The sequence below is a fragment of the Oncorhynchus masou genome, chromosome 15 (assembly GCF_036934945.1).
Source record: "Oncorhynchus masou masou isolate Uvic2021 chromosome 15, UVic_Omas_1.1, whole genome shotgun sequence".
NCBI lineage: Eukaryota > Metazoa > Chordata > Actinopteri > Salmoniformes > Salmonidae > Oncorhynchus > Oncorhynchus masou.
In genome coordinates, this window is record NC_088226.1 from 46862633 (window position 1) to 47150990 (window position 288358).

Below are 288358 nucleotides of genomic sequence, written 5' to 3' on the forward strand. Positions count from 1 at the left end.
CACCTGAAACAAAAAAGGATTATCTTATTCTTCTAAGAGTGTAGACCCTGGGCCATGCTAACAGTTCTAGACATGTCTTCTCTTCTGATGGGATCATTCTGATCCTGCCGTCCACTTAACTTCTGCTTGAATGACAGGGGATGTCCCTGTCCTGTCCTTTACTGCACGGTCAGCAGTATGTCTACGTTGTCTAGGTGGGATGTTCACTTGGCGACACTCTGGGGCAAAGAATCAATTCACCATTCATGAATTGATGTAACAAATGTTTGGTATGATAAAACAATGGGTAACTTTACACATTTAACCTGAGCCTCCAATATCTACAATGAAGGAGACAACAATAAATATGTCAGGAGCAGAACGGCACAGTATTCCAGTGGTGGCTGGTGTCGTTTTAAATCGGAGGAAGGGCTCATTTTAATGTCTGGAATTAAATAAATGGGACTTTATCAAACATATCAAACACATGGTTTCCAAGTCATTGATACGGTTCCATTGATTCCATTCTAGCCATTAATATGAGTCGTCCTCCCTTCACTAGCCTCCTCTGATGTATTCACCTTAAGGCTTTAGTTGTAACACAACTCGTTTGTGACAGATAATGAAGTTAGCCAATAGTACCACCTTGTTGCATAAATATGTAGATAACTCATACATACAGGGTCATAAGAGCTGGAGATGTGATCATTACACGTGGACATCAAGACGATTCACTATTACATTGATATGTAAGGGATAATCAACGAGGGACTATGCGTTCTATGGAAAATAATGAATGACGTGGAAGGTGTTTCACGACGCGCTAGCGGAGTGGAACTGTCCTTCCAGGAGTGCGTGCTAAGTCCCCTCCTGTATTCCCTGTTCACCCATGACTGCGTGGCCAAACACATCTCCAACACCATCATTAAGTTTGCGGACGAAACAACAGTGGTAGGCTTGATCACTGACAACGATGAGACAGCCTAAAGGGAGGAGGTCAGAGACCTGGCAGTGTAGTGCCAGGACAACAACCTCTCCCTCAATGTGAGCAAGACAAAGGAGATGATCGTGGACTACAGGAAAGGCGGGCCGAACACACCATGACAGTCGTGAAGAGGGCACGACCAAACCTTTCCCCTTCAAGAGACTGAAAATATTTGGCAATGTGTCCCCAGATCCTCAAAAAGTTCTAAGCTGCACCTCTGAGAGCATCCTGACCGGTTTCATCACTGCCTGGTATGACAACTGCTCGACATTTGACCGTAAGGCGCAACAGAGGGTAATGCGTATGGCCCGGTACATCACTGAGGCCAAGCTTCCTGCCATCCAGGACCTATATACTAGGCGGTGTCAGAGGAAGGCCCAAAAAATTGTGCCAAATCCAGGACCAAAAGGCTCCTTAACAGTGTCTACCCCCAAGCCGTAAGACTGCTGAACAATTAATCAAATGGCCACCCGGACTATTTACATTGACAACCCCCCGTAATGAAGAGCTCAGTGACTTTCAGCATCACACCGTCATAGGATGCCACCTTTCCAACAAGTCAGTTCATCAGATTTCTGCTCTGCTAGATCTTCCACAGTCAACTGTAAGTGCTGTTATTGTGAAGTCTAAACGTCTAGGAGCAACAACGGCTTAGCTACGAAATGGTAAGCGACACTGGCTCACAGAACGGGACCGCCAAGTGCTGAAGTGCGTAGCGCTTACAAATCGCCTTTTCCTCGGTTGCAACACCCACTACCGAGTTCCAAACTGCCTCTAGAAGCAACGTCAGAACAAGAAATGTTTGTCAGAGCTTTATGAAAAAGTTTTTATGGCCGAGCAGCCGCACACAAGCCTAAGATCACCGTGTGCAATGCCTAGCGTCGCATAGAGTGGTGTAAAGCTCGCCGCTATTGGACTCTGGAACAGTGGAAACGTGCTCGCTGGAGAACACTACCTGCCCGAATGCATAGCGCCAACTGTAAAGTTTGGTGGAGAAGGAATAATTGTCTGGGGTCGTTTTTCATGGTTTGAGCTAGGGAAATCTTAAAGCTACAGCGTAAAATGACATTCTAGAAGATTCTGTGCTTCCAACTTTATGGCAAAGGTTTGCAGAATGCCCTTTCCTGTTTCAGCATGACAATGCCCCCATGCACAAAGCGAGGTCCATACAGATTGGTTTGTTGAGATCAGTGTGGAAGAACTTTCCTGGCCTGTACAAAGCCCTGACCTCAACTCCATCAAACACCTTTGGGATTAATTAGAATGTCAACTGCAAGCCAGGTCTAATCCCACAACATCAGTTTTTGATCTCATTAATATTTTTGATCTTACTATATATATTTGACCTTTATTTAACTAGGCAAGTCAGTTAAGAACAAATTCTTATTTAGAAAGACGGCAGAGGAACAGTGGGTGCCTTGTTCAGGTGCAGAATGCCAGATTTTTACCTCGTCAGCTCGGGGATTTGTTCTAGCAACCTTTCGGTTACTGTCCCAACACTCTAACCATTAAGCTACCTGCAGCCCCAATGGAATGGAACCAAGTCCCGCAGCAATGTTCCAACATCTAGTGGAAAGCCTTCCCAGAAGAGTGGAGGCTGTCATAGGAGCAAAAGGGGGACCAACACCATATTTATGCTCATGATTCTGGAATGAGATGTTCGACTTTTGGCCATGTAGTGTACGTTTAATCGGTTTCTGATGATCAATGGGAAATCATATCCCTCCTCTGCCAAAACCACCAATTTATATATTCCCTGGGGATTCATGAGGAAAATAATGAGTTTTGATCTGTACAACTTCTGATGGTTACTTTTACATAAGAGTAATTCTGAATTCTAGAGGCTTGATCATAGCATACAGGAAATGACAGTCACCTGGGAACTGCCTGCAAGGGCTGATCTGTTGTACACTGATATGGCCTGATCAACAGTTCCAAGCATGCTGCTAGATTAGTAGTAGTCTACCATCTTCAGGAAACCTGGAAACAGAGAGAAAGCCTGAGTGCCAGTCTGTGCCAACTTCTTGTCACCCCTGGTCATGCCAATGACATCAATGGAGTTTGCATGAGCCCAAACAGATATGGGACCAGGCTAACAGAGAGACAGGTGCTTTATGTAAACTAGCTTTTCCACTAGTGGCTCAAGGCTTTGTGATGACATTGTCGTCTGTAAGACAGAAACTCACCAGAGTCATGTGGGGCATAGTTCATTGTGGAATGGTTGTAATACATCCATTTACAGTCATAGCTCTCCTTCATTTCCTGCAATTAAAAAAGAGTGGTAACTCAGGTGTAAGTGAAGGTATCATAATGGCTTCTGGTCATTCACGTCCCTTTCTGTTAAGGCCTTGTATGTCTCAAATGAATCTCTACATCTGAACTAAATTATTTTAGAATAATATGAGAGATGATACTATGAGAGATGTAACTTTGCATAAGAAAATTGGATTTAAAGTGCCAGACTCCTTACCTCACATAGGTAGGCAACATTATTTTGTGCCACAACCCGACCTGTTGCTGCTGCCAGAGCATACCTCACCAGAGCCTCAACCATTTAGGAAGAATAATCGCACACACACGCACATACACATACGCACACACAAACACACGCACACACCGTAACATTGGTGATTTGATTTGCCAAATCAAATGAATGTGAGTCAAATTGGACGGATATTCTAGAGTCTATTTTGCTTCTCTCACCAGGGAGCACTGGAGGTAGGCTTGGAGAGCCTCCTTGACCCTGTATCCCAGGTAACCATTCTGCTCGCAGATCTGTTTTAGCGTGCTGGAGGACAGAACAGATAATAAATGATACATGAAAAACCTAATTGAACCACTAAGGAGGTTCATCACATATCGAAATCAGCTAAGTATTGTTATTACATTATCATTACATCATTATTACCATGACCTACAATAACCTCAGTGATTAAAGGTTTACTCTGGCATCAACTAACTCGTTACTCATTAGACTCTAAGAAAATGTGAGGGACACTAACTGCTTCATCTGGGGATTCATAAGACATGTGTGCCTCAACAATAAGCAGGGTCATTCTCTCTCTATGCCACACTGTGACATGGCACTTATTCTTAGATATGCAAATACCCAAGACCTGTCCTTGAATTAGCTCGGTGCAGTGGACCAAACAGGAGCTCTCTTCACTCACTGAGAGGACAAAATACTAATATCACAGCCCTCTTTGTGTCCTGGGAGACCCTGTCCAGGTCTCCTGTGGACAGGTACCAGGCTGCCTCCACCGCCCTGACCAAGTGGCCATACAGGGAGGAGTACAGGGAGTACAGGAAACACACGGATTTTTAGATCTTTCATAAATCTGTCAAAGGCTTTCAAATTAAAACTCAAGTTGATTTTAAAAATGAGCTGTGGTCCTACCTCATTCTTCTCTGAGTGGTTTGGGTTCTTTCCATTTGAAGTCCCCTACTTGCATAGGACATGATGCTTACCAAATGTAATAAGATAGAGTAGTCATACATGGATGAAGAATCCTCCAGCTCCATGGCACTCTTAGCGTACCACTTAACTGCATTCCTTCCATCCTCAGAGACACCCTTTTCACCCCAGAAGCTTTGCTAGATGTTTCTGCATAAATCAAGAGTTATGTCATTTTCAAATGTATTCCCTTGGATCTTTCCTAACTTGACGTAGAAGGCATTTCTAGCTACTGTAGTTTAGAACTAAAGCTAAATTATGTATAAGTCTTTTGATATACCTGTGATTCAACGTCTCCTCTGTCAGCTTGAAGTTTGAGAAACTGAAAGGCGTCACCTGTCTCATGAGTCAGGCTGTTCAGATGGTCCTCGTTGCTTATACGAATGTGCTGAGTTATAGATTGCTTGGAATGAGAAGAAATGTGTGGTTAACGTTATACTCATCAAACACAGTATAACTAAAATCCCTAATTTCTCTCTATAAACTCACCTGTTGTAGCAATACCATCCCTTGGTCAATAGTGGTCTGTGCCCCAACAGTAGTAACCATACCCCATGTCAGTTTTTGTCAATTCCATGTGTGTGTTTGTAGCCCAAATGCATGAGGCCTTAATGGTTGTCTCCCAGTGCACCCAATCAGACTGTAAATATGACCCTGAAATACACAGAGGTCATAAAAAGGTTATTCATGGGTCAGGGGTCACACATACAGCTGAGGATAGAGGTGCCATTAGTAGCAATAACAGCAGGTGACTGTTGTGCAGTCCTTACTTGCCTAGTAGCCTTGTGGTTAGAGAGTTGGACTAGTAACCGTAAAGGTTGCAAGTTCAAATCCCTGAGTTGACATGGTACAAATCTGTCGTTCTGACCCTGAACAGGCAGTTAACCCGCTGTTCCTAGGCCATCATTGAAAATAAGAATTTGTTCGTAGCTGACTTGCCTAGTTAAATAAAGGTTAAAAAAAGTGGTGGTGGTAGCCAAAACAGGAGGACGTCTGGCTCAAATAACTTAGTTATTTGTCTGTTGAGACAGTAGGCTATTGCAAACCTAAGCACGACACAAACAGGTTGTCTAGCAATATCATGTTATTTCTTCAGGAGGGGAGTTACATAGGCAAGCTATACAGTATGTAGCCTACACAGCATAACAAACAAGCAAGACACGGATAGGCAAACAATAGCGATTGAATGTTCTTTTTTCAATATCACTGCAAACATTGGCTAAACAGGAGGCAAGACTCTTGGCTATATGACAGCGTAACTATAAAGATTACATCATCACACAAAACAATTTATTTTGCCCCAATGCAATGTGTAGACTTCATTTTTGTGTGTGTGTGTGTGCTACGGCAATATCCGTTACAACAGACAGAGAAGGTTGAAGCCTTCATATATATTTTTGGAAGGTTCTTTCAAATTGCAGCTGTTCATGAATATGAGGCAGAGACATAGGCTATATCATCATATCGATGAAATTGGTTGAGGGTTCAGAAGATGGTGAGTAAAGAGAGAAACGTGAATGTGTGTAAATAACACAGAACGTGATTTGGATCCTTAGATTGGAGAAAGAAGTATCCAGAGGGCTGTGGCGGGGTGAAAACTCTGTTTTCGTAACCTCAGCCTAATTCATTATAAGTGGCAGCCGTAACTGTATGGTGTAGATACTGTACATGAAACCCAAAAAATGGAGATGCAGTCAAACTACTTGCAGGTTATGTAGGTTTGAGTAAGGCACCTGCATGAAATGGGCAGCCTACAGGGAATATAGTCATCTTGCTAGGTCAAATCAAAGCACATTTTATTTGTCACATGCGCTGAATACAACAAGTGAGGAGGGGACGACGACAATACAAATAGTCTGGGTAGCCATTTGATTAGCTGTTCAGGTTAGAGAGTGGCTTGGGGGTACAAGCTGTTAAGAAGCCTTTTGGACCTAGACTTGGCATTCCGGTACTGCTTGCCGTGCGGTAGCAGAGAGAACAGTCTATGACTAGGGTGGCTGGAGTCTTTGACAATTTTTAGGGCCTTCCTCTGACACCGCCTGGTATATAGGTCCTGGATGGCAGGAAACTTGCTCCCAGTGATGTACTGGGCTGTACTCATTATCCTCTGTAGTGCCTTGTGGTTGGAGGCCGAGCAGTTGCCGTACCAGGCAGTGATGCAACCAGTCACGATGCTCTCGATGTTGCAGCTGTAGAACCTTTTGAGGATCTGAGGACCCGTACCAAATCTCTTCAGTCTCCTGAGGGGGAATAGGCTTTGTCATGCCCTCTTCACGACTGTCTTGGTGTGTTTGGACCATGATAGTTTGTTGGTGATGTGGACACTAAGGAGCTTGATGCTCTCAACCTGATCAACTACAGCCCCATCGATTAGAATGGGGGCGTGATCATTCCTTCTTTTCCTGCAGTCCACAAAAGTCTCCTTTGTCTTGATCACATTGAGGGAGTGGTTGTTATCCTGGCACCACATGACCAGGTCTCTGACCTCCTCCCTATAGGCTGTCTCATCATTGTCGGTGATCAGGCCTACCACTGTTGTGTCGTCAGCAAACCTAATGATGGTGTTTGAGTCATGCCTGGCCATGCAGTCATGGGTGAACAGGGAGTACAGAAGGGGAGTGAGCACGTACCCCTGAGGGGCCCTCGTGTTGAGGATCAAGCTGGCAGATGTGTTGTAACCTACCCTTACCACCTGCGGGCGGCCGGCCAGGAAGTCCAGGATCCAGTTGCAGAGGGAGATGTTTAGTCACAGGGTCCTTAGATAAGTGATGAGCTTTGAGGGCACTATGGTGCTGAATGCTGAGCTGTAGTCAATGAACAGCATTCTCACGTAGGTGTTCCTTTTGTCCAGGTGGGAAAGGGCAGTGTGGAGTGCAATAGAGATTGCATCATCTGTGGATCTGTTGGGGTGGTATGCAAATTGGAGTGGGTCTAGGGTATCTGGGAGGATGTTGTTGATGTGAGCCATGGCCAGCCTTTCAAAGCACTTCATGGCTACCGACGCAGGTTACCTTCACTCCTTGGGCACAGAGACTATGGTGGTCTCTTGAAACATTTAGGTATTACAGACTCAGTCAGGTAGAGGTTGAAAATGTCAGTGAATACACTGTATTTGTATTTATTTGATTTGATTTAAACAGGTCAACATTCACAAAGCTGCGGGGCCAGATGGCTTACCAGAACGTGTACTCAAAGCATGAGCGGACCAACTGGCAAGTGTCTTCACATCAGCTATCGAGAGAGTTATCACCCAGTCATCCAATACAGCTGGTGCTCTTGTGCATGCTTCAGTGTTGCTTGCCTCGAGGCGAACATAAAAGGCATTTAGCTCGTCTGGTAGGCTTGCATCACTGGGCAGCTCGCGTTTGGGTTTGTCTGTAATAGTCTGTAATAGTTTTCAAGCCCTGTCACATCCGACAAGCATCAGAGCCGGTGTAGTAGGATTCAATCTTAATCCTGTATTTACGCTTTGCTTGTTTTATGGTTCGTCGGAGGGCATAGCAGGATTTCTTATAAGCGTCCAGATTAGTGTCCCACGCCTTGAATGTGGAAGATCTAGCATTTAGCTCGATGCAGATGTTGCCTGTAATCCTTGGATTCTGGTTGGGATATGTACGTATGGTCACTGTGGGACTGACGTCGTCGATGCACTTATTGAGAAGCCGATGACTGAGGTGGTATACTCCTCAATGCCATTGGATGAATCACAGAACATATTCCAGTCTGTGTTTGCAAAACAGTCCTGTAGCATGGCATCCGAGTCATCTGACCACTTCCGTATTGAGCGTGTCACTGGTACTTCCTGCTTCAGTTTTTGCTTGTAAGCAGGAATCAGGAGGATAGAATTATGGTGAGATTTGCCAAATGGAGGGCGGGGGAGTAAAGGTGGTCTAGAGTCTCTGAGTGTGGAGTAAAGGTGGTATCAATATTTTTTTCCCTCTGTTTGCACAAGTGACATGCTGGTAAAAATGTGGTAAAACTGATTTAAGTTTGCCTGCATTAAAGTCCCCGGCCACTAGGAGAGCCTCTTCTGGATGAGCATTTTCTTGTTTACTTATGGCCTTATAGAGTTGGTTGAGTCCGGTCTTAGTGCCAGCATCGGTCTGTGGTGGTAAATAGACGGCTACAAATAATTTAGATGAGAACTCTCTTGGTAGATAGTATGGTCTACAACTTGTTATAGAGTACTCTACCTCATGCGAGCAATACCTCGAGATTTCTTTAATATTAGACATCACGCACCAGCTGTTGTTGACAAAAAGACACACACACCCAGCCCTCATCTTACCAGACGTAGCTTCTTCTCTGTTCTGCCGGAGCATGGAAAATCCCGCCAGCACTGTATTATCATTGTCGTCTTCAGCCACGACTCGGTGAAACATAAGATATTACAGTTTTTAATGTCCCGTTGGTAGGGTAATGGTAATCGTAGGTCATCATTTTTATTTTCCAATGACTGCATGTTAGCAAGTAGAACAGATGGCAGTGGGAGTTTACTCGCTCGCCTACGGATTCTCAGAAGGCAGCCCAACCTGCATCCTTTTTCCTCCGTCTTTTCTTCACGTGAATGACGGGGATCTGGGCATGTTCCTGGGAAGCAGTATATCCTTCTCGTCAGACTTGTTAAAGGAAAAAGCTTCTTCCAGTTCGTGGTGAGTCATCGCTGTTCTGATGTAAAGAAGTATTTTCGGTCATAAGAGACGGTAGCAGCAACATTATGTACAAAATAATTTAAAAAATGAGGTACAAACGAACAAAATAGCATAGTTGGTTAGGAGCACATACATCCTGTATGTTGTTGCTGTAGTGTCCCTTGTGGGATTAATAAAGTGTATTCAATTCAATTGTATGGTACCTTAGAGCCTTGTATGGAGAAGTCTAGTCAGATTCATGTCCAGAGAGTCAGAGATGTGTGGGCTCTGAATGCCTGATCTCTCCCCAGACACCACACACACCTGAATTAGGATCTCTCCTAAACAGCAGACATGATGACATGTCCTTTATTAAATCATAAGACATAATGTACATCTCCCATAATGCACGTTGATATCCAATCATACCACAACCTATCGCACAAGGACAGCTTCATCACATTCACAGCCTAGCATAGCATCACAAGTATCAAGTGAGAGCAAAACTCTGACAAATACACAGTGACATCCTATCTGGTGAATCCACAACAAGTTGTCATGCTATGCCTCGCCTGGTTAGTGAGCTGCATCAGAGGAGTGTCATATTCACTGTTCTGATCAACGTGATGGAGGATCTTCTTGTCACACCACTGCACCAGATAGACCCACATAGACACTGTTACCCTGGGGAAAAGGAGATTAATGAGATCTTTCACATTCCATTTCCTGTGTCACTGTCACTATTCCATGGCTGCCTCAGGGAGGAGATTGAATGGATTTGTGTCATTGTAAACTGTGATTACATCTTGATTAGATCTTAGATTATGCATCCATCCTTAAGCATCCATAGAACACACCCACCCACTGGTATCATCTTCCACATATGTTTTTTTGCTGATCTTTCAAAGCGTCTTTTAAAGCATGTAGACAATAAAGTACATTTCAATGTGTACATTTTAGTCATTTAGCAGATGCTCTTATCCAGAGTGATTGGTAAAGAAGATGACTCTGACAGACATGACAGCTCTGCTTCTAGCAACTTTGCAGTATCCATTTTTTGTGTGTCATTTTTTTTTACACGCATTTTGCTATACCCTCAATAACATCTGCTAAATATGTGTATGCGACCAATTAATTATGATTTGATTTACAATTAGTCCATTCACCTTAAGTTAGCTAGGTGGGACAACCACGTATCACAGTCATAGTAAGTAAATGTCTCCTAAATAAAGTAGCTATCAGCAAAATAAGAGCTAGTGAGGGGAGAAAGGGTCAAATGAGTGTTAGTTTATGAAAGGCTTTTTTCTTTTTTTAACTGTGTGAAAACTGATCTGTTAAGTGAAATCAAAAATGTAAGTGAAACGAGGTGTCAGCTTTGAAAAGAGACACAGATCTTAGCCTACTGTAACTGGCCTAAGGAGGTTAATTGGAGTCAGAAACTTTGGATGGCAGATGCTATCATTTTCAAAGTGCTAGTTCATGGACTTTTTTAGTTGAACTTTAAATGAACCCACTGTGTAAGAGGCCACAAAAATGTATAATTAATTTGGCATTATACCGGTTATAACTATTCATGTTGTTGTGAGTCATTCTAGGTGACATTGTCATTACACAAGCAGAGAGCTTGTTGTCCACAAGATTATCCAAATGATCAGCTGCCATGACAATGTAAGGAAGTTTGTCATAAATGTAAATAAATGATACAATTTAGAGTGAATTCAGATCCAAACCTGTGTCACGACTTCCGCCGAAGTCAGTCCCTCTCCTTGTTCGGGCGGCGTTCGGCGGTCGACATCACCGGCCTTCTAGCCATCACCGATCCACTTTTCAGTTTCCATTTTTTTTGTCTTTGTTTTCTACACACCTGGTTTCAATTCCCCCCATTACATGTTCATTATTTAACCCTCTGGTTTCCCCCATGTTTGTGTGCATGTTTGTTTTATTGTTAGGCTGTATCTGACGGCTGGTATTATTGTTGCCGAGTTTTGTTGTTACGCCATCACCGATCCACTTTTCAGTTTCCATTTTTTTTGTCTTTGTTTTCTACACACCTGGTTTCAATTCCCCCCATTACATGTTCATTATTTAACCCTCTGGTTTCCCCCATGTTTGTGTGCATGTTTGTTTTATTGTTAGGCTGTATCTGACGGCTGGTATTATTGTTGCCGAGTTTTGTTGTTACGCCAGTTTATTTCATGGTACCGGTATTCTTCCAGCTCCATAGTATTGTGTTTGTACTGGTGTTTTCTTGAATGAAATACCTTGCTCATGCATCTCAGCTCTCCTGCGCCTGACTCCTTTCACCAGTTACCCACAGCCTTGACAACCTGGGCTGCTCCACAGTGAGGAGGCGGGTTCTCTCAAGATCTATGTTGATGAAAGGGTGGATCTTGTAAATCACTTCAAAACTCTCTCCAGTGCTAACCAGGTTTACCGATGACGTGGATGTCGATTAAGACAGCCCCACGCACCTCTCTGATTCGGAGGGGTTGGGTTAAATATAGAAGACACATTTCAGTTGAATGCATTCAGTTATACAATTGACTAGGTATCCCCCTTTCCCATTACCATTGGGAATCAACATATCTACAGTGTCCACAAATCAATGAAAGGAAAATCAAAACATTAGTATACACTACAACTAGAAGGACTGAGGACACCATGTTGAACCAAATAATATGTCAGTGCTTTTTTCTTGTCTCAATTCATGGTGAAAGAGAGCATCTCTCTGTTTGGGTTGATCTGTGACCCAATAGAACCTTCTCCGGTAAGAGGGGAATAAGGCAACCTCAGAGTTACACACACGGATACTTTATTGACACACACACTGATAAAATGAACATGGAAAGGTAGTGGCATGGTAGTGGTTCTGAAACAGGAGAAACAGGTAATGAATGCACTATACACAATACAACAACTTATAGCACAAGTAGAGAAACACGTTTTTTTTTAACAAGGGAAGGACTGTATGAAAATGTACATTCTACCGGCACATATTCCAACACAGCTATAAACAAAGGCAGCATACAACAATAGTAAGAACAAACTACGAAGAACCATATGCAAATGGCACACAAATCACTTTGTGCACACACAAGTTCAGAGATACCAGTCCAGCTGTTGTTGTGCAGGATAGAGATGAGCTTGCTGCTCTCTCTGTGACTGCTTGAAGGAGACAGAAAGATAACTGCCTTTGATTGGCTGATCCCACTGTGTGATAAGGCCCCTGGCAACCATGACCTCCTAGCAAACAATCGGTTTGGTTAGGACCAGAGGTGTGAAGGGTCAGTTTACGACCTTTAGCCTAGCCTGCTTTGCTCCAGAGGGGGTGGGGAGCCTACTGCGGGAGTTAAAAAGTTGCAGAGTTTGTGTCCCTGAGAGTGGGCTGTGAGATGGTGTGCCGAGAGCCTCTGGTAGGAAATTCATAACACATGGGAACCTTAAACTGTTCAAAGTACAAGTGACAGCCAGGTGAGTTTAATTGAAACACACATATACAAAAACATGATTGGTTGATTTAGACATGACCGGACTCATGTGGGCAATGGCGGATTCTGCCTCTGGTCAGCTGCCACCTCAGATCAGCCATCCACGAGGGACACCCAGGGTAAGTCTGGCTGGACTCTTAGAGGGCGGTACTGCCTGGAGCACCTTGAATGACCTCACCAGGGACCCATGGTATGTGCTGTTGGTCCCATTGCCTTTGTCTCTATTGCCTTGGTCAAGGTGGTCCAACCAGGCTCCTCAAACCATCACATTACGGATGTCCAATGTGTGCCTGATGAAGAAGTCCTCTCTGTAGGCCATGTCTGGAGGGAATGTTAGCTTCTGAATGTGTTCCATCTCCTCTTGAAGACCCGGACTCCTGTCTTGGTTTGTGTGGAGACCACCACCTCCACTTCCACCTCATAGGCCCTGGAGCACTGGTACCTAACTCGGACCACTGAGCCATCTGTCATGTCTGGGGCCTAGTCAAACTGTATGTAATCATCATGTAGCACTGTACTCTCTCCAGCTGGGGGTGAGGATGTAGACGTGGTGTGGGATGAAGACTCACATAGTGACTGGGAGTATGTCCATCATATGCTCGCTTGGTGTTCAGAAGGCCTCTCCTTGAATGGTCTGTCATAACAAACTATAATACATGGGTATGATCCTTTATCAAATCAAGAGAAATAATGAGTAAAGCCTCAGGACTTTTCCTCACTTAGTATAACTTGTTTGTAAGATTCATTCTGAGATGCCTCTGGCACTGGTAACTAGCAGTGTGTGGCTGGAATATAATCTATTTTGTTAGAATTTTTAACACTGGTAAGACACATATGCATTCAGATTTAAATTGATGAACAGTGCCAGAAGCCTAGTGGGCCTAGTATGGTATCTACATATTAAACATCATATGTTGAACAAATATCATATTTTAAACGAGTGACACTTAATAACCAGGAGCTTAATGTGACATTTGTGGATATACTGTAAGTTGTGAGAAAAATAAAGTGATGTGTGGAGGTAGCCTGTAAGCATAATGATAGGAATAGCTGTAATAGACACACAAGCCAAATATTTACACACGTTTGCAACTCATTTAAATAGACTACCCAGAAATTGTTTGCATTTTTCAAGTTTAAAATTGCCTATGGACTAATCACTCTACCGCATTTGAATTATATTAGAAAGTCAATCATTTGTATTTCTTACCAGCAAGAACAAAATTCCAACAGTGATAGCATATCCACAAGGGTTATAACTTTTAAAAATGTTCATTTTCAAGAGTGCACTTCATGCAATTCTTGACATTCTGTCTTCTCGAATTTGTTCCAGGACTGAATTGAATGTTATTAAATTCACAATCAATTTGGGGTTAGAATTCATTGAACTTAAAATAATGTGATATTTTTTGGGGCCAAATGCAGCTGTCTGTAGCCTTGTCTCTACTCATCAGTTCAGTGAGACAGGTGGAGTTATATGGTGCCACCTGTTCTGCAAGTCTATTGTAGTATATGCAGTGCCAGGTAGGCTACCTGACTTTTACTTTTGCAGATAACACCTGGGCAGAGAGCAACATTTGCATATTCATAGAATTAATCATAGAAATAAAAATGAAAAGAATGGGCTTGGAAGCTCTAACCCTGGCAATTTGACTTGTACACTCATGGGCAAACTCACAATGGCTGCCTGGCATTGTGATGCAACAATACAATCAATTATCTATCAACTAATGCTGGATTGCCATGGTAATGTAGAAAGTGAATTCAAATTATGCGAACTGATGGGGCTCATGCAATGGAATGTGTTTTTTATAATGTCAGTTGAGTTGACTCAAAAAATCACAGCACAGATTGAAAGGTACACTTCCTGCTTTTACTTCCTGTCATAAGTACACTCAAAATAGCTGCCAGTCCATTATGCAATTGTCACGTTCTGACCTTTATTTCCTTTGTTTTGTCATTATTTAGTATGGTCAGGGCGTGAGTCGGGGTGGGCAGTCTATGTTTGTTTTTCTATGATTTGGGTATTTCTATGTTTTTGCCTAGTATGGTTCTCAATCAGAGGCAGGTGTCATTAGTTGTCTCTGATTGAGAATCATACTTAGGTAGCCTGGGTTTCACTGTGTGTTTGTGGGTGATTGTTCCTGTCTCTGTGTTTGCACCAGATAGGGCTGTTTAGGTTTTCTCACGTTTATTGTTTTGGTAGTCTATTCATGTATAGTTTTCTTTATTAAAGAACCATGAATAGAAACCACGCTGCATTTTGGTCCGCCTCTCCTTCAACTCAAGAAAACCGTTACAGCAATCATTGGCTTAAATAGAGACGCCTTTTCTATTCATTACATTTTTATGGAATGATTGCTATAGTCTGGTTGCCTGGCTACCAAATCACAACCCTCTGGCAAAATGCCAAGCCCACTAATGTTTCCTGTATGGTAAAAAAAAAAAGTCTAAAGGGGATCCTTGGCAAAGGTGGACGTCCCGACTCGGAAGTCATCCGATGACTGTATGTGAATAGTAGTCAGGGGAGAATGACTGCCACCTCTCATTGAAGCCACGAGGTTCAAGGCCAACAGCTGTACTGCAGGAATTGTTTGCAGAAAACAGGATCTCTTATTATAGTGAATGGGAAAACGGCAATCTTCGTGGTCATTCTTCGTATAATAAATATGTTTCGAAGTCAATCATGGTGCCAATAATTGTTTCAATTACACCAGATGTATGTCCTTGAACCGACTATTTTAGAATCGCACACAGAAGAGGTTACAAGAATAATTTAGTTGCTAATGGCAGCCTGAAGAACAGTGTTGGCCTTCAACTTCAGCTACTCAATGAGAGGGGGCAGCACTGATCTAGCCTGCAACAAAATTTTCCTAATAACTTCTCTGTGTGCCATTTTAAAATAATCAGTTCAAGGACATACGTTTGCTGTAATATAAGCAATTATTGCTACCATGATTGTCTTAAAAAATATACAATTATTTACATGAATATTGACCACGAATATTGCCATTTTTCCATTCACTATAACGGGGATCCTGTGTTCTGCAAACAATGCCTGCAGTATCGCGGTCATTCTTGAACTTCATGGCTTCAATGAGGGGGCAGTCGTTCTCCCCTGGAAATCACCTCATTGAAGTTGAAATGTAAAATGGTTAAAGTAAGGGGGTTTGGTAAGGGTTAGGGTAAAGTTTAGGTTTTAGGCAAGTGAATTTCAGAAGGATTCCGGATAGCACGAACCCACCGATTTTAAATTCAGGATGAGTCATCAGGCAAATAGTCTGCCTCTGTACACAGGCCAATGTGCAGCCTACTTTTTAAACACATGTGTGCATGTTGATGGCTCACCAATAGGGAGATAGACTGAACTACTGACACAATCTAATTTCATAAATCTAAATCAACACAGCATACCAATATGATTTATGAGACAGGTACCATGTTCAGGCACAGTTTTTGATGACTGACGTGGTTTACTCCATATTTAATGCATTCCGGTAATGAGGTAACGTAATGCTATTGATATAAATTATACTTTTTATTACATTTAGATCACTGCATCCTCACTCTCAGAGACAAACAGACCTCGACTGACTCTCAAAGACAAAAAACATTAGAATCAATCATTGACATTGGAGAGGAAATAAATAATCAATAAATAAGTTATTTTACATATTAACGGACCCATTTTTTCAATGGCATTACAGGATCTGTATGGTTTCAAGGACTATTTTCTTGCCTAGATGAAAATTTTCAGCATCACTTCGAATAGACCAGGAAAACACCTCCTTGCATTCTGGGAAGAGAACCAGAGATACAACAAGCAGTGACTTGTTGTGGAGCTACAGTTGAAGCCCACTGCATCTTTGTATTGATACCTCAATGAAAGCCCCATACAGTTTGGCCAAATCAACACAAACATTGCACCAAACACCATCACGTCTGTCGACTGTGCCCTCTGGAGAAGGATTCTGACTCAGGAACTCCGGCTCTACCAGCTTCGCTATGCCAGGAGACTGTCCACAGCTGGTGCTGCCAAGCTGCTAACCCACATGATGCACCCGTTAAGGGCACTGAGCTGTGTGTTGCGGCCACTCTGTGTGGCTGTGATGGAAGAGAGGTGGATGGGTCAGGAGAAAAGATCAATGATGGGGAGTGAAACAGATGATCAGGCAAAGACAGCTGCAAGTGAACCAATCTCTCAAGCAGAGGGAGAGGATAAGAGGCAGTGCCTCTCACCAGCCATGAGTGGGCAGCACTGTTCAGGTTTCACATTGTTTATTTAAGTTAAGTGCACAAGTACAGTGAAATGTCTGCTGGAGGTAGAGGTAGGCAGGTGCTCTCTGGCCCAAGCCTGTAATATGTCTGCAGGGAAAGCTGTTCTCTGTGGGTTCCAGCTCACCCTATGCCTACTGTGTGCAGGATGGAGGGTTGCGGTGGAGGAACTCCTCTCACTGGCCAGGGAGGCTGCGTACATGGCCACACATAGAGACGTAAACTCTGGTAACTTTGTGGATGTGTACCATGTCACCTCACATGGGTGAACTTGCACCGATAGAGAGGAGCTCAGAGAGGAGTATTACAGAGAGAAGGAGAGAGAAAGAGGGAAGGTAAGGACAGAGGAGGGACAGAGAGGGGGAAAGGGGTGAGGAGATCGGTAGTTAGGGTAATAAAGAAGGCTAGTGTGAGGAGAGAGAATCTTAGCAGAAGAAAGAAAATAAGAAATGTATATGAGCCAATAATTGCAGCCTTTTAGAGTATTGCTGAAATTAAATGTTAGACTACATTACTACTACATACTACATTTTTATAAACATCAGAGGTCATGATTTAATTTACTTTAAAAACCTTTTGGACCCACTTGAAAGTATAATAACAACATTATTCACCATATGTAACCTAGGAAATCACATTTTAGACTTAGATGAGCTAGAAGTACTTGATTTAGAGTACTTGATTTTATCAGTCTCGGACAACTGTGACAGAGTTAAGAAAATATTTTATTTCTGATAAGTCATTTTTCTGAGAAGTCATTGATGAATGCAAGATGTCCTTGGACTGCAGAAAGAAAGTTGGGCCACAAGCACAACCTGGTCCTCAGATGTCCCTGGACTGCAGAAATCAAGTTGGGCCACAACCTGGTCCTCAGATGTCCCTGGACTGCAGAGCAGAAGTTTCGCCACATCCTGGTCCTAAACTTGCGTCTGTCCCCTTCCCCCTCATCAATGAGACAAACATGGGGATTCTGCGGTAAAGCTGAAGGATTGCTCAGGTTGCATGAGGATGAGCAGGCCTTCTCCATATCATAACACATGGTGGAGGCTTGGCACTTGTCCCTGGGCTCTGTCATAGAGGAAAACATGGGAAATCTGTGGTAAGGCTCATAGAGGTTCTCAAGGAAGCTCACCTCTGGGGTTGGCTCATCTCCCTTGTCCATATCGCTCCACATGCTGGAGGCTCAGCGCTGGCGGTGGGGTGAAGGAGGTGCTATCTGCCAAGGGAAGTAAGTCCAGGACGTCTCTGCTGGGTACGCCGGCTCATCAAAGGACATGCATGGTTCCTTGGGGTAGTAGGGTTGAGACTTCCAAGACTCAACAGAGTCAGCAGCAGACAGGTAATCTCTGAAACTTTCCTGATATTTGTCTTTGACATCTTTGTTTGCTTTCGCAGTTCTCTGTCTTTTACTGTATGTGCATGGACTCCATCTTGTCTGTGAAGTAACCACACATCAAAAAGCTGTATCGCCACAAGAATAGCTGTATCGCCACCTTTCCTCTTCATAGTGAAAATTGGAAATGAAGTTCTTGGAATGACAAGTTTCTTGTCTTTAGAAAATTAGACTTTAGCAGCATACTTGCCATAAACCAACACTGCTTTTATGACATTATTATGACATTAGAATTGTGATGGCATTCATTGTTTAAGTATACTAAGGGAGGTGGTGGGGGGAATCCATTGAAGTGACTATGGGTAAATCTCACTGTGTCCAGAGATCTTTAGTAATAGAAAAACGACATGCATCTAACACTGCATCATTGTGAACCATCACATGTTTAAGGGTATTTCTTTATCATAGGTAAGCTAATGTTTACATAAGCCCATAGTGAACTTTTGTAATCGATATTGTGAAGTCGATAATGAACTATTGGAGGACCATCTCGAAGAAAACTGAACGAGGTGCAAAACTGCAAATCTGTGACGCATTTCCTTTACCGGCAAAACTGTTTTGATAACAACGGAAGTGGTATTTTCATCATTCTTAGTTTAAAGATGGCTCTTGCTAATGTGTTGCAGAGTGAGTCAGTAGACTTTTCAAACTATGGTCGCAAGTGTCGTGGCTTCACCAGTAGTTTGTATGAAACGGAGTTGGGTTTGGAGTCTGTAGGGGGAGATAACCTCTCTTTCGCTGTGAGAACTGTCTGCTCTGACGGAGATGGGCCAGAAAGAAAGATACAATTCCTTCATGGCACAACCACATTAGCCTTCAAAGTAAGTGTACTCGCTACCAAATATGGTTGATAAATGAAGATGTCCCACTCGGGCCGTTTACCATTGGAAAAGAAAACAACATAAGTTCCGGTCTGCTTAATGGGTGGTTTTAGGCACCAACGCATTAGCGGCTGGTCTGCTTATTTCAATTCGTTTACTGTACATAAACCAGAAGGAATGAGGGAGTGGGATGTCTCGCTTCGCCTTTAACCCGTTTGCACGATATGCTAGCTAACAAGTAACCATTGTTTGAGAGCAATTAATCGCGCGCTCACATAACGTTACAAATGGATTCCCCGTTGGCTAGCCATTTAGATATTTATATGGAACCATCAATCCAGGCTGTATCACAACCGGTCGTGATTGGGAGTCCCATAAGGCGGCGCACAATTGGCCCAGCAGTGTAGGCCGTAATTGTAAATAAGAATTTGTTCTTAACTGACTTGCCTAGTTAAATTAAGGTTGAATGTACATTTTTTTGCAGAATATTAAATACATAGTTCCAAAACAAAGCTTTGCCGTACCAACGTGATGTGCATTCCATAACAAGCGCATCTCACCTATGCTAACTCTTACTGGTCAACTGTGTACGCGATCACATTACCAGTTACCTATAACCCTGCGTAAGTGTCCTTAGGCAACTGAAGATATAAACAACACATTAAATGAGCACATAAGCAGGCAAAAATGACTACTTCATGCCAATGGTCATTTTAGCTAGTCATATAGCTAACTAAGTTTAAACAAGAAGTAGCCTAAAAAAAAAATGTTTTTTCCTTTATTTAATAACTAGGCAAGTAAGTTAAGAACAAATTCTTATTTTCAATGATGGCCGTGGAACAGTGGGTTAACTGCCTGTTCAGGGGCAGAATGACAGATTTGTACCTTGTCAGCTGGAGGTTTGAGCTTGCAACCTTCCGGTTACTAGTCCAACGCTCTAAACACTAGGCTACCCTGCCGCCCCAAGGGTTGCTAGTTATTCTGAAAATAACTTTAAACAATGACACCTGAAATAATCAAGTCTAGGGCTATATAGGCCTAGCTATTACCCCTTGGCTAGCCATTGTCTAACTTCTGCCTCCATGTCCTTTTCCCCACAGTTCCAGCTTGGTGTGATCGTGGCGGTGGACTCCAGGGCTACAGCAGGCGCCTACATTGCCTCCCAGACAGTGAAGAAGGTGATAGAGATCAACCCCTACCTGTTGGGCACAATGGCTGGAGGGGCTGCTGACTGCAGCTTCTGGGAGCGCCTGCTGGCCCGCCAGTGCCGCGTCTACGAGCTCCGCAACAAGGAGCGCATCTCTGTGGCAGCCGCCTCCAAGCTACTGGCCAACATGGTGTACCAGTACAAAGGCATGGGCCTCAGCATGGGAACCATGGTGTGTGGCTGGGACAAGACTGGACCAGGTATGGATGTGATATGATGCTGGCGTCAATGTGCTAGTTTAGCAGTAATGCTTCTTTCACTGTCCCTGGCCTCTTACTGGGCTCGAACTAGAGATTCTCTGCTTTGCAAACACGTGCTAGCCAGTTGCGTTGCCAAAAAGCAAGCAATTCAGCGACCCGAGTGAAGATATTTGAAGCTGTGGAGTGAGCTTATAGTTCGCATAGCCGCGGGAAGTAGTTTGGGGGTGGGGATGCTGGGATTTGTTGGTGGGGCTGTGTGATGCAGAAATATTTTTTCTTAACCCGCGCTGATGTCTTTATCAGTCCGCTAATATAGGACTAGTAAAGTCCCAGTGCACTACGTTTGTGATCATTTTTATAACGGAATTGATTTGAATTTGAGTGTTAACCAGCATTTGTAACTTCAATCTGATAATTTCCTGTACAAAACAGTTAATCTGATAATACTTGTGATATATAAAAAATACTTTGATATGTTTTCCAGTTTCTTGAAATAATTTGCAAATGCAACTTATTTCTATGTGTAAACCTAAATGGTCCATTCATTCCTTTTAACATTTTAGTAGATGTTCTTATCCAGAGCAATTTACAGTAGTGAGTGCATACATTCTCATACTTTTTTGCGCTGGTCCCCCATGGGAATTGAACCCACAACCCTAGCGTTGCAAGCACCATGCTCTACCAACTGAGCCACATCATCACAAACCACTTAATTACCGTATTGTGCATTATTTCCCTTCATGGAAATGGAAAGTCTACAGGTATCTAACCTAGATGACCAGCCTATGTACAATACAGTAATGTACATTTACATTAAGTGGTTTGTAAGGACAGTAAATTAATACTGCACAAAAAGTGGTTGTTTTCCATGTTATTTGATCAATGTAGTTTTTTTTAATTTGATGTGGATGTTTTGTCTATGACCATAACGTTGCACCTTTTGATGTAAATGTTTGAGGACAAGGTTTTGTTCTTACTGTATACATTGAGAATGACAATCGCATGACAAAAATGTTTCGGGGGGTGCTGCAGCACCCCTACTTCCTGCTGCTATACTAGTACGGTGTTATCGCTGTTACATCAGAGATTACCATAAACTATGTGATGAAATGTTGTCTTGAAGACTGTTAATTTGTTTTGGCTCTAGTGTTCCATATTACATGTGTATTTGCAGGACAAAATAAACCAAGCCAAGCATCACAAAGGTCTGCTCGCTAAATTCCTTTTCCACGGGCTCTCACTCAATTGTGTTCCGACCGCTCCCTCTACACATACGTGCTGTGTGCGCCTACAGAAATAAAGGCCTATAAAAAAAAAAGATCTATCTGATGGGATACCCAAGCTACATTCCTTGCCAAAAGTTGAGGGCCCATCTCTGATCGAGGCTATTAACCCCCCCCCCCAACATAGACAGTTTCAACACTGACAATATGCAATAACATTAGTTTGATAAAGACAGAGCATATTTTCATCAGAATCATTAAACCTAGGCCTACTCACCAAACCTATGTCATGGCCATAATTCAGTGTAGAATTGTTAATCCATTTAGAAAATTCCTAGGACCAACATAATGCAGTAAATCGAATGTCTGTATATCGAAAAGAAGACAGATTTTAGTTTGTAACCCTGAAAAATGTCTTTCAACTTGCCAAATTGCGCCTCATTCCAAATTATCCCTCTTTGAGAATAACTGTTCCCAACGCAATAAGCCAATCACTTCACACTCTTCTGTTCTCTTCTGTTATATTACATCATATTTTCTTACCATAAAATAGGTGTTTTGACTGTGATAATGGCTCGGGAAATAAGAGCATCTTGTCTGCTAAATTAACAAGGCTATGCCATTGCACAGCCATAGGCTTCAAATCAAGTGCCACACTGCTGAGGTTACTACCTTTTTTGAAGATTGAAGATATAATATAACCAGTTGATATTACAGTTTCAATTAATGAATCTTAAATGGCACTTGTTTTTTTTTTTTGTATTGACTGGAAGAAAAAAAAAATATATGATGCAATTACGATTTGTTATCTGTAATGGTTATAAATTAGGCGTTGTTGCACACTGTTGGCACATTAACTAACATATTCCTCTCAATTGTACATTTTTAGCTTGACTCATTTTGACGTTATAACTACTTACATCTGCTCCCCCGTAATGTTTTGTCAGCCATCTTTGTTGAAGAAAGCCACCAGGGACGGGTGGCTCGCATCAAATTCATTATTGGAACCACTCGATATGATTGGTCATATAAAAACCTTGGGACCCAAATGCATAATGAGTGCTCTAACTCTCCCTTGTGGTGGTCTGGAGTAATGAAGCTGTGATGCTGGGGTACCTCTAAGTCCCGCGGTGTGAACTCGCTACTTTTAAAGGAGGAACCACTATAGATAAATGTGCCATTTTTTTCTAGTACGGCCCTCATTCTAAAAGTAGCATTTTTTTTCTCATTTGAGTACTCAACAACAAAAAATCATAGTACTCGAACAGTCAAAAAAAGTCAACCCCATCCTTACAGACATGTGTAAGCTGGACAGGGACAACATATAATCCATTCTGTTACACACAGGGGACCAGCCCTAGTCTATCAGATCATGCTGTCCGAGACTGCAAAATTAGATAACTAGGGATCTGAATTTTGAATTGCACATGTGAGCCACATAAAGATTGCAGTAGCCTAAATGTCATATTTCCTATGAGTTATGAATGTATGGTACGTCCTTCCCCTTAAAAAGGAGAGGTGCATTTCCTCCCTATCACGCTGCATATTAAAGTTGTTGTGACTAAGGAGTGCAGTATAGACTACAATAAGAGACGGGACACACCATAACGACCACAGAACATCAGCCGCATGTCTCTCTCGTCGTGATGTGTTTTGTCCTATACTTTTATTTTTAACCCTAGCCCTCGCACGAGGTCTTTGGTAGGCCATCATTATAAATACGATTTTGTTCTTAACTGACTTGCAGAGTTAAATAAGTTTTAAAAATTGTCTTTTCATTTCCTGGTGAATTGCCACCGTCCATTGACGCTCAGCCGGGTGATATAACGCACACAGCCGTTGGAGCCAAAATGCAAAGCGTGTGCAAAGCTGTCATCAAGGCAAAGGGTGGCGATCTGAAGAATCTAAAATATATTTTGATTTGTTGAGCACTTTTTTTGGTTACTACATGATTCCAAGTAGAAACCAGGAACCAATACATCAAGTCAGTTAGGAAAGCAAAGGTTAGCTTTTTAAAACATAAACTCCAAAAAGGTCTGGAACACTGTAAAGTCCATGGAGAATAAGAGCATCTCCTCCCAGCTCCCAGGCTGGCTACCCCAACCCCGGCCAACAGCTCTGCACCCCCCGCAGCTACTTGCCCAAGCCTCCCCAGCTTCTCCACCCAAATCCAGATAGTAGATGTTCTGAAAGCGCTGCAAAACCTGGACCTGTATAAATCAGCTGGGCTAGACAATCTGGATACACTCTTTTTAAAATTATCTGCTGCCGTTGTCGCAACCCCTATTACTAGTCTGTTCAACCTCTCTTTCGTATCGTCCGAGATTCCTAAAGATTGGAAAGCTGCCACGGTCATCCCCCTCTTCAAAGGGTGTGACACTCTAGACCCAAACGGTTACAGACCCATATCCATCCTGCCCTGCCTTTTCTAAAGTCTTCGAAAGCCAAGTTAACAAACAGATCATTTCAAATCCCACCGTACCGTCTCCACTGTGCAATCTGGTTTCCGAGCTGGTCATGGGTGCACCTCAGCCACGCTCAAGGTTCTAAACGATATCATAACTGCCATCGATAAAAGACAGTACTGTGCTGTCATCTTCATAGACCTGGCCAAGGCTTTCGACTCTGTCAATCACCGTATTCTTATCGGCAGACTCAACAGCCTTGGTTTCTCAAATGACTGCATCGCCTGGTTCACCAACTACTTCTCAGATAGTTCAGTGTGTCAAATCGGAGGGCCTGTTGTCTGGACCTCTGGCAGTCTTTATGGGGGTACCACAGGGTTCAATTATCGGCCGACTCTTCTCTGTATGTATCAATGATGTCGCTCTTGCTGTTTGTGATTCCTTGATCCACCTCTATGCAGACGACACCATTCTGTATACATCTGGCCCTTATTTGGACACTGTTAACAAACCTCCAAACAAGCTTCAATGCCATACAATTCTCCTTCCATGTCTTCCAACTCCTCTGAAATGCTAATAAAACTAAATGCATGTTCTTCAACCGATCAAGTCATAAACAGCACAATACTTGAAGCATTGCGAAGAGCTGCTGGCAACATGCACGAAAGTGCTGTTTGAATGAATGCTTACGAGCCTGCTGCCGCTCAATCAGACTGCTCTATCAAATATCAAATCATAGGCTTAATTATAACATAACACAAATACAAGCCTTAGGTCATTAATATGGTCAAATCCAGAAACTATAATTTAGAAAATAAAATGTTTATTCTTTCAGTGAAATACGGAACCGTTCTGTATTTTATCTAACGGATGGCATCCCTAAGTCTAAATGTTGCTGTTACATTGAACGACCTTCAATGTTATGTCATAATTATGTACAATTCTGGCAAATTAATTACGGCTTTTGTTAGGAATAAATGGACTTCACACAGTTCGCAACGTGCCAGGCGGCCCAAACTGCTGCATATACAGTGGGGCAAAAAAAGTATTTAGTCAGCCACCAATTGTGCAAGTTCTCCCACTTAAAAAGATGAGACCTGTAATTTTCATCATAAGTACATTTCAACTATGACAGACAAAATGAGAGAAACAAATCCAGAAAATCACACCATAATTTGCAAATAAATTCATTTAAAAAATCCTACAATGTGATTTTCTGGATTTTTTTTCTCATTTTGTCTGTCATAGTTGAAGTGTACCTATGATAAATTACAGGCCTCATCTTTTTAAGTGGGAGAACTTGCACAATTGGTGGCTGACTAAATACTTTTTTGCCCCACTGTACCCTGACTGCTTGCACGGAACGCAAGAGAAGTGACAATTTCCCCTAGTTATAATAAATTCATGTCAGCAGGCAATATTAATTAATATGCAGGTTTAAAAATATATACTTGTGTATTGATTTTTTTTTTTAAAAGGCATTGATGTTTATGGTTAGGTACATTGGTGCAACGATAGTGCTTTTTTCACAAATGCGCTTGTTAAATCATCACCCGTTTGTCGAAGTAGGCTGTGATTCAATGAGAAATTAACAGGCACTGCATCGATAATATGCAACACAGGACACGCTAGATAAACTAGTAATATCATCAACCATGTGTAGTTAACTACTGATTATGTTAAGATTGATTGTTTTTTTTTATAAGATAAGTTTAATGCTAGGTAGCAACTTACCTTGGCTTCTTGCTGCCCTCGCATAACAGGTAGTCAGCGTGCCATCCAGGCTCTTCGAGTGCAATGTAAGGCAGGTGGTTAGAACGTTGGACTAGTAACCGGAAGGTTGCAAAAACAAATCCCCGAGCTGACAAGGTAAAAATCTGTCGTTCTGCCCCTGAACAAGGCAGTTAACCCACCATTCCTAGGCCGTCTTTGAAAATAAGAATGTGTTATTAACTGACTTGCCAAGTTAAATAAATGTGTAAAAATAAAAAATAAACGTCAAATGGGTGTCCAAAAATACAGATTATCGATTGTTTTGAAATCGGACCTAATTAATCGGTCGACCTCTAGTACAGACATTATTGCCATGTGTAGGAATACAAACAAAAATATATGGAGGGGTGTGAGGGGCAAAACGTTTTTCTGTTGCCTGAGGGCACCAATGTAGTAGTAGAGGGTTAACATTTCACCTTCTAACGCCTTCCAGGCCTCTACTACGTGGACTCTGAGGGGAACCGTGTCTGCGGGGACCTGTTTGCTGTGGGCTCTGGCTCCATGTACGCGTATGGCATCGTAGACAGCGGTCTGAAGCAGAAGGACCTGACTGTGGAGGAGGCATGTGATCTGGGTTGCAGGGCCATCTACCAGGCCACTTACCGCGACGCCTACAGTGGAGGACAGGTCAACCTGTACCACGTACACAGTGAGGGCTGGAACAGGGTGTCCCAGTCCGATGTCTTAATGCTGCACCAACAGTACCAGGCAGAGAAGGCATAGGAGGGGTAGGGGTAAAGAATGAAGCCAGAGGGACCATTCAGTTTTCGAAAAGTGTTTACACACATCCAAACTTGGCACAGTATCTGGTCTATTGAAAAATTACCTTTTATAGAATATAAGTAACCTTGCTGTCACTACACATTCCTTACTGTGCCTGGGATAAAGGGGTGTTACTTGTGTTAAACAGTGGCTTTGCTGACTTAACTCATATTTTTTCCCTTTTGACTGCTCTAAAGTTTTCAATAAATGTTCTCATTCATTCTCATCTTTCTAACGTGCTTTTTTATTGGTAGCAGAGAATTTAACAGACCAGTAATCATTTACAGATCCCATTATTGCCTTGAAGGATTAAGGCAAAGGAGATGCACTACATGACCAAAGGTATGTGGACACCTGCTCGTCAAACATCTCATTCCAATCATGGGCATTAATATGGAGTTGGTCCCCCTTTTGCTGCTATAACAGCCTCCAATCTTCTGGGAAGGCTTTCCACTAAATGCTGGAACATTGCTGCAGGGACTTGGTTCCATTCAGCCACATGCAATAGTGAGGTCGGGCACCGATGTTGGGCGATTAGGCCTGACTCGTAGTCTGTGTTCCAATTCATCCCAAAGGTCTTCGATGGAGTTGAGGTCAGGTCTCCGTGCAGGCCTGTCAAGTTCTTCCACACCGAACATAGACAAACCATTTCTGTATGGAGCTCACTTTATGCACGGGGGCATTGTCATGCTGAAACAAGAAAGGGCCTTCCCCAAACTGTTGCCACAAGGTTGGAAGCACAGAATTGTTTAGAATGTCATTGTATGCTGTAGCGTTAAGATTTCCCTTCACTGGAACTAAAGAGCCTATCACGAACCATGGAAAACAAGCCCAGACCATTATTCTTCCTCCACCAAAACTTTACAGTTGGCACTATGCATTGGGGCAGGTAGCGTTCTCCTGGCATCCTCCAAACCTAGTTTCGTCCGTCGGACTGCCAGATGGTGAAGCATCCCAGAGTCGCCTCTTCACTGTTGACGTTGAGACGGGTATTTTGCGGGTACTATTTAATGAAGCTGCCAGTTGAGGACTTGTGAGGCTTCTGTTTCTCAAACTAGACACTAATGTACTTGTCCTCTTGCTCAGTTGTGCAACGGGGCCTCCCACTCTTTCTATTCTGGTTAAAGCCAGTTTGCGCTGTTCTGTGAAGGGAGTAGTACACAGCATTGTACGAGATCTTCAGTCTCTTGACAATTTCTCGCATGGAATAGCCTTCATTTCTGAGAACAAGAAAAGACTGAGTTTCAGAAGAAATTATTTGTTTCTGAACATTTTGAGCCCGTAATTGAACCCACAAATGCTGATGCTCCAGATACTCTACTAGTCTAAAGAAGGCCAGTTTTATTGCTTCTTGAATTAGAACAACAGTTTTCACCTGTGCTAACATAATTGCAAAAGGGGTTTCTAATGATCAATTAGCTAATCCAAGTTTATCATTTTAAAAGGCTAACACAACGTGCCATTGGAACACAGGAGTGATGGTTTCTGATAATGGGCCTCTGTACGCCTATGTAGGTATTCCATAAGAAATCGGCTGTTTCCAGCTACAATAGTAATTTACAACGTTAATGTCTAAGCTGTATTTCTGATCAATTTTATGTTGTTTTATTTATTTTTATTTCACCTTTATTTAACCAGGTAGGCTTGTTGAGAACAAGTTCTCATTTGCAACTGCGACCTGGCCAAGATAAAGCGTAGCAATTCGACACATACAACAGCAGAGTTACACATGGAATAAACAAAACAAACAGTCAATAATACAGTAGAACAAAAGAAAACAAAAAGGTTATATATAGTGAGTGCAAATGAGGTAAGTTAAGGAAATAAATAGGCCATGGTGGTGAAGTAATTACAATCTAGCAATTAAACACTGGAATGGTAGATCAAATCAAAATCAAATTTTATTTGTCACATACACATGGTTAGCAGATGTTAATGCGAGTGTAGCGAAATGCTTGTGCTTCCAGTTCCGACAATGCAGTAATAACCAACAAGTAATCTAGCTAACAATTCCAAGACTAATATCTTATACACAGTGTAAGGGGATAAAGAATATGTACATAAAGATATGAATGAGTGATGGTGCAGAGCAGCATAGGCAAGATACAGTAGATGGTATCGAGTACAGTATATACATATGAGATGAGTATGTAAACAAAGTGGCATAGTTAAAGTGGCTAGTGATACATGTATTACATAAGGATGCAGTAGATGATAGAGTACAGTATATACGTATACATATGAGATGAATAATGTAGGGTATGTAAACATTATATTAGGTAGCATTGTTTAAAGTGGCTAGTGATATATTTTACATACTTTCCCATCAATTCCCATTATTGAAGTGGCTGGAGTTGAGTCAGTGTGTTGGCAGCAGCCACTCAATGTTAGTGGTTGCTGTTTAACAGTCTGATGGCCTTGAGATAGAAGCTGTTTTTCAGTCTCTCGGTCCCAGCTTTGATGCACCTGTACTGACCTCGCCTTCGGGATGATAGCGGGGTGAACAGGCAGTGGCTCGGGTGGGTGTTGTCCTTGATGATCTTTATGGCCTTCCTGTAACATCGGGTGGTGTAGGTGTCCTGGAGGGCAGGTAGTTTGCCCCCGGTGATACGTTGTGCAGACCTCACTACCCTCTGGAGAGCCTTACGGTTGTGGGCGGAGCAGTTGCCGTACCAGGCGGTGATGCAGCCCGCCAGGAAGCTCTCGATTGTGCATCTGTAGAAGTTTGTGAGTGTTTTTGGTGACAAGCCGAATTTCTTCAGCCTCCTGAGGTTGAAGAGGCGCTGCTGCGCCTTCTTAACGATGCTGTCTGTGTGAGTGGACCAATTTAGTTTGTCTGTGATGTGTATGCCGAGGAACTTAAAACTTACTACCTTCTCCACTAGTGTTCCATCGATGTGGATAGGGGGGTGTTCCCTCTGCTGTTTCCTGAAGTCCACAATCATCTCCTTAGTTTTGTTGACGTTGAGTGTGAGGTTATTGTCCTGACACCACACTCCGAGGGCCCTCACCTCCTCCCTGTAGGCCGTCTCGTCGTTGTTGGTAATCAAGCCTACCACTGTTGTGTCGTCCGCAAACTTGATGATTGAGTTGGAGGCGTGCGTTGCCGCGCAGTCGTGGGTGAACAGGGAGTACAGGAGAGGGCTCAGAACGCACCCTTGTGGGGCCCCAGTGTTGAGGATCAGCGGGGTGGAGATGTTGTTGTCTACCCTCACCACCTGGGGGCGGCCCGTCAGGAAGTCCAGTACCCAGTTGCACAGGGCGGGGTCGAGACCCAGGGTCTCGAGCTTGATGACGAGCTTGGAGGGTACTATGGTGTTAAATGCCAAGCTGTAGTCGATGAACAGCATTCGCACATAGGTATTCCTCTTGTCCAGATGGGTTAGGGCAGTGTGCAGTGTGGTTGAGATTGCGTCGTCTGTGGACCTATTTGGGCGATAAGCAAATTGGAGTGGGTCTAGGGTGTCAGGTAGGGTGGAGGTGATATGGTCCTTGACTAGTCTCTCAAAGCACTTCATGATGACGGAAGTGAGTGCTACGGGGCGGTAGTCGTTTAGCCCAGTTACCTTCGCTTTCTTGGGAACAGGAACAATGGTGGCCCTCTTGAAGCATGTGGGAACAGCAGACTGGTATAGGGATTGATTGAATATATCCGCAAACACACCAGCCAGCTGGTCTGCGCATGCTCTGAGGGCGCGGCTGGGGATGCCGTCTGGGCGTGCAGCCTTGCGATTGTTAACACGTTTAAATGTTTTACTCACCTCGGCTGCAGTGAATTAGAGACCGAATGTTTCCGTTGCAGGCCGTGTCAGTGGCACTGTATTGTCCTCAAAGCGGGCAAAAAAGTTATTTAGTCTGCCTGGGAGCAAGACATCCTGGTCCGTGACGGGGCTGGTTTTCTTTTTGTAATCCGTGATTGACTGTAGACCCTGCCACATACCTCTTGTGTCTGGGCCGTTGAATTGAGATTCTACTTTGTCTCTATACTGACGCTTAGCTTGTTTGATAGCCTTACGGAGGGAATAGCTGCACTGTTTGTATTCGGTCATGTTATCAGTCACCTTGCTCTGATTAAAAGCAGTGGTTCGCGCTTTCAGTTTCACGCGAATGCTGCCATCAATCCACGGTTTCTGGTTAGGGAAACCGTGGTTACAGAAGAAGATTAGTGTTCAGGCAGAGATACTGGGGTGCAAAGGAGCAAAATAAATAAATAAATACCAGTATGGGGATGAGGTAGGTAGATAGATGGGCTGTTTACAGATAGGCTAAGTACAGGTGCAGTGATCTGTAAACTGCTCTGACAGCTGGTGTTTAAAGCTAGTGAAGGAGATGTGAGTCTCCAGCTTCAGAGATTTTTGTAATTTGTTCCAGTCATGGGCAGCAGAGAACTGGAAGGAAAGACAACCAAAGGAGGAATTAGCTTTGGGGGTGACCATTGAGATATACCTGCTGGAGCGTGTGCTACGAGTGGGTGCTGCTATGGTGACCAGTGAGCTGAGTGAAGGCGGGGCTTTACCTAGCAGAGACTTGTAGATAACCTGTAGCCAATGGGTTTGGTAACGAGTATGAAGCGAGGGCCAACCAACGAGAGCTTGCAGGTCGCAATGGTGGGTAGTGTATGAGGCTTTGCTGACAAAACGGGTGGCACTGTGATAGACTGCATCCAGTTTGTTGAGTAGAGTGTTGGAAGCTATTTTATAGATGACATCACCGAAGTCGAGGATCGTTAGGATGGTCAGTTTTACGAGGGTATGTTTGGCAGCATGAGTGAAGGGTGCTTTGTTGCGATATAGGAAGCCGATTCTAGATTTAATTTTGGATTGGAGATGCTTAATGTGAGTCTGGAAGGAGAGTTTACAGTCTAACCAGACACCCAGGTATTTGTAGTTGTCCACGTATTCTAAGTCAGAGCCGTCCAGAGTAGTGATGCTGGACGGTCGAGCAGGTGCGGGCAGCGATCGATTGAAAAGCATGCATTTAGTTTTACTTGCGTTTAAGAGCAATTGGAGGCCACGGAAGGAGAGTTGTATGGCATTGAAGCTCGTCTGGAGGTTAGTTAACGCAGTGTCCAAGGAGGGGCCAGAAGTATACAGAATGGTGTCGTCTGCGTAGAGGTGGATCAGAGAATCACCAGCAGCAAGAGCAACATCATTGATGTATACAGAAAAGAGATTCGGGCCCGAGAATTGAACCCTGTGGCACACCCATGGAGACTGTCAGAGGTCCAGACAACAGGCCCTCCGATTTGACACACTGAAATCTATCAGATAAGTAGTTGGTAAACCAGGCGAGGCAATCATTTGAGAAACCAAGGCTGTCGAGTCTGCCAATAAGAATGTTGTGATTGACAGAGTCAAGCCTTGGCCAGGTCGATGAATACGGCTGCACAGTAATGTCTCTTATCGATGGCGTTTATGATGTCGTTTAGAACCTTGAGCGTGGCTGAGGTACACCCATGACCAGCTCTGAAACCGGATTGCATAGCGGAGAAGGTATGGTGGGATTCAAAATGGTCAGTAATCTGTTTGTTAACTTGGCTTTTGAAGACCTTAAAGACAGGATATGATAGATATAGGTCTGTAGCAGTTTGGGTCTAGAGTGTCACCCCCTTTGAAGAGGGGGTTGACCGCAGCAGCTTTACCTTATTTGGGAATCTCGGACGATACGAAAGAGCGGTTGAACAGGCTAGTAATAGGGGTTGCAACAATTTCAGCAGATTATTTTAGAAAGAGAGTGTCGAGATTGTCTAGCCCGGTTGATTTGTAGGGGTCCAGTTTTCGCAGCTCTTTCAGAACATCGGCTATCTGGATTTGGGTAAAGGAGAAATGGTGGGGGCTTTGGCGGGTTGTTGTGGAGGGTGCCGGGCAGTTGACAGGGGTAGGGGTAGCCATGTGGAAAGCATGGCCAGCCGTAGAGAAATGCTTCTTGAAATTCTCAATCATAGTGGATTTACCGGTGGTGACAATGTTTCCTAGCCTCAGAGCAGTGGGCAGCTGGGAAGAGGTGCTCTTATTCTCCATGGACTTTACAGTGTCCCAGAACTTTTTTGTGTTAGTACTACAGGATGCAAATTTCTGTTTGAAAAAGCTTGGTTTAGCTTTTCTAACTGCCTGTGTATATTTGTTCCTAACTTCCCTGAAATTTGCATATCACGGGGGCTATTCGATGCTAATGCAGAACGCCACAGGATGTTTTTGTGCTGGTCAGGGGCAGACAGGTCTGGCGTGAACCAAGGACTATATCTATTCCTAGTTCTACATTTTTTGAGGGGCATGCTTATTTAAGATGGTGAGGAAGGCCCTTTTAAAGAATAGCCAGGCATCATCTACTGATGGGATGAGGTCAATGTCACTCCAGGATACCCCGGCCAGGTCGATGAGAAAGGCCTGCTCGCAGAAGTGTTTCAGGGAGCGTTTGACAGTGATGAGGGGTGGTCGTTTGGTCGCAGACCCATTCCGGATGCAGGCAATGAGGCAGTGATCGCAGAGATCTTGATTGAAAACAGCAGAGGTGTATTTAGAGGGCGGATGACATCTATGAGGGTGCCGTGTTTACTGATTTGGGGTTGTACCTGGTAGGTTCATTGATAATTTGTGTGAGATTGAGGGCATCAAGCTTAGTTTGTAGGATGACCGGGGCGTTAAGCATGTCCCAGATTAGGTCACCTAGCAGCACGAGCTCAGAAGATAGATGGGGGACAATCAGTTCACATATAGTATCGAGGGCACAGCTGGGGGCAGAGGGAGGTCTATAGCAAGCGGCAAGAGTGAGAGACTTGTTTCTGGAAAGGTGAATTTTTAGAAGTAGATGCTCAAATTGTTTGGGTACAGACTTAGCCTGCAGAGTTCTGTATTACTTTCTATCTTTGCAGTAGATTGCAACACCGCCCCCTTTGGCAGTTCTATCTTGGCGGAAAACGTTATAGTTAGCAAAGGAGTTTTCAGGGTTTTTGGTGGTTTTCCTAAGCCAGTATTCAGACACGGCTAAGACATCTGGGTTGGCAGAGTGTGCTAAAGCAGTGAGTAAAACAAATTTGGGGAGTAGGCTTCTAATGTTAACATGCATGAAACCAAGGCTTTTACGTTTACAGAAGTCAACAAATGAGAGCACCTGGGGGGTGGAAGTGGAGCTAGGCACTGCAGGACCTGGATTAACCTCTACATCAACAGAGGAGAAGTAGGATAAGGGTACGGCTAAAGACTATACGAACTGGCCGTCTAGCACGTTCTGAACAGAGAGTAAAAGGAGCAGGTTTCTGGGCACGATAGCATAGATTCAAGACATAGTGTACAGACAAAGGTAAGGTAGGATGGGAGTACATTTGAGGTAAACCTAGGCATTGAGTAATGAAGAGAGAGATATAGTCTCTAGAGATGTTTAAACCAGGTGATGTCATCGCATATGTAGGAGGTGGAACAACATGTTTGGTTAAGGCATATTGAGCAGGGCTAGAGGCTCTATAGTGCAATAAGACAGTAATCACGAACCAGGACAGTAATGGACAAGGCATATTGATATTAGAGAGGCATGCGTGGCCAAGTGAACATATGGGTCCAGTGAGTTGTTGGGCTGGCTGGGGACATGGCGATTCAAACAGTTAGTAGGCCGGAGCTAAACAAGCTAGCAGCTAGTAGACCAGGGCAAGCTAGCAGTTAGCAGGCCGGGTTAGCAAGCAAGCAGTTAGCATGGACTAGCAGTTAGTAGACCAGGGCAAGCTAGCAGTTAGCAAGGGCTAGCAGTTAGCAGACCGGGTAGGCAAGCTAGCAGTAAGCAGACCAGGTTAGCAAGCAAGCAGTTAGCAGACCGGGCATGCAAGCTAGCAGTTAGCATGTTATTTTAATTGACAAAAATGCTTATTTTTTTAAACAAGGACATTTCTAAGTGACGCCAAACTTTTGAACAGCAGTGTATATTTATTTTAATTCCGTGAAAACAGCCATAGTGCAACTCTCCCTCTCCCTTCTCCCTTGTACCAGGAAAAGTAAGGTTCAGTACACAGACCAGACATAACAATTACAGCCACCAGGGTTCCATGCACTTGGGAAATTGTGCAGTCTTGCTAAAACAGTTTTTCCCACAGTGTACACGTCATGGTTTACTACCACATTAGTATAGGCCTAATATATGTATTCAATTTTACTCAACTCAGCATATTCTTTTGTCCCTCTTTCAACAGCTATTGAAGAGACAATTGAAGAGTAACTGATGGGGAGAGGACTACTGCTGAGCATTCTTATTTAAGAGTGCAAGGCTGCAAGCTGACCGACTATTTTCCTGGCTCTAAAACTATTTAACTTTCCCATGACAAAAAAAAGGACCACATTGTTTACGTTTGGCTGATGCATGCAACCACTGGACTGCAGTGATAATATATACTGGATCACAGGCGTTAGGATGAGAAAGTACAAGCATAGGATACGCATTCACAGGATGCAAAGCAAACATGCCCACAATTATATTGTGGCATGAAGGCTGAAAAAATAGTAGCCTACAATATCCCCAAAAACGAGAATCAAACTGTCAGCCGCGCGAGAAGGATAGGGGTCTGTGAGGATAGAGGGGGAGTGATATGTCATTTACTGGAACAGTCTCACGAGCACCAGAGTGAGAGCGCGCGCTAAAAGGCACCCAGTGAAGAACACCGGCTTCCCCACTTTGGAATCTAGTTGTATTTCATTCAGCGCGTTTACTTAAATCGCTGGCAGACGAAGGAGCTACCCAATTATATCTGTATTAAAAGGTAAGATTGAAATTCGCATGAGAAAAATGCATCGGGACAAATCGTTTTCTTTTTCAATAATGGGATTCAGTTTTATTTGTAGCTTACTTTCACTGTAGCCGATGGATTTTACGGAATAAATGGGGTATCAGTTATTCAATTTATTATAGCTGCTGTTGACAGTCTTATGCATGCGAATAAATGTTTCTTCCAATGTCGATACATGTTCCATGGTGGTGAATCTGACAAAAAGCCAAAATTGTGTGGCGCGCGCGCCTATGTCAAATACAATGTGCATAAGAATGTTTGTCTTCAGATGTCAGCTGTTTTAGCAGACATAATAATGTAGACATAATACAGAGTTATCCAGGAGATCCGTTGGAAGGGACCAAACTGCGGATGTTCTGGTTGACTGAACTAAGCGCGGAGATTTGACATATGGTACCTATGGGTTTCAACAACCACAAATATCGTAAACATTAATAAAAAAAATAAAAAGCTTTTTGGTCCCAATTAAGCTTAGGGTTAGGCATAAGGTTAGCACTGTGGTTTAAGAAGATAAATTGTGGAGATAGGTGGGCTTTATGACTTTGTTGCTGTGGTAACTAGTAACGACTGTTTTAATGTGATAGTCAGCTTCCCTTCCTACCCAGACAAGTCACTATTACGCTGAACAAAAAAAATATAAACTGTTGGTCCCATTTATTTAACTAGGCAAGTCAGTTAAGAACAAATTCTTATTTTCAATGACTGCCTAGGAACAGTGGGTTAACTGCCTGTTCAGGGGCAGAACGACAGATTTGTACCTTGTCAGCTCGGGATATGAACTTGCAACCTTTCGGTTACTAGTCCAACGCTCTAACCACCGCCCCATGTTTCATGAGCTGAAATAAAAGATCCCAGAAATTTTCCATACACACAAAAAGCGTATTTCTCTCAAGTGTTGTGCACATATTTCTTTACATCCCTGTTCGTGATCATTTTAGCCGTTGTCAAGATAATCAATCCATCCATCTGACAGGTGTGGCATATCAAGAAGTTGATTAAACAGCATGATCATTACACATGTGCACCTTGTGCTGGAGACAATAAAAGGCCACTCAAATGTGCAGTTCTGTTACACAACACAATGCCACAGATGTCTCAAATTTTGTGCAATTGTCATGATGACTGCAGGAATGTCCACCAGAGCTTTTGCCAGAGAATTAAATGTTTATTTCTCTAACATAAGCCACCTCCAACAGCGTTTTAAAGAATTTGGCAGTATGTCCAACTGGCCTCACAACCGCAGACCACGTATAACCAAGCCAGCCCAGGACCTCCACATCTGGCTTCTTCACCTGCGGGATTGTCTGAGGGGCAGGGTGCTGAGGAGTATTTCTGTCTGTAATGAAGCCCTTTTTATGGGGAAAACTCATTCTGATTGGATGGCCCTAGCTCCTCATTGGGTGGGCCTGGCGCCTAAGTGGGTGGGTTTATGCCCTCCCAGCCCCACCGATCGCTGCGCCCCTGCCCAGTCATGTGAAATCCATAGATTAGGGCCTAATTCATTTATTTCAATTGACTGATTTCCTTATATGAACTGTAATTAGGGCTGTGGCGGTCATGACATTTTGTCATGCAAATAACTGCCGATCTCACGGTATTTGTTAATTAACAAACACATTTAGCATCTCCGGCTTCCACGCATAGCCTATGGCGCACCTATGGACCGTCTACATTATAAAAACGTCTAATAAATACTTTTAATATAGCCTACACCATCACAATACGTCAATGATTTATTTTAGGCCGGTCTAAAGAAACAATATGAAATGTAGCCTATTTCAGAAGAACAGAATAGCATAATCTGAGTTGTCATTATGTTAGGCCCTAATCTGGCAATGCTATACTAGTTCATTTAGCAGGCAAGAATTGCTTATAATTCCCGTTGCATTATTTTATATTGTTTTACAGTGAGAACAATAAAATGGAACATAGCTGAATAAAATAGAAAGGATAGTTTCCCCAAATGATTTGAAGGAGTGCGCACATGCGGCTATTCTGTGTTGAGTGGTGAACAAAGAAACAGGTCCTCCTATATGCTTCATTTAGAGTTATTAATGCAACTTTAGTTGTGATACAAACGTTAGGCTATATGTTTTGATTTTCTAATACATAATAATAATTTGAAGAAAAGTTGCATAAAAGCCATGCGCTCTGCTCTGTTTCTTGCACAGGCTGCACATTCTGGGCATCATTCACAAGTGATAGTATTGTAACTCCAATCAGACTACATACACTAAATAATATATGTGTGAAATTAGTTTGGATTTAGAATGGGCCATTATTATCTGTTGGAACAGGTGCAGGGGGAGGAAAGCATTGTAATCCGTATGCACTTGAATAGCGAATGGAGGGCGCTTTTCCCATGGTTCATTTTCATGCCAGCCAGGCAGGCTACTCCGGTTGTAAAGAGAAACAATGTGCTTCATATTAGGAAAGATGAGAAATAAATGTAATAGGCCTAGCTTATAGAAATCTGATTGGATCCGCTTTTTAATAGAGGCCATCAAAACTCTGTTTTCTCATGCAATTGCATATAGCATAGCCTGTAGAAATGTTGCGCAACATGGGTTTATAGGAACACTTGTTTAATTCCATGCATCAACCAGCTATGAGGAGCTGTCTGTCACTGAGCAACAGGTGATCCTATTCCGCTCAAGCTCTGAAAGCCAGGGCTCTCATGAAGTGTTTGATTTGATTTTTGATTGCATTTGCGTTGATATCATAGTGATTAAAGAGCGCTGAGTACAAGACCATTAGCGACTGTCCGTTAGCAAGTTTGGTAGGCTACTAATAACTACCAGTTACCGTGACTAAATGGTCACATGAAATTTGACTGTGGTCATGACTCGTGACTGCCAGTGTGGCGGTTATATGGTCACTGTAACAGCCCTAACCGTAACTTAGCAAAATCTTAGAAATTGTTGCATGTTGCGTTTAATATTTTTGCTTGGTATAGGTGTCCATCCATGTCTGAAGTGAAAGCCGGGCACTAAGGCCAAACGTGCCTTAGTGGTACTTGGAGATGGTGGATGGGCGTAAGCATCTGCCTCTGATGCAAGATATTTTTCTTATAAGCCTATCCCAAACCTTAACCCTTACCTTAACCATTCAGAGTTAATGCCTAACCTTAAGATTTTGAAGTTAATGGCTAAACGTAACCTTAAATACTTGGAAATTTGAGGTTTGGAACAACTTCGAAATTAAACGTTTGAGAAACATGGATGAATGTCTAATTTTAACATGAGACTGTTTGAGCTTGTTGTCCTTCCTGGACTCGTGCGTTGTGGAGCGCGCGCAAAAAAACGCTCACCTGCAGACCGCACTGGTTCCGCACGGATTTGCGCTCGCGTAATGAAAATGATGAGCTCGCCTCCGCGTCGCCAGTAGCTCGGAATTGTTAGCGTTGCATTCATTATTATAGTTAGACCAAGTGTGTAAATCACATTAACATGCGTCAGAGGGGTCACAGCTCCAGAATTCTCTAACAAGACAAGGTTGTGCTCCAGGCTGTTCAGTGTAGGCCTATCTACAGTATGCTAATGAACAGCTTTGAAAAGTGTGTGTGTGTGTGTGTGTGTGTGTGTGGCACAAGAAGAGAGGAAGTAGGGAGAGAAATAACAGACCCTTAGAATAAGACACCATGTACCACATTTGCACATCAACAACACTTTGACTTTGGACATCAAAAAAGGAGAAGAGAAGATCATTATCAGTCATTTCCACTCAGCACATAACACACACACACACACACACACAGCCAGTATAGATATTCCCCAGTCCCCATTCACCGGAGTCTTTGTTGAACTCATTAATTTGTCAAGTGAATGTACAGCTGAGTCATAAACACTAACACATTGTTAGAGCGAGCACACGTCTGCCACAACACAGCACTTTGATTGGGAGGTTGTCATACCACTTAAGCTTTGACTGACTGTCTGAATGTCAGATGTTGACAATAGCAAGATGAGTGATGTGCTGAGTACAGTCACAGTGAGGCCTCATCAGTTTGGTTTGGACAGAATGGGAGGACTGTCTACACACTGAGAGAGAATGAGAGAAGGTGGTAGAGAGAGAGAGGCAGAGCAGTCTTAAAACATTAAGATGAATGGAAGGAAGAAGAGAATGTCAGGGAGATGCACGGGTGGAGCAGAATCTCTTTGCCTGTCTTCGTTGCTTAAGCCAGCCAAGCTCTCCCTTCATCACATACCCCCTCTCTCTTCTCTTCTTCCTCTATCTCCCCCTCGCTCCCTCTCTCTTTTCCCCTCCCTCCCACTCCTCCCCCTCTCTCTGTATCTCTCTCTCTCTCTCTCTCTCTCTCTGTATCTCTCTCTACCCCCCCCCCCTCTCCTCTCTCTCTATATATGTAAAGGCTTGACATGCACAGTCTATTTTTAATAAAAATGAAACAGCTTTCTTGCAGTGAAGCGAGACACAGAGTGAAGTGAGACTGAAACAGCGATTTGCAATTTAGGCCTGTGTGACACTCATCATCCCCCTCCGAGCCAGCAACAGTAAATTCGCCCTCAGTCTTTCATTGCCTATCTATCTCTATCGCTCTATATCTCTTTCCAGCGATCCCCTCACACATGTTTCTAACTAACACTTACATCTCAAATGCTGAAAAATAATATTAAATGACATGGATTTTCTGTAATTGTGGAGCAGTAGACATGAGAGCAATATGAACAACACTAAAGCTAACTGTTTTAAAATGGGCCAGGAAGTACTATTAATGGATTCAAAGATGCAGCATTATACAGAAGAAAGGGAATGGCTGTAAAAGCTTTAGTGGAGATACAGTATATGGGATGGTTTAAAGATGAGGGAACAGACACATCGGCCCAGAGAGACTGAGTGCACATCTGGCATTAATATTGATGAAGTGGCATTAATGTGTGCAAAATACAAAAAAAGAGCATTATTCCTTTTAAACAGTTAATTTTTCTTTTCGGTGAAAGAATTCATGTGGAAGGGAGGGATAGAACAAAGTCGAATATATAGCTCAAATTAATTCTTTGTTATCCAGCGTTAAGAAACTAGGGCAATTGCTGAATGGGAATGAATGAGGATTCTGTTCCTGTCGTAAACATAAAAACATTTAATAAATTAAACATTCTGATAAATATTACACAGTCATTTTGGGTTAATAGTGCTTTAACTTAGGCCCTCATGTGCATCTAAATGAATGGTTTTGTAATACAATTGCAGATGTTTTAATTACACAGTCAAATGGAGCTCAGATAAGGCTATTCAATATAAACATAGGATTTGGGAATGCAAAGTCAGGGATTGTAGGTTGGCAGCCATTCTGTTCTTAAAGACAGAAATAAATATGTACGATTGTATATGAGTGTGTGTTAAATGAGAGAGAGGGAAATGTAAAGAGTGACAGTGACAAATTCATACACACACACAGAGAGTGGGAGTGAGAGTGAGAGTGGGAGTGAGAGTGAGAGTGAGTGAGAGTGAGAGTGGGAGTGAGAGTGAGAGTGAGTGAGTGAGTGAGTGAGTGAGTGAGTGAGTGAGTGAGTGAGTGAGTGAGTGAGTGAGTGAGTGAGAGAGATATTTATTACACATTTTCAGTCTTAAGTTGGTGACAGCCTTCATTGCACAAAGCCTGCAAGATCGATGGCCGGGGTCTGACTCTAATACTAACGAAACTCGGATCGTTAAACTTTTGGGAAATGATGACAGAAATTGATTAAAATATGTATGAGTCCAATTAATCTTTGAAGGGGGACTTCTTCCACTACTTGGCATTGAGGCATGAGGAGGCCATCTTTAGGACGACATCAATCATCTGATGGAGTGGCAATTGTGTCTGACACAGTAAAGTAGTGGAGCTGTGCCCCACCCTCTGCCCTTCAGGCCCAAACTCAGCCTCCAGAGACAAATCTCCTTTACATGCCTTATAATGAGCTCATAACCTAACACAATAGTCTCATGTGCCCCATTCTGTCAATGAGTATTCAGTGACGCTTTAAACCAAAATATGTAATTGTTTGTTACTAGTTACGAGAATCTATGAGCCCTTGTAATGTTTTATTCTGTTATAAATAGATAATAGGTATTTGTATGCTGCAATTTTACAACAGACTGAACATAGCCTCTTGTTTTCTATAAGCTGATGACTGTGGTGTCTAATCCTTCAAATTCACTAAACACTAAAAGATGAACAAATCTCCACATAGACTGTATGCAAAAACACAGTGCAGACAGTACAGACTATTGCAATACATTCCCCACAAAGTGTAGTTGTAAAATGGCAGCCAGTTCTCCTCAGGTCTTGAGGAGTTAATGAGAATAGTGTCAACATCTCTGCATGTCTTCATGCCTCCTGCACCTCGGAGCTGTTTGCTCTCCTTTTAATTAAAACAGCTAAGATTACTCTAATTATCTCTCTACTCAGGTAATCCAGCTCCGCTCTGCTGCGGCCGTGGGAGGGAGTCCTGCATCATGTGTACAGCAGAACGGGAATGAGTTAGTGTGAGAGTGAAAAGTAAACCAGAATAAAGACTGACCCTGCGGATAGCAAAGGAAATCACAATGTGGAGAGAAGACAAACAGAATCCAAGGAGAGGATCAAAAAATCTCTGAATAGAGTTGACTAACACACCACCTCCACTATGACCACCCCAACAGTGCTTCTTCTTGTTTTGGTTTGTATGTGGGAGGAGCAGCGAGGATGTAGTTCACTAACTGTTAGTTTACCGATTACAGCTCAGAACAGCCAGGAAGACCTAATTGAACTGAGGGCTGCAGAAAACTCTCTGGTGAATCATGGTCAGAATGCTGAGGTTCTTATGACAACTCACATCCCACTGACTCCTGGATTAACAGACAAAGAAAAGAATGGCGTGGATGAAATAGTACAGATATCAACTCAAACTCCAGACTTTACCCTTCAAACCACTTTGACTCCTGGAAAGATATGGAATGTAATTACATCCAAGAGTGACCATGTGGATAATGGGGATGTTCACACTCAGTCACTTGAGGCCCAGCATTCCATGGAGGCAGAGGCCAATGGAGACCCCAAGCATCATGTGAAACTCCAGACTGTCTCGCATCCAGAGTTCAGAGTTATCCCAGAGAGTATCTCTGGGCGGGGCTTAGTCTCTCGGGGGGAGGGGTTAACTCTAACAGGGGTGGGGTCTCGCTCTCGTCGTAAGCGGAGCTGGCAGTGGAACCAGTTCTTTGTCATTGAGGAGTACAGAGGACCAGAGCCAGTGCTCATCGGACGGGTAAGACCTATTCACAACCAATGTCATTAAAGTACAGTATGATTTCAGTGTTATCAGAAATATCCATAAATGTATCTTTGGTAAATTCCTAGAACAACAGCCTGAGGATATAGCACACCAGGGGTTCCCAAAATTTTCACTCAAGCCCCAATTCTAGCATTCATGGTGAACATCCGGCACCCCCCACGTCTATTTCTATAGGCACAAGCACTGTTTATGACACACACTGTTCACACCCCTCTTGTTGGCAGAGAGAAAATTTTGCAGATTTAAAGCTTATTTCCTACAATTCTACACATTTTGCCATGTCTTAAATTAATGTATGTGTGTTCATGTGATGTTTGATTGACCCAAACATTACAACAAAATCTATGGGCTAAAAAAACGAGCGAAAAAGCATTAGCTGACACGGGCTAGTTGATCTGGAAATGATCTCTCTAAGGTCTGCAATGACTGACATGACGAGGAAAACTGCTGATGCACTACCCAATTCCCAAATAGCACCTTGTGCATTCTACTACTACAACTTCCAGGAGTAAGGGGGGCGGGGTGGTCCTTCACACACCCCACAGTTTGGGAACCACTTCAGTACACTACTAGTCAGTTGACATACTTTACTTCATTAAGGTTAGCCAATAAGTATGGTAGGTCGCACCACACCAACAACACCACAGAGCTGACAGGAAGTCAGTGTTCAGCCAGTGTGCTGATGAGATGATTGGAGGTTTTAAATCAGAGCACACCTGAACCATCTAGATCTGTGGAAGTTACTTGTAGCACTTCACAGGCAAAGTGTTGGGCTGCTAATGCATCTGTTGGCAGCTTTAGTGTGTGTGTGTGGATTATATTAGCTGTGACGCTTACAGGGAACTCTGCCAACTCACAGTAGCAGGCAGCGTACTTTATTGTGACACCACAGTTTGGAGCCTCCCCAACCAACACTGTGTTCACATCGTAAATGTTTCATCTTCCTCTCTGCCTGTTATTGATACAGTCAGGGAGGGATGGCAGTGCGGTCGGTGGAGACACTTTCTTGTTGTTGTAGTAAGTGTGCAAGTCTGATTCAGGGCTTGAGATGGCTAGGATGTTGCTTGGATGTTATGTCAAACATGTTCCAGCTTGTTAGGGCTATGAGTTTGATAAGATCATACATACATCAATGCCCAGATTCACATACATGTGTAGAGTGTGTGTGCTATGCCGTTTGAAAGACATTGCTAGAAACGGTGAGCAGGGGGAGGGGGGGGGTGTAAGATACATCATGGCAATGAATGAGAATTTTACTGGGAGAGAAAATCAGCAAGGTGAAGATGGACTGAAGATCCCTGCAACACTGTAAGAGCAAGGAGAAGAGAGCATTGAGATGAAAGAGAGTGGGGGAGAGGGACAACGGCATGGGGAAAGTGGCCGTCTGGGAATTCTATCAGAGATCATTTCAACAAAAAAACATGTGTTTTTGTGGATTGGTTAAGTTTCAACCCCACAGAGGAACATTTTTTTGCCATGGCGACTGATGCACAGCAGGACTGAGCTAGCAATTAGATTGAGACTAGGAGGGTAGGGGTTGGTGAGAGACTGTGTGGGGGCTAGGAGGGAAGGGTGTTAGGAGAGTAAGATAGGGAAGGAGACTGACAAAGATGTCTCTCGTGGTGATGTATGGGATCCGAATCAAAGCAGATTTAAGGAGGAAGAATATATAGCATTTCTTACTGTCTGTTATCGTGTGTTTCTTTAATCCCTAACTGCACGCTCAACTACACACATACACACAGACACACACTGACTCGCTCTCTCTAACACACACACACACTGACTCGCTCTCTCTAACACACATATCACAGTTGCACACAGACACACTTGGCTGTATACACACAGGGTTTATGAATTACAGTTGACATGTATACCAATGTTTTTATGCACCATTTTGGTATTCTTGGCTAGAATAAATGCACAGCTATGTGATTAAAGGCCTAGGGGCCATAATACTTTCTTATGCTTGCTCTCTCCAGGCTTATGTCACATAATAATATTAACAATTTTCCTTGCCCATGGCTTGGCTTGTGCGTAATTCTCATGTGAAAAATGTAATAACCACAGAGACCACAAAGCTGTTTCCATATGAAAGAACCTACAGTATATATACAGACCTTAATTGATGTGAAAACCTGCAGTAATATTGCTCTGCAAATATTAAACAACCCATGCTACTTACTATAGTTAAAACAATCGGTTGTGGTTCATTAGACAGAGCTTGTGTTGGTCTAAGATGGAGGGTCTGCAGCGGAGGGGAGGAAAGGATGGGATGTGAGTAAGCCTAGTGGATTATGAGCATGTGCAGAAGTGCCTTAAGTGGAGCAAGATGTGAAGGTTCCTGGTCAGAAAGCCTTCCTTGTGTGATGAAGGCTGAGTAATCTCTTTAGCTTTCTATTTCTGTGTGTCTGGCCTTTTACCCACCAAGCTCCCTGTAATATCCCCCTACTGCTATTAAATACTGAACAAGCTAGCACTCTTCACTGCAAAGTAAAATGGGCAGACACACAGAGACAGGTAGACAGACAGAAAGAGAGGAACAGATGGGCAGATGGACTGTCAGAGGTGCGTTCTCAGAAAGAGAGACAAATTTCACCCCAATAACTACCATGGGATATCAAATCAAATTGTATTTATCACATGCGCCGAATACAACTTACAGTGAAATGCTTACTTACAAGCCCTTAACCAACAATGTAGTTTTAAGAGAAATGCCCCACCCCCCCAAAAAACGAAAAGATCAGAATAACAATAATATGTGTCAACAGCAATCTTGCGTTATCATTAACAGCAGACCTGTGCATTTCCACAGTGAAAACAATGTACTGAGCAAATGTCAAATTGGCTTTTTACCAAAATACCTTATGACAGACCACGTATTCACCCTGCACACCCTAATTGACAAACAAACCAAAACAAAGGCAAAGTCTTCTCATGCTTTTTGATTTCAAAAAGTTTTGACACAAAATGATGGAAAGCGGTGTTGGGGGAAAAACATACGGCATTATAAAATCAATGTACACAAACAATAAGTGTGCGGTTAAAATTATCAAAAAACACATTTCTTTCCACAAGACCTTGGGGTGAGACAGGGAAGCAGCTTAAGCCCCACCCTCTTCAACATATATATCAACAAATTGGCGAGGGCACCTGGCCTCACCCAACTAGAATATGAAGTCAAAGGTCTACTATTTGCTGATGATCTGGTGCTTCTGTCCCCAACCAAGGAGGGGGATCTTCTGCACCTAGATCTTCAGCGATGACAAAAATAATGGTGTTCCATAAAATGTCCAGTCGCCAGGAACACAAAAACAACACTGTTGCCCTAGAGCACACAAAAAACTATACATACCTCGGCCTTAACATCAGCACCATAGGTAACTTCCACAAAGCTGTAACCGATCTGAGAGACAAGGCAAGAAGGGCCTTCTATGCCATCAAAAGGAACATAACATTTGATATACCAATTAGGATCTGGCAAAAAAATACTTGAATCAGTTATAGAACTCATTGCCCTTTATGGTTGTGAGGTCTGGTGTCCGCTCACCAACCAAGAATTCACTAAATGGGACAAACATCAAAATGAGACCATGCAGAGGAGAATTAATCCGATACCCGCTAATTATCAAAATCCAGAAAAGAGCCGTTCAATTCTACAACCACCTAAAAGGAAGTGATTCCCAAACCTTCCATAACAAAGCCGTCACCTACAGAGAGATGGACGTGGAGAAGAGTCCCCTAAGCAAGCTGGTCCTGGGGCTCTGTTCACAAACACAAACAGACACAGAGCCCCAGGATAGCAACACAATTAGACTCAAACAAATCATGAGAAAACAAAAAGATAATTACTTGACACATTGGAAAGAATTTACAAAAAAACAGAGCAAACTATAATGCTATTTCGCCCTAAACAGAGAGTACACAGTGGCAGAATACCTGACCACTGTGACTGACCCAAACTTAAGGAAAGCTTTGACTATGTACAGACTCAGTGATGTCCTGACGTTGTATTAGTTAACGTGACGACTGTTGCTCATCGAATGATTAAAGGATTCTAATTGCGTGATTAACTGAATCAACCAATTATTAACTCATTAACCTGGGGCACCATGGGAAATTTGTTTTATTGAGTTTCTATTTCCCAAATTAACTAAAAGAATATCAGAATATCGATTTTACAACAGCCGCTAATTAATCAGTTACCTCTACAGTCTCGTTCTGAACAACACATAATCCGGGAATCTGCACGGACCCGGGTCTCACCAATGAGTTCCTACCACACCAATTTTAGTTGAGTATTTATTTACTAGAAAGCTAAAATGATGATAAAAGATACATACACAAAAACACATTCTAGGCTATTGTTTAGAACTTAGTATAACGGGCCAACACACTATGGTGTGTGTTACCCAAAATGGGGATTTAAAAGAGAGAGAAAAAAAAGAAAGTACACGAGAGAAATATACATTTGGGTGAATTTGTCAGCTATGCTTATTCTAACCCTAGCCTTGCCCCAAACTGCCGCTCCTATGGGTCAGCATATAATGATGTAATTACGTGGGGAAGGTCTCTGTGGATTCTCCGCATGGAGCATTCAGGCTGCTCAATGACACACTTCTCCGATGCAACTCTCTGGTTGTCCTCACGATGTCAGTGTCCTTTTGGCTTAGGTGTCTGTTCCCTCACCCTTTGCTCTGGAAGGGCTCTTCTGAGGACAGCCAGCTCTGTAGCTCAGAGCTCACAGCGTAGGAATGAAACAGTGTTGATACCACGATTCGATGGGGAGTGGAGGCTAGGTGGTTCGACTTGAATTCACCCGCTTAGACACAGCTACTCATCTGTAGCTTGGGTAGAAAAATATTTCTTTGTCTTCAAATTTGTGTTGCATTTTGGGATTGTTGACATTTTAGACCTTGACTGCAGCTTGGGTCACTTAGTCTCATCTGTTAATTCTTCACTCACAGGTTTTATAACCTCGGGTCAGATTTGGGCGTAACCGCCTTTAGGGCAATTCTCTGGGCGTACCAAGTTAAGAGCAAGGTCTAGATTTTACTCAAATCCAATTTTAGACAACTAACTTTACATTTAATCTTTACCAAAAAATTCTCTTTGATTTGGACATTTTCCACACAACATACAATGTATAAACATCAAACATATACTAGGAAAACTCTTAACGTTACAATGTTTTCGTAATAACATCATCTATTAACCTTTAATAACAAAACAAAAATGACATACATTTTCATATTCCATCTATCGTCATGACCACCATTGTGGCTGACAGAAACCATTGTTCCAAAGTCCCTTTATTGCATGTTCAATGTTCTGAGGTTGGTTCTCCATATTGAGGGGACACAGGAATGTTGTGTGGCCTAAGATTTACCAGGGGCGTGAGGGGTCATAAAACCCCCACATCTTCAGACCCCTAGATCTCTCCTCCTCTGTTGGGGTTGAGAGATAATCTGTAGGGTTGTGGTCTCCTGTATCCTGACCTGGTCAGGATAGTCATGACAGTGAGCATAGCCTTGCTATTGAGAAAGGCCGCCATATGCAGACCTGGCTCTCAAGAGAAGACAGGCTATGTGCACACTGCCCACAAAAGTGTAAACTGAGTTGCACTTCCTAACCTCCTGCCAAATGTATGACCATATTAGAGACACATATTTCCCTCAGATTACACAGACCCGCAAAGAATTTGAAAACATATCCAAATTTGATGAACTCCAAAATATATTGGGTGAAATACCACAGTGTGCCATCACAGCAGCAAGATTTGTGACCTGTTGCCGCAAGAAAAGTGCAACCAGTGAAGAACAAACACCATTGTAAATACAACCCATATTTATGTTTATTTATTTTCCCTTTTTTACTTTAACAATTTGCATATCGTTACAACACTGTATATAGACATACAGTGGAGCAAAAAAGTATTTAATAATTTGCAAATAAATTCATTAAAAATCCTACAATGTGATTTTCTGGAATTTTTTTCTCATTTTGTCTGTCATAGTTGAAGTGTACCTATGATGAAAATTACAGGCCTCTCTCATCTTTTTAAGTGGGATACTTGCACAATTGGTTGCTGACTAAATACTTTTTTTACCCCACTGTAATATGACATTTTGAAATGTTAATTTTTAATTTCACTTTTGTTTATTTTCTATTGCCACTTGCTTTGGCAATGTAAACACGTTTCCCATGCCAATAATGCCCCTTGAATTGAATTGAGAGAGAGAGAGGGTGACAGACAAAGGTAGAGATACATAGACATGCAAACAGATGGATTCAGAGAGGGAACGAAAACAGACAGATGGACAGAACAGAAGACAGACAGAGCGACATTTGGGGGCCACTGTCCACAGTCATGTGCTCTCACCCCCTAACAATCCCCCGGTGGCCTATTTGGTCCAATGAGTTAATTAGCTGTACGCATCAGTACACATTCTGGCCCCCTCTGTCCCCTTCACACCTGGTGCCATTCAATTCACACTGACTGAACACCACATCTTGGACTTGATTCAACCGCTGATTTCACAAACTATTGTTTAGGTAGATGATCAATTACGCAAATGAGGGATGCATTTTCTGAGTCAGTGGTGGCTTGGACACAATATGTCAAACAACAAAGCATAAGTTCAACTGTAAACCCTCTTTTTAGAGAAAGGATCATAGAGAACTGAAGCCACTCATTAGGCAAGGCTCAATGCAGAATCCATAGATATTTTATGACTTTATACTTCTCTCTCTATACACATATATCTCCTGCAGCTGCACACAGATATGGACCGAGGTGATGGGCGTACCAAGTACATTTTAGAAGGAGAGGGGGTGGGGTCTGTGTTTGTCATCGATGGGAACACGGGCAACATCCACGTCACCAAATCCCTGGACCGAGAAGAGAAGGACCAGTACCGCCTCATTGCCACGGTAACCGACCGGCAGACGGGCCACGCCCTCGAACCCTCGTCCATGTTCATCATCAGAGTGCAGGACATCAATGACAACCCTCCTGTCTTCCAGAACGAGCCATACAGCACCACCGTGCCCGAGATGGCCAATATAGGTATTACATGTGACAGACAGAGCTTCAGTCTTGATCTGTGATTTACATTACAGTCTAGACAAGCTGCCTCAAGGGCTTATTAGTCATTCCTGAAGTCTCACCAATCCATCTCTCTCTAACAGGTACATCCATAATCCAGGTGACAGCCACGGATGCAGACGACCCTACGTATGGTAACAGTGCCAGGCTGGTGTATGCTGTGACCCAGGGCCAGCAGTATTTCTCTGTGGATCCTCAGACAGGTCTGGTGGGCCTGCAATGCAGACTCTTATCAAGCTACATGTTAACCATATGGTAGCCATGCTGATGAACTGACACTACAGTATGCCCCTTTGATTTGTAAAAATATCACATGGTGTAACTTCTGTGGTCTGTATGTATTCTGTGTACTCTACATAAAGCAGGGGTCAGCAACAGGTAGCCTGCGGTCCAAAATTTGTTCTAATAAAAAAAGAGAGATATGTAATCATGTCTTAATGTAAATACAATCTCCTTTTGGGCTTAGTTGTGTTCAATTTGTAGTCTAAAAATATTATAATTATGTTCTGGCTCCCCCGAACATCCTCTCCGACAGAAACTGCCCGGGGTTGAATCTTGTCGCCTACCCCTGACATAAAGGCTTGTGACATGGCTATATGTGACATTAAAGCAGGTGACTCATCCCACTACAGCATTTAGGTCTGCTTGTCCCTTCAGCTGTGATGTAATGTAATGCATCATGTGCTTATGTACTGTCCTCTCATCGTCCTCTCTGCCAGGTGTCCTGCGTACTGCTGTAACTGACATGGACAGGGAGAGTCAGGACACCTATCTGGTCGTCCTTGAGGCCAAAGACATGGGGGGGCACCTGGGGGGGATGTCAGGGACGACCACAGTCACTGTGAGGCTGAGTGACGTCAACGACAACCCCCCTCACTTCAGAAAGAGTGAGAACATTACAGTTATGGTTTTGTTATTGGCCATTGTCATGCTATTGCGGTTATGGCTTTCAACTTCTATAACTCCAGTTGAAATATTCTTAGGACATATTTCTGTATTCTCTCTCTCTCTCTCTGTGCGTGTTTCTGTGTGTGTCTGCGCGTGATTTTGCGTGTGCGTGTGTGTGATCTTGTGTGTTTGATTTTGCATGTGTGCTTGTCTGATTTTTGTGTGTGTGTGTGTGTATGTGTATGATTAGAGTGATGAAATGCCTTGCAATGTGGCACTTGTGATGGTGGACTGATCTCTCGCTGCTACTATCAGCACCTTTAGGATCTTCTCTGCCAGGATTGTCACACAGCAGCGCTGTGCTTATAGTGGATTTTGAAGCCATTTTATGGAGTGTTCCTTGATGTGTGCATATGGCTCGTATTTCCTCATTGCAAACTAATGATTCAATTCCATGAATGAGCTGCTTATCTCTTCTTCCTCCTCCTCACCGTCATCTTCATCACCATCTGAGTTGATAACATATTATGAGATTTCTCAACACGAAGCTCTTCCAGAAAAACAGTGAGAGATCATAAAGTTTTTTCTTATCCAAGCGCTTCTGCATTCTATTCTATTCATATTTTATTTGCCATCCAGTTGTTTCTGCTCCAACAGACAGTAGAATCACTACAGAATGTAACATTCTCAGTCATACAATACATTCCTCTGTAATATATGTCCTTCTCTCTCTGTCACACTCTCCCCTTCCTCTCTTTCTTGACTTCACCCCCCCCCCCTCTCTCTCGCAAGCAATTTCATAATTCCAAATGCACAGTATTTATTAGGCACTATAGCTGTCCTACTGTAGCCATGTTCATGATTCTCTATCTGACACTAATGCAGGGTAAGTCTAAACAAACATATTTGTTTCATCTGTGGAGATAGAGACGTGTGTGTTGAATTCGCAAAGCTTTGAATTATTAACAAGTGTCATTAGATGAAGGTGTGTCCTTTCCATACTGTTTAGAGGGAGACCATGGTAGGAATACTAGAGTTAGTCACTTACTGTGTAGAATCAAAGAGAGCCAGGCAACTACCAAACCCTGTCACAGACTACTGCACTTTGGCTGCTGTTTCCTTGGATACAGGACACTTTGGCTTTTTTCCCCCTTTTTTTCCTTTTACCTTTATTTAACCAGGCAAGTCAGTTAAGAACTAGTTCTTATTTTCAATGACGGCCTAGGAACAGTGGGTTAACTGCCTGTTCAGGGGCAGAACGACAGATTTGTACCTTGTCAGCTCATGGATTTGAACTTGCAACCTTCCGGTTACTAGTCCAACGCTCTAACCACTAGGCTTCCCTGGTTTTCATCATTACTGTAAACATTTTAGGATCTAAATGGTTTGTCTATGCCCTGTGACTCATCTGTGTGGTCTCGTTCTCTCGCTCTCTCTCTCTCTCTTGCTCTCTCTCTTTCTCTCGTTCTCTCTCCCTCGCTGTAGGTGCCTGGTCGTTCTCTATCTCTGAGCTGGCAGCACCAGGGGTGGAGGTGGGTCGCCTCTCGGCCACAGATGCTGATCTGGGAGAGAACGCCATGCTGGAATATACCATCCTGGACGGAGAGGAGGGGGACACATTTAACATCACCGGAAGAGACCAAGAGGCTGTCATTGTGTTAAACAAGGTGAGCAATAAGTTATATAGCTCTTAATCAGACTCAAGTCAAAAAACATCCACAATGGTGTAAAATGAGAGGCTAAACTAAGCATTGCTCCTCCAAGCTACTCTAACCAGGAAGTTAATTCAGTGAAAGACATAGAAAACAGCAGGACAGTGTTGCCTGCAGAGACTTCAGTCAGCAACAATCAGGTCTGATAATAGGATGCTTTGAATAAAGAAATATTTGGTCTGGAAACAGTATTTTAACGTTTTTTTTCCTCAGTCATTCTTCCTAGCAATCCTGTTGTGTGATTGCAGGCAATGTCACAAACTTAATTAACTTAAACAAAACATATCTCACCTTGGTTTGCTTGGAAATAGACAAAAAAAGAGATCCAAATACCCTGGAATTTATGCACAGCTATTTGAAAAATGGAAGATTCCATCTAGCAGTTGAATTGGAAATCGCCAACCAGAAAATAGGTTGTGAGCCTGTGTTTTCCTCTGTGTGGTGTCGAGTACATGGGGCATCGCAAGCTCCATTTAACAAAGTGTGTGAGATGAGGGTGAGAGTATGAGATAGAATGTGGGAATGATGAATCAACATGGGAGCAAATGAATTATGGAACAAGGGTAGGGGAAGGGGCACGATGAAAAGAAGAAGAGAGTGTTCGAGCAAAGGAGAAAGAGAGAATTAGTAGACAAAGCTGGTTATAGGGAAGGACATAAGCCAAATCTAATTGGTTGTACTGTATTTCTCTCCTCAGCTGCTCGACTATGAGAGGTGCGGTTCCTACTCGTTCTCAGTGGAGGTTATGAATCCCATAGTGGACGCACGGTTCCTACGGAAGGGTCCCTTTAAGGACCGGGCGAACGTACGGGTCATGGTCCTCAATGCAGACGAGCCCCCACGCTTCTCCCGGTCACGTTACCGTCTAGATGTGCCTGAGAACTGTCCTCCTGTCTGCAGCGTGGGTCGGGTATCTGCTGTGGACCCAGACACGGGACAAAGCTCCAACATCAGGTAGCCTACACTCAGCCAGTCCGTCCGTCAGTCAGTCAATCAATCTGTCCTTCACTCACTCACATTTTCTCCCCCCACCCCCGTCACTCTCTCAGGTACTCTATTGACCCTCAGTCTGACCCTGAGGCTCTGTTCCGTATAGCATCTGACAGCGGCCTTATCACCACGGTGATGGAGTTGGACCGGGAGCGCGAGCAGTGGCATAATATCACTGTCATCGCCACACAGAGAGGTATGAGCCCCCCCCCCCCTCCTCTCAGCTTCAGCCGCCCCCAGGAAATACAGACACTCTGGCTTACTACAGTCATGTTTTCCCCCCATATCACTCATTGTAGCCCTGGGGTGAGAGCTGTGAAAAGCTGTAATGAAGTTGATGTTGAACTCACCAGGCACTCCTTCCCTGTTCCAGACAATCCTAACCTTGTGACCAGAGTTGTGGTTGCCATAGAGACACTGGACCAGAATGATAATGCACCAGAGTTGGACAGGCAGTACACAACGTCTGTGTGTGACTCCAGTACCCCTGGACAGGTCAGTGCTGCTGCTAACACTTACCTACCTACGTAACTCTGACACTGCACTTTATCAGTCTATCTATCTATAGCCCCGCATGCTGATAACCATAATGCATGTTTTATACTCCACTCTTTAGAGGACAATACACTTTAGAAGCCTTTGAAGATTTCCTATTCCTTTTAATGTCTAATTCTTATTAAATTGGAACTGATGTCAGATCACTGTGTCCTGTTTCTCTAGCCTGCCATTGGCTGAGTTCTTTTTCTCTAATGCCATTGGCTGACTTCTTTTTCTTCAATGCCATTGGCTCAGTTCTGTGACTGTGAGGTTCAACAGAAGTCCTCCTCTCTCTGCTCTGTCTCCCAGGTTGTTCAGGTACTGCGGGCGGTGGATAGGGACCAGGGGGGACAGGACGCCACAGTCCACTTCAGCATCCCTCCAGAGTCCAGTTCGGCTCTAAACCTCACCATCAGGGAGATTGGAGGTGCCCTCTAGCAATGTTCAACCTCCGTGTCAAACTGTCACCCTCCTCAGCCCTCTGCCTAATGCATGTCAAATCAGAAATTCTGCAACAGGATTCTTTTTTTGACATGCTTGATGACAGTGTGCCTACATCTCATAGTATAGCCTATATAGCCTGTCAAACTTCTAATATTAATTGCAACTGGAGAATGGCATTCCTGTACCAGTGACCTGACGACTGGCTTGTGTTTCTGGTGTTACTGTCTCATTTAACCCCAGGTGCCACAGCGAGACTGGTGCTCCAGTCGGCCCTGCAGCCCCTCGCTGGCTTCTCCTCCTCCCTCCTCACCCTGTACGTGCCCATCGTGCTGCGGGATGGGGCGTCCGGCCTCACCAACACCGGGACGGTCACCGTGACCGTGTGTCCATGTCTGAGAGGAGGCATGCAGGCCGAGGAGAGGGGCAGGCAGAGGGACAGGGGCTGGGAGAGACGGACAGTATGTCTGCCCCTGCCCTCCGCCTCTCCATCACTCTTCTTCAGTATGGTCACCTTGCTGGCCCTGCTGGCCTGTGTCACCACCCTGCTGGGTAAGACTCTCTGTGTAGTAGGACTACTGTCAAATCAATGTATAGTACATGCCTGTTTGTACTGTTTGCACTATACTGTATATCTGTCTGTCTATTCGTTGTCTGTCCTTCTATCTGAAGATCTGTATCCCATGAAATGGACAGCAGTGTGTGGTATTTACGATCATGTACCTCTCTCCCTCTCCCTCTCCCTCTCTCTCTCTCTCTCTCTCTCTCCCTCTCCCTCCCTGCCTCCCTAGTGGTGTGTACTCTGTCTCTGTCTCTGCGGCATCAGAAGCGAGACTCCCACTCCCCATTTGAGGAGGATGATGTGAGGGAGAACATCATTACCTACGATGACGAAGGGGGAGGGGAGGCAGACACTGCTGCCTTTGACATCACCGCGCTCCAGAGCATGCACAGAGTACAGCGCATGCAGGACAGCAGGAACATGTGAGCTGTGACGTTGGTTTGTGTAGTGTGTGTGAGGGCATGTGTCTGTGTGTGTATTTGCGTGCATGTGTGTTCCTCTGCCTTATGCTCATCTCTTCGCCCAGATGGTACACCCAGCAGAATCAGGCCAGGGCTAGGACGTACAGCTGGAGCCGGACCCCACACTCTGCTTTGGACCCCAGGCATCCAGGCTCAACTCCTGTGTACGGACACCTCTGCTACAGCATCCACACCCTGCCTGTCCTCAGAGACCTTCCCGAGGGGCCCACTCCATTCCAGTCGGGTCTGCAGCTGGCCAAACTGATGGAAACCTATGGGCGCCCTGGCCATCAGAAGGGTAACGTTAATAATTCCCTAGTCATCCAGAACCAGGGCACATTTGATCTGCTAGAGCCTGGAACGGTTCATCTCAATCCTGCTGAGCCACGGTTCCCCAGCAGAGAAGAACCAGAGAGCATGATGGCTGACAGCAGACCCACAGAGATAGAGGGAAGCAGGGAGACCAACACTGACAACCAGCATCAGCAGCTGCATCCGGATCAGGGACCAATCAGGGTGAGATATTAACTTTCATATATAATGGGTGTAATAATGTTGTTATTATCTCCCTCAGAAGTATTTATAATTCCTCATAAAATCATTGTGTATTTCCTCCCCAGACACAGCCTGAGTCTGTACTGACAGATGAAGCACTGGTTCTGACCTACTCTGTCCCAAATGGCTCATGCTCCCAGAGTCACAGCAGTAGCATCTCTTCCTCAGAGCAGCAGGAGAACAAGACAGAGTCCTCTCCCTCACAGACCACCACCACTACTGGAGCTTCCAGCTCTGCAGTAGATGACACAGACACAGATTCCTCTACTCTCCCCAGCTCAGAGAAGAATGAAGACACTGTTGGTGTTGGCCAAGTAAATAGCAGTCACACCCACACTAACACACTGGGGGAGTCAACATACAGCATTGTGGGTTCACTAAACCAGGGCAGTGGAGGGATACCTGTGACCGGGACTACTTTGTATCCAGGCAGTGCAGAATTCCTGAACATGTACGTGCTTGGTAGGAGCCTCTCTGGAGGCATGCTGGGATACGGCAGGGGGTGGGGCTGTGCCCGGGGCCTGGTGTCTAACAGGGCAGGGGCAAAGGGTGGGGCTAACTGTAACCCCTCCCTGCCTTTGAGGATGGAGGACTTCCTGAAGCACCGTTTGGACCAGGTGACTGACCTATCCCAGCCACCCTACGACTCACTGCAAACCTATGAGTTTGAGGGGGGGGACTCCCGGGCCGGGTCACTGAGCTCACTGGAAAGCGAGGGTGAGAGGGAGGAGGAGAGAGGGAGGGAAGCGGTAGATGAGTTGGACCAGAAGTTCCATAGGCTAGTGAAGATAATCGAAGAGAGGGAACAAGAAAAGGAGTGTGAGAGAAGTTCAGTGGAGGAGACAACACGGGCAGAAGATAGAAGCCAGAGTTTCGATGTCAACGAGATGAGCAAAACAGAGAGTGTTGATGAAGAGAAAGAGGTCTCAAGGTGGGATTTTTAGAGAACCTGCTAATGAAAGAGACTGAATATGAGTTTGGAGAGGAGAGGAGAGGAGAGAGAAACACTCCAACAGATGCAATTTAAAAGCAATATGGGGGTGTTATGCACGACTTCAGAGAGAAAATTGTTCTGTTCTGTTCAATGACTAAACTTCCTGCTTGTTGGCTATGCAGCATAGCTGAGACATGTCGGAGGATCCATCAGCACATCTCATAAACTCACCCTTGTGTTTATTAAACAGTATATCAAAAATGTCACTTTTAGACTTTCCTTGTAACTGATATGAATAATGCACCTAGGCTTTCTACACTGAAGTGATGAAAAATGCACATTCTGAAATATTGATTCCCAGCCCTGAAAGCTGCATTGTTGGAAAATAGGCCTCATGAAAAATTTAAGGGAATTGTGATATTTAATGTTGATAGTTAATTAGGTGCACTCTCACTCAGAACACTGTTGTTCCCAAAGGCGACATTTAAACATGGATAACTGAATTGAACTAATTCTAAAAAGCATACCAATTCCACACTTCTACACTTGCGTACACACAGACACACACTTATAGAGCTAATGTGAATATATAAGGGTGAATCTGTGCACATTACATCCAGTCAAATGAAAGCTGTTCAGGTGATGATATTATGTCACAATCAGGAGGGATCTCTTCAGAATTGCATAGACTTTGACACCCAGGCTATGTATTGTCCCAGTAATTATAATCACAGTAATAGGTTCTATGAAACACTATGCAATTTGCACACTGACTAGACATAATACGTCTTTGAAGAAAGAAGCCTTGTAAAAAGTTGAATATGTTTCCTACTATAGCGACATGATTATGTGCACACTGTAAATATCATCCTCTGCAATGTGGTGATTATTGGGTGGAGGATTTCACACGGACCACGAAAGTGTCCCTTTATGAGAAACACTGTCATTATTTCATAATTTGTAGTGATTAAATGGTTGGTGTTAAATAAGATGTCTGTTATGCCACGTTATTTCCCACATGATAGTTTTCCTAGATAGTTCAGCCATAAACCTGTTCATTGACCGATCGGCAGGGTAGCCTAGTGGTTAGAATGTTGGACTAGTAACCAGAAGGTTGCAAGTTCAAATCCCCAAGCTGACAAGGTACAAATCTGTCGTTCTGCCCCTGAACAGGCAGTTAACCCACTGTTCCTAGGCCATCATTGAAAATAAGAATTTGTTCTTAACTGACTTGCCTTGGTAAATAAAATAAATTTCATCTTTGCAATCCATCGAACTGCACAATATTGCTCTTTCTTTAAACACTGACATGGAATTGGGTAAGCTTACGCACGCAATTGTCCTCTTTTACTATACTATTCATAATTTAACTAAAGAATGATTCATATGACCACCAGTCAATATTTCCCCCAAAAGATATTGAGATTGAGAACACTGTACGGCTCATTTGTACTACTATTTCAAAAACGAATTGCTTTTAGAATTTTTCGATTAATGTGTGATGACTAAATTTAGCAGAGACCTGGTGGCTTGGCCAAACTGCTGTTTGTTCGTCCCACCAGGCTAACCAAGGGAAATTAAATCTTAATCAACCAACTATCTTAATGAGAATTCGATTTGTACTTGAGAAATTTGACAAACAATCTATAGCTCTTTGGGGTGAAAAATGAGGCGTGGAGATTGACCCGAGGCTTACAAGAAGAACAGAGATGGCAACGAGAAAGAGGAATAAAAGACAACTGTGAATGAAAAGTCTAGGGCCCAATTAGAGAATGGTCCTAACAGTAAATGAAAGAAAGGACGTGTTGAGTATTTACATCAATACCAAACTAATGACAAAGAGATGACAAAATATGAGGGAAGTGATTACCATGACTGTACAGTTGTGTTTTATACAGTATAAAACACATATATTGCATGGCTCTGGCCAATCCAACATTATGTTGGTTATACACATAAAATGTGTAGTAATGTTGAAAACAGTGAAGTGCTGATATTTAGGTTTGTGGCAGTGCAACACTGCCCACAGAGGTCAAGTCTATGTATTGCATCAATGCATCAACTCTGTCCTCAAGTACTCATTTTGCACCCTGGGAGAACTGTAGAATCTCTTCAACCACTCGTCTCATAGTCACTCTTTTAGGAACCAGAACACACTGCACACCTGAGGGTAAATTAAAGTAAAGTTACTCGTCTTGTTATCTCCTTTGGGAGCGAACGGTTTATGCAACATACTTGTGTGACGACCCTCCCACTCTGTCTGACAAATTCTTTCTCTTTGTTCTTGTTGGTGGGCGGAGCCGGGAGGGTCGTCAGCGAAATGGGACACACCTGGACCCAGGTGTGTCCCAGGGATAAATATACCTTTCCCCCATACATTGAGGAGACTCTCTTCATGCAGACACAATGTTATTTTCTGTTGTGGCATTTTGAGGCTTCTTTATGTTCATTTGTTTTGGCATCTCTCAACACCCCTCATTATCACCATCTGTGCATGCATTCACTCCCACTACTGACTGCACATTCCATTATTACTTGGTTATAGTTTACTTTATTTAATGAAAATGTTTTTCTCCCTCTTTGTTATGGGCTTCGAGCCAGTGTGTAACAAGTGGGGGCTCGTCCGGGATCATAAGGTTGGATGCTAAACATTTTGGCGTTTAGTATTTTGTTGCATTATGGGTTAATGCGAATTGGGTTCATGCTAATTGGGATGCGCTTTGGTTGATATTCACTGCCTAGTCTTATAAGTGGGGCGGCAGGGTAGCCTCGTGGTTAGAGCGTTGGACTAGTAACCAAAAAGTTGCAAGTTCAAATCCCTGAGCTGACAAGGTACAAATCTGTCGTTCTGCCCCCAAACAGGCAGTTAACCCACTGTTCCTAGGCCATCATTAAAAATAAGAATTTGTTCTTAACTGACTTGCCTAGTAAAATAAAGATTAAAAAAAAATTAAAAGTGTTCAGCATAGTGTCTTCAAGGCGTATCCATGATTTTGGTTGTCCGATGATGTAATCACACAGGCTTGGAAAGTATGTAAGTAGTAACTAGTGTCGTTAGGCTAACTGATATGAATATTTTGTTGGGGAGAAAACGTGAAGTCACTGTTTGATAAACACTGTAGGTGCTTTGTTTGCATCTCTTGTTACAACTTTGAGTTGCACTGTTTGGTAGGCCCAGGGTTGGTTGCCTTTGTTTGTTTGGTAAACTTGCCACTGCGGTGGTTAGTTGGTTGTATTCTGCATTGGAGAGAGTAACATTGGTTCGTTTCCAGGCCCCTGCCCAGGCTGGAAGCTCTTGCACTACTCGCTGTTGGGACATCGGTCCGAGAAGGCCAGTTCAATCCCCTGTGTACCTCAGTGGGAGATTTGGGTAGGGTAGTGCTATTTGCGACCCAGAGCTATAGCCTGTCTTTTCCCCTGTTAGGCTTAGCGACATGTTCCACTTTGGAATACGTTGGGCATCGCAAATCCGCATCAAGACTAGAGTTGCGTTATTGTAGGATTTGGAGAAGCTCCTGATATATCTCATCTCTCTCCTGTGGTGCCCAGTTTGATTGGTGCTTCTCTTGTTGTGGTTTGGTCTGGTGTGCTCAGCAGAGGGGCAGAGCAAAAAAAAAAGTGCATTTACTTGTGACTATGGCGTTTTTTTGTAGACAAGTTCATTCGCGTTCCATCAGAGGAACTGTTAGAATTATGTACTAATGAACAGCTGTTGAATATTGCTGAACACTACTAGGTTGAAATTAGTGATACACATTTAAAAAATTATGTTAGATTGATATTGAAGGCCAATCTGATGGAGATTGGCATACTCATAGGTATCACGGGGCAGACTCTGCTGAGGAATCGCCACCTCCCCAGCCATCTCCCCATTTCGTTACATTGGCCGCTCCATCTGTTAGCCTAGTAGTCTTTTTCAGCTGTTACAGCTAGAGCATGATCGTGTTAAGCATGGAAAGGAATTGGAACTTAAACGGGATTTGGAGCATGCTGATTGTGTTAAGCATGAAAAGGAATTTAAACAGGATTTGGAGCGTGCTAAAATCAAGCTGCAACAAGAGTGGCTAGAATTGGTTAGAGAAGGAAAGCTCTTGTGGGAGAGTTTGCTTAGGGAAGGTGACCCTGATTTAGCTAGGGGTCGCTCGTTCGTGCCCCGGACACATATGATATTGTTGGAAACTTACAGCTGTTGGCAAAATTTAATGAGGAGGACGCTAAGACTTATTTCCGTTGTTTGAGTATGTTGCTTACGCTAGGAGTTGGCCTAATTCTGATCTCACTTTAATGTTCAGTGTGTGTTGACTGGTAAAGCGCAGGAAGCATATTCAGCTCTTGGTGTAGCCAACAGTCTCAGCTATGCTAAGGTTAAAATGGCTGTGCTACAGATTTACGAATTGGTTCCTGAGGCTACAGTCAATGATTTAGAACTTTAAAAGGGGCTGATAAACAGACTCATATTGAGTTTGTGAAAAAGTTATCTTCACAGATTAATCGCTGGTGTTCTGCCTCTGCGGTTGCGACTTTCCAGGGGCTGTGTGATCTGATTATGCTAGAGCAATTTAAGGACAAAATCCCTGATCGAATAGCCACGTATATTAGCGACCAAAAAGTGAAAAATGTCTCTGAAGCTGCGATTTTGGCAGATGAGTATGTTTTGACTCACAAAAGTGGCTTTGCAGAACCAAGTAGATGTGGCCAGGGCAATAAATTGCAATGTCCGTACTGTGAGACGCCTAAGACAGCGCTACAGGGAGACAGGATGGACAGCTGATCATCCTTGCAGTGGCAGACTACGTGTAACAACACTTGCACAGGATCGGTACATCACACCTGCGGGACAGGTACAGGACGGCAACAACCGCTGCCCGAGTTACAGCAGGAACACGCAATCCCTCCATCAGTGCTCAGACTGTCCATAATAGGCTGAGAGAGGCTGGACTGAGGGCTTGTAGGCCTGTTGTAAGGCAGGTCCTCACCAAACATCACCGGCAACAACGTCGTCTATGGGCACAAACCCACCGTCACTGGACCAAACAGGACTGGCAAAAAGTGTCTCACCAGGGGTGATGGTCGGATTCTCGTTAATCCTCGAAGGAATGAACGTTACTCCGAGGCCTGTACTCTGGAGCGGGATCGAGGTGGAGGGTCCGTCATGGTCTGGGGCGGTGTGTCACAGCATCATCGGACTGAGCTTGTTGTCATTGCAGGCAATCTCAATGCTGTGTGTTACAGAGAAGAAATCGTCCTCCCTCATGTGGTCCTCTTCCTGCAGGATCATCCTGACATTACCCTCAAGCATGGCAATGCCATCAGCCATTCTGCTTGTTCTGTGCATGATTTCCTGCAAGAAAGGAATGTCAGTGTTCTACCTTGGCCAGAGAAGAGCCCAGATCTCAATCCCATTGAGCACGTCTGGGACCTGTTGTATCGGAGGGTGAGGGCTAGGACTATTCCCCCCAGAAATGTACGGGAACTTGCAGGTGCCTTGGTGGAAGAGTGGGGTAATATCTCACAGCAAGAACTGGCAAATCTGGTGCAGTCCATGAGGAGGAGATGTACTGCAGTACTTAATGCAGCTGGTGGCCACACCAGACACTAACTGTTAATTTTGATTTTGACCCCTCCTTTGTTCAGGGACACATTATTCAATTTCTGTTAGTCACATGTCTGTGGAACTTGTTCAGTTTATGTCTCATTTGTTGAATCTTGTTATGTTCATACAAATATTTACACATGTTAAGTTCTGAAAATAAACACAATTGACAGTGAGAGGACATTGACTTAATTTAATAAAAATATATCTCCACGTTGTCTCCCTTTTTGTTAAAAGCTACGAGCCAGTTCGAAACAGTTGCTAAGTTGCTATACTCCAAAACAGATGTCATGACACTCTCATGGTATAGAATAATTTTGAAATCATCTATATCTTTTCTCTGTTGTGTATGTATTTGAATGACTTTGGAAGTTAGAGTGTACTTCATGAAGTTATAAATTGGTTTGAGATTATATACTTTATGGAGGTGTAAAGTACCTAGTCGAATGACGTCTTTGTTCCTATGTTCAGCATCAAAGAAAGTCATCTCACTGAAACTTGAATCCACTGTCTGCCTGGAGCCTGAACAAAGACACAATGACAGTGAGTTCCACTACAAACACACTTTGACGACCAGTTACCCAAGCATAAACACAAACATGAAAGAATGTCGCTGAAAAGGGTAGCTGCCATTTCTGCTATTGTGTGTGGGTTTATTTTGCGCTAATCCTAACTTTTTTAGTACATAAAGTTTCTGCCATCGTTTCCTATGACCCAAAACCGCTTCTGGACAGTTGTCACTAACCTCGATTTGAATGAAGACTTCTTCTTGAGTCGGTGACGCAGGAAATACTGCACACCCCGGACCAGGAACTAAACCTCGAGACTCGGAAAAGGTGGTGCAAGAGAGGCCAGCGTGTGGGCACCCTATCGAAACTATGTTGGCGTATAAACAATCTGTCTCTATCCTCCATTCTATTGGCGAACGTACAGTATAATCACTGGAGAACAAATTGGACAAGCTCTTTTTGAGACCATTCTATCAATGGGACCTGAACTGTAATATCCTGTTTCTCTGATCCTGTTTCTATGCATCGTCAAGACCGTACGGCAGCGACGGGTAAGGTTAGGAGGGGAGGGGTATGTCTTTCAGCTGGTGCTCGATATCTGATAAGGAAGTCTCATGGTTCTGCTCGCATTCCGTCACGATAAGCTGTAGACCATAATATACTGGACAAAAATATAAATGACAAAATGTTAAAGATTTTAGTGAGTTACAGTTCATATAAGGAAATCAGTCAATTGAAATAAATTAATTAGGCCCTAATCTTTGGATTTCACATGACTGGGAATGGAGATATGCATCTATTGGTCACAGTTACCTTTTTAAAAATGTAGGGGTGTGGATCAGAAAACCAGTCAGTATCTGATGTGACCACCCCACATCTCCTTCGCAAAGTGTGGATCAGGCTGTTGATTGTGGGCTACGGAATGTTGTCCCACTCCTCTTCAATGGCTGTATGAAGTTGTTGGATATCGGTTGAAACTGGAACACGCTGTCATAAACGTTGATTCAGAACATCCCAAACATGCTCAATGAGTGACATGTTTGGTGAGTATGCAGGCCATGGAAGAACTGGGACATTTTTAGCTTACAGAAATTGTGTATAGATCCTTGCGACTTGGGGCTGTGCATTATCATGCTAAAACATGGGTTGATCGCGGCAGATGACAGGCACGACAATGGGCCTCAGGATCTCATCACGGTTTCTCTGTGAATTCAAATTGCCATAGATAAAATGCAATTGTGTTCGTTGTCTGTAGCTTATGCCTGCCCATACCATAACCCCACCGCCACCATGTGGCACTCTGTTCACAACGTTGACATTAGCAAACCGCTCGCCCACATGACATCATACACGTGGTCTGCCAGTTGGACATACTGCCAAATTATTTTAAATTATGTTGGAGGCAGCGTATGGTAGAGAAATGAACATTAAATTATCTGGCAACAGCTCTGGTGGACATTCCTGCAGTCAACATGCCAATTGCATGCTACCTCAACTTGAGACATTGTCACTTGTGACATTGTGTTGTGTGACAAAACTGCACATTTTAGTGGTGTTTTATTGTCCCCAGCTCAAAGTGCACCTGTGTAATGATCATGCTGTTTAATTAGCTTCTTGATATGCCACACCTGTCAGGTGGATTATCTTAGTGAAGGAAAAATGCTCACTAAGAGGGATGTAAACAAATGTGTGCACAAAATTGGAGAAATATGCTTTTTGTGCAGTATGGACAATTTCTGGGATATTTTATTTTAGCTGAAACATGGGACCAACACTTTACATGTTGCCTTTATATTTTTGTTCAGTGTATTTCACAAGAGAGTTTTCATCTATATTATATATCTATTTATCACCACAAATTGTTGCTGGCACTAACACAGCACTCAACAAACTGTATAGGACATAAGGACACAAACAAAACAATAACATGCTCTTCCAGAGGAGGGGCTCCTAGTGGCTGGTGATTTTACTGCAAGGAAACTGAAATTGGTTTTTACCTCATTTCTGCAAGCATGTCACATGTGCAACTAGAGGAGACTAAACTCTAGATCACATTTACTCCACACACACAAACGGTTACAAAGCTCTTTCGCCCTCCATTTGGAAAATCTGACCGTAACTCTATCCTCCCACTACGACCTCCGACGAGCCATCAAACAGGCAAAGCAAAAAATACTGGACTAAAAACAAATCCTACTACCCTGTCTCTGATGCTCCTCGGATGTGGCAGGGCTTGCAAACTATCACAGATTACAAAGGGAAACCCAGCTGTGAGCTTACCAGTAACCTAAGCCTACCAGAAGAGCTAAATGCTTTGCATGGCAGCTTTGAAGCAAGCATGATATAAGAGCCAATGTCAGTAAGACCCTTTGAACAGGTCAACATTCACAAGAACAGATGGATTACCAGGACGCATAGTCAGAGCATGCACTGACCAATGGCAAGTGTCTACACTGTCATTTTTCAACCTCTCCCTGACCCAGTCTGTTATACCTACATGTTTTAAGCAGACCACCATAGTCCCTGTGCCCAAGAACACCAAGGTAACATGTCTAAATTACTATCGCCCTGTAGCGCTCACATCTGTAGCCATGAAACACTTTGAAAGACTGGTCATGTCTCACATCAACACCATCTTCCCAGATACCCTGGACCCACCCCAATTCACACACCGCCCTGAACGGATCCACCGATAACGCAATTTCAATTGCACTCCACACTGCCCTCTCCCACCTGGACAAGAGGAACACATATATGAGAATGTTGTTCATTGACGACAGCTCAGCATTCAACACCCTAGTACCATCCAAGCTCATCACTAACCTAAGGATCCTGGGACTGAACATCTCCCTCTGCAACTGGATCCTGGACTTCCTGACGAGCTGCCACCAAGTGGTGAGGGTAGGCAACAACATATCAGCCACGCTGACCCTCAACACAGGGACCCCTCAGGGGTGCGTGCTTAGTCCCTTCCTGTACTCCCTGTTCACCCACGACTGCGTTGCCCCCACAACTCCAACAACATCAAGTTTGATGACGACACGGCGGTGGTAGGCCTGATCACCGACGATGATAAGACAGCCTATAGGGAGGAGGTCAGAGACCTGGTAGTGTGGTGCCAGGACAACAACCTCTCCCTCAACGTCAGCAAGACAAAGGAGCTGATTGTGGACTACAGGAAACAGATGGCAAAGCAGAGCCCATTCACATTGACAGGGCGGATGTAGAGCGGGTCGAGAGCTTCAAGTTCCTCTGTGTCCACATCACTAAGGATCTATCATGGTCCACACACACCTTCACAGTCGTGAAGAGGGCATGACAATGCCTCTTCCCCCCTCAGGAGGCTGAAAGTAATTGGCATTGGGTCCTCAGATCCTCAAAACGTTTTACAGCTGCACCATTGAGAGCATCTTGTCTGGCTGCATCACCGCTTGGTATGGCAACTGCTTGGCATCTGACCTCAAGGCCCTATGGAGGGTAATGCGTACATCACTGGAGTCGAGCTCCTTGCCACCCAGGACCTGTATGCTAGGCAGTGTCAGAGGAAGGCCTTAAAAATGGTCAAAGTCTCCAGCCACCCAAGTCATAGGCGGTTCTCTCTGCTACCGCAAGCAGTACCGATGCACCAAGTCTGGAACCAACAAGACCTTGAGCAGCTTCTACCCCCAAGCCATAAGACTGCTAAATATTTAGCTAAATAGTTAACCAAATAGCTAACCGGAGTATCTGCATTGACCCTTTCTGCACTAACTCTTGACTCATCACATACCCTGCTGCTGCTGTTTATTATCTATCCTGTTGCCTTTATTCATATTTCTATGTACATATCCACCTCGGGTACCATGTACCCCTGCATATCGACCCGGTACTAGTACCCTGTGTCTATAGGGCCACGTTATTGTTACTCATTGGGTATTTATTATTACTTTTATTGTGACGTGTTACGACTTTTCTCTATTTTCTCTCTCTCTCTGCATTGTTGGGAAGGGCCCGTAAGTAAGGATTTCACTGTTAGTCTACACCTGTTGATTATGAAGCATGTGCCTAATAAAATGTGATTTGATTTGAAACACACAAACACACACTTCCATTCTCCAACTAACAGTATTTGTGTTGAAGACAGGACCGGTGGCAGTGGTCGTATAATCTCAAATTTAGATGCATACTTTTTGATGTAAGGGACCTTTGACCATGGGTATATTTACTTGAAGGATATTTATTGGTTGAAATTGAAGAGAGACAACAGCTGATTGGCTCCATCCACCTCCCCTGTGCTGGGGAATAGAAGGAACATTTAAATAATTTACATTGCTGGCATGTTATTTCAAAGAATTACCCATCTAGAGTCTAATAACAGAAATTGCCATTGTCTAAACAAGTTTTTACATAGATATTTAAATAAATATAAAATAGCATGCAGTTGATCCCTGTGTGAACTAACCGTGATGCCACTCCAATCTGGATCCCCTGGTCATGTAGAGAAGTGAGTATGTCCATTGTTTCTTGGTACAGTTAGATTTTCTCTCCTCTTGCATCCAACACCACTCCCCTGTAGGGAAAGACGTGATATTATTATAAATCTGAAAAGACATGGCTGAAATGTAATTTGTGTAAGAATTGGAGAGGATTTAGAGAAGAACATAGCCTAAAGCCATCACTAGCTTGCAACTCATCAATCAATTTCACGATTTTTGATCAGGAAACTCACATTGCCTTTGAAGTGGTGGGTCCACATGGGTGTCTACCCAGAAGGGCCAAAGAGTATAATCTGAGATAGGGAGAAAACAAAAACAAAGCAGATGAGATGGAGGATGACAGGTACAGAAACAGACCGAAACACATGACAGTTAGTGAGACACTACATTAGCTGTGACAGTCTTCTTTTCTGCTCTGGTTTTTCTAATAACGATCCTCAAATGTATTGAATCATCAAAATTGTAGGACTAGCTAGCTTACACTGTCACTTTCCAATGTGGTTGTTTTGGTGTTCTCAAATCAATTAACCACAGAAGCTTTCCCTTTGTAACATGTTGTCCTTTCTGGTGAGGGATCAAAGTTACTTGAACAGCACACTTGAGTTTGTTGCCAGCTGCATTAGAGTTGCTGATTGTGATGCTACATTTGATCAAAATAAATAAAAGGACCCAGAGCTGGAACTGGTAGAAGACCTACCCATCAGAGATATTTAATTAAGGAAGATAAGAGCCACCCATTTAGCCATTTAATTATTGCTGAGGAACTGGTTTAGAACAGCGTGTCAAATTCAAATCGTGTTACATTTGACACCTCATCTACCACATATGCATGTGTAATTGCAGCCACTGACTAAATGTGTTTCTGTGTTCCATCGTGTGTCCATGACAAGGTAAAAATCTGTCATTCTGCCACTGAGCAAGGCAGTTAACCCACTGTTCCCCAGGCACCGGAGACGTGGATATCAATTTATGGCAGCCCCCAGCACCTCTCTGATTCAGAGGGGTTGGGTTAACTTTTGGAAGACACATTTCAGTTGAAGGCATTCCGTTTTACAACGGACGAGGTATCCCCCTTTGCCTTTAATCATTCTCCATGTGCTGTAGCTGAATAAAGAGGTAGTCCTTAATGATGTTTAACCTGTTTTAATCTCAACAGACTAGAGAGGTTGAAAGAGAGATTCCGCAATAGCCAAGGAAGAGACATATCTAAATGACAGTTTATTTGTATTTCCTCTGATTCACACAATAGATTTTCATAACAAACAGTATAAAATCAAAATGGGTGCTCTTTAAAACAATGACTGGAAATGTACATATTTGACATTTAAACCCATCTGTTCTGGTGTTCTTCTTCATTTGATCACATTGTGCAAAACAAAGCAGTAAACAACTTCAATAGGTGGTTAACGCTTAACTAGATGCTGGAGCTAGCGAAGACATTATACATCAATAATTTCTTAGTTACATGTAAATCAATTATCATGGTGGTTCTCCTCCCTCTCGGATATATTTGTGCCTCTCTGTTGCTACGTTTTCATTATTTTCAGATTTGTGATTGATAAGAAGTACTCGAGATTTCTAAATGAACAAGATCACTGTTTATTAAGGGATTCTATTATTTGACCATTATTTTGAAATATACATTAAAATTGTTGACCAGATGCCACCTACTCGGTTTGCAGAAATGCTTAACTAAAGCCATGGATAAAACAGAACTGAAAGGTGTTGTGTTTGCTATAGCATATCTCAAAAGCAGTTTTTTTTTACTTACAGTGAGCTCCAAAGGTATTGGGACAGTGACACATTTGTGGTTGTTTTGGCTCTTTACTCCAGCACTTTGGATTTGAAATGATAAAATGACTATGTGGATAGTGCAGAAGGTTAGTGCAGAATGTCAGCTTTAATTTGTGGGTATTTACATCACTTTTGGGTGATCAATTTAGAAATTACAGCACTTTTTGTACATAGTCGCCCCCATTTTAGGGGACCAAAAGTATTGGGACAAATTCACCTATACGTATGTGTATTATTAAAGATAGTCCAAAGTTTAGTTTTTGGTCCCATATTCCTAGCATGCAATGATTACATCAAGCTTGTGACTTTACAAACTTGTTGAATGCATTTGCTGTTTGTTTTGGTTGTCTTTCATATTATTTTGTGCCCAATATAAATGGTCGCATCCACATGAATGTAGAAGTGTTTAAAAATATATTCTATTCTTATTTACAATAAAAGTGACTCCAAAATGACACAATACATTATTTATCATTTATTTCTATTGGGCACAAAATCGTTTTAAACACAACCAAAATAAACAGCAAATGCAGTTTTAAACTGTAGACACAGTGCATAAAAGTCTATTTGTAATGGTTTTTAATGTCTCTTGGCCCATCCTGTGCTTGCTCGGTAGCATTTTACAGGGGAAGCCTTTACAGCTTTGTGAAGCGATCGTCATCTGTGAATCCTCTGTTGTAGATGCCGTCCAGGATGTTGCCATTCTCCACCCCTTTCATCTGCCTGTCATCTTCATCCTGTCCATCCTCCATCATCCCTTTCTCTTTCCTGGGTTAGAATAAGCCATAGTTCAATAACAAAACACAGCATTATCAACAGAGAGACAGAAGTATTGTCAAAGGGTGGACTCACTGTCTCTTTTGAAGCAGAGAGGATACGAGCAGGGCGATGATTCCAGCAAACACAGCCCCTATGACCACTCCAAACATGATGAGCCAGGGAGGGGTGTCAGGGTTGACTGGCACTGCCAGTGTGGGGTGGATGCCCAGAAACTCCAGAGTCCTATCTGTCAGGAGGAAGGCGTTGTTGATGCGATGCCTTGACATGCTATTAGACATGGGACGGCAGGGTAGCGTAGTGGTTAGAGCGCTGGGATAGTAACAGAAAGGTTGCAAGTTCAAATCCCCGACTTGACAAGGTACAAATCTGTCGTTCTGCCCTTGAACAAGGCAGTTAACCCACTGCTCCTAGGCTGTCATTGAAAATAAGAATTTGTTCTGAACTGACTTGCCTGGTACAACTTTAAAAAACATGGAATGGGTTACTTTAAGTCCAATTGGTAAATCTCACCTTTTACAGGTCTCTGAATCTGTGTAAATACCGCTTGCCTTGTGGTTCAGATTGTAAGCATAATATCTACTTTCTGTTTTATCTATCAAATACTCAGGTGGCTATTTACGTTCACCTTTTTACTTCAGAGTTCAGTTCATCTACAGGTGTATACCAGGATATTTTCCTTTTAAAGTAGACCAAGAAATTACCTCACAGCTTTCTCCACATCTGCCTTAGGAATAAGCATGGTGGGGTTTTCTGGTGATATCACCACAAACCAGAAGGACACCCTCAGAGTCTGATTACACACGATAATGTTGTCGACTCTGGAAAAGTCCCACAAACATCATAATGCCATAAATGCCATGTTGTCAGCATTACACCAACACACCAGGAATACATTTTTATTGACTTGAACAGAAGTCATAAAATATGCACACAGGTATGCTGGAAATTCATCTTTGCAGGAAGTGGAAAAAACATTATGCTGTACAACACTGTGCTTTGATTTCAGTTTTAATATATGGCACAAGTTTAGGGAACTGTAGATTTTCTTACTTGTAAGTTTCTGTTTTGTAGTACCTCCTCATGGCAAAGGCCATAGTTGCTCGGAAAAGGAACATTTCATTCTCATTCCATTCATACTGCAGACAAAAAAAGGACATTTCATCACCCTGCACAATGTAGTTCTAAATATTGTATTTAAAACTTTTCATATCGGACCCATGATGTGAGAGAACACTTGTAAGTATAGTACGTACGGCCTGATTTCCCAAAGCAGTTCTGATGCTGATTCGCACTTTGTAGCCATTTGATGCATCTACAGACAGAATAAGACTTATCTTGATGAGTGATTCTCACCCCTGTCTTAAACACATTTGAATAATCTTTGGATTCACCATGAGTGTACAAGAACACACTTTCTTTTAGAGGACACAAACCTGTGGGCTTGAATCACATGGGTTGATAGGTAAAAAATAGTCCAACAAAAAAAGAAACACGACAATGAAACAGGAAATAGGACATCCCTCACAAAGTGTTCCTCAAACCGTCCTGATAAAGAACTATCTGTACAACCATACAGTATTTACTGTGTGTCCACTCAAACATTCACTGTTGAACTAGAAACCTCTGCGTAGTACATGACAATGCATAAACAACAGAACAGCATCAAACACCATTTAAATCATGAAAAAAATCATTATAACCATACTCATTCACGTGAACGTCTTCCTCGAGAAAACTCTGATCAGCTGACAAGTATTGCACAGTCTCTCTCTCCCTACATTAAACTATAGATATTTGGCGAACTAGATAAAAGAAACATTCAGGGACACAATAAGAGATTGTAAACATAACATTTTGTAACACTAATATAAACTAAAGAATGACAACCAACCAAACACAAAAGCAAAAAACAAGTAGAAATTGTGAGGACATAAGCGTCTTCTTTAGATCAATCTGAGTAACTTACTAGGCTGGCAGAGGGTTTGTGCTAGGGCTGGTGCCCCCACCAGGTAGAGCAGAACCAGGATCCCCACCAACATCCTCTATGGATAAGAACACAACTAAGACAGAATCTCCTGTGCTGCTGGGTCAGTCAAAGTCCCAGTGGTCAGACATTAATGAGAAGAACAAAGTCAACGATGGAATTGGAATCAAACAGGGGGTAGCCACTATGGTTTAATGGCTAAACGATGACACAGCTGCAAGCTACAACTCTCCCTGCCCAACTTTTTTTTGAAGTGAACAGCCCTATAATAGTCATCCCCAGCAGTACAGTTAGCTTGCCCAGAGAGAAGAGTAATACAGCAACAGTAATGTGTGGGCAGCTGTGTGGGCAGCAGTGAAAGCACTAGCTACTGTTTGTCCAAGCCTCAGAGAAGTGGAAGAGGTTTGAGAGAGTGAGAGGGAGGCAGATGTCATGAATATAAACACACAGACCCAGTCTGCTTCTGTTTACCCAGTGGGCCTGCTGTACAGCATATACACCACCTTTCTGTCTGCCTTGCTTATAGCTTTTCAGTTCCAGTAGCAACCCCTTCCTATCATTTCCTTCTATTGTTTTACATTTGTGTCCATGTTGGGGTTTAAGGGGTATTTGGCCAGACACAGGAATATATTTGACATTAATGAAACAATATATCCTAGTTAACAAACCACGAGTAGTAGAAACGATTAACATATTTGTACTACCTTTTCTAACCAGGGGAGCTAAACACCTTCAGACTTACTCTCCACCACAGGTCACAGAGAGGTCAAGAAAGATAGCGCACCTCTTCTGGGTGTTAATAGTTAATAACTTTCATAGTGTCAGTCAGTGTATGTCCCAAATTGCATTCTATTCCCTACATAGTGCACTGCTTTTGATCAGAGCCCTATAGGGCATAGGGTAACATTTAGGAAACACCCTCAGTATCTGTCTAAGGAATTCTTCTTCAGTGCACTATGTAAACCTAGTGTAACATAACACTTTTACGATTCCGGCAATGTGTCTTGATTAAGCATTCACACTTCCCTGGATACATTACCTATAAATGTAGTACATTTTTCACCAGTGAAGTTTTTTGTCAACACCATTTTTAGTTTAATAATTGATTGTTCTAGAGAAACATGGGTTTACACATTACACTTGGTCTTCTTGTTGAGGATCTACTGATTGCCGGCTACAAACAACAAATTAGCTTTAAACTGGGGTACTGCAGGGGGCCTGCAATTTATTTTTTGAGTTAAATATTTTGCAGGATTTTTTGAGAAAAATGATTTTACTAACATCGCTAGCTGCAACAGAATATTATTGTGGATACCGTTTTTATCTCTGCATCCAGTACGAGGGAAGTTATAGATAGTTTCATGAGCCAGTGCTAACAAACGTCCACAGAAGTCTGACTAGAAGTCTATAGGAACATTAAGCATGCTTGTGTCTTGAAGTCGTCTAGGCTAGCTAGTGCTAGCCAACTTCTTTCGCCAATTAGCTTCCGTCGGCTGGTGTGCATCTGTGACAAAGTTTTATCTCTGGTGCTAATTTGAGACTGTCAATAAATTACGCAATGTAAATGCGACAATATTTTCATGGTGGACATCTTTTAGTTTAATCATGAAATGCTGTAATTATTTTTACATTCATTTCTATATATCTAATGACTAAGCAATTAGCCTACTAAAATGTTCATCTGCCTCCATAAAGATAATTCAAATACACAAGCAAGCAATAGGCAATGAGTTGTCTTGCAAGAATTGGTCTGAGAATTGTCTATATCAAAGGCAGATATTTAATTAATATTGTATAATGAATGAATTCACATACAAGGCATAAAGCTTAAGTTACAAGCATTAACAAGCATTACAAGGCATTATTCAAAGCATATAGAGTATAAAGTTAACTTACAAGACAACGCATGAACAAAGAGATGACTAGGCCTCTGGCCTAGGAAATGAGAATTGATCATACAACCTTCCTCCATGGATGGGATACAGGATAAGAGAGACAACAAAGACATTTAATTCCATTTATAACATCTGAAGGTGTAACTCTTCAACCCAAAACCAACCACCATTGACCAATCACACAATAACAAGTTTACAGAGTAACCAGGCCCTATCTCCACAGGGTGTAACAACATCTAAAGGCTTGTGTGGGGGAAGAGACCAGGGTAAATAAGACAGAATTCCTGAGAGGAACTTAAAACCCCTTTGCAGTCCAAAGTTTGAAAACACCTACTCATTCAAGGGTTTTTCTTTATTTTTACTATTTTCTACATTGTAGAATAATACTGAAGACATCAAAACTATAAAATAACACAAATGGAATCATGTAGTAATCAAAAAAGTGTTAAACATATCAAAATATATTTTATATTTGAGATTCTTCAAAGTAGCCACCCTTTGACTTGATGACAGCTTTGCACACTCTTGGCATTCTCTCAACCAGCTTCACCTGGAATGCTTTTCCAACAATCTTGAAGGAATTCCCACATATGCTGAGCACTTGTTGGCTGCTTTTCCTTCACTCTGCGGTCCAACTCATCCCAAATCATCTCAATTGGGTTGAGGTCGGTTGATTGTGGAGGCCAAGTCATCTGATTCCACACTCTACTCTCCTTCTTGGTCAAATAGCCCTTACACAGCCTGGAGGTGTGTTGGATCATTGTCCTGTTGAAAAACAAATGATAGTCCCACTAAGCGAAACCAGATGGGATGGTGTATTGCTGCAGAATTCTGTGGTAGCCATGCTGGTTAAGTGTGCCTTGAATTCTAAATAAATCACTGACAGTGTCACAAGCAAAGAACCCCCACACCATCCCACCTCCTCCTCCATGCTTCATGGTGTAAACCACACATGCAGAGATCATCCGTTCACCTACTCTGCATCTCACAAAGACATAGCGGTTGAACGAAAAATCTAAAATTTGGACTCATCAGACCAAAGGACAGATTTCCACCGGTCTAATGTCCATTGCTGGTGTTTCTTGGCCCAAGCAAGCCTCTTATTTTTATTGGTGTCCTTTAATCGTGATTTCTTTGCAGCAATTTGGCCACGAAGGCCTGATTCATGCAGTCTCCTCTGAACAGTTGAGTTTGAGATGTGTCTGTTTCTTGAACTCTGTGAAGCATATATTTGGGCTGCAATTCCTGAGGCTGGTAACTCTAATGAACTTATCCTCTGCAGCAGAGGTAACTCAGAGGTCTTCCTTTCCTGTGGCGGTCCTCATGAGAGCCAGTTTCATCATAGCCCTTGATGGTTTTTGCGGCTGCACTTGAAGAAACTTTCAAAGTTTTTGAAATGTTCCCAAATTGACTGACCTTAATTAAAAATAATTTTACTTTATTTAAGCTTTATTTAACTAGACAAGTCAGTTAAGAACAAATTCTTATTTACAATGACGGCCTAGGAACAGTGGGTTAACTGCCTTGTTTTTTTTTACCTTGTCAGCTCGGGGATTCGATCTAGCAATCTTTCGCTTACTGGCCCAACGCTCTAACCACAAGGCTTCCTGCCACCCCTTAATGGCTTAAAGTAATGTAGAAAATAGAAAAATAACGAAAAGCCCTGGAATGAGTCGGTGTCCAAACTTTTGACTGGTACTGTACACATAGATAGTTTCCGAGTCCTGTTTCGGGGACAAGTTTCAGATATATACCAGACATGGATACTAGCATTATTCTATCACACATTCAATAGTCTGTCCTCTGGATACTGTAACAGATATTTTGGACCCTCGGAGGGGGAAGAGCTGACTAGGCCTTAGGGATTGTCCTTGTCCTGTGCTTTTGTTGTGTTCTTGGACTATTTGCCATGCAGCTTCAGGTGACAGAAAATGCATAAATTAGGGCCTAGCCTACAAATCCCCCTGGACCTAAGATGTACATGGACAGAGCCTGTGTCCAACTCAGACATTAACTTAACTTATTAACTTAAGGGGGCTGAATAATTTTGCACGCCCAATTTTTCAGTTTTTGATTTGTTAAAAAAGTTTGAAATATACAATAAATGTCGTTCCACTTCATGATTGTGTCCCACTTGTTGTTGATTCTTCACAAAAAAATACAGTTTTATATCTTTATGTTTGAAGCCTGAAATGTGGCAAAAGGTCGCAAAGATCAAGGGGGCCGAATACTTTTGGAAGGCACTGTATATAATTTCATCTATGATTATCCGCTCACTCCACGCATTGAGAGAATATCTATACATTGTAATCGCTAAATTTGAAACCTCTCCTATGCGCAACCAAGACAACGTCAGCATAATAAATGCAAGTTTCCCAGAAACACTGCAGTCTGTCCATTGACCCCGTTGTTGGTTAAAACTTGCTATTCATGTAAAAAAATAAAAAAATATGAACGCTTTACGAATTAGAGTTTATATGAATATAAGAAATGGCTGAGCTCTGTAACTTTCCCTGTCTGGTTAACTTGGCCTGTCTGGTAAATAAAAAAAATCAAATTTCAATAGCTCTTTAACCATTACTCCTAACACTTTCAAAACTGGTTGTAGCTAATGTTAGGAATTTTATGAATAATGACTAAATGATGTATACATTTAACATAGAACTATAATTAACAAAATTCTACCCTGTCACTGTATGATCCTATGAAATTTATTAGAATCATAAATCTAATGTGTGTAGTTTTAGTCAGAATTAGAACAATGACTTTTTGTTCCTTTTTAGTATGTAAGCAGGGTGCAAGTGTGATTCAAATGATAAGAGGAGCTATCAACAAGCTGTACTACTGTGTTCCTTACAGGACATTCTGTCCCCACCTAGGGAGGGGAGAGACATTGGGCTTGTAGTAGATTGTATAACAGGTGGCAGACAATGTATGAGTAGGAGAAGACTTGTGAAATATATTGTCATTGTTTCTGAGAGGAGGAGGGACATTTATGACGAAATGTGAGGTATATAGACCAATGTACAGGAAATGATAAGCAGAGCTTTCGTAATTAAACATGCTGACTATGGTAGACTGGCCTCTGTCTGTTTCATTTTAATAAGAACCTTACAAATTCTTAGTAACAGACAGAGTATTTTAATTGAAGTTCAGTTTATGAACATTGAGAACAAAATTATCTTAACAGCTAACCCGATGGCATAGACATACACTGCACACCCTTTAGTTTGTCCATTTTCATCTCACAATTTTTCAAACTCCTTGGTCATGTGACCTGGTGACTTCAAACAAGGTTCAGAAGGTCCACTCAGTGGGCCTACACATTGCACACCCTTTAGTTTGTCAATTTTCATCTCACAAGTTTTTACATTCATTTTTCAAAATGTAAAATTTCAATAGCTCCTTGGTCATGTGACCTAATGTCCGCTGACTACCCTTCTATATTGCACACTCTTGTTTGTGTACTGTAAAGTCACGCGTTGTAACGTACATTTTTCACAGTTTCACATTTGCAATACCTCCTTGGTCATGTCAATTACACACCTAAGAAGCATGCAGTGGATGTACACCCATATTGCACATCCAGAACCTATCTTCTATATTGTTGTACATTAATATTCGTTTGACAATTAGGGGGTTCAGTCCAGTGTTGTTTACCCTTTTCTTTAATATTTATCTACAATAATTGGTAGTTCTAAGTACTTATTTTTCCTGTTTTTTTATTTCCTGCTATTAATTGTCCTAAGCAGGGATGGAGAGGGAGCTGGTGAGGTAGTCTGCAATGGGTTTGCTGGTCAATACATATACTGAACAGGGATGGAGAGGGAGCTGGTGAGGTAGTCTGCAATGGGTTTGCTGGTCAATACATATACTGAACAGGGATGGAGAGGGAGCTGGTGAGGTAGGCTGCAATGGGTTTGCTGGTCAATACATATACTGAACATGTAACCACAGTAATGGTGGCCAGTAAATCAATGAATAAACATTTAATATTGACAAATTTAACAGAAATTGTAGACCTTTAATCTTTTCCAACATGTCAACAGACACAACTTAATTTAAGTATGAAACATTTCACAGTGTTAACTTTCTCTTTATCCCTGGTTGATGTACATTTCAGAGCCTCTTCAGTGTGGATGGGGTATAGCATACATTTTCAACAACAAAGACTGCACTTCCAGTTTGTGTTCTTTACTCTGTTGAACTCTTTTGTCTTCATTCCTAGGCACAGCACATGGAACCACAGTTGGCATGCAGAACATTCAATCAAAACAAAGCGTAACACGACACGTTATAAATAATATGATGTATGATGAATGACGAATAGTTTGAATTAAATGTCGTTGCATACCAGACATTTTTAGTATATCCTCAGTCATTTCTTTTTGCAGTTGCTCCATGTGTTTTTGAAGGTTCCGTAACATTTGGGGGGGGGGGATGTTGGGGAAGTTCTGTTCAACTTCCATGGCCATCTTCACCAAAAAATGAAATAGAGTGTTTGACCTAATTGTCACATAACAGCTAACCATTCAATTATTGAAAATATAACTATCAAACCTGCATTACAAAGACCCCACAGCTGAAGGTGTCCTGCTGCATGGTGGGAGTTATTTCCCCTCCTTTCCACTTTATGTCCATCCAGTTGTCTTTTCCATGGCAGGATCTCCTCATTTTGAAGTATTCTCTTTTTTTATGTAAAAATAAAGGAATTGTGATTAGTTATAGGCAAATGAATACACAAGCCAAATGTGTATGCTGTTTTCCTTATCACTGTAATCTAGTAATAATTTATTAGTAGAGGTATTTTCCTTTATGCCCCATTCTACACATTTACAGAACCATTTACGGGACAATAATAAAAGTAGCATATAGGATCCTGTTACGATAAACTAGGAGTGGTGGGTGGAATCAGGCGCAGAGAGCAGGGTTCAGTCGTTGTCAATTTATTTCACCGGCGTAACAAAACGGTCACGCCAACACACAGGCGTGTACAAGTTCTCAGTCCAAACAACAGGACAAAATAGTCCGGAGAATAAAGACACGAACAAAATTAACACCATCCAAACAGAGTAACAAGAAACAAGCCCGCACAAATACCCAGCAGGCCTAGTGCCCTTAAATAGCCTACAAACAAACCCTAACACAAAACAGGTGTACCCAATTACCCATTAATCAAAACAAACGGAAAAGGAATCGACGGCAGCTAATAGGCCGGCGACGACGACCGCCAAGCACCGCCCGAAGAGCAAGAGGCACCGTCGTCGGCGACGTGACAGATCCAAACCTATCGCAGAGTGAATAAATGTAGAGCGTGTGTAGACTTTAAGAAAAATATATTAAGTGATAGTTTCATCAGTACGTGCTTAGAGAAAGTCATATGACAAAGATCACAGATGACAGTGCCCACCAAATCAATGACAATAGAGAATGAATTGTAAGCACCAATGTGTGTTTGTCAAAATAATATCTGAAAATGTCAGTTGTTGAACATAATACTTCTATTTGCAAGAGCAATTTATGATATATGCAGTTGAGGAATACTCCCATGTACCAGCACAACATGTAGGACGGACATAAGACATTCCCACATACAGTATTTTTTAAATTTTATTTCACCTTTATTCAACCAGGTAAGTTATTTGAGAACAAGTTCTCATTTACAACTGCGACATGGCCATGATAAAGCAAAGCAGTGTGACACAAACAGCAACACAGAGTTACATATAGAATAAACAAACATACAGTTAATAACACAATACAAAAGTATATGTACAGTGTGTGCAAATTAAGTAAGATTAGGGAAGTAAGGCAATAAATAGGCCGTAGTGGAGAAATAATTACAATTTTGCAAATAAACACTGGAGTGAGATGTGCAGAAGATGAATGTGCAAGTAGAGATACTGTGGTACAAAGGAGCAAACATTTATATATATATATATATATATATATATATATATATATATATATATATATATATATATATAAAATGTTTGCTCCTTTGTACCACAGTATCTATATATATAAATAATATAAATAACAATATGGGGATGAGGTAGTTGGATGGGCTATTTACAGATGGGCTACATACAGGTGCAATGATCTGTAAACTGCTCTGATAGCTGATGCTTAAAGATAGTGAGGGAAATGTGAGTATCCTGCTTCAGTGATTTTTGCAATTCATTCCAGCCATTGGCAGCAGAGAACTGGAAGGAAAGGCGGCCAAAGGGGTAATTGGCTTTGGGGGTGACCAGTGAAATATACCTGCTGGAGCGCGTGCTACAGGTGGGTGCTGCTATGGTGACCAGTGAGCTGAGATAAGGCGGGGCTTTACCTAACAAGGACTTATAGATGACCTGGAGCCAGTGGGTTTGGCGACGAATCTGAAGCGAGGGCCAGCCTACGAGAGCATACAGGTCGCAGTGATGGGTAATAGATGGGGCTTTGGTGACAAAACGGATGGCACTATGATAGACTGCATCCAGTTTGCTGAGTAGAGTGTTGGAGGCTATTTTGTAAATTACATCGCCGAAGTCTGAAATCGGTAGGATAGTCAGTTTTACGAGGGTATGTTTGGCAGCATGAGTGAAGGATGCTTTGTTGCGAAATAGGAAGCCGATTCTAGATTTAATTTTGGATTGGAGATGCTTAATATGAGTCTGGAAGGAGAGTTTACAGTCTAACCAGACACCTAGGTATTTGTAGTTGTCCACATATTCTAAGTCAGATCCGTCCAGAGCAGTGATGCTAGGCGGGTGGGCAGATGCGGGCAGCGATCGGTTGAAGAGCATGCATTTAGTTTTACTTGCATTTAAGAGCAGTTGGAGGCCATGGAAGGAGAGTTGTATGGCATTGAAGCTCGTCTGGAGGTTAGTTAACACATTGTTAAGAAGAAGGGCCAGAAGTACACAGAAAGGTGTTGTCTGCGTAGAGGTGGATCAGAGAATCACCAGCTGCAAGAGCGACATCATTGATGCATACAGAGAAAAGAGCCGGCCCGAGAATTAAACCCTGTGGCACCCCCATAGAGACTGCAAGAGGTTCGGACAACAGGCCCTCCCATTTGACACACTGAACTCTATCTGAGAAGTAGTTGGTGAACCAGGCGAGGCAGTCATTTGAGAAACCAAGGTTGTTGAGTCTGCCAATAAGAATGCAGTGATTGACAGAGTTGAAAGCCTTGGCCAGGTCGATGGATACGGCTGCACAGTATTGTCTTTTATCGATGGCGATTATGATATCGTTTCGGACCTTGAGCATGGCGGAGGTGCACCCATGACCAGCTCGGAAATCAGATTGCATAGTGGAGAAGGTAAGGTGGGATTCGAAATGGTCGGTGATCTGTTTGATAAATTGGCTTTCGAAGACCTTAGAAAGACAGGGTAGGATAGATATAGGTTTGTAGCAGTTTGGGTCTAAAGTGTCACCCCCTTTGAAGAGGGGGAGGACCGCGGCAGCTTTCCAATCTTTGGGGATCTCAGACGATACGAAAGAGAGGTTGAACAGGCTAGTAATAGGGGTTTTGCGGCAGATCGTTTTAGAAAGAGAGGGTCCAGATTGTCTAGCCCAGCTAATTTGTAGGGGTCCAGGTTTTGCAGCTCTTTCAGAACATCAGCTATCTGGATTTGGTTGAAGGAGAAATGTTTTATTTGATTTATTTCACCTTTATTTAACCAGGTAGGCAAGTTGAGAACAAGTTCTCATTTACAATTGCGACCTGGCCAAGATAAAGCAAAGCAGTTCGACACATAAAAAAACAGAGTTACACATGGAGTAAAACAAACATACAGTCAATAATACAGTAGAAACAAGTCTATATACAATGTGAGCAAATGAAGTGAAATAAGGGAGGTAAAGGCAAAAAAAGGCCATAGTGGCAAAGTAAATACAATATAGCAAGTAAAACACTGGAATGGTAGATTTGCAGTGGAAGAATGTGAAAAGTAGAAATAAAAATAATGGGGTGCAAAGGAGCAAAATAAATAAATAAAATAAAATAAATACAGTAGGGAAAGAGGTAGTTGTTTGGGCTAAATTATAGATGGGCTATGTACATGTGCAAATGGGGAGGCTTGGGCAAGTTGCTGTGGGGGGTGCAGATCTATTGACAAGGGTAGGGGTAGCCAGGTGGAAAGCAAGGCCGGCCGTAGAAAAATGCTTATTGATATTCTCGATAATCGTAGATTTATCTGTGATGACAGTGTTTCCTAGCCTCAGTGCAGTTGGCACCTGGGAGGAGGTGCACTTATTCTCCATGGACTTTGCCACTGTACTAGAACTTTTTGGAGTTTGTGCATTTCTGTTGGAAGAAGCTAGCCTCTGCTTTCCTAACTGCCTGTATATATTGGTTCCTAATTTCCCTGAAAAGTTGCATAGCGCAGGGTCTATTCAATGCTAATGCAGTACGCCGCAGGATGTTTTTGTGCTGGTCAAGGGCAGTCAGGTCTGGAGTGAACGAAGGGCTATATCTGTTCCTGCTTCTACATTTTTTGAATGGGGCATGCTTATTTAAGTTGGTGAGGAAAGCACTTTCAAAGAACAACCAGGCATCCTCTACTGATGGAATGAGGTCAATAGCTTTCCAGGATACCCGGACCAGGTCGATTAGAAAGGCCTGCTCGCTGAAGTGTTTCAGGGAGCGTTTGACTGTGATGAGGGGTGGTTGTTTGACCGCGGCCCATTACGGACGCAGGCAATGAGGCAGTGATCGTTGAGATCCTAGCTGAAGACAGCAGAGGTGAATTTAAAGGACAGGTTGGTCAGGATGATATCTATGAGGGTGCCCGAGTTTACGGATTTGGGATTGTACCTGGTAGGTTCCATGATAATTTGGGTGAGATTGAGGGCATCTAGTTTAGATTGTTAAGCATATCCCAGTTTAGTTCACCTAACAGTACAAACTCTGAAGATAAATGGGGGGCAATTAATTCACATGTGGTGTCAAGGGCGCGGCTGGGGGCTGAGGGGGTCTGTAAACAAGCGACAACAGTAAGAGACATTTTTCTGGAACGGTGGATTTTTAAAAGTAGAAGCCTGAACTGTTTGGGCACAGACCTGGATAGCATGGCAGAACTCTGCAGGCTGTGTCTGCAGTAGATTGCAACTCCAACCTCTTTGGCATTTCTGTCTTGGCGGAAAGTGTATACACATACATACAGGCATTTTTCAGATATGATTTTACCACTCAGAATCCAGAATGGATATGACATTGGGGCCAGTACAGGACGTAATACACCCTTAAGACAATCTACTTTTAAACTTGACTATGTGTCAAGAAAAGAGCCTCATTAGGGGTTAGTGTACTCCAGTAAAAAAGGTCTGGTTTAGATGAAAAACTATTGCCTTGTGTCCCCATTCATAGGGGCATGAGAGACTAGTCAGTGGTAGAATTGAGTTGGCACTTTAATTGGCCCAAACACCCACAAGGTTGAGGTTACTCATGGACAGTAATAAGTAATATTTTTTTGTTGCATTCATGCATTGTGTCTTCTAACTGGCTGTTGTCATATCGATCCCGTTAGAGATAAAATTAATCACTAACCTTTGATGATCTTCATCAGATGACACTCATAGGACTTCATGTTACACAATACATGTATGTTTTGTTTGATAAAGTACATATTTCTATAAAAAAATCTGAGTTTACATTGGCGTGTTACATTCACTAGTTCCAAAAACATCCAGTGATTTTGCAAATCCACATCAATTTGACAGAAATACTCATTATAAATGTTGATGATAATACGTGTTACACATGGAATTATAGATATACCTCTCCTTAATGCAACCGCTGTGTCAGATTTCAAAAAAACTTTACAGAAAAAGCAAACAATGCAATAATCTGAGAAAGGCGCTCAGAATTTTTTAAATTTTTATCTGCCATGTTGGAGTCAACAGAAATCAGAAATAACATTATAAATATTATCTTACCTTTGATGATCTTCATCAGAATGCACTCCCAGGAATACTAGTTCCACAATAAGTGTTTTATTTGTTCGATAATGTCCATTATTTATGTCCAAGTAGCTACTTTTGTTAGGGCGTAAGGTACACAAATCCAAACGCTCGTGCAGGTCCAGCCGAACGTCGGACGAAAAGTGCAAAAAGTTATATTACAGGTCGTTTTCAAACTAAGTATACAATCAATCTTTAGGATGTTTTTATCATAAATCTTCAATAACGTTCCAACTGGAGAATTCCATTGTCTGTAGAAAAGCCATGGAACGCAGGTCGCTCTCATATGTAATGCGCGTGACCAGGACCTGGCCAGACCACTGACTCAAAGAGCTCTCATCCGGCCCCACATCACAGTAGGAGCCTCATTCAAGTTTCTAAGGACGGATGACATCTAGTGGAAGCCTTAGGAAGTGCCACATAACCAATATCACACTGTGTATTCAATAGGGGCTGGGTTGAAAATCGACCAACCTCAGATTTCCCCCTTCTTGTTTGGATTTCTTCTCAGGTTTTTGCCTGTCATATTCTGTTATACTCACAGACATCATTCAAACAGTTTTAGAAACTTCCGGGTGTTTTCTAACCAATACTACTAATAATATGCATATATTAGCAATTGGGACTGAGGAGCAGGCCGTTTATTCTGGGCACCTTTCATCCAAGCTACTCAATACTGCCCCTGCAGCCATAAGAAGTTCAATTATTTCACTATTAAATGACCCATATCACAACCCTCATACCTCATCTCAAAAATGTACCTAAATCAATTTTTTGAAAAAGGATTTTACTCACAAAAGACTTTAAGAATTTATTTTCCCAGTTAGAAATGGTAGGCCATGCATCAAATAACTATTTTCATCAGAAAAACTAACCCTCAAATGCAATATTGCATTTTGTAAGTTGTCTGCAGGTGGCTTGTTGTGAATGCACTCAAATATCAAGTCATTATCAGGTTATGTAAACTGAGTTCTAATACTCAACATAGAAGGATTTGTCTTAATGTACAGTATATGAAAGTGATGCTTTGAAAATGATTTTTCACGTTATCAAGATCACTGTGACTGACAAAATCACTGCCTATTACTGTGATTAAAAAGAGCATATGAAACATTGTTTTCATGAGGTCTACCTGTGCGCCTTCCTTTAAGCATCTCTGTTCGAATACCTCTCCTTTCCTTGATCCATACCACATAGAGCCATTTGCGGATCTTTTCAGTGTCCATGTGAAAGATAGTTATTGCGAGACAGGAACATTTGTTGCCTTAAACATTTTTTTTAACACCCATGTAAAATGAAGGCCTACAAAGCTTACAGATTTAAGTCTAATAGCATGAGATGAAAGTAGACAAACATCAGAGTGTGAGATATGAAGGTATAGTCTGTGGACATTCTGAACCTGGTTTAAAGTCAGTACATTTTTTTAAAGTTACATTTTGAAAAATTCATGTAAACCTTGTGAGATGAAAATGGACAAACTAAAGGGTGTGCAATATAGAAGGGTAGTTAGTGGACATTCTGAACCTTGTTTAAAGTCAGTAGGTCACATGACCAAGGAGCTATTGAAATGTGAATGTAAAAAAAGTTTGTACTTTGTTTACACTCCCTAACTAATTCAACTTGAATACAAAATGCTGCTCACATTTCCACATGTTTATAAGCTTTGGAAAGTGAATTAATGTCCAAATCGTGAAATAAGACCTGTGAAATGTTGTGCGCAATGTTTTCAACATCATGACACTTATTTGGAGTCTGTGGCTCAAGTGATTTGAAAGCTTTTGAGGTTTGAACGGGCGAATATCCGTCGAAATTCCAACACCGAAGTCCTATTCAAGTCTGACTCATTTGCTTTGTGTCTAGATTAAGAAGCACAAAGAAATGTGGATTCCGGTATCCAGGGTTCCAACACTTCGATGCTAGATGACCCGTCATGGGAGTGTAAGAGTCTACACCTTGGTTGAAATGCCTGGGAGCACGACCCCTCCCCAGATCCCAACACGTTTTAGCTACATGTCCCGTTCGTCTGTGAGTACACTGTTTAGATACATTGTTAACGTTAGATGCAACGGAACATGCCTTGAATCTAGGACACCATGGTGTGAATGAAGATTTCACTGGGAATGTTCCAATAACATCTAAATGAGCGGTGGTATCGCTGCATGTTAACCTGCGCGAAATGACAGACTCTGCGTCTGTTTGTCAATGTCTTAATGACTGAAACATGAGCTGCCATTGCCCTAAATGGACTCGCTAGTCTATGAGGAGTGCGACAACGGCTGGGATTTCGAATATGCGGGCGCCAAAATGTGCGTTTTGGAGTGTGGCTGCGCTCTCCACAATCGTCTGTAAAGCCAAAACCATTATCCATGTCTGAAACATCATCAATGCCTGAATGGTCTGCCTCAAAGCAGAGCTGTGGTCCGGGTGTTCAGTGTCTAGACACTTTTTCTAGAACTTCACATTGCTCTAAGGAGGCAACACCAGAGAAGAGTTCCAAAATACATACATTTCTCTTCAATTCCCTGTTTTGGTGTTTGCAAAGCAAATGCGCACTAACCTCTAGAATTTGGATTTTCTTTGCCTCCTTTTTTGCATGTCAATTGTGTGCAAGTAATCAATTATTTCAACCCTAGTCTAATCAAATGTGAGACATTGTTTGCCTTTTTTGATCAAATCATTAATGCGAGATGATTGCCATAATTCAAATAATCTGTTGCTTGCATATTTTTATTTTATTTAACGTTAATTTAACTAGGCAAGTCAGTGAGGCTGTCATTGTCAATAAGAATGTTCCTATCAGGCCTCTGGCGGGTACAGGGCTGGGATTTAAAAAAAACTTTTTATCATAACAAAATATAGGACAAAACGCGCATCACAACAAGAGAGCTTGCGCCTAGATGTCCTTTATCATTCGGTCACCAATGCTCCTTAAAAGGACACATCACTGCACTCCATACTCCTCTGTAAACTGGTCAGCTCCATATAGCTGTTGTAGCAAGACCCACTGGTTGATGCTTATTTATAAAACCCTCTTAGGCCTCACTCCCCCTATCTGAGATATCTACTGCAGCCCTCATCTTCCACATACAACACCCGTTCTGCCAGTCACATTCTCTTAAATGTCCACAAAGCACACACATCCCTGGGTCGCTTCTCTTTTCAGTTCGCTGCAGCTAGAGACTGGAACGAGCTGCAACAAACACTGAAACGGGACAGTTTTATCTCAATCTCTTCATTCAAAGGCTGCTTTGCGTGATGTATTGTTGTCTCCACCTTCTTGCCCTTTGTGCTGTTGTCTGTGCCCAATAATGTTTGTATCCTGTTTTGTGCTGCTACCATGCTGTGCTTCTGCCATGTTGTGTTATTGTCATGTGTTGCTGCAATGCTATGTTGTTGTCTAAGGTCTCTCTAGTAGCCTCCCGGGTGGCGCAGTGGTTAAGGGCGCTTTACTGCAGCGCCAGCTGTGCCACCAGAGACTCTGGGTTCAGGCTCTGTCAGGCTCTGTCGTAACTGGCCGCGACCGGGAGGTCCGTGGTCCGACGCACAATTGGCCTAGCGTCAACCGGGTTAGGGAGGGTTTGGCCGGTAGGGAAATCCTTGTCTCATCACATACCAGCGACTCCTGTGGCAGGCCGGGTGCAGTGCGTGCTAACCAAGGTTGCCAGGTGCCTTCACCTGGAATGTATTTCAATTAACAGGCCTTGTTAAAAGTTAATTTGTGGAAATTATTTATTTCCTTCTTAATGCGTTTCAGCCAATCAGTTGTGACAAGCTATTTTTAAATGTTTTATGTAACCTTTATTCAACTAGGCAAGTGAGTTAAGAACAAATTCCAATTTACAATGATGGGCTACCCCGGCCAAACGCTAACCCGGACGACGCTGGGTCAATTGTGTGCCGCTTGGACTCCCAATCACAGCCGATTGTGATACAGCCTGGAATCAAACCAGGGTCTGTAAAGGAAAGGAAGACCCAGAGTTACCTCTGCTGTGGAGGATAATTTCATTAGAGTTACCAGCCTCAGAAATTGCAGCCCAAATAAATGATTCACAGAGTTCAAGTAACAGACACGTCTCAACATCAACTGTTCAGAGGAGACTCGGTGAATCAGGCCTTCATGGTCAAATTGCTGTAAAGAAACCACTACTAAAGGACACCGATAGTAAGAAGAGACTTGCTTGGGCCAAGAAACATGTAGTTAGACCGGTGGAAATCTGTCCTTTGGTCTGATGAGTCCAAATGTTAGATATTTGGTTCCAACCGCCATCCAACTGTCAGTGATTTATTTAGAATTCAAGGCACACTTAACCAGCATGGCTATCACAGCATTCTGCAACAATACACCATCCCATCTGGTTTGCGCTTAGTAGGACTATCATTTGTTTTTGAACAGGACAATGGCCCAACACATCTCCAGGCTGTGTAATGGCTATTTGACCAAGAAGGAGAGTGGGGTGTTGCATCAGATTTCCTGTCCTCCACAATCCCCTGACCTCAACCCAATTGAGATGGTTTGGGATGAGTTGGGCCGCATAGTGAAGGAAAAGCAGCCAACAAGTGCTCAGCATATGTGGGAACTCCTTCAAGAATGTTGGAAAAGCATTCCAGGTGAAGCTGGGTGAGAGAATGCCAAGAGTGTGCAATGCTGTCATCAAGGCAAAGGGTGGCTACTTTGAAGAATGTAAAATTAATTTAGATTTGTTTAACACTTTTTTGGTTACTACATGATTCCATATGTGTTATCTTCTAGTTTTGATGTCTTCAGTATTATTCTACAATGTAGAAAATAGTAAAAATAAGGAAAAACCCTTGAATGAGTAGATCTGTCCAAACTTTTGACTGGTACTGTATTTTTTGATATTATAAATACCTCACATGCAACTCATAATAAGACTAAGCAGTTATCCTATTCAAATGTTTATCTGACTCATTAAAGATCATTCAAATATACACGCAAGCATTATTTTATTTTTATTTTTTAATTTTACCTTTATTTTACTAGGCAAGTCAGTTAAGAACAAATTCTTATTTTCAATGACGGCCTAGGAACAGTGGGTTAACTGCCTGTTCAGGGGCAGAACGACAGATTTTGTACCTTGTCAGCTCAGGGATTTGAACTTGCAACCTTTCGGTTACTAGTCCACTGCTCTAACCACTAGGCTACACTGCCGCCCCGATGAGCGATGAGTTGACGTTGACGACACAGGAGGTTGGTGGCACCGTAATTGTGGAGGACGGGCTCGTGGTAATGGCTAGAGTGGATTCAGTGGAATGGTATCAAATATGGCTTCTGCATTGGAGGCGTTACTGGAGCTGCAGTTTGGGCGGGGTCATTGCTGGCACAACTGCGGTGGACTGAGGTTTGGGTGGTGCCCCTGGTGGCACAGCAAGGGACTGCAGTATGGGCAGTACCTCTAGTGTTACATCAAGGGACTGCAATATGGGTGGTACCTCTAGTGTTACAGCAAGGGACTGCAGTTTGGGTGGTACCTCTAGTGTTACATCAAGGGACTGCAGTATGGGTGGTACCTCTAGTGTTACATCAAGGGACTGCAGTATGGGTGGTACCTCTAGTGTTACAGCAAGGAACTGAAGTATGGGTGGTAACTCTAGTGTTACAGCAAGGGACTGCAGTGTTGTTGGTACCTCTAGTGTTACAGCAAGGGACTGCAGTATAGGTGGTACCTCTAGTGTTACAGCAAGGGTGGTACCTGTAGTGTTACAGCAAGGGACTGCAGTATGGGCGGTAATCTCTCGTGTTACTGCAAGGGACTGCAGTATGGGTGGTACCTCTCGTGTCTCAGTAAGTGACTGCAGTATGGGTGGTACCTCTAGTGTTACAGCAAGGGACTGCAGTATGGGTGGTACCTCTAGTGTTACAGCAAGGGACTGCAGTATGGGCGGTACCTCTAGTGTTACAGCAAGGGACTGCAGTATGGGCGGTACCTCTAGTGTTACAGCAAGGGACTGCAGTATGGGTGGTACCTCTTGTGTTACAGCAAGGGTGGTACCTGTAGTGTTACAGCAAGGGACTGTAGTATGGGTGGTACCTCTAGTGTTACAGCAAGGGACTGCAGTATGGGCGGTACCTCTAGTGTTACAGCAAGGGACTGCAGTATGGGCGGTACCTCTAGTGTTACAGCAAGGGGCTGCAGTATGGGTGGTACCTCTAGTGTTACAGCAGGGGACTGCAGTATGGGTGGTACCTCTAGTGTTACAGCAGGGGACTGCAGTATTGGCAGTACCTCTAGTGTTACAGCAAGGGACTGCAGTATGGGCGGTACCTCTAGTGTTACAGCAAGGGACTGCAGTATGGGCGGTACCTCTAGTGTTACAGCAAGGGACTGCAGTATGGGTGGTACCTCTAGTGTTACAGCAAGGGACTGCAGTATGGGTGGTACCTCTAGTGTTACAGCAAGGGACTGCAGTATGGGCGGTACCTCTAGTGTTACAGCAAGGGACTGCAGTATGGGCGGTACCTCTAGTGTTACAGCAAGGGACTGCAGTATGGGTGGTACCTCTAGTGTTACAGCAAGGGACTGCAGTATGGGCGGTACCTCTAGTGTTACATCAAGGGACTGCAGTATGGGTGGTACCTCTAGTGTTACAGCATGGTCGGTACCTCTAGTGTTGCAGCAAGGGACTGCAGTATGGGTGGTACCTCTAGTGTTACAGCAAGGGACTGCAGTATGGGCGGTACCTCTAGTGTTATAGCAAGGTACTGCAGTATGGGTGATACCTCTAGTGTTACAGCAAGGGACTGCAGTATGGGTGGTACCTCTAGTGTTACAGCAAGGGACTGCAGTATGGGTGGTACCTCTAGTGTTACAGCAAGGGACTGCAGTATGGGTGGTACCCTTGTTGGCATAGCAAGGGACTGCAGTATGGGTGGTACCCTTGGTGGCATAGCAAGGGACTGAAGTATGGGTGATAACTCTAGTGTTACAGCATGGGTGGTACCTCTAGTGTTACAGCATGGGTGGTACCTCTAGTGTTACAGCAAGGGACTGGAGTGTGGGTGGTACCCTTGGTGGCATAGCAAGGGACTGCAGTATGGGTGGTACCCTTGGTGGCATAGCAAGGGGCTGAAGTATGGGTGGTACCTCTAGTGTTACAGCAAGGTACTGCAGTATGGGTGGTACCTCTAGTGTTACAGCATGGGCGGTACCTCTAGTGTTACAGCAAGGGACTGCAGTGTGGGTGGTACCTCTAGTGTTACAGCAAGGGACTGCAGTATGGGCGGTACCTCTAGTGTTACAGCAAGGGACTGCAGTATTGGCAGTACCTCTAGTGTTACAGCAAGGGACTGCAGTATGGGTGGTATCTCTAGTGTTACAGCAAGGGACTGCAGTATGGCAAGTGGTACCCTTGGTGGCATGGGCGGTACCTCTAGTGTTACAGCAAGGGACTGCAGTATGGGTGGTACCTCTAGTGTTACAGCAAGGGACTGCAGTATGGGCGGTACCTCTAGTGTTACAGCAGGGGACTGCAGTATGGGTGGTACCTCTAGTGTTCCAGCAAGGGACTGCAGTACCTCTAGTGTTACAGCAAGGGACTGCAGTATGGGTGGTACCCTTGGTGGCATAGCAAGGGACTGCAGTTTAGGCGGTGCCCCTGGTGGCACAGTAAGGGACTGCAGTTTAGGTGGCGCCCCTGGTGGCACAGTAAGGGACTGCAGTTTAGGCGGCGCCCCTGGTGGCACAGTAAGGGACTGCAGTCGGCTTTGGCTTGGCCTCCTTTGGGCTGAAGGAGGCTGAGATTTAGAAGACAGCAGGGTGGCTGCCTCAGGGCGGGAGGGTGGCGTAGCAACCAGTGCCTGAAAGTGGGTCCATGAACCTACAGAACAGCAGACTTTATAGAGGAGCTACAGAAGAAACCAGGCAGCGTGAGAAGAGTGTGTGACAGCAGAGTAGAGAGGTTCAGAAACGCACGGGTACCACAACACACACAGGTACCACAGTACACCACTAGAGGGCAAGAGAACACAATATGTTATACTCAGTACACTGGACGATATGCCCCATGGTAATACCATGTTAAAAGCAGGTATCAACTGGCTACAATCATTCAAGGTAGATTAGATTTGGATCAATCTTTCTCTGTGATGCTCAAAGCGCCTTATTCCGTCTCAACATATGTGTGCACAGAGCTGGATGCCAGGCACTGGTTGCTATGGTAAAGGGAGTGTTGGAGAAGTGGGCGGGGTCAAATGGAGCACCCATAATGCACCTCAGCTCCCCGGTAATATACAGACACTAAAATCACACCCTTACATCCTGGCTCACACACACAGTCTCCCACCATCACAGACACACCTTAGAACATATTAAACTGCAAGTGACCACCACCTTAACGTTTTCTCTCTAGCGTGCAGAAGTGTATGAACCTGACTCCAAATATCATGGTGTGTATATGGGGTTTGGAGAGGAGCTGTGTCGTCATGAGACGCAGAACCACGGTATGTTTGGAATGTTGGATTAGTACCCAGACGTTCCAGAATCTACCACAGTACTCTGTCCCAATGCCCTCAACCTGCCACGAGTACCCTAACCGTTGACCCCTAACCCTGTCCCAATGCACTCCAAACATTCTAGGTAACCTGTAACATCCAACCCGACCCAAATGGTAGAAAAATAATTAATACCCTTATCTTCTCCCCATTTATTTTTCCTCTCCATCGCTCTCTCCTCAGATGTTCCTAGTCCCATGCACTTCTGAGTCACACCCCTTCCTCTCCTCTACCCCCCCGTTAAACCTAACCCTTCACCTCTAACCATGACCCCTGTATTCCTTTCCTCTCCTCCAATCAGAGCACAGTTGGTTCTGGTTGTTATGACATTGCAGAAAAGGGGTGGGGTTAGACTGACAATGGCCACACCTCCTCCTTCAGATCCCAGACACGGAGATACCGTCACAAACCTGACAGAGACGAGCACTCACAGTAACACACACACACACAGTGATACTCGACCTGAAACGACAGAGACCTTTCTCTGACAGAGCTTGTGCGTTTCAGGGAGTTTCCTGGTGCCGCCCAGAAGGAACGCTGTGATGACTGCTGCAAAGGCACACAGCATACACACAAGCAGCACGCCCCAGACTTAGGATTCAACCATCAGATTTCAAAGTTTTATTTTTCAACTATACTCAAATCTATGTTGATCAATATAAGATGTCTATGTTTGGTACCGTAGAAAGTAGTAGAGATTTACTGTTGACAAATCAAACTTTATTATCATACATCAACAAAAACATTTATGTGGACAAAAGCAGTCCTTTTCTCTCTGAACACGCGCACACACACACACACACACACACGGACTGAGAACAGGTGACTGTTCTTCCACAAGCCAGAGGAAAATGTGATCGATTAAACACTACAGATGACGTGCGAACCAATAATCATCAGATGAGTTTAAGGCGGAGTGATGTGATCACAGTGGACACAAAGAAACATGCTCCATATGTCAGGATAGATTCTAAACACATGATAGATGGAAGAGCAGACTGGATATGTGTTGTATAACAGGCAGAGGGCATTACATCATTAAAGCCACAGTCTGTAAGATGTCCAGTCATTTGAACTAAGGAAATATACCCCTTGATAGTCAAATTAAGGAATGTTAAAACAAACAAATGACAGCACAGGTCTCTCCTAGGGTTATGAGCTAGAGGCTGGTGTTGGGGTTAGGGGTCAGAGGTTAGACGTCAAAACAGGCAAGTGTTAGGGCTGTGTTTGCTTCATCAGCACATTCACATTCAGTGGAATTAACCATACAAACAGGATGAGAACATGGTGCAAACACTCCTTAAAGGCTCTCATCTTCATATTGTTGCTGGTAGAGTTGAAAGGATCCGAGGTTAGAGGTCAGTGTCGTGCAGCTTTGCAGATCTTGTCGTAGACCTCGGGGAAAGCGTCCTGACAGCCAAGCTCCTTCCTCAGACGGTGATACAACGTCCCGTCAAACATCTCCCAGAACTCACTGCGCTCCATGTACACATCAGCATACAGCATCTGGAACCTGGAGACACACACACATCATCACAATCTGAACTCTAACTCCCTACTCTCTATTCCCTGTTGGGGTGTGTGTGTGTAAGGGTTGGTATATGTGTGTGTGTGTGTGTGTTAAGAAACTTACCCGTGAACCTCTCTGACAAACTGCTCCAGCTGTCTACACGAGGCTTTAGCCTGGAAGTGTTTAACTCCGGGTTCTCCATACGCTCCGATGTCCACATACAGCTCTGCCTCCTCACCTTTAGGATGAACCATCCCCCGGCCCGGGGGGAGCATGAACGGACACAACCACAGAGGGTACACCTGCAGGGAGGGACATGCCAACTCGGTCACACCCCTACAACGAGACATGCCAACTCGGTCACACCCCTACAACGAGACATGCCAACTCGGTCACACCCCTACAACGAGACATGCCAACTCTCAACGGTCAACACCCCCCTACAACGAGACATGCCAACTCAGTCACACCCCTACAACGAGACATGCCAGTCACTACAACGGTCCAACTCAGTCACCCCCTACAACGAGACATGCCAACTCGGTCACACCCCTACAACGAGACATGCCAACTCGGTCACACCCCTACAACGAGACATGCCAACTCAGTCACACCCCTACAACGAGACATGCCAACTCAGTCACACCCCTACAACGAGACATGCCAACTCAGTCACACCCCTAGTCACAACATGAGACATGCCAACTCAGTCACACCCCTACAACGAGACATGCCAACTCAGTCACACCCCTACAACGAGACATGCCAACTCAGTCACACCCCTACAACGAGACATGCCAACTCAGTCACACCCCTACAACGAGACATGCCAACTCAGTCACACCCCTACAACGAGACATGCCAACTCAGTCACACCCTTAAAACGAGACATACCAACTCAGTCACACTTGAGTTTGTCTAATTTATTAGGGTATATGTTACGCTGTGGAATCATGCAAAGTATGTGTCTTACGTGGATGTCCTGGTGGAAGCGTGCGATAGCGGTCTGGATGTGTTTCATGGGGACCAGCATGTCCTGGACAACATGGTGCTGCTCATACAGCTGTCTGATGGTCTCTCCCTGGGTCAGCTTCAACAGAGAGATCTTAGGAGGAACCATCCAGCCAAACAACCACCGGAACACTGGGTGGTTACCAAACGGGATGATGTCCTGGAGACACATTCATGTGAACAGGAATCAGCTTTCCAGCAGTGCAGTGGTGTCCAGTACATTTCAGAACGTTTAGCTATTGTAATGTACGCCCTACAGACCACGACCCTCAATAAGCATAGAATATCAGGAAGCTGTAAAACTGCCTCCTTACCCATCCTCTCCCTCTTCCCCAACAACAACATCCTCTGTCTGCCAGAAAAAAACTACATTATTTATAACATCATTTAAGGTTAGGAAAGAAACAATTACCAGCAAACCACACATGACTTCCTAATAGCAGTGTGTGTGTGCATGCATTAGGGAGACTAATGCATGAGCTGGTGGAGAATATGATGACATGCTGAAATCTGCAGGATAAAAGGGTCACTCTGTATCATCTGTCTAATGCATTGTGTGTGTGTGTGTGTGTGTGTGTGTGTTGTGTGTGTGTGTGTGTGTGTGTGCGTGTGTGTGTGTGTGTGTGTGCGTGTGTGTGTGTACCTGGAGCTCCCAGAAGATGGATCGTGTGTGTCTGTGGTAGTAATGGCGAAGAGGGATGTACTCTACTGCTTTCTTGTTCTCTGTCAAGTATCTCTCAACGTGCTTGAAGAACCAAGGCTTATAGTGCAGGCCGATCCGGTTGATCTGAAACACACACACAGAGAGGAGGGATATGGTTAGATCTTGCAGACAGACAGCACTCTCCTCCTCGCTTGTCCTTCTCAGTGTACCCGGTCATTCTTTCTCGCTTTCCCTCTCTCACCTTGTCGTGTTCAGCGGTGTCAGTCATAGTGCCAGTCATGATAACAGCTTCATCCAGTGAGTACTGCAGTCCTTCTACAAATGTGTTGTTCTTGTCCTCAGACGCCTCACTGAACCGACGGCAGATGTTCTCCAGCCCTCTGATTGGCTCATACTGCAAACGAACCCACAACCTCGCAGGGACAATCTTTATTTCCGCGGCAACCAGGAACCCCAGAGTTCCACAGGACCAAGGAACCGCGTGGAACAGGTCAGAATTCTCCTCCTGTTAGAGAACACAAACACACAGAACAACAGTTCCCCTCCTGTAAGAGAGACACAGCAGGGGACAGAAACAGTGCTCCTCCTTTCTAACTCTTTCCTTCGCTCTCTTGTTGTACTGTGAAACCTTTGTTTCCAGATTAGCTTTAGCTAGGTGTTGGCTTGTGTTTACTAATGGATTGGAGGGTTGTAGTATTACTCTGTTAGTTATAGAATGAGAGGTCTGTAGTATTACTATGTTATAGAACTGGAGGTCTGTAGTATTACTATGTTATAGAACTGGAGGTCTGTAGTATTACTATGTTACTTATAGAACTGGAGGTCTGTAGTAATACTATGTTAGTTAAAGAACTGGAGGTCTGTAGTATTACTCTATTATAGAACTGGAGGTCTGTAGTATTACTATGTTAGTTATAGAACTGGAGGTCATGTAGTATTACTATGTTATTATAGAACTGGAGGTCTGTAGTATTACTATGTTAGTTATAGAACTGGAGGTCTGTAGTATTACTATGTTAGTTATAGAACTGGAGGTCATGTAGTATTACTATGTTATAGAACTGGAGGTCTGTAGTTATTACTGGAGGTCTGTAGTATTACTATGTTAGTTATAGAACTGGAGGTCTGTAGTTACTTGTTATAGAACTGGAGGTCTGAACTGTTAGGTCTGTTATTAGAACTGGAGGTCTGTAGCATTTACTGGAGGTCTGTTATAGAACTGAAGGTCTGTAGCATTACATTACTCTGTAGTTATAGAACTGGAGGTCTGTGTAGTATTACTATGTTAGTTATAGAACTGGAGGTCATGTAGCATTACTATGTTAGTTATAGAACTGGAGGTCTGTAGCATTACTATGTTAGTTATAGAACTGGAGGTCATGTAGTTTTACTATGTTAGTTATAGAACTGGAGGTCATGTAGCATTACTATGTTATAGAACTGGAGGTCTGTAGTATTACTATGTTAGTTATAGAACTGGAGGTCTGTAGTATTACTATGTTATATTACTATGAACTGGAGGTCTGTAGTATTACTATGTTATAGAACTGGAGGTCTGTAGTATTACTATGTTAGTTTATAGAACTGGAGGTCATGTAGCATTTCTATGTTATAGAACTGGAGGTCTGTTAGAACTGGATTACTATGTTATGGAGAACTGTTAGTTAGAACTGGTCTGTAGCATTACTTGTTATAGAACTGGAGGTCTGTAGTATTACTATGTTATAGAACTGGAGGTCTGTAGTATTACTATGTTATAGAACTGGAGGTCTGTTATAGAACTGGAGGTCAGTGTAGTTATAGAACTGGATTACTATGTTATAGAACTGGAGGTCTGTAGTATTACTATGTTAGTTATAGAACTGGAGGTCTGTAGTATTACTGGAGGTCTGTTATAGAACTGGAGGTCATGTTAGCATTACTATGTTATAGAACTGGAGGTCTGTAGTATTACTATGTTATAGAACTGGAGGTCTGTAGTATTACTATGTTATAGAACTGGAGGTCATGTGGCATTACTATGTTATAGAACTGGAGGTCTGTAGTATTACTATTACTGGAGGTCTGTTATTACTAGAACTGGAGGTCTGTAGCATTACTATGTTATTAGAAACTGGAGGTCTGTTAGAACTGGATTACTATGTTAGTTATAGAACTGGAGGTCTGTAGTATTACTATGTTAGTTATAGAACTGGAGGTCTGTAGCATTACTATGTTAGTTATAGAACTGGAGGTCTGTAGTATTACTATGTTAGTTATAGAACTGGAGGTCTGTAGTATTACTATGTTAGTTATAGAACTGGAGGTCTGTAGTATTACTATGTTATAGAACTGGAGGTCTGTAGTATTACTATGTTATAGAACTGGAGGTCTGTAGTATTACTATGTTATAGAACTGGAGGTCATGTAGCATTACTATGTTATAGAACTGGAGGTCTGTAGCATTACTGAGGTCTGTTATAGAACTGGAAGGTCTGAACTGGAGCATTACTATGTTATAGAACTGGAGGTCTGTAGCATTACTATGTTAGTTATAGAACTGGAGGTCTGTAGTATTACTATGTTAGTTATAGAACTGGAGGTCATGTAGCATTACTATGTTATTATAGAACTGGAGGTCTGTAGTATTACTATGTTATAGAACTGGAGGTCTGTAGTATTACTGGAGGTGTTATAGAACTGGAGGTCTGTAGCATTACTATGTTATAGAACTGGAGGTCTGTAGCATTACTCTGTTATAGAACTGGAGGTCTGTAGCTATTTACTGGAGGTCTGTTATACTATGTTATAGAACTGGAGGTCTGTAGCATTACTATGTTAGTTATAGAACTGGAGGTCATGTAGTATTACTATGTTAGTTATAGAACTGGAGGTCATGTAGTATTACTATGTTATAGAACTGGAGGTCTGTAGTATTACTATGTTATTATAGAACTGGAGGTCTGTAGTTATTACTGGAGGTCTGTTTACTAGAACTGGAGGTCTGTAGTATTACTATGTTATAGAACTGGAGGTCTGTAGTATTACTATGTTAGTTATAGAACTGGAGGTCTGTAGTATTACTATGTTAGTTATAGAACTGGAGGTCTGTAGTATTACTATGTTAGTTATAGAACTGGAGGTCTGTAGTTACTTGTTATAGAACTGGAGGTCTGTTATTACTATGTTATAGAACTGGAGGTCTGTATTACTATGTTATTACTATGTTAGTTATAGAACTGGAGGTCTGTAGTATTACTATGTTATAGAACTGTTATATTACTATGAAACTGGAGGTCTGTAGTATTACTATGTTATATAGAACTGGAGGTCTGTAGTATTACTATGTTATTATAGAACTGGAGGTCTGTAGTATTACTATGTTATAGAACTGGAGGTCTGTAGTATTACTATGTTATAGAACTGGAGGTCTGTAGTATTACTCTGTTATAGAACTGGAGGTCTGTAGTATTACTGGAGGTCTGTAGTATTACTATGTTATAGAACTGGAGGTCTGTAGTATTACTATGTTAGTTATAGAACTGGAGGTCTGTAGTATTACTATGTTAGTATAGTATTACTATGTTAGTTATAGAACTGGAGGTCTGTTATTACTATGTTATAGAACTGGAGGTCTGTAGTATTACTATGTTATAGAACTGGAGGTCTGTAGTATTACTATGTTATAGAACTGGAGGTCTGTAGTATTACTATGTTATAGAACTAGAACTGGAGGTCTGTTATAGAACTGGAGGTCATGTAGTATTACTATGTTTATAGAACTGGAGGTCTGTAGTATTACTATGTTATAGAACTGGAGGTCTGTAGTATTACTATGTTATAGAACTGGAGGTCATGTGGCATTACTATGTTATAGAACTGGAGGTCTGTAGTATTACTATGTTATAGAACTGGAGGTCTGTAGTATTACTCTGTTATAGAACTGGGTCTGTAGTATTAGGTCTGTAGTTATAGATGGAGGTCACTTACTATGTTGTTATAGAACTGGAGGTCATGTAGCATTACTGGAGGTCTGTGTTATAGAACTGGAGGTCTGTAGCATTACTCTGTTATAGAACTGGAGGTCTGTAGTATTACTATGTTAGTTATAGAACTGGAGGTCTGTAGTATTACTATGTTATAGAACTGGAGGTCTGTAGTATTACTAGTTAACTGTAGTATTACTATGTTATAGAACTGGAGGTCATGTAGCATTACTATGTTATAGAACTGGAGGTCTGTAGCATTACTCTGTTATAGAACTGGAGGTCTGTCTGTTAGAACTGGATTACTTATGTTATAGAACTGGAGGTCTGTAGCATTACTATGTTAGTTATAGAACTGGAGGTCTGTAGTATTACTATGTTAGTTATAGAACTGGAGGTCATGTAGTATTACTATGTTATAGGACTGGAGGTCTGTAGTATTACTATGTTAGTTACTATGTTAGAACTGGAGGTCTGTAGTATTACTATGTTATAGAACTGGAGGTCTGTAGTATTACTATGTTATAGAACTGGAGGTCTGTAGTATTACTATGTTATAGAACTGGAGGTCTGTTAGGAGGTCTGTAGCATTACTATGTTATAGAACTGGAGGTCTGTAGTATTACTATGTTATAGAACTGGAGGTCTGTAGTATTACTATGTTATAGAACTGGAGGTCTGTAGTATTACTATGTTAGTTATAGAACTGGAGGTCATGTAGTATTACTATGTTATAGAACTGGAGGTCTGTAGTATTACTATGTTATAGAACTGGAGGTCTGTAGTATTACTATGTTAGTAGAACTGGAGGTCTATTACTATGTTATAGAACTGGAGGTCTGTTATAGAACTGGAGGTCTGTAGTATTACTATGTTATAGAACTGGAGGTCTGTAGTATTACTCTGTTATAGAACTGGAGGTCTGTAGTATTACTGTAGTATTACTGTTATAGAACTGGAGGTCTGTAGTATTATTAGAACTGGAGGTCTGTTATTACTATGTTATAGAACTGGAGGTCTGTAGTATTACTATGTTAGTTATAGAACTGGAGGTCTGTAGTATTACTCTGTTAGTTATAGAACTGGAGGTCATGTAGTATTACTATGTTAGTTATAGAACTGGAGGTCTGTAGTATTACTATGTATTATAGAACTGGAGGTCTGTTATAGAACTGGAGGTCTGTAGTATTACTCTGTTAGTAATACTACAAACCTCCAGTTCTATAACTATGTCAGGTATAGAACTGGAGGTCTGTAGGTATTACTATGTTAGGTATAGAACTAGAGGTATGTAGTATTACTATGTTAGGTATAGAACTAGAGGTATGTAGTATTGCTCTGTTTGATATAGAACTAGAGGTATGTAGTATTACTCTGTTAGTTATAGAACTGGAGGTCTGTAGTATTACTAACATAGTCTCCGACTACAAGGTTTTCTCAAAGAGTCAAACAGTAAAGAGAGCTATGCTCACCTCAGTACAGCGGACCAGGCTGCCATCAGCCAGCACCAGCTCAAAGGCAACACAGATGTGCTGGAAGAGTCCATAGATATGAGAGGACGACTCAATACCTGTACCCATCACAAGACCTCCTAGAGAGAGAGAGAGAAAGAGAGAGAGAGAGAGGGGAGAAGGCTTGATTATTTAGTAAAAAATGGGGGAATAGTATCTTTTAAATATAACTTTCATTTAACTATGAACGTCAGTTAATTAAGAACACATTCTTATTTACAATGACGGCCTAGGAAAAGTGGGTTAACTGTCTTGTTCAGGGGCAGAACGACAGGTTTTTACCTTGTCAGCTCGGGATTCGGTCTGGCGACCTTTCGGTTACTAGCCCAACGCTTTAACCACTAGGCTACCTGCAGCCCTAATGCTCAGGAACAGTCAAGATACAGCAGTACCTTGTCTTAAGATGGAAGCCCCCACATACACTGGCATGGCTCCAATGGGTCTTCTAGTTTTTAGATATATTGTTCTTTTGGAATAGTCCACTTCTCATTCTCAAGGTGACAATGAAAGAACCTTGTTAATGTGGTGAAATGCAGCTCAGTGTAAGATCTCTTGCTACGAGGAGTTAAATCTAAAGAGTCACTCGGGTGGGATGTGGTGTTTGGGGGGGGGGTTATTTTCTAATTCATCCTATTTTTTTGTTTTTCTAATGATGTTGGAATCAATTAGCGTAGCGTATATTGTTGCTTGCATGTACTATGAATGCTCCTTACAGTATGTTATTGATAAGCATGTAATGATTATTATTATGTTATATGGACGTGCACTGACAAGGTATTTGTCAAATGCTGTTTATTCTGACGGTTCATTGAAAACAGAATAATAACAAACTGTAAAAAAAATAAAAATAATAACAACAACATAGAAGAGCACAGGACAACAAAAACAACACTGACAAAAGTGAGGACACTTTAGGGATTCGGGGAACTCAATACCCTCACAGGTGAAAATGAAGAGAGCAGGGTAAACACAGAGCAGGAAACAGTTCCTCGGTTGTGTGTGTGTGTGTGTGTGTGTGTGTGAGAGTGTGTGTGTGAGAGAGAGAGAGAGTCTCTGTGGAAATCCAGATTAATCTACAGCGTGCTGATGGGAAAACATTAAGCTGTTGATCTAACATTCATGGATCCGTAAAACCATTATGGAATCTGATCCAGGGGCGCTGTGCACTCCCGAAACCATTTCCTCTGAGTTTCACCTTCGGAACTCTACCATCTATAAACCATGTATCATCCAATCCAATAAGAGAGTGTGATGGTTATCACAACCCAAAATAACAACCCTGTGATGGATGATATACCATGGAAATGCTAAACTACAGAGAAGTATACGACAATCAACGAGTTAGCCAGCTAACTTTGATAAACAACCAGAAATAACTACTGATGTTTGGGGGATCTGACCCTTTTTTTCAATTTTCACCTAAAATAACACACACAAATCTAACTGCCTGTAGCTCAGGACTTGAAACAAGGATATGCATATTCTTGATACCATTTGAAAGGAAACACTTTGAAGTTTGTGGAAATGTTAAATGAATGTTGGAGAATATAACACATTAGATCTGGTAAAAGATAATACAAACGAAAAAACATGAGCTTTTAATATTTTTTTTCCTTTTTTCCCCATCATCTTTGAAATGCAAGAGAAAGGCCATCATATAATATTGCAGTTTAGGCGCAATTTAGATTTAGCAGTGTGTGTGCAAAGTTTCACATTGATCCAGTGAAGCCTTAATATACTGGACTATATTTTGTATCAAGTCTGCCCAAATGTTCCGAATTGGTCAATTGATACATTTTCAAGGACATAACTATAGAGAACATACAAAAATGATATGGTAATACAAAATAAGAGTTTACACTCTCCAGGGAATGTCATACATGATAGATAATTAGCTTATACACTAACTGGCACACATCTAGATGACCAGGCGGGATGGGTGTGGAGCCAGAGACAGCAGGGGTTCAAACTGTAGATCCCAGTTCCTACATTTGAATATAAAAATTGATTTTATCAAACAAAACTATGCTACATTTTATCTCTGGGACCCTCAGGATGACAAATCAGAGCAAGAGTACTGAATGTAATTACATTATTTACCTTCAGAGGTAAATGTATCAAACCAGTTGCCGTGATAAATTTTTTGTTGTTGTGCACTCTCCTCAAACAATATCATGATATTTTTTCACTGTAATAGCTACTGTAAATTGGACAGTGCAGTTAGATTAACAAGAATTGAAGCTTTCTGACCATATAAGACATGTCTATGTCCTGAGACATTTTCTTATTACTTAAATCATCATGCTAATCACATTAGCGCACGTTAGCTCAACCGTCCCAGTATAGGGACACCGATCCCGTAGATTAAGAAAGCTAAACATAGATATGTGTTTTTGGTTGTTGAGAGAATTAGACCATGCATATTTCACACTCATCTTTAAAAAAAATAAAAGGTTATTTCAGAATATTTGCCTTCGTAGTATACCCCTCTGGGTGACAATTTGACAGTCGTTGTATAGGACAACAACATATCCCACCATACACTGAGTGTACAAAACATTACGAACACCTACTCTTTCCATGACATAGACTGACCAGGTGAAGGCCTTGATCCCTTATTGATGACACTTGTTAAATCCACTTCAAATCAGTGTAGATTTGGATTGTTTTTCAAGTTGGCTGGATGCCCTTTAGCTGGTGGACCATTCTTGATACTCACGGGAAACTGTTGAATGTGAAATAGCCAACAGTGGTACAGTGCTTGACACAAACCGGTGCGCCTGGCAACTACTACCATACCCCGTTCAAAAGCAATTAAATCTTTTGTCTTGCCCATTCACCCTCTGAATGACACACATACACAATCCATATCTCAGTTGTCTCAAGACTTAAACATTCTTCTTTAACTGTTCTCCTCCCCTTCATCTACACTGATTGAAGTGGATTTAACAGGTGATATCAATAAGGGATCGTACAGTAGCTTTCACCTGGATTCACCTGGTCAGTATCATGGAAAGATACGTGTATATACTAGAGCTGGGCAATATGGACAAAATTCCATATTGCGATAAATTGCCTGAATTGATGCGATAACAATAAATAGAACGATTATTTTATAACATTAATGCGTACCACAGGTTTTTTTTATTACCCTTTAAAATACTACTATTAGTTTGATTGTTGTACTTATCTTTGTACTTCAGCATCATATCATGAGCGTGTTCAGAGAACAATAAATAAAAAATCTAGCATATAACATAGCCATACAACAATATATACTACATTATAACACTAAACCATATACCTAAGCAATAAGGCACCTCAGGGATTTGTGGTATATGGCCAATATACCACGGCTAAGGTCTGTTCTTAAGCCTGACACAACATGGAGTGCCTGGATACAGCCCTTAGACTTGGTATATTGGCCATATACCACAGACCCCCGAGGTGCCTTATTTCTATTATAAACTGGTTAGCAATGTAATTAGAGCAGTAAAAATACATGTTTTGTCATACCTGTAGTCTGATATACCACAGCTGTCAGCCAATCAGCATTCAGGGCTCGAACCACCCAGTTTATAAAATAACACATACCACCACACAATATAACCTGAGCCATATACAACCAATATATGAGGATGATATGCAGATGATATGGTAACGAGATGCGTAGCGTACCGACAGTGAGATCGTCCAGTTCTGGCAGCACAGGCAGAGTCCAGCCCAGGGAGTTGAGGAGAGAAGTTATCTGGCCCATGTTGACCAGGGGCTCCACACGAACCACCTGTTATACATGCACATGTCCAGGTCATACGGGTTTACACACACACACACTTTTATATACAGAGCTACAGTGTGTGTGTTTGATCTCCTACCTGTCTCTGTGTGTCCACCTCCAGTATGTCCATCATGTTGATCATGATGTTCTTATTGGTCTTCTTGTATTTCCCCACTCTGAGAGAGACAGTCAGCCAGCCTGGACGACCTGTACACATGTGGGTTTTCCCCCCCTCCTTCCTCCATTCGCGCACCTGCAACACACAGACAGTATTATAGTTTAGATTGATTAAGCTCAATTTATTTGTAAATTGCACACAAGGTCCTACCAAAATTTGACTTGACGCTTTTAACCAAACCCTTTGAAAGACACGTGTACATACACATACAGGTTTTGGAGAGGTGTGGGGGGGCTGCCACACAGTGCGCCCGGGGAGCTGTTGTTGTTGGGGGTTAAGTACCTTGTTCAAGGGCACAACAGCAGGCAATGGATTCTAGGATTTGGTACCAGCAACCTTCCTGTTGCCAGCTCACTTCACACCTGATTTTCCCCCCCGCCGTCAGACCCAGGATTCGAACTGGCAACGCTCCAGTTGCTGGCTTGCCTCTCTAACCACTCTGAACACTATGTCCCCTGCCTAAAGGTCTGGAACTTTATGGCACAGAAGCAGTGGTGACCCGTCATTCAGGGCAGGTGGGGCAAAGAAAAAATATACATGTCCTTGTTTTTGAAAGAAAAGCACATTTTTTGTCTTAAAATTTCAAATTGATCAGAAATACAGTGCAGACATTGTTAATGTTGTAAATGACTTGTAGCTGGAAACATCTTTTTTTTATGGAATATCTACATAGGCGTACAGAAGCCCATTATCAGCAACCATCACTCCTGTGTTCCAATGGCATGTTGTTAGCTAATCCAAGTTTATAATTTTAAAAGGCTAATTGATCATTAGAAAACCCTTTTGCAATTATGTTAGCACTAGAGGTCAACCGATTAAATCGGAATGGCCGATTAATTCGGGCCGTTTTCAAGTTTTCATAACAATCGGAAATCATTTTTTATATACGCCACACTACTTGCCTAGAGAGTTTTTTACTACCACAGACAGATGCTGGCACAAAGACCGCACTCAGTCAGCTGTATAAGGAAATAAGAAAACAGGAAACCACTCACCCAGAGGTGGCGGTCCTTGTGGCCAGATACTTTAATGCAGGGAAACTTAAATAATTTCTACCAAATTTCTATCAACATGTTAAATGTGCAACCAGAGGGGAAAAAAATTCTAGATCACCTGTACTCCACACACAGAGACGCGTACAAAGCTCTCCCTCACCCTCTATTTGGTAAATCAGACCAGAACTCTATCCTGCTTACAAGGAAAAATTAAAGCAGGAAGCACCAGTGACTTGGTCTATAAAAAGGTGGTCAGATGAAGTAGATGCTAAACTACAGGACTGTTTTGCTAGCACAGACTGGAACATGTTCCGGGATTCTTCCGATGTACACCACATCAGTCACTGGCTTTATCAATTAGTGCATTGAGGACATCGTCCCCACAGTGACTGTACGTACATACCCCAACCAGAAGCCATGGATTACAGGCAACATTCGCACTGAACTAAAGGGTAGAGCTGCCGCCTTCAAGGTGCAGGACTCTAACCCGGAAGCTTACAAGAAATCCTGCTATGCCCTGTGACGAACCATCAAACAGGCAAAGCATCAATACAGGGCTAAGATTGAATCATACTACACCAGCTCCAACGCTCGTCTTATGTGTCAGGGCTTGCAAACTATTACAGACTATAAAGGGAAGCACAGTCGCAAGCTTCCCAGTGACACGAGCCTACCAGACGAGCTACATCACTTCTATGCTCGCTTCAAGGCAAGCAACACTGAGGCATGCATGAAAGCATCAACTGTTCTGAACGACTGTGTGATCACGCTCTCCGTAGCCGACATGAGTAAGACCTTTAAACAGGTCAACATACACAAGGCTACGGGGCCAGACGGATTACCAGGACGTGTGCTGCGGGCATGTGCTGACCAACTGGCAGGTGTCTTCACTGACATTTTCAACATGTCCCTGATTGAGTCTGTAATACCAACATGTTTTAAGCAGACCACCACAGTGCCTGTGCCCAAAAACACTAAGGTAACCTGCCGTGGCGGATGTGTTGTTATCTACCCTCACCACCTGGGGGCGGCCCGTCGGGAAGTTCAGGATCCAGTTACAGAAGGTGTTTAGTCCCAGGATCCTTAGCTTAGTGAATAACTTTGAGGGTACTATGGTGTTGAACGCTGAGCCATAGTCAATGAAAAGCATTCTCACATAAGTGATCTTTTTGTCCAGGTGGAAAAGGGCAGTGTGGAGTGCAATAGAGATTGCATCTGCAGATCTTTTTGGGCGGTATGCAAATTGGAGTGGGTCCAGGGCTTCTGAGATGAGGTTGTTGATGTAAGCCATGACCAGCCTTTCAAAGCACTTCATGGCTGCAGATGTGAGTGCTACGGGTCTGTAGTCATTTAGGCAGGTTACCTTAGTGTTTTTGGACACAGGCACTATGGTGGTCTGCTTAAAACATGTTGGTATTACAGACTCGAACAGGGAGAGGTTGAAAATGTCAGTGAAGACACTTGCCAGTTGGTCAGCGCATGCTCGCAGTACACGTCCTGGTAATCCGTCTGGCCCTGCGGCCTTGTGTATGTTGACATGTTTAAAGGTCTTACTCACATTGGCTGCGGAGAGCGTGATCACGCAGTCTTCCAGAACAGCTGGTGCTCTCATGCATGTTTCAGTGTTATTTGCCTCGAAGCGAACATAGAAGTAGTTTAGCTCGTCTGGTAGGCTCGTGACTGGGCAGCTCTCGGCTGTGCTTCCCTTTGTAGTCTGTAATGGTTTGCAAGCCCTGCCACATCCGACGAGCGTCATAGCCGGTGTAGTATGATTAGATCTTATTCCTGTATTGACGCTTTGCGTCATTTACGCTTTGTGGTAAGGTGTTGGGACTGCTGTTGGGACTCTGCTGTTGGGACACAGCTTTATGTAAGCCCTAACAGTTTGTGTGCACCATGTGTCACCGTTATAGTGCAATTAATGTATTGTTTAGTGTTGTGGCTTTGCTGGCATGCATCCCACTTCTTTTTTTTTTACACCACCAAGATTTACATGCTAAAATCGCCCAATTATTAAAGCCGTACTCCTGCTTTTCCCTGTAAATTAATCCCTACAGAACATAACACATGGAAGCAAGAATTTGAACTTTGAACCGACACAAGGTAAATACAATACCTGATACCATGATGAAATGCTGAGCTCCCAGAATACACTCACACACTGCCACACATTCCGAGATCTACGCAGTGAACCCTGCACAGTTTGTTATCCATTCCCAAATCCCTTGTTCTTTCCAAAATCCCTTTAGGAAGAGGGGGATTAAAGTCCCTCATCCCCGGAATTTAACAGCACAGTCACACACACACATAAAATGCATTATAATTTGATCTGTTATCATCTGGTGTTATCAGGGATCTGTGTTTAGGAACACACACACGCACACATCTGGGGTTGTTATCAGGAACCTGTGTGAAGGTCCAGATAACATAACATGTTATAATTTAGATTGTAATAGCACTGCACAAGTTATCAATTAATAGACCTTTACATGTAGGGTAGTAGAGTAGAGGCTAGAGGTCGACCGATTATGTTTTTTCAACTCCGATACCGATTATTGGAGGACCCCAAAAAAAAACAATGGCGATTAAATCGGACGGTTTTTATATATATATATATATATATATATATGTAATAATGACAATTACAACAATACTGAATGAACACTTATTTTAACTTAATATAATACATCAATAAAATCTATTTAGTCTCAAATAAATAAACATTTTCAATTTAGTTTAAATAATGTAAAAACTAAGTGTTGGAGAAGAAAGTAAAAGTGCAATATGTGCCATGTAAAAAAGCTAATGTTTAAGTTCCTTGCTCAGAATATGAGAACATATGAAAGCTGGTGGTTCCTTTTAACATGAGTCTTCAATATTCTCAGGTAAGAAGTTTTAGGTTGTAGTTATTATAGGATTATTTCTCTCTATACCATTTGTATTTCATATACCTTTGACTATTGGATGTTCTAATAGGTACTTTAGTATTGCCAGCCTAATCTCGGGAGTTGATAAAGTTGAAGTCATAAACAGCGCAATGCTTGAAGCATTGCGAAGAGCTGCTGGCAAACGCAGTAAAGTGCTGTTTGAATGAAAGCTTACAAGCCTGGTGCTGCCTACCGCCACTCAGTCAACCTGCTCTATCAAATCATAGACTTAATTATAATATAATAACACAAAGAAATACGAGCCTTTGGTAATTATTATGGTCAAATCCGGAAACTATCATTTCGAAAACAAAACGTTTATTCTTTCAGGGAAATACGGAACCGTTCTGTATTTTATCTAACGGGTGGCATCCGTAAGTCTAAATATTGCTGTTAGATTGCACAATCTTCAATGTTGTCATAATTCCGTAAAATTCTGGAAAATTAGTTCGCAATGAGCCAGGCGGCCCAAACTGCTGCATATACCCTGACTCTGTTGCACAGAACGCAAGAGAAGTGACAATTTCCCTAGTTAAAAGAAATTCATGTTAGCAGGCAATATTAACTAAATATGCATTGATTTTAAGAAAGGCGTTGATGTTTATGGTTAAGTACACATTGGTGCAACGACAGTGCTTTTTTTGCGAATGCGCTTGTTAAATGACCCGTTTGGCGAAGTAGGCTGTGATTCAATGATAAATTAACAGGCAGCGCGCCACCAATTGTGCAAGTTCTCCACTTAAAAAGATGAGAGAGGCCTGTAATTTTCATCATAGGTACACTTCAACTATGACAGACAAAATGAGGGGGAAAAAATCCAGAAAATCACATTGTAGGATTTTTAATTAATTAATTTGCAAATTATGGTGGAAAATAAGTATTTGGTCACCTACAAACAAGCAAGATTTTGGCTTTCACAGACCTGTAACTTCTTTAAGAGGCTCCTCTGTCCTCCACTCGTTACCTGTATTAATTGCACCTGTTCCAGAGTACCTGTCCACAACCAGTCACACTCCAAACTCCACTATGGCCAAGACCAAAGAGCTGTCAAAGGACACCAGAAACAAAAAGTAGACCTGCACCAGGCTGGGAAGACTGAATCTGCAATAGGTAAGCAGCTTGGTTTGAAGAAATCAACTGTGGGAGCAATTATTAGGAAATGGAAGACATACAAGACCACTGATAATCTCCCTCGATCTGGGGCTCCACGCAAGATCTCACCCCGTGGGGTCAAAATTATCACAAGAACGGTGAGCAAAAATCCCAGAACCACACGGGGGGGACCTAGTGAATGACCTGCAGAGAGCTGGGGCCAAAGTAACAAAGCCTACCATCAGCAAGGGCATTGAAGATGAAACGTGGCTGGGTCTTTCAGCATGACAATGATCTCAAACACACCGCCCGGGCAACGAAGGTGTGGCTTCGTAAGAAGCATTTCAAGGTCCTGGAGTGGCCTAGCCAGTCTCCAGATCTCACCCCCATAGAAAATCTTTGGAGGGAGTTGAAAGTTAGTGTTGCCCAGCAACAGCCCCAAAACATCACTGTTCTAGAGGAGATCTGCATGGAGGAATGGGCCAAAATACCAGCAACAGTGTGTGAATACCTTGTGAAGACTTACAGAAAACATTTGACCTCTGTCATTGCCAACAAAGGGTATATAACAAAGTATTGAGAAACTTTTGTTACTGAACAAATCCACCATAATTTGAAAATAAATGTATTAAAAATCCTACATTTTTTTTTCTAATTGTCTGTCATAGTTGAAATGTACCTATGATGAAAATTACAGGCCTCATCTTTTTAAGTGGGAGAACTTGCACAATTGGTGGCTGACTAAATACTTTTTTCCCCCACTGTATATGCAACGCAGGACAAGCTAGATAAACTAGTAATATCATCAACCATGTGTAGTTAACTAGTGATTATGATTGTTTTTTTATAAGATATGTTTAATAATAGCTAGCACCTTACCTTGGCTCCTTGCCGAATAAGAGGGAAACGTGGCGGTCTTCTGGTCAGACTACGGAGACGGGCACATCGTGCCCCACTTCCTAGCATTCTTCTTGCTAATGTCCAGTCTCTTGACAACAAGGTTGATGAAATCCGAGCAAGGGTAGCATTCCAGAGGGACATCAGAGACTGTAACGTTCTGTGCTTCACGGAAACATGGCTCACTGGAGAGACGCTATCCGAAGCGGTGCAGCCAACGGGTTTCTCCACGCATCGCGCCGACAGAAACAAACACCTTTCTGGTAAGAAGAGGGGTGGGGGTGTATGCCTTATGGCTAACGAGGCATGGTGAAAGAAACATACAGGAACTCAAATCCTTCTGTTCACCTGATTTAGAATTCCTCACAATCAAATGTAGACCGCATATCTACCAAAAGAATTCTCTTCGATTATAATCACAGCCGTATATATCCCCCCCCCAAGCAGACACATCGATGGCTCTGAACGAACTTTATTTAACTCTTTGCAAACTGGAAACCATTTATCCGGAGGCTGCATTCATCGTTGTTGGGGATTTTAACAAGGCTAATCTGAAAACAAGACTCCCTAAATTTTATCAGCATATCGATTGCGCAACCAGGGGCGGAAAAACCTTGGATCACTGTTACTCTAACTTCCGCGACGCATATAAGGCCCTGCCCCGCCCCCTTTCGGAAAAGCTGACCACGACTCCATTTTGCTGATACCTGCCTACAGACAAAAGCTAAAAAAGAAGCTCCCACGCTGAGGTCTGTCCAACGCTGGTCCGACCAAGCTGATTCCACACTCCAAGACTGCTTCCATCACGTGGACTGGGACATGTTTCGTATTGCGTCAAATAACAACATTGACGAATACGCTGATTCGTGTGCGAGTTCATTAGAACGTGCATTGAAGATGTCGTTCCCATAGCAACGATTAAAACATTCCCTAACCAGAAACCTTGGATTGATGGCAGCATTCGCGTGAAACTGAAAGCGCGAACCACTGCTTTCAATCAGGGCAAGGTGTCTGGTAACATGACTGAATACAAACAATGCAGCTATTCCCTCCGTAAGGCTATCAAACAAGCTAAGCGTCAGTACAGAGACAAAGTAGAATCCCAATTCAACGGCTCAGACACAAGAGGCATGTGGCAGGGTCTACAGTCAATCACGGACTACAGGAAGAAATCCAGCCCAGTCACGGACCAGGATGTCTTGCACCCAGGCAGACTAAATAACTTTTTTGCCCGCTTTGAGGACAATACAGTGCCACTGACACTGCCTGCAACAGAAAAATGCGGTCTCTCCTTCACTGCAGCCGAGGTGAGTAAAACATTTAAACGTGTTAACCCTCGCAAGGCTGCAGGCCCAGACGGCATCGCCAGCCGCGCCCTCAGAGCATGCGCAGACCAGCTGGCTGGTGTGTTTACGGACATATTCAATCAATCCCTATACCAGTCTGCTGTTCCCACATGCTTCAAGAGGGCCACCATTGTTCCTGTTCCCAAGAAAGCTAAGGTAACTGAGCTAAACGACTACCGCCCGTAGCACTCACTTCCGTCATCATGAAGTGCTTTGAGAGACTAGTCAAGGACCATATCACCTCCACCCTACCTGACACCCTAGACCCACTCCAATTTGCTTACCGCTCAAATAGGTCCACAGACGATGCAATCTCAACCACACTGCACACTGCCCTAACCCATCTGGACAAGAGGAATACCTATGTGAGAATGCTGTTCATCGACTACAGCTCGGCATTCAACACCATAGTACCCTCCAAGCTCGTCATCAAGCTCGAGACCCTGGGTCTCGACCCCGCCCTGTGCAACTGGGTACTGGACTTCCTGACGGGCCGCCCCAGGTGGTGAGGGTAGGTAACAACATCTCCTCCCCGCTGATCCTCAACACTGGGGCCCCACAAGGGTGCATTCTGAGCCCTCTCCTGTACTCCCTGTTCACCCACGACTGCGTGGCCACGCACGCCCAACTCAATCATCAAGTTTGCGGACGACACAACAGTGGTAGGCTTGATTACCAACAACAACGAGACGGCCTACAGGGAGGAGGTGAGGGCCCTCGGAGTGTGGTGTCAGGAAAATAACCTCACACTCAATGTCAACAAAACTAAGGAGATGATTGTGGACTTCAGGAAACAGCAGAGGGAACACCCCCTATCCACCCCCTATGGGTCCTGTGTGGCTCAGTCGGTAGAGCATGGCGCTTGCAACGCCAAGCGTCGTGGGTTCGATTCCCGCTGGGGCCACCCATATGTAAAAGTAGTGGCCCCAGCCGACTTGTAAGTCGCTTTGGACAAAAGCGTCTGCTAAATGGGATATATACATCGATGGAACAGTAGTGGAGAGAGTAGCAAGTTTTAAGTTCCTCGGCATACACATCACAGACAAACTGAATTGGTCCACTCACACAGACAGCATCGTGAAGAAGGCGCAGCAGCGCCTCTTCAACCTAAGGAGGCTGAAGAAATTCGGCTGGTCACCAAAAGCACTCACAAACTTCTACAGATGCACAATCGAGAGCATCCTGGCGGGCTGTATCACCGCCTGGTACGGCAACTGCTCCGCCCTCAACCGTAAGGCTCTCCAGAGGGTAGTAAGGTCTGCACAACGCATCACCGGGGGCAAACTACCTGCCTTCCAGGACACCTACACCACCCGATGTTACAGGAAGGCCATAAAGATCATTAAGGACATCAACCACCCGAGCCACTGCCTGTTCACCCCGCTATCATCCAGAAGGCGAGGTCAGTACAGATGCATCAAAGCTGGGACCGAGAGACTGAAAAACAGCTTCTATCTCAAGGCCATCAGACTGTTAAACAGCCACCACTAACATTGAGTGGCTGCTGCCAACACACTGACACTGACTCAACTCCAGCCACTTTAATAATGGGAATTGATGGGAAATGATGTAAATATATCACTAGCCACTTTAAACAATGCTACCTTATATAATGTTACTTACCCTACATTATTCATCTCATATGCATACGTATATACTGTACTCTATATCATCGACTGCATCCTTATGTAATACATGTATCACTAGCCACTTTAACTATGCCACTTTGTTTACATACTCATCTCATATGTATATACTGTACTCGATACCATCTACTGTATCTTGCCTATGCTGCTCTGTACCATCACTCATTCATATATCCTTATGTACATATTCTTTATCCCCTTACACTGTGTATAAGACAGTAGTTTAGGAATTGTTAGTTAGATTACTTGTTGGTTATTACTGCATTGTCGGAACTAGAAGCACAAGCATTTCGCTACACTCGCATTAACATCTGCTAACCATGTGTATGTGACAAATAAAATTTGATTTGATTTGCTCCACTCGCATAACAGGTCGTCAGCCTGCCACGCAGTCTCCTCGTGGAGTGCAATGTAATCGGCCATGATCGATGTCCAAAAATGCTGATTACCGATTGTTATGAAAACTTGAAATCTTCCCTAATTAAGTGGCCATTCTGATTAATCAGTCAACATCTAGTAGAGGCCCAACCGGCCACCAGATGGCACTATCTTGTTTAATCTGAGTTTGACTTCAATGTGCTCAGCTGGCTATGCAATTGTTTCCCCCAGCGACCGGCTCATACATAAAACATCCTTCATTCAGGCTGCAAAGGCATCGGTTTCCTCAACTCGATTTAATGGTCCACCGACCTAAAAGAACTGGGAAAATATGTGTACTGTCTTAATAAAACAATATTTTCCACCACCATGCTAGAATGGCCAATGCTACATCCTGATGTTGCTGCACTGTGTTCAGGCAGGGGTATAAACAACAGACTGCTGCAACCTGATTGTCTGAACGCTGTGTGCAACATCTGGAAATGTTGATTGTTTTATTAAGACAGTAGGCCTACGCATATTTGCTTGCGATACGGCTTTCAAAACATATGGCCCTTATCTTTCATCAGTGAGAAACAATACTTCAAATAAAAAAGATAACTACTACAGCTAGTGTTTGCACAGATCCATTCAGCTATGGGTGTGTCCATCCGACGAAACGACACTTCTGCTACACTTCCTGAGTTACACTTACACACATGCTAGATAACTAATTAGCACAGTTGGTCGCCTCTTGTCTTCCGTCTGTTTACCTTAAACAAGCGCTGTAGCATGGAGACACGGCCGTGTAGGAACACTAACCCTATCAAGGCGTGTATCAATATAAACTTTTTTTAATGATTTCTCACTGATATGAAAGATAAGGTCCTTATGCTTCCAAAACTGTACAGCAAGCGATGCATATTAATGTTCAGACCGAGCATCAGGGATCTTAACAAAACTCCCCCCTACAGAAGACACCTTCGTCCAATGACTCTAATGTGTAATGGAATGGAATTGAGAGTCCTGATCAATGACATTTGAATTAAACCAGATCAAAGTACAGTATGGTGACCAAATTATGAAAAATCACTGTTGCTTCTACTTTGATAACGTTTGATCATAAAGTTACTGGTCTCCTCCCCCATGTCAAACACTTCGATTCAGGAGGCGGGATTATTGAGGGGTTAAGGTGACATCACCCTAACCCTCGTTTTAATACACCAATGATAACATGATGTTCTCTTACCTAATCTAAATAAGTACCGCTTTGTAACCAACATTGAAGAAGGCGTGTTTGTAGTGGGGCGTAGTTTATATAGCTAGATAGCTACTCTACTGGTGCCAACAGTAGGGTTACAGTAGGGTGTCAGCAAATATATTTAAAAGTTTACCTTATTTATCTCTGGCAAAGATACTTACATGTTTCCCCTTTCATCTGTGCCTGGTGTTAGCTAGTTACTGGCTACCTAGGGCTTCATCTGTGCCTGGTGTTAGCTAGTTACTGGCTACCTAGGTCTTCATCTGTGTCTGGTGTTACCTGGCTAGGTCTTCATCTGTGTCTGGTGTTAGCTAGTTACTGGCTACCTAGGTCTTCATCTGTGTCTGGTGTTAGCTAGTTACTGGCTACCTAGGGCTTCATCTGTGTCTGGTGTTAGCTAGTTACTGGCTACCTAGGGCTTCATCTGTGCCTGGTGTTAGCTAGTTACTGGCTACCTAGGTCTTCATCTGTGTCTGGTGTTAGCTAGTTACTGGCTACCTAGGGCTTCATCTGTGCCTGGTGTTAGCTAGTTACTGGCTACCTAGGTCTTCATTACTGTGTCTTCATCTGTGTGGTGTTAGCTAGTTACTGGCTACCTAGGTCTTCATCTGTGTCTGGTGTTAGCTAGTTACTGGCTACCTAGGGCTTCATCTGTGCCTGGTGTTAGCTAGTTACTGGCTACCTCGGTCTTCATCTGTGTCTGGTGTTAGCTAGTTACTGGCTACCCAGGGCTTCATCTGTGTCTGGTGTTAGCTAGTTACTTGCTACCTAAGGCTTCCGCCAGCATGGAAGAAAAGGGGGAGGGCCGTTCAAAACCCTGATGCAGTTGTCAAGTCAACACATCAGTCAGTGTTGCTGTGAACCACATAACAAGAGACATGCCAAACGGGAGATGTGTATATATAAAAAACATTGACATCATTGATGCAATTTCAATGTTGTTTGAGTTGCTTTGTGTATCACCAAATTTTCTTGATGATTATTGCAGCACTGAATCCAAGTTGCTTGACATCGGCGTTTTATAGCTGTCAGTCAAGGCAAGCTCATGAATTTAAGCTCCCTGCCCACTCACACTGTCTTTTCAAACTTCCTGGTAGTTAGTAATTTTCTCAAATAAATTTCCACTCCTATCCAAAACAAATATTATGGGTGATATTTTAGTCACACAAGAGGCTATTTTACATGGGAATCAGAATGACTGTTCGGGGCCTTTAATATTAACAGTTTATTTAAATAGAGTATAATCACAGGAGTGCATACATAATTGATATTCAGCCTAGTGTTCTTACTTGTCTCTGGATGTTCCGTACGCGCTGGTCGTGCTGTTTAGGCGCGGAACACATCTTGAAGATGAGCCACGCGCGCAGGTAATAATACACATCAAATATGACTGAGAGCGGCAGCAGAAACAGACAGACGAATATCCATCTCTGATGAACGATCACGTAGTCTAAGCCTTTCACCTTGATCCACAATAGAAACAGTACTACCAGTCCACCAAGATACAGCAACGGATCCATTTTTACCGCTCTGTTGGTCTACTTGGCCTGATGATGGTCCAATGGGACTTTTCCAGAGAGAAAATCCCTTCTAGGAACAATCGATCTTCTATGACCTTTAGTTGGGAGCGAGCGATGCAAGATTAAAAAGCTTTTGCTTTTAAAATCCAACACAGATTGTTTATGCCAACACGTGCACACACATAAATTCACACACACTTAAACACATAGATAGGTGTGTAAATTTTTAAGTTAGAATCCAGCCACTCCTGTCGTTCTCTCTGATATGCGAGTCTGGCTGGGTGTTCGGCTTGCCCCGCCTCTGGCCGGTGCTCATTGGCGAACAATGCGTCAATCGGGATAACTCCAGTTGCATGTCGGCGCGCTTCGTCCAATCAGAGAGCAGAAAGCTCGTCACACCATTCACCCCTGCTCATGCCTTCATTAACATATATCATGTATTACCTAACTGTTGTAAATCAATAAAACGTTGTAAAAACAAATAAAATTATTTTAAACTAGGCCTACAGTATTTCAATATCCTATTATATGCATGATACAATTATTCAACTATATGAAAAACATAGGCTATATTAATTCAACTATAAACTATTATAACTTCCATATAATTACAATAGTAGTTATTGCAATCATATAGCCAGGAAATAAAACTATACCAATAAAACAGGTAATAAAACTACATTGATTATTAGGATACATGAAACCCTAACCAATGAAAATAAATTGAATGTGTGAATACAGTGTGAATACATCCTTAAATATCCATAGTTAACTATTAGTCTGAAATCAAACTAGATAAATAATACCATATACCCTATCCATACAGTGAGGTAGGTCTGGATACATAGCTTTAGCCACATCTATGAACTGTCACAGTGACAGGAGCCATGCTTGACTTGGGCAGGAGGAGCTCACCGGAGCTGAGTACCAACACCTCAAATGTTCTACTGCTTGAGCTCCTGTTCCTCTTATAGAATAGTAGCTCAAATGTATTGTGGAGCTCCTGCACCTAAATATAAACAGTACCGGTACCCAAAATGAGTATCGACTCCTATTTCAGTCCAAGTCAAGCACTGGCACAGGAGAGATTTCTGACTGATTGTTTTCAGTTTAATTCACTTTCAGTTGTTGGGTCATATGAAAAGGAGTGAACATGTGAATACACATACACCGAGGCATGCAAACATGCACACACATGAATGGAGCATTACTTGCCTGGTGAGTTGTACACACACATTAGACAGAGGGTGGGGCGCCAGTAATTAATGGGCTCTGCTGTCAACTCGTCTGTCTCTCCTGCCCGGAACACGCACACCACACACTAATTCTCTCTCTTTTTCTCTCTCTCACACACTCACTCAGCCCTCCCGGATGATTCTCTCCTGCTTTCAGTGTCTTCATTTAAGAAACTGTATGATATTGACAATTTTTTATGTGAGCTTCTGGATATCATTGGAAAATGGGTCTCTATTATTCTAAAAGAAATTGATGGTGATCAGCTCATCTTTTGTCTTCATTTCATCATCCAGTCTGGAAGGAATAAAAGAAAACCAACATTTCCTCCATTTAATTTGTATTTCTACTGCTGTACCTGAAGATAATGAGACTTTGTGCAAATGTCTTTCAACTTTAACTTTCATTTAACTTCAAATCCATTCATCACCTTTGCTTCTTGAATCCAAATAACCCACACGGACCTGGGAACCACACTTGGAATGGGACCTGGTCCCATGGAACTGACCAGAACAGAGCACGCCTAACGGGTTATTTACCAGGGGGTTACATCCCTGGTGATCCCATAGAGAGGGAGATGCCTTCCCTGAACCACAGAAACTAACACACACACAAACCTCATCCCCGGAGGTCCCAGAGCGATGCCTTCCCTCCACCACGGCGCCATCTTCCTCGGAGTCTTTCTCATCGCGACAGGCGGCTCCACGGCCTTTCTCACCTCCTCACAGGTGGGTACCATAAAGAGACACAATGTACAATCTATTATTATTATTACTGTTATGATTATGGTTAATAATAAAATCATGTAATGTATTATTATTACAGAGCCGCCTGCAGGCGTTCTCTTTGTGCTGTGTGGTGCTGGGAGCCGTCATGCTGATCCTGGGGCTTCTCTGGGCCATGAGTAACAAGCACCAGGTAGAGTACAGCCAGGGAGAGTACCCCAACTTCCCCCAATACCCCCACCAGGGAGAACACCCCAACTATCCCTACCCACACCCAGACCTCAACTACCCTGGCCGGTACGCCCATCCTGACCTGGGACATGTCCTCTTCAGCCCCCGTGGTCCTGTTGGACACTTCCCAGAGTCCCAGTCAGCCCTACTGCAGAGGTAACGCATCCTTCTTTTATTGTTATTGTTGAATTGAAAGTACATTAAAAGGTTAATGAAAGGTTACAATGCACTGTGCATGTACTGTAACTGTCCTTTATGTGTGTGTGTGTTTGTGTCTAGGACCGAGCACCAGCGGCGAGGTGTGTATGGGGTTAATGATGTGGACTACCCCCCACTCAGCCCCCCTTCCCGCTACCCCCCCGGGCTGGGCCCCCACCTCCCTACGAGGTCGCCATAAAGACCACCTGTAGCTCCACCCACCTGCGCCGCGCCTACTCAGACACACACCTGGCCTCGGAACCCCTGTTTGGCCGATCACGGGAGATCAGCTTTGAGGTGTGACATCACCAGACAGGCCCACACACTGCCTCCACCCACCACACTGCAGGAGGAATACTGTGGCCACACCCTTCACTCAGACTCTTCCAATCAGCTGTCAGCCCATAGGAAAAGGCAGGAATAGGAGATTGCCCTAAAGCAACACTCTGAGCAGCATATTATCTGTCTGTCTTCAACAATCTGTAGTTGAGCATGTTTTCACAAGCTACCTTTTAAATGAGACATTGAGTTTGCCTGGTGCAAAGGAACCGATGGAATAGCCCAAAAGTGCAAACCACACTCAATGTCCGCAGTGCCTTTCCCTGCCTCTGCTAGCTTTTTACATTATATGCATGTGTAACAGAATATAAAAGTTAAATACTATTTAATTATGTAAAGTTCAACAAAATAGTCTGAATACTTGAAATGATTTCATGTCATCTAGTAGTCCTTTTGAAATCCAAATGTGATACATTAATGTGTCTGCGAGGACATCTAGTGGTCAGTCAACATGCTAGACAACGAAAACCATACAAATACCACATCCAGCCCCCTCTAAAGGGTTTTGTCTAGACGGGATACAGCTTCAGTCAACATAGAATTTTCTTAGCAGGTTTAAAGGCGACGCATGGTCAATCTGTCGTCTGCATTCGCCGTGCAGCATTTACGGTGAGACCGCCTCTGCAGAAATCCTGGCATTCATACTTCTTGTGCTTCGCGGATCAGCGCAGAGCTGTTGAGTAGAGCTGTTATGAAGTAAGTTGTCAAGGAAGTGAGTTTGTGTTTGTACAGGACCTCCCGCCCCCATCTACCGTCAACCAATCATGTCAATGCAGGACTATACATAGCTATATGGATCCCTCCACATTGTTACAACATTTGGGAGGCGCATGGCGATGCGGTATGAACCTCAATTTGGCCTCTGCACGACTCCGGAGGCCACGAAATTGCGTCACACCCTCCAAATGGTGTCTCCTACCACATTTTCAGATCAAGCATAGAATTTACTTAGCGGTTTAGGTTAATTTAGCAGGTTGTTAAGTTTAGGGAAAGGGTTAGCTAAAATAAAAAATAAAACGTTTGACGTCAAATTTGACAAAAGCTGTATCCCATCTGGACATGACCCTTAAAGGCTCTGCATGGTCAATCTGTAACACATGATGACCCACCTGTTCTTCCACAAGGAGAATGTAGTATGCAGAAACAGGCTCCACATACACAATCAGCCCAGAGATGTATCACCTTGGCTGATTAATGATTGAGTTATGGTACTTTTTAAATGCACATGTTGTTATTCTGTGCAATTTTGTTGTATAAGACTATGCATTTAGGAATTAGATTCCAGGGGCCTCATTTATCAATAATGCATAGGCACAAATCTGTGTGTAAATAATGCTTGGGATAATTTCCACGCAAAGTGTGAGATTTATCAATATGAACATTGGATTGAGGCTGCACAAATTTAAGCACAGCCATGACATTGCGTATGCACAGTGGCATGTGGTGGAATAAGGGAACTGCTTGTCAAGTGTAGAATGAGGAAAATATATGTTGAAAATGTGTGAAGTTGGGAGAGTAATCATTAAATCATTTTTTTTATTCCATTGTATTTCCACTGAATTCATGCAACATACACTACATGACCAAAAGTATGTGGACACCTGCTCGTCAAACATCTCATTCCAAAATCATGGGCATTAATATGGAGTTGGTCCCCTCTTTACTGCTATAACAACCTACATTCATCTGGGAAGGCTTTCCACTAGATGTTGGAACATTGCTGTAGGGACTTGCTTCCCATTCAGCCATGAGGATTAGTGAGCTCGGGCGATTAGCCCTGGCGTATTCCAATTCATCCCAAAGGTGTTCGATGGGTTTGAGGTCACGATTCTGTGCAGGCTAGTCAAGTTCTTCCACACCAATCTCGACAAACACTTTCTGTATGCACCTCGCTTTGTGCACAGGGGGATTGTTATGCTGAAACAAGAAAGGGGCCTCTCAAACTTTTGCCATAAAGCTAGAAGCATAGAATGTCATTGTATGCTGTAGCATTAAGATTTCCCTTCACTGGAACAAAGGGGCCTAGTCCAAACCATGACTGTCTTTTAGGGCTCCCGAGTGAGTCAGAAGTCTAAGGCACTGTATCTCAGTGCTAGAAGCATCACTACAGACCCTGGTTCGATCCCAGGCTGTATCACAACTGGCCGTGATCGTGAGTCCCATAGGGCGGCACACAATTGTCTCAGCATCAACTGGGTCAGGGGAGGGTTTGGCCGGCCTAGTTAAATAATGGTTCAATAAAAAAAATACAAATTCCCCGAACCAGGACTGCCAGATGGTGAAGTGTGATTCATCACTCGAGAGAACTCGTTTCCACTGCTCCAGGGGCCAATGACAGTGTGCTTTACACCACTCCAACCGACGCTTGACATTGCAGACCATGATCTTAGGCATGTGTGCGGCTGCTCGGGCCATGGAAAGACACCTCATGAAGCTCCCGATGAACAGTTCTTGTGCTGACATTGCTTCCAGAGGCAGTTTGGAACTCGGTAGTGAGTGTTGCAACGGAGGACAGATGATTTTTCTGCGGTACATGCTTCAGCACTCGGAGGTCCCTTTCTGTGAGCTATGTGGCCTAGTACTTCCCGGCTGAACCGTTGTTGCTCCTAGAAGTTTCCACCTCACAATAACAGCACTTACAGTTGACCGGGGCAGCTCGAGCAGGGCAGAAATTGGATGAACTTAATTGTTGGAAAGGTGGCATTGCATTCTATGACGGCGCCATGTTGAAAGTCACTGAGCTCTTCAGTAAGATCATTCCACTGTGAATGTTTGTCTATGGAGATTGCATGGCTGTGTGCTCGACTTTATTCTCCTGTCTTCAATGGGTGTGGCTGAAATAACAATGAAATGGCACCGACAGAGAGAGCTGCCGTGCTTCTAGCTGTCAGGAAACTTTGCTGTATTTAGTTTTTTAAATTTATTATTTCTTACATTATTAGCCCAGAAGATTTTTGGTGTTATTACATACAGCCGAGAAGAACTATTGGATATCAGAGCAGCTGTAACTCACCAGCTCTACCAGCATTACGACCAGGAACATGACTTTCCTGAATCGGATCCTTTGTTCTCACCCCCCAGGGCAAATTAACTGATTCCAGAGGCCAACCCAAAACACCGCTGGCAGAGGTACTCAGAGTGGTCTTCTAGTCCGACTTAGGTGCGCACACCACCCACCGCTTCCGAGAATATTACTCGCTAATGTTCAGTCTCTGGATAATAAAGTTGACAAACTCAGGGCGATGATTTCTTTCCAGAGAGACATCAGGGATTGTAACATACTCTGTTTCACAGAAACATGGCTCTTCTTGGATATACTGTTTGAGTCAGTCCAGTCAGTTGGGTTCTCAGTTCATCGCGGAGACAGGAATAAATATCTCTCCAGGAAGAATAAGGGCGGGGTGTATGTTTCATGATTAACGACTCATGGTGTGATTGTGATAACATACAGGAACTCAAGTCCTTTTGTTCACCTGACCTAGAATACCTCACTCAAATGCCGACCGTATTATCAAACAGTAATTACCCGTGCTAAGGACTATTTTACGCTTGTCTGACCAATCGGAATCCATACTTCAAAATTGTTTTGATCACGCGGACTGGGATATGTTCCGGGTACCCTTCAACAATAACCTTGACGAATATACTGATACGGTGACTGAGTTTATCAGGAAGTGTATAGGTGATGTTGTACCCACTGTGACTATTGAAACCTACCCTAACCAAAAACCGTGGAGAGATGGCAGCACTTGTGCAAAACTGAAAGCACGAACCACCGCATTTAAACATGGCAAGGTGACTGGGAATATGGTTGAATACAAACAGTGTAGTTATTCCCTCCACAAGGCAATCAAACAGGAAAAATGTCAGTACAGAGACAAAGTGGAGTTGCAATTCAACGGCTCAGACACGAGATGTATGTGGCAGGGTCTGCAGACAATCACGGACAACAAAAGGAAAACCAGCCACGTCGCGGGCACCGACGTCTTGTTTCCAGATAATAAACACTTTCTTCGCCCGTTTTGAGGATAACACAGTGCCACCGGAGCGGCCCATTACCAAGGACTGTGGGCTCTCCTTCCCCGTGGCTGACGTAAGTAAGACGTTTAAGCGTGTTAACCCTCGAAAGGCTGCCGGCTTAGACGGCATCCCGAGCCGCATCCTCAGAGGATGTGCAGACCAGCTGGCTGATCTGTTTATGGACATATTCAATATCTTCTTTATCCCAGTCTGCTGTTCCCACATGCTTCAAGATGTCCACCATTGTTCCTGTACCCAAGAAAGCAAAGGTAACTGAACTAAATGACTATCGCCCCATAGCACTCACTTCAGTCATCATGAAGTGTTTGAGAGACTAGTCAAGGATCATATCACCTCTACCTTACCTGTCACCCTAGACCCACTTCAATTTGCTTACCGCCCCAATAGATCCACAGACGATGCAATCACCATCGCACATCCCTATCCCGTCTGGATAAGAGGAATACCTATGTAAGAATGCTGTTCATTGACTATAGCTCAGCATTCAACACCATAGTACCCTCCAAGCTCATCATTCTGCTTGAGGTCCTGGGTCTGAAGCCTGCCCTGCACAACTGGGTCCTGGAATTCCTGACGGGCCGCCCCCAGGTGGTGAAGGTAGGAAACAACACCTCCACTTCGTTGATCCTCAACACCGGGGAGCCACAAGGTGGCGTGCTCAGCCTTAATAGACTTGATATCACTGGCGACTTGAATAAATTGAACACAAGTCACTTTTATAATGTTTACATATTTTGCATTACTCATCTCATATGTATATACTGTACTCTATCTTAGTCTATGCCGCTCTGACATTGCTTGTCCATATATTTATATATACTTAATTCCATTCCTTTACTTAGATTTGTGTGTATTGGCTATATGTTGTGAAATTGTTAGATATTACTTCACTATCACTTCACTATCACTAGAAACAGGCATTTCGCTACACCCGCAATAACATCTGCTAAGGACTTGTATGTGACCAATAAAATTAGATTTGAAATAGCCAAATCCACTCATTTGAAAGGGTGTCCACATACACTATATATACAAAAGTATCTTGACCTTGCTATAGCCTATAATTTGACCACATGAGTGCATTTGTTAAGATAACAATCCATATAAAGTAGAATTTGTTAAATTAGAGGTAGGCCTGTGGGTGAAACTGAACTATTGTTGACATACTGTAAAATACTGAGATACTGGGTAATCGAATGAGAGATGGCTGATTTTGCTTTTGGAAGATTTGACACATGCTGCATTTTCCAGAGAGCTCATTTTTAGAGACAGGTGGGAGTTTTTCTGCAAAGTACAGATTGGCTCATCAGATACTGTTTCCCAAAACCAATGTTATATGATTTTTGTGGGGATTTAATACCAACTTTAAAAAAGGCAAACATATGCCATTCCGTTGTACATCCAAGTGATATCCACAACAGGTACCTTTCAAAGCAGGCACTTTTCAACGGGAGCTTGCTGATTAGCATCTCACACCCCGCGATGAGCCAATGTTTTGCATGCAATCATCAGCAAAACTAACAGTAACATACAATTTCCATACACAATCGCACAACAGTTTGAAGTCAAGAGATTTATTTGCAACGATGGGTTCCCAAATATGAATGGAGAAATAGACTCACCCACATAAAATACAGTTGAAGTCGGAAGTTTACATACACTTATACCAAATACATTTCAACTCAGTTTTTTCACAATTCCTGACATTTAATCCTAGTAAATATTCCACGGCCGTAGGTCAGATAGGCCTTAGGTCACCACTTTATTTTAAGAATGTGAAATGTCATAATAGTAGAGAGAGATTTATTTAAGCTTTTATTACTTTCATCACATTCCCAGTTGGTCAGAAGTTTACATACACTCAATTAGTATTTGGTAGCATTGCCTTTAAATTGTTGAACTTGGGTCAAGTGTTTCAGGTAGCCTTCCAAAAGCTTCCCACAATAAGTTGGGTGAGTTTTGGCCCATTCCTCCTGACAGAGCTGGTGTAACTGAGTCAGGTTTGTAGGCCTCCTTGCTCGAACACGCTTTTTCAGTCCTTCCCCCAAAAAAAATCTATAGAATGGAGGTCAGGGCTTTGAGATGGCCACTCTAATAACTTGACTTTGTGGTCCTTAAGCCATTTTGTCACAACTTTAGAAGTTTGCTTTGGGTCATTCTCCATTTGCGACCAAGCTTTAACTTCCTGACAGATGTCTTGAGATGTGGCTTCAATATATCCACAGAATTGTCTTTCCTCATTATGCCATCTATTTTGTAAAGTGCACCAGTCCCTCCTGCAGCAAAGCACCCCCACAGCATGATGCTGCCACCCTTGTACTTCACGGTTGGGATGGTGTTCTTCGGCTTGCAAGCATCCCCCTCCAAACATAACGATGATCATTACTTTCAAACAGTTCTATTTTTGTTTCATCAGACCAGAGGACATTTCTCCAAAAAGTACGATCTTGTCCGCATGTGCAGTTGCAAACCATAGTCCGGCTTTGTTATGGCAGTTTTGGAGCAGTGGCTTCTTCCTTTCTTGAGCGGCCTTTCAGGTTATGTTGATATAGGACTCGTTTTACTGTGGATATAAACTGAGCAAAAAATGAAATGTCCTCTCACTGTCAACTGTGTTTATTTTCAGCAAACTTAACGTGTAAATATTTGTATGAACATAATATTCAACAACTGAGACATAAACTGAACAAGTTCCACAGACATGTGACTAACAGAAATTGAATAATGTGTCCCTGAACAAAGGGGGGGTCAAAATCAAAAGTAACAGTCAGTATCTGGTGTGGCCACCAGCTTCATTAAGTACTGCAGTCCATTCCTCCTCATGGACTGCACCAGATTTGCCAGTTCTTGCCATGAGATGTTACCCCACTCTTCCACCAAGGCACCTGCAAGTTCTGGGAGGAATGGCCCTAGCCCTCACCCTCCGGTCCAACAGGTCCCAGACGTGTTCAATGGGATTGAGATCCGGGCTCTTCACTGGCCATGGCAGAACACTGACATTCCTGTCTTGCGGGAAATCAGCTATACTGCTCGTTCTGTGCGTGAAGGCATTGTCATGCTGGATGGTCATGTCAGGATGAGCCCGCAAGAAGGGTACCACATGAAGGAGGAGAATGTCTTCCATGTAATGCACAGCATTGAGAATGCCTGCAATGACAACAAGCTCAGTCCGATGATGCTGTGACACACTGCCCCAGACCATGTCAGACCCTCCACCTCCAAATCGATCCCACTCCAGAGTACAGGCCTCGGTCTAACGTTCATTCCTCCGACAATAAACGCGAATCCGACCATCACCCCTGGTGAGACAAAACCGCGACCCGTTAGAGAAGAGCACTTTTTGCCAGTCCTGTCTGGTCCAGTGACGGTGGGTTTGTGCCTGTGGGTGAAGTTGTTGCCGGTGATGTCTGGTGAGGACTTGCCTTAAAACAGTCCTACAAGCCCTCAGTCCAGCCTCTCTCAGCCTATTGTGGACAGTCTGAGCACTGTAAACTCTCCTTCCAGACTCATATCAAACATCTACAATCTAAAATCATATCTAGAGTCGGCTTTCTATTCCGCAACAAAGCCTCCTTCACTCACTCCGCCAAACTTACCCTAGTAAAACTGACTATCCTTCCGATCCTCAACTTCGGCGACGTCATCTACAAAATAGCTTCCAACATTCTACTCAGCAAACTGGATGCAGTTTATCACAGTGCCATCCGTTTTGTTACTAAAGCACCTTATACCACCCACCACTGCGACCTGTATGCTCTAGTCGGCTGGCCCTCGCTACATATTCGTCGCCAGACCCACTGGCTCCAGGTCATCTACAAGTCCATGCTAGGTAAAGCTCCGCCTTATCTCAGTTCACTGGTCACGATGGCAACACCCACCCGTAGCACGCGCTCCAGCAGTTGTATCTCACTGATCATCCCTAAAGCCAACACCTCATTTGGCCGCCTTTCGTTCCAGTTCTCTGCTGCCTGTGACTGGAACGAATTGCAAAAATCGCTGTTATGAGGGAGACTTTTATCTCCCTCACCAACTTCAAACATCTGCTATCTGAGCAGCTAATCGATCGCTGCAGCTGTACATAGTCTATCGGTAAATAGCCCACTCAATTTTACCTACCTCATCCCCATACTGTTTATATTTATTTACTTTTCTGCTTTTTTGTGCACCAATATCTCTACCTGTACATGACCATCTGATCATTTATCACCCAGTGTTAATCTGCAAAATTGTAATTATTTGCCTACCTCCTCATGCCTTTTACACATAATGTAAATTAGCCTATGAGAAGCTTCTAAAGACATGACATCATTTTCTGGAATTTTCCAAGCTGTTTAAAGGCACAGTCTACTTAGTGTATGTAAACGTTTGACCCACTGGAATTGGGATACAGTGGATTATAAATGAAATAATCTGTCTGTAAACAATTGTTGGCAGAATGACTTGTGTCATGCTCTTCTTCCGGCGCCGACAGAGATGGCTGCCTCGCTTCGCGTTCCTAGGAAACTATGCAGTTTTTTTTTACGTGTTATTTCTTACATTAGTACCTCAGGTTATCTTAGGTTTCATTACATACAGTCGAGAAGAACTACTGAATATAAGATCAGCGTCAACTCACCATCAGTACGACCAAGAATATGACTTTCGCGAAGCGGATCCTGTGTTCTGCCTTTCACCCAGGACAAAGGAATGGATTCCAGCCGGCGACCCAAAAAAACGACTTCGTAAAAGGGAAACGAGACGGTCTTCTGGTCAGACTACGTAGACGGGCACATCGTGCCCCACTTCCTAGCATTCTTCTCGCCAATGTCCAGACTCTTGACAACAAGGTTGATGAAATCCGAGCAAGGGTAGCATTCCAGAAGGACATCAGAGACTGTAACGTTCTTTGCTTCACGGAAACATGGCTCACTGGAGAGACGCTCTCTTTGGCGGTGCAGCCAGTGGGTTTCTCCACGCATCGCGCCGACAGAAACAAACACCTTTCTGGTAAGAAGAGGGGCGGGGGCGTATGCCTTATGGCTAACGAGTCGTGGTGTGATCACAGAAACATACAGGAACTCAAATCCTTCTGTTCACCTGATATAGAATTCCTCACAATCAAATGCAGACAGCATTATCTACCAAGAGAATTCTCTTCGATTATAATCACAGCCGTATATATTCCCCCCCAAGCAGACACATCGATGGCTCTGAACGAACTTTATTTGACTCTTTGCAAACTGGAATCCATACATCCTGAGGCTGCATTCATTGTAGCTGGGGATTTTAACAAGGCTAATCTGAAAACAAGACTCCCTAAAATGTATCAGCATATCGATTGCGCCACCAGGGCTGGCAAAACCTTGGATCACTGTTATTCTAACTTCCGCGACGCATATAAGGTCCTGCCCCGCCCCCCTTTCGGAAAAGCTGACCACGACTCCATTTTGCTGATCCCTGCCTACAGACAGAAACTGAAACAAGAAGCTCCCACGCTGAGGTCTGTCCAACGCTGGTCCGACCAAGCTGATTCCACACTCCAAGACTGCTTCCATCACGTGGACTAGGACATGTTTCGTATTGCGTCAGGCAACAACATTGACGAATACGCTGATTCGGTGTGCGAGTTCATTAGAACGTGCGTTGAAGATGTCGTTCCCATAGCAACGATTAAAACATTCCCTAACCAGAAACCGTGGATTGATGGCAGCATTCGCGTGAAACTGAAAGCGCGAACCACTGCTTTTAATCAGGGCAAGGTGACTGGTAATATGACTGAATACAAACAGTGCAGCTATTCCCTCCGTAAGGCTATCAAACAAGCTAAGCGTCAGTATAGAGACAAAGTAGAATCTCAATTCAACGGCTCAGACACAAGAGGTATGTGGCAGGATCTACAGTCAATCACGGACTATAAGAATAAATCCAGCTCAGTCACGGACCAGGATGTCTTGCTCCCAAGCAGACTAAATAACTATTTTGCCCGCTTTGAGGACAATACAGTGCCACTGACACGGCCTGCAACGGAAACATGCGGTCTCTCCTTCACTGCAGCTGAGGTGAGTAAAACATTTAAACGTGTTAACCCTCGCAAGGCTGCAGGCCCAGACGGCATCCCCAGCCGTGCCCTCAGAGCATGGGCAGACCAGCTGGCTGGTGTGTTTACGGACATATTCAATCAATCCCTATACCAGTCTGCTGTTCCCACATGCTTCAAGAGGGCCACCATTGTTCCTGTTCCCAAGAAAGCTAAGGTAACTGGGCTAAACGACTACCGCCCCGTAGCACTCACTTCCGTCATCATGAAGTGCTTTGAGAGACTAGTCAAGGAACATATCACCTCCACCCTACCTGACACCCTAGACCCACTCCAATTTGCTTACCGCCCAAATAGGTCCACAGACGACGCAATCTCAACCACACTGCACACTGCCCTAACCCATCTGGACAAGAGGAATACCTATGTGAGAATGCTGTTCATCGACTACAGCTCGGCATTTAACACCATAGTACCCTCCAAGCTCGTCATCAAGCTCGAGACCCTGGGTCTCGACCCCGCCCTGTGCAACTGGGTACTGGACTTCCTGACGGGCCGCCCCCACGTGGTGAGGGTAGGCAACAACATCTCCACCCCGCTGATCCTCAACACTGGGGCCCCACAAGGGTGCATTCTGAGCCCTCTCCTGTACTCCCTGTTCACCCACGACTGCGCGGCAACGCACGCCTCCAACTCAATCATCAAGTTTGCGGACGACACAACAATGGTAGTAAGGGTAGTAAGTTTTAAGTTCTTCGGCATACACATCACAGACAAACTGAATTGGTCCACTCACACAGACAGCATCATGAAGAAGGCGCAGCAGCGCCTCTTCAACCTCAGGAGGCTGAAGAAATTCGGCTTGTCACCAAAAGCACTCACAAACTTCTACAGATGCACAATAGATAGCATCCTGGCGGGCTGTATCACCGCCTGGTACGGCAACTGCTCCGCCCACAACCGTAAGGCTCTCCAGAAGGTAGTGAGGTCTGCACAACGTATCACCGGGGGCAAACTACCTGCCCTCCAGGACACCTACACGATGTTACAGGAAGGCCACAAAGATCATCAAGGACAACACCCACCCGAGCCACTGCCTGTTCACCCCGCTATCATCCAGAAGGCGAGGTCAGTACAGGTGCATCAAAGCTGGGACCGAGAGACTGAAAAACAGCTTCTATCTCAAGGCCATCAGACTGTTAAACAGCAACCACTAACATTGAGTGGCTGCTGACAACACACTGACTCAACTCCAGCCACTTCAATAATGGGAATTGATGGGAAATGATGTAAATATATCACTAGCCACTTTAAATAATGCTACCTAATATAATGTTTACATACCCTACATTATTCATCTCATATGTATACCTATATACTGTACTCTCATCTACTGCATCCTTATGTAATACATGTATCACTAGCCACTTTAACTATGCCACTTTGTTTACATACTCATCTCATATGTATATACTGTACTCGATACCATCTACTGTATCTTGCCTATGCTGCTCTGCACCATCACTCATTCATATCTTTATGTACATATTCTTTATCCCCTTACACTGTGTATAAGAAATTAGTTTTGGAATTGTTAGTTAGATTACTTGTTGGTTATTACTGCATTGTCGGAACTGGAAGCACAAGCATTTCGCTACACTCACATTAACATCTGCTAACCATGTGTATGTGACAAATAAAATTTGATTTGATTTGATATCTGACATGGTTAAACTATAGTTTGTTAATTTGTGGAGTGGTTGAAAAATGAGTTTTAATGACTCCAACATAAGTGTATGTAAACGTCTGACTTCAACTGTATATCCCCAAACAATTTCAACTATGTAAACAGGTTTCCATGCTTAATGTTCAAGTTATAGGTTATGTGACGCGCAAAAGGACGCTGCGAATATGGTGGCCAGGTGGAACGCACTGCTCCGTCATTCTACAGAACAGCAATGTTAGCATGTTGTTATTTTTACTGGTCACGCCACAACTGAGCGAGCCCCAAAAAACATTTTGGTTTTACTCAATCTCTGATACTAGCACCTCTATTTCTGTCTTGGAAAAGTGTTTTTTTCTTAGCTTTGTTTGGTTGCGCGTTGAATTTCATGGTACGTCGTTATATATTCCCCCTGGGCTTTACAAATCTCGTAAGGATTGGCCCCTTTAAAAATAAATCACCTAAAATGACATACCCAAATCTAACTGCCTGTAGCTCAGGCCCTGAAGCAAGGATATGCATATTATTGATACCATTTGAAAGGAAACACTTAAGTTTGTGGAAATGTGAAAGGAATATAGGAGAATATAATACATTAGATCTGGTAAAAGATAATACAAAGAAAACACTTTTTTGTACAATCATCTTTGAAATGCAAGAGAAAGGCCATAATGTAGTATTCCAGCCCATGTGCAATTTAGATTTTGGACACTAGATGGAAGCAGTGTCTGTACAAAGTTTCAGACTGATCCAATGAACCATTGCATTTCTGTTCAAAATTTTGCATCAAGACTGCCCAACTGTGCCTAATTTGATTATAACTTTTCATGTTCAAAATTGTGCACTCTCCTCAAACAATAACATGGTATTATTTCACTGTAATAGCTACTGTAAATTGGACAGTGCAGTTAAGATTAACAAGAATGTAAGCTTTCTGCCAATTTCAGTTATGTCTATGTCCTGGGAAATGTTCATGCTACTCGCATTAGCCTAAATTAGCTCAAACGTCCTGTAAGGTCGAACCAAAAGGTGTGATTTTGACCAAATGGTTAATTTGGGGCGTTTCCGAAATGCAACTACCCAAGGTCGTGCACAACCACTGAGGCTAAGAACAATTTTTATTTATCAATGGTTCTCCCCTTCTGGTGTGCTTCTGACGCTAGTAGGATTGTTTGATAAATCACAAATGTTATATGCGTATGAACTTCCTAAATACCGTTCGGGAGTAGTATTTTAGAATAGTTTCTACGCAACGTTACATTGATAAATGAGGCTCCAGGTTAGGCTCTCTCGATCAACACATTCTGGTAATAGAGATGACTGACTGGCCAGTCAATCATCACATTTTAATCATTGAAGATTATAGGTTTGCTTGTTCACTGAAACAATTTGAACCAAAGTGATCTGCTTCAGAGATAACCTACACTGTCCAACTAATTGAAAACGAGTCTATGGATAATTAATTACACCACACAATAGGAATGGCATATATCCTCCCCCCTCCTCACACAGCTTCGTCTAGATAAATCAACAGCCAAACATGTTTTTGATAAAACACTGACGATATCCAGATCTTTCTCTTCTCCGCCACTGCCCCACCCTGTCTCTCTCCGTTCCCGCCCCCTCTCTCTGTCTTGATCCTTTCCTCCTACGGTCACCGAGTAACATTCAGAAACCCACTTCCTTTTACCACGCGCAGGGGCTGTGTGACTACCGGGGGCGAGTGTCCTGCCCTGCCCACAACTCGAAACACATTCAATGTCGACCGCGATGCAACGTTATAACGGATTTAAAGGATCGATCAAGATTACCTCTGGCAAAGCAAGCGGGATGAGTTTTAAATTATAGTCTCGGTCGAGTAGAATCAATTGATTCTTGAGATTCTTAAATTTTGTTAAGATAACAATCACAGCCCCGCATGCCACATGGAAAGCATAAAGGAAGATAAACTAGTTGAAGAGATTAGTCAAAAAAACAACGGAGATGTATAGAAACTAAATAATAATATCCTTCCTTTATCCCCGGCTGGGCAACTGGGAGCTTCTTCAGAAGGTAAAATGGTATGCCCTAGTTCAATCAACAAGTGATCATCTGATAACTCTCTAACCCTCTTTGATATCTCAATTTAAATGGCTTTATTGGCATGGAAAGCATATGTTTACATTGCCAAAGCAAGTGAAATTGACAAGAAACAAATGGGAAATATACAATACAAAATTAACAGTAAACATTACACTCATTCATCTTTCTCTCTCTCCCCTGCAGATTGTGTATGATGGTGTTGCAGGAGTGTAGTGTGTGTGAGCCAAGTCAGGGAGTAACTCCAGGCAGACAGAGGGAGAGAAGGAGGCCATCTCCCCAGGGCATGCTGCTATCTCTAGGCCCAGTGATGATGGTAGGAGGGTGCAGATTTCTAGCTGTGTGTTTCTTTTTTTGTTAACAAGTATATAGATTGTGTCCTGGCTTACTGTATGTATGTATGTATGTATGTATGTATGTATGTATGTATGTACCTACAGTGGGGCAAAAAAGTATTTAGTCAGCCACCAATTGTGCAAGTTCTCCCACTTAAAAAGATGAGAGGCTTTTAATTTTCATCATAGGTACACTTCAACTATGACAGACAAAATGAGGAAAAAAAATCCAGAAAATCACATTGTAGGATTTTTAATGAATTTATTTGCAAATTATGGTGGAAAATAAGTATTTGGTCAATAACAAAAGTTTATCACAATACTTTGTTATATACCCTTTGTTGGCAATGACAGAGGTCAAATGTTTTCAGTCTTCACAAGGTTTTCACACACTGTTGCTGGTATTTTGGCCCATTCCTCCATACAGATCTCCTCTAGAGCAGTGATGTTTTTGGGCTGTTGCTGGGCAACACAGACTTTCAACTCCCTCCAAAGATTTTCTATGGGGTTGAGATCTGGAGACTGGCTAGGCCACTCCAGGACCTTGAAATACTTCTTACGAAGCCACTCCTTCATTGCCCGGGCAGTGTGTTTGGGATCATTGTCATGCTGAAAGACCCAGCCACATTTCATCTTCAATGCCCTTGCTGATGGTAGGCTTTGTTACGTTGGTCCCAGCTCTCTGCAGGTCATTCACTAGGTCCCCCCGTGTGGATCTTGGATTTTTGCTCACCGTTCTTGTGATCATTTTGACCCCACGGGGTGAGATCTTGTGCGGAGCCCCAGATCGAGGGAGATTATCAGTGGTCTTGTATGTCTTCCATTTCCTAATAATTGCTCCCACAGTTGATTTCTTCAAACCAAGCTGCTTACCTATTGCAGATTCAGTCTTCCCAGCCTGGTGCAGGTCTACAATTGTGTTTCTGGTGTCCTTTGACAGCTCTTTGGTCTTGGCCATAGTGGAGTTGGGAGTGTGACTGTTTGAGGTTGTGGACAGGTGTCTTTTATACTGATAATAAGTTCAAACAGGTGCCATTGATACAGGTAACGAGTGGAGGACAGAGGGGCCACTTAAAGAAGAAGTTACAGGTCTGTGAGAGCCAGAAATCTTGCTTGTTTGTAGTTGACCAAATACTTATTTTCCACCATAATTTGCAAATAAATTCATTAAAAATCCTACAATGTGTTTTTTTGGAATTTTTTTTCTCATTTTGTCTGTCATAGTTGAAGTGTACCTATGATGAAAATTACAGGCCTCTCATCTTTTTAAGTGGGAGAACTTGCACAATTGGTGGCTAACTAAATACTTTTTTGCCCCACTGTATGTATGTATGTATGTATGTATGTATGTATGTATGTATGTATGTATGTATGTATGTATGTATGTATGTATGTATGTATGTATGTATGTATGTATGTATGTATGTATGTATGTATGTATGTATGTATGCATGCATGCATGCATGTATGTATGTATGTATGTATGTATGTATGTATGTATGTATGTATGTATGCATGCATGCATGCATGTATGTATGTAGGTAGTAGGGGGTTTCCTGACTCTGCAAGGTCCAGCCCTCTGGCTGGGGGTGCTGATGGCTGTTACCGGAGCGACACTGACCACCGCGGGACTCTGTATTGTCATGACAACGCTACAGGTGTTGGACGTACCTGGACACTTCCTGTTACACCCCCGCACAGGAACACGCTACAGCCCACACCAGGCCCTGGCCATCCAGAGGTAAACACACACAGGGCTGTTACGGCAGTCATTAGTCATGACCACAGTAAAATTTCACGTGACTGTTGGGTCACGGTAATCTCCTCTTATGCACTCCTCGTGTTGTCTATTTTTCATCTTTTTTTTCTCCCTGCATTGTTGGGAAGGGCCCTGTAAAGTAAGCATTTTACTGTTAGTCTTCACCTGTTGTTTAGGAAGCATGCGACAAATAACATATTTTGATTTGATTTGACATGCATTGGTAGTACCAAAAACACTGACGACCATCAGGTTCTAATGGTCTGGTACTTTATTGTACCTGTAACCAGTCAGATATCAATGCATATGCAATCAAAAATCACATCAAACTCATCATCAAAACAGTATTTTTGCATTTAAAACTCACCTCAATGTGATTGATCAATTTGAAGAAAGAAGTTCAACAACGGGTTGAAACTGAGTGGAAAACATGGTCCATGTGGGTGTGGTTTCAAAGCCTAACACAAGGAAATGGACAGCCCTTTCTAAGGTGAGGATTAATTAAAAACATACATACGTATATTAGAGCTTATGCATACACATAGGCCTATATATGAGCCCAAGCCTGAAACCCCCCCAAATTAAAATAATAATTGTGCCGTACGTTACACAATGCATAGCCTATCGCATATTACGCACAGCAGAAAAACAAAACAAAAAAACAGATTTAAGATGTCTTTGGTACATAATTGGTCTAGCCTATACTCCAAAATCAAACAAATTCTAGTAATCGCCTGAGTGTGGACTATATTAATATGCACACTGGATGGTGTCACCCTGATCTGTTTCACCTGTCTTTGTGATGGTCTCCACCCCCGTCCAAGTGTCGCCCATCTTCCCCGTTATACCCTGTGTATTTATACCTGTGTTCTCTGTTTGTCTGTTGCCAGTTCGTCTTGTTTGTCAAGCCTACCAGCATTTTTTTTTTGTCAGGTCCTGCTTTTCCTCAGTCTCTCTTTTCTCGTCCTCCTGGTTTTTGACCCTTGCCTGTCCTGACCCTGTACCCACCCGCCTGACCTCTCTGCCTGCCGTCCTGTACCTTTGCCCCACCTCTGGATTACCAACCTCTGCCTGACCTGACCCTGCCTGCGGTCCATGGTTACTTTGACACGGTCTGCATCTGGGTCTTACCTTGATACCTGATAGATGGACTGGTTACCTTATGCTACGCTCTAGACTATCCATGAGTTTGGGAAAGAATTTATAGGCCTAAGCAATGCAGTTGGTTCATTGATTGTAAACCACCCTGCACAGAGTTAGCTTACAATTATAGTGAAATTGTATTGGACATTTTCCTTTCCGAGCGCACTGTCAACAGTTTAATTAAATATTTTTAGCTGTGAAAACATGTTACTACAATGTTCCCATACAGATTTCACTTGGTTTCCAAAATCAAGCACTGGGTAGCTGCAGGAACAGGGTTTGAGAGCCCATGGCATACAGAGTTTGGGCAGAATATCACCTGTTGAGAGGCTGCATGTGCCTCAAACAGTGGTTGATGGAAGGATTAAATTAACCAGAGTAGCTTACCCTTCCTGATTGAAAAACTAACCAGCAGGAAAGTGGCCTCCATTCACTATTCCAGTGCATACAGAGTGAATGTCTTTTTCCCTCTGCCTCTGTTCTTGCCTATTTGATAATGGGCCAATCTAAATCTAAACGAATTTGACATATTAGTGAAGACAAGATTAAATTGAAAATATGACCACTTGATGAGAGAACAGGTGTGCAGCCTGAGACAAGGAACAGAGCACAAGCTATTTTTGTGACTTTCTCAAATCATCAATAGCCTATAGGCGCATCATGCAGCCAATATAAACTCAGCAAAAAAGAAAACGTCCCTTTTTCAGGACTCTGTCTTTCAAAGATAATTCGTAAAAATCCAAATAACTTCACAGATCGTCATTGTAAAGGGTTTAAACACTGTTTCCCATGTTTGTTCAATGAACCATAAACAATTAATGAACATACACCTGTGGAACGGTCGTTAAGACACTAACAGCTTACAGACTGTAGGCAATTAAGGTCACAGTTATGAAAACTTAGGACACTATAAAGAGGCCTTTCTACCGACTCTGAAAAACACCAAAAGAAAGATGTCCAGGGTCCCTGCTCATCTATGTGAACGTGCCTTAGGCATGCTGCAAGGAGGCATGAGGACTGCAGATGTGCCCAGGGTCCCTGCTCATCTGCAGATGCTGCAAGGAGGCATGAGGACTGCAGGGTCCCTGCTCATCTGTGTGAGGCATGCTGCAAGGAGGCATGAGGACTGCAGATGTGGCCAGGGCATGCCTTGCATGCTGCAAGGAGGCATGAGGACTGCAGATGTGCCCAGGGTCCCTGCTCATCTGCCTGAACGTGCCTTAGGCATGCTGCAAGGGGGCATGAGGACTGCAGATGTGCCCAGGGTCCCTGCTCATCTGCCTGAACGTGCCTTAGGCATGTTGCAAGGAGGCATGAGGACTGCAGATGTGCCCAGGGTCCCTGCTCATCTGCCTGAACGTGCCTTAGGCATGCTGCAAGGGGGCATGAGGACTGCAGATGTGGCCACGGCAATAAATGACCATGTCCGTACTGTGAGATGCCTAAGACAGCGCTACAGAGAGACAGGACGTACAGCTGATCGTCCTCGCAGTGGCAGACCACGTGTAACAACACCTGCACAGGATCGGTACATCTGAACATCACACCTGCGGGACAGGTACAGGATGGCAACAACAACTGCCCAGGTTACACCAGGAACGCACAATCCCTCCATCAGTGCTCAGACTGTCCGCAATAGCTTGAGAGAGGTTGGACTGAGTTCTTGTAGGCCTGTGGTAAGGCAGGCCCTCACCAGACATCACCGGCAACAACGTCGCCTATGGGCGCAAACCCACCGTCGCTGGACCAGACAGGACTGGCAAAAAGTGCTCTTCACTGACGAGTCACGGTTTTGTCTCACCAGGGGTGATGGTCGGATTCGCATTTATCGTCGAAGGAATGAACGTTAGACCGAGGCCTGTACTCTGGAGTGGGATCGATTTGGAGGTGGAGGGTCTGTCATGGTCTGGGGCGGTGTGTCACAGCATCATCGGACTGAGCTTGTTGTCATTGCAGGCAATCTCAATGCTGTGCGTTACAGGGAAGACATCCTCGTCCCGCATGTGGTACCCTTCCTACAGGCTCATCCTGACATGACCCTCCAGCATGACAATGCCACCAGCCATACTGCTCGTACTGTGCGTGATTTCCTGCAAGACAGGAATGTCAGTGTTCTGACATGGCCAGTGAAGAGCCTGGATCTCAATCCCATTGAGCATGTCTGGGACCTGTCGGATTGGAGAATGAGGGCTAGGGCCCTTCCCCCTCATCTGGGAAGTTGCAGGTGCCTTGGTGGAAGAATGGGGTAACATCTCATATCAAGAACTGGCAAATCTGGTGCAGTCCATCAGGAGGAGATGCACTGCAGTACTTAATGCAGCTGGTGGCCACACCAGATCATGACTGTTACTTTTGATTTTGACCCCCCCCCCTTTGTTCAGGGACACATTATTCTATTTCTGTTAGTCACATGTCTGTGTTGAATCTTGTTATGTTCATACAAATATTTGCACATGTTAAGTTTGCTGAAAATAAACGCATTTGACAATGAGAGGACGTTTCTGTTTTTGCTGGTTTGTATCATTTACAATTAAATTTGCCAAATATCTCTAAATCTAGCGTATGGGACCTGTTTCAAATGATCACTTTTACGCTCAATATAGCCACTTCATATGTGCAGTTGCTCCAGAATGGGAAAAATATCCTTTATTTTATTCAGCTATAATCAATTATATTTTTACTATAACATCGTATAATATAAAATAATGGCACGGGATTTACAAGCATATCTTACCTGCTAAATGAACAAGCCTATGGCATGGCACATGGCCTACTGTATGTTATCTGGCTAACTTATTCTGTTCTTCTGAAATACATTATATTCATATCATAATGTTTCTGTAGACCTGACTAAAATAAATAGATTTATTGTGATGTTGTGTATTAAATTTATTTATTATACTTTAAAAAAAATGTAGATGTTCCAAAGGTGCGCATCAGCGGCTTGTATGCAGTTTGTATGCGTGAAGGCCTGGAGAGGCTAAATGTGTTTGTTCATTAACGGTCAATAACAGTGAGCAGGATGGACAGGAGACGAGGATTCTTGGAGACAATGAAACAATGTGATTTGAGCGACATGGGAGTTTGTCACTATATGTCTATAATCTGTCTCTCTCTCCATAGGAGGTTGGACCGGATACGTAGAGAGATGTCAGAGGACTCTGTGCGAGTGACCCCCTCTCTACACCTCCCCTTGTCCCCCACCCCTCCTCCCTGGGACCTGGAGGCACCCCCCTCCTACGACTCTGTCATGAAGAGCCGAGGTCCTTCTGACCTCTGAGGGCTAGGATTGTACTGTTCTTTGACTCTGGTGTATTCCCTTGCTGCCATTACACAGTGAGCTAAATAAAGCCCACCCGTGCTGGGAGAGACGTTGTTTGGGAATGGAGGGGAACGCAGAGGCTGTAAGGGGTTGAACCCACCAACATTGTTTACATACTTGTTTGAAAAATGAGTGCGTTATAATGCTGCTATTAAGACTACTACAGCGTAATACACTGCACTCCTATTATGTAATTTAGAAAAATTTTACAACTTTACACCACCTAAAATTGTTGTTGCTGCTGTTACTTGTTAGTATAAGACCGCCCAGCAGCCATATATTTAGACTTTGTAGTGGCATCGTGCTACACCAGGCGACAAGCCCAGCACTAAACCTTCACTACCAGCCTCAATGGAGCCAGCCTTTAAAACCCCAATCTGACTTTCTTGCGGCCTTGGACTCCATTAGCTGTGTCTGTGACTGTGGAGGGAGTTAAGTGTCATTCCCTAGTGTGAGTGAGAAGGTGTGTGTATCTGTATGTATGTATGTATGTATGTGTGAGTGAGTGCGATATAGCGAGTGTGTGTGCTTCTGTGGTCTTGTGTGCACCACTGACTCTATTTTTTTTTCTTTGGTGGGTTTACAGGTACAATATTAAAATTAATATAATTTTCACTGATTCGCTTTTTTGACAATGTAATAAAATTTGGGCTGAGATGATTTCAACCAGAAGTGCCTTGTTGTTACAGTAGTAAATGCTTGTAACAGTTTTTTTCTCTCTCTCTTCATTTTTAAAATGGGATGTCATGATCAAATTTAGTAAATGATTAAACAAAGATCTGAGTCGTTTGTGTCTCAGATGTGAGTGTTAAGGTATTGTTATAGCATGCCGTGCATTTGGAAGTATTCAGACCCCTTGACCTTTTCTACATTTTGGTACGTTACCGCCTTATTCTAAAATTTATTAAATAGTTTTTTTCCCCTCATCAACCTACACACAATACCCCATAATGGCAAACAGGTTTTTAAACATTTTGACCAAATGTATAAGAAAAAAAAAAACTGAACTAACACATTTACATAAGTATTCAGACCCTTTACTCAGTACTTTGTTGAAGCACCTTTGGCATTGATTACAGCCTTGAGTCTTCTTGGGTATGACGCTACAAGCTTGGCACACCTGTATTTGGGGAGTTTCTCCCATTCTTCTCTGCAGATCCTTTCAAGCTCTAAGGTTGGATGGGGAGCGTCGTTGCACAGCTATTTTCAGGTCTCTCCAGAGATTTTCGATCGGGTTCAAGTCCGGGCTCTGGCTGGGCCACTCAAGGACATTTAGATACTTGTCCCAATGCTATTCCTGCGTTGTCTTGGCTGTGTGCTTAGGGTCATTATCCGGTTGGAAGGTGAACCTTCGCACCCAGTCGGAGGTCCTGAGCGTCTGGTGCAGGTTTTCCTCAAGGATCGCTCTGTATTCCGTTCATCTTTCCCTCGATCCTGACTAGTCACCCAGTCCCTGCCACTGAAAAACATCCACACAGCATGAGGCCACCATGCTTCACCGTAGGGCTGGTGCCAGGTCTCCTCCAGAGGTGATGCTTGGTATTCAGGCCAAAGAGTTTAATCTTGGTTTCACCAGACCAAAGAATCTTATTTCTCATGGTCTGATAGTCCTTTAGGTGCCTTTTGGCAAATTCCAAGCAGGCTGTCATGTGACTTTTACTGAGGAGTGGCTTCTGTCTGACCACTCCACCATAAAACCCTGATTGGTTGAGGGCTGCAGAGAAGGTTCTTTTGGAATGTTCTCCCATCTCCACAGAGGAACTCTGGAGTTCTGTCAGAGTGACCATCGGTTTCTTGGTCACCTCCTTGACTAAGGCCCTTCTCCCCCGATGGCTCAGTTTGGCCGGGCAGCCAGCTGTTGGAAGAGTCTTTGTCGTTCCAAACTTCATAAATTTAAGAATGATGGAGGCCACTGTGTTCTTGGGGACCAAGAGCTCTACGGACAATTCCTTCGACCCAATGGCTTGGTTTTTGCTCTGATATGCACTGTCAACTGTGGGACCTTATATAGACAGGTGTGTGCCTTTCCAAATCATGTAAATCAATTGAATTTACCACAGGTGGACTCCAATCAAGTTGTAGAAACAGCTCAAGGATGATCAATGGAAACGGGATGCACCTGAGCTCAATGTCGAGTCTCATACCAAAGGGTCTGAATACCTATGTAAGTAAGGTATTTCAGTTTTTTTTTAAATAAATGTGCCAAAAATTCTAAAACCTGTTTTTTCACTTTGTCATTATGGGGTATTGTGTTTAGATTGATGAGGGGAAAAAATATTTAATACATTTTAGAACAAGGCTGTAAACGTAACAAAATGTGGAAAAAGTGAAGGGGTCTGAATACTTTCTGAATGCACTGTATGTTTGCTCAGTTTCTTTGTTCTGTTCTAACCTCAGTTACACTTGAAGTAAATGCTTTCAAGGAGAGAGAGAAAGAGAGAGAGAGAGGAAAATAGGACGGTGGAGAAGGAGTTGTGGGCCTCCTAGCAGAGTGACAGCCTTCTCCCCTTCATCTCTCCTTGAGAAAGCATTTACTTCAAGTCCTACCTCCAGTTCTACAAGGTGACCCACCACTGGCCACCACACAAACATTGTATTATTCTTGTGGGGACCAAACAATTGATTCCCATTCAAAATCATAGTTTCCCTAACCTAACCCTAAGCATTAAATAGCATTTTTCCTTGTGAGAACTGGCAAAATATCCCCACTTGTCAGAACTGTACTTGTTTTCCTATCCTTGTGAGGATTTCTGATCCCCACAAGGATAGTAAAACCACACACACACAGTCTTGTATAACTGACCTTGTTGGGACAAACAATTCAGTCCCATTCAAAATTCTATTTTCCCTAACCCTAACCCAAAAACCTAACCCTAGAAATAGCATTTGACCTTGTGGGGACTAACAAAATGTCCCCAGTTGGTCAGATTTGTTTGTTTACTATTCTTGTGGGGACTTCTGGTATACTTAAAAATGTCCACATGCACACACCTTATTCTGTCTGCAGGCTGTAATAACCAGCAGAGTGGAACTCTGTTGCTGAATTACAAATCTTGAACCTCCTTCTCTCCCTCACCTTCAGTAGTATCTGACCCAGAGCATAACACAGCCTTAGCTAAGCTCCATACCAAGGTGGAGTGGGTTTGGTTCAGACTTCATTGGTCAGGGTAGCAGCATGGTGGAGGGTAAGCCGTATCGGTATGGTCTGATCGCGGCGGGGATGTGTGTGTTGTTAGTTGGTCTGTTCGTTATGACTCAGGAGCGACCTCACATCTACGCAACACTCTGCTCTCTGGGGATCACCATGATCACCCTTGGCACCGCGTGGAGCCTCTGCCAGTGCTACCCTAAGGTAAGAACAAGTGTGTGTGTATGTTCAAGTTTACACTTACCTCAGGGAGCCAGCCAACGCAAGTCTTCAGGTCCCAGGAAAGGTTATCAATCAAGCAATCACGAACCACCTTACATATGTGTATGAAAGAGATGTTTTAGTGTGTGTGTTGAACAGGATGGTGGTTTGGACAACTGATTTATACTGAACAAAACTATGAACGTAACATGTAAAGTGTTGGTCCCATGTTCATGAGCTGAAAGAAAAGACCGCAGAAATGTTCCATATGCATGTTTACATCCCTGTTAGTGATTATTTCTCCTTTCCTAGATAATCCATCCCCCTAACAGGTGTGGCAAATCAAGAAGCTGATTAAACAGCATGATCAAAGAGACAATAAAAGGACACTAAAATGTGCAGTTGTGTCACACAACACAATGCCACAGACGTCTCAAGTTGAGGGAGTGTGCAATTGGCATGCTGACTGCAGAAATGTTCAATAGAGCTGTTGCCAGAGAGGATTCTACCATAAGCCGTGTCATTTTAGAGAATTAGGCAGTACATCCAACTGTCCGTACAACCGCAGACCACGTGTAACCACGCCAGCCCAGGACCTCCACATCCGGCTTCTTCACCTGCAGGATCATGAGGAGGGGGAGGGGGGTGCTAAGGAGTATGTCTGTCTTTAATAAAGCCCTTTTGTGGGGGGAATCATTCTGATTGGCTGGCTGGGCCTGGATCCCCAATGGGTTGGCCTACTCCCACCCATGGCTGCGCCCCTGCCAGTCATGTGAAATCCATCCTGCCAGTCATGTGAAATCATTTATTTCAATTGACTGATTTACTTCTCTAAACTAAGTCAGTAAAATCTTTGAAATTGTAGCATGTTACATTTATATTTTTGTTCAGTATAGTAGCAGGACGTGCGGTCTGTCTCCACTCGGTCTCTCCCAGAGCCATACTAAACACAGAATGGGTGTGCATGGAATAAACAAACAGGGTCATTAAATCTGTGTTTGTTTGTCAGGTGGTGTTGATCTCTCAGAGCCTGGAGGAGAGGGGAGCCAGGGACAGCATGGATGCTGCTGCAGGGGAGAAAAACATCAGGTACTGTATACACACACACTCCAGTAATATACTAATATGTAGTATTACTAGGAAGTTATGTGATCATGAATGTATGTTTATGTGATGGAGCATTGAGATACAAGACTGACGCATCTCCCACTTCTCTCTCTCTCAGTGTTACACTGGCTGGTTTCCATGATAACAAGGTCAGCCCTGCCCTGTCTGTCCCTCTGGTCCTCCAGCTCCACTCTTCCCACAGCTGTCCTATACTACACCTGTCTTGACCTGAAATAAACATTTTATGGATTTTATATTTTACTGTGATCACTCCTGTTTCACAGACACAGAAAGAACAAGACAAAGTTTACAAAAAGGTTGGGCATTCCAGTTTATTTTATATCAAATTTCCCCATAATCAAACTGATGTACAAATGAAAACTGGGTTTCAACATGAATGGTCCTGCCTCGGACTGGCCTTCAGCAGGAGTGATGCTCAAAGCAGAATGAGACAGAATAAAAATCTGGATCCATATCATTCTGTAATTCCATCCCTCCCTCTCCCCCTTACTACACACCACAGATGGTACTGTTCTGAGAAGTACTACAGGTGCTGTTGAGGGTCAAACTGAGCAGTAGGCTCTGAGTGAGGAGTGCTGTGTCACTGGCACACCAGACCTAGAACACACCTGAAAGCTCTGACATATCCTGGTCTTAGAAGGCTGAGGGCCGGTCAGTCTGCTGGTCAATACACAGCATGGTAACATACACACAGTTCATTATAGCAAGTCATCTGTTGCCAGGTAGGGGATTGGTGTGAGAGGGACGAGATGCTTAAAAATGGCACTGACAGAGGGCTGCCTCGCTTCGAGCTCTTAGGAAACTTTGCATTTCACTACACCCACAAAAACATCTGCTAAACACGTATGTGACCAATAAAATTTGATTTCAGAGAGGTGAGGGGAGTTGGGAGATGAAGGCACTAGAATTCTCCCAGGAGTTGGGTTAGGTCAAGAGGTTAGCGGTCAGAGGTCCAGGTGGGGTGGGGTTTGGTATCAGAGCTTAGGGGTGAGGTTATGCCCCTCTGTGTCCAAAGGCAAACCTGAACAGACAAAGATAAAAAGGCAAAAAAAGAAAAACCCAGCGCCAAATAATAATGATAAAGCAGAGTATGGTGTGTATATATATAAAAATAAAAAGAGGGGAAGACAGTGTGTGTATTTCATTGGCACCCAAAGTAAAACTTGCTCCTGATCTCTCCTCTGGTTGGCACGATGACCTTCTCTCTGGTGTGTGTGTCACAGGGCAGTGGTGGTGGCATAAGTACAGCGACGTCAGGAGAAACCAAAAACAAAGAAATTAAAATACCTAAAATCCAGCGCTGTGATTCGCTGTAGGGGAGGGGAGGAGAGAGCGCTGAATGATTGGTTGGTTTGGTTCCGTTCGGGTTCTAGAACCCTCCGTAGACTGCGCCATTCCTAGATACCACTGTGGTTACCGGAGCAACAGACATAGCCATAGGAGCGCGTGTTCTCTACAGTGGCATCGGCAGTGTGTACTGTGTGTGTAACAAGCTGAAAACTAAGTTTGGTGTAATAATAAGTGCTAACACCAAAAGAAAGACATGTGATGGTGTGTGTGTGTTGAGGATGGTTAAGCTGCTCTAGCGAACCTGATCACTATTGCTCTACTCCACTATAGACTGGGGTGGACTATAAAGTGCATACTTAAAAACCCTGGTTAAACATATATATATATGTGTGTGTGTGTGTGGTGTTCTTCCAGAGCAGGTCATACCGCGGGCTCACACATACACACATCTACAGAGTGGAGCACAGGAGACTTTAAAATATTATCTTACATTTCAAATTACAGCTATCGAACAGATCTTTACAATAATGAATATGGTCTGTTTAGTTACATTGCCAAATATGAGCAACAACTTACAAAACAAACCCATCCCTTCCTTGTGAGACAATAGTGGCTACATCTGAAATGACACTCTTGCCGATACAGTCTAGTACCACTAGCCGTCACTGAACCTTTGGCCCAAAGTAGTGAACTACAAAGGCAAAGGGCTGAACTTTCTGACTCAGCCAGTAAGAGAAGAATAAACTGCACTGTAACCCATTAGTCTGGTCTCTAAAGTCTCCTCCAGCTCTGATTCCATTAGTCTGGTCTCTAAACTCTCCTCCAGCTCTGATTACATTAGTCTGGTCTCCAAACTCTCCTCCAGCTCTGATTACATTAGTCTGGCCGGAAGTCACTCAAGATATTTCACACATCCTTTGTTGCTCCGCAAACCAGGCTGTAGCGGGCCTCTCCCTCAAAACTCTGGCCAATCAGAGGTGAAAAGCAGTCTTTTGATTGGCTGTCTGGAGCCTTCTCTCCATTGGAGGTAGTGTCTGGTAGGAGAAGCTAAGGGTCGACATCCTCCAGATCACTCTTTGAATCACCGAGCATCATGGGAGACTCGGAACCCTGAGATAAAGAGAGAGGGGAGAGAGAGAGATTACAGGAGACGTGACATCTCAGAGTAAGAGATCTTTATGAAAGCGATTCATACAACACTCTTCAGCCAAGATTTTGAGCTCAGCCCAGTCCTGAGAAGTGACAATACCCTGACAAGGCTCTATTCTAGGACCGCTACTGAGCTCTTCATACTTGCTACCTCTCTGTCAAGCCGTACCTGTCGGAGGCTGCGGTCTGCGTTCTCGTTGGCTGGGCTGCCGTCAGAGCCGTTGCTGCTGCCAGATGGCTCCTTCTCGTTGAGCAGCGCTGTGGCGTAGGCCAGCGTGTCCTGGGCTGAGATGGTGCGCTGGAACGTTTTGGCTGTGGACGTCTCATTGGACACATTGCTCTGAGGAGTCCAGTAGTGTTCTGACATCTGACAGAGAAACAAACACTGTAACACTAACCCATACTCTACACACACACACACACACACACATCTGAAATGGTGTGTGCGTTATGTGCTTGATGCTTGCCTTTTTCTGCAGCCACTGCACTGCCCAGCTCCAGTGACCAGACAGATCTTTAAAATAGTCCTTTGCAGGAGCACACCTGGAGAAAGAGACAGACAAACACTTGATGTGAAATCAGGAAGTATGAAATGAGAGGTTTTAACTGAACCAAATATACTTTGTTACTTTCATGTACTTGCTGCAACGTTCAAATCTACTTCCATTCAATATTTTCAGCCAAAAGGGTGGCGACAGGAACATATTTCCTGGTCTCTGGAGGAACTCACTTCTGTGCCAGGGTAACCAGGAACTTGACACACTGGTAGCAGCGGCTGCTGTCCACGTTGTTACTCTGGTGCATCAATGCTGCAAACAAGAGAAGAGTGTCACACACACACACGCTCTGCACACGCCTTACAAATACAAACGCTCTCCACACACACCTTACAAATACACACGCCTTCCACATGCCTTACAAATACACACGCTCTGCACACGCCTTACAAATACACACGCTCTGCACACGCCTTACACACACTCTCCACACGCCTTATAAATACACACGCCTTCCACATGCCTTACAAATACAAACGCTCTGCACACGCCTTACAAATACACACGCCCTGCACACACTTCCAGTGGAAGGTAGCCTACCGAGCAGGCCTTTCTCTGACTCAAAGGCGTACTTCAGTCTCTGGGTCTGGAGAGGGTCCTCTACCACCTGAGAACACACGTTACACCGTGTGTATTACACTGCCTCGTCGGGGCATGGATTCCCCATCCCAAACAAATTATTTTCTGTTAAATCGCTCAACCCGAATGCACAGACAGGTTTGATTGACAGCGGTCACTCACCAGCAGCTCTTGCAGCAGCTGGAACACGTTCTTCAACTCATGGGGTGGAGCGGTCTCCAACTGGGTCTATATACATAAACGTATACACACAGATCAGAAGAGTAATGATGTGTTTTGTGCTGGGATTTGGTGTCCTCTGTGGAAATGGATTTGTTCACAACTGGCAGTTGTAGTTCTTACCTTGAGCAGCTGTAGTACTCCGAGGGAGAAGGGTTCGTTACAGAAGGAGCAGTACGTCACCATCTCTATCAGCACAGTCAGAGGGCCGGACAACTCCCGTACCGCAAACATCACCTACAGACAAAAAAAAAAGAACTGCCTCTTCCATATACACTGAACAAAAATATTACAATTGCAACGATTTTACTGAGTTACTGTTCATATAAAGGAAATAAGTAAATTGAAATAAATTCATTATGTGAAATCCATAGATTAAGGCCTGACTGGGCAGAGGCGCTGCCATGGGTGGGCCTGGGAGGACACCCACTGGGGAGCTGGTCCAAGCCAATCAGAATGAGTTTTCCCCCACAATAGGGCTTTATTACAGCCAGAAATACTCCTCAGTGTGTGTGTGTGTGTGTGTGTGAGACCGTGTGTATATTACCTCTAGCAGGTAAGGCTGTCCCTCGGGGCTGAAGAGCGAGGCCATGATGTCAGCGTTGAGGGGGAGGAGGCGGGAGGAGGCAGGGATACTGCTCACAATCAGCTTACACACACCGTGATCTGAGAAACGCACACACTCACATCAGCTTACACACACCTTGATCTGAGAAACACACACATCAGCGTATTATGGAACCATCCTGACTGCGGTAAGGCGTGTGCGTTTGTGTTACCATGTGTGTGCTGTGTGTTGAGGTCTGAGTGGAGAGTCATCAGGGCCAGAGTGGAGTGGAGGTGCAGGAACTCTCTGGCCTGGGCTGGACTCCACCTCCGATTCTAGAGTGGGAGAAGGAATCACAGGAACAGGGAGCGAGAAAAAAGGTAATTAACTTCCAGGACCATCAACAATAACATCCTGTCATATGCATTTCACTGCAGCGGAGTAGGAATTGAGTGTGTGCTGTGAGTACCTGGTTGTTCTGTCTGTTGGGTCCGAGGAGAAAGATGAGCATCCTACGATACGCTGAGTGTTTCAACAACAAATGGCACGGACCAGAGCCTCTCTGAGCAAAGTTGCTGAAGAGGCTGAAGTATTGGTTGCAGTTTTTGACGTTCTCAGGAACGTCTTTGTCCAATAGGGAGAGGAGTGCATCGGTCAGGCTGTCCAATCCAGAGTCAGCGAAGTGGAGCGCACTCTCTAAGGTCTTCTCCAAGACAGCTGCCACTACGACCCTCACCTCCCTCACCCCACACTCCAACAGACACACTCTGGAAGGAGGGAGGAGAGAAAGAAAAGATCAGTTAGATTGATGAGTAGAAATGTAAGATATAAGTAGTAGTACTACAGTGGTTCTGTGTAGAGTAGTAGTATTAAAGTATAAAAATAATAAATGATTTCACCTTTATTTAACCAGGTAAGCTAGTTGAGAACAAGTTCTCATTTACAACTGCGACCTGGCCAAGATAAAGCAAAGCAGTGTGACAGAAGGAACAACACAGAGATATGTAGCGAGGGCCAGCCGACGAGAGCATACAGGTTGCAGTGGTGGGTGGAATAAGGGGCTTTGGTAACAAAACGGATGGCACTGTGATAGACTGCATCCAGTTTGCTGAGTAGAGTATTGGAAGCTATTTTGTAGATGATATCACCGGTAGGATAGTCAGTTTTACTAGGGTAAGTTTGGCGGCGTGAGTGAAGGTGGCTTTGTTGCAAAATAGAAAGCCAATTTCAGATTTGATTTTGGATTGGAGATGTTTAATATGAGTCTGGAAGGAGAGTTTACAGTCTAGCCAGACACCTAGGTATTTGCAGTTGTCAATATATTCTAGGTCAGAACCGTCCAGGGTAGTGATGCTAGTCGGGCGGGCGGGCAGCGAATGGTTGAAAAGCATGCATTTGGTTGTACTAGCATTAAAGAGCAGTTGGAGGCCACGGAAGGAGTGTTGTATGGCATTGAAGCTCGTTTGGAGGTTAGTTAACAGTGTCCAAAAAAGGGCCAGACGTTTACAGAATGGTGTCGTCTGCGTAGAAGTGGATCAGGGAATCACCCGCAGCAAGAGCGACATCATTGATATATACAGAGAAAAGAGTCGGCCCGAGAATTGAACCCTGTGGAACCCCCATAGAGACTGCCAGAGGTCCGGACAACAGGCCCTCCAATTTGACACACTGAACTCTGAGAAGTAGTTGGTGAACCAGGCGAGGCAGACATTTGAGAAACAAAGGCTGTTGAGTCTGCCGATAAGAATACGGTGATTGACAAAGTCGAAAGCCTTGGCCAGGTCGATGTAGACGGCTGTACAGTACTGTCTGTTATCGACAGCGGTTATGATATCGTTTAGTATCTTGAGCATGGTACCGGATTACACAGCGGAGAAGGTACGGTGGGATTCAGAATGGAATGGTCAGTGATCTGTTTATTAACTTGGCTTTCGCAAACTTTAGAAAGGCAGTGCAGGATGGATATAGGTCTATAACAGTTTGGGTCTAGAGTGTCACCCCCTTTGAAGAGGGGGATGACCGCGGCAGCTTTCCAATTTTTAGCGATCTTGGACAATACGAAAGAGGTTGAACAGATTGGTAATAGGGGTTGCAACAAAGGCAGTGGAGAGTTATAGAAAGAGAGGGTCTGGATTGTCTAGCCCAGGTGATTTGTACGGGTTCAGGTTTTGCAGCTCTTTCAGAACATCTGCTATCTGGATTTGGGTGAAAGAAGCTGGGGAGGCTTGGGCAAGTAGCTGAATGTGGGCGGAGCTATTGATCAGGGTAGCCAGGAGGAAAGCATGGCCAGCCGTAGAGAATTGATTATTGAAATGTTTGATTATCATGGATTTATCGGTGGTGACCGTGTTACCTAGCCTCAGTGCAGTAGGCAGCTGGGAGGAGTAGTTAGTCGTTAGTATTAAGGCTGTGGCGGTCTTGAAATTGTCAGCTGGCAATTTGCCATTAATTAACAAATATATGTTTGGCAACTTCAGGTCTCTAATCATACAAATGAAATCATTTTATTTGTGACATGCACCAAATACAAATGGTGTGGGGGACCAAAAATAAATCAATAAATCATTAAAGAGCAAGAATAGAATAACAGTAGCAAGGCTATATACACCGGTACAGAGTCAATGTGCGGGGGCACAGGTTGGTCAAAGAAATTGAGGTAATATGTAGGTCGAGGTAAAGTGACTATGTATAGTTAATAAACAGAGTAGCAGCAGTGTAAAAATGGGGAGGGGATCAATGCTAATAGTCCGGGTAGCAATTTGATTAGTTGTTCAGGAGTCTTATAGCGTGGGGGTAGAAACTGTTAAGAAGCCGTTTGGACCTAGACTTGGCATTCCGGGACTGCTTGCCATGCGGTAGCAGAGAGAACAGTCTATGACTAGGGTGGCTGGAGTCTTTGACAATTTGTAGGGCCTTCCTCTGACACCGCCTGGTATAGAGGTCCTGGATGGCAGGAAGCTTGGCCCCAGTGATGTACTGGGCCGTATGCACTACCCTCTGTAGTACCTTGCGGTCGGAGGCCGAGTAGTTGCCATACCAGGTGGTGAAGCAACCAGTCAGGATGCTCTCGATGGTTCAGCTGTAGAACTTTTGAGGATCTGAGGACCCATGCTGAATCTCTTCAATATCCTGAGGTGCCATAAGCATTGTCATGCACTCTTCACAACTGTCTTGTGTTTGGACCATGATAGTTCGTTGGTGATGTGGACACCAAGGAACTTGGAAGCTCTCAACCTGCTCCACTACAGCCCCGTCGATGAGAAAGGGGGCGTGCTCTGCCCTTATTTTCCTGTAGTCCACGATGATCTCCTTTGTCTTGATCACGTTGAGGGAGATGCTATCCTGGCATCTCTGACCACCTCCCTATAGGCTTTCTCATCGTTGTCGGTGATCAAGCCTACCACTGTTGTGTCGTCGGAAAACTTTGTGTTGGGAGTTGTGCTTGGCCATGCAGTCATGGGTGAACAGGGAGTACAGGAAGGGACTAAGCACGCACCCGAGGGGCCCCCATGTTGAGGATCAGCGTGGCAGATGTGTTGTTACCTACCCTTACCACCTAGCGATGTGCACCTTTGGAACATCTACATTAAAAAAGTTGAATAAACCTATTTAATATACACCATCACAATAAATCCATTATTCATTTTAGTCTGGCCTAAAATAAACATTATGATATGAAGAAAATATATTTCAGAAGAACAGAATAGGAATCGGCCTAATGTATGCCACCTGGCTATGAGCCATGCCAAAGGCTGTAGGCTAGTTCATTTAGCAGAAAAGATATGCCTGTAAGTCCTATTATTTTATATCAGATTTTATAAATCAGATTTTATTTTTTTATTAGAATAATATAATTGAAAAAAAATATATCCGGAGCAAGTGGTTTCGTTGAGCATAAAAGTGATAATTTGAAACAGGTCTTATACTCTAGATGTCGGTTTTGGCAATTTTAGTTGTGAATTATACAAACCTGTGTCTTCAGAATCAAAACATACAATGGACTTCAGGATGCGACTATAGGCTATTGACTATTTGAAAGAGTTTGCACAAGTTCTAATATGCAAATGAAGGTTCTATATGCAACGTCTTAAACACTTTGACTGAATCATCACCTTAGAAACGGCTGTCCATGTCACTGCGTTTGGCTTTGAAACATCCACAACGACCATGTTTTCCACTCAGTTTCAACCGGTTGTTGAACTTCTATCTTCAAATTGCCATCACGGTGAGGAAAATATTTTTTGCCTAATGGTGAGTTTTAATAGCATGATACTGTTTTGATAAGTGTTTGATGTGATTTCTGATTTCATGTGCATTGATGTCAGTGGTTAGAGGAACAATAGAACCCCGAGAACCAGGCCATTATGACCTGAGTACTACCAACATGTCCAGAGTGCATAAGAGGAGATTACCGTGACTCAATGGTCACATGGAATTTGACTGCGGTCATAACTTATGACTGCTGGTATGGCAGTAATACGGTCACAGTACTATAGCAGTATTATAGTAGTACTGACTTGGTGATCTCTCGTCCCTCAGGTCCCACCAGGTACTGAGCCATCCAGTGACAGGCTTCACTGCTTTTAGACAGCAGCACCTCCACCGTAGTCATCCACTCCTCTGTGTCCACCCGCAGCTTCTTTTTGGTGTGGAGGTAGGTGTGGAACAGGAAGTGGACTGCTAGCTGGAGACTGACTCTGGCCATGGCCTGATAGGCTGGGTGCTTCAGCTTTGTCTGCCACACACACACACACACACACACACACACACACACACACACACACACACACACACACACACCTTATAAGAACAGTTTTAAAAAAAGAGTCAGGCATAACTGAATTATGCAGACACGTCTCTGTTTATCTTACACACACAAACACATACCGCGTTGACGGAGGCCAGTGACAGAGTGAAGTTGAAGTAGTCGCTGTTGTACACATCTCTGTTCTTCATAAACTTCAGGTTCTCATCTCTCACCATCTATAGACAGATAAACACAGAGAGAGAGAGAGAGAGAGAGAGAGAGAGAGAGACCGAGAGAGAGAGAGACAGACAGAAAAATGGAGGGGGAAGGGGAGAGGAGTTTGTCTGTGCGCCAAAAGACAGTGTTATACTGCACTGTTGGAGCTAGGAACAAAAGCATTTCGCTACACCCGCAATAACATCTGCTAAATAGGTGTATGTGACCAATAACATGTGCTAAATATGTGTATGTGACCAATAACATTTGATTAGCGAACTGAGCTAAAGCCTAGGCATTAACACAGGGTGCTTTTTTAAAGTCCTCCGGACTCATGGAAGATGACTGATTACAAAATGTGGTCCACCGAACCAGTCCAGTGTAGTTACCTGGTAGATCCTAGCAGGCATCTTCTCCACAAACAGTCCTTTCTTCTCTCCCTTCCGTACGAGGCGGGTCAGGACAGAGAGACGGTCATTGTTGGCCCTGGCAGGGCGAGGGGATGACTGGGGACTGACGTCTGGGCTAGAGGGAGCCGAACTACATGAAAAAGAGAGGGTTACAGTGTGAATTGTGTGTGTGTGTGCATGAGGTGTGTGTATGTAGGCTGTGTGTGTGTGAGACTCACAGCGTGAGGTCTTCTGCCTCTTGCCTCATGACGCTGACTCTGCTCTTCTTAGGGAGAACAGGAGAGTTCTGGTCACTGATCCTCTGGTAGAACAACATGTAGGCGTTCCAATACCGCCGCCGCACATCCGGGTAGGGGTTAGCTACACACACACACACACACACAACACACACACACAAAGTGATGTTAGATTGGATATTTTATGAGTTTGTCATTAATGTACAGAAGGAATTGAAAAAAAGGGGACCAAGGACACTACCCAGAGGGACCCCAAAAATGTTAGTGCTGCGAATGTTCCATTTACATCCACTATTTGGTCTACCTGTTAAATGGGACTTACACTGATCGTAGACTTTAGGCCGGTACTCTCCTCCAAAGCACTCGTATTCCAGTGTCTCGTCGTTCATGTCAAACTCCTCGACCACATTGTCATTAAACTTATACCACCTTCCTCTAGCACTTCCCCTACAGGAGAGCAGAATGGTAAGATGACTATTTATGATCAATAATTTCCTTGTCTTAAAAATAGGATATTTGTTTATAACACTTAAGTGTTAGTCTCTCACCGTCGGTCCTTTATGAAGGAGTAGTAATGTCCAGCGTGCGCCTGCCCGCTGTGGACTACGACTCCCACCAGCTCGTAGTTCTCAGAGATAGTGACCTTCTTCCTGGGTGAGCCACCTGCCTCCCCCCGGCCCTCTCCCCCCTCCGCCCCCCCATCCTGACGAGCCATGCCAGACACTGTGTAGGGCTCCATGTTCAGCACCCAGGGAAACCTGATCTGCTCGTCGTATTTGATGGAGCGTCCGCTCTCCCAGTCGAATCCAAAGCGCATCAGATGGATACAGAGAACACTGGGCAGGGACTTTATGCAGGTCCGCTTCACTGTGGTACGCTGGAGAGATACACACCAAGTTAACGTACATGTACACTAACACTGGACATCGACTTAATAAACATCCTGTATACACACACACATTAATACACATCCTCCTTATGCATACATTAACACACACACACCTTCTCCTTGCACTTCTCGCAATAGTAGGCGTTGGTTCCTTCCAGCACCTCCCCCCTGACGAACTGGTCCAATGAGATCTCCAGACTCTGACACGAAGTCACACCCAGGTTCAGCGCCATAAACGTCTCCTCTCGCTCATATCTACGATCAGGGGTCAGAGGTTATAGTTAGGGGTTTAAAAGTGATGGCTGTGTGTGTGTGTGTATACACGCATGTGTGAGCTTACCGGTGAGGACAGTCTTTGCAGATCTTCTGATCAGAGAAGATTCCCTGGAATGTGTTCTTAAAGATCTGCTCACGGCCGATTTTCTAAAGAACAAAACAGACAATGTCATATGTCAATAATAAAAAGGTGTGTGTCACATTATAGTACAAATATGTGTGATAAGTAGATAAGTGAATAGTGGAGTGTGTGAAACCTTAAGGTGCTCGTCCAACTGGTCCACCAGTGAAGTGAAGAACTCATAGGCATCCTGTTGCTCTCGTACATACAGCTCCTTATTCCACATCTTAAAGATCTGCAGAAACAAAAACATTCATTATTTTCAAAGGAAACGCGGGTAGTTAGTTGAGTATGTACTGTGTAGTGTACTTGAATGAGTGTGCACGTCCGCGTCTGCGCATGTTCGGATACCTTCCAGAAGTTCTCAGGGACGTAGTACTGCAGCTTGCTCTCCATCAGGTGTCCGAACAGAGACTGGACCTGACAGAAAACACTCTCGTCTGGCTGCTCCGTGTCGTCCTCTATAGACAGAAAGGCCTCAGCCAGGCCAGGCTGCATGTACAGCTGCTGGAACACAGCATTCATATAGCAGGTGGCTCCACCGTTCTTTAACCCTACGAACCCCGACACAGAGCGACTGTCCACCGGCGGGAGGAACTGGGGGAGGGGCACGGAGGGAGGGAATAGGAGAAGAGTTAGACACTGAAGGTAGAAACATTACATACCTGTAAACGCTTCAGTTCTATCAAGCATTTCTCCATTCACATGTGTTTGTTGTGTGTGGGCACGCGCACACACCAGGGTAGTAACGGTACACGTATTCATACCAAACCGTTTGGTACGGGGACCCCGTTTGTTCCGCACTGTGAACCCGAACTAATCATTAAAAAACTGAAAACACTAGGCCTATAGGCTGTGCCTACGCTGCATGGTAGGCCAATGTCTCCAGTAAATCTGAGCCGAAAAGATATTTCAGGCGATTCCGTTAACACAACTAGAGCCTATGTGCACGTTGTAATCCAAATTCAAATCTTAATTGCCGCATTTCAAACTGTCCTGGGGTCTATAAACCAGGAATGGATGTTCCCCACCACCATCGTTTAAATCTCCCGTTTGGGAACATTTAGGCTTCCCAGTAGATTACAACGACAATGGACAACGCCTCAAATGTGGTTGACACATTTACGCCGACATCACCCCAGTATACCGGAGCAAGACGGAAACAACACATCTCCCCTCTGCATTCAAGCAGCCCTTGGCAGCTGATTGTGACAGAGCCAAATAACTTACAAGAGCGATAGGTAGGCTATTCTCTGTGGTTGAGAATAGTTCTTTCTTCAGCACCTCGTGAAAGTACTCGAGCCAACATTACGAACTTCACATTACCCCGGAAAGAGATCTATCATGCTCCAGACATGCCCCCTTTATGAGTCACAAGTACCCATCTGGCACTGAAGGAGGCAGTGTCACGGTGCGTTCAGAACCGAGATGGAAGTGGGAATTTACCATATACGACTGGGGAGGGAAAAAAAATCCACTTGAACGGCCGTCAAACTCATAATTACTAGTGGGAAACTAGTCCATCATCCTGAGAACCCACTTCTCCCACATGCTGACCTCTGACGTCACCTACTAAGGAAATGTACAATAGCATTTTCGGCAGTTAAATGCAACAAAACATTATTTATTTAAAAAAAGCAATCTATTTATGTGGTTATTGAACCCTATAATTTGTTTGCAAGCATGATAGCTGTTCTTTTAGTTTATGGTTGACGAAGCGTGTTGGCCATTAGCCAAATCGTTTCTCAAACAGAGTTAAAATCACATGAATGCATCCAACTGGTATTTACGACTTCATAACTGGTAAACTCCCACCTCCCACAAACTTGAGGCAAAACATAACAATCCAGTCACAACAGACAATGTCAGGAACATTGTGAAACGTGAACGCAAAACACACCAAACCGTTACACCCATCTGTGTGTGTGCGCTCGCATGAGAGCAAAAATGTGTGTGAGACTCACGTCAAACTCCTTGCTGAGCGAGGGGTCTGACTGGTGGTGCATGGACAGCAGCTCTCTGGTGATGAGCTGTAGGTTGGCCACAGAGCTGTCTGCCAGCATCACCAGCACCTCGTAGGCTGCCAGTCTGCTGCTGGCCGTACTGCACTTGGGGAAGAAGTCGTGGCTGGGGGGGGAGCTGGAGGCGGGGTTAGACGTGTTCAGGATGATGCGCGATGCTCGGAAGAGGAAGTCATCTAACAGCTGCTGGATCAGAGAGTGACCTGTGGAGAAAACACACACATGCTGTAAATGTGAAAGTCGTCTATTTAGCGACATTGAAACCCGAACTGCTGCCAACACACTGACTCAACTCCAGCCACTTTAATAATGGGAACTGATGGGAAATGTAAAATATATCACTAGCCACTAAACAATGCTACCTAATATAATGTTTACATACCCTACATTATTCATCTCATATGCATACGTATATACTGTACTCTATATCATCCACTGCATCTTTATGTAATACATGTATCACTAGCCACTTTAACTATGCCACTTTGTTTACATACTCATCTCATATGTATATAAGGTACTCGATACCATCTACTGTATCTTGCCTATGCTGCTCTGTACCATCACCCATTCATATATCTTTATGTACATATTCTTTATCCCCTTACACTTGTGTATAAGACAGTAGTTTTGGAATTGTTAGTTAGATTACTTGTTGGTTATTACTGCATTGTCGGAACTAGAAGCACAAGCATTTCGCTACGCTCGCATTAACATCTGCTAACCATGTGTATGTGACAAATACAATTTGATTTGCCTGGACTGTCTTGTAATGCAACATTCAAAAATGTCTAGGATTATACAGTTACAGTTCATATAAGGACATCAGTCAATAAAACAAAAATCAAAAGGCCCAAATCTATGGATTTCACATGACTGGGAAAACAGATATGCATCTGTTGGTCACAGATACCTTGAGAAAAAAAAAGTAGGGGTGTGGATCAGAAAACCAGTCAGTATGGTGTGAACATTTGTCTCATGCAGCGCGACATCTCCTTCACATAGAGTTGATCAGGCTGTTGATTGTGGCCTGTGGAATGTTGTCCTACTCCTCTTCAATGGCTGTGCAAAGTTGCTGGACATTGGCGGGAACTGGAATACACCGTTGTACACGTCAATCCAGAGTATCCCAAACATGGTGAATGGGTGACATGTCTGGTGAGTATGCAGGCCATGGAAGAACTGGGACATTTTTAGCTTCGAGGAGGTGTACATAACCCTGCGACATGGGGTTGTCCATTATCATGCTGAAACATGAGGTTATGGCGAACTATGACAGGCACGACAATGGGCCTCAGGATCTCGTCATTCAAATTGCCATTGATAAGATGCATTGTGTTTGTTGTCCGTGGCTTATGCCTGCCCATACAATAACCGCACCCCCATCATGGGGCACTCGGTTCACAATGTTGACATCAGCAATCCACTCGCCAACACAATGCCATACACGCGAGTCTGCGGTTGTGAGGCCGGTTGGACGTACTGCCAAATTCTGGATGCGGCTTATGGTAGAGAAATGAACATTAGTTCACAAAACTGCCTGTTTTAGAGTGGCCTTTTATTGTCCCTAGCACAAGGTACACCTGTGGAATGATCATCCTGTTTAAATCAGCTTCGTGATATGCCACCCCTCTCAGGTGGATGGATTATCTTGACAAAGGAGAAATGCTCACTAACAGGGAGATAAACACATTTTTGCCCAAAATTTGAGAGAAATAAGCATTTTGTGCCTAAAGAACATTTCTGGGGTAATTTATTTAATCTTATGAACCACGGGACCAACACTTTATATGTGGTTTATATTTTTGTTCAGTGTAACTTGCAATTGTGCTTGGTGCTGGACCGTCTCCCTACCACAGCAAAGCATTCGGAAAATATAACCTTTTAAGGATCTGAACTATATGTGTGTATGTATGGCAGGCTGTGTTCTGGTGTGTGTGTGTGTGTGTGTGTGTGTGTGTGTACTCTGTGTTCCGATGGTGTATATGTACAGTGCATTGGGAAAGTATTCAGACCCCTTGACCTTTTCCAAATTTTGATTTGGAAAGGCCTCCAACATTCTTAAACGGATGAAGTTTGGAACCACCAAGAGACTCTTCCTACAGCTGGCCGGCCGGCCAAACTAAGCAATCGGGGGAGAAGGGTCTTGGTCAGGGAGGTGACCAAGAACCCGATGGTCACTCTGACAGAGTTCCTCTATGGAGATGGGAGAACCTTCTGCAGCACTCCACCAATCAGGCCTTTATGGTAGAGTGGCCAGACGGAAGACACTCTTCAGTAAAAAGGCACATGACCGCCTGGTTGAAGTTTGCCAAAAGGCACCTAAAGAACTCTGACCATGAGAAACAAGATTATCTCTGAAACCAAGATTGAACTCTTTGGCATGAATGCCAAGCATCACGTCTGGAGGAAACCTGCACCATCCCTACAGTGAAGCAGAGTACAGAGAGATCCTTGACAGACTGGGGCAAAGGTTCACCTTCCAACAGGACAACGACCTCAAGCACAAAGCCAAGACAACGGAGGAGCAGCTTCGGAACAAGTCTCTGAATGTCCTTGAGTGGCCTAGACAGATCCCGGACTTGAAGCCATCGAACATCTCTGGAGAGACCTGAAAATTGCTGTGCAGCGACGCCCCCCATCCAACCTGAGAGCTTGAGAGGATCTGCAGAGAATTGGAGAAACTCCCCAAATACAGGTGTGCCAAGCTTGTAGCGTCATACCCAAGAAGACTTGAGGCTGTAATCGCTGCCAAAGGTGCTTCAACAAAGTGCTGAGTAAAAGGTCTGAATACCTATGTAAATGTTATCATAAAAAAAAAAATTACATTTCAAAAAAATTTGCAAAAATTCATGAAAACAGTTTTTGCTTTGTCATTATGGGGTATTGTGTGTAGATTGATGAGGGGGAAAACCATTTAATACATTTTAGAATAAGGTTGTAACATAACAAAATGTGGAAAAATTCAAGGTGTCTGAATACTTTCCGAAGGCACGGTATATGAATGTGTGTGTTCTCACCCAGTTGTTCCTTCTCTGTGCCACAGAGTGACAGTAGTGTTTTGATGAGGCGGAGGTGTCCAGCCTGCAGGATGTTGTCAGCCTCACTGGTCTCCATCTCAGAGCTCCAGCTGGGCTCAAAGTTATCCAACCAGCTGATTTCATCTTCCAACATGGCCACCGCACTCACTGACAACACCTCCATCTCCGAACCTGGAGTGGGACAGGAGCATTCATCATGTGTCAATGAGTGTTGGAAAACCGTTGGTGTGTGTCTGTGTGTGTGTAAACTTACTGGTCAAGTCATCCAGTAGTTGACATCGCAGGTCAAAGTACTCAGTACACTGTGACAGCAACCTGGACAGACAGAACAATATTACACTCAGATATAGACACAACAGACAGAACAAAATACACAGAACAAAACAGGCCGTGGCGCTATACATCCATATACACTTACAACTAGCTACAGCTATATGACGCTATACATCAGCTTTTATATATTTTCCAGTTACATGCTGACTAGACTGGGTGCACGCGGGCACCCGCGTGCATGTTGATTTTGTCCAGACCCCATCAGGACACGCAGGTTGAAACAAACTCTGAACCAACTATATTAATTTGGGGACAGGTTGAAAAGCATTAAACATTCATGGTAGTTTAGCTAGCTAGATTGACGTTGCCAGCAAATTTTTCCTGGGATATAAACTTTGGGTTGTTTTACCTGAAATGCACAAGGTCCTCTACTGCACAAGGTCCCCGACAATTAATCCACAGATAAAAGCATAAACCGAGTTTGTTTCTAGTAATCATTCCGCCGTCAGTCTTCTTCTTTGGATGTTATATGGTGTTTGGCAACCAACATTAGGTGCATTACCACCTCAGTTCATCTTTCAATCACCCACGTGGGTCTATGCTCCTAAAAACCAATGAGGAGATGGGAGAGGCGGGACTTGCAGCGCATTAAGCGTCACAAATAGAACTTGGTTCTATTTTAGCGCCTGACTTGTTATTCAAATCATTGCAAGCGGTGTGGTCAGCATGTTAGTCCATCTATCATCTCTCACGGATAATTTGGCCCAATCTGCTGTTTAAGATAACTTACTACTGCCTCCCAGTAGCAATGACAACAATACGTGTGTGTACCTCTGGTTGACTCCTCTCATGACAGACGTGGGGCTCCAGAGAGGCAGCTGGGAGGCGAGGACGACTCGGAGCAGGAACACGTTGGGTTTGACGATCTCAGGAAACGCAGAGCTGTCGGATTGGCTCAGCGTGTACAGCTGGTCACATGCCACACGCCGGATCTGACAGAGACACGGGTTAGAACACACACACACACACACACTCAGTCTCACACACATCCTAGGTACCTCTCCACTGGCTGATCCTAGCAGGATGTCGATGATGAAGTCGCTGACACAGGGGAGGATGTAGAATGAGCCTGGAGAGAGACACACACACTGTTAGCATTCCGACTATACAAAACAGTGTCTGTGTGTCAAATCAAGGCCACATTGTAATCATCACATGCTTGGTAAACAACAGATGTAGACTAACAGTGAAATGCTTACTTACGGGCCCGTCCCAACAATGCAGAGAAAGAAAATAGAGAAATAATAGAAAAGTAAAACACATAATAATAATAAATACACAATGAGCAGCGATAACTTGGCTCTATACACGGGGTACCAATACCGAGTCGGTGTGCAGGGGTACGAGGTAATTGAGCTAGATATGTACATACAACTAGGAGTAAAGTCACAGATAATAAACAGTAGCGTGTGTGATGAGACAAAAGAAAGTTAGTGCAGAAAGGGTCAATGCAGATAGTCGTTTGGATTAACTATTTTTTATTAAAAAAAATATATATAAAAAAATAACCCCTTTTTCTCCCAATTTCGTGGTATCCAATTGTTTTTTGTAGCTTGTCTCATTGCTACAACTCCCGTACGGGCTCGGGAGAGACGAAGTTCGAAAGTCACGCGTCCTCCGATACACAACCCAACCAAGCCGCACTGCTTCTTAACACAGCGCGCATCCAACCCGGAAGCCAGCCGCACCAATGTGTTGGAGGAAACACCGCGCACCTGGCAACCTTGGTTAGCGTGCACTGCGCCCGGCCTGCCACTGTTAACTATTTAATTAACTATTTAGCTGTCTCATGGCTTGGGGGTAGAAGCTGTTCAGGGTTCTGTTGGTGCCAGACTTGGTGCATCGGTACTGCTTGCCGTGCTGTAGCAGAGAGAACAGTTTATTACTTATGTGGCTGGAGTAAGTGACCATTTTTAGGGCCTTCCTTTGACACCTCCTGGTATACAGGTCCTGGATGGCAGGGAGCTTGGCCCCAGTGATGTACTGGGCCGTACGCACTACCCTCTGTAGGGCATTGCGGTCAGATGCCAAGCAGTTGCCATACCAAGCAGTGATGCCGCCAGTCAAGATGCTCTCAATTCTGAGCTGTATAACTTTTTGAGGATCTGAGGGCCCAAGCCAAATCTTTTCAGCCTCCTGAGGGAGAAGAGGCATTGTCGTGCCCTCTTCACGACTGTGTTGGTGTGTGTGGACCATGATAGATCCTTAGTGATGTGGACACCGAGGAACTTGAAGCTCTCGACCTGCTTCACTACAGCCCTGTCAATGTGAATGGGGGCGTGCTCGGCCCTCTGTTTCCTGTAGTCCACGATTAGCTCCTTTGTCTTGCTGACATTGAGGGAGAGGTTGTTGTCCTGGCACCACACTGCCAGGTCTCTGACCTCCTCCCTACAGGCTGTCTCATCGTCGTCAATGATCAGGCCAACCATTGTCGTGCCGTCAGCAAACTTAATGATGGTGTTGAAGTAGTACGTGGCAACGCAGTCGTGGGTGAACAGGGAGTACAGGAGGGGACTAACCATGCACCCGCGGTGAGGGTCAGCATGGCAGATGTTTTGTTGCCTACCCTCATCACCTGTGTGCAGCTCATCAGTAAGTCCCAGATCCAGATGCAGAGGGAGGTGTTCAGTCCCAAGGAGCTTAACTTAGTGAGGAGCTTGGAGGGCACTATGGTGTTGAACGCTGAGCTGTAGTCAATTAACATCTCTCACATAAGTGTTCCTTTTGTCCAGGTGGGAAAGGCCAGTGTGGAGTGCATTAGAGACTGCGTCATCTGTGGATCTATTGGGGCGGTATGTGAATTGGAGTGGGTCTAGGGTTTCTGGGATGATAGTATTGATGTGAGCCAATGACCAGCCTTTCAAAGCATTTCATGGCTACAGATGTGAGTGCTACAGGGCAATAGTAATTTAGACATGTTACCTTGGTGTTCTTGGGCACAGGGACTATGGTGGTCTGCTTGAAACATGTAGGTATTACAGACTGGGTCAGGTTATGAAAATGTCAGTGTGTGTTACCTAGCTGCAGTGTTCGTAGCCGTAGACAGGAGACCAGTAGAGACAGGAGTGTGTGTGTGTTACCTAACTGCTGTGTCCATAGCTGTAGACAGGTGACCAGTAGAGAGAGTGTGTTGTAGAGACAGTGTGTATGTTACCTAGCTGCTGTGTCCATAGCTATAGACAGGTGACCAGTAGAGACAGAGTGTGTGTGTGTGTTACCGAGCTGCTGTGTTCGTAGCTATAGACAGGTGACCAGTAGAGACAGGGTGTGTGTGTGTGTGTGTGTGTGTGTGTTACCTAGCTGCTGTGTTCGTAGCTGTAGACAGGTGACCAGTAGTGACAGGGCCTCTCTAGCGATGATGCAGTCTTTAATAGAAACACTCTGCTGCTTCACGCATATCCCTGCATGCAGAGCTGTGGGTGGCGCTTCACCCTCACTGCTGGAGCTGCAGTTACTTCCTGTCGAGAGCGAGAGAAGTAAAAAGAGAGGAGAGAGAGAGAAATCCTCAGTATAAGGCCAAAGAATGAGAAGAGCGTAACAGACAATCCATTTCATTGCTCACAATTCAGGCTGATGTGTATGTTGTTAAATCTGTGTCAATATATTCCACCAGTGCCTTGTATGTGTGTGTCTCACCAGTGCTGCTGACACGGGTGCGGACCCCAAGTGGGAGGAGCGAGCTGTGCTCAGGTCTGATTGGCTGTGGACTGCCGACGAGGTCCAATCGGCCAGCGGCTGCTGCCCATGTCAGACGCATGAAGCACGCCAACGTCGAGGTGAAGTCCCCCACCTCCATCGTCTATGGAGAAGATACATGGTTAGAGGTGTGTGTAAGATGTGTGTGTATTAGTTGCATGTTTGTGTGTGTGTGTGTGTGTGTGTGTGTGTACCTGTATAGCGACGCGTGCAGCAGGGATGATCTCCTCTACTCTGATGGAGGAGCGTTCAGACAGAGACATCTGTCTATAGGAGCTCTTCTCTGGCGTTCCACACAGCGACAGCTGCCTCCCCGGTCGCCCCGCATTACGGAACGGCCGACTAGACAGCGTGTCGCCCTCTCGGATGACATCATCATCCAGCAACGACGGCATACTCTGGCCAACCAAAAGGAACCTGCAGGGGAAAGAAAGATCAATGACATTCAACCTCTCTAACAACGTATCTAAATGTGTGTGTGCAGTGGTGGATTTCGTTCTAGGCGACATGGACAGGCGCCCACAAAAAAAAAAAATCAGAATGGTGACATTTGCGCGATCGTTTTTCTATCGCTCATTTGCACGTCAGGTCAATGATATCATGTCACCGTGTGGGACTGAAGGTCAATTAACCTTGCTGGAGTGGGCGCCCTGATTCTAGTTGCCTGGGAAGGTCTCCCACTCAGAAGTACGAGATGGGAAGGGGGGCGGGAGTAGGTTGACCAGAGTTCTCCCCACTGGAAGCCCGAGGTAGGGGGAATCTATCAAATAGCCCGTGGTAGGGGGAGCGGGGAAATCTATCAAATAGCGCACCTCTAAGGTTATACAGTACTAATGCAATTAGTACAAATCAGTCACACTACGAAATGCTACCAAATAAACTACAATTAATGCTACCAAATAAACTACAGTTAAGAATAATATAAAACCAGTCTGCACACCACCAAGGTGAACTGGTTTAGTCATGACTCTTGGTTGACAGTGTTGGGGGATGGGTAATGTATTGATGCTCGAGTGCCAAATCAACACAAATGTTTCTATTTGTCTTTGTTACTTATTTTTGATATTTATGAGTTATTTTTGTATATATTTTATATAGTTTTAAATGTTATGATTATTTATTTGTGTTGTCCCAAATGTCTGAATAAAAATGACAGTTGGTGGGTGGTTGGTGGGGGTTCGCCCAGGGAGCTATACAAGCTAGAACCGCCACTGTGTGTGTGTGTGTACCTGGCCAGTTGTAGACAGATGGAGTAGACTCCCTGTCTGGTCTCATAGTCCACCTCAGAGGGAATAGAGTCTCGCTGCATCACGTTCACCACCAAACTGAGACCACCAGCTTTCAGGAAGTTCTCACAGAAAGACTTGACACTGGTCTTAGCCATCTCATCATCTGAGGTTGGCATCAACTTAGAACTCAACACCTTGAGAAAGGAGAAGAAAGAGAGAGGTCACAGAACGAAGTGTGTGAAGTGTGTCCGTGCACAAATGTGTGTGTGTGTACAGGAGTGTGTGTGTGTGTGTGTGTGTGTGTACCTCTAGGTTGTAGAGGACTCTGAAGGTGGACATCCCGGGAGCAGAGGATCTGAAGAGTGATTCCAAGATGGAGGCAGCACTGGGCTGGTGCTGCTGCTTAGAACCCAGAGACGGAGACCGAGAGCCTGACCCCTGACCCAGGGTGAACAGCGTCTTCTACAGCAGACACACACAGGATACGCATACATGTTATCACCCTGGCTCTGGTCAGAGGGGTTTAACTGTCCTCATCATTTCAACCCAAACACAAACTAACCCACCGGGCCTGATGGTTGCTAGTACAGGGTTAGATTATGATAGTACTGAAGGGTTAGTAGCTATAGAACTAGTTAATGTAAATGTACCTGGTGACTCCATACACTGGACTCTTTGGGAACAAAGTTATCTAGAGCATCCTGAACCTCTGGGTCTGTTGGGATCAGCAGCAGCAGCTTACGCACACGCAGGGTTGTCCTGGAACACACACACACACAGAACGTCATACATTCAGGTCCAGGTCCTTGAATGATCTGTGTGTGTTCGTGCACAACTCACCGGGGTTCGTCCAGGTTGGCCAGCTGGTAGAGCATCTCAAACACATTGCACACCAACGCCATGACAACACCTGGAAGGGACTTCTCCTACAAACACACCGTTAGCACATAATCAGAGACAAACATGAACTCAATGTGTTCGTATACACATGTCAGTGAGTGATTGTGTGTGGTTTACCTGTTCCATAGCGTAGGCTGAGTTGAAGACCGCAGAGCTGGAGGAGGAGGCGGAGGCGGAGGATTCAGAGCTGCCACCTGAGGGTGTCCCTGTGCCAGAGCTCTTCACTGTCAGAGACTGCTCATCACTGAACCCCAGCTGGGACAGCAGCTTCTGGTCCCGGTTCATTGTCAACTACAGAGCGAGAGAGAGAGTTACAAAAACACACAGATACATATGATACACAGTCACACACTTCCATCCTTTGGCTTACTACGCTGTCACACACACACTGTTCAGTCAACAAGACACACAAATAACACACACACACTCACCACGCTGTCATTGGCAAAGATTTGGACATTGTCGACTGGACAGCTGAGGTGCTCGGCGATCTTCCATCGGATGCTGCCTACAGTTTCATTACTGTGGGCCTCCAGGGTGAAGGTGTCTTTGGTGGACTCATAGGTGACGTGTAGAGAGACAGGGTGGCCGTTGAACGACGCTCCGTGAGGTAGAATGGTACGAGGCACAGAGTACAGATCCTACACACACACAGTCATTTTTCTATCTTTCCATGTCACGCTCTCATCCCCCAAATTGAAATGTTTCTAACGACATATAGGTGAAAGTAGTCTAACGTTTAAACAAAAATGATAAATGCCGTGTCACATATTTTGGTCAGTGTGAGGTCTTACCTCGATAGTGATGACGTAACGCTCAGCCAATAGCAGCAGCCTCTCAATGATAACCAGTTTGGTGGACCTGGAAGGTGATTGGACCGACGTAGCAACAGTTGGCATGGCGGTGGCCGTCAGCATCTTGGTTGCCCTGCTAACAGCATGAGTCAACGTGGGGCCTCCTAGAGCTGAACTGGCTGCCTCCAGTCGTTTGTAACAATCAGCAATGAACTTCTTGTGTAAAGACACAGAATCCTACAGACACACACAGCGGGGACCGAGAGACTGAAAAACAGCTTCTATCTCAAGGCCATCAGACTGTTAAATAGCCATCACTAACATTGAGTGGCTGCTGCCAACATACTGACGACAAATCTCTAGCCACTTTAATAATGGAAAAATTGATGTAGTAAATGTATCACTAGCCACTTTAAACTATGCCAGTTTATATAATGTTTACATACCCTACATTACTCATCTCAGTATATATACTGTACTCTATACCATCTACCGCATCTTGCCTATACCGTTCAGCCATCACACATTCATACATTTTATGTACATATTCTTATTCATTCCTTTACACTTGTGTGTATTAGGCAGTTGTTGTGAAATTGTTAGGTTAGATTACCTGTTAGATATTACTGCACGGTCAGAACTAGACGCACAAGCATTTCGCTACACTTGCAGTAACATCTGCTAACCATGTGTATGTGACAAATAAAATTGGATTTGAGAGTCAATAGCAGAGATCGTAACCATGAACCCCACACACACACACAGGTTTGACTGCATGTAACAGGGATTATGTAATCGGATTACAAAAATGAAGTAACTATCAGCACAGATTGCTTAAAATAAATATGGCGTAATCAAATTAGTTAAATTCTTAAAAACTACTTATTACTTCATCTAATATGAAGATGTTTGCTGCAATAGAAATGGCAGGTTATTGAGAGCTGTGCTGAGTGTAAGTCACCTTTTAGTGGAAATGGATACTTATCCCTTCTGTTCCATCTATTTAAATCTCCAAAACTGCCAAATTACTTTCCTTGGTTGTCTCTACAAAAACGTTCTTTAAACCAGAACACATCAGACCCTCGCTTTACTGAGAACTAAATCATCCCCCATTTCATCAGGATCTTAATGTCAAAAGGACACTTTAGATTAGTTAACACAGCTCCATCCTGTTTGTTCACTTCCTAAACCCTGGGATGACACACATGACAAATCAGCTGCTTGCACAGCTAACCCTCTAGTTTCAGTGGAAACTACTGAAATATACCTGTCAGCTTTGGCAGACAGAGCTATGTGTTTTTGCAAACTGAGAATAGTCTACATTCAGAATATTTGCACAATTAATCATCCAACTCATGAAATAATCAGATCTCTTGGATCCGTTACATATGTTTACTTTATGGTTCCAGACTGTTCCAAACGATCATTTCCTCTTTTACTGAGCACTATCTGCTTGGTGGCTGGGTGCAGTAGGCCTAGAACTGCACAATCAAAGAACAAGAGTTGGGTATACTTTCCCTATGACTTGACAGTGAAGCAGACTTTTTAGCAGTGGTGTCATTTCATCAAGAAGATGCAACAGGCATCTGAGCCAGCAATTGCCCAAAGATGCTGGTGAGCTGGGTGGGCAAGAGGGGAGATAGGTGGGCAGAGAGGTCACTCTGCAGCATAAACTGATGTGGCAGATGCTGGCTAACCAAGTAATCCAAAAGTAATCAGATTGCGTTACTCATTCCAATGGATTATATTACTAATTACTTTTACTGTCATGAGAAAGGTAATCAGTTACTGATTAGAGATTACAAGTAATCCTTCATCAAACCCTGCACACACACACACACACCTTCTTCATCTTTGGGTTGAGGTTGGTGTAGCTGTAGGTGATGATGAGCTGGATGGCCTCGTTAGCGATCTCCTCGTCAGGCGTTTCCATGGTGATGCGCCAGATAAAGTCCATCCCAGACAGGTCCAGCCGCTCCACACACTACACACACAGGACCGAAATGATAAAAGGGTTGGGGTGTTTAGGTCCCACAGGTGCATTAATCCTAACGGTCAGGATAGCGTTAGCCTCATACGCTGAATAAATTGACAGAAACTGGTCAGATTGTTGGAGTCCATAAATTACGTCTCAAAACTGATATGGAGATGAACGACTGTCCTAGACATATCATGAACCAAATTATTTAATCAAAAGGGGTCGTTTCACCATGTCAGTGCCTTTTGAGATGTGTGACTTGGTGAAGAAATTTGATTTCGCCTAATTTTAACATTGTTATATAGAGCACATACATGTTCAACATAAATGTTTTTTACAATAAAAACAAATAGACTATAGCAGTGGTTCCCAAACTTTTTTTTATAGTCCTGTACACCTTCAGTAAACATTCAGCTGCGTACCCCCTCTAGCACCAGGGTCAGCGCACTCTCAAATGTTGTTTATTGCCATCATTGTAAGCCTGCCACACACACTATACGATATATTTGTTAAACAGAAGAATGAGTGAATTTGGCACAACCAGGCTCGTGGGAAGTGACAAAGGGCTCTTATAGGACCAGGACACAAATAATAATAAATAATTGTGCACTTTATTTAGCCATCTTACATATAAAACCTTATTTGTTCGACAAACATTGTGAATAACTCACCACAGGTTCATGAGAATGGTGTGCTTGAAAAGGATGCTCATAACTCTGCAATGTTGGGTTGTAGAGTCTGTCTTAAATCATTTTCCACACAGTCTGTGCCTGTATTTACTTTTCATGCTAGTAAGGGCCAAGAATCCACACTCACGTAGGTATGTGGTTGCAGTGGGCATCAGTGTCTTAACAGCATAATTTGCTAAAGCAAGAAACTCTGAGCGCAGCCCAATCCAGAAATCTGGCAGTGGTTTCTGATTGAATTCAATTTTCACAGAACCACTTGTTGCAATTTCGATGAGGCTCTCTTGTTCAGATATCGATAAGTTGACTGGAGGCAGGGCATGAAAGGGATAACGAATCCAGTTGTTTGTGTCGTCTGTTTCGGGAAAGTATCTGCGTAATTGTGCACCCAACTCACTCAGGTGCTTCGCTAAATCACATTTGACATTGTCCGTAAGCTTTAGTTAATTTGCACACAAAAAAAATCAAAATGATGGAAAGCCCTGTGTGATGTCCTTAATGCAGACAGAAATTAGTTCCAACTTCTTAAATCATAGCCTCAATTTTGTCCCGCACATTGACTATAGTTGCAGAGTCCCTGTAATCCTAGATTCAGATCATTCAGGGAGAAAAAACACCACCCAGACAGGCCAGTCGCTTGAGAAACTCGTTGTCATGCAAGTGGTCAGACAAGTAAAACTGATGGTCAGTGAAGAAAACTGAGCTCACGTGTTACTACTTTGCCCCTTGATAACCAGCATACTTCTTCTGTATGTTGTCAAAGCGTAACATTGTCGCTGCCCATATCATTGCATAATGCAGAAAATACACGAGAGTGCAGGGGCCTTGCTTTAACAAAGCTAACCACTTTCACTGTAGTGTCCAAAACATCTTTCAAGTTGTTAGGCATTCCCTTGGCAGCAAGAGCCTCTCGGTGGATGCCGCAGTGTACCCAAGTGGTGTCGGGAGCAAATGCTTGCACGCGCGTTACCCCTCCACTATGTCTTCCTGTCATGGCTTTTGCGCCATCAGTACAGATACAACACATCTTGACCACCAAAGTCAATTTGATGTCACAAAGCTGTCCAGTACTTAAAAAAATATCCTCTCCTGTTGTCCTGGTTTTCAGAAGAGGATGTCTTCCTTAATTGACCCCCCCATTAACGTAATGGGACATATACCAGTAGCTGGGCCAGGCCCGCCACATTGTCACGTGTGCGCCCTCCCCAGCCTCTAGGTCACCGGGCTGCTCGTTATGGCGCACACCTGTCACCATCGTTAAGCGCATCATTGCATTATGACACTGACCTGGACTCCATCCACTCCTTGAATACCTGCCCTAAAAATGTCACTCCCCTTGGTTCCTTCCCCAGCAGGCATTGTTTCAGTTTCATGTCTGTGCGTTGTTCTCGTTTCTTGTTTTGTATTATGTTATTTATTTATTTAAAACACTCACTCCCTGAACTTGCTTCCCAACTCCCAGCACACGTTACACACGTCTGTTGACTCATCCAGCTGTAAAGCATATAATAATAATTCACTGGCTTGTATGCAAAGCAGTAATTGTTTCAAAACATCTGCCACATCACTGATGAGTCGTGAAACAATGTTGTTTGATGGAGATAAACTTTTACAGACTTTGTCCTTTCCCCCCAGCATCAATTGAAAATAAGAATTTGTTCTTAACTGACTTGCCTAGTAAAATAAAGGTAAAAAAATAAAATAAAATAAATTGTCCCAGCCATATCTGCGGGAGCAGGAAGAATTAAGTCCTCCACAATAGTATGGTGCTTGCCTGTCCTAGCCACTCGGTAACTCACCATATAAGACACTTCTAGCCCCTTCTTAATGGTATCTGTTGCTTTTATACATGTCTTACTACTCAAAAGTCATCTTTATTCTCGCTCAAAAAACTCAAATGGTTTATTTTTCAAATTGTCATGTTTCGTTTCTAAATGTCTTCGCAAGAGTGAAGGTTTCCTGCGAGAGAGTAACTGTTAATGTGATTGGATGTTAATTATTTGACTAGGCTACTGTATTTGACATTGTATTACTTCTCTGAACACTAGATGGTTTAATTTTATTTTTGCCAGTGAAACGAGGCTACTCAGGCGAGAGAGAAAAAAAAACTCACCCAAATGTATAGTCCCATTGGAACATATAAATGTACTGTTTGAAAATGAGAAAAAAAAAAACTAAAACGTGAATCACATTTTTATTTGGCGTACCCCCAACAGCATTGCACGTATTCCCAGTTTGGGTATACCTGGACTATAGTCAGTATTATTAATGCCTATGAAAAAGGTGCACAACGCAGATATCGCTCTACCATTTCCTGGGTTCTAAAATTCTAGTAGTTTGCTTAATTTCAGTTAGTGACAAAACAAGCAAGTATAGTGTAGAGATTCATTGTACCATCTGAACAGCTGTGCAAAATATTTTCCATAACCAAAATACTGCATTTTCAGCTGTTTGAAGCTGGTGTACAAAACGAAAGTAAAAAATAAAAAAGGTCAAATGAAACTTCTGACAGATCTTTAACTCAAATTTCTATGTCAATTTTGTCGGGTCGCCCCAAAAGTTATATATTACCACTTTAAGTGCCAAATAAAGTCAGATTTGACCATAACATGTCTGATGATTTCATCTTAAAATCCATACATTCTTTTATGACAGAAGGAATGGAAGCTTGTTTTGTGCAACAGGCAATTGAATGCAAGCCTCACAAAAAAAAGACATTTGTAAAACATTTCTAGCCTGTCTCTATATGGGTAACAAGGTTGATGTGTTATGCTCGACCAACTCAGTTTTCCACTACAAAACACTTTATTCACATTCAAAGCCAGATTTATTGAATTGTGGTCTATATTAAAAAGGGAACTTATCTGAATATAACAGGCTTTACATTTTTTTTATATTGGAGCACAATTTCGAATTAAAATATCAAATGGCACAAATTTGTGTAATGACCTAAAAAGGGCGGTGTGTAGACAAATATAACTATACTTATAGGAACCAAAACAAGTGCAACCAACTGGGGCCATTTTGGCGATCCTCATAAGGAAAAAGGCTATTTCTATAATTAGGGTTAGGACTAAGTTTTGGGGTTAATCTTAGGGTAAGGGTGAGGGGAAAATAGGATTTTGAATGGGAATCAATTGTGCCCCTACAAAGTTAGTAAAACAAGACTGTACGTGTGTGTACTGACTCACCAGTTGAGTCCCCTGGCGTTTCAAGCGATGGTCACACAGGTTGACGTTCTCAAAAAAGGTCTTGAACAGATTGAAGCCTGAAAAATCCCAAATAAAACCCTGGTTAAAGCCACTATGTAAGATCTACATGCAGTGCATTCGGAAAGTATTCAGACCCCTTGACTTTTTCCACATTTTGTTAGGTTACAACCTTATTGTAAAATGGATTTCATTGTTGGTTGTCCTCAATCTACACACTATACCCCATAATGACAAAGCAAAAATGTTTGTAAACATAAGTATTCAGACCCTTTTTGAAGAACCTTTGGCAGAGATTACAGCCTTGAGTCTTCTCAAACCTGTATTTAGGGAGTTTCTCCTATACTTCTTCGCAGATCCTCTCAAGCTCTGTCAGATTGGATGGGGAGCGTCGCTGCACAGCTATTTTCAGGTCTCTCCAGATATGTTTGATCGGATCAGGGACATTCAGACTTGTCCCAAAGTCACTCCTGCGTTGTCATGACTGTGTTCTTAGGGTCATTGTCCTGTTGGAAGGTGAACCTTCGCCCCAGTCTAAGGTCATGAGCACTTTGGAGCAGGTTCTTTTCTCCGCTCATCTGACTAGTCTCCCAGTCCCTGCTGCTGAAAAACATCCCCACAGAAATCTCAGCCACCACGCTCCACCGTAGGGGTGCTGCCAGGTTTCCTCCAGATTCAAGCGTTGGCAATTTCCAAGCGAGCGGTCATGTGCCTTTTACTGAAGAGTGGCTTCTGTCTGGCCACTCAACCATAAATGTCTGATTGGTGGAGTGCTGCAGAGATGGTTGTCCTTCTGGAAGGTTCTCCCATCTCCATAGAGGAACTCTGGAGCTCTTCCCTGACCAAGGCCCTTCTCCCCCGATTGCTCAGCTAGGCCGGGCGGCCAGCTCTAGGAAGAGTCTTGGTGGTTCCAAACTTCTTCCATTTAAGAACGATGGAGGCCACTGGGTTCTTTTGGACCTTCAATGCTACAGACATTTTTTGGTACCCTTCCCCAGATCTGTGCCTCGACACAATCATGTCTTGGAGATCTACAGAAAATTAATTTGTTTCTGCTCTGACATGCACTGTCAACTGTAGGACCTTATTTAGACAAGATGCACCTGAGCTCAATTTGGAGTCTACTAGCAAAGGGTCTGAATACTTACGCAAATAAGGTTCCGTGTTTTATTTGTAATAAATATGCAAACATTTCTAAAAAAAAACTTGGGAAAAGTGAAGGGGTCTGAATACTCCAAATGCTCGTTATGTCAATGAGTGGGCTGCCAACAAAAATGTTTAAAAAAGATACACAATGTATCTCACCATTCATAGTAATCTCGTAGGGCTCCAATTTGAGGATCTTCTCTTTGAAGAGCTGCTGCTGAACATCACTCTCCAGATCATGCTGGCCCTTAGTGAACCACTCAAAACACAACTACACACACAGGTAAAGTCAGAGTGGTGGAAAAAGTACACAAATGTCATAGTTGAGTACAAGTAAAGATACCTTAACAGAAAATGACTTAAGTAAAAGTCACCCCGTAAAATCCTACTAGAGTAAAAGGTAAAAAAAGTATTTTGTTTTAAATATACTTATGCATCAAAAGTAAATGTAATTCCTAAAATATACTTTAGTATCAAAGGTAAAAGTATAAATCATTTCTAATTCCCATATTAGGCAAACCAAACAGCACAAGGTCTTTGTATTATTGTTTTTTTTAAATTCACACACACACACACACACACACACACACACACACACACACACACACACACACACACACACACACACACACACACACACACACACACACACACACCGAGAGAGGACTATGTAACATGTGTAGGTACCTCTCTGTCCAGCTCGCAGACTTCGGGCCCAGAGACCAGGCAATCCCATAGTTCTTTGGCTCTGTTCCAGACCAGGTAGAGGCTGGCCTCCTGGAGGAAGAAGGCCAGGAACCTCAGGTGGCCGTCTAGATACTGAGGAGGGGAGAGAGAAAGAGTCAGAGGCTAGCATGTACTTCAAACCACAATCATCACTGTTCCGAGTAACTCTAAGGCTTCATGCCACAATGATTACCACCCTGAAGCACTCACTTCTGTAATCATTAAGTTCTTTGAAAGGCTGGTTATGGCACACATTAACGGCACCATCCTAGCCACTCAAATTTGCATACCACCCCAACAATCTCAATTGGTCTCCACACTACCCTCACCCACTGAGATAAGAAGAATACCTGTGTGAGAATGCTGTTCATTGACTACAGCTCAACATTCAACACCATTATACCCTACATGCTTGTCACCAAGATTAGGACTCTGGATTTGAACACCTCCCTCTGCAACTGGATCCTGGAATTCCTGACGGGCCGACCAGAGGTGGTGAGGGTAGGCAACACCACCTCCACCAGGCTGACCCTTAACAGAGGGGCCCCACAGGGATGTGTGCTTAGTCCCCTTCTGTACTCCTTGTTCCCCTATGACTGTGTGGCCACGCACGACTCCAACACCGGCGACAATGAGTCAGCCTACAGGGTGAAGGTCAGAGCAAGAATCTCTCCCTCAACGCAAGACCAAGGAGCTGATTGGGGACTAGAGAAAACGGGGGGCACGGACGCCCCCATCCACATCGACGGAGTGGCAGTGGAGCAGGTAGACAACTTCAAGTTCCTCGTTGCAGAGACCACTAAAGACCACACACACACAGTCTTGAAGACGCAACAGTGCCTCTTCTCCCTCAGGAGGTTGAAAAAGTTTGAAGTGGGCCCTCAAATCCTTAAAAACGATCTACAGCTGTACCAATTGAGAGCATATTGACTGGCTGCATCACAGCTTGGTATAGCAATAGCACAGCCCTCGATCGCATAGCGCTAGAGGGTTGTGCGGACAGCTCAATACATCACTGGGACCGAGCTCCGTGCCATCTAGGACCTCTATATCGGTGTGAAAAGAAGGCCATCAAAGACCAACACCACCCAAGCCATAGACTATTTTCTGTTGCCACACAGCAAGAGGTACCGTTGGATCAGCTTCTATCCCCAAGCAATACAACTGATAAATAGCTAACAAAATGGCTAAACGGACAGAGTTTACCTTTGACGTTCTCTTTTATATATTTGTCTCTATGCACACTCACAGGGCCCTACACAAAAACATTCACTCCATCATTTGCTCATTCACATATAATATGCATATACATTTAAACTGACTCTACACACACACTCACATGCAAGCTGCTGCTACTACCCCGTTTCTTATATCCTTTTGCCTAGTCCCCTTACCCCTGTACATATCTACCTCCTTCACTCCAGTATCACTGCACATGTAAATATGGTATTGGATCTGAATTTTTTAAATATTTCCTGTCTATAGTATGCTTACTTAAAAAGTGTATTTCATATTTATTATTTCTCGTGTGCTTTTTTCTAGTAATACATTGTTTTTGATTATTGCATTGTTTGGTTTAGAACTTGCAAGAAAGTCCTTTTGCTGTACTTGTGACATTAAAATGTCAAAATCTCAGAGGTCAAAATCCTCAGTCCATCATCTCAACTAGGGCCGGGACGATACGAGTATCGTGATATTTAGTATCGTGACAAGGAAACAAAACATGAAAGCGGAAACAACGTCTTTAGAAAAACAGCCCTAATGTTGGAAACAAACATTATGTTGTCATCCAGTCACATATTTTCCAAGCTATATCACAATATATTTTACATACAGCAGAATTTTTTTTGTTGTTGTAATTTTTGCTCCCCAATTTCATGATTATGATCTTGTCTCATCGCTGCAAATCCCCAACGGGCCTGGAAGAGGGGAAGGTAGAGTCATGCGCCCTACGAAACATGACCCACCGAGCCACGCTTCTTAACACTCGCTGACTTGACCCGGAAGCCAGCTACACCAATGTGTGGAGGAAACACCATTCAACTGACAACTGAAGTCAGCCTAGGAGTCGCTAGAGCGCGATAAGCCAAGTAAAGCCCGGCGGAAAACCCTCCCCTAACCCGGACGACGCTGGGCAAATTTTGCCATTCATGGCCAGATCGAACCCCAGGCTGTAGTGACGCTGCAACACTGCGAATCAGTGCCTTAGAACACTGCGCCACTCAGGAGGCCATACAGATTTTTTTTTTAAGGACCAAAGAGTTGTCTGCTTGGTGTTCTTTTTTGCCATGGAAAAAATATTGCAATACTGGTATCGTCACAGCCCTAATCTCAGCCACAAACTCCTACCAAAGCTCTACATTCATCAACCCATCAAAGCAAATCACACACAGACAAGCAGACACGCTGCGGTACCTCCTGGTAGGTGTATCGTCCATCTACGAGTGTGTGTCCGCCCAGTCCATTGCTCCCAGCTGCAGACACAGCCAGTCGATGACAGACCACCAAAGATCCTGTGATCAATTTGACGATCTCAAAGTTCTTCTTCAAGTCCTGGATGATGCTCTGCTGGGGAAGCACATGTGCTATGAAGATGTGTCTGTTAATTTTTAAATGTGTCAAGTAATGTGTTCATGTACTTTCGACTGCTGCCATCTTGGATAAGGTCTCTCTTGCAGGGGTAATGTGTGTGTGTGTGTGTGTGTGTGTGTGTGTGTGTGTGTGTGTGTGTACCTTGTCCTGTTTCTGGTAGGTCTGTTTGATGAAGGAACGTGTGATCTCATGGAGCTGCCGCAGAGCTGGAACAACCCAGACCGCTTGGGGGCTGCCCTGCTGTGAAGACTACACACACACACACACACACACACACACACACACACTAGATGAGCAGTACCGTCAGATTCCTTCAGCTCATCCAATCACATGACACAGAACACCAGAGCCACTCCACACACACACACCTTACACCTTGATGCCCAAACACAAACCTTATCCAATCAATACCTCACCCCTTGACTTATACACCTGGACTTCCCCCAACACACACACGCCGTATAACCTCAAATGAAGACTGGCCCATTCCACAGAAAATTAGACACCTGATGTAGTACTGAAACAGCTCATGTTACCCTGCGTCCTTAACCGAGTGGGAAGGTGGAATTTACCACATACACCTAAAATCCACTTGAATGCCCCTCCAACTGGTAATTACGAGTGGGAAACTCGTCTATCATCCCTGAGCTCCGACTTCTCCACATGCTGACCTCTGACAACTATGGAAATTATCTCGATAACAGCATTTTGGGCAGTTAAAAGCAACAACAAAAGCAATATATAAATATGGTTATTGAACCCTATAATTTGTTTACAAGCATGATAGCTGCACTTTTAGTTAATGGTTGACGCAGCTTGTTGGCCATTAGCCAATCTGTGTTTCTCAACGAGTTCAAAGCACGTGAACGCATCCAACTGGTATTTATGAGTTCACAACTTATAATTTCCACTTTCCCACTTGGTTATGAACGCAGCATTAAACTCAAGTCTAGCAATCCTTCAGTGACCAATCAAATCCCCCCGTGATCCAGCACTCCTCCAGAATTGGTTGGTGTGTAGCATTGAGAAGATTGTAGGTGAATGCTGACTGGTCAGTAGAGTTGGAAGTGGAGGGGCTTCTCTTACTTTGGCCAATGAGTTTTCTTTGGCTTTCTTCTTGCCCCAGGAGCCAGTAAGAAACGAGCTCTGAATGTCGCTGGTTTTACCCTCCTCCTCAGTCTGAGTCTACAAACATAAACTGGCTTATTCAGGGCGTGTGCGTGCGTGTAAAAAAAACGTACATTGATATTCAAAGGCTGTGAGTGACAAAGCGCTTCAACCTGCAGAGAAACAGAAAGTGTGTGTGTTTCTCACCTTCTTGATGTCTTCTATACATTTGATGATGTAGCAGCGTTTGACAGTCTCCTTCACAGCGTACGCGTCAGTGAGGATGGCCAGGTGTTCCTCAGACGCCTGCTGTACCAGGGAGGTGGGCAGGGTTGGCAGGTGGGCTAACTCCCACAGCACCTCCAGCACCTTTCCTGTGGTGGCCTCAGAGCGGGCCTCTCTACCGATCCTCCCAATCAGACTGAGCAGCTTCTGCCTCACACGGTCACTCTCTACCTCCCAGCTCTGGAACACACACACACATATTCAGGGCCTAAAATTAACTTTTTGTTCCACCAGCTATGGTGGCAGGTAGATGAAAAAAAAAAAAAAAGAAACTCAGATTTTTTTACCAGCCAAAATATGTTTGTTATAATTACATCTAAAAAAAATAAACAACTACGCTTTGTAATTTTTCTAAAACAAGAAATGTATTAGAAAGAAGTAAATGGGGTAATATTGCTCAATTTCATTTCATTTTTTGTGACCAGAGTCTTTTACCCAAAATATCAGATGAAAACATTTTCCCGCTTCCCCTATAAGGGCAGGAGGTTACCGTGTTAACAGGGCCACTCAAATCATGTCACTTGTGTATGTGTGAGATTTGGGATGTGACTAGTAGTAGACAGCCTCTACAGCGTATCTGCTATCAATTGAAGCAGCAGATTCAAACGAACATTGAAAAACAACCAAGCTTGTGAACAAAACAATGTAAATAGCCAAGAAATAACAGGACAGTCTCACTTTGCAGACTTGAGTTAATTAAAACCAACTTTTATGCCTGTGCCAGCGCCTCCAAAAATGTATCAGCACTTCACTCACAGTGCATAAAGCTGTTGCTGCATGAAGTGATATGTAGGATTTGTATTTCTTTGTGATTAGCAGCTATGAAACAAAACAGCAGAAAAAGTTAGAAAACTCACACATATGCTCATAGTTGACTTCTGACTCTTATTTTTATTAAAAAATGGGAAGGTAATGCTTGCAGTGTAGAGCCTGCAAATTGACCCCCCCCAAGCGTGGCTGGTGAAATAGACATTCTTAACCGCCAATAACTAAATCTACCAGCATTTGCCTGAGCTTAAAATTAACACACACACACACACACACACACACAGAGAGACGTTCCTAAGCACACATACAGACCTTCTGTATAAGGACAAACAGGTGGCTGAGCTGGTCTAAGTTGAACTTGACGGCAGCTGCAGCCATGATGGTGTGGATGTTCTCAATCACCGTGGACGACTGTCCTGCCTGTATCATCCAGATCTTAGAGAGCTCGTCCAGAGACAGTTTACTGCCCAGCAATTCAATGATGCCTTTTATTCGATCACAATACTGGGCCTGGTCTATGTTACCTAGAACACACACACTTCTATTACTGCTTTCTCTTACCTGGAATCACATGTCAAGATAGATAAAAGTACAAATATGTTGTTCCAGTGCTAACATTAACAGTGTCTTTACCCTCCAGTGCTATTGAGAGGACAGAGTTTTCTACCAGCCAGTCCAGCAGTCTGTCTGTGTCAATGGCATTCTTCACCGTCTTAGACATAGTACTCTCCTCAATCAGCTTAGTCACCTAGACACGCATAAACACATTTCATACCATTTATAGCAAGAAGCATCCACATGGACAATAGCATAACAATAAGGAGAGCGACACCAGTTTGTCTTGGCCCTGCTAACTTTGGCAAAAGCTTCCTGTTTTACATCTAACCTTTCATCGTGTAACCCCTGACCTCTCACCTCTTTGAGGGAGTTCATCTTGGTAGAGAAGTGAGGAGTCTTCAGCATGCGTAGCAGAGTGTCCAGGCGCAGGTCGTCCACCACAGTGACCAGGGTGGCCTGGAACCTCATACACAGCAGCTTTATGGCCGACAGCAGTTCTGGGATGCTCACCAGCCTCTACAGGACGGACGGTAAAAATCATCACCTGATGCGGTGTTTCATGGGAAACTCTGTGCAGTCTGACTGTTCGCTTCAGACTTTAAGCTCTGAATGAACGGTTTTAGACGTTGGACACTGATATTTATAACATTTACGGGAGCATCCCAAGGTCAGTAGAGCAGAGTCTTGCGGGTATACAAGGCAGGGGGGTATTGTGGTACCTTGTCTTTCAGGTCCTTCTCCTCCAGGTTCTGAACATAGGTGATCATCTTATGGATAACAGGATCCAACATGGGCTACAAGCAAACACACATTATTATTAGTCTCATGAAGTAATCATCATGCTGAGGATGTACCATATGTTGCGTGTGTGTTAGAGGGAAATGTCTTACCTGCACCAGGCTGGAGTTGAGGTATTCTGCACACACAGATAGAGGCTGGACCAGAGCAGACACACACTGCAGAGAGACAGACAGTTGCATACACACATAGTCTAAAAAATAAAATGTTAAATGGTTGTCTCCCAAAGGTGAGGAGGTGTGTGTGTGTGTGTGTGTGGGGGGGGGGGGGGCTTGAGAAGCTACAGTCTCCGGTGCAAGAGAGAGATTAACATGCTAATGGTGGAGAAGGTCTTTGCTGTGAAAGGGATCAATGTGTGTGTTGTTCCGGTTAGAATCCTCAAAAGGAAGGACTCACACAAGGAGATCTAAGAGTAGCCCCACAAGTATGCATGTGTCCCCTTACCCCAATCTCTATCTCCTGTGTATTGAGTTTAGCCTGGATAGCAGTGAACCCTCCCATCTCTCCAAACTAGAGAGAGCAAGAAGGGAAAGGACATGGAGAGAAGAGACAGAAATACACAGTCACTTCACTGAATGGAGAGAGACAGACAAAAATGAACGGCAATTCGACTGTAACGGAACTGTATGAACAGGCCATACAGCTCTATGCACAATGACTACTTTGAAGAATTTACATAGTAAAAAGGTTTAAATACATTTACTGGAAAAACTGCAGATGCTAAATTTGGTAAAATATAATTAAGGTAAAATCCACTTTTTCGAGCTGAAAGATGGCGGCCAGAGCTTACTCATGATGTTGCACAACGATTTAAGTCAATAAGTCATCGTTTTAGTCAAAGTATGATACTGTATATTTATCCAAACTGTGCACTCCGTGTAAATCCACATGAATGCAGTATCTTTTCCTATGACATAGACGTTATTGTCAGCCTACGTTTTGTTTCAGGACTGGGTTTTATTTTAACATTACCACCCACCAGCATGGCATTGTATATTAAAGCAGAAACAGCTGCAATTTTATTCCTCTTCACGACTGAACTGATCCAAACAGACTTGTGTTCACTGAGCAATGGAGCAAAATAAAATAAGGGGTGCAAATTTGTTTTTTTAACAGAAAATTAATCAGATTCCTTTAGATCATTTGCAAATGTTCACTGATTTGTTAGCAGGTCTGTATAAAAAAAAAAAACACACACACACACACAGGCCAGTCACCCCGTTCACGAAAATGGTTTGCTCCTACAGAGAGTGAGTCACGTGACTGTGGCTTGCTAGAAAAGCAGGCAGACAGGCGTCGAGGCATTAATTTACTGTTCGATTGAACGTTAGAATGAGCAAAACGAGTGACCTAAGCGACTGAGCGTGGTTTGACCATCGGTGCCAGGCACGTCAGCTCCGGCGTTGGCTTTTCACTCAGGAACGTGTCTGCGGTTTACTGGAAATGCTGTGACAAACAAAAAATATCCAGTCAGTGGCAATCCTGTGGGCGAAAACAACTCGTTGATGAGGGATCAAAGGAGGATTGCAAGAATCATACAAGCTAACAGGCGGGCCACAGACAAATAACAGCACAATACAACAGTGGTATGCAGAACAGCATCTTGGAACACACAACTCGTTGGTCCTCGTCACAGATGGGCTATTGCAGCAGACGACCACACTGGGTTCCACTCCTATCAGCCAAAAACAAGAAGAAGCGGGCTGCGATTACCAACACTGGACAATTGAGGAGTGGAAAAACTTCAGCCTGGTCTGACGAATCCCGGTTTCTGTTGAGTCACGCTGATGGCAGAGTCAGGATTTGGCGTAAGAGTCCATGGCCCCATCCTGCCTGGTGTCAATGGTACAGGCTGGTGGTGTAATGGTGTGGGGAATGTTTTCCTGGCACACGTTAGGTCCCTTGCTACCAATTGAGCAACATTTCCATCCCCCGAAGAATTCACGCTGTTCTGGACGCAAAGGGGGATCCGACCCAGTACTAGATGGGTGTACCTAATAAACTAGCCACTGAGTGGCTAGTGACCCCTTTATAAATGGTATTATTGTGTGATGTGATAGCATGTTGAAAACCTGCTCCCCCGTCGCCGCAAGATTTTGACCGCTCATGTTTTGCTACACTACAGGCGTAACAATAGCGAGAAACCACTATTGTCTACGCAGATAACGAAAAGGCATATACACGAAAAGAAAATTCAAGGAATTCATAGTTAGTTACATGTCACTTGCAGCGTGCATGATCATGAGCAAAGTCATTGAAGCCTATCATTTCACTCTCCATGAGAACCATGAGCATTGTTTTGGCTGCACCGCAGGCGAAGCCTGACCGCACGCTCGTGCGCGCGCTGTTTGTGAGTGATCGCAATTATAGAATTGTACCAAATCACATCTATAAAAAGGTTGGAATACTTTCTTTCTTGACAGCATTCCACTTACACATATGGTAGAAGTCACTAACAAGATGTAATTAGAAAGAACACACAAAGGGCCTTTTTTCTTGGAGTTGTTTTTATTTTATTAAACAAATAATAAGTTATTTGTCTAGGTACAAAATGAACAAACGTCTTATCCACAATAATTAAAATTTTTTTTTTTTTAACTCTGATATAGGAACAAATGTTTGAAGCAAAGCATCAGTATCAAATAAACATGTTATCCATAATAAAAACAAAAAAGCTATGATAGGAAACAGTGGGTGAGATCAAATCTTCTTGAGACCTTCCAATGTTCTGGAAATCATTTCCTAGACAGATTTTCCTGGTAGTTAGTAGATTTAGCCTTTGACAACAGGGTAGACTTCTCTGTGGAAAACAGTTCCTCTGGCAATCATAGATACCTTCCTGGTAACGAGGGCACTCAGCATGTCTGTACTGAGGGAGGCTCTGTACTGGGTTTTGTTCTTGGAAACGAGACTGAATATTCATTTACAGTCTGCATTGCTGGGTATGTTGGGGGAATATGACCAATATGCCCAGCATCACAGCCAAAAGGTTGGAGTAGACCAGGCAGCCCCCCTTTCATTGCGCCGATTTCTCACCAGGCCTGATCCATGCGCATGTTGACCAGACTCTGCTCAAAGGTTGTTGCCTGAGAGTCTAAACTCATCTTCCACAAGATCAACAGAGGCTCCCTCAGGAATAATGCAGGGAAAGAGTGCCATGCAAAAGTTGAGGGATGAGAACTAGGCAGTCTGCCTGTTGGCGATGTCAGCGACCACTGCATGCTGGAGGAGCATATCTCCAAATGGAAAATTCAGCAACATGTAGTCAACTGCAGAAGAAAAGAAGTTTGACATTTGCATAGAAGGTCTTCAGATCCAACTTGCCTTGGCCACCAAGTATAGTCTCTATAGTAGAGGTACGCTTGTCACCTCTCAAACAGGGCCAGCTCACAAGTATGGGCTTTTTAGACAGGGTTCCTAATCAACATTGAAAACATAAAAACAAATGATCGCATCAACACAGACCACAAACTGGCTACACAAAGCTTTAGTAGGCTGTGTTTCAGCCTATGTAAAGGTGCCTATTGAATTTCTTTACAGCACATACATCATTTCAGATTTTCAAAATTGATAAAATCTCAAATCTAGTGCAACGGTATTTTAGAAGCATTGCCTCAATAGCTAATACCGGACACTCAACCATTCTTCATCGCTCACTCGTCTAAACTCCCCACTCCATTTAATGCAAAGATGTTTATATTTATTTTTGATTATACTTTTTGTGACGTGGATCAGAATTACAGTTACAGTCTATAAGGTTGCATGATCTTCGTAAATGTTACGTGGGAAATACAACTAAAGGGACGCAGAATTAAACGTATATCACACTCGCACAAATGCGACCAGTTATTTTTTCGTATTTGCATTTCATTTCTTTCACTAGCAAATGCGAGTGAACTGCTGGCACTTTAGAGCCCACTGAATGTCCATCCTATGTTGGCTAACGTAGCTACGTCCAATAATAATGTATTGATCTGCATGTCCGTTGATACAAACTCAGTACATGTCTGTGTGTTGCGGGATGTTAGATTCACTTTTTATGAAAATGTACATCAACAATAAAAAAAAAAAATCAGGGCCCATTTATTTCTGCGTACTTTTAACTTGGATCTCGTACATGGACAGAGAACTACATAGCTGGTACGCAAAATTTGTGCATGTTGGCAGGTCTGTTATTTTTTCTAACTACATCTATGGTGGATTCGCAGCCGCAACTTATGAGAGTTGACAAAACTTGAGAAAACAATAGATGACGAAATCAAAGATAGGCCAGTGGTTGCAATCTGTGGCGAAGTCTTGACAAGCTGTTCATTGCGAAAAAATAAAATACTTCTGCATTTCCCGCTGTGTAATCACATTGAAAATAAGCTCCCAAGAACTCATGATAAAGTTGGGTAGCTGATATTCAGATCTTAAATAGTGGGCCTACCACATGGATGGGGATTCATACAAATCCATTGAGGGCTGACATTGTAGGCTACATCCCTGTCCGCAAGTGTTTTTGGGGTGTTTTACAAACGATAGGCTTATCACATAAATGGGATTCAGAAAATAACATTTCAGGCTACACCTCAGTAAGTAGTCTGACACCGATGCCTTTTGGCCTTTTTTGGTGCAGTCCGGACCGACCTTGATTTCGCCCCAAAATAGATGTCTATAAAATTACTTATTTTCAACTTTCATTCAGAACCAAAAATTAACTGGATTTCTATGTCTGGATAATACGTATTTTTCAACATCCGGAAAAAGACGCCTTTTCAACGTCCTGGAAAATATGTATTTTAAACACAAGGAAAATACTTTGTCATCTTTCATTCAGAACCTAAATTTAACCTAACTTCAATGTCTGGGGGGGGGGGCGCTTTAAAAGTAGTCATTGTGCATGGAGATATATGGTTTGTTAAACCTTGAAATCAGTGGGGGGTTTTTGGGTATACATTTTAAAGTGAGAAATATGAGTTCTCAGCATAATTCTGTTACCATGAAACTGCCCTGAACTATCACAGAGGTGTGTGTGGGAGGACTTACCCGATTTACCAAATCTACCAGCCAGCCATGAGGCTCCTGTAGAAACAAAAGGCACACACACGTGATCAGTCACACATACATTTTCTCTGTTTTTTTATTTCATACTTGTGCTTTAGAGCCACACCCATATTACAGCCTCACCTTTTGGTAGCTGTTGCTAGGTGACACAGCAAACATGGCTTCCTCTCCAAACACCTCGCTCCAGTTCCTCTGACACGTCTTCATACGGTTCTTAAAGTGGTACTCATTGTCTGGGTTGAAGGCCTACAGACAGACAGCTAATGGTTTAAGGGGCGAGGTGTGTGAATGCTATTTCATGTGACGTGGTGTGTGTGTGTTTACTGTATGCATGAGGTCTGTGTGTGTACCCACAATAGTCAGTACACCCATCACACCAACTGGTATGGGGTCCCGTTTGACTCTCTCAGCCACCAGCTCCACCAGTAACATCAACATGTTGTAGATCCCCTCATGGATCTCTGTCCCCCACTTATGGACCGCACTACTGGTCAGGAGCTAGAAAAGGGTGGGAAGAGCAAGCAGAGTGAGTGAACGTGTTAATATTCCACCAAACAGTCCTGTTCAAATAGGTCTCCTTTCTTGAAGATGAGGAAAACTGGCTTTGAAACAGGTTCTACGTCGCTCACTTATAAGTGTTATGCACACACACCCACACACTAGAGGTCGACCGATTAGGGCCGATTTCAAGTATTCATAACAATCGGAAATCGGTATTTTTGGGTGCCGATTTTTTTTTCCTCCACCTTTATTTAACTAGGCAAGTCAGTTAAGAACACATTCTTATTTTCAATGATGGCCTAGGAACAGTGGATTAACTGCCTTGTTCAGGGGCAGAAAAACAGATTTTCACCTTGTCAGCTCGGGTGATCCAATCTTGCAACCTTAACTAGTCCAACGCAATAACGACCTGCCTCTTTCTCATTGCACTCCAAGGTACGTTGCTAGCTAGCATTAAACTTATCATAATCACTAGTTAACTACACATGGTTGATGATATTACTAGATATTATCTAGCGTGTCCTGCGTTGCATATAATCTGACTGAGCATACCAGTATGACTGAGCGGTGGTAGGCAGAAGCAGGCGCGTAAACATTCATTCAAACAGCACTTTTGTGTGTTTTGCCAACAGCTCTTCGTTGTGCGTCAAGCATTGCGCTGTTTATGACTTCAAGCCTATCAACTCCCGAGATGAGGCTGGTGTAACCGAAGTGAAATGGCTGGCTAGTTAGCGCGCGCTAATTGTCGTTGTGTTGCTGGTTCGAGCCCAGGGAGGAGCGAGGAGAGGGACGGAAGCTATACTGTTACACTGGCAATACAAAAGTGCCTATAAGAACATCCAATAGTCAAATGTTAATGAAATACAAATGGTATAGAGGGAAATAGTCCTATAATAACTTCAACCTAAAACTTCTTACCTGGGAATATTGAAGACTCATGTTAAAAGGAACCACCAGCTTTCATATGTTCTCATGTTCTGAGCAAGGAACTGAAACGTTAGCTTTCTTACATGGAACATATTCCACTTTTACTTTCTTCTCCAACACTTTGTGTTTGCATTATTTAAACCAAATTGAACATGTTTCATTATTTACTTGAGGCTAAATCGATTTTATTGATGTATTATATTAAGTTAAAATAAATGTTCATTCAGTACTGTTGTAATTGTCATTATTATAAATAAATAGTCCGATTAATCAGTATCGGCTTTTATGGTCCTCCAATAATCGGTATCGGTGTTGAAAAATCATAATCGGTCGACCTCTACCACACACACACTTAAAGGCTTCATTCATGCATACACACAACTCACCTTTTTAAAGGCCTCGTGCATACACCTGTCCATAAACTGCTTACAGTTTTCATCCGCATCCGCCAGACCTGAGAGAAAGAAAGTGAGAGAGAGACTGTAGTTATTGATTGACAACTGGGTGTAAAATAATGTGTGAAAAGCATCCAACAGTTACAAGTCACAAAACCCACAACAACAAACCCACCCCACACACTTACTGGCTCTCTCTTACCGTGTTTGGCAAGGCAGGTGGCTGCGATCAGACATTTGCCCAGTGACTCCTCTCTCTTGTAGGGGATTGACCAGTGGTCAGTGAACACTCTGTTCTCCAGTTCATACAGGTTAGTGGTGGGGAACTCCATACTGCTGCCTGAACAATTCCCATTCTCATCATTACTCCTCTGAAACACACATAAACATTTTATAGTTCTACCAGTGTTGTAGTACTCTAGACCGGTCTTGAGAGTCCCGGTCTTGTCTAGGTTTCGGAAAACATTTAAAAAATTAAAACACACACACACAAAAAAAGTATTTAGTCAGCCACCAATTGTGCAAGTTCTCCCACTTAAAAAGATGAGGCCTGTAATGTTCATCATAGATACACTTCAACTATGACAGACAAAATGAGAAAAAAAAATCCAGAAAATCACATTGTAGGATTTTTAATGAATTTATTTGCAAATTATGGTGGAAAATAAGTATTTGGTCAATAACAAAAGTTTATTTCAACACTTTGTTATATACCCTTTGTTGGCAATGACAGAGGTCAAACGTTTTCTGTAAGTCTTCACAAGGTTTTCACACACTGTTGCTGGTATTTTGGCCCATTCCTCCATGCAGATCTCCTCTAGAGCAGTGATGTTTTGGGGTGGTTGCTGGGCAACACGGTCTTTCAACTCCCTCCAAAGATTTTCTATGGGGTTGAGATTTGGAGACTGGCAAGGACACTCCAGGACCTTGAAATGCTTCTTACGAAGCCACTCCTTCGTTGCCCGGGCGGTGTGTTTGGGATCATTGTCATGCTGAAAGACCCAGCCACATTTCATCTTCAATGCCCTTGCTGATGGAAGGAAGTTTTCACTCAAAATCTCACAATACATGGTTTCTTTCCTTTACACGGATCAGTCGTCCTGGTCCATTTGCAGAAAAACAGTCCCAAAGCATGTTTCCACCTCCATGCTTCACAGTAGGTATGGTGTTATTTCGATGCAACTCAGCATTCTTTGTCTTCCAAACACAACGAGTTGAGTTTTTACCCAAAATTTTTATTTTGGTTTCATCTGACCATATGACATTCTCCCAATCTTCTTCTGGATCATCCAAATGCGCTCTAGCAAACTTCAGACGGGCCTGGACATGTACTGGCTTAAGCAGGGGGACACGTCTGGCACTGCAGGGTGTTACTGATGGTATGCTTTGTTACTTTGGTCCCAGCTCTCTGCAGGTAATTCACTAGGTCCCCCCGTGTGGTTCTGGGATTTTTGCTCACCGTTCTTGTGATCATTTTGACCCCACGGGGTGACATCTTGCGTGGAGCCCCAGATCGAGGGAGATTATCAGTGGTCTTGTATGTCTTCCATTTCCTAATAATTGCTCCCACAGTTGATTTCTTCAAACCAAGCTGCTTACCTATTGCAGATTCAGTCTTCCCAGCCTGGTGCAGGTCTACAATTTTGTTTCTGGTGTCCTTTGACAGCTCTTTGGTCTTGGCCATAGTGGAGTTTGGAGTGTGATTGTTTGAGGTTGTGGACAGGTGTCTTTTATACTGATAACAAGTTCAAACAGGTGCCATTAATACAGGTAACAAGTGGAGGACAGAGGAAAAAGAAGAAGTTACAGGTCTGTGTGAGACAGAAATCATGCTTGTTTGTAGGTGACCAAATACTTACTTTCCACCATAATTTGCAAATAAATTCATTAAAAATGTGATTTTCTTTCTCATTTTGTCTGTCATAGTTGTAGTGTATCTATGATGAAAATTACAGACCTCTCTCATCTTTTTAAGTGGGAGAACTTGCACAATTATTGGCTGACTAAATACTTTTTTACCCCACTGTATGTATGTATGTATGTATGTATGTATGTATGTATGTATGTATGTATGTATGTATGTATGTATAAATGAATTGGTCTTTATTCAGTCTCTGACATTGAGGACTCGTAATTTCTTCGAGACCAGCGGAGTAAGAAACTCAGTCAGACTCAGCGTATAAAACTGCTTGTTCAGGCCAAACAACCACCCTCCTTTCATGACACATTAACATCTAATCGCCTATTGAATCCCGGGCTTCCTACTTTACTCGTAACATTACTGTCCTTTACTTTCATTGAAGAATATCCTCAAACTGTCACACTCGACAGAATGTCCTTTTATTCGCCTGCATGAATGCGGCAAATGTTTGAAAGTTGTGCGCTCACAATTATTTGGGGAGACGGGGAAGTTGCAACATATTGTCTTTATCTATTATCGACCAGCTTGGGTTAGTGATCATCTGTAGTGGTTCTCTACCATTAGCATGCATTCTCTCACCATTCTGACTGTCTAAAGAATCAATATGTTCTTCTGAAATATAAACATAAATACTGGACATTTTGAACTCATTGTGGTGGTTATTTGTTGTTATTTGACACAACACAACAGGCTGTGAGAGTGGTGGGTGTGTGTGTTCAATAACCCCTCTGCCCTTTCAGTACAGCATACCAATATATGATCGATGGAAGGATGAAGGGGGAGGGAAGTTTCAGCTATCTTCCTTAATAGAAAGGATTGGAAAGAGATGAGCTCTAGATGGATGGGTGAATGGAGAGAGTCAGAGATGAGCGTTTCTCTAAGACAGAAACGTCAACAGCCAAACATTTTATTGCTGGGGAGCACCTACTAGGTAGGTGCTCCCCAGAACAGCACAGTCCAATCAGAGACCCCTTATTGAGGTAAGGAAGACAGCATGATCTGTTGACCTGTCTTTTAACACATAACTGGGGTCAGGATCCTAGATTGAGATGACTCCAGGACTACAAAGCATGTGTATAGGAGAATCTCATTAGAAATATGTTTTAGTGTAGAAATAGAATAATCTGGGTTAATAGATACTACCTGGGGAGGTTTCTAACTAGCTACTGCTGAACCAATAGGCAGTTGTCACCGTTTCCTCTCAGCATTATTAACACAGTAACAATAACAGTACTAGTGCTGTTTTCCTGCCTGATGAGAAGCCTAGGTGGAGGACTGGAGCTCTGGGCTTCTCTCAGGAGGATGGGGTGTGGTGTGTTTGTTAGTCTGTCTATGTCTTTCTGGTATGTGTGTTTTTATTGAGTGTGTGTGCTGCTGTGTTTATGTACGCATGTATGTATGTTGCGCAGGGCAGCTAGGTAACCATATGAGAATGTAGGGATGTTTGTGTGTGGAGCTAAATTTAGGATGAGAATGCAGGGCCACAGACCCGTGACATGCCTCCTAACAGCAGATAGCAGAGACGCAAAACCAAGCTGGAGAGAGAGAGAGGGAGATGGAGGAGAAAGAGTGGGACGGAGGGATTTGTCTGGCGTAATGGTCTGAATGTGAACCATTTGAATATGTAACCTGAAAGAAAAGTTTTCAATATAAAAACAAAACAGGGCTGCTTTTGATGCAGACGGTTCCTGGAAAATGGGATACATTTGAAAACATTTTGCAATGCTGTGACCTACTGAATGCAACCCGGGTGTCAGACACACACACACACATGCCCACACCCTGGTGATCAACGTCACCATGCACACTGTTTCGCACAGCAATGAAGACAGCGGACATAATCTGCTGTGTGTAGAGAATAGAGATGGTAACCTAACCGCTAGACTAGAGAGATACACCTTACAATCGGATGCTAAGCAGTTGCCATACCAAGCGGTGATGCAGCCAGCCAAGATGCTCTCAATGGTGCAGCTGTAAAAAAAAATATAAAAAAATTAAAAAAGGATCTGAGGGCCCATGCCAAATCTTTTCAGCCTCCTGAGGGGGAAAGAGGTGTTGTCATGCCCTCTTCATGACTGTGTTGGTGTGTGTGGATCATGATAGATCCTTAGTGATGTGGACACCGAAGAACTTGAAGCTCTCGACCCGCTCCACTACAGCCCCGTCAATGTGAATGGGGGCGTGCTTGGCCCTCTGTTTCCTGTAGTCCATGGTCAGCTCCTTTGTCTTGCTGACGTTGAGGGGGAGGTTGCCGTCCTGGCACCACACTGCCAGGTTTCTGACCCCCTTATCAAAATGCAACATTCCAAAATGTAGCTGACTGTTCTGGATGTTGTTCCATGTGGTTTTAGAGTTGTGGTAGTTTAAACAGCGCATACCCCCACCCCAATCGATGAGTGATTTATTGCCACTTGACAAAACGACAGGGTTTTGGAGCTTGTGCAGTTTATAAGTAGCTCCTTAAAAAAATACATATGATTACTATTGTTGCACATGTATATGTAGATAGTAAATTTCATGTTTAGGTTTTCAATATATCACAAACTATTATTGATTAGGACACTTTAAAACGGTTTTGACATAAGACATAATGATGAATAATAGTCCTAACAGGAAGCAACAGCATCAGTTTCAACTTAAGTATTAGGAATATAAACTGATCTTTCAACATAAAATATCCAATGGTATTTTACTTAATCAGGTAAAAACCGATGAATGAGACCAAAAACGTGTGCGATTGAGTTATTTTGATGATACCCAAATCACCAAAACGGTTTTGTCCTGCCCCTACTTGATGCTCTCTAGCTAGCTTGCAGATGCTGAATGCTTGAGTTTAGTTAGACATCACGTTGTCACTGGACTATGAACAATTTAAATAACTTTTTTTATTAGACAATATTTAAAGCACAAGATGGCCACATCAGGTTCACGGGCGATTGCGAAATCTCAGCTTCTCTAATGTACCTAGTTATAGCCAGCTTAGTTCGCGTAGCTAACGTTGGCTAGCTACATTTGTACATTTTAGTCATTTAACAGACGCTCTTATTCAGAGCCCATACATGAGCAATTAGGGTTAAGTGCCTTGCTCATCGACGGATTATTCACGTAGTGGGCTCTTAACCGCTAGGCAACCTATCGACTTCGTCTCCGGCCTAACAACACCGGTGCCAATATCCAACAAACACCGGCTTCATCACTAACTCCATTACGCTAAACTGCATACAGATATGCATTTCCCCAAGATAATGAATGCGAAGATCTTAATATCACCACATTCACTCTGCAAACCGGCTTTATTAATAACGATTGCAAACACTAGTTAGTTGGTTAGCAAGTTTGCCCATGTAACGTTAGAGATTCGCGCATTCCCCATAACCAAGCGCTGGGCTAGCTAACTAACTTCCGAGCTAGCTGTCAAGCAACAGCTACATTCTGAATCGGATGTTGGCTAGTGTGCACCCAATTTCAATACTGATGATTAAACTATCTAGTGCTGTATTTACAACTCAACTAGCCGAATGTCGAATTTATGCAGACCGAGATTGAGCCAACTGTAAATTGAGTTATGCATGCCGAGGATTTTCCTTCTATATTTTGACAGTCAGGCATGAGCGGAGCACGCTATGCAGTATTGTAGGGCGAGCCCTGTCTGGCTACCTAGCCATCATCATCGCAATATTTGATGGCGCTAACTTGTGTTCTAGCTTACGAAGCCAGCGAACTAACGTTACTATCCTTCTTCACCCTTACCTCGCTCTCCACCACATCGTGGTATGCGGGAGGTGGGTCGAACCCTCCAGTCCCGGTCCGCCCACTGGACTCCCCGTCTCCACTCGGGCCTGGGGCAGGGCCACTCTCCATCGGCTCATATCCATACCCAAGACCGGGGCTTTCGTTGGTCAGGAGCGCAACAGCCTCGTTGATGTCGTTCTTCGCCAGGCGTAGCGCCTTGCGTATCGCCACTGCATCTGGGAAACCCATGCAGAGGAGAGTTGTCATATGTTGTTCCTCTTCTGTCTCCATGGTTAAGTTTTGTGTCTCAGGCTAGCTACAAACGGGATGTAAAACAGCACAGCCCTGTAGAGGTGCATGGCGCCATGTTTACAATCACGCAGGCTGTCACGATGGTTCACTGGATACTTCCTGCGTAGAACGTCAGCACCCTGACCCACCCATATGAACCGAAGAGAGGACTGAGGATCCCCTTTATTTTACCCCAAAACCTCGAACATTAGGCTGACTAGTTAGCTCTGCAAACACGAACATTATGTTTCACACTGATTCGAAGTGTTCATAATGCAACACGACTACAGACAAAACACTCGACCTCAATTCACTCGAACAATGACAAAACAATATAAATATAAAACTATCAATCAATATGAATACGAAAAATATCAATGAATTGTGTTATTGTTTGTGTGATGATGGTTAGTTGTGACAACCACACGACGTAGCAAGCACCTGTCAAGTAAAAGGGTGTAGCTCGAATTCAGAAGAGGGGGAATAATTCATTTTTATAATTTTATTGAACCTTTTATAAATAAATAAATATCGAACCTTTATTTATTAAGTCAGTTAAGAACAAATTCGTATTTACAATGACGGCCTACCAAAAGGCCTTCTGCGGGGACGGGGCTGGGATTAAACATGACAAAATTAATTAAAAATATAGGACAAATCACTATATAAAGAGGGACCGAAGACAACAACATAGCATAGCTGCAACACATGAAAACACAACATGACAACAACATGGTACAAACATTATTGGCCACAGACAACAGCACAAAGGGCAAAAAGGTAGAGATAACAATAAATGTCACGTGAAACGCTATCATGTGACTGGCGGAAAGGCAAAATGGCGGCCACGGGAGAGGAGGCTGCTGCGATGGATAGCATCTCCAGAGTACCCCCTGTCTATCCTACCGTCCTCAGCCTGGGAGGGAGCTCCGATTCCCGGGGAGAGCCAAGCAAGACTGCTGCTGACAGCCAGGTTGTGCCCGTGGCGCCCAAGAAGCCTACCAGCAGCAGTGAGTGGTGCTTGCTAGCTTCCAATTCCAGCTAACCGTAGCAGGTCGACAAACACAAATGGGCCAATGGAGACGCCCTTGCTGCAAATTGATGCGCTATTTTAGTTATTGAGTGCAAAAATATTAACAATTTGTTTGTTGTTTACTCTGGCCATATTCTGCTATGAGACTGGTGTTAGTACCTTAAGGGCCGGCTCTAGCCTTCTGGGGACCCTAAAACATGATGCCATGTTAATTATACAGTATTTGAGTGAGAGTGACTCACAAAATCAATGGGGGTCCCATGGAGGTTAGTGCCCCTGGGCGGTATTTGTCCATGATAACTAACATAGCAATCTAAAAATTGTTACCTGACATGGCTAATTGAGTGACTGTCTGACTGACAAAACAAGAGAAACTGCTGATGTAACATCCACATGTTGAACTTGCACCTTGTGTATTCTAACTCTAAACATTAAGTTGAGACTCCAACTGAGTTAATATATACACTACATGACCAAATGTATGTCGACACCTGCTCGTTGAACATATCATTCCAAAATCATGGGCATTAATATGGAGTTGGTCCCCCCCTTTGCTGCTGTAACAGCCTCCACTCTTCTGGGAAAGCTTTCCACTAGATGTTGGAACATTGCTGTGGGGACTAGCTTCCATTAAGCAAGCGTTGCAACCCGAGGACAGACGATTTCTATGCGCTTCAGCACTCGGTCATCCCGTTCTGTGAGCATGTGAGGCCTACCGCTTCGTGGCTGAGCCGTTGTTGCTCCTAGATGTTTTAACTTCACTATAACAGCACTTACAGTTGACCAGGGCAGCTGGAACAGAGCAGATATTTTATGAACTGACTGAAAGATGGCATCCTGAGCTCATCAGTACGGGGATTTCACTGCCAATGTGTGTTTATGGAGATTGCATGGCTGTGTCCTTGATTTTATAGACGTGTCAGCACATATGTGGCTGAAATAGGCAAATCTGCTAATTGGAAGGGGTGTCCACATACTTTTATGTGTGTGTGTACGGTACCAGTCAAGTTTGGACACACCTACTCATTCAAGGTTTATTTTTACTATTTTCTACATTGTAGAATAATAGTGAAGACATCAAAACTATGAAATAACACACATGGAGTCATGTAGTAACCAAAAAAGTGTTAAACAAGTCAATATGTTTTAGAATCTTCAAAGTATCCACCTTTTGCCTTGATGACAACTTGGCACACTCTTGGCATTCTCTCAACCAGCTTCACCTGGAAGGAGTTCCCACATGCTGAGCACTTGATGGCTGCTTTTTCTTCACTCTGCGGTCCAACTCATCTCAATTTGGTTAAGGTAAGGTGATTGTGGAGGCCAGGTCATCTGATGCAGCGCTCTCCTTCCTGGTCAAATAGCCCTTACATGGTCTGGAGGTGTGTTGGGTCATTGTCCTGTTGAAAAATAAATGACAGTCCCACTAAGCGCAAACCAGATGCGATGGTGTATCACTGCAGAATGCTGTGACGGCGTATCACTGCAGAACGCTGTGACGGCGTATCACTGCAGAACGCTGTGACGGCGTATCACTGCAGAACGCTGTGACGGCGTATCACTGCAGAACGCTGTGACGGCGTATCACTGCAGAACGCTGTGACGGCGTATCACTGCAGAACGCTGTGACGGCGTATCACTGCAGAACGCTGTGACGGCGTATCACTGCAGAACGCTGTGACGGCGTATCACTGCAGAACGCTGTGACGGCGTATCACTGCAGAACGCTGTGACGGCGTATCACTGCAGAACGCTGTGACGGCGTATCACTGCAGAATGCTGTGACGGCCATGCTTGTTAAATGTGCATTGAATTCTAAATAAATCACAGACTGTGTCACCAGCAAAGCACCATCACACCTCCTCCTCCATGCTTCACTGTTGGAACCACACATGCAGAGATCATCTGTTCACCTACTCTGCATCTCACAAAAACACAGCGGTTGTAACCAAAAATATAAGACTCATCAGACCAAAGGACAAATCTCCACCTGTCTAATGTCCATTGCTCGTGTTTCTTGGCCCAAGCAAGTCTCTTCTTATTGGTTTCCTTTAGTAGTGGTTTCTTTTAGAGGTCGACTGATTAATCGAAATGGCTGATTAATTAGGGCCGATTGCAAGTTTTCATAACAATCGGAAATCGGTATTTTTGGACACCGATTTGGCTGATTTTATACATTTTATTTTTTTATTTAAAAAAAATAAAGAATTTCACCTTTTATTTAACTAGGCAAGTCAGTTAAGAACACATTCTTATTGTCAATGACGGCCTAGGAATGGTGGGTTAACTGCCTTGCTCGGGCAGAACGACAGATTTTTACCTTGTCAGCTCGGGGATTCAATCTTACAACCTTACTGTGAACTCGTCCAACGCTCTAACCACCTGCCTCATTGCACTCCACGAGGAGCCTGCCTGTTACGCGAATAAAGTAAGAAGCCAAGGTAAGTTGCTAGCTAGCATTAAACTTTTCTTATAAAAAACAATCAATCAATCATAATCACTAGTTAACTACACATGGTTGATGATATTACTAGTTTATGTAGCGTGTCCTGCATTGCATATAATCGATGTGGTGCGCATTTGCGAAAAAGGACTCGTTGCTCCAACGTGTACCTAACCATAAACATCAATGCCTTTCTTAAAATCAATACGCAAGTATATATTTTTAAACTTGCATATTTAGTTAATATTGCCTGCTAACATTAATTTCTTTTAACTAGGGAAATTGTGTCACTTCTCTTGCGTTCTGTGCAACAGAGTCAGGGTATATGCAGCAGTTTGGGCCGCCTGGCTTGTTGCGAACTGTGTGAAGACTTTCTTCCTAAAAAAGACAGCCAACTTCGCCAAACGGGGGATGATTTAACAAAAGCGCACTTGCGAAAAAAGCACAATCGTTGCACGGCTGTACCTAACCATAAACATCAATGCCTTTCTAAAAATCAATACACAGAAGTATATATGTTTAAACCTGCATATTTAGTTAAAAGAGATCCAGGTTAGCAGGCAATATTAACCAGGTGAAATTGTCTCTTCTCTTGAGTTCATTGCACGCAGAGTCAGAGTATATGCAACAGTTTGGGCCGCCTGGCTCGTTGCGAACTCATTTGCCAGAATTCTATGTAATTATGACATAACATTGAAGGTTGTACAATGTAACAGCAATATTTAGACCTAGGGATGCCACCCGTTGGTTAAAATATAGAACGGTTCCATATTTCCCTGAAAGAATAAATGTTTTGTTTTTGAAATGATAGTTTACGGATTCGACCATATTAATGACCTAAGGCTCTTATTTCTGTGTGTTATTATGTTATAATTAAGTTTATGATTTGATAGAGCAGTCTGACTTGAGTGATGTTAGGCAGCAGCAGGCTCGTAAGCATTCATTCAAACAGCGCTTTCGTGCGTTTTGCCAGCAGCTCTTTGCAATGCTTCAAGCATTGCGCTGTTTATGACTTCAAGCTTATCAACTCCCGAGATTAGGCTGGTGTAACCGATGTGAAATGGCTAGCTAGTTAGCGGGGTGCACGCTAATAGCTTTTCAAACATAACTTGCTCTGAGACAAGGGCTGCGGATTTTGTGGAGCGATGGGTAACGATGCTTCGAGGGTGGCTGTTGTCGATGTGTTCCTGGTTCGAGCCCAGGTAGGGGCGAGGAGAGGGACTTAAGCTATACTGTTACACTGGCAATACTAAAGTGCCTATAAGAACATGCAATAGTTAAAGGTATATGAAATACAAATGGTATAGAGAGAAATAGTCCTATAAATACTATATTAACTACAACCTAAAACCTCTTACCTTGGAATATTGAAGTCTCATGTTAAATGGAACCATCAGCCTTATATGTTCTCATGTTCTGAGCAAGGAACTTAAACGTTAGCTTTCTTACATGGCACATATTGCACTTTTACTTTCTTCTCCAACACTTAGTTTTTGCATTATTTAAACCAAATTGAACATGTTTCATTATTTATTTTAGGCTAAATTGATTTTATTGATGTATTATATTAAGTTAAAATAAGTGTTCATTCAGTATATTTGTAATTGTCATTATTACAAATACATATTAAAAAATCGTCCAATTAATCGGTATTGGCTTTTTTTGGGCCTCCAATAATCTGTATCGGCGTTGAAAGATTATAATCGGTCGACCTCTAGTTTCTTTGCAGCAATTCAACCATGAAGGCCTGATACACACAGTCTTCTCTGAACAATTGATGTTGAGATGTGTCTGTTACTTGAACTCTGGCACATTTATTTGGGCTGCAGTTTCTGAGGCTGGTAACTAATTAACTTATCCTCTACAGCAGAGGTAACTCTGGGTCTCACGAGAGCCAGTTTTGTCATTAGCTTGATGGTTTTTGAGACTGCACTTGAAGAAGCTTTCAAAGTTCTTGAAATGTTCAATATTGACTGACCTTCCTGTCTTAAAGAAATGGACTGTCGATTCACTTTGCTTATTTGAGCTGTTCTTGCCATAATATGGACGTGGTCTTTTACCAAATAAGGTTATCTTCTGTATACCACCCCATACCTTGTCACAACACAACTGATTGGCTCGAACACATTAAGAAGGCCAGAAATTCCACATTCACTTTTAACAAGGCACACCTGTTAATGGGAATGCATTTCAGGTGAGTACTTCATGAAGCTGATTGAGCGATTGCCAAGAGTGTGCAAAGCTGTCATCAAGGCAAAGGGAGGCTACTTTGAAGAATCTCAAATATAAAATATATTTAGATTTAACACTTTCTTTTCTCATTTTCTTTTTGGTTACTACATGATTCCATGGTTGTTCTTTAAAAGTCAGTTCCTCACCATCTTAAATAAGAATGCCCCTTTCAAAAAATGTAGAGTTAAGAACAAATATAGCCCTTGGTTCACTCCAGACCGGGCTGCCCTCGACCAGCACAAAATCATCCTGTGGCGTACTGCACTAGCATCGAATTGTCCATGCGATATGCAACTTTTCAGGGAAGTCAGGAACCAATACACACAGGAAAGCAAAGGCTAGCTTTTCCAAATTGAAATTTGCACCCTGTAGCTCTAACTCTAAAAGGTTGTGGGACACTGTGAAGTCCATGGAGAATAAGAGCACCTCCCAGCTGCCCACTGCACTGAGGCTAGGAAACACTGTCACTACCGATAAATCCACTATAATTGAGAATTTCAATAAGCATTTATCTACGGCTGGCCATGCTTTCCTCCTGGCTACCCCGGCCAACAGCTCCGCAGCTACTTGCCCAAGCCTCCCCAGCTTCTCCACACAAATTCAGATAACTGATGTTCTGAAAGAGTTGCAAATCCTGGACCTGTACAAATCAGCTGGGCTAGACAATCTGGACCCTCTCTTTCTAAAATTATCTGCTGCCATTGTCGCGAACCCCTATTACTAGTCTCTTCAACCTCTCTTTCGTATCGTCCAAGATTCCTAAAGATTGGAAAGCTGCCACGGTCAGCCCCCTCTTCAAAGGGGGTGATACTCTAGACCCAAACTGTTACAGCCCTATATCCATTCTGCCCTGCCTTTTCTAAAGTATTCGAAAGCCACGTTAACAAACAGATCACTGACCATTTTCAAATCCCATCGTACCTTCTACTCTGCAATCGGGTTTCCGAGCTGGTCACGGGTGCACCTCAGCCACGCTCAAGGTACTAAACAATATAATAACCACCATCGATAAAAGACAGTACTGTGCAGCCGTCTTCATCGACCTGGTTAAGGATTTCGACTCTGTCAATCACCACTGGGGAGGCAGGTAGCCTAGTAGTTAGAGCGTTGGACTAGTAACCAAAAGGTTGCAAGATCGAATCCCCGAGCTGACTAGGTAAAAATATTTTGTTCTGTCCCTGAACAAGGCAGTTAACCCACTGTTCCTAGGCCGTCATTGAAAATAAGAATTTGTTTTTAACTAGTTATTTAAAGGGAAACAGCCCTGGTTTCTCTAATGACTGCCTCGCCTGGTTCACTAACTACTTCTCAGATAGGTAAGTGTGTCAAATAGGAGGGCCTGTTGTCCGGACCTCTGGCAGTCTATGGGGGTACCACAGGGTTTACTTCTCGGGCCGACTCTTTTCTCTGTATATATCAATGATGACACTCTTGCTGCGGGTGATTCCTTGATCCACCTCTACGACACCATTCTGTATACATCTGGCCCTTTTTTGGACACTAACTCCAAACGAGCTTCAATGCCATACAACACTCCTTCCGTGGCCTCCAACTGCTCTTAAATGCTAGTAAAACTAAATGCATGCTCTTCAACCGACCGCTGCCCGCACCCGCCCGCCCGACGAGCATCACTACTCTGGACGATTCTGACTTAGAATATGTGGACAACAACAAATACCTAGGTGTCTGGCTAGACTGTAAACTCTCTTTCCAAACTGATATTAAACATCTCCAATCCAAAATTAAATGTAGAATTGTCTTCCTGTTTCGCAACAAAGTCTCCTTCACTCACGCTGCAAAGCATACCCTCATAAAATTGACTATCCTACCAATCCTCGACTTCGGCGATGTCATTTACAAAATAGCCTCCAACACTCTCAGCAAACTGCATCCAGTTATCACAGTGCAATCTGTTTTGTCACCGAAGCCCCAGAACTACCCACCACTGCGATCTGTATGCTCTCGTCGGCTGGCCTTTGCTACATATTCGTCTGCTAGGTAAAGCTCCGCCTTAACGCAGCTCACTGGTCACCATAGTAAAGCTCCAGCAGGTATATCTCACTGGTCATTCCCAAAGCCAACACCCCCTTTGGCCGCCTTTCCTTCCAGTTCTCTGCTGCCAATGACTTGAACAATTTGCAAAAATCGCTGAAGTTGGAGATATATACAGTTGAAGTCAGAAGTTTACATACACCTTAGCAAAATACATTTACACTCAGTTTTTCACAATTACTGACATTTTAATCCTAGTAAAAATTCCATGTCTTAGGTCAGTTAGAATCACCACTTTATTTTAAGAATGTGAAATGTCAGAAAAGTAGTAGAGAATTATTTATTTCAGCTTTTATTTCTTTTATCACATTCCCAGTGGGTCAGAAGTTTATATGCACTCAATTAGCATTTGGTAGCATTGCCTTTAAATTGTTTAACTTGGGTCAAACATTTCGGGTAGTCTTCCACAAGCTTCCCACAATAAGTTTGGTGAATTTTGGCCCATCCCTACTGACAGAGCTGGTGTAACTGAGTCAAGTTTGTAGGCCTCCTTGCTCGCACACACTTTTTCAGTTCTGCCCACACATTTTCTATAGGATTGAGGTCAGGGCTTCATGATGGCCACTCCAATACCTTGACTTTGTTTTCCTTAAGCTATTTTGCCACAACTTTGGAAGTATGCTTGGAGTCATTGTCCATTTGGAAGACCCATTTGCGACCAAGCTTTAACTTCCTGACTGATGTCTTGAGATGTTGCTTCAATATATCCACAGAATTTTCTTTCCTCATCATGCCATCTATTTTGTAAAGTGCACCAGCCCCTCCTGCAGCAAAGCAGCCCCACAGCATGATGCTGCCACCCCCGTGCTTCACGGTTGAGATGGTGTTCTTCGGCTTGCAAGCATCCCCCTTGGTCCTCCAAACATAACGATGGTCATTACGGCCGAACAGTTCTGTTTTTGTTTAATCAGACTAGAGGACATGTCTACAAAAAGTACAATCTTTGTCCTCGTGTGCAGTTAAACCTGTAGTCTTACTTTTTTTATGGTGCTTTTGGAGCAGTGGTTTCTTCTTTACTGAGCGGCCTTTCAGGTTATGTCGATATAGGACTTGTTTTACTGTGGATATAAATCCTTTTGTACCTGTTTCCTCCAGCATCTTCACAAGGTCATTTGCCTTTGTTATTGGATTGCTTTGCAGTTTTCTCACCAAAGGACATTCATCTTTAGGAGACAGAATGTGTCTCCTTCCTGAGCGGTATGATGGCTGCATGGTTCCATAGTGTTTATATTTGTGTACTATTGTTTGTATAGATGAACATGGTACCTTCAGGCATTTGGAAATTGCTCCCAAGGATGGACCAGACTTGTGAAGTTCTACAATTTATTTTCTGATGTCTTTGCTGATTTCTTTTGATTTTTCCATGATGTCAAGCAAAGAGGACCTGAGTTTGAAGGTAGGCCTTGAAATACACTGCTCCAAAAAATAAAGGGAACACTTAAACAACACAATGTAACTCCAAGTCAATCACACTTCTGTGAAATTAAACCGTCCACTTAGGAAGCAACACTGATTGACAATAAATGTCACATGCTCTTGTGCAAATGGAATAGACAACAGGTGGAATTTATAGGCAATTAGCAAGACATCCCCCAATAAAGGAGTGGTTCTGCAGGTGGTGATCACAGACCACTTCTCAGTTCCTATGCTTCCTGGCTGATGTTTTGGTCACTTTTGAATGCTGGCGGTGCTTTCACTCTAGTGGCAGCATGAGACAAAGTCTACAACCCACACAAGAGGCTCAGGTAGTGCAGCTCATCCAGGATGGCACATCATTGCGAGCTGTGGCAAGAAGGTTTGCTGTGTCTGTCAGCGTAGTGTCCAGAGCATGGAGGCGCTACCAGGAGACAGGCCAGTACATCAGGAGACGTGGAGGAGGCAGTAGGAGGGTAACAACCCATCAGCAGGACCGCTACCTGCGCCTTTGTGCAAGGAGGACCAGGAGGAGCACTGCCAGAGCCCTGCAAAATAACCTCCAGCAGGCCACAAATGTGCATGTGTCTGCTCAAACGGTCAGAAACCGACTCCATGAGGGTGGTATGAGGGACCGACGTCCACATCCACAGCTTACAGCCCAACACCGTGAAGGACGTTTGGCATTTGCCAGAGAACACCCAGATTGGCAAATTCGCCACTCCCGCGCTGTGCTCTTCACAGATGAAAGCAGGTTCACACTGAGCACGTGACAGACGTGACAGTCTGGAGACGCCGTGGAGAACGTTCTGCTGCCTGCAACATCCTCCAGTATGACCGGTTTGGCGGTGGGTCAGTCATGGTGTGGGGTGGCATTTCTTTGGGGGGCCGCACAGTCCTCTATGTGCTTGCCAGAGGTAGCCTGACTGCCATTAGGTACCGAGATGAGATCCTCAGACCACTTGTGAGAACATATGCTGGTGCGGTTGGCCCTGGGTTCCTCCTAATGCAAGACTATGCTCGACCTCATGTGGCTGAAGTGTGTCAGCAGTTCCTGCAAGAGGAAGTCATTGATGCTATGGACTGGCCCGCCCGTTCCCCAGACCTGAATCCAATTGAGCACATATGGGACATCATGTCTCGCTCCATCCACCAATTGCACCACAGACTGTCCAGGAGTTGGCGGATGCTTTAGTCCAGGTCTGGGAGGAGATCCCTCAGGAGACCATCCGCCACCTCATCAGGAGCATGCCCAGGCATTGTAGGGAGGTCATACAGGCACGTGGAGGCCACACACACTACTGAGCCTCATTTTGACTTGTTTTAAGGACATTACATCAAAGTTGGATCAGCCTGTAGTGTGGTTTTCCACTTTAATTTTGAGTGTGACTCCAAATCCAGACCTCCATGGGTTGATGAATTTGATTTCCATTGATAATCTTTGTGATTTTGTTGTCAGCACATTCAACTATGTAAAGAAAAAAGTATTTAATAAGAATATTTCATTCATTCAGATCTAGGATGTGTTATTTTAGTGTTCCCTTTATTTTTTTGAGCAGTGTACATTCACAGGTACACCTCCAATTGACTCAAGTTATGTCAATTAGCCTATCAGAAGCTTATAAAGCCATGACACAATTTTCTGGTATTTTCCAAGCTGTTTAAAGGCAGTCAACTTAGTGTATGTAAACTTCTGACCCAGTGGAATTGTGATACAGTGAATTATAAGTTAAATAGTCTACAAACAATTGTTGGAAAAATTACTTGTCATGCAAGAAGTAGGTGTCCTAACCGACTTGCCAAAACGATAGTTTGTTAACAAGAACTTTGTGGAGTGGTTGAAAATGAGTTTCAATGACTCCAACCTAAGTGTATGTAAACTTCTGACTTCAACTGAATCTCCCTCACTAACTTTAAGCATCAGCATACCGATCTCTGCAGCTGTACACAGCCCATCTGTAAATAGCCCATCCAACTACCTACTTCATCCCCACATTGTTTTTATTGACTTTTTTGCTCTTTTGCACACCAGTATTTCTACTTTGGTCAATCAAATGTATTTATTAAGCCCTTCTGTACAGAAATCCAGCCTAAAACACCAAACCGCAAGCAATGCAGGTGTAGAAGCACGGTGGCTCGGAAAAACTCCCTAGAAAGGCTAGAACCTAGGAAGAAACTTTGAGAGGAACCAGGCTATGAGGGTTGGCCAGTCCTCTTCTGGCTGTGCCGGGTGGAGATTATAACAGAACATGGCTAAGATGTTCAAATGTTCATAGATGACCAGCATGGTCAAATAATAATAATAATCACAGTAGTTGACGAGGGTGCAACAGGTCAGCACCTCAGGAGTAAATCACAGTTGGCTTTTCATACCCGATCATTCAGAGTATCTCTACCGCTCCTTCTGTCTCTAGAGAGTTGAAAACAGCAGGTCTGGGACAGGTAGCACATCTGGTGAACAGGTCAGGGTTCCATAGCTGCAGGCAGAACAGTTGAAACTGGAATAGCAGCACAGCCAGGTGGACTGGGGACAGCAAGGAGTTATCAGGCCAGGTAGTCCTAAGGCGTGGTCCTTGGGCTCAGAGAGAGAATTAGAGAGAGCATACTTAAATTCACACAGGACACCGGTTAAGACAGGAGCAATACTCCAGATATAACAGACTGACCCTAGCCCCACGACGCATAAATACTGGATGCTCTGACCGAGGATACACACGGACAGGGCCAAACAGGCAGGATATAACCCCACCCACTTTACCAAAGCACAGCCCCCACACCACTAGAGGGATATCTTCAACCACAAACGTATCATCCTGAGACGATGCAGTGTATAGCCCACAAAGATCTCCGCCACGGCACAACCCAAGGGGGGGTCGCCAACCCGGATACTTATCACTCCAGTGTTAACTTGCTAAATCTAAACTAGATGTTGAAACATTGCATTTGGGACTTGCTTCCATTCAGCCACAAGCACATTAGTGAGGTCTGGCACTGATATTGGGCGATTAGGACTGGCTCGTAGTCAGCGTTCCAATTCAGCCCAAAGGTGTTCGATGGGGTTGAGGTTAGGGCTCTGTGCAAGCCAGTCAAGTTCTTTGACACCGATCTCGTTAAACCAGTTCTGTATAGATCTTGCTTTGTGCACGGGGGGCACTGCCATGCATAAACAGGAAAGGGCCTTCCCCAATCTGTTGCCACAAAGTTGGCAGCACAGAATTGTCTAGAATGTCATTGTATACTGTAGTGTTAAGATTTCCCTTCACTGGAACTAAGGGGCCTAATCCGAAATATGAAAAACAGCCCCAGACCTCTCACACCAAACTTTACAGTTGACACTACATTGGGGCAGGTAGCATTCTCCTGGCATCTGCCAAACCCAGATTCATCTGTCTGACTGCCAGATGGTGAATTGTGATTCATCACTCCAGAGAATGCATTTCCACTGCTCCAGAGTCCAATAGCGGCGAGCTTGACATCACTACAGACGTCTCTTGGCATTGCGCATCTTAGGCTTGTTTGCGGCTGCTCGGCCATGGAAATCCATTTCATGAAGCTCTCGATGAACAGTTCTTGTGCTGATGTTGCTTCCAGAAACTGTTTGGAACTCTGTAGTGATTGTTGCAACTGAGGAAAGACTATTTTTACGTGTTTCAGCCCTCGGCGGTCCCGTTCTGTGAGCCTGTGTGGCCTACCACTTCACGGCTGAGCCGTTTTTTGTCCTAGTCATTTTCACTTCACAATAACACTTACAGTTGACCAGGGCAGAAATGTGACAAAATGACTTGGTGTAAAGTTGGCATCCTATGACTGTGCCACGTTGAAAGTCACTGAGCTCTTCGGTGAGGCCATTCTACTGCCAATGTTTGTCTATGGAGATTGCAGGGCTGTGTGCTTGTTTTTTATAAACCTGTCAGCAATGGGTGTGGCAAAAATAGCTCAATCCACTAATTTGTAGGGGTGTCCACATACTTTTTTATATATATATTTATGAGTATATACTGAACAAAAATATAAACGCAACATGCAACAATTTCAAAAAGTTTACAGAGTTACAGTTCATATAAGTAAATCAGACAATTGAAATAAATAAATAAATAAGCCCTAATCTATGGATTTGACATGACTGGGCAGGGGGGCAGCTCTGGGTGGGCATAGGCTCACCCACTGCGGAGCCATGCCCAGCCAATCAGAATGAGTTTTCCCAACAAGAGCTTTATTACAGACATAAATACTCCTCAGTTTCATCAGCTGTCCGGGTGGTTGGTCTCAGATAATCCCACAGGTGAAGAAGCCGGATGTGGAGGTCCTGGGCTGGCGTGGTCTGCAGTTGTGAGGCCGGTTGGACGTACTGCCAAATTTTCTAAAATGACGTTCGACGCAGCTTATGGTAGATAAATTAACATACAATTATCTGGCAACAGCTCTGGTGGAAATACCTGCAGTCAGCATGCCAATTACACGCTCCCTCAACTTGAGACATCTGTGGCATTGTGTTGTATGAAAAAACTGCCCATTTTAGAGTGGCCTTACTGTATATTGTCCGCAGCACAATGTGCACCTCTGTAATGATCATGCTGTTTAATTAGCATCTTGATAAGCCACACCTGTCAGGTGGACTAATTATCTGGGCAAAGGAAAAATGCTCACCAACAGGGATGTAAACAAATTTATGCACAAAATTTGAGTTTATTAAGAAACTGCTTATGCCTGGAGTCGGCCATGAGTACCTTTTTATTACATTAGAATGCAGTAGCTAATCCGACTATCACAGCATCATGCCAAGGGACTGGCAAATTGGTCCTACATCTGAGGTAGGAGCCAGCAGAATCCTCCAGAGTACGGATGATGGGATGTTTCTACAACATGTCAATGGTGTGTAACTCTGCTGTGTGTGTAGGTGACGGTGGGGTGGAGACTGCAGAGGAGGCTGTAGAACCAGACATCAATGAGCTCTGTACAGACATGTTCGATAAGATGGCGGTCTTCCTACAAGGAGAACTCACAGGTGTGCCTGTCTGTCTGTCAGTATTCCTGCATTTCTGTCTCCCCTGCCTGTCTCTGACTGTCTTCTGTCTCTCCCTCTATATGTCTATACAGCTGCATACTAGTATATGCTGAGTGTACAAAACATTAAGAACACCTTCCAAATATTGAGTTTTATTACACTTTATTACACTCTGTCATGTCTTCAGCATAACAACAATGTCATCTCCTGTTTCATGCTCCCCCGTTTCCCTCTTCTCCCAGGCACCTGTGAGGACTACCGTCTGCTGGAGAATATGAACAAGCTGACCAGTCTGAAGTACATGGAGATGAAAGACATCAGCATTAATATCAGCAGGAACCTGCAGGACCTCAACCTCAAGTGTATGTTTATTAGCCTTTCAAACGTGAGGGGGAAGCTTGCGACCCTTTATGAAAATGACGGGGGGTTTTACCTAAATTTAGCTGAAAAAGATATTGTTTTGTGTGTTACAGACGCCAGCCTCCAGCCCTATCTTGACCAGATAAACCAGATTGAGGAACAAGTGTCGTCTCTGGAGCAGGCTGCTTATAAACTGGACACCTACTCCAAGAAGCTTGGTAAGACAGAAACACACAGAGACAGTGTAGCATGCCTGTGGAAACACATACCGTAGCTTCATATTGCAGGTCTATATTTATACCAGGGCTGTAAGTGGAAAAGGGCCTACTGAGTTTGTGTGTAACCTTAACCCTCACAGACTAACTGGGGGAGAGAAGTGGTAGATAGAAATACATATCTGTTAGCTCGTTCACTATGGCTTCTCTATTAGAATCTGCTTGCAGTCTCTATAGCAGATGTGCTAAGAATAGCTGTGCTGCAGTGTTCAGCTCAACATTAAAGCCCCATGCAGTGTTTTTAATGTTGTTTTTTTAATCATCACAATATGTCTAATAAATCACTGTTTACTTAAACGACTCCTAAATATATATTAGCATAATTTATTACCCTGTTCCTCTTTTGGCCATTGAAATGCTCAGTCTGATCGTGTGGGCGTTATGAAAGAAGTTTGAAGATATTCACATACACAGCCCTGATTGGCTGATAGGATGATCTAGAGCCCACCTGCTTACCCTGATGAACGGTTTTTGGTCTTTTATAATCAAATCAGATTGTGACGTCATGATCTGGGCCGAAAACTCCATCCCACCTGAACAGGCTGTGTTATTTCGACCTCATAGTGTCATATTAAAAATGCACTGGCCCTTTAATGTTAGGAACAGCCTTATGGTGCCCTCTGCTGTTTAAGTTCACCTCTACACCCTGAGCTCCAACAGCAGAGAGCGCTAGCACACTGTCCCAAATGAACAGCTAAAAATGAACTTCCCTTGGCCACTACTCTTAAGTGTGTGTGTGAGACTGACTAACCTTCCTGCACAGTCAGTCAATCTGTCTGTCTCTCTGCAGAGGCCAAATTCAAGAAACTGGAGAAGCGATGATGAGGAGTAAATATTGAAGAAGATTATATGGAAAGGAGGAAGAGGGGTTGGAGGAGGCCTGAGGGGGTACTGGTCCTCCTTCTCCCCGTCTGTTAACCCTTTTGATCTGAGGAAGCAACACCCACATCTTTACAACACCAACCTTATATAGAGAGGTATGAGGTAGCCTGGGGTTGGTTGGAGGGATATCCCAGATGTTAGACCTAGTATTATCATTTTTGTTGGATCATTAAAGTTGCTTGTCGATGGGGCTTTGGGTAGTTTGAGTCCATATTCCTGTTAGCAACATTCCAGGCCGCTCTGTGTCGTCCTGTCACTATGACTATTTACTTCCTGGATTTAGTGAATTGACCCCTACCTTGGTGCACACTACCCTAGAATCAGCAACATCCTTCTAACCTTGAAGGTACACAGCTAAGAAGATGACAACCAAATTCACTTTTCTACTGATGGACTTTAGCTTCTTTAAATGTTTTCCTCTGCTGGCATCATGAACTGAATTCAAACCTTTTTTTATGATCTTTATAATACTTCTTTGCTTGTGTATACTAATGTCCCTTAAAAGAATTGACATACATGTTTGATAGCAGCATGTGTACAATGTATCTTCTAAGAACATTATCTAATAATAATAAATCTGTAAAGGAAACTGATGTGTTGTCATTTGGCCAGCAGATGGAAGCGGTACTCCATGTTCATAATGAAGTGTAGGCTGTGTATGTGAGACTAGGGTGTGATCTCCCAGACGACATTGTTGATTCACATTTCCACTGAAACATTCCCCCAGACCCCAACCAACCACACACACACAGACCCCCTCTGCACCCTAACTAACCACAAACCCTCTCATATCCAGAGCAACTTACAGGCGCAATTAGGGTTAATAGCCTTGCTCAAGGGCACATTGACAGATTTTTCACCTAGTCATCTCAGGGATTCGAACCAGTGAACTTTTGGTTACAGGCCCAGTTCTCCCTGTCTTTGTATTTTATCCCCTTTCCTTCTCTCCCTCTTTTGTCCTGGAGCAAAGCAAATCTGATATCATTGCCAGGGGCAATAGATTATCAGAGTGGATGCTGATATGGCCTCCTGCACTGCTCTCCTGTGTGTATGTAAGTGGCTGCATGGGGGTTGTGAGTTTGTGTGTGTGTGTGTGTGTTTGTTTGTAGGGGCTTAATCTAAAGCAGGTCTCTGTCGTTAGGCCAGTGAAGGCCCAGCTCATTATTCATAATGTAACATTATTTACCTCCCTCGCTCTCTCTCTCCCCTCGTCGATAAATGTTTCAACATGGTGTTTTCATTTGTTGCTACAACTTACAATCTTCAGGGGGTACAATATATGACAAACTCGGTTTGAACTCAGGTTGTCTGAGCGCCACAGGACGGTTGACTCGCTGAGACCGCATCATGAGTGTAACGCTGCGTATGGGGGGTTAAATCCGATAAGTAGGGGAACGGGACAAGGGAGGGAGAATTAAATGAGGCTCTGGTTTCTTTCCCCTGTCATCCGACTCTTTATTGCTCAAGAAAGAGTCTTATTTTTATGTTTGTACTTTTACCCATTTTTCTCCCCAATTGGTAGTTGGTCTTGTCCCATCGCTGCAACTCCCGTACGGATTCGGGAGAGGCGAAGGTCGAGAGCCAGGCGTCCTCCACAACGCAACCCTGCCAAGCCTCACTGCTTCTTGACACACTGCTCGCTCAACCCGGAAGCCAGCCGCACCAATGTGTTGGAGGAAACATTGTACAACTGGCAAACAAAGTCAGCTTGCAGGCGCCGACCCGCCATAAGGAGTTGCTAGAGCGCGATGGGACAAGGACATCCTGGCCGGCCAAACCTTCCCCTAACCGGGACAATGCTGGGCCAATTGTGCGCCACCTCATGGGTCTCCTGCTCACGGCCAGCTATGACACAGCCGGGGATCGAACCCAGTCTGTAGTGACACCTCAAGCACTGCGATGCAGTTGCTTAGACCGCCGCGCCGCTCAGGAGGCCCAACGAGTCTTATTTAAAGCGAGGCGTGATCGAGGCCTGCTATCGTCTATCAGGAGGCTCCCTGAGGACATCCCTTCAAGTGCCAATACAGTTTACTCTGATTTATTATATGAATCTGTGTAACCACTGAAAGACCGACACAAAGCCTGACAATCACACACTCTAGATCAGGGGTTTTCCCACCTCTCCTCTGGGACCCCAAGACATTTCACAATTTTGTTGTAGCCCTTAACCAGCTCACCTGATTCACCTATTCAAGGGTTTGATGATTAGTTAAAGTTGATCAGGTGTGCTAGCTGTCGATAAGTTAAAAAACATGGAATGGCTGGGTGTCCCCGAGGAAAGGTTTGAAAACCCCTGCTCTAGATGGATAGAAAGACAGATGGGACACTAGCCAGTATTGGCACATAAACATATTATGCGTACGCACAGACTGTTCTTACTGGTACTGACCACAAAAGTCCCTGAGAGAGTCCTTGAGAAATATGATTTTAGAAATATCAAACATCAATCAAGATGGCCAATTACAATAGCAGGGCAGGATGCCATACCACACTGTTGAGTAAGTGAGGGGTTCTGGAAAACCTCAGTTGTATTCATGAAGTGTGCACGCGCATGTGTTTTTCAATTTTCTGCTTTGATGTGTGGTCCGTCTCTGTTCTCAGCACCATGTCTAACTGGTACCAGGTCACTGCAGGTCCCACTGTCTCCCAGACCTACAGGCACCCAAGTCCCTATGGGGGAGACTGGTGAGGGTTCAGAGGAACGACAATGTATCTTATCTTCACTGCCGACAGAGATGGCCGCCTCGCTTCGCGTTCTTAGAAAACTATGCAGTATTTATTTTTATTTTTTTATGTATTATTTCTTACTTGTTACCCCAGGAAATCTTAAGTCTCATTACATACAGCGGGGAGGAACTATTGGATATAAGAGCACCGCCAACATTACGACCAGGAATACAACTTTCCCGAAGCGGATCCTCTGTTTGGTCCACCACCCTGGACAAATGTTCGGATCCCAGCCGGCAACCCAAAACAAAGGTGCCGTAGAAGTGGCAGACGGCGCGGTCTTCTGGTCAGGCTCTGTAGACGGGTACATCGCCCACTGCTCCCTAGTATACTACTAGCCAACGTCCAGTCTCTTGACAACAAGGTAGACAATCCGAGCAAGGGTTGCCTTCCAGAGAGACATCAGAGATTGTAACAATCTCTGTTTCATGGAAATATGGCTCACTCGGGATATATGTTATCAGAGTTGGTACAGCCACCTGGTTTCTTCACGCTTCGCGCCGACAGACACAAACATCTCTCTGATAAGAAGGGCGGGGGTGTATGCCTTATGATTAACAAGTCGTGGTGTGATCATAACAACATACAGGAACTCAAGTCCTTTTGTTCACCTGACCTAGAATTCCTTACAATCAAAAACCGACCGCATTATCTACCAAGAGGACTCTATGTAAACTGGAAACCACATATCCTGAGGCTGCAGTTATTGTAGCAGGGGATTTTAATAAGGCTAATCTGAAAACAAGGCACCCTAAATTTTAGCAGCATATCGAATGCGGAACCCGGGCTGGGAAAATTCTGGATCACTGTTACGCTAACTTCCGCGATGCATGCAAACCATCCCCCGCCCTCCTTTTGGCAAATCTGACCACAACTACATTTTGTTGCTCCCAGCCTATAGACAGAAACTAAAACAGGAAACGCCCATGCTGAGGTCTGTTCAACGCTGGTCCGACCAATTTGATTCCACGCTTCAAGATTGCTTCGATCACGTGGACTGGGATATGTTCCGGATAGCGTCAAACAACAACATTGATGTATACGCTGATTCTGTGAGTGAGTTTATTAGCAAGTGCATCGGTGATGTTGTACCAACAGCGACTATTAAAACCTTCCCCAACCAGAAACCATGGATTGATGGCAGCATTCGCACAAAACTGAAAGCGCGAACCACTGCTTTTAATCAGGGCAAGGTGACCGGAAACATGGCCGAATACAAACAGTGTAGCTATTCCCTCTGCAAGGCAATCAAACAAACTAAGCGTCCGTATAGAGACAAAGTAGAGTCGCAATTCAACGGCTCAGACACGAGAGGAATATAGCGGGGTCTACATCCAATCACGGACTACAAAAAGAAACTTGGACCCCGATGTATTGCTCCCAGACAAACTAAACAACTTCGCTTGCTTTGAGGACAATACAGTGCCACCGACACGGCCCACTACCAAAACCTGATGACTCTCATTCAATGCAGCCAACGTGAGTAAAACATTTTAAATGTGTCAACCCTCGCAAGGCTGCCCGTCCAGACGGCATCCCTAGCCGCGTCCTCGGAGCATGCGCAGACTAGCTGGCAGGTGTGTTTACGGACATATTCAATCAATCCCCATCCCAGTCTGCTGTTCCCACATGCTTCAAGAGGGCCAACATTGTTCCTGTTCCCAAGAAAGCAAAGGTAACTGAGCTGAACGACTATCGCCACATAGCACTCACTTCCGTCATCATGAAGTGCTTTGAGAGACTAGTCAAGGATCATATCACCTCCACCCTACCTGACACTGTAGACCCACTCCAATTTGCTTACCGCCCTAATAGGTCCACAGGAATCGCAATCACACTGTACACTGCCCTAACCCATCTGGACACAAGGAATACCTATGCAAGAATGCTGTTCATCGACTACAGCTCAGCATTTAACACCATAGTACCCTCCAAACTCGTCATTAAGCCCGAGACCCTGGGTCTCGACCCTGCCCTGTGCAACTGGGTCCTGGACTTTCTGATGGGCTGCCCCCCAGGTGGTGAGGGTACGAAACATCTCCACCCCGCTGATCCTCAACACTGGGGGCCCCACAAGGGTGCGTTCTCAGCCCTCTCCTGTACTCCCAGTTCACCCATGACTGCGTGGCCATGCACGCCTCCAACTCAATCATCAAGTTTGCAGACGACACTACATCGTGGACTTCAGGAAACAGCAGTGGGAGCACCCCCCTATCCACATCGATGGGACAGTAGTGGAGAAGGTGGAAAGATCCTCGGCGTACACATCATGGACTAACTGAAATGGTCCATCCACACAGACAGCGTGGTGAAGAAGGCGCAACAGCGCCTCTTCAACCTCAGGAGAATGAAGAAGGATTAATTCTCCTTGTCTGGATGTAAACAAATTTGTGCACAGAATTTGAGAGAAATAAGAACATTTATGGAATCTTTTATTTCAGCTCATGAAACATGTTACCAACTAATTACACGTTGCATTTTATATTTTTGTTCAGTATAAATACCCCCAAACACTGTTTCATGTATAGTGACCAACAGGGGCGGCAGGGTAGCCTAGTGGTTAGAGTGTTGGACGATTGCAAGTTCAAATCCCGAGCTGACAAGGTACTCTGTCGTTCTGCCCCTGAACAGGCAGTTAATCCACTGTTCCTAGGCCGTCATTGAAAATAAGAATTTGTTCTTAACTGACTTGCCTAGTTAAATAAAGGTTAAAAAAAATTAAAAATACTGCAACATAAAGACAGAACACCACTAACTTCAGAGTAAACAGCATAGTGCCTTGCTTGGCCTGCAGAACCTAGCAGCTATCTTCTATCCAGATAGAGTGCTGGTCAGCCAGTGGTCATGTCATCGTTGTGGTTGACCCCTCATATGGGTGACCGAGAGAGACCGAGCACTTGTTGTGACTAGGGGCAGTATTTTCATTTTTGGAGAAAAAAAAAACGTTCCTGTTTCAAACGGGATATTTTGTCAGGACAAGATACTAGAATATGCATATAATTGACAGCGTTGGATAGAAAACACTCTAACGTTTCCAAAACTGTAAAGATATAGTCTGTGAGTATAACAGAACTGATGTTGCAGGCGAAAGCCTGAGAAAAATCTAATCCGGAAGTGCCCCAGGTTTTGAAAGCACTGCGTTCCAATGAGTCCCTATTGAGCTGTGAATGCCCTATCAACGAGCGTACGCTTTCTACGTATTCCCCAAGGTGTCTACAGCATTGTGACGTAGTTTTACGCATTTATGTTGAAGAATAGCCGTAGGCGGCTACATTGCGTAAGTGGTCGCATGATGGCTCCCAGGGTGACTCTCGGTAAAATGCAGAGGTAGCCATTACTCCAATCGGTCCTACTGAAAAACTAATTGTCCCGACTGATATATTATCAAATAGATATTAGAAAAACACCTTGAGGATTGATTATAAACAACGTTTGCCATGTTTCTGTCGATATTATGGAGCTAATTTGGAATATTTTTAGCCGTTTTCGTGACTGCAATTTCCTGGCGATTTCTCAGGCAAACGTGAAGAACAAACGGAGCTATTTTGCCTACAAAAATAATATTTTGGGAAAAAGTGAACTTTGGCTATCTACCTGGGAGTCTCGTGAGTGAAAACATCCGAAGCTCATCAAAGGTAAACAATTTAATTTGATTGCTTTTCTGATTTCCGTGACCAAGTTACCTGCTGCTAGCTGGACAAAATGCTATGCTAGGCTATCGATAAACGTACACAAATGCTTGTCTAGCTTTGGCTGTAAAGCATATTTTGAAAATCTGAGATGACAGGGTGATTAATAACAAAAGGCTCAGCTGTGTCTCAACATATTTCATTTGTGATTTTCATGAATAGGAATATTTTCTAGGGATATTTATGTCCGTTGCGTTATGCTAATTAGTTTCAGGCGACGATTACGCTCCCGCATGCGGGTTTGGGAGTCACAAGAAGTTTTAAATTAACAAGCCACAAATTTCCTGTCTAAGATAATAAAAATATCTGAGTAGTTTGGCGTTAGATCATAGTTTAGAGTTGGTATGTGTGTCATAATGAGCACATTTTCTGGTTGTAAATATGTTTTCTGATTGAGATGCTGTTTACTCTGAAGTTCATTATTATTGTTCAGTATTTATGTTGTAGTATGATATAACTAAATTACAACTATTGGTAAAGGCATCTTTTTCATGACAATTAAATATTTGGGTATTTCTGTTGATTTTCTTTTTAAATACGTTAATAAAATGTCATACAACCTGACTATGACATCATAAACCAGCCAATTTTGTGTGCTAGGCCGTTAACTCTATCTCTGCTAGCTAGGGGTAAATACTTCCCCCTACCTGCAGACCACAGCAGGGTATGTGTGTACGTGCACCACTATCTCCAAAGTGTGTGTGTGTACCACTATGCTTCTGATTGATGGCATGGGCCCCCAGCTTCAGAGATATTTACACACAATAAATAGAGCACATCTAACCTGGTCCAGATGCCTGCTGTGTGTGTCCTCCCCTAGTCCGGACCCCTGCTCTGCTCATGTCACAGCCCTCCTCCAGGCTGGATAGCATTAACAGCAACTACATCCATGTGGTTCACATTGTGGCTGTGATGGATAAGTGATGTGTGTGTATGTGTACCACAAAAACATCCACCTCCATGGGGTGACTCCTGAACCCACGTTTTGTGTGTGTGTAGGGGGGGGGGGGGACTTCTAACTGTAGACCTCCATGCCTCCTCTCTCTGGCCATGAGCCCCCACTGCATGGCAGTTTCATACAGGAACAAACAGGTAGAGATGGTGTTACTTAATATCAGCTACAGGGCCACTTTGTCCCAGCATCTATACCAATACAAACTATTTTCGGCTGGCGTTCGTTCGTTTGCAATCTCGTCACGTAAAAACTGGCACACGGGCATTTTCCAACTCTAATGCCAGGTTCAGCAAATTTAGGATGATTCGTCTTCCTGGTTCTATGGTGATAACGTTCGTGGCGCGTCCAATGCAACTTCTGGGATCTGATCCGTAAAGTGGTTACAGATATGTTCATGAAACATATGACTCATTTGGGAGCAGTATAACGGTGAGTTGACCTTCTCCCTTTCTATTCATATTGGATCAATGTTTAGCAACTGTGAACAGTTTGGAGGCGCATATCAAAATATATTTTATTTGAGATTGGAGGTGCATAAACCCCCCCCATAGTAGGCTTTGTTTTAATATTTTATGCCCACAGGGGGGAATTATGTTGCCTGTAAGTCTGACATCGCCTATTTAAAACAAGTTGTTTCGTTTTGTTTAGCATTTGATTATAATTATTCCTTCAATATTTTTTTTGCCTTATCAATTATTAATTTAATCTTGCTTATTGACAATGTTTGTCAAGTCCATGATCAGCCATAATGCAATTTACAGTAGGCCTACCCCTATATCAGTGTGAATGATATTGAAGCCATGCAATTACTTGGAACAATGTGGACTACAAATGCGTTAAAGATAGGTCTACATTTTGTTATTTCGTTTCTGTAAGCGATTTAACAAACTATAACAGACTAGAATTTGAGTTTATTCCGAGGCAAAGCATAAAAAACAGTTAATACACAGCTTGATGCTGATTGGCCATTGAGGGGGCAAGCCTCTGCACACCCACAACTTGTTTATTCATCAAAACCCAGCCCTTTTGCGACAACGCTAGCAAGTGCGCCTATAATTGTGATAGGGGAAAAAGCAACAATGTTCTTGGCGAAGAAGGCTCTTATTCTGCAAAAGGTACAGGGATTGGACTGCTGAGGACTGGGGTAAAGTCATTTTCTCTGATGAATCCCCTTTCCGATTTTTTGGGGTCATCCGGAAAAAAGCTTGTCCGAAGAAGACAAGGTGAGCGGTACCATCAGTCCTGTGTCATGCCAACCGTAAAGCATCCTGAGACCATTCATGTGTGGGGTTGCTTCTCAGCCAAGGGAGTGGGCTCACTCTCACAATTTTTTGCCTAAGAACACAGCCATGAATAAAGAATGGTACCAACACATCCTCCGAGAGCAACTTCTCCCAACCATCCAGGAACAGTTTGGTGACGAACAATGCCTTTTCCAGCATGATGGAGCACCTTGCCGTAAGGCAAGAGTAACAAGTAAGTGGCTCGGGGAACAAAACATCAATATTTTGGGTCCATGGCCAGGAAACTCCCCAGACCTTAATCCCATTGAGAATTTGTGGTCAATCCTCAAGAGGCGGATGGACAAACAAAATCCCACAAATTCTGACAAACTCCAAGCATTGATTATGCAAGAATGGGCTGCCATCAGTCAGGATGTGACCCAGAAGTTAATTGACAGCATGCCAGGGTGAATTGCAGAGGTCTTGAAAAAGAAGGGTCAACACTGCAAATATTGACTCTTTGCATCAACTTCATGTAATTGTCAATAGAATCCTTTAACACTTATGAAATGCTTGTAAATGTACTTCAGTATTCCATGGTAACATCTGACAAAAATATCTAAAGACACTGAAGCAGCAACATTTGTGGAAATTAATATTTGTGTCATTCTCAAAACTTTTGGCAATGAATGTACAGGTGCAGTGATCTGTGAGCTGCCCTGACAGCTGGTGCATAAAGCTAGTGAGGGAGATATGAGTCTCCAGCTTCAGTGATTTTTGCAGTTTGTTCCAGTCATTGGCAGCATAGAAGTGGGAGGAAAGGCGGCCAAAGGAGGAATTGGCTTTGGGGGTGACTAGTGAAATATACCTGCTGGAGCGTGTGCTATGTATCGCTGTAGAATGCTGTGGTAGCCATGCTGGTTAAGTGTGCCTTGAATTCTAAATAAATCACAGACGGTGTCACCCCCAAAGCACCCCCACACCCTAACACCTCCTCCTCCATGCTTTACAGTGGGAAATACACATGCAGAGATCTGTTCACCCACACCGCGTTTCAAAAAGGCATGGAAGTTGGAACCAAAAATCTCCAATTTGGGCTCCAGACCAAAGGACACATTTCCACCAGTCTAATGTCCATTGCTTGTGTTTCTAGGCCCAAACAAGTCTCTTATTGGTGTCCTTTAGTAGTGTTTTCTTTGCAGCAATTTGACCATGAAGGCCTGATTCACGCAGTCTCAAATAGTCACCCACCCACCAGTCTCTAATGAACAGTTGATGTTGATGTGTCTGTTACTTGAAGCATTTATTTGGGCTGCAATTTCAGAGGCTGGTAACTAATGAACTTATCCTCTGCAGCAGAGGTAACTCTGGGTCTTCCTTTCCTGTGGTGGTCCTCATGAGAGCCAGTTTCATCATCGCGCTTGATGTTTTTTTGCGACTGCACTTGAAGAAACTTTAAAGGTTCTTGAAATGTTCCGTGTTGACTGACATTCATGTCTTAAACTAATGGACTGTCGTTTTTTACTTATTTGAGCTGTTCTTGCCATAACATGGACGTGGTCTTTTACCAAATAAGGTTATCTTTTGTATACCACAACACATTGTCACAACACAACTGATTGGCTCGAACACATTAAGAAGGAAAGAAATTCCACATTCACTTTTAACAAGGCACACCTGTTAATTGGAATGCATTCCAGGTGACTACGTCATAAAGCTGGTTGAGAGAATGCCAAGAGTGTGCAAAGATGTGTCACGAACCGGCTCAAAGCCCGTAACAAAGGGAGACAACGTGGAGATAATAAATATATTTTGTTACTCCTTAACTAAAGCAACTAAGGAAAATATACCATGGTGTGTGTAGTAATCAGTAGTGTAAGTGAGTGTTTTGCATGCATGAATGTGATAATGCAGAGTGTTGAAAGGTGCCAATGCAAACAAACAAAACGCCACCAAGAACCACAACACAATCTACAATGGTGTCTGCATGGAGAGAGTCTCCTCCATGAATGTGGAAGAGGTCTATTTATCCTGGGACACACCTGGCCCAGGTGTTTACCATGTAGCTGACGGCCCTCCCCAACTCCGCCCACCGGCATCCTAATAAGGAAACAAGAACATAAACAGAATACGGCAGACAGTGGGAGGGTCGTCACATTCCCCCCCCCCCCCATAAAACCGGGGACCAACAAGGACCCCGGAACAAAATACCAGCCTCTAAGTTCCAAATTGACACAGCTTCTGCGCCACAAATTGATGAGGGTCTATGTGTTCACCCTTACAATTTGCCCCAGCCAACCTCCTCCACAGACCTCAGCAACCTTCACACAGGAAGCAACATTTAAGAGGAAAGAAGAAAACAAGACCAGGCGGGAGCAGACAGGACAGAGAGAACATGACAATACGTAACAATGGTCAGTCACGTAAACATTTAGGAACAGGGCGCACGAGAGAGCGCATCAGCAATCACGTTTTCAGTCCCCCAGATGTGCCGCACATCGAGATGGAATGATTGTAAAAATAAACACCATCGCATTATCCTCTGGTTTGGACACATCATGGACCTCAAAAAAGTGAGGGGGTTATGGTCGGTGTAGACCACAATAGGTACTACCCCCGACTCGACATACACTTCGAAGTGTTGTAGCGCCCAAATGAGTGCTAGCGCTTCCTTTTCAATAACCGAATAGTTCAACTGATAATCGTTAAACTTTTTAGAAGAGAAACTAACAGGCCTCTCAATCCCAGACACATCTGCTTGCAGCAAAACTGCACCTGCCCCCACATGACTAGCATCCACCTGCAAGGTAAATGACAAATCCATCCGAGGAGCAGCCAGTACCGGAGTTGAGGTAAGCAACCTCTTTGCATCTTCAAAAGCGTGTTGACAACGAGTAGACCACACATAAACAGCCTGAGCTTTCAGCAGATCTGTCAAGGGAGCGACCACAGTAGAGAAGTTATTACAAAAACTACGGTAATAACCAATCATGCCCAAGAAACGCATCAGTTCCTTTTTAGTAGTTGGTGGTGGAAAAGCATCAATAGCCACCACTTTAGTCCGAACAGGACGCACTTCACCCTGCCCAACCACTTTTCCAAGGTATGTAACGGTCGCCTGAGCAAACTCACATTTAGCCAGATTGATTGTGAGGCGACCCGCAGCCAGACGTTCGAACAAGGCTTGAATACGGGACAGATGTTCTTCCCAAGTATCTGCATATATCACTACATCGTCCAAATAAACAGCGCACCCGGTCAGACCGGCGACAACCCTGTTCATAAGTCGCTGAAAAGTGGCAGGTGCATTGCGCAAACCGAAACTCATAACCGAATACGAGTACAGACCAAAGGGTGTAATAAAGGCAGAGATTTCACGTGCCCTACTCGTCAGTGGCACCTGCCAATAGCCTTTTAACAGGTCAAATTTGCTCACAAACTTAGCTGCACCGACTTGATCAGCACAGTCCTCCATTCGAGGAAGAGGAAATTAATCTGGCTTTGTGACACTGTTTACCTTACGGTAGTCCGTACAAAATTGGTTTGTTCCATCCGGTTTACTGACCAAGATACAGGGAGAAGCCCAACTGGAGAAAGAAGGCTCTGCTATCTTACTCTCCAGCATGTACTTGACCTCAGCATCCAGACAACGTAGTTTCTCTGAAGAAACTCTATAAAACCGCTGACGAATGGGGTCAGCACCTCCAATGTCAATATCATGTTCTATTAAGTTTGTACGTATAGGTGTATCAGAAAATAAACCTGGAAATCTCTGAATCAGACCAACCATCTCTTTCCGCCCATCATCAGGTAGGTGAGTGAGAAGACTGTCTAAAATATCCAGTGTTTCTGAATTTTTTTAATCTACCCTGCAATATACAATCGTCAGGACCAGGAACATCTTCCTCCTCATGCCCAGATCTAGCACGACAAGAACCCAAGGAAACAACGGTATCAGCCAAAATAACAGGTTTTACTGTCCTCTGTAGAATCCCACTGTTCAGTCTCAGAGGAACGTGCATAATAGGGTTTTAACAGATTTACATGGCACAGCTGGTGTGCTTTCCTCCGTTCTGGAGTGGCAACTAGATAATTTTACTCAGTGTACTGGCGCACCACTGTATATGGACCTTGAAACTTGGCTTGAAAAGGAGAACCAACAATTGGCGGCAGAGCAAGAACCTGGTCACCTGGACTAAAGTGACGAGGCTCAGTTCGGCGATCAAATATGCCCTTCATCCTCTCCTGTGAAGATGATAACTTCTCTTTAGCCATTTCACCAGCGGCGTACAGCCGTCGCCGGAAATCACACACATACGATAATAGGGACTGAGGAGGCTCGGGAGACTTCCAGTCATCCTGGAGAACAGATAAAAGTCCACGCACCCTATGTCCAAACACAAGGTCATTTGGACTGAAACCTGTGCTCTCCTGTGAAACTTCCCTAGCAGCTAACAGTAACCAAGGCAACCCCTCATCCCAATCCTTATCCATATCAGTACAATAAGCTCTCAACAAAGACTTAAGTGTTTGATGGAAACGTTCCAGTGCTCCTTGACTTTGCACGTGATAGGCGCTAGACAAATTGTGTTTAATATGGAGCTGTTGAAGAACCTGACTAAACAGATTAGAGGTGAAATTAGAGCCTTGATCACTCTGAATGCCTTAGGGATTCCAAACAATGAGAAACTGAGTTAAAGCTTTTAACACAGATTTAGTCGTGATAGATCGAAGAGGATAGGCAGCAGGAAACCTAGTGGTGAAACACCACAGTGAACAGGTAACTGCTACCCTTTTTAGAACGAGGCAGAGGACCCACACAGTCAATAATCAGATACTCAAAAGGTTGGCTGAGTACAGGAATAGGAAACAATGGTACTGGTTTAATAGCTTGATTAGGCTTACCAGTTAATTGACAGGTGTGACAAGTTTTGATAAAATCAGAAACATCCCTCTTTAATCTAGGCCAAAAGAAATGTCTTAATATGTGATTGTAGGTTTTCCTCACCCCCATATGTCAAGCAACGTCGCTGTGAGAAGTTTCCAACACCAACTCACGAAGCTCAACTGGTACAACAACCTGACTAATTGCCTCCCCTAGAAAACAACTATCATGAGACACCCACTTTCTCATCAGGACATCCTCTTGGAGAAAATAGCCATGGGCAACATCTCCCAACTGTTCCACAGGCACAATTTGGTCACGCAACTCTTCTAACGTGGGGTCATCCCGTTGTGCATTGATTAGATCTGAGCGGGTTACAGATAACGGGATAACAGGGAAAACAGTGACATACTTTGTATTATTATCATTAGTCGGCGCAGTGACCAGTTCGCCACGGCCCATAGAACATGTCACTGCACACGCAGAAAACACCTCTGGGAAACTCTGTACACTCTCATCAGGAATCCCAACAAATGATGGCTTAGTGGAAACCACTAGAGATGGAAACACGACAGGCCATACACGCTCACCAGCCAAGTTATTCCCAAGGATAACGTCAATACCCTCAATAGGCAACGAAGGACGCACCCCCATAACAACTTCACCCTTCACCAGCCCACAATCCAACATCAGTTTATGCAATGGAACTGACAGTGTTCAAACCTACTCCCCTAATTAGAACACTATTCCCTGAATCAGTCTCAGCAGAAAAGGGTAACAGACTCCAACACATATGATTCAGAGGCTCTTGTGTCTCTCAGGGTCTTCACTGGCACTAGGTCTTTACTTCCTAACATAGACACAAAACCTTCCGTAATGAAAGGTAAATAGTCTGGATCAATATGGACTTTCACATTCTCCTGGGCCTGAGGAAATGAGTCATGGGTGAACTGATGTAGAACAGGTGCAGCTAACGCGGTAGGCTTAGATTTAGCGTAAGCACCCTTTGACCTGAGAAGTGGGCATTTGTTTTTCCAATGACCTGAACCTTGACAGTAGTGACACTCCTGCCCAAAGTCAGCTTTACCATGGGAGTCAGGCTCAACCAGAGTTGAATAGAACTCTGCCCGTGAACCAAAGTATCTCGGTGAGCGAAGCCCAAATCTATCCGAACGCCCCCACTCTTTCCGAATACGGGGCTCTGCAAAGACACTTGTGAGTCAACGCATACTCGTCCGCCAAAACCGCAGCTTCAGCAACATTCTTTACTTTCTGTTTGTTAATATAAGTGGCAATACGATCAGGAATTGTGTCCTTAAATTGCTCTAACATAATCAGATCACACAGCCCTTGGAAAGTCACAACTGCAGAGGCGGAACACCAGCGATTAAACTGTAAAGATAATTGTCGCGCAAACTCAACATGAGTCTGCTTATCATCCCTTTTTAAAGTCCTAAATCGTTGGCGGTAAGCCTCAGGGACCAATTCATAAATCTGTAACACAGCTGTTTTAACTTTATCATAACTGGCACTGTCGTGTACACTAAGAGCTGAATATGCTTCCTGCGCTTTACCAGTCAGCACACACGGCAACATTAAGGTGCGGTCAGAATCAGGCCAACTCCTAGCGTCAGCAACCCGCTCATACAACGAAAAGAATGTTTCGGGGCCCCTTTCATTAAACTGAGGCAATAACCGTAAGTTCCCAACAATATCAAATGTCTCTGGGGCACGACCAACAACGGAACTACCCCCTAGGTAAATCTGGGTCACCTTCCCAAAACAAACTCTCCCCTGAGATCTTTCCTTCCCCAACCAACTCTATACGGTCTTGTTGCAACTTGATTTTTGCACGCTCCATATCTTGTTTAAATGCCAATTCCTTTTCATATTTTATACGATCATGCTCTAGCTTCTCACAATCATGCTGCCGATCATGCTCTCTCTTCTCACGATCATGCTCCAGCTGTAACAGAAGCAGTTCTTTCTGCTGTTCAAAAAGAAGGCTACTAGGACTAACCGATGGAATGGCCATTGTAACGCTACTGGGAGACGACAAATCCTCAGCAGAGGTTGGCCCAGTGGTAACTTCAAGAATACCACTCTCCATCAGATTGGCCTTCAATATCAACCTAATAGAATTTTTTAGACGTTTATCACTAATCTCAACCTTGTAGTGTTCCGCGACCTTCAACAGCTGTTATTTAGTACCTAAATCTAACAATCCCTCCGATGGAGAGCGAATGAACTCCTCTACACAAGACGCCATGAAGCTCTTCCCTTCTGCTGAGCACACCAGACCACAACCCGAGAATTGACAATCACCCTGAGCACCACAGAAGAGAGATGAGATATGGAGCTTCCCCAAAACCTACAATAACTCAACCCTAGTCTTCGTGCAGATTTGCGGTGGGAATTTACGCACTGTAGCCCGCTGGCAAGGAAAAACTCCCCAGCATGCTGGCAAATTCCACCAAGCCACGGATGTGCCCCCGAGACAACTGCTCAGTCCACAGACACCACACAAAAATAACAAACATTAACCATGCCCAACATATTCCAAAAAATGAAACACGTCACTAAACCTATCAGGGGAAAAAGGCTATAGCTCCGAGTAGCAAGTTCCACTACTCTACCCAAATCTCCCACCGAGGTACACAGCCGATTACTCACCTCAGACTGATATCCCAACAGAAAGTAGAACAAGAGTTCAGTCTACGCAGGGCCTGGAAACTAACCATTATACACTCTCCAACACAGCACACAAACCAAACAACAAAGGCAACCAATATTGGGCCTATCACACGCAAACAAAAAATGCAAACCAAACACGTACCTCCACGGCCTCCCAAACCAATAGTTCAAAAGATCCCGGACGAGCCCCCACTTGTCACGAACCGGCTCAAAGCCCGTAACAAAGGGAGACAACGTGGAGATAAGGAGTAACAAAATATATATTTATTAACTAAAGCAACTAAGGACAATATACCATGGTGTGTGTAATCAATAGTGTAAGTGAGTATTTTGCATGCATGAATGTGATAATGCAGGGTGTTGAAAGGTGCCAATGCAAACAAACAAAACGCCACCAAGAACCACAACACAATCTACAATGGTGTCTGCATGGAGAGAGTCTCCTCCATGAATGTGGAAGAGGTCTATTTATCCTGGGACACACCTGGCCCAGGTGTTTACCATGTAGCTGACGACCCTCCCCAACTCCGCCCACCGGCATCCTAATAAGGAAACAAGAACATAAACAGAATACGGCAGACAGAGTGGGAGGGTCGTCACAGATGTCATCAAGTCAAAGTGTGGCTATTTGAAGAATTTCAAAGATAAAATATATTTTGATTTGTTTAACACTTTTTTGGTTTACTACATGTTTCCATATGTGTTATTTCATAGTTTTGATGTCTTCACTATTTTTCTACAATGTAAAAAATTGTATAAATAAAACCCCTTGAATGAATAGGTGTTCTAACACTTTCGATCGGTAGTGTGTATACGTATATATAAATATAAATCGCAACATACAACAATTGCAAATATTTTGCATAGTTAGTTCATGTAAGGAAATCATTACATTTTAATGAATTAATTAGGCCCTAATCTATGGATTTCACATGACTGGGAATACAGATATATACAGTGCCTTGCGAACGTATTCGGCCCCCTTGAACTTTGCGACCATTTGCCACATTTCAGGCTTCAAACATAAAGATATAAAACTGTATTTTTTGTGAAGAATCAACAACAAGTGGGACACAATCATGAAGTGGAACGACATTTATTGGATATTTCAAACTTCTTTAACAAATCAAAAACTGAAAAATTGGGCGTGCAAAATTATTCAGCCCCCTTAAGTTAATACTTTGTAGCGCCACCTTTTGCTGCGATTACAGCTGTAAGTCGCTTGGGGTATGTCTCTATCAGTTTTGCACATCGAGAGACTGAATTTTTTCCCATTCCTGCTTGCAAAACAGCTCGAGCTCAGTGAGGTTGGATGGAGAGCCTTTGTGAACAGCAGTTTTCAGTTCTTTCCACAGATTCTCGATTGGATTCAGGTCTGGACTTTGACTTGGCCTTTCTAACACCTGGATATGTTTATTTATGAACCATTCCATTGTAGATTTTGCTTTATGTTTTGGATCATTGTCTTGTTGGAAGACAAATCTCCGTCCCAGTCTCAGGTCTTTTGCAGACTCCATCAGGTTTTCTTCCAGAATGGTCCTGTATTTGGCTCCATCCATCTTCCCATCATTTTGAACCATCTTCCCTGTCCCTGCTGAAGAAAAGCAGGCCCAAACCATGATGCTGCCACCACCATGTTTGACAGTGGGTATGGTGTGATCAGGGTGATGAGCTGTGTTGCTTTTACGCCAAACATAACGTTTTGCATTGTTGCCAAAAAGTTCAATTTTGGTTTCATCTGACCAGAGCACCTTCTTCCACATGTTTAGTGTGTCTCCCAGGTGGCTTGTGGCAAACTTTAAATGACACTTTTTATGGATATCTTTAAGAAATGGCTTTCTTCTTGCCACTCTTCCATAAAGGCCAGATTTGTGCAATATACGACTGATTGTTGTCCTATGGACAGAGTCTCCCACCTCAGCTGTAGATCTCTGCAGTTCATCCAGAGTGATCATGGGCCTCTTGGCTGCATCTCTGATCAGTCTTCTCCTTGTATGAGCTGAAAGGTTAGAGGGACGGCCAGGTCTTGGTAGATTTGCAGTGGTCTGATACTCCTTCCATTTCAATATTGTCGCTTGCACAGTGCTCCTTGGGATGTTTAAAGCTTGGGAAATCTTTTTGTATCCAAATCCGGCTTTAAAGTTCTTCACAACAGTATCTCGGACCCGCCTGGGTTGTTCCTTGTTCTTCATGATGCTCTCTGCGCTTTTAACGGACCTCTGAGACTATCACAGTGCAGGTGCATTTATACGGAGACTTGATTACACACAAGTGGATTGTATTTATCATCATTAGTCATTTAGGTCAACATTGGATCATTCAGAGATCCTCACTGAACTTCTGGAGAGAGTTTGCTGCACTGAAAGTAAAGGGGCTGAATAATTTTGCACGCCCAATTTTTCCGTTTTTGATTTGTTAAAAAAGTTTTAAATATCCAATAAATGTCGTTCCACTTCATGATTGTGTCCCACTTGTTGTTGATTCTTCACAAAAAAATACAGTTTTATATCTTTATGTTTGAAGCCTGAAATGTGGCAAAAGGTCGCAAAGTTCAAGTGGGCCGAATACTTTCGCAAGGCACTGTATCTGTTGGTCACAAATACCTTTTTTTTTTTTTAAGTAGTGGCCACCATTTGCCTCATGCAGCACAACACATCTCCTTTGCATAGTGTCGATCAGGCGGTTGATTGTGGCCTTTGGAACATTGTCCCATTCCCCTTCAATGGCTGTGTGAAGTTGCTTGGTATTGGCGGGAACTGGAACACACTGTCATATACGTTGATACAGAGCATCCCAAACATGCTCAATGGGTGACATGTATGGTGAGTATGCAGGCCATGGAACTGGGACATTTTCAGCTTCCAGAAACTGTGCAGATCCTTGCGACACGGGTCCATGCTTTATTTAAAAAATCCACTGGGGCTGATATGCTTTATTCATTTTTGCTGCAGCCCGCTGCCCCCCTGATTGCTGAATCATTAGCCCATATTTATTCCCTGATGATTGATTATATATGGTACTATCCCCAAGGTTTGGAAGGCGGCCCATGTACTCCCCCTTCACAAAGGTGGTGACCCTCGAGACCTAAATAGTCATTGCCCTATTTCTAAACTTTCTTGCCTAGCTAAAATATTAAAATCCTTGATTAATTCCCAGCTAAGATATTTCTTATCCTTGAAATTTATTCTAAATGTACATTATTCGGGTTTTAGACCAGGTCATATTACTATCTCTGCTGCATCCCTATTTATACATTGTGTTTAACTGTAATGGTAAAAGGCAACATTGTGCTGCCTTCTTCATTGATCTGTCAAAAGCATTTGATAGTGTTGATCACTTACTGCTAAATCAGAGGCTTTCCTCAATTGGCCTAGACCAGGCTGCACATAACTGTTTTACTTGCAAATACAGTGGCTTGCGAAAGTATTCACCCCCTTGGCATTTTACCTATTTTGTTGCCTTACAACCTGGAATTTAAATAGATTTTTAGGGGTTTGTATCATTTGATTTACACAACATGCCTACCACTTTGAAGATGCAAAATATTTTTTTATTGTGAAACAAACCAGAAATAAGACCCAAAAAAATCAACTTGAACATGCATAACTATTCATCCCCAAAGTCAATACTTTGTAGAGCCACTTTTTGTAGCAATTTCAGCTGCAAGTCTCTTGGGGTATGTCTCTATAAGCTTGGCACATCTAGCCACTGGGATATTTGCCCATTCTTCAAGGCAAAACTTCCAGCTCCTTCAAGTTGGATGGGTTCCAGCAATCTTTAAGTCATACCACAGATTCTCAATTGGATTGAGGTCTGGGCTTTGACTAGGCCATTCCAAGACATTTAAATGTTTCCCCTTAAACCACTCAAGTGATGCTTTAGCAGTATGCTTAGGGTCATTGTCCTGCTGAAAGGTGAACCTCGGTCCCAGTCTCACATCTCTGGAAGACTGAAACAGGTTTCCCTCAAGAATTTCCCTGTGTTTAGCGCAATCCATCATTCCTTCAATTCTGAACACTTTCCCATTCCCTGCTGATGAAAAGCATCCCCACAGCATGATGCTGCCACCATCATTCTTCACTGCGGGGATGGTATTCTCGGGGTGATGAGAGGTGTTGTGTTTGCGCCAGACATAGCGTTTTCCTTGATGGCCAAAAATCTCAATTTTAGTCTAATCTGACCAGAGTACCTTCTTCCATATGTTTGTGGAGTCTCCCACATTCCTTTTGGCGAACACCAAACATGTTTGCTTATTTTTTTCTTTAAGCAATGGCTTTTTCCTGGCCAATCTTCCATAAAGCCCAGCTCTATGGAGTGTACGGTTTAAAAGTGGTCCTATGGAGAGATACTCCAATCTCCGCTGTGGAGCTTTGCAGCTCTTTCAGCGTTATCTTTGGTCTCTTTGTTGCCTCTCTGATTAATGCCCTTCTTGTCTTGTCTGGGAGTATTGGTGGGCGGCCCTCTCTTGGCAGGTTTGTTGTGGTGCCATATCCTTTCCATTTTTTAAATAATGGATTTAATGGTGCTCAGTGGGTTGTTCAAAGTTTCAGATATTTTTTAATTACCCAACCCTGATCTGTACTTCTCCTTTGGAGAGCACCTTTGTCTTCATAGTTCTGCTTTCTTGGTGGTGCCCCCTGCTTGCTTGGTGGTGCCCCTTGCTTAGCGGTGTTGCGGACTCTGGGGCCTTTCAGAACAGGTGATACTGAGATCATGTGACAGATCATGTGACAGATCATGTGACACTTAGATTGCACACAGGTGGACTTTATTTAACTAATTATGTGACTTCTGAAGGTAATTGGTTGCACCAGATCTTATTTAGGGGCTTCATAGCAAAGGGGGTGAATACATATGCACGCAACACTTTTCCGTTTTGTTTTTTTTAGCAAGTTTTTTTTTCCATTTCACTCCACCAATTTAGACTATTTTGTGTATGTCCATTACATGAAATCCAAATAAAAATCCATTTAAATTACAGGTTGTAATGCAACAAAATAGGAAAAACGGCCAAGGGGGTGAATACTTTGCAATGCACTGTAGAACTCAATGTGTCTACTGATGGTGTTAAATGAGTTTTCCTGGATATTGCGAAAGGTGTCCCGCTGGGGTCGATTCTGGGTTTTACTTTTTACTGTTTACATGAACAATATCAATTCTCCTGTAGAAAATTGTAACCTGCACTTGTATGCTGATGATACTGTTGGCTATGCAATTGCCCCCACGGTTGACCAGGCTCTACTGAACTACAGTCTGCCTTCATTGTATTACAGAAAAACTTTTTTGACCTGAAATTAGTATTGAATGTTTTCTAGAGTGCATAAAATAACTCTGATTTATGCATATGCACTTTGGATTGTGTCCATATAGATCGAGGCCCTGCTTACAAATATCTGGATAGATGAAAAGCTGTCTTTTAAAAAGCATATTGATGAGTTAGTTAAGAAACCGAGAGTAAAAATAGGCTTCTTCACTAAATAGTAGAAAGCAAATTATTCAGTCGATGTTCCTATCGGTTCTAGTCTATGGTGACATCTATATGAACACAGCTGCCACTTCATTAAAGCTGTTAGATTCAGTTTATCATAGCGCACTGCGCATTATTACAGACAACAATTTTAGTACTCATGGCTGCATTCTCTACCAGAAAGTTGGTTGGCCCTCTTTGATGTCACGTAGGTTCATACATTGCTATGTTTTCATTTATAAAGCCCCTTTCCTAAAAGTCACACTGTACCGAACCTCTTTACTAAACTTTAGACATACGTGTTATCACACCCGCTCTTAGGGATGCAAGCATTTGCCCCTAACATCACATTTTGTATTGAGGACAAAATGTGAATTGCTTTACACATTTTTTACAGTATTACTTTAGTGTCTTCTTGTAATCAGGATGCAGGATTTGGAATATTTCTATTCTGTACAGGCTTCCATCTTTTCACTCTGTCAATTAGGTTAGTATTGTGGAGTAACTACAATGTTGTTGATCCGTCCTCAGTGTTCTCCTATCACAGCCATTAAACTCTGTAACTGTTTTAAAGTTACCATTGGCCTCATGGTAAAATCCCTTAGTGGTTTCCTTCCTCTCCACCATCTGAGTTAGGACGCATGCCTGTATCTTTGTAGTGACTGGGTTTATTGATACACCATCCAAAGTGTATTTAATCACTTCAATATTTTTGAAGTGATATTCATTGTCTGCTTTTTTTTTACCCATCTACCAATAGGTGCCCTTTGCGTGGCTTTGGAAAATCTCGTCTTTGTGTTTGAAAATCACTGCTCTACTGAGGGACCTTAAAGATAATTGTATGTGTGGGGTACAGAGGTAGTTGCTCAAAACATGTTAAACATTGTTATTGCATTATTGTACTTTGTGAGTCCACACAACTTATTACGTGACTTGATAAGGAAATGTTCACTCCTGAACTTTTTAGATTTGCCATAACAAAGGGGTTGAATATTTATTGACCTAAGACATTTCAGCTTTTCACTGGTAATTAAAATGTGTGTGTGTGTGTGTGTAGACCTTGTACTGTGAGCTCCCATGTGTGTCAACCATGCCACAAGTTGACACTCTAGTTCTCGATGTGCGACGTCATCTCTTCCCCCCTTTGTTTCCCCGCTCAGGAGAAACTTTCTAAAATTGTCTTTTTGTTTCAACGTTCACAACAGCCCAGTTTCCTCTGGCGTCTAGCTGTGTGTGTAATTGATACTCCTATAAAGTATGTCCTGAAAACAGGAACTGTATGGAAATAGGCAAGGATATGGAAGGGTGTCAGTCTTCCTCTCTGACATTATTTATATTTTATATATACAGTGGGGCAAAAAAGTATTTAGTCAGCCACCAATTGTGCAAGTTCTCCCACTTAAAGATGAGAGAGGCCTGTAATTTTCATCATAGGTACACCTCAACTATGACAGACAAAATGAGGAAAAAAAATCCAGAAAATCACATTGTAGGATCTTTAATTAATTTATTTGCAAATTATGGTGGAAAATATGTATTTGGTCACCTACAAACAAGCAAGATTTCTGGCTCTCACAGACCTGTAACTTCTTCTTTAAGAGGCTCCTCTGTCCTCCACTCGTTACCTGTATTAATGGCACCTGTTTGAACTTGTTATCAGTATAAAAGACACCTGTCCACAACCTCAAGCACATGGGCTATCAACAGCTTACCACAGAAAATACACTTATGTATACTGTAGCTAAGAAAGTATTACTATCTCCTAGGCATATTGCATAATTTATGAAGCAACATACAATACATTTTTGGACTCACTTTGTTGTGCTGTGCTCACTTGATCAGGAAGGTGGCGCGGTGGTCCTTCATGGGCAAATGTTGTCATCAATGTCTGGCATTCTCTTAATTTAGGGTGCTTTCAAGACAACTGGGAAAAAAACAAGGTAAAATCATGACATCAGTGATCTTCAGGTCAGAGCTCTTGAAAGAGGCCCAAGTTCCCAACTTGGAATTTTGAGCTGGATGACTGTTCAAAACATATTTCCCAGTCAGAGCTAGTTTTTTTCCCGAGTTCTCAGTTGTCTTGACCTCACTGAAGTCTGAGATTTCCCAGTTCTGAGTTTCTAGTCATTTCGATCGCAGCAGAAGTCATGCTGGATTGACAGCATGGCCAATGTTGAATGTTTATCCTTTTAAGCTTGGGAAAGAGACCCTTAAACCCAGACTTGGACCACACACCTAATGATTGCTTTGCAGTGCTTGCAATTATCCACTGTTTCCTTCCAAACCGCTCATTGTTGAATTTGTGATTTCTAGCTTGTTGTGTAATGTTTATGGCCGATGAGCACCGATAAGTTTTATCTATAATTTCTCTATAACTCTATGGCAGCACCCAAGGGGCTTGAATTTTCGAGCTCCCAGCTCCCTGGGCTACAATATCCGGACCCCTTCTACTGCCGGTACGGGGCATGGAATCCTGCCGATCCTTTACAACTGGAATACCGACATATTCTGCTCGAGGATTCCAACAGGCCCCTCAGGCGCGACGTCCGCTGAAGGCCCATTCTGCTAACCGCTGCCTGCTAGCTATCTAGAGCTACTTGGAACCCTACTAATCCACGACTGGTCTATCGACGTCACCGCACGAGGAGGAAAAAACAGACTTTCCTACAGTGAGGAAATATACTGAACAAAAATCTAAAAGCAACATTCAACAATTTTAAAAGATTTCACTGAGTTACAGTTCATATAAGGAAATCAATCAACTGAAATAAATAAACTAGGCCCTATTTTATGGATGTCACATGACTGGGAATAAAGATATTGGTCACAGATACCTTTATGAAAAAAAGTATGGGTGTGGATCAGAAAACCAGTCAGTATCTGGTGTGATCACTATTTGCCTAATGCAGTGCGACACAACTCCTTTGCAGAATTGATCAGGCTGTTGACTGTGGAATGTCATCTCACTCCTCTTCAGTGCGAAGTTTCTGGATATTGGCGGGAATTGGAACATGCTGTCATACACGTTGATCCAGAGCATCCCAAACATGCTTGGGACATTTTTCAGCTTCCAGGAATTGTGTACAGATCCTTGCAACATGGGTCCTTTCATTATCATGCTGAAACATGAGGTGATGGCGGCGACAATGAGCTTCATGATCTTGTCACTGTAGCTCTGTGCATTCAAATTGCCATCGATAAAATGCAATTCTGTTTGTTGTCCATAACTTATGCCTGCCCATACCATAACCCCACCGCCACCATGGGGCACTCTGTTCACAACGCTGACAACAGCAAACCTCTCGCCCACACAATGCCATACACGTGGCCTGCGGTTTTGAGGCCGGTAGGGCGAACTGCCAAATTCTCTAAAACGACTCTGGAGGCGGCTTATGGTAAAGAAATTAGTTAACATTAAATTCTCTGGCAACAGCTCTGGTGGACATTCCTGCAGTCATCATGACATTTGCACGATCCCTCAAAACTTGAGACATCTGTGGCATTGTTTTGTGTGACAAAACTGCATATTTTAGAGTGGCCTTTTATTGTCCTCATTTCAAGGTACACCTTTGTAATGATCATGCGGTTTAATCAGCTTCTTGATACTCCACACCTATCAGGTGGATGGATTATCTTGGCAAAGGAGAAATGCTCACTAACAGCAATGTAAACAATTTTGTGAAAAAAATTGGAGAGAATTTTTTTTTGTGTGTATGGAACATTTCTGTGATCTTTTATTTCAGGACCAATAGGACCAACACTTTACATGTTGTGTTTATATTTTTGTTCAGTGTAAATTGCAGGTTTTGCTGAATTTATTCTCGTCTGTAATGCATGCCAGTGGGGTATTGGCGCTCTTTTTTTCCTTCGATATTGTGAATTTACATTTTTGAAATTTCACAGATAACATATTTTGGTTTTCTTAACGTTCTGGGAAAGTTACAAAGTTGGGAACACACACACACTCAGGATTACACAATTACATATGAACTATTAACACAATTATAATTGCAGTTATCAATTTGTTGTATATCACGGGTTCTGAGAAATCTGTAATCTGATTCACATCTAATTCAGCCTCACTCTCAATTTCCTTAAGTTCTTCCAAAAGTTCTGTGAAGGTCCTCATTTCATATTACTTCATAAACATTTCCTCTGTTCTCCTTTTTTTTCTTGTCCATCATCTTCACCTTCATCAGATCTTTCAGAAGGCCTGTCTAATCCCCCACTCCATGTTTAATACATTTTTTTTGGTGGAAGAAAAAACAAGTTATTTACAAAATTATGTGCACTCCACACACACTATCTCCTCTTTCAGCAGTTTGATCCAATATGGCCCTTTAGATATGCACCGTTCCCAGAACCTTTTCTCTTCCATCAACCAAACGGGAACCACAGGGAACGATAGGTGAAAGTTCGAATTTACCAAAAAAAACAAATATTTTATTTGAATGTGTTTCTACCTTTCCAAAATAGCAAAGTTCCCTGTGAAAGTTATTTTTCTGAGAACCAAAAGAGAACCTTTAGGAAACGTTACAGGAATGTTCTGTGCTAGCTGGGTTCTGGTTGGATTCATAGTCTTTCCCCATTTACTGTCCTAATTGCCCCATTCTTATAACCTCTGATGATAAGGGATTGAGTCTATTGGAGAGGGTCAGCTTCAGCAAATTGAGGTGCAGAATCACTGATCTACAAATAGTATTCCCCCCCTCCCATAGTTTAGGCAATCCCCCACCACCAAATACTCATGCACAACCAGACATTAAATAATCGATTGGAGACTACTTGTGTTAATTAAAGAGCGTTTCCTAGGATTTTTGGACTGCAGCAAACCCAGTGCTGGAAATAACAGTCAAAGAAAACCCACAAAAAAACAACCAAAACACCTGGCTAGAGACATTACAGGTGCAAAGGACACAAATATTTTAGAGATCTTAGAGATGCGTGGTCTAGCTTTTCGGGTGGCGCCAACTGGTAAGATGCTTCAGGAGGGTGGTCATGTTTGCTAGCAAGGCAGAGGTCCTGGGTTTGAGCCTCGGTGTAGGCTGATTCAGGAGGAAGTGGTACTCGCTAAGCAAGGAGCGTGACATCCTTTACGCATGCATGCTTACATACACACTTGTATGCATACACACACCTCTCTGCTGGTGTACAGCTCATGTAGGATTGACCTCTTGAATAGAGTCAACTCTTCCCCAGACCACCATAAGCATAATGGGATTGATTTTTCCTTGGGGGTCGTTAGCAACATGTTCTCACTGCGTTTCAGCTGTCAGTGTATCAGTTAATAAGAAACTATAATATAATGGTTGCAGTTATATTATGAAAACACTGTAGTTGTCCCTGTCCTGTGATAGGTTATATTGTTAAAGTGTTGTAGTTACGTAGTGAAAGAATTGTACAGTATAGAAAAAAGCTTCCAAAAGGGTTCTTCAGCTGTCCCCATAGGAGAACCCTTTTTGGTTACAGGTAAAATACTTTTGGATTCCATTTACCGGGAAGGAACAAGGGTTCTTCAGCTGTCCCCATAGGAGAACCCTTTTGGTTACAGCTCAAATACTTTTGGATTCCATTTACCGGGAAGGAACAAGGGTTCTTCAGCTGTCCCCATAGGAGAACCCTTTTTGGTTACAGGTCAAATACTTTTGGATTCCATTTACTGGGAAGGAACAAGGGTTCTTCAGCTGTCCCCATAGGAGAACCCTTTTTGGTTACAGGTCAAATACTTTTGGATTCCATTTACCGGGAAGGAACAAGGGTTCTTCAGCTGTCCCCATAGGAAAACCCTTTTTGGTTACAGGTAAAATACTTTTGGATTCCATTTACCGGGAAGGAACAAGGGTTCTTCAAAGGGTTTTCTTATGGGGACATCCGAAGAACCCTTTTAGGTGCTAGACTGCACACACACACAAATTCCCAGTGGTGGAAACACAGATGCTTTTCTCCTCAGTGGAAATTGCCTCACTCAGCCAGGTAAATATGAAGCTTCCAGTAAACACTCGGAGCCAGTAGTAGAAGAACGATGTGAGAGGAAGAGAGAGAGAGAGAGTCGGTGCTTCAGAGCTCCGGGTGAGTTAGAGTGCTGATATCCGTCCCCCAGGGATAACCCTGGGGCCTGACGGGAATCTCTCTGGAAACGCTGATTACTCAAACAGTGTATGTGTTCAGGTGCTCATTAGCAGTAACAAGATGGCAGCAAACTTCTACTGTCTCATCTCCTCTCCCCTTCCTGCTTCTCTCTCCAGGAACAAGATCATCAAGAGTCCATCAGAGCTGTTTACAGTCCATCCATTGTGTGTGTGTGTGTGTGTGTGTGTGTGTGTGTGTGTGTGTGCGTGCGGAAGCAGTTCTGAAATAGAGCATTATAGTGCCAGGAGCCAGAGTGGCACCAGACCACAGACACACACATCTGTCTCTGTGTCAGCCTCATCCTTCGCCAATCCTCCTCTACCTCCTCACCCACTGCCATTAACTGACCCACTCTCTCAAAGGGGCATCATCATATATAGGAAATGAGAACACCCTTGATGTGTCTACAGCTCAGTTGGGCATGATAGTTCTGTCCTGTTATGGTATACTTACCAGCCTACTGGTCAGTATGGACCGTTGGCCTATCACGGATCTGCGATGTTCAACTATGAACTGTAGACCCTCTCCGGCCCCTTACTCTGTCCTGCTGATGACTGTTCCTGCTGTCACATCTCCTGCCAACACACACATAAGCACGCACAACACTCTCATACACACAGCGAGAGAGAGAATGAGAGCTGGCATGTGTACCTGGCTCAGGAACAGAGAGTTGTACTAGTAGTTACCTTCAGATCAATAGCATCTGGTAGGAGGATAGGGTCCAGTACACACACACACACATACATACACACACACACACTCCCCAGCACTCATAAACAGAAAGCGTCTGATGTTTGGACAAACAACATGCAGACTAATGACTCAACAACAAAAACATGCTGCAACCCTTTCTTTCTATTCTCAGTTGTTCCGACCTGTCGGTCTGCTAGCCATTACTGTTGGAGGGAGAAAACAGCAATCAACTCTCTGGCCACAATCCTGCCACACACAAGTTATAACACACATGCATATTTGTGTGTGTGTGTGTGTGTGTGTGTGTGTGTGTGTGTGTGTGTGTGTGTGTGTGTGTGTGTGTTTGTGTGTGTGTGTGCATGCGGATGTATGCCAGGGCTCGATAAACTGATGTCAGGTCAACGAAACAGAGCGATAAAGAGAGAGGGGGAGAGAGAGCAATACTAAGAAGGAGAAGGATGAAACAGAGACGAAGAGGAGGAAATGGGGAATAGCGATATGTGACTCAGCAATAATCCATAAAACACACTCCACATTCTGTGTGTGTGTGTGCGTGCGTTAGCCAGGACAGGCCTGTTAGTCCACTCAGCTGCAGTTTATCCCCCAGCATGCTTTGCAGCATGCCAAGATCAACAGCAGAGGCTTTGGAGCTGAAGAGGCTATTTCCTGCCTCCACACCCCCCCCCCAACGTGTGTGTGTGTGTGTGTGTGTGTGTGTGTGTGTGTGTGTGTGTGTGTGTGTGTGTGTGTGTGCGTGCGTGCGTGCGTGCGTGCGTGCATGCGTGTGTGTGTAGGAGGATGCAGGTACATGAGGCAGTATATGATCTTGGCTGTTTAAGTTCACTGGTCAAGAGAACACTGAGTGCATGTGTGTGTATGTATACTGTAAATCTGTGTGTATATGTGTGTTTGTGCAAGGGAGACTGCAGGGATGTTTATATTGAAGGATAAGCCAGGAGCAGCCAGCTGGTTTGAGTTGAAGACAATAAGAGAGATTCAACCTGCATGTGGTTTTCATTTACCCTTCCCTTCTCCCTTCGCCTCCATCCCCCCTTCTCTCTCCCCACCACACTAAAGGCTGAGTTATCTGCCCCTCTTTGGCATCTCTTGCTCCCTCCCTCCCTCCCTTGATCACTTAATTTCCTGGGCAATCTCTCCTCACCATTCAGAAACACATGAGCGAGCCACATGTCTATCAATAACCCATTCTCCAGCCTGTCTGCTGTGTTGTTGTAATGTCCAGTATATGACGTCATGTTTACATTACCAGCAGAGCCGCAGACTGTCCTGTTGTTCACCAACACCTCATCAGAACACCATCTCTGTCAAAGTAACCCACACGGATTTCATCAAACTCCTCCTCTGGACACATCTCAGCAAAAAGAGGGGAAAGGGAAGCATCTTTACTCTGTTCAGCAATCAGTTGCTTCCTAGACATTGAAGTGTTAACTGTAGGGACCCTCTCTTCTTTTAGAGGTCCTAGAAACTCGCTGACATTTGGTGTTTTCAAAGGAGAGGTCAACTCAGGAGGTTTACCGAAATCAGAACCACACTTAAATGTCTCAGACAGATCGAACATGGTGGGATCGCTGACGTCCTCCTCAACTCTAGACTTGCTCTTCTTAGACAGCATGTGTAACCTCACACGTAGGGAACACTCTAGGGTACTTTTCTGATAACACATCAGGTTCCTCTACTCTGGGTTCCTTACAGGTAACAGGACTTGGCACGACCTTCCCACCAGCCAAATCGTTGCCCAAAATTAAAGACACTCCCTTCACTCACTCCAACGACGACGGACCGACCCAGTAGCAAGACCCGATTTGAGCTTGACATTATAGAAAGGAACTTCCATGCAACCCATCTCCACGCCTTGAACTAACACACTGTAACCAGTTGCTGTAGTGTCAGATGAATGATAAACAAAATCAAGGATTGGGCTGCCCAAGTGTCTTGCAGTATCTTCACAGGCTGTTCAACAGCATCACCACTCTGCAGAGACACGAAACCGTCTATAACAAAGGCTTCATACACATCTGATCCAAAATCTTGTTTAGGAGATAATCCATTCCCAACCAGAGCCTTAACTGTCTGGAGGGCTCCCATAAGAAGAAATAGCTTTTTCTCACTCATTTTTCTGTTTCAACTTAGGACACAAGAGACAATGTGTCTTTTCTGACAAATTGGCAGATACAAAAAAAACTGTTTTTGCCAATCCTTATCTTTGGGCACTGCGGTACAAGACTGAAACCTCGTAGTAGGAAGTGACTCTGGATTGCTTCTTGTGTAAGGGATAACTACTGTGTGCTTTGTTTGTAGTTTTGTGTCAACACAAACTCATCTGCAATGACTGCAACTTTCTCCAGAGTGAGATGCTTCCCGCTGGGCAAACACTAGTTAAATCAATGTTGTTTCCACGTAATTTCAATTAAATTACATTGAACCAATGTGGAATAGACTGAGTTGTTGTCTGTGCCCAGTGGGTTGTGCTCATAAATGAAGGCAATTCTTGAACTCCTCGAGTTGAGTGTCTTTAAATCCTCAAGGTCCCCTGACCTCTTGAGAACCACACCACAGAGCAAAAAGACAAGCTTGTTCCCTTGAGAATCTCATCCTCCTCAACTGTGCTGTGTGCCTTGGGTGTGTTCAGCAGGACACGATGTAGAAAAAAACTAGTGTTTCTAATTGGACAAGTTTCACCTAGTTTTTTTCCCCCCGTTTTATTTTTTGGATGAAGTTACACAGATGACCATGCGGTCCATATTCTCTCATCACTCCCCAGGATGTGGTCGATGTTGGTCAGTGTGTGTGGCCATTGAGTGGTTGATCTGTGGTCATGATTTCCAACAGTAAGTAGTAATGTAGAGGTTTCTTGAAGGGCTCATTAAAACTGCCAACAGCATGATGAGTAATCAGGTTAGGAGATGACTCAGTACAGAGGGATGAGAAGGATGAGAGGGAGAGACAGGGAGGGGGAGAAAGGGAGGAAGAGAGATGGATGGGTGCAGAGGGAATAGAGAGAGGGGAAATTTGAATATACAGTACCAGTCAAAAGTTTGGACACACCTACTCATTCCAGGGTTTTTCTTTATTGTTACTATTTTCTACATTGTGTAATAACAGTGAATACATCAAAACTATGAAATAACACATGGAATCATGTACTAACTAAAAAAGTGTTAAACAAACCTACATATATTTTATATTTGAGATTCTTCAAAGTAGCCACACTTTGCCTTGATGACAGCTTTGCACATTCTTGGCATTCTCTCAACCAGCTTCATGAGGTAGTCAACTGGAATGCGTTTCAATTAACAGGTGTGCCTTGTTAAAAGTTAATTTGTAGAATTTCTTTCTTTCTTAATGCATTTGAGCCAATCGGTTGTTTTGTGACAAGGTAGGGGTGGTATACAGAAGATAGTCCTATTTGGTAAAAGACCACATCCATATTATGGCAAGAAAAGCTCAAATAAGGAAAAAGAAATGACATCATTACTTTAAGACATGAAGGTTAGTCAATGCGGAACATTTGAAAGTTTCTTCAAGTGCAGTTCCAAAAGCCATCGAGCGCTTTGATGAAACTGGCTCTCATGTGGACCACCACAGGAATGGAAGACCCAGAGTTACCTCTGCTGCAGAGGACAAGTTCATTCGAGTTAACTGCACCTCAGATTGCAGCCCAAATAAAGGCTTCACAGAGTTCAACTTCTTGTGACTCCCCATCCCGGGTCCGGGAGCGTAATCATCGACTGACACTAATTAGCATAACGCAACGGACATAAATCTTCCTAGATAATATTCCTATTCATCAAAATCACAAGTGAAATATATTGGAACACAGCTTCACCTTTTGTTAATCACCCTGTCATCTCAGATTTTAAAAATATGCTTTACAGCCAAAGCTAGACAAGCATTTGTGTAAGTTTATCGATATCCTAGCATAGCATTTTGTCCAGCTAGCAGCAGGTAACTTGGTCATGGAAATCAGAAAAGCAATCAAATTAAATTGTTTACCTTTGATGAGCTTCGGATGTTTTCACTCACGAGACTCCCAGGTAGATAGCCAAAGTTTATTTTTTCCCAAAAGATTATTTTTGTAGGCGAAATAGCTCCGTTTGTTCTTCACGTTTGGCTGAGAAATCGACCGGATATTGCGGTCACCACAATGCCGAAAAATATTCCAAATTAGCTCCATAATATCGACAGAAACATGGCAAACGTTGTTTATAATCAATCCTCAAGGTGTTTTTCAAATATCTATTCGATAATATATCAACCGGGACAATTGGTATCTCAGTAGGAGCGATTGGAATAATGGCTACCTCTGTATTTTACACGAGAGTCACCCTGGGAGCCATCAGGTGACCACTTACGCAATGTAGCCGCCTACGGCTATTCTTCAACATAAATGCGTAAAACTACGTCACAATGCTGTAGACACCTTGAGGAATACGTAGAAAGTGTAAGCTGGTTGATAGCACATTCACAGCTCAATAGGGACTCATTGGAACACAGCGCTTTCAAAATATGGGGCACTTCTGGATTGGATTTTTCTCAGGCTTTCGCCTGCAACATCAGTTCTGTTATACTCACGGACAATATCTTTACAGTTTTGGAAACGTTAGAGTGTTTTCTATCCAAAGCTGTCAATTATATGCATATTCTAGTATCTTGTCCTGACAAAATATCCCGTTTAAAACATTTTTGTTTTTCCAAAAATGAAAATACTGCCCCTAGAGTCGCAACAGGATTTACTAAGAGGAGACTGTGTGAATCAGGCTTTCATGGTTGAATTGCTGCAAATAAACCACTACTAAAGGCACCAATAAACTGTTATTTCAAGTTTATCAGATGCACTCAGATTCAGTTTTAAAATGCAACTCTCTAATTCAGATTCAAAACCAGCTTACAACATCCTAGTACTTTGCCAGCCAGGAAACAGATACAGTTTGATTCTATGTGGTAAACAGAAGCTTCTAGCGGTTTCTGAAGCCAATGCTGCATGTTGAATGTATTTCTACCTATCAATTTGGTGATGCGATCACTCGAGAATGTTGCCTGATAAGGGGTGTGAGGGCTGCCCCTACACACTTGCAAAACGGTCAGGGAGCTGGCCTGAAATGGACGGTGAGGTATTCATAGGTTGTGCCTTGAAAATCAAACCTTAGAAACCTCCTTTGTGCTGTCTGGATGCTTATGTGAAAATAAGTGGCATGCAGGTCGACTGTTGTGAACCAGATGCCTCAACAAATAGAGCATACTGCACATTGAACTTAAGCATAATGAACGTGAACTTTATCAGATAGCTGTTGAAGCCCCGTAGGTCCAGAATGGGATGAACACTTCCCATATTTGGGAACCAGAGAGTACCGGGAGTAGAAGCCGAGGGGGCTCTCTGCCACTGGTATTGCCCTGATAGCCCCTTTGCTTAATAGAGAGGAGATTTCCTGCTTTAGTATGCATGCTGAGTCGTCAGTTGCTTCTGATTCCAAAATGACGTTGAAAACGTGTTGTCTCAGAACGAACTGCAGTCTGTACCCCTTCGTAACTGTGGCCCAGACCCAGGGTTGGACTGCGCATGCATGCCAGTTTCCTGCTCTGGTGGCGAGTAGTCCACAGGTCGGTAGACTCTCGCTCACCGTTAGTGCTGGAGAATCCTCTGGTGGAAATGGAGCAAGTGTTCTTTTCAATTTATTTTTTGCTCTGTGTCCTTAGCAAGATGCCTGGATACAGCAGTACTTTGTTATTGAAAAGGGCAGTGTTGACACACTGGAAAATGGGGACAGTGCATGGTGAAGACTGACAATTAGTCTTCATGCCCAGGCTGCTTGAACTAGAGCCAGAGGGAGGGCCATGGCACGGAGGACAATAGGGGGTAGATTACCTCAAATCAAATCAAATGTATTTATAAAGCCCTTCTTACATCAGCTGATATCTCAAAGTGCTGTACAGAAACCCAGCCTAAAACCTCAAACAGCAAGCAATGCAGGTGTAGAAGCACAGTGGCTAGGAAAAACTCCCTAGAAAGGCCAGAACCTAGGAAGAAACCTAGAGAGGAACCAGGCTATGAGGGTTGGCCAGTCGTCTTCTGACTGTGCTGGGTGGAGATTATAACAGAACATGGCCAAGATGTTCAAATGTTCATAGATGACCAGCAGGGTCAATTAATAATAATCACAGTGGATGTCGAGCGTGCAACAGGTCAGCACCTCAGGAGGCTTTTTATAGCTGATCATTCAGAGTATCTCTACCGCTCCTGCTGTCTCTAGAGAGTTGAAAACAGCAGGTCTGGGACAGGTAGCACGTCCGGTGAACAGGTCAGGATTCCATAGCTGCAGGCAGAACAGTTGAAACTGCCCTACTACTTCCGGCGCCGACAGAGATGGCAGCCTCGCTTCGCGTTCCTAGGAAACTATGCAGTTTTTTGTTTTTTTTACGTGTTATTTCTTACATTAGTACCCCAGGTCATCTTAGGTTTCATTACATACAGTCGAGAAGAACTACTGAATATAAGAGCAGCGTCAACTCACCATCAGTACGACCAAGAATATGACTTTCGCGAAGCGGATCCTGTGTTCTGCCTTTCACCCAGGACAACGGAATGGATCCCAGCCGGCGACCCAAGAAAACGACTTCGTAAAAGAGGGAAACGAAGCGGTCTTCTGGTCAGACTCCGGAGACGGGCACATCGTGCACCACTCCCTAGTATACTTCTCGCCAATGTCCAGTCTCTTGACAACAAGGTTGATGAAATCCGAGCAAGGGTAGCATTCCAGAGGGACATCAGAGACTGTAACGTTCTTTGCTTCACGGAAACATGGCTCACTGGAGAGACGCTATCGGAGTCGGTGCAGCCAGCTGGTTTCTCCACGCATCGCGCCAACAGAAACAAACATCTTTCTGGTAAGAAGAGGAGCGGGGGCGTATGCCTTATGGCTAACGAGACGTGGTGTTGTCACAAAAACATACAGGAACTCAAGTCCTTCTGTTCACCTGATTTAGAATTCCTCACAATCAAATGTCGACCGCATTATCTACCAAGGGAATTCTCTTCGATTATAATCACAGCCGTATATATTCCCCCCCAAGCAGACACATCGATGGCTCTGAACGAACTTTATTTGACTCTTTGCAAACTGGAATCCATACATCCTGAGGCTGCATTCATTGTAGCTGGGGATTTTAACAAGGCTAATCTGAAAACAAGACTCCCTAAATTGTATCAGCATATCGATTGCGCAACCAGGGCTGACAAAACCTTGGATCATTGCTATTCTAACTTCCGCGACGCATATAAGGCCCTGCCCCGCCCTCCTTGCGGAAAAGCTGACCACAACTCCATTTTGTTGATCCCTGCCTACAGACAGAAACTAAAACAAGAAGCTCCAACGCTGAGGTCTGTCCAACGCTGGTCCGGCCAATCTGATTCCACACTCCAAGACTGCTTCCATCACGTGGACTGGGATATGTTTCGTATTGCGTCAGAAAACAACATTGACGAATACGCTGATTCGGTGTGCGAGTTCATTAGAATGTGTGTTGAAGATGTCGTTCCAATAGCAACGATTAAAACATTCCCAAACCAGAAACCGTGGATTGATGGCAGCATTCGCGTGAAACTGAAAGCGCGAACCACCTCTTTTAATCAGGGCAAAGTGACCGGAAACATGACCGAATACAAACAGTGTAGCTATTCCCTCCTCAAGGCAATCAAACAAACTAAGTGTCAGTATAGAGACAAAGTAGAATCTCAATTCAACGGCTCAGACACAAGAGGTATGTGGCAGGGTCTACAGTCAATCATGGATTACAAAAAGAAAACCAGCCTCGTCACGGACCAGGATGTCTTGCTCCCAGGCAGACTAAATAACTTTTTTGCCCGCTTTGAGAAAAATACAGTGCCACTGACACGGCCTGCAACCAAAACATGCGGCCTCTCCTTCACTGCAGCCGAGGTGAGTAAAACATTTAAACGTGTTAACCCTCGCAAGGCTGTAGGCCCAGACGGCATCCCCAGCCGCGCCCTCAGAGCATGCGCAGACCAGCAGGCTGGTGTGTTTACGAACATATTCAATCAATCCCTATCCCAGTCTGCTGTTCCCACATGCTTCAAGAGGGCCACCATTGTTTCTGTTCCCAAGAAAGCTAAGGTAACTGAGCTAAACGACTACCGCCCCGTAGCACTCACTTCCGTCATCATGAAGTGCTTTGAGAGACTAGTCAAGGGCCATATCACCTCCACCCTATCTGACACCCTAGACCCACTCCAATTTGCTTACCGCCCAAATAGGTCCACAGACGATGCAGTCTCAACCACACTGCACACTGCCCTAACCCATCTGGACAAAAGGAATACCTATGTGAGAATGCTGTTCATCGACTACAGCTCGGCATTTAACACCATAGTACCCTCCAAGCTTGTCATCAAGCTCGAGACCCTGGGTCTCGACCCCGTCCTGTGCAACTGGGTACTGGACTTCCTTACGGGCCGCCCCCAGGTGGTGAGGTTAGGCAACAACATCTCCACCCCGCTGATCCTCAACACTGGGGCCCCACAAGGTTGCGTTCTGAACCCTCTCCTGTATTCTCTGTTCACCCACGACTGCGTGGCCACGCACGCCTCCAACTCAATCATCAAGTTTGCGGACGACACAACAGTGGTAGGCTTGATTACCAACAATGACAAGACGGCCTACAGGGAGGAGATGAGGGCCCTCGGAGTGTGGTGTCATGAAAATAACCTCACACTCAACGTCAACAAAACGAAGGAGATGATTGTGGACTTCAGGAAACAGCAGAAAGAACACCCCCCTATCCACATCGATGGAACAGTAGTGGAGAGGGTAGTAAGTTTTAAGTTCCTCGGCATACACATCACAGACAAACTGAATTGGTCCACCCACACAGACAGCATCGTGAAGAAGGCGCAGCAGCGCCTCTTCAACCTCAGGAGGCTGAAGAAATTCGGCTTGTCACCAAAAGCACTCACAGACTTCTACAGTTGCACAATCGAGAGCATCCTGGCGGGCTGTATCACCGCCTGGTACGGCAACTGCTCCGCCCACAACCGTAAGGCTCTCCAGAGGGTAGTGAGGTCTGCACAATGCATCACCGGGGGCAAACTACCTGCCCTCCAGGACACCTACACCACCCGATGTTACAGGAAGGCCATAAAGATCAAAGGACAACAACCACCCGAGCCACTGCCTGTGCACCCCGCTATCATCCAGAAGGCGAGGTCAGTACAGGTGCATCAAAGCTGGGACCGAGAGACTGAAAAACAGCTTCTATCTCAAGGCCATCAGACTGTTAAACAGCCACCACTAACATTGAGTGGCTGCTGCCAACACACTGACTCAACTCCAGCCACTTTAATAATGGGTATTGATGGGAAATGATGTAAAATATATCACTAGCCACTTTAAACAATGCTACCTAATATAATGTTTACATACCTTACATTATTCATCTCATATGTATACGTATATACTGTACTCTATATCATCTACTGCATCTTTATGTAATACATGTATCACTAGCCACTGTAACTATGCCACTTTGTTTACATACTCATCTCATATGTATATACTGTACTCGATACCATCTACTGCATGGGTGTCAAACTCTGGCCCGTGGGCCAAATTTGGTGGAGTCAACGTGGCTGTAAGTAAGGAGTACAACATTAGACGACACTATGAAACGAAACACCATGACAAATACAAGGACCTGGACATGACTCAAAGGAGCCAGAAAGTAGAGGAGATGAAAAGAAGCTTGGTTTCACAACAGAATATGTTTAAAAAAGCCACATCACAAAGCGAGGCTGCTGTAAAGGCTAGTTATATAGTGGCAGCAGAGATCGCAAAATCAGCCCGGCCCTTTAATGAGGGAGAGTTCATTGAAAAGTGCATGATGAAGGTTTGTGACCTCGTATGCCCAGAGAAAAAACAAGCATTTTCAAACGTGAGCCTGAGCAGGAACACAGTAGCTGATCGCACATGTGATCTTGCCACCAATCTGTATGACCAGCTGATGGAAAAGGGAAAAGATTTTGTTGCGTTCTCCCGCACTGTGGATGAGAGCTGCGACGCATCTGATACTGCTCAGCTGTCAGTCTTCATCCGTGGAGTGGACTCAAATCTGTGTGTTACGGAGGAGCTATTAGGATTCAAATCAATGCATGGCACAACCACAGGAAAGGAAATCTTTGAGGAGGTTTCCAAATGTGTAACTGAAATAAAGCTGCTGTGGGATAAACTCGTTAGATTAACGACAGATGGTGCGCCAGCAGAGGGGGAAGAGAGAACAGGTGTGAAAGGTAAAAAGAGTGGACTGGTGGGCATGGTTCGGAGAGAAGATGCGGGAAGAGAACTGTGCAGGTGAGCTAACTGTTTACCACTGCATCATACATCAGGAAGCACTGTGTGCCAAAGCCCTAAAGATGGAACATGTTATGACCACAGTAATACAGGTAGTTAACTTTCATAAGAGCCAAAGGTCTAAATCACCGCCAGTTTAAATCATTTCTGGAGGAGTGTGGTTCGGAATACGCAGACGTGCCGTATCACACAGAGGTGAGATGGCTAAGCAGAGGAAAAGTACTGAACAGATGTTTCGAGCTGCGTGAGGAAATATGTCAATTCCTGGAAACCAAAGGGAAGGATACAGCAGAGCTCCGGGAGCAAAAGTTCCTGTGTGAGCTGGCCTTTCTCTGTGACATCTTGAGCCATCTCGATGCGCTGAACCTGCAGCTTCAGGGGCGGGGGCGCATCATCACAGACATGTACGCTGCAGTGAGGGCCTTCAAAACTAAACTGTGCCTGTGGGAGAATCAGATGCTGCAAGGAAACCCTTGCCATTTTCCCTGCTGCCAATCCATAAAAGCGCAGATCTCTACCGCCGTGTTCCCATGCGCACAGTTTGCTGAAAAACTCAGTGTTCTCGCCGCTGAGTTTAGCCGGCGATTTGCCGACTTCGATGCCCAGAAATGCAAGTTTGAACTGCTTAGTAATCCCTTCGCAGTTGATGTGGAAAATGCACCAACCAACATCCAAATGGAGCTGATTGAACTCCAGTGCAACGACACGCTGAAGTCAAAGTATGATGCTGTGGGCGCCGCACAGTTTCCACGGTTCATCCCTGACACAATGCCTCAGCTCCGCACCCAAGCTGCTCAGAAGCTCTCCATGTTCGGCAGCACTTATCTATGCGAGCAACTTTTCTCCTCGATGAAGATGACCAAAACAACTCACAGGAGACGTCTGACTGATGAACATCTTCGCTCGATACTGAGGATTTCTTCAGCTCAGAGCTTGAGCCCAGACATTGATGAACTAGCATCCAAGAAGAGATGCCAGGTATCTGGCTTGGGCACATCAGATTAGACCAGTGTGCAATTATTAACGTTTTCTTTATGCACTTTTTCTTGCTACAAGGCATGGGCTTGAATGGTTGATTGATTTATTATCATTTTATTTGTAAAATTATTAGCCAGTGTTAAAAGTTTATTTTGGTATTTAAATCAGAAGGCTGCAAATAGAAAAGAGGCATACAATTTTTATTTACATTTTATTTATTTAATAAATGAATGCCATTGATGTGTTTTTTCATTTGAAATTCGATTTTGCATGTCTCCACTATTAAATTATATATTGTATGGTAATAAGCGATGCTTGTTCCATATTCAATGTTAAAGCAAAACTTGTTTGGGTCCATATTAAAAGGTTAATTTGTTCAATGTTGGCCCGTGACTTTGTTCAGGTTTTACATTTTGGCCCACTGGGTATTTGAGTTTGACGCCCCTGATCTACTGTATACCTGCTGAAGCATGTGCTATGGGTGGGTATTGCTATGGTGACCAGTGAGCTGAGATAAGGCGGGTCTTTACCTAGCAAAGACTTATAGATAACCTGTAGCCAGTGGATCTGGCGACAAATATGTAGCGAGGGCCAGCCAACGAGATCATACAGTCGTGGCCAAAAATCTTGAGAATTACACAAATATTAATTTGCACAAAGTTTGCTGCTTCGGTGTCTTTAGATATTTTGACAGATGTTACTATGGAATACTGAAGTATAATTACAAGCATTTCATAAGTGTAAAAGGCTTTTATTGACAATTACATGAAGTTGATGCAAAGAGTGAATATTTGCAGTGTTGACCCTTCTTTTTCAAGACCTCTTCAATCCGCCCTGGCATGCTTTCAATTAACTTCTGGGCCACATCCTGACTGATGGCAGCCCATTTTTGCATAATCAATGCTTGGAGTTTGTCAGAATTTGTGGATTTTGTTTGTCCACCTGCCTCTTGAGGATGATTGACCACAGCAATATCCTTGCCTGTGAAGCTCTTTTTGTGCAAAGCAATGATGACGGCACGTGTTTCCTTGCAAGTAACCATGGTTGACAGAGGAAGAACAATGATTCCATGCACCATCCTCCTTTTGAATCTTCCACTCTGTTATTCGAACTCAATCAGCATGACAGAGTGATCTCCAGCCTTGTCCTCGTCACCACTCACACCTGTGTTAACTTGAGAATCACTGACATGATGTCAGCTGGTCCTTTTGTGGCAGGGCTGAAATGCAGTTGAATTTTTTGGGGAGGATTCCGTTCATTTGCATAGCAAAGAGGGACTTTGCAATTAATTGCAATTCATCTGATCACTCTTCATAACATTCTGGAGTATATGCAAATTGACATCATCAAAACTGAGGCAGCAGTTATATTTTTGTCATTCTCAAAACTTTTGGCCACGACTGTACAGGTCGCAATGGTGGGTAGTATATGGGACTTTGGTGACAAAACAGATGGCACTATGATAGACTACATCCAGTTTGCTGAGAAGAGTGTTGGAGGCTATTTTGTAAATGAAATCGCCAAAGTCAAGGATCGGTAGCATAATCCGTTTTAAGAGGGTATGTTTGGCAGCATGAGTGAAGGAGGCTTTGTTGCGAAATAGTAAGCCGATTCTAGATGTGATTTAGGATTGGAGATGCTTAGTGTGAGTCTGAAAGGAGAGTTTAGCTAACTAGACACCGAGGTATTTGTAGTGGTCCACATGTTCTACAGTGCCTTGCGAAAGTATTCGGCCACCTTGAACTTTGCGACCTTTTGATTGTGTACCACTTGTTGTTGATTCTTCAGAAAAAAAATACAGTTTTATATCTTTATGTTTGAAGCCTGAAATGTGGCAAAAGGTCGCAAAGTTCAAGGGGGCCGAATACTTTCGCAAGGCACTGTATGTCAGATGCAAAAGGTTTCCTTTCGGGAAAGTCATCCAACACCAAAGTCAAGAGCAGAAAAGCCTGCGCTCGGGGCGTAACCTCGCAGCACACCTGTGAACAGTTGAACAGGAAACAGATCAAGACGTGCTGAGGAGAGCTCAGTAGAACTTTTCTGTGAGGAAGAGAGGTAAGAATAATCAAAGGGCGGGCAAATGGCTGGTTAGTATGAGAGGAGGGGCTCCCTTATTTGCCACTCAAGCTGTCTGTCTCTGACAGACGTGTGTGCTTGGTTCTTTGAGCTGCTTACATATTCTGGTTAATCCAACTGTGAGATATCGAAAACAAGTAATTGAAAAAGATCATACTGAGAGTACGAATGCACACATGCACATCCTGTTAAAGCTTGGCTTGGACTCCAACTACTGCCTTTGGGGGACAGGGAATGAAGTTGCAGTGGGACTGTGTTGTATTTGTCTCCAAAAATTATTGTCTGAAAAGTTTTCAATTAAATTTCATTTGTAGGTCAGGATCTCAGAGTCCTTGCAGAATGTCAGAAGTTAGACACAAATGCACGCATTCACGCTCGTACACACACACACACACACACACACACACACACACACACACACACACACACACACACACACACACACACACACACACACACACACACACACACACACACACACACACACACACACACACACACACACACACACACACACACACACACATCCCTCAGGTCCTCTTTGGACAGAGTATATATAAAGCAAACATGGACATTAGTCCATCTGTATTGAATTAGAGGCCACAGTATGGATAAACTCATTACTGTAATGCAGAGGGGAGGGGGGGGGGGCGCAGAACCAAAGAGCTGGGTTGTGTTCCTATCAGTGATTCCATCGGCATATATTTCCCAAACATGTTGTTGATGGCGCCGGAGAACAAGGCTGACATTTTAAGTACTCCTAACCAATTGTGTTTTTTTGTTTGTTTCTTTGGGTTGTTTGTTACTTATTTTTTAAACTTATTTTGTACATAATGTGCTGCTATCATCTCTTATGACCAAAAATCATTTCTGGGCATCATAACTTCGATTACTCACCATGGACTGGCAGAATCAACCTCATTATCAACATACAGCTGGCTGGTTATACGATGTATACGCTGCTCTAAGCACCAGCTGTCAGAGCAGCTCACAGATTACTGCACCTGTACATAGCCCATCTATAATTTAGCCCAAACAACTACCGCATCCCCTACTGTATTTATTTATTTATCTTGCTCCTTTGCACCCCATTACTTCTATTTCTACTTCACACATTCTTCCACTGCAAATCTACCATTCCAGTGTTTTACTTGCTATATTGTATTTACTTCGCCACCATGGCCTTTTTTTTGCCTTTACCTCCCTTATCTCACCTCATTTGCTCACATCGTATATAGACTTATTTTTCTACCGTATTATTGACTATGTTTATTTGGATAGTCCATCTGTAGATGCTCAACAGACTATCAGTAACATTTCATAAATCTTATACATTTCTTCTCAACAGCTCATTTAATATTGGAGGGAAGTGAAATGACATATGATACAGGTGAGTAGGCTACAACTGATTTGACTTACGGTGGTTTCCTGTATATCTTTATATCTGATAAGATTGTCATTTATCAGCATTGCTTTGAATCTCAGCCTAAAACGGATCTCTAACCGTAAATAAATGTAATCAAGCTAACGACCTAAATCGAAATTGTCACGTTCTGACCATAGTTCTTTTGTGTTTTCTTTGTTTTAGTGTTGGTCAGGACGTAAGCTGAGTGGGCATTCCATGTTGTATATCTAGTTTGTCTATTTCTATGTTTGGCAACAGCGACACTCCTTCATGCTAACTCCTTCATACTAAACATAGCCAGTATGTATGATATATATGGTGATATTATTTATCAAAGTGCAGCTGCTACTGCTCTTAAACTTTGGATGGCATCTACCATAGTGCCCTTCTTATTTTGTTAAAATGTTGCTACAAATCTTTGCATCATGTATCAGAAGTTTGGCTGGACTTTGCTAAAGACTCGTAGATCTCTACACTACTCTCTTTTTTGTTTAAAAGGCCCTACTTCATAACTTCCATCTTATCTAACTTTGCTGTTGAAGTAGAGACACCTGAACTGCCTAACCTGTTCAGAGGATTGGTTAACTCTTAAGGTTCCTAGGGTCTCCACCAAGCTAGATAAATCTGCTTTTAGTTTTAATGCACCGTATTGCTGGAACAAAATTCAAAATGCATTTCATCTTGATACACTGGTGCCATTCTGGGAATTTAAAGTATTGATTGGGGATTTATTTGTGGAGGAATGTAGCTGTTTTTCTGGGTGATTTGTGATGTTTTATTTGTGCTTCTCGTAACTGTGTTTTGGTATTTTAATATAAGAAAAAATATAAATGCAACATGTAAAGTGGGTTGAAATAATCTATTCATTACCATTTTTTATTATTATATTTTATTTTATTTTATTTAACCAGGTAGGCTAGTTGAGAACAAGCAAAGCGGTGCAACACAAACAACACAGAGTTACACATGGAATAAACAAACATACAGTCAATAATACAATAGAAAAAAATCTATATACAATGTGTGCACATGAAGTAAGATTAGAGAGGTAAGGAAAAAATAGGCCATAGTGGCGAAATAATTACAATTTAGCATCAACAATGGAGTGATAGATGTGCAGATGATGATGTGCAAGTAGAGATACTGGGGTGCAAAGTAGCAAAAAAAAACAATATGGGGATGAGGTGCAATGATCGGTAAGCGTCTCTGAAAGCTGATGCTTAAAGCTAGTGAGGGAGATATAAGTCAGTGATTTTTGCAATTCGTTCCAGTCATAGGCAGCAGAGAACTGTAAAGAAAGGCGGTCAAATGTGGTGTTGGCTTTGGGGATGACCAGTAAAATATACCCGCTTGAGCGCGTGCTATGGGTGGGTGTTGCTATGGTGACCAGTGAACTGAGATAAGGCTGGGCTTTACCTATCAAAGACTTATAGATGACCTGGAGCCAGTGGGTTTGGTGATGAATATGTAGCGAGGGCCAGCCAACGACAGCATACAGGTCACAGTGGTGGGCAGTATATTGTGTAAATGACTTCGGCGGGTGCAGGCAGCGATCGGTTGAAAAGCATGCATTTAGTTTTACTTGTATTTAAGAGCAGTTGGAGGCCACGGAAGGAGTGTTGTAGTTGACAGTTTTAACACAGTGTCCAAAGAGGAATGGTGTCATCTGAGTTGGATCAGAGAATCACCAGCAGCAAGAGTGACATCATTGTATATACAGAAAAAGAGTCGGATAGTCAGAGACACACTTTATCTGATTTTGAACCAGATTTTGAGAAACCAAGAGATGCTTTATGTGGAAGGAATGCAGTGCCAGACTTTCCTGTTGCACTCCAGAGTAGTGATGCTTTACTGAGGCAGTCTTACCCACCAGAAGGATTTCTATTTCGAAGGGTTTCCCTGACTCTGGGAAACCATATAAACATTTAAAATGTATTTAATGTATTTATTTTTTATTTAACAGGAGAAGAGGCAAGGAGTACAGTGTCCCAAACTTTTGGGAGTTTGTGCTACAGGATGCAAATTTCTGTTTGAAAAGATACCCTTTGCTTTCCTAACTGTCTGTGTATATTGGTCCCCTGTTGCACCTTGTGCTGACAGAGCCTTTTAAATGTCTTTTGTCATTTGGATGTCTCAAGTTTTGAGGTAAAATCTTTGAGATTGTTGCATGTTGCATTTATATTTTTGTTCAGTGTATATATATTTTGTGTATATTGTGTATATTTATGTATTATTATACAGAGCACATTTGAAAAAGAGACCTATGTCTCAATATGTCTTCCCTGTTAAATAAAAAATAAATACATTAAATACATTTTAAATGTTTATATGGTTTCCCAGAGTCAGGGAAACCCTTCGAAATAGAAATCCTTCTGGTGGGTAAGACTGGAGTAAAGAAGAGTGCAACAGGAAACACCATTCTGCAGAGAAAAAATATGTCAAACGGATTTCTCCTCTTACTCTAACTTCCCATTGTTAAAAAAAATGAATGGAACTGTGAATGGGAAGATTGTTAATGTGATCGACACCCCGGGTGCCTTTGATACATCATGGAAGAAATAAGATTTCACAAAAATAATTGAGAAGTATTTAAAGCCAGACACAACCCATGCAATTCTACTGGTGGTCAGGCTGGTGAGATTGAGAGAGGAGGAGAAGAAAGCTGTGCATGTCACGCCCTGACCTTACAGAGCCTTTTAATGTCTCTATTTGGTTTGGTCAGGGTGTGTTTTGGGGTGGGCATTCTATGTTTTGTTATCTATGATTTTGTATTTCTATGTTTTGGCCGGGTATGGTTCTCAATCAGGGACAGCTGTCTATTCTTGTCTCTGATTGCGAACCATACTTAGGTAGCCCTTTTCCCTCCTTTCTGTGTGGGAAGTTGACTTTCCAGGTATGAGCCGAATCAGGGGCAAGTCGTAATTGCTAAACAAGCAACGTGATGTCAGTAACACTTGTGCATAAGCATTAAATAATTCCACTTAGCAGTTCACCTATAAAAGTCTGATGGTTGGTGTGCTCGGGGTTCCCACATGATGCAGCCAGCAATTAAATACCCAAATTAAATTCCAGTGGTATATTATTCTCAAAATAAAGCCACTGCTCTGTATGTAACGCACGCACACACATACAGTGCATTTGGAAAGTATTCAGAGCCCTTCCCTTTTTCCACATTTTGTTACGTTACAGCCTTATTCTAAAATGGATTACATTATTTTTTTCATCAATCTACACACAATACTCCATAAAGACAACGTGAAAATAGGTTTTAGACATTTTTGCAAATGTATTACAAATAAAAAGCAGAAATACCTTGTTTACATAAGTATTCAGACCGTTTGCTGTGAGACTCGAAATTGAGCTCAGGTGCATCCTGTTTCCATTGATCATCCTTGAGATGTTTCTGAAACGTGATTTGAGTCCACATGTGGTAAATTCAATTGATTGGACATGATTTGGAAAGGCACACACTGTCTATATAAGGTCACACAGTTGACTGTGGGAGAAACTTCCAGAAGGACAACCATCTCTGCAGCACTCCACCAATGAGGCCTTTATGGTAGAGTGGCCAGACAGAAGCCACTCCTCAGTAAAAGGCACATGACAGCCCGCTTGGAGTTTGCCAAAAGGCAACTAAAGGACCGTGAAAAACACGATTTTCTGGACTGATGAAACCCAGATTGAACTCTTCGGCCTGAATGCCAAGCGTCACATCTGGAGGAAACCAGGCTCCATCCCTACTGTGAAGCATGGTGGTGGCAGCATCATGCTGTGGGGATATTTTCAGCAGCAGGGACTGGGAGACTAGTCAGGATTGAGGGAAAGATAAACAAAGCAAAGTACAGAGAGAACTGAAACCTGCTCCAGATTGTTCAGGACCTCAGACTGAGGCAAAGGTTCACCTTCCAACAGGACCACGACCCTAAGCACACAGCCAAGACAACGCAGGAGTGGCTTTGGGACAAATCTCTGAATGTCCTTGAGTGGCCCAGCCAGAGGCCGGACTTGAGACCTGTGCAGCGATGCTCCCGTCCAACCTGACAGAGCTTGAGAGGATCTGCAGAGAAGAAGGGGAGAAACTTCCCAAATGTATCTGTGTCAAACTTGTAGCATCATACCCAAGAACAGTCGAGGCTGCAATCGCTGCCAAAGGTGCTTCAATAAAGTACTGAGTAAAGGGTCTGAATACTTATGTAAATTGTTTTTTTAATATATATACATAAATTAGAAAACATTTATTAAAACCTGTTTTTACTACTTTGTTATTATAGGGTATTGTATGCAGATTGATGAGGGAAAAAAACAAAAACAATTTAATTAATGTTAAAATGAGGCTGAAACATAACAAAGGTGGAAAAAGTGAAGGGGTCTGAATACTTTCTGAATGCACTGTACACACACACACACACACACACACACACACACACACACACACACACACACACACACACACACACACACACACACACACACACACACACACACAAACAGTAGCAGTAGACTGGATTACCATTCCTGATACCAGGAGACTATTTAAAAAACCCTAGAGTCGAAGTCACCACTCCCGTAAAAATTGAATTAGCTTAATTAAATAAAAAAATCCCCATAAAAATCTGTCTGTTTAAGCTAGCTAGAGATATCGGAAGGTGGCAGAGCTACAGGAGTGTTTGGTCGACCAGGAAACATCCTGAAAATCTTCCTCCGAATGGTTTGGCCAACTATTATGACCCCTCTATGGAAAGATGATACTCTGACAAACCTGATGGAGTTCTCCAGGTTATAAAATCCAGTTGAGCTGACAGCCGTTTTGCACTGTTTCGCTATGGTTTTAGTGATCAATCTAGCAAGAGGGCAATATTTTATTAATGTAGTAGAATCCCCCCAGAAAGCTATGACCTTTGCTTTTCACCTGGAATTGTTTATTTATGTCTGAGAAAAACTTTTCAACCCATCTAGTCTAGTACACAATAAACGTATAATAATATATATATACAAATATGCTAACAATTTTTTTTAATGATAAGTATTTTCAAACTTTATAACATGTGCATATCTAGTTCTAATCTGTTTTAGAAGCATCTACCCAAAATATTTAACCTTTTTATTACTTTACCAAATGTACTGTATCATGACATTAGTGATAATCAAGATCTGTTACATTTGTGAACATCTAAATCAACATTTGGGCCATTTAAACAGTGTGTTTCCCTCCTATAGACAAGAGGAGAAGGGCTATGTAAAGCATATGCAATGTGTCTGCCTCCTACGTAAAACAAATGTTTGACTTCCACACAAAATTACTTCTTTACTTATTTAAGTTTAAAGGAAGTGTGTAGGCCACATTCTTTATTGTAGAGCTATGAACGTTATGAATTTAGATCCACCTGCTCGAGACAAATTCAGCGATTGCGTTGCAAGAAGTAGTCGAGCTGGATAAAATGTTTTTCTAAGGACCACCCCTTTGACGTAACGTTGCAGTGAAGTGATATAAATGGATGTAATGATGCAGCCGACCAGCAGAGGGAGGCAAATACACGTTTACATGGTCCTAGGAAGGTCTGTCTTCTCACTTATAAAACAGTGGGAAATCAATAAAATGTCATGTAAAAAAAAGTTATTCATTAACTCTGTAAGCCAACAAAAGTCTTAAAGTCTCAGGTTTACCGTCTCTTACCCTGTTCACAATTGACAATACTTTATCCCTCACTCCATTTCTCTCTTCCTTCCCTACATACTCTCTTTCTCTCTTCCTCTCCAACCTCTATCTTGATCTCCCTCTCTCCTCTGAAGAAGAAGGAAAGTTATGCGAGGCCTGTCCAAGGGACTTTACAATACAGTGTGTGTGTGTGCACGTAGGTGTGTGTGCGTGCCATAAGGGACTTGACAGCACAAATATTCCTGGCTGCTCTCAGGGAGAGTCAGTGGGGTCTCTCCCCCTTCCTTCTCTCTCTCTCGCTCTCTGCTCTCTCTGAGTGTACTGGTGTAAAGTACTTAAGTAAAAATACTCTAAAGTATACTACTTTCTTTTTTTCGGGTATATGTACCTTACTATTTATATTTTTGACTACTTTAACTTCACTATATTCCATAGAAAATAATGTACTTTTTAGTTCATACATTTTCCCTGAAACCCAAAAGTTCTCATTACATTTTGAATGCTTAGCAGGACAGGACAATTGTCCAATTCACGCATCTATCAAGAGAACATGCCTGATCATCCCTACTGCCCCTGACCTGGCGGACTCACTAAACACAAATGCGTTGTTTGTAAATGATGTCTGAATGTTGGAGTATGCCCCAGGCTATCCATAAAATAAAATAAACAAGGAAATGGTACCGTCTGGTTTGCTTAATATAAGGATTTTTAAAAATTATTTTTACTTTTACTTTTGATACTTATTAAGTATATTTAAACCCAAATACTTTTTACTCAAGTGTTATTTCACTGGGTGACTTTCACTTTTGTTTGAATCATTTTCTATTAAGCTATCTTTACTTTTACTCAAGTAGGATATTTTGGTATTTTTTCCACCACTGCTGGAGAGTGAGTGTAGACGTGGAACCAGGTTCCAGAGGGGGTTCCTGTGCTGGTCAGGGATCAGTGAGAGGACGACAGAACCAAGCAGAGAGTTCTGAGACACGGAACGATCATAACTCAGGAATGAAAAACACAAAACTCTTCCACCACTGGGAGGTAGAGCGTGAGGGAGGGAGAGAGTGAGGGAGGTCGAGAGTGAGGGAGGGAGAGAGAAAAAGAGAGAGGGAGGGCGAGAGAGACGAGCTCGTCCCTTTGGGTTGACGTGACTAATCAGTCATATTTTACTACCACTGTGTTTCACAGTTGTTAATGTCACAGCTTCACAATCATATTTCATCCATTCCGGACAGCTGTAACAGCATTTGCTTTACGGCATGAAAACCATTCTTTTTCTCCCAAAACTAGGTCTGAGGTCATTGCTAAGAGAAAGACCTAACTATCAAATGGGGAAGAACATACAATAACTCCAGAAATAACATGAGTATTAGAGCCTAATCACCAGAACTACAGTTGGATCAGAGCAATAACAGCGAGGGCTAACCAGTTAAGTCCCTGTTATTGTAGGGAGCCCGGTTAGTTTGCTGAACTGGAGGCTGCAAGGAGCTATGCACATTGAACAGAGACAGAGCCTTATCTTTCTTCCTGACTGGAGAGTGATGTGTATGGTCTTATGAATAGAGTATGGCTGTGTGACTGAGCCTGGTGACAAACACATTTTCCGCCCTGATAGTCTGAACAGTGGGAACATCCTGCCTCCAGCAGACTCACAGGCTTACCTCTATACAGACTAATCAGGCCTGATATACAGACTAATCAGTCTTCATACAACCTGCAGGTTTACATGGAACAGTCACAAGATAGTTGCTTAGTTTTATGGCTGAGTTGAAATATACTTAAATAAACAATCTAATGGGTGAAATATACAATGCTCAAAAAAATAAAGGGAACACTAAAATAACACATCCTAGATCTGAAGGAATGAAATATTCTTATTAAATACTTTTTTCTTTACATAGTTGAATGTGCTGACAACAAAATCACACAAAAATTATCAATGGAAATCAAATTCATCAACCCATGGAGGTCTGGATTTGGAGTCACACTCAAAATTAAAGTGGAAAACCACACTACAGGCTGATCCAACTTTGATGTAATGTCCTTAAAACAAGTCAAAATGAGGCTCAGTAGTGTGTGTGGCCTCCACATGCCTGTATGACCTCCCTACAATGCCTGGGCATGCTCCTGATGAGGTGGCGGATGGTCTCCTGAGGGATCTCCTCCCAGACCTGGACTAAAGCATCCGCCAACTCCTGGACAGTCTGTGGTGCAATGTGGCGTTGGTGGATGGAGCGAGACATGATGTCCCATATGTGCTCAATTGCATTCAGGTCTGGGGAACGGGCGGTCCAGTCCATAGCATCAATGCCTTCCTCTTGCAGGAACTGCTGACACACTCCAGCCACATGAGGTCTAGCATTATCTTGCATTAGGAGGAACCAGCATATGGTCTCACAAGAGGTCTGAGGATCTCATCTCGGTACCTAATGGCAGTCAGGCTACCTCTGGCGAGCACATGGAGGACTGTGCAGCCCCCCACCATGACTGACCCACCGCCAAACCGGTCTTGCTGGAGGTTGTTGCAGGCAGCAGAACGTTCTCCAGACTCTGTCACGTCTGTCACATGGCCTCAGTGTGAACCTGCTTTCATCTGTGAAGAGCACAGGGCGCCAGTGAAGAATTTGCCAATTTTGGTATTCTCTGGAAAATGCCAAACATCCTGCACGGTGTTGGGCTGTAAGCACAACCCCCACCTGTGGATGTCGGGCCCTCATACCACCCTCATGGAGTCTGTTTCTGACCGTTTGAGCAGACACATGCACATTTGTGGCCTGCTGGAGGTTATTTTGCAGGGCTCTGGCAGTGCTCCTCCTGCTCCTCCTTGCACAAAGGCAGAGGTAGCGGTCCTGCTGCCTCCTCCACGTCTCCTAATGTACTGGCCTGTATCCTGATAGCGCCTCCATGCTCTGGACACTACGCTGACAGACACAGCAAACCTTCTTGCCACAGCTCGCATTGATATGCCATCCTGGATGAGCTGCACTACCTGAGCCACTTGTGTGGGTTGTAGACTCCGTCTCATGCTACCACTAGAGTGAAAGCACCGCCAGCATTCAAAAGTGACCAAAACATCAGCCAGGAAGCATAGGAACTGAGAAGTGGTCTGTGGTCACCACCTGCAGAACCACTCCTTTATTGGGGGTGTCTTGCTAATTGCCTATAATTTCCACCTGTTGTCTATTCCATTTGCACAACAGCATGTGAAATTTATTGTCAATCAGTGTTGCTTCTAAGTGGACAGTTTAATTTCACAGAAGTGTGATAGACTTGGAGTTACATTGTGTTATTTAACTTCTTGATACTAGCCATCCCTCATCCGGGAGCGTAATCATCGCCTCAAACTAATTAGCATAACGCAGCGGACATAAATATCCCTAGAAAATGTTCCTATTCATGAAAATCACAAATGAAATATATTTAGCCACAGCTTAGCCTATTCTCAAGACATTTTTCATAAAAAGAATCTGACAGGATTCAAGAGACAACAAACCCAACAACGGAGTAAAGATTTTTTTTTAAATGAAGTACTCTGCTTCTTACTTCTCGCTCCAGCAAACTAAAAGTTAACGATTACTAAGATGCATTTCTGGCAAATCACACTGTCATTTCAGATTTTCAAAATATGCTTTACAGCCAACGCTAGACAAGCATTTGTGTAAGTTTATCATGGCATAATGCTATGCTAGGCTCTGCTAGCAGCAGGCAACATTTTCACGAAAATAAGAAAAGCAATCAAACTAAATCATTTACCTTTGAAGAACTTCGGATGTTTTCACTCAGGAGACTCCCAGTTAGATAGCAAATGTTCCTTTTTTCCAAAAATATTATTTTTGTACGCGAAATAGCTCCCGTTTGTTCTTCACGTTTGGCTGAGAAATCGACCGGAAAATGCGGTCACTACAACTTCCAAATTAGCCCCATAATATATATAAACCACTAATATATCTTGTTTAAATAAGTATTCATCCCCCTGAGTCAATACATGTCACCTTTGGCAGTGGTTACAGCTGTGAGTCTTTCTGGTCAAGTCTCTAAAAGCTTTGCACACCTGGATTGTACAATATTTGCACATTCTTTTTTAAATTCTTCAAGCTCTGTAAAGTTGGTTGTTGATCTCTGCTAGACAGCCATTTTAAAGTCTTGCCATACATTTTCATTTTTTTATTTAACCTTTATTTTAACCCGGGAAAACATATTGAGACCTATGTCTCTTTTACAAATTTGCCCTGTATATACTACAGAAATATACACATTATACCCAAACATATACACATTAAAAAACAAAAACACAGTCATGGGAAGCAACAATAAAACATCACAAATCCCCCAGAAAAACAGCTACATTCCTCCACAAATAGGTCCACAATCAATACTTTAAATTGCCCGTACGTCAGTAGAACATCAAGATTAAATGTATTTTGAATTTTGTTCCAGCAATACGGTGCATTAAAAATAAAAGCAGATTTACCTAGCTCAATGCAAAACCTAGAAACCTCTTGTCACGAAGTGGAATCAGGCGCAGAGAGCAGGTTACAGTAATGGACAGTATATTCTCCGATGTACAAAAGACGACGGTCAACCCAACACACAGGGTGAATGATACAACACATGATCATAAAATGACCGGAGAATAAAAACCACAAGTACTCCAGCAAACGACATGAAGACAAAACAATCCCGCACAAAACAAGGGCGGGACAACCTACTACATATACAGACACTAATTAACTAAAATACACACAGGTGAAACCAATCAGACAACACCAACAGACAAACGAAAAGGGATCGGTAGTGGCTAGTAGGACAGTGACGACGACCACCGAGCACCGCCCGAACAGGCAGGAGAGCCAACCTCGGCGGAAGTCGTGACACCTCTAGAGTTAACCAATTCAGTGAATGGGTTTGGCAACTAAGCTGTCTATACTTCAACAACAAAGTTAGACAAGACAGAAGTTGTAGAGATGTACGGGTCTTTAGCGAAGTCCAGCCAACCTTTTGATACAAGATGCAGTGATGAGTATGAAAACTGTTACTTGTAACAAAACAAAGGGCACTATGGTAGATGGCATATAAAGGTTTAAGAGTAGTAGCAGCTGCACTTTGATAAATAATATCACCATAATCAAGAACAGATAAGAAGCTTGACTGAATAATCTGCTTGCTACTGTTTAGAGAAAGGCACAATCTGTTTCTGTAGAAAAAGTCAACTTTAAATCTTAGCTTCTTAACCAGCTCATCTATAGGTTTTTTAAACTTCCAATCCATTTATATCCAAATGCCTAGGTATTTATATGCGGAAACACGTTTGATTGGAGAACCATCTAATGAGTGAACATGTAGTTAATCTGAAACATGACCGTTGGAAAACAACATGTATTTCATTTTGCCCGTATTAAACAAAAGTTTTCAAATTAGCAAGGGATTCCTGCATAGCTATACAATCTGACTGTAGTGTTGACACAACCAGATCAACAGTTGGGGCAAAAACATACATAATAATATCATCCACATATAGATTGAGTTTACAATTTTTAACAGATTGACCCATGGTGTCTATATAAATAGTGAAGAGAATAGGTCCCAAAATCAACCCTTGTGGTACACCTTTATCTACTTCATGAAATTCAGACCCCATCAATCACGATGGCCTGAGTTCTGTCCCTAAGATAATCATGAAACCATGAACAGGCATCAAAGCTGAGACTTATCGAAGACAACTTATTCAATTAAATAGCATAATCAACAGTATCAAATGGTCAAACAAAGCAACAGATTTAATTTAAGTGTCTAAAGCATTGCCAAAATCATTAACTACTAAAGTGATTGCTGTAATAGAGCTATGGCCTAAACCCTGATTGATTAACATTCAAAATACATTTCTCAGATAAATAAAGAGCAAAGTACATTTACCAAGGCTTGACGAATCTAAGTTAGACAAGGAAGCCTTGAAATGGGCTAATAATTATTAAGATCACTACTACTGCCACTCTCGCCTTTATGGAGTGGCAGCATAATAACTCATTCTCATACTTTTGGAATATTTTCTGATAATGTTAACTCTTGTGTTTTTTAAGGGTAAAAAATGACCATCCACTATGTTTAACAGCATATGATATTTTTTCAACTTGAAATTTGATGACTTTTCCTAGAGTGACACCAACATTAGATAAAGTGAAACATCGCCTTTGTTCATAATTCCATGAAAGCTGTACACCTCCAGGGTACAAAGATTATCTTAGGGTCACAGGCATTTATAAAATAATTTACACACCACAAAAACCACAAAGACACACACACACACACAATGGGACATTGAGATTATGTGTGCTACTGATTGAACTCAGCCAGCAGCTCCTGAAGAGGAAGATCACCATGGTTGGCACAGTTAGAAAGAACAGGCCTGAGCTCCACCCTGCACTCCTCGCAACGAGGGGGAGAGAGGCCTTCTCATCAAAGTTTGCCTTCACCCCCACCACCACTCTAGTTTCTTACCTCCCAGAGAGGAACAAGAATGTGGTCCTCCTGAGCACACTGCACAAAACGGTTGAGGTCAGTGATCGTGAGGCCAGGAAGCCAACCGTCATCCTGGACTACAACCACAACAAAGGAGGCGAGGACAACCTGGACAAGGTGATTGGAATTTACAGCTGCAGGAGGATGACTGCCCGCTGGCCCCTGGTCATCTTCCATAACATCACTGATGTGTCCTCATACAATGCCTTCATGATACGGAACAAGAACAACCCTTCCTGGATGCCTCAAGCAGAACAAGAGGAGAGTGTTCCTGGAGCAGCTGGGAAAGGCACATTCAAAGAAGAAATCGTCTCCCCCGCACAGCAGCCTCTGCAGCACTTGTGAAAGCTGTTCAGGGGGCTGAATCTTGTCCCAATCCACCTGAGGCTGCAGCTGGAGCAGGCAAGAGGAGGAGATGCCAATTCTGCCCCCCCCCAAAGAAGGACTGTAAAACAAATACTATGTGCTGTACATGTGAGAAATACATCTGCTAAGTCCATGCACACACACTTGCTTACTGTCCTGCATGTGCTAATTAGAGTTGATTGATTTATGTTCTTCACGTTTTTGTTTTGTATCTATTATCTTATTTTATTCTTATTTATTGTTGTTGTTCATACACCTTGTGGGTGTGGGCAATGGTTCACAAAATGGGAGAATACTAGTATAATATAGTTGAATTTCTCATTGTACAGTATATAAGAATATATCCCTATGTTGCCAAAAAAGTTCCCTTCAATAAAATGCATTCAAAACTACATTCTGCACATTTCTGCTACTTTCTTAGGCTGTACAAGTGCTGTCTCTTGCTACAAAATGTATGTTTACACCTATGCAGTACATTTAGCAATAATAATAATAATAATAAACCTCTACTTTAGTAAAGAAAACATTTATGACAGCTGTGTTGTAATAAAACGAGTGGTGTCCACTGATTAAATGCAGTCTTTCTGCATTGGGAAGAGGGAAAACCCAGATATTCACAAAGTTTGTGAAGAATGACAGGTTGTTTCTTCATGCAAAATAGATTTGGGGTTTAAAATTCAATTAAGCTGCATTGTTTTAGGGATTTATTGAAGGTGGGTTATTTTTAGGACAAGAGTAGGAGTATACAGAATGTTACGACTACACAAGGGTTAAATAAAACATGTGGGTTATTTTTTACCCTTAGGACAAGAGTAGGAGTATACAGAATGTTAAGACTACACAAGGGTTAAATAAAACATTTTATTTTTTACCCTTAGGACAAGAGTAGGAGTATACAGAATGTTACGACTACACAAGGGTTAAATAAAACATGTGGGTTATTTTTTACCCTTAGGACAAGAGTAGGAGTATACAGAATGTTAAGACTACACAAGGGTTAAATAAAACATGTGGGTTATTTTTTACCCTTAGGACAAGAGTAGGAGTATACAGAATGTTAAGACTACACAAGGGTTAAATAAAACATGTGGGTTATTGAGCCAGCAATGATGGGCGCTGCACACATAAGCAGACCGGGATCCAGTTGGTCGCCCGCTGTGGATGTTTTGTTGTCTATTGCTAGCAAAGCATCCAGGATTTCTTTTTCTGTAAATAGCCTAAAAGAAAAGCTTTGACAATCATTTCTCAGATCATTCAGTAAGTTTTGCCCAACAGCATCCAGCCCAATATTATATTGAATAGAATTAGAATATGTTTCAAAGAGATGGCCCGCTGAAGTAAAATAGTGATTAAATGCTTCAATGATGGCATTTTTTTCCGCAATGACTCGTGTCTGAATGAATTTGTTGTGGCAGAAAGGATGAAGGAGAATCCTTCAGGGATTTGACAGTTTTCCTGCATTTAGCCAGGTTCCCATAATCTGAAAGAGGGTTTACTTAATAATCAGATTGAGCCATTCTGATTTGTCTTTTCCAATGATTCCTCAGTTGCTTAAAAGCTTGCTCGTCCAGGGCTAAGCCTGTGTTCCAGGCCTTGACCCAAGCATCATGTCTTTTATGAATAACTTCTGATAATTCCGCAGTGTAGCAGGCATTCGATTTGCCTTTAAATTATCCACAGTAGTATTGAAGACATCTGCAAAATGTCTGAAAGCTAAATCAGGTTCAGGGATATCTGAAATAGAAGCAAGGTCACACAAAAAATACTTTTGTATTCCCACATCCCAAACAGAAAAAATTGGGCAATGGTCACTAATGTCTTGAGCGAAGACACCGGTAGAAACATATTTATCTGGTGTATTTGTTTAGATAAGATCAATCAGATTTGACTTTGAAGGATCTTTAGAGTTGGGCAGTGTAGGCTTAGTCACCAGCTGGGTTAGGTTTAGATCATTACACGTCTTTTAGATTGTCTGAAGCCTGCATTTCCCAAACATATATTAGGTCACCCAGGATAATAACCTCAAATGCACAAAGGTTAGCCGAGGGAGGATGGTAGACCACTATAACAGTTATGGATCCATTTTTTTCTCACAACAAAGGCTTGAAGACAGTAACTCACATGTTTGGGAAATGGATTTCAGTAAAGAGACAGAGAAATGTTTTTTATTAAGAATGGCCACACCACCACCTCTAAACTGTCTGTCATCTCTGAACATGTTATAACCCTCAATATTAATATCATAGTCCAGAATGTCCCCAGAGATCCAAGTTTCAGTCAATACCAGAATGTCCGGATTCGTCTGCATAGCCCAGATCTTGATGTAATCCAGTTTAGGAAGTAAGCTCCTCATGTTCAGATGCATCAACCTAAGTCCTTTACAATTTTTAGTCACAAGCTAATAGGCAGTTGCAGGCCCTGTCTGACGGTTGATATTGGTATAGTTGGTATGGCTATAAGATTGCACCATTTGGTCTATCCCTATTAGTAACAGAGGAAGGAGTAGAAATTGTAATGACTTTTCCAAGGCTACCACCATAGGGCGTGAGGCCGCAGCCGATGTCAATGTGGGGAACTCTCAGAGTAACCAATGACGGATTGTTATAAACTGATTTACATGGGCTTTGGTTGCTATCGTGCAACAGCCAAAGCCCCCTACGTGATTTGAAAACCAAGGGGGTATTTAAGTTTATGGAATTTATATTTGCAGTAAAAGCACTGGGTGAGCAGACCATAGCAGATCTAAGAGTGGAGTTTACAACTGACATCACCCCTGGCAGTATAGACAACAGTCTGTCGATAACGCTGAGAAAGGATGGGAGGTATTACCTGAGCAGGGATTGGTCTGTCTCTGAGTCAATATCTAAACACTGCCTTGAAATGTGAAGAGAGGGTCCAGGCTCATCTCTATAGAGCATCTATTGTTTCCCAAAAGTGTCAAAATTGTCATTAAAAGTTATGCCAACAGAGTGGCAGTTGTATTTAAGACAAATATGAAGAGCTATGAGCTTGCTGAACCTTTCGCAGCCACGACCCAGCGACAGAATGGGAACTAAGATAATCAGCTGCTTTTCAGTGCCTTTCAGTGTGTTGATCAGTTCAATAAAATCCTGTTTCATCAGCTCTGATTTACCCTTATTGATATCATTTGATCCCACATGCACTACGACAGCAGCAGCCCCCGGGTAGCACAGGGTTTTTGCTCCGGGAACTGAATTGTGCCTCATCATGGAGCTACTAATGATGATGGCTGAGGAGGAAGACGTGAGTCCATGGACATCTGATCTTTTCTGAGGAAAGGGCGAGTGAGAGGGGAGGGGAAAGGTAACTTCATTAGGGAGGTGTTTCTGCACGGCATCCCTTGCCAGTCAGTCTGAGATGGGTGAGATGGTGGCGAGGCAGTGGCACAATGACCAGGCTGATGAGTAGAAATGTAATAAGTCTTAGAGTGGGACCTTTCCAGGATATGCTGCAATGTCTCAGGTCCTTACTCTGGATGCCCAGCTCAGACATATATTCCTCAATAAACTGACAGTTTCCACATTGGAAATTTGTCCGGTCAATATTATCCCAGAGCTGTGCAAAATAGGTGCAGCTCCAACATGGGGTGAAACGATCACCGTAGTCTCTTAAGGTGATAGCCGCCAATCTGGAAAAATACATTTTCCCCATACGGCAGAAAGTGGTAGACAACATTTTGGGAATAGTCAGTTAAAATCCACACAAATAAAATATGTTGGTGAGGAATCAGCTAAAAGTCAATCAATCCACACAGTGTGATAGTTAGTTAGATTGAATCACACAGATTGTAGGATCACCGAAGTTAAAGGCAGCTATCCAGAACCCAACCACAGACTAGAAACAGGCCAGCACTAGGACCAACATGAAACACAAACAAGGCACAAAACTCACCAGCATAACAACAGCAAGGAGGGAGCAGTGACTTATTCAATGCGATTAAATGCTGGGGCCCATCAGACCAGCAGTACAATGGAGGCCGTGTTGCTAGTATGATAACCAGGAGAAAAGCACCTTGGAAGGGATGTAGTTTCCAGTACAGGCCAGTGGAAACTGGGAGGGAGGCAAGCGCTACACCGGGCTGCGGGAAAGTAAAAAAAAAAGAAAGTAAAACCAAGTGGAGTTCATGTTTGACAGTAGTCCAAATACATCTAAGGCACAGAGTAAAGTGGAAGCAGTAGGTAGGTGTGTAATTAGATAATGCCCCAGTGCCGAGTAGGGTGTCCAGGTATATTCAAGTAGGCCTCAAACGTTTCAGCAGACCTGTTTCTTTATGTCTCCTTAAACACTCTGTATGCAGTATTACACTATTGTCCAATGTGTTCACAGCCACTTGAAACCAAGCTAAATAGAGACAAAAATCCACAAAAATCTTTTCAATAACAGACACTGATCTGAGAAAAAGGACATGATTGCCGTCATTTTGAAAAGTGGGTGTAGTGTACAAATAAAACATTTCAACCGATTGAAGTCAAAACTGTAATTAGGCCACTCATGAACATTCAATGTCATTTTGGTAAGCAACTCCCGGGTATATTGCTGAAAGGTGAATTTGTCTCCCAGCAGACTGAACAAGGTTTTCCTCTAGGACTTTGTCTGTGCTTAGCTGTATTCCGTTTATTTCTATCCTGAAAAACTCCCTAGTCCTAGCAGATGACAAGCATACCAATAACATGACGCAGCCACCGCCATACTTGAAAATCTGAAGAGTGTTGTGTTGGATTTGCCCCAAACATAACGCTTTGTATCAGGACATAAAGTTAATTTCTTTGCCACATTTCTTTAAGTTTTCCTTTAGTGCCTGATTGAAAACAGAATGCATGTTTTGGAATATTTGTAATCTGTACAGGCTTCCTTCTATTCACTCTGTCAATTAGGTTAGTTTTGTGGAGTAGCTATGTTGTTGATCTGTCCTGTGTTTTCCTATCATAGCCATTAAACTCGGTAACTGCTTTAAAGTCACCATTGGCCTCATGGTGAAATCCCTGAGCGGTTTCCTTCCTTTCCGGCAACTGAGTTATGAAAGACGCCTGTATCTTTGTAGTGACTGGGTGTATTAATACACCATCCAAAGTGTACTTGATAACTTCACCATGCTCAAAAGAACATTCAATGTCAGTTTATTTTTATTTTTGAATCTGTGTTTGAAATTCACTGCTCGACTGAGGGACCTTACAGATAGTTGCATGTGTGGGGTACAGAGATGAGGTAGTTAATCAAAAAATCATGATAAATACTATTATTGCAGAAGAGTGAGTCCATGCAACTTATTATGTAACTTGTAAAGCACATTGTTACTCCTGAACTTATTTAGGCTTGCCATAAAAGGTGTTGAATTCTTATTTATTCAATACAATCAGCTTATCTTTTTTGTTGTTGTTGAAAAACATAACTCTACTTTGACATTATTTGGTATTGTGGGTAGGCCAATGACAAAACAAATCTAATCAAATTTATAATCAGGCTCTCAAGGGGTGTGAATACTTTCTGAAGGCACTGTAGATGTTTCTTCAATTTTGTTTTCATGGTTCTGCGTTGAGTCATTGGCTGGGAGGCAGAGCACAATGTTTCGCAAGGCTCGAAACGTGTGTCAGGACCCTCGGTGGGGGACAAAGCCTCGCTGGTTTCTCATTGGCTAGCAGAGTCAGGCGTGTCATTTTTGGCCTCTGGTGTGTGTTACTGATGTCTGTGTCTAAAGAGGTTAAAACTCTGCTCTGATCACACACCGCTGTTCTAACTCAGTTGGGGTTCTGTTCCGGCTTAGTTCCGGTTCCTCAGAGGGAACAGAGAGAACCGCAGCAGATGATGGTTACCAGCAGAGCAAAGGAGAGCCATACTGTATATCTCACTGTGATTACCAGCAGAGCCAAATATCTCACTGTGATTACCAGCAGAGCCATATATCTCACTGTGATTACCAGCAGAGTCACACTATATATCTCATTGTGATTCTCAGAAGAGCTAAAGAGAGCCATTCTGTATATCTCACTGTGATTACCAGCAGAACTTCGCTAAATTATCTATCCAAACGTCATCAGAACCGTATTCATGAAACACATAGTGGAACTTCATAAGTCAACAACACTCTTTCAAATAAAAATAACCTAAAGAGAGGCACCCTGCATATATAACATGGCCCACCTTTGCCATGGTGGACTATATAAGGTGTGCGAACAACCTTTTTTCAAAATGGAAGTCAATATTAACCAATGACATGTTGAAGGGAATTACAGACTGTCCTCACCGTGGAGACCCCTTGACCTCAAAGACACGAACACAGCATAACACATACCTCAGCTAATGCACTTGACATTCTGTAGGTAATGTAAAGCACAGGACACATGTCATGCTCAGTCAGCAGTTCGGGATATAAAAAATATAAAAAATCTCCAGGACCAGCGATAGGACATGTACAGGCAACTGCCAAAATAATGGGAACACTTGATGAGGGATACAAAGTATATTGAAAGCAGGTGATTCCACACAGAATTGGTTCCTGAGTTAATTAAGCAATTAACATCCCATCATGCTTAGGGCCACATAAAAATGCCCAGTCGCCCATTATTTTGGGTACCATGGCTAGAAGAGGAGATGTTTTTTCATCAATAACTAGGGTGCGGGTAAGACTCCGGTGTCACTAAATTGATCACAAACATTTTGAAGCTGAGCCATTTGCACGTGCTCTGCTGCCCAGTACAGTCATATCTGACTCAGATCATAACATGGTGTCAGAAGTGCTTCAACCCGGTCAAATATAAGACAAGAATATAATCATGTTCTTTGTATTTATATGGATCCCCCAGCTACTCTTCCTGGGGTCCGGCAAAATGAAGGCAGTTTAAACTATTTTAAAACATTACAATACATTCACAGATTTCACAACACACTGTGTGCCCTCAGGCCCCTACTCCACCACTACCACATGTCTACAGTACTAAATCCATGTGTATGCATAGTGCGTATGTTATTGTGTGTGTGTGTGCGTGTATGTGTGTGTGTGTATGCATTTGTCTGTGCCAATGTTTCTGTTGCTTCACAGTCCCTGCTGTTCCATAAGGTGTATTTTATCTGTTTTTTAAATCTAATTTTAGTAGCATGTCTTGTGGGGTATGCATGGGTGTCTGAGCTGTGTGCCAGTAGTTTAGACAGACAGCTCAGTGCATTCAACATAAATAAAAGTAGTGATGAAGTCAATCTCTCCTTCACTTTCAGCCAGGAGAGATTGACATGCATATTATTAATTAGCTCTCTATGTACATCCAAGGGCCAGCTGTGCTTCCCTGTTCTGAGCCAATTGCAATTTTCCTAAGTCCTTTTTTGTGGCACCTGACCAGATGACTGAGCAGTAGTCCAGGTGCGACAAAACTAGGGCCTGTAGGACCTGCCTCGTTGATGGTGTTGTTAAGAAGGCAGAGTATAGCTTTACTATAGACCGACGTCTCCCCATCTTAGCTACTACTGCATCAAAATGTTTTGATCATGACAGTTTACAATCTAGTGTTACTCCAAGCAGTAGCACTCACGTCTGTAGCCATGAAGTGCTTTGGTAATGGCTCACATCAACAACATTATCCCAGAAACCCTAGACCCACTCCAATTTGCATACCACCCAATCAGATCCACAGATGATGCAATCTCTATTGCACTCCACACTGCCTTTTCCCACCTGGACAAAAGGAACACTTATGTGAGAATGCTATTCATTGACTACATCTCAGCGGTCAGCACCATAGCACCCTCAAAGCTCATCACTAAGCTAAGGACCCTGGGACTGAACACCTCCCTCTGCAACTGGATCCTAGACTTCCTGACGGGCCGCCCCCAGGTGGTGAGGGTAGGTAGCAACACATCTGCCACACTGATCCTCAACACTGGAACTCCCCAGGGGTGCATGCTCTGCCCCCTCCTGTACACCCTGTTCACCCACGACTGCATGGCCAGGCATGATTCAAACACCATCATTAAGTTTGCAGACGACACAACAGTGGTCAGCCTGATCACCGACAACGACGAGACAGCCTATAGGGAGGAAGTCAGAGACCTGGCCGGGTGGTGCCAGAATAACAACCTATCCCTCACCGTAACCAAGACTAAGGAGATTATTCTGGACTACAGGAATAGGAGGACACCCCCATTCTCATTGATGGGGCTGAAGTGGAGCAAGTTGAGAGCTTTAAGTTCCTTGGTGTCCACATCAACAACAAACTAGAATGGTCCAAACACACCAAGACAGTCTTGAAGATGGCACGACAAAGCCTATTCCCCCTCAGGAAACTAAAAAGATTTGTCATGGGTCCTCAGATCCTCAAAAGGTTCTGCAGCTGCAACATCAAGAGCATCCTGACTGGTTGCATCACTGCCAATTGCTGGCCTCTGACCGCAAGGCACTACAGAGGGTAGTACCTACGGCCCAGTACATCACTGGGGCAAAGCTTCCTGCCATCCAGGACCTCTACACCAGGCGGTGTCAGAGGAAGGCCCTAAAAATTGTCAAAGACCCCAGCCACTCCAGTCATAGACTGTTCTCTCTACTAACGCATGGCAAGCGTTACCGGAGTGCCAAGTCTAGGACAAAAAGGCTTCTCAACAGTTTTTACCCCCAAGCCATGAGACTCCTGAACAGGTAATCAAATGGCTACCCAGACTATTTGCATTTTGTTCCCCCCTCCCCCCTCCCCCAACCCCTCTTTTTACGCTGCTACTACTCTCTGTTTATCATATATGCATAGTCACTTTAACTATACATTCATGTGCATACTACCTCAATTGGGCCGACCAACCAGTGCTCCCGCACATTGGCTAACCGGGCTATCTGCATTGTGTCCCACCCACCACCCACCAACCCCTCTTTTACGCTACGGCTACTCTCTATTCATCATATATACATAGTCACTTTAACCATATCTATATGTACATACTACCTCAATCAGCCTGACTAACCGGTGTCTGTATGTAGCCTCGCTACTTTTATAGCCTCGCTACTGTATATAGCCTGTCTTTTTACTGTTGTTTTATTTCTTTACCTATCTATTGTTCACCTAATACCTTTTTTGCACTATTGGTTAGCGCCTGTAAGTAAGCATTTCACTGTAAGGTCTACACCTGTTGTATTTAGCGCACGTGACAAATCAACTTTGATTTGATTTGATCTCAACTTGCTCAATTTCCACATTATTTATAACAAGATTTAGTTGAGGTTTAGGGTTTAGTGAATGTTTTGTTCCAAATACAATGTATTTAGTTTTAGAAATATTTAGGGCTAACTTATTCCTTGCCACTCACTCTGAAACGAATTGCAGCTCTTGGTTGAGTGTTGCAGTTAATATCATTCTTTATATAATTTATCTTTGTTTCATAGTGTAGTTTCTTTTTCTTTAGTTTAATCACATGATTTCTTAATTTGCAGTATGTTTGCCAATCAGTTGGGCTGCCAGACTTAATTGCCATACCTTTTGCCTCATCCCAGTTTCATAAATGCGTCAAGTGTACACCACAGATCAGCAAATATTCTTTACATCATCAACATATGAATCACTCCAAAACTTCTTGTATGACCTCTTATACACAATATTAGGCTATTGGCTATTATATTGGTTATATGGCTATTATATTGTGATCACTACATCCTATGGATTTGGATACTGCTTTAAAGCAAATATCTGCAGCGTTAGTAAAAATGTGATCAATACATGCTGATGGTTTAATTCCTGTGCTAATTTAGCTAACAGCCCACTGCTTTCTCATGTCTCGTCATTGAGCAGAGCAGCCCGAGCGGAGCCTTTTTGGGCTGCAGCCCAAGAACAGCCATGAGCAGAGTGCATGCAAAGTGAGCTGGATGCAGGGAGTGAGTGGCAGACAGACAGAGAGGAGCAGCTAATGGATTTATTAACGGAGAAAGTTATTTCTGGTTTCGGGCAGGGCGGGCTTTAAATTTGGCAGAAGCAATCGGGCCTGGGTAGGGTAGGGCCTGAATGTCGCGGGCATGGGTAGGGCTCAGGCTTAAAATTCATGCCCATGCAGGGCTCTAGTGTGTCAGTCACCAGATTGCAACCCAATTGAACACTTATTGGAGATTCTGGAGTGGTGCCTGAGACAGCGTTTTCCACCACCATCAACAAAACACCAATTTATGGAATTTCTGGGGTTGTATCCCTCCAATAGTTTTAGACACTTGTAGAATCTATGTCGAGGTGCATTAAAACAGCTCTGGCTTGTGGTGCCCTATTTAGACCCTATATGTTAGTGTTTTCTTTATTTTGGCAGTTACCTGTAGTTATATATGACTGAACGTATCAGTACCCCTGCTTCTCTCGCACATCTACGGACCTTTTGAAGAAGTGTATGTGCGTGCCTGCGTGTTCGCATGTGTGTGTGTCTCACTTCAGGCCCTTTGAAGATGTGAGATGGGTTCTGGGGGTCAGGAAGCTCAGGCAGTCAAGACAAACATGATCTAAGCATTTCTTCAAACTCCACTCTCACACACACTCTGACCCTCTGTTAGCAATGTTCAGAGATCCCGCACACGCACACACACACACACACACACACACACACACACACACACACACACACACACACACACACACACACACACACACACACACACACACACACACACACACACACAGAGATTAAAGATGACAACCCTCTGGTTAGGAGTGAGAAAACAGACCCTTTCTCTTGCTACACTAAGACCACTCAGTTATATAACATTGCTGCAGAAGTCTGTGTCCAGGTCAGTGTAGAAGTAACGTTTATACAGTTTCAGCAGATATTTAGATTTCTTAATGCTTTTTAAAGGTAGCTTTTCATAGTAGCGGCATGCACAAATATGGAGGTTGGTTCAGTATGTGAGAATTTTGGCTTCTAACTTGAGTTTGGAAAACTTCCATTGTATGCAATATGCCTTGGATCTCTACAGTGTGTTTGGTCAATAGATGCCGGCGCCGACAGAGATGGCCGCCTCGCTTCGCGTTCCTAGGAAACTATGCAGTTTTTTGTTTTTTTACGTGTTATTTCTTACATTAGTACCCCAGGTCATCTTAGGTTTCATTACATACAGTCGAGAAGAACTACTGTATATAAGATCAGCGTCAACTCACCATCAGTACGACCAAGAATATGTTTTTCGCGACGCGGATCCTGTGTTCTGCCTTACAAACAGGACAACGGAATGGATCGCATGCAGCGACCCAAAAAAACGACTCAGAAAAAGAGGGAAACGAGGCGGTCTTCTGGTCAGACTACGGAAACGGGCACATCGTGCCCCACTTCCTAGCATTCTTCTTGCCAATGTCCAGTCTCTTGACAACAAGGTTGATGAAATCCGAGCAAGGGTAGCATTCCAGAGGGACATCAGAGACTGTAACGTTCTGTGCTTCACGGAAACATGGCTCACCGGAGAGACGCTTTCCGAAGCGGTGCAGCCAACGGGTTTCTCCACGCATCGCGCCGACAGAAACAAACACCTTTCTGGTAAGAAGAGGGGTGGGGGTGTATGCCTTATGGCTAACGAGGCATGGTGCGATGAAAGAAACATACAGGAACTCAAATCCTTCTGTTCACCTGATTTAGAATTCCTCACAATCAAATGTAGACCGCATTATCTACCAAGAGAATTCTCTTCGATTATTATCACAGCAGTATATATCCCCCCCCCCAAGCAGACACATCGATGGCTCTGAACGAACTTTATTTAACTCTTTGCAAACTGGAAACCATTTATCCGGAGGCTGCATTCATTGTTGCGGGGGATTTTAACAAGGCTAATCTGAAAACAAGACTCCCTAAATTTTATCAGCATATCGATTCCGCAACCAGGGGTGGAAAAACCTTGGATCACTGTTACTCTAACTTCCGCGACGCATATAAGGCCCTGCCCCGCCCCCTTTCGGAAAAGCTGACCACGACTCCATTTTGCTGATACCCGCCTACAGACAAAAACTTAAAAAAGAAGCTCCCACGCTGAGGTCTGTCCAACGCTGGTCTGACCAAGCTGACTCCACACTCCAAGACTGCTTCCATCACGTGGACTGGGACATGTTTCGTATTGCGTCAGATAACAACATTGACGAATACGCTGATTCGGTGTGCGAGTGAGTTCATTAGAACGTGCGTTGAAGATGTCGTTCCCATAGCAACGATTAAAACATTCCCTAACCAGAAACCGTGGATTGATGGCAGCATTCGCGTGAAACTGAAAGCGCGAACCACTGCTTTCAATCAGGGCAAGGTGTCTGGTAACATGACTGAATACAAACAGTGCAGCTATTCCCTCCGTAAGGCTATCAAACAAGCTAAGCGTCAGTACAGAGACAAAGTAGAATCTCAATTCAACGGCTCAGACACAAGAGGCATGTGGCAGGGTCTACAGTCAATCACGGACTACAGGAAGAAATCCAGCCCAGTCACAGACCAGGATGTCTTGCTCCCAGGCAGACTAAATAACTTTTTTGCCCGCTTTGAGGACAGTACAGTGCCACTGACACGGCCTGCAACGGAAACATGCGGTCTCTCCTTCACTGCAGCCGAGGTGAGTAAAACATTTAAACGTGTTAACCCTCGCAAGGCTGCAGGCCCAGACGGCATCCCCAGCCGCGCCCTCAGAGCATGCGCAGACCAGCTGGCTGGTGTGTTTACGGACATATTCAATCAATCCCTATACCAGTCTGCTGTTCCCACATGCTTCAAGAGGGCCACCATTGTTCCTGTTCCCAAGAAAGCTAAGGTAACTGAGCTAAACGACTACAGCCCCGTAGCACTCACTTCCGTCATCATGAAGTGCTTTGAGAGACTAGTCAAGGACCATATCACCTCCACCCTACCTGACACCCTAGACCCACTCCAATTTGCTTACTGCCCAAATAGGTTGGTCCACTCACACAGACAGCATCGTGAAGAAGGCGCAGCAGCGCCTCTTCAACCTCAGGAGGCTGAAGAAATTCGGCTTGTCACCAAAAGCACTCACAAACTTCTACAGATGCACAATCGAGAGCATCCTGGTGGGCTGTATCACCGCCTGGTACGGCAACTGCTCCGCCCTCAACCGTAAGGCTCTCCAGAGGGTAGTGAGGTCTGCACAACGCATCACCGGGGGCAAACTACCTGCCCTCCAGGACACCTACACCACCCGATGTTGCAGGAAGGCCATAAAGATCATCAAGGACATCAACCACCCGAGCCACTGCCTGTTCACCCCGCTATCATCCAGAAGGCGAGGTCAGTACAGGTGCATCAAAGCTGGGACCGAGAGACTGAAAAACAGCTTCTATCTCAAGGCCATCAGACTGTTAAACAGCCACCACTAACATTGAGTGGCTGCTGCCAACACACTGACACTGACTCAACTCCAGCCACTTTAATAATGGGAATTGATGGGAAATGATGTAAATATATCACTAGCCACTTTAAACAATGCTACCTTATAATGTTACTTACCCTACATTATTCATCTCATATGCATACGTATATACTGTACTCTATATCATCGACTGCATCCTTATGTAATACATGTATCACTAGCCACTTTAACTATGCCACTTTGTTTACATACTCATCTCATATGTATATACTGTACTCGATACCATCTACTGTATCTTGCCTATGCTGCTCTGTACCATCACTCATTCATATATCCTTATGTACATATTCTTTATCCCCTTACACTGTGTATAAGACAGTAGTTTAGAAATTGTTAGTTAGATTACTTGTTGGTTATTACTGCATTGTCGGAACTAGAAGCACAAGCATTTCGCTACACTCGCATTAACATCTGCTAACCATGTGTATGTGACAAATAAAATTTTATTTGGTTTGATTTGAATGTACAGTAAGTCAATGAAAGTATTATTATCTATTCTGGTTAATATTATGACAAAGGTTTGACCTGACAAGTGTAAAGAAAGTTCAGCGATAGAGCTGGACATCTGAAGAAGGAAAGAGAAGAGCGGAGAGAGAGAGAGGAAGGGGAAGCTGAGAGGATGAAAGCAGAGGGGCGAGAGAGAGAGATTGAGAGAGAATGAGAGGGAGGGGAGAGGAAAGGATGAGAGCGGAGGAGAGATAGCGAGAGAGGAGAGAGGGAGGGGAGCGGAGAGGAAATGATGAGAGCGGAAAAGAGATAGAGAGAGAGGAGAGAGGGAGGGGGAGCGGATGAAACAAAAGCTGCCTTCAATTATGAACCAATTTTAGAACCTTTACTCCCTGAGGCCCATGGATGGATGGGCTGCTCCAAATCAGACATCCTGCATACTGGTTAAATCTGACCACTGAGCCCACAGTCTCTCTCTGTCTCCAACCCTAACCACCTAAACCCTATCCCCCTAAACCTCAGCCCTCAGTCTCACTCTGTAACTAACCTCTATCTCCTGAATCCTAACCTTAAGCTAACCCCCTAAACCTCAGCCCTCAGTCTCACTCTGTAACTAACCTCTATCTCCTGAATCCTAACCTTAAGCTAACCCCCTAAACCTCAGCCCTCAGTCTCACTCTGTAACTAACCTCTATCTCCTGAATCCTAACCTTAAGCTAACCCCCTAAACCTCAGCCCTCAGTCTCACTCTGTAACTAACCTCTATCTCCTGAATCCTAACCCTAAGTTAACCCCCTAAAACTCAGCCCTGTCTATGCCTGTCTCTAACACCAAACAGCCTCTTTCCTGTTGTTTTTACAGTAACACTCAATTTCATTGTAACTAATTCTGAACAAATTAAACAAATTATAATATACAGTTGAAGTCAGAAGTTTACATACACTTAGGTTGGAGTCATTAAAACTCGTTTTTCAACCACTCCACAAATTTCTTGTTAACAAATTGTAGTTTTGGCAAGTCAGTTAGGATATCTACTTTATGCATGACACAAGTAAATTTTCCAAAAATTGTTTACAGACAGATTATTTCACCTACAGTGGGGCAGAAAAGTATTTAGTCAGCCACCAATTGTGCAAGTTCTCCCACTTAAAAGATGAGAGAGGCCTGTAATTTTCATCATAGGTACACTTCAACCATGACAGACAAAATGAGAAAAGAAAAATCCAGAAAATCACATTGTAGGATTTTTTATGAATTTATTTGCAAATTATGGTGGAACATAAGTATTTTAATAACAAAAGTTTATCTCAATACTTTGTTATATACCCTTTGTTGGCAATGACAGAGGTCAAATGTTTTCTGTAAGTCTTCAGAAGGTTTTCACACACTGTTGCTGGTATTTTGGCCCATTCCTCCATGCAGATCTCCTCTAGAGCAGTGATGTTTGGGGGCTGTTGCTGGGCAATACGGACTTTCAACTGTCTCCAAAGATTTTCTATTGGGTTGAGATCAGGAGACTGGCTAGGCCACTCCAGGACCTTGAAATGCTTCTTACGAAGCCACTCCTTCGTTGCCCGGGCGGTGTGTTTGGGATCATTGTCATGCTGAAAGACCCAGCCACGTTTCATCTTCAATGCCCTTGCTGATGGAAGGAGGTTTTCACTCAAAATCTCACAATACATGGCCCCATTAATTCTTTCCTTTACACGGATCAGTTGTCCTGGTCCCTTTACAGAAAAATAGCCCCAAAGCATGATGTTTCCACCCCCATGCTTCACAGTAGGTATGGTGTTCTTTGGATGCAACTCAGCATTCTTTGTCCTCCAAACACGACGAGTTGAGTTTTTACCAAAAGTTTATATTTTGGTTTCATCTGACCATATGACATTCTCCCAATCTTCTTCTGGATCATCCAAATGCTCTCTAGCAAACTTCAGACAGGCCTGGACATGTACTGGCTTAAGCAGGGGGACACATCTGGCACTGCAGGATTTGAGTCCCTGGCGGCGTAGTGTGTTACTGATGGTAGGCTTTATTACTTTGGTCCCAGCTCTCTGCAGGTCATTCACTAGGTCCCCCCATGTGGATCTGGGATTTTTGCTCACCGTTCTTGTGATCATTTTGACCCCACGGGGTGAGATCTTACGTGGAGCCCCAAATCGAGGGAGATTATCAGTGGTCTTGTATGTCTTCCATTTCCTAATAATTGCTCCCACAGTTGATCTCTTCAAACCAAGCTGCTTACCTATTGCAGATTCAGTCTTCCCAGCCTGGTGCAGGTCTACAATTTTGTTTCTGGTGTCCTTTGACAGCTCTTTGGTCTTGGCCATAGTGGAGTTTGGAGTGTGACTGTTTGAGGTTGTGGACAGGTGTCTTTTATACTGATAACAAGTTCAAACAGGTGCCATTAATACAGGTAACGAGTGGAGGACAGAGGAGCCTCTTAAAGAAGAAGTTACAGGTCTGTGAGAGCCAGACATCTTGCTTGTTTGTAGGTGACCAAATACTTATTTTCCACCATAATTTGCAAATAAATTCATTAAAAATCCTACAATGTGATTTTCTGGAATTCTTTTTCTCATTTTGTCTGTCATAGTTGAAGTGTACCTATGATGAAAATTACAGGCCTCTCTCATCTTTTTAAGTGGGAGAACTTGCACAATTGGTGGCTCACTAAATACTTTTTTACCCCACTGTATAATTCACTGTATCACAATTCCACTGGGTCAGAAGTTTACATACACAAGTTGACTGTGCCTTTAAAAAGTTTGGAAAATTCCAGAAAATTATGTCATGGCTTTAGAAGCTTCTGATAGGCTAATTGACATAATTTGAGTCAATTGGAGGTGTACCTGTGGATGTATTTCAAGGCCTACCTTCAAACTCAGTGGCTCTTTGCTTGACATCATGGGAAAATCAAAAGAAATCAGCCAAGACCTATGAAAAGAAACTGTCGACCTCCACAAGTCTGGTTCATCCTTGGGAGCAATTTCCCAACGCCTGAAGGTACCACGTTCATCTGTACAAACAATAGTATGCAAGTATCAACACCGTGGAACCATGCAGCCGTCATACTGCTCAGGAAGGAGATGTGTTCTGTCTCCTAGAGATGAACATACTTTGGTGCGAAAAGTGCAAATCAATCCCAGAACAACAGCAAAGAATCTTGTGAAGATGCTGGAGGAAACAGGTACAAAAGTATCTATATCCACAGTAAAACGAGTCCAATATCAACACAACCTGAAAGGCCGCTCAGCAAGGAAGAAGACACTGCTCCAAAACCTCCATATAAAAGCCAGACTACGGTTTGCAACTGCACATGGGGGAAAAGATTGTACTTTTTGGAGAAATGTCCTCTGGTCCGATGAAACAAAAATAGAACTGTTTGGCCATAATAACCATCATTATGTTTGGAGGGAAAAGAGGGAGGCTTGCAAGCCAAAGAACACCATCCCAACTGTGAAGCATGGGAGTGGCAGCATCATGTTGTTGGGGTGCTTTCATGCAGGAGGGACTGGTACACTTCACAAAATAGGAAGGAAAATTATGTGGATATATTGAAGCAACATCGCAAGACATCAGTCAGGAAGTTAAAGCTTGGTCACAAATGGGTCTTCCAAATGGACAATGACCCCAAGCAGACCTCCAAAGTTGTGGCAAAATGGACAACAAAGGACAACAAAGTCAAGGTATTGGAGTGGCCATCACAAAGCCCTGACCTCAATCCTATACAACATTTGTGGGCAGAACTGAAAAAGCGTGTGTGAGCAAGGAGGCCTACAAACTTGACTCAGTTACATCAGCTCTGTCAGGAGGAATGGGCCAAAATTCACCCAACTTATTGTGGGAAGCTTGTGGAAAGCTACCCAAAACATTTGACCCATGTTAAACAATTTAAAGACAATGCTAACAAATACTAATTCAGTGTATGTAAACTTCTGACCCACTGGGAATGTGATGAAAGAAATAAAAGCTGAAATAAATCATTCTCTCTGCTATTATTCTGACATTTCACATTCTTAAAATAAAGTGGTGATCCTAACTGACCTAATACAGGGAATTCTTACTAGGATTAAATGTCAGGAATTGTGAAAAACTGAGTTGAAATGTATTTGGCTAAAGTGTATGTAAACTTCCGACTTCAACTGTATATGTGTCTCTCCCAGAGAAAATGCATTGTTTTAGTCAATAAGAAAGCACATAACCTTGGCTCTCAACAGCAAACACCAATATGAAAAACCATACCATAGCTTCAACTCTATTTCACAATCTAATAAACGTTTAACAGCATCCCCAGGCAGTGTTTTATTTCAAATAAATTTACTCTTTACATCCACTATATGACGTGGTGTGTTTGTTGATACTTGCTGGGTTTCCTGACTGATAGACATTCCTCACACACTCAGAGCATTGAGGGTCCATATAGGTTATGATCAGGGGTTGGGGTCAAGGGTGAAAGGTAAAGAAGTCATGCTCTGATCACCATGGGAACTTCAGGAGCCCAGCAGTAGAGCAGCTTCCTGTTAGTGTTGGGGTCTGTCTGGCAAGTCTCCCCCCCCCCTCTCTCGCTCTCTCTCTACCCCCTCTCCATCTACTGAACTCCTCTCCCCTGTTGCGCTGTCCATCTGCCTCTCGCACTTTCTCTCCTTTATTCCCACAATTGTCTCCCCCTTTCGAGTCAGATAAACAATGAGAGTAGAGGATCCTTTTACAGAAGGTGACAGTCAACAACATTAAATCTGTCCTCCCTCCTCCCTGGGGGACTTCACAGTCTGCTGCGAGCTGGTCAGTCATTCCTTTAATAATTACCTTTCTCCTCTCACTACCTGACACTAATACAATCTCTGTTGCCTCAACTGGGTGACAGCATCTCATCCTGGGGAGGGAGAGGGAGGATATGTGTGTGTGTCTTGGATGGGGAGGATGAGATTGGAGGACATTTCAGACGATGTTAACGTTTCGAAAACATCTTCTGGGAGCTGCGTTCCTCAAAACTTTCTGGAAAAATTCATACAAACACAGACACACACAGACACACACACACAGAGAACCTTTAGGAACTTCCTTGTTTTGTCTGAAACCTGGCCACGTTAAATTGTGTTTTCCATCCTATACTCCAGGGAATTGGTGAATACATGTGTAAGTTTGTGTGTGCTTGTGCCTGTGTGTGCGTGTCTATGTTTGTGTGTGTCAGAGGAGAGAGCGTTAGTTTCATCACACCCCTCCTTTCTACATTTACTTCAACCGGAGAAAGAGACGAGCTCTCAGTCTACATGTTGCTGGTTAGGTCACACAGGTGACACACAGGGTAAACTCTGTCCACCTAAAGGAGTGACTCTCTCAGAAACATGTGTCTGGAATCACAAACCCACGCGCGCACACACATATACGCAAACAATAGATGTTGTAACCCAGATGAGCGTTCTACACTATATTGTGTTTGTCTTGAGAAATACTGTCTGCAGATAATTGACTTCTTATTGGGACTTTCTCAAATGAAAAAAACACAAGGTAGAACCAGAGAGGTCTTCAAGACAATGACACTATTTCATTTCAGATTGTTTAATTGAATGTTCACATTTCAGCTGTTGCCAAATGTCTCAAACCTGCTAGCAAATGATGGATGTATCCTGACCAGTATAATGATCCACTCCACACATTACATTATAACTACGTCTGTCTACACAAAGCTGCTCGTTGGGAAATACAGACCATTTCAGTGAAATAAGCACCACGTAATTACAGAGATTTAATCACAACTACAGGGGATCAAGCCAAACAAACATTCATATTGGAACTCCCTGTGGGTGCGTGAGTGGTCTTGCTGGGTTTAAGTGTGTATGTGTGCGTATGTACAGTGCCTTCAGAAAGTATTCATACCCCTTGACTTTTTCCACATATTGTTGTCTTACGACCTGAATTTAAAATTGATTACAGTTAGATTTGTTTTTGTTACTGGCCTACGCACAATACCCTAAAACATTAAAGTGGAATTGTGTTTTTCAAAAGTTGAACTAATTCATAAAAAATGAAAAGCTGAAATGTCTTGAGTCAATAAGTGTTCAACCCCTTTGTTATGGCAAGCTAACTAGGTTCAGGTGTAAAAATATGCTGAACAAGTTACATAGTAAGTTGGATGGACTCACTCTGTGTGCAATAATAGTGTTTAACATGATTTTGGAATGACTACCTCATCTCTGTATCGCACATATATAATTATCTGTAAGATCCCTCAGTTAAACAAAGATTCAACCATAAAGACCAGGGAGGTTTTCCCATGCCTCGTAAAGAAGGGTGCCTATTGGTAAATGGGTAAAAAAAAAAAAAAATACATGAAATATCCCTGTCACACCCTGACCATAGTTTACTTTGTATGTTTCTATGTTTTGGGATGGTCAGGGTGTGATCTGAGTGGGCATTCTATGTTGGATGTCTTGTTTGTCTATTTCTATGTCTGGCCTGATATGGTTCTCAATCAGAGGCAGGTGTTAGTCATTGTCTCTGATTGGGAACCATATTTAGGTAGCCTGGGTTTCACTGTGTGTTTGTGGGTGATTGTTCCTGTCTCTGTGTTTTTCACCAGATAGGACTGTTTTAGGTTTTCACACGTTTGTTGTTTTGTTAGTTTATTCGTGTACAGTTTTCTTTATTAAAGTACAATGAATAACAACCACGCTGCATTTTGGTCCGCCTCTCCTTCTACAGACGAAAGCCGTGACAGAATCACCCACCACAACAGGACCAAGCGGAGCAACAAAGAGAGGAATGGACATGGGAGGACGAATTAGACGGAGAAGGACCCTGGGCTCAGCCTGGAGAATATCGCCGTCCCAAAGAAGAACTGGAGGCGGTGAAAGAGGAGAGGCGCCGGTATGAGGAGGCAGCACGGTGACGCGGATGGAAGCCCGAGAGTCAGCCCCAAAAAAATCTTGGGGGGGGGGTCTCAGGGAGAGTGTGGCAGAGTCAGGAGTCAGACCTGAGCCTACTCTCCCTGTTTATCGTGAGGAGCCAAGGAGGAGACCAGAACCAGAGCCGGTGTTGGAGGTGAGTGAAACAGAGACTGTGAAGGAGTTAATGGGGAAATTGGAGGAGAGAGTAATGAGGGAGTTGCTGTGTTGGTGCTTTAAGTATGGAATTCGCCCGACGGAGCGTGTCAGGGATTTGATGGCACCTGGGTCAGCGCTCCATACTCGTCCTGAGGTGCGTGTTAGTCGGCTGGGGAAGTTGGTGCCAGACTCACGCACCAGGCCTCCTGTGCACCTCCCTAGCCTTGCACATCCTGTGCCAGCACTGCTCTCAAGATCTCCAGTACGCCTTCACGGTCTAGCCCATCCTGTGCCACCTCCACACATCAGCCCTCCGATGGCAGCTCCCCGCACCAGGCTTACAGTGCGCCACCGCCTCTCCAGCGCTGCCGGAGCCTTCCTCCTCTCCTGCGCTGCCGGAGTCTCCCCCCTGTTCAGCGCAGCCAGAGCCTTCCACCTCTACAGCGTTGCCGGAGTCTCCTGCCTGTTTAGCGCAGCCAGAGCTGCCAGCCTGCATGGAGCAGCCAGAGCTGCCAGCCTGTATGGAGCAGCCAGAGCTGCCAGTCTGCATGGAGCAGCCAGAGCTGCCAGTCTGCATGGAGCAGCCAGAGCTGTCAGTCTGCATGGAGCAGCCAGAGCTGCCAGTCTGCATGGAACAGCCAGAGCTGTCAGTCTTCATGGAACAGCCAGAGCTGCCAGTCTGCATGGAGCTTCCAGTCTGCAAGGAGCTGCCAGTCTGCAATGAGCTGCCAGTCTGCAAGGAGCTGCCAGTCTGCAAGGAGCTGCCAGTCTGCAAGGAGCTGCCAGTCTGCAAGGAGCTGTCAGTCTGCAAGGAGCTGGCAGTCTGCAAGGAGCTGCCAGTCTGCAAGGAGCTGCCAGAGCTGCCAGTCTGCATGGAGCAGCCAGAGCTGCCAGTCAACAAGAAGCCGCCAGAGCTGCCAGTCAAAAAGAAGCCGCCAGAGCTGCCAGTCAGCATGGAGCAGCCAGAGCCGCCAGTCAGCATGAAGCAGCCAGAGCTGCCAGTCTGCCAGGATCCGCCAGTCAGCCAGACTCTTCCAGATCCGCCAGTCAGCCAGACTCTTCCAGATCCGCCAGTCAGCCAGACTCTTCCAGATCCGCCACTCAGCCAGACTCTTCCAGATCTACCAGTCAGCCAGACTCTTCCAGATCTGCCAGTCAACCAGACTCTTCCAGATCTGCCAGTCAACCAGACTCTTCCAGATCTGCCAGTCAACCAGACTCTTCCAGATCTGCCAGTCAACCAGACTCTTCCAGATCTGCCAGACAACCAGACTCTTCCAGATCAGCCAGTCAGCCAGACTCTTCCAGATCTGCCAGTCAGCCAGACTCTTCCAGATCTGCCAGTCAGCCAGACTCTTCCAGATCTGCCAGTCAGCCAGACTCTTCCAGATCCGCCAGTGAGCCAGACTCTTCCAGATCCGCCAGTGAGCCAGACTCTTCCAGATCC

At 43.4% G+C, this 288358-nt stretch overlaps 10 protein-coding genes and 2 pseudogenes across 16 annotated transcripts; 7 read left to right on the forward strand and 5 right to left on the reverse strand.

Moving 5' to 3' along the window:
- Positions 1-2530: 2530 nt before the first annotated feature.
- Positions 2531-4276, reverse strand: LOC135556864 (protein sel-1 homolog 3-like; annotated as a pseudogene).
- A 4657-nt stretch (positions 4277-8933) lies between these two features.
- On the reverse strand, positions 8934-15550 carry LOC135556865 (protein sel-1 homolog 3). Its single transcript, XM_064990290.1, is given in 9 exon segments — positions 8934-9008; positions 9274-9357; positions 9359-9395; positions 9626-9733; positions 11377-11469; positions 12538-12661; positions 12664-12888; positions 12891-13113; positions 15524-15550. Coding segments are annotated over 9 exon segments (996 nt in total).
- Positions 15551-16037: 487 nt separating this feature from the next.
- LOC135556866 (proteasome subunit beta type-11-like) lies at positions 16038-18258 on the forward strand (annotated as a pseudogene).
- A 494-nt stretch (positions 18259-18752) lies between these two features.
- Positions 18753-26822, forward strand: LOC135556334 (proteasome subunit beta type-5-like). The gene is made up of 3 exons (XM_064989454.1): positions 18753-19026; positions 20127-20433; positions 26268-26822. Exons 1-3 carry the CDS (start codon positions 18808-18810, stop codon positions 26555-26557), a joined length of 816 nt encoding a protein of 271 aa, XP_064845526.1. The 5' UTR covers positions 18753-18807; the 3' UTR covers positions 26558-26822.
- A 15705-nt stretch (positions 26823-42527) lies between these two features.
- Positions 42528-58054, forward strand: LOC135556335 (cadherin-24-like). The gene is made up of 13 exons (XM_064989455.1): positions 42528-42607; positions 49409-49703; positions 49826-49945; positions 50462-50629; positions 52116-52297; positions 53040-53296; positions 53392-53528; positions 53706-53827; positions 54179-54296; positions 54554-54862; positions 55102-55294; positions 55399-55849; positions 55954-58054. Exons 2-13 carry the CDS (start codon positions 49421-49423, stop codon positions 56830-56832), a joined length of 3219 nt encoding a protein of 1072 aa, XP_064845527.1. The 5' UTR covers positions 42528-42607; positions 49409-49420; the 3' UTR covers positions 56833-58054.
- A 10634-nt stretch (positions 58055-68688) lies between these two features.
- Positions 68689-72207, reverse strand: LOC135555116 (collectrin-like). Its single transcript, XM_064987475.1, has 6 exons — positions 71940-72207; positions 71227-71285; positions 71024-71109; positions 70675-70791; positions 70046-70240; positions 68689-69961 (listed from the first exon to the last, which is right to left on the reverse strand). The coding sequence occupies exons 1-6, from the start codon at positions 72010-72012 to the stop codon at positions 69829-69831; spliced, it is 663 nt and encodes a 220-aa protein (XP_064843547.1). The 5' UTR covers positions 72013-72207; the 3' UTR covers positions 68689-69828.
- A 20806-nt stretch (positions 72208-93013) lies between these two features.
- dhcr24 (24-dehydrocholesterol reductase) lies at positions 93014-117257 on the reverse strand. The gene is made up of 9 exons (XM_064989456.1): positions 116743-117257; positions 104852-105007; positions 104655-104760; positions 100938-101056; positions 95742-96005; positions 95480-95623; positions 94799-94996; positions 93949-94127; positions 93014-93828 (listed from the first exon to the last, which is right to left on the reverse strand). The coding sequence occupies exons 1-9, from the start codon at positions 116971-116973 to the stop codon at positions 93675-93677; spliced, it is 1551 nt and encodes a 516-aa protein (XP_064845528.1). The 5' UTR covers positions 116974-117257; the 3' UTR covers positions 93014-93674.
- Positions 117258-118310: 1053 nt separating this feature from the next.
- Positions 118311-119559, forward strand: si:dkeyp-51f12.2 (uncharacterized protein LOC100151460 homolog). The gene is made up of 3 exons (XM_064990291.1): positions 118311-118934; positions 119032-119318; positions 119442-119559. Exons 1-3 carry the CDS (start codon positions 118848-118850, stop codon positions 119557-119559), a joined length of 492 nt encoding a protein of 163 aa, XP_064846363.1. The 5' UTR covers positions 118311-118847.
- A 13566-nt stretch (positions 119560-133125) lies between these two features.
- On the forward strand, positions 133126-140895 carry si:dkeyp-51f12.3 (uncharacterized protein LOC107988041 homolog). 2 transcript variants are annotated; one of them, XM_064989458.1, is made up of 4 exons: positions 133126-133539; positions 133745-133874; positions 135435-135634; positions 139919-140895. In XM_064989458.1, the coding sequence occupies exons 2-4, from the start codon at positions 133752-133754 to the stop codon at positions 140073-140075; spliced, it is 480 nt and encodes a 159-aa protein (XP_064845530.1). In that variant the 5' UTR covers positions 133126-133539; positions 133745-133751; the 3' UTR covers positions 140076-140895. The 2 variants fall into 2 exon arrangements, with proteins under 2 accessions (XP_064845530.1, XP_064845529.1); XM_064989457.1 differs by having other exon boundaries at positions 133126-133531.
- A 2397-nt stretch (positions 140896-143292) lies between these two features.
- bsnd (barttin CLCNK type accessory subunit beta) lies at positions 143293-144845 on the forward strand. Its single transcript, XM_064989466.1, has 3 exons — positions 143293-143469; positions 144476-144555; positions 144692-144845. Exons 1-3 carry the CDS (start codon positions 143293-143295, stop codon positions 144798-144800), a joined length of 366 nt encoding a protein of 121 aa, XP_064845538.1. The 3' UTR covers positions 144801-144845.
- Positions 144846-144879: 34 nt separating this feature from the next.
- Positions 144880-194628, reverse strand: usp24 (ubiquitin specific peptidase 24). Of its 6 annotated transcripts, none has more exons than XM_064989462.1 (55): positions 194238-194628; positions 188769-188937; positions 188558-188625; positions 187098-187241; positions 186867-186989; positions 186726-186761; positions 182142-182207; positions 181790-181855; positions 181619-181693; positions 181257-181415; positions 180975-181089; positions 180654-180865; positions 179496-179753; positions 179268-179366; positions 178323-178430; positions 178005-178157; positions 175551-175682; positions 175023-175134; positions 173700-173776; positions 169688-169828; positions 167845-168081; positions 167482-167691; positions 167168-167341; positions 166991-167076; positions 166801-166909; positions 166457-166612; positions 166151-166344; positions 165116-165338; positions 164862-165024; positions 164522-164683; positions 162224-162294; positions 161997-162157; positions 161146-161207; positions 160872-161063; positions 157795-158054; positions 156182-156427; positions 155967-156065; positions 155774-155856; positions 155547-155688; positions 155093-155421; positions 154867-154991; positions 154527-154668; positions 154288-154438; positions 153823-153918; positions 153453-153670; positions 149405-149702; positions 149168-149270; positions 148936-149054; positions 148512-148625; positions 148332-148397; positions 148131-148197; positions 147764-147842; positions 147501-147576; positions 147203-147400; positions 144880-146994 (listed from the first exon to the last, which is right to left on the reverse strand). In XM_064989462.1, the coding sequence occupies exons 1-55, from the start codon at positions 194508-194510 to the stop codon at positions 146932-146934; spliced, it is 7860 nt and encodes a 2619-aa protein (XP_064845534.1). In that variant the 5' UTR covers positions 194511-194628; the 3' UTR covers positions 144880-146931. The 6 variants fall into 6 exon arrangements, with proteins under 6 accessions (XP_064845534.1, XP_064845535.1, XP_064845532.1 ...); XM_064989463.1 differs by having other exon boundaries at positions 178005-178154; positions 194238-194627; XM_064989460.1 differs by having other exon boundaries at positions 161997-162294; positions 178005-178154.
- A 710-nt stretch (positions 194629-195338) lies between these two features.
- Positions 195339-210794, forward strand: bloc1s2 (biogenesis of lysosomal organelles complex-1, subunit 2). The gene is made up of 5 exons (XM_064989467.1): positions 195339-195520; positions 208581-208688; positions 208931-209050; positions 209162-209266; positions 210114-210794. The coding sequence occupies exons 1-5, from the start codon at positions 195349-195351 to the stop codon at positions 210143-210145; spliced, it is 537 nt and encodes a 178-aa protein (XP_064845539.1). The 5' UTR covers positions 195339-195348; the 3' UTR covers positions 210146-210794.
- Positions 210795-288358: the final 77564 nt, after the last annotated feature.

What these genes read in the sequence shown, in the direction of transcription:
- LOC135555116 (XM_064987475.1), bottom strand. Translation starts at nt 72,012, where the DNA reads ATGTTGGTGGGGATCCTGGTTCTGCTCTACCTGGTGGGGGCACCAGCC. An exon ending in ACAAACCCTCTGCCAGCCTA is followed by an intron (nt 71,286 to 71,939) that starts GTAAGTTACTCA and finishes TTCTGTCTGTAG; the next exon opens with ATGCATCAAATGGCTACAAA. An exon ending in CTGCTTTGGGAAATCAGGCC is followed by an intron (nt 71,110 to 71,226) that starts GTACGTACTATA and finishes TTTTGTCTGCAG; the next exon opens with TATGAATGGAATGAGAATGA.
- si:dkeyp-51f12.3 (XM_064989458.1), top strand. Translation starts at nt 133,752, where the DNA reads ATGATGGTGTTGCAGGAGTGTAGTGTGTGTGAGCCAAGTCAGGGAGTA. An exon ending in CTCTAGGCCCAGTGATGATG is followed by an intron (nt 133,875 to 135,434) that starts GTAGGAGGGTGC and finishes GTATGTATGTAG; the next exon opens with GTAGTAGGGGGTTTCCTGAC. An exon ending in CAGGCCCTGGCCATCCAGAG is followed by an intron (nt 135,635 to 139,918) that starts GTAAACACACAC and finishes CTCTCTCCATAG; the next exon opens with GAGGTTGGACCGGATACGTA.
- bloc1s2 (XM_064989467.1), top strand. Translation starts at nt 195,349, where the DNA reads ATGGCGGCCACGGGAGAGGAGGCTGCTGCGATGGATAGCATCTCCAGA. An exon ending in CAAGAAGCCTACCAGCAGCA is followed by an intron (nt 195,521 to 208,580) that starts GTGAGTGGTGCT and finishes CTGTGTGTGTAG; the next exon opens with GTGACGGTGGGGTGGAGACT. An exon ending in CCTACAAGGAGAACTCACAG is followed by an intron (nt 208,689 to 208,930) that starts GTGTGCCTGTCT and finishes CTCTTCTCCCAG; the next exon opens with GCACCTGTGAGGACTACCGT.
- usp24 (XM_064989459.1), bottom strand. Translation starts at nt 194,510, where the DNA reads ATGGAGACAGAAGAGGAACAACATATGACAACTCTCCTCTGCATGGGT. An exon ending in CAGCCTACGCTATGGAACAG is followed by an intron (nt 167,077 to 167,167) that starts GTAAACCACACA and finishes GTGTGTTTGTAG; the next exon opens with GAGAAGTCCCTTCCAGGTGT. An exon ending in CACTGGCCTCCGTCAACGCG is followed by an intron (nt 153,671 to 153,822) that starts GTATGTGTTTGT and finishes TGTGTGTGGCAG; the next exon opens with ACAAAGCTGAAGCACCCAGC.
- si:dkeyp-51f12.2 (XM_064990291.1), top strand. Translation starts at nt 118,848, where the DNA reads ATGCCTTCCCTCCACCACGGCGCCATCTTCCTCGGAGTCTTTCTCATC. An exon ending in CCTTTCTCACCTCCTCACAG is followed by an intron (nt 118,935 to 119,031) that starts GTGGGTACCATA and finishes TTATTATTACAG; the next exon opens with AGCCGCCTGCAGGCGTTCTC. An exon ending in CAGTCAGCCCTACTGCAGAG is followed by an intron (nt 119,319 to 119,441) that starts GTAACGCATCCT and finishes GTTTGTGTCTAG; the next exon opens with GACCGAGCACCAGCGGCGAG.
- bsnd (XM_064989466.1), top strand. Translation starts at nt 143,293, where the DNA reads ATGGTGGAGGGTAAGCCGTATCGGTATGGTCTGATCGCGGCGGGGATG. An exon ending in TCTGCCAGTGCTACCCTAAG is followed by an intron (nt 143,470 to 144,475) that starts GTAAGAACAAGT and finishes TTTGTTTGTCAG; the next exon opens with GTGGTGTTGATCTCTCAGAG. An exon ending in GCAGGGGAGAAAAACATCAG is followed by an intron (nt 144,556 to 144,691) that starts GTACTGTATACA and finishes TCTCTCTCTCAG; the next exon opens with TGTTACACTGGCTGGTTTCC.
- LOC135556334 (XM_064989454.1), top strand. Translation starts at nt 18,808, where the DNA reads ATGGCTCTTGCTAATGTGTTGCAGAGTGAGTCAGTAGACTTTTCAAAC. An exon ending in CAACCACATTAGCCTTCAAA is followed by an intron (nt 19,027 to 20,126) that starts GTAAGTGTACTC and finishes TTTTCCCCACAG; the next exon opens with TTCCAGCTTGGTGTGATCGT. An exon ending in CTGGGACAAGACTGGACCAG is followed by an intron (nt 20,434 to 26,267) that starts GTATGGATGTGA and finishes AACGCCTTCCAG; the next exon opens with GCCTCTACTACGTGGACTCT.
- LOC135556335 (XM_064989455.1), top strand. Translation starts at nt 49,421, where the DNA reads ATGGACCGAGGTGATGGGCGTACCAAGTACATTTTAGAAGGAGAGGGG. An exon ending in CTCTGTGGATCCTCAGACAG is followed by an intron (nt 49,946 to 50,461) that starts GTCTGGTGGGCC and finishes CCTCTCTGCCAG; the next exon opens with GTGTCCTGCGTACTGCTGTA. An exon ending in GGACAAAGCTCCAACATCAG is followed by an intron (nt 53,297 to 53,391) that starts GTAGCCTACACT and finishes TCACTCTCTCAG; the next exon opens with GTACTCTATTGACCCTCAGT.
- dhcr24 (XM_064989456.1), bottom strand. Translation starts at nt 116,973, where the DNA reads ATGGATCCGTTGCTGTATCTTGGTGGACTGGTAGTACTGTTTCTATTG. An exon ending in TACGGAACATCCAGAGACAA is followed by an intron (nt 105,008 to 116,742) that starts GTAAGAACACTA and finishes TGTGTGTTGCAG; the next exon opens with GTGCGCGAATGGAGGAAGGA. An exon ending in GCTTCCACCAGGACATCCAC is followed by an intron (nt 94,128 to 94,798) that starts GTAAGACACATA and finishes CCCTCCCTGCAG; the next exon opens with GTGTACCCTCTGTGGTTGTG.